This window comes from Lepisosteus platostomus, chromosome 11 (assembly GCF_059453375.1).
Source record: "Lepisosteus platostomus isolate fLepPlt1 chromosome 11, fLepPlt1.hap1, whole genome shotgun sequence".
In the NCBI taxonomy this organism is placed as follows: domain Eukaryota; kingdom Metazoa; phylum Chordata; class Actinopteri; order Semionotiformes; family Lepisosteidae; genus Lepisosteus; species Lepisosteus platostomus.
The window spans coordinates 26,085,644-26,374,001 of NC_142621.1; the positions used below are offsets into that span (position 1 = coordinate 26,085,644).

At 39.5% G+C, this 288,358-nt stretch overlaps 6 protein-coding genes and 11 long non-coding RNA genes across 19 annotated transcripts; 9 read left to right on the plus strand and 8 right to left on the minus strand.

The window, feature by feature from the left end:
* Window positions 1–26,528: 26,528 nt before the first annotated feature.
* On the plus strand, window positions 26,529–30,212 carry LOC148652268 (uncharacterized). The gene is made up of 4 exons (XM_088598937.1): window positions 26,529–27,629; window positions 28,239–28,670; window positions 28,972–29,038; window positions 30,018–30,212. The coding sequence occupies exons 1-4, from the start codon at window positions 26,664–26,666 to the stop codon at window positions 30,107–30,109; spliced, it is 1,557 nt and encodes a 518-aa protein (XP_088455063.1). The 5' UTR covers window positions 26,529–26,663; the 3' UTR covers window positions 30,110–30,212.
* Window positions 30,213–40,729: 10,517 nt separating this feature from the next.
* On the plus strand, window positions 40,730–42,635 carry LOC148652269 (uncharacterized). Its single transcript, XR_015925268.1, has 2 exons — window positions 40,730–41,249; window positions 41,694–42,635. It is a non-coding gene; the product is annotated as an uncharacterized LOC148652269 (long non-coding RNA).
* A 13,896-nt stretch (window positions 42,636–56,531) lies between these two features.
* LOC148652270 (fibrous sheath-interacting protein 2-like) lies at window positions 56,532–60,864 on the plus strand. Its single transcript, XM_088597546.1, has 6 exons — window positions 56,532–56,645; window positions 57,241–57,402; window positions 57,760–57,849; window positions 59,295–59,434; window positions 59,771–59,858; window positions 60,736–60,864. The coding sequence occupies exons 1-6, from the start codon at window positions 56,532–56,534 to the stop codon at window positions 60,856–60,858; spliced, it is 717 nt and encodes a 238-aa protein (XP_088453672.1). The 3' UTR covers window positions 60,859–60,864.
* A 22,998-nt stretch (window positions 60,865–83,862) lies between these two features.
* LOC148652271 (fibrous sheath-interacting protein 2-like) lies at window positions 83,863–132,602 on the minus strand. Its single transcript, XM_088597555.1, has 6 exons — window positions 132,489–132,602; window positions 131,737–131,898; window positions 131,290–131,379; window positions 124,453–124,592; window positions 124,028–124,115; window positions 83,863–85,067 (listed from the first exon to the last, which is right to left on the minus strand). Exons 1-6 carry the CDS (start codon window positions 132,600–132,602, stop codon window positions 85,032–85,034), a joined length of 630 nt encoding a protein of 209 aa, XP_088453681.1. The 3' UTR covers window positions 83,863–85,031.
* LOC148652272 (uncharacterized) lies at window positions 96,059–101,224 on the plus strand. The gene is made up of 2 exons (XR_015925059.1): window positions 96,059–98,559; window positions 98,612–101,224. It is a non-coding gene; the product is annotated as an uncharacterized LOC148652272 (long non-coding RNA).
* LOC148652273 (uncharacterized) lies at window positions 104,882–106,155 on the minus strand. The gene is made up of 2 exons (XR_015925072.1): window positions 106,087–106,155; window positions 104,882–105,094 (listed from the first exon to the last, which is right to left on the minus strand). It is a non-coding gene; the product is annotated as an uncharacterized LOC148652273 (long non-coding RNA).
* A 3,630-nt stretch (window positions 132,603–136,232) lies between the features above and the next one.
* On the plus strand, window positions 136,233–138,345 carry LOC148652274 (uncharacterized). Its single transcript, XR_015925053.1, has 2 exons — window positions 136,233–136,781; window positions 137,961–138,345. It is a non-coding gene; the product is annotated as an uncharacterized LOC148652274 (long non-coding RNA).
* Window positions 138,346–142,063: 3,718 nt separating this feature from the next.
* LOC148652275 (uncharacterized) lies at window positions 142,064–216,206 on the plus strand. Of its 2 annotated transcripts, XR_015925037.1 has the most exons (4): window positions 142,064–142,644; window positions 143,589–143,674; window positions 215,323–215,488; window positions 215,577–216,206. It is a non-coding gene; the product is annotated as an uncharacterized LOC148652275 (long non-coding RNA). The 2 variants fall into 2 exon arrangements; XR_015925038.1 differs by lacking the exons at window positions 142,064–142,644; window positions 143,589–143,674 and adding an exon at window positions 211,080–212,332.
* Window positions 146,590–148,254, minus strand: LOC148652276 (uncharacterized). The gene is made up of 2 exons (XR_015925039.1): window positions 147,669–148,254; window positions 146,590–146,982 (listed from the first exon to the last, which is right to left on the minus strand). It is a non-coding gene; the product is annotated as an uncharacterized LOC148652276 (long non-coding RNA).
* LOC148652277 (uncharacterized) lies at window positions 172,252–176,298 on the plus strand. The gene is made up of 4 exons (XM_088598938.1): window positions 172,252–173,714; window positions 174,325–174,756; window positions 175,058–175,124; window positions 176,104–176,298. Exons 1-4 carry the CDS (start codon window positions 172,326–172,328, stop codon window positions 176,193–176,195), a joined length of 1,980 nt encoding a protein of 659 aa, XP_088455064.1. The 5' UTR covers window positions 172,252–172,325; the 3' UTR covers window positions 176,196–176,298.
* LOC148652278 (uncharacterized) lies at window positions 187,258–188,732 on the plus strand. The gene is made up of 2 exons (XR_015925269.1): window positions 187,258–187,337; window positions 187,781–188,732. It is a non-coding gene; the product is annotated as an uncharacterized LOC148652278 (long non-coding RNA).
* LOC148652279 (uncharacterized) lies at window positions 191,454–203,304 on the minus strand. 2 transcript variants are annotated; one of them, XR_015925270.1, is made up of 5 exons: window positions 203,244–203,304; window positions 194,932–195,044; window positions 194,590–194,685; window positions 193,662–193,834; window positions 191,454–192,928 (listed from the first exon to the last, which is right to left on the minus strand). It is a non-coding gene; the product is annotated as an uncharacterized LOC148652279 (long non-coding RNA). The 2 variants fall into 2 exon arrangements; XR_015925271.1 differs by lacking the exon at window positions 203,244–203,304 and adding an exon at window positions 195,126–195,247.
* LOC148652280 (fibrous sheath-interacting protein 2-like) lies at window positions 202,547–206,881 on the plus strand. Its single transcript, XM_088598940.1, has 6 exons — window positions 202,547–202,660; window positions 203,256–203,417; window positions 203,775–203,864; window positions 205,311–205,450; window positions 205,788–205,875; window positions 206,753–206,881. The coding sequence occupies exons 1-6, from the start codon at window positions 202,547–202,549 to the stop codon at window positions 206,873–206,875; spliced, it is 717 nt and encodes a 238-aa protein (XP_088455066.1). The 3' UTR covers window positions 206,876–206,881.
* Window positions 216,207–226,830: 10,624 nt separating the features above from the next.
* Window positions 226,831–228,430, minus strand: LOC148652281 (uncharacterized). The gene is made up of 2 exons (XR_015925060.1): window positions 228,332–228,430; window positions 226,831–227,064 (listed from the first exon to the last, which is right to left on the minus strand). It is a non-coding gene; the product is annotated as an uncharacterized LOC148652281 (long non-coding RNA).
* A 13,040-nt stretch (window positions 228,431–241,470) lies between these two features.
* Window positions 241,471–243,466, minus strand: LOC148652282 (uncharacterized). Its single transcript, XR_015925050.1, has 3 exons — window positions 243,039–243,466; window positions 242,676–242,742; window positions 241,471–241,683 (listed from the first exon to the last, which is right to left on the minus strand). It is a non-coding gene; the product is annotated as an uncharacterized LOC148652282 (long non-coding RNA).
* Window positions 243,467–258,843: 15,377 nt separating this feature from the next.
* Window positions 258,844–268,638, minus strand: LOC148652283 (fibrous sheath-interacting protein 2-like). The gene is made up of 6 exons (XM_088597547.1): window positions 268,525–268,638; window positions 267,768–267,929; window positions 267,321–267,410; window positions 260,454–260,593; window positions 260,030–260,117; window positions 258,844–259,154 (listed from the first exon to the last, which is right to left on the minus strand). Exons 1-6 carry the CDS (start codon window positions 268,636–268,638, stop codon window positions 259,032–259,034), a joined length of 717 nt encoding a protein of 238 aa, XP_088453673.1. The 3' UTR covers window positions 258,844–259,031.
* Window positions 268,639–282,854: 14,216 nt separating this feature from the next.
* Window positions 282,855–283,646, minus strand: LOC148652284 (uncharacterized). The gene is made up of 2 exons (XR_015925058.1): window positions 283,564–283,646; window positions 282,855–283,221 (listed from the first exon to the last, which is right to left on the minus strand). It is a non-coding gene; the product is annotated as an uncharacterized LOC148652284 (long non-coding RNA).
* Window positions 283,647–288,358: the final 4,712 nt, after the last annotated feature.

Below are 288,358 nucleotides of genomic sequence, written 5' to 3' on the forward strand. Positions count from 1 at the left end.
CCATCTTGCCTAGGTCTATACAGTAGTATAGACAGCGTTTCGTTACGAAAATACCAGTTATAGATGACCCTTCCCCTGGCCCTCTTCCAATGGAATTAATATTCTGTTTGAATGTATCTCATGAATGCTGTTAAATGATAGTACCTCTACCGTATTAACTACATGCTTCTAGACTAACATTGAGCAAATTACATTCTAAAGGCTAAATACTGTATGCAGTACAGTGGGAAATATTGAATTGTTTTAGGAAATATAATTTGTCTTCTATTTACAGTGGTTATCCAGAAATAATAAATGTATATACCATAAATTTACTGTGTTGCCAAAGCAGGACAGTTCCCCCTAGTGGAAATATGTTTGCACCGCTTTCCTTGTGCTACAAGAATATTTGCCAGTATCAAATGATCATAATGCATCTCTTCCAGGCTAAAATAAGCAACAGTAAACACTGGTATTTAACTGGAATATAGTAGCATAAGAAGTGGCACAGTGGTGCTGTCTCAGAGCACTGGGGCCATGAGTTCATCCTCAGACGTGGGGCTTGTATGTTCTACAGGTGTTTGCTTGGGTTGTCTTCAAGTAATTGGCTTTTGTGAAAATTGTCCCTGGTGTGAGTGAATCCTGCCTCTGGCTCTCCTGCAACCCTGTATTGGATAATGCAGTTAGAAAATGGATGGATTCAAGCCTTCATTACCTTTATAGAATTATTTCCTTTTACCACTAGTTTTAGTACTGGAAACCACTGCAATTTTAAGTCATATCCATTCAGCTATGAACTATTTTACCTTTTGTATACCCTCCTGAAACAGTGCTGCTGCGCATTCCATGCAAAAAACACTACATCCATTCGGTTACCAGAAAGGATCATTAAAACACTAAAGAAAACATACTCATTAAGCACAATTTGAGACTTTACATCTCATTTAATATGGAGACCATAGACTGACACTGACTCAATACATCCAGTGAAAGTGGGTCAAGCTTTTAGAGACAACCTGTAGAGTCTCACTGTCAGTCTCCGAGTCTGCAGAATGATTAAGATGCACAGTCTCTGGGGTGGGAATTCTTTCTTCTTGGCTTATTTGCCGATAAGGGAGAGTTGACACATTCAAGAACACCATCCACAATTCAGAGGCAAGGTGATGAGGAGACTCTCCTCCGGCTCCTCTTTTCATCATACAGGGAGATGGCTGGGAGCAGCACTCTGATAATGGGCACTGCCACCCACGCCACCATGTCTTTGGGGTGGGAATTCTTTCTTCTTGGCTTATTTGCTGACAAGGGAGAGTTGACACATTCAAAAACACCATCCACAATTCAGAGGCAAGGTGATTAGATCTGCAGCAGGTGATTAGGAGACTCTTCTCCATCTCCTCTTTTCATCGTACAGGGAGATGGCTGGGAGCAGCACTCTGATAATGGACACTCCCACCCACGCCACTATATTCTCCGCCATGTCATTCACTTCTTCTATTGTTATCTGTTTTAAAGCAACAGCATAAATGTAGGTTAACCACGGAGGACTAACATTGTCTTTTATTGCTTTTAACAGGGTGTCAGCTGAGCATTAGACAGGATTCATCCATTCTCCCAGCAAACAGTGATAGGCTGATTTCTTTTAAGGTCTTATTTTTCCCCGACTTCTCCTTGGAATACGTCATATTCTATTCTCATTTTTCCACAGCCTAGAAGCCTATTCTGGACTTTTCTTCCATTTGCTTTCCCTTCTTACCTCTCTCCCAAAACCAAAGCATTGTGCATTTTAATACACTGTATTACAATTAAAACACAAGACGAAAGGTTCTTATAAATGTAGCCTGGCAAAGAATAATTAGCACAGGACACATTTTGGGTTCTTTATTTCTAGGCGACTATGTGGTCTGATATGTTCTTGGTTTAAAAAAATAAAAGACATAACGATATTTCTATATACACAAAATACGGCAGTGGTTCACGCAGCGCGTTCAGAAATAAGCCGCTCACCTCTCAGCCCTCACCGAGAACTACATTACGATAATTAGTACGATACCTACAATTGCGAACACTTAAACGGTGCTAAACATAAGTCCCTGTAAAGAATGAAGGAAGAGAAAATACAAGGAGCATGTGAAACCCATTACTAACAAACCAATAAACGGATATCCCCAGCCCGAGTAGTTGCCTAAATACTCTACTGCTTCAGTGTACTCCGTTAAAATCCAATATCCATCTTGCTAATCTTGTCTCAATCCTATGAAATACCCCTCTATACTCATTTAGGGAAATGACACCGTATTTACCGTTACGACTCTGTAGAAGTTACGGGTTCTTTTTAACGGTAACTCACTGCTTCTTAGTCCCTACTGCCCATGCGCAGAACGCTGGACTCAACCGTCAGGAACCGCCATCTAGTGGATTTGGAATAACTCCGCTATTCACCACTGGGTCACAAAATAGCTACAAATTGGTTTCTGGTACTAAATCCGTGTTTCGAAAATCATACTGCTTGGGGCACATTGCATTCTCTTCTTCTGAAGAGATACCAAGGGTTTTGAGTCCCAGCTGGGTTTCTTCACAAGTCTTTTTCATAGGAACCCAATTCCAACAAATTACATACAGTAATTTCTGATTTTCTCGGGCAATGCAATAGATGCTATTAATGGAATACAAGTACATTTTAAAAGACAACCTTAGATAATGTGACAATCAGTGCACTTTTCAGTCCTTCAGATATCCCTTGTGGTGTCTCCGGGGGAAAGTTTATGCAAATGAGAGAAGTACTCGCACCACACTTTTCTTTCCTGAGTTTCGTGGCGTTTCTTCCTCCAACTATCTTCCAAATCCAGTCCGTAATCCGCTCTCTTAATCCTGTTCCGATCCGAGTTCCAAAAGTCCGTAATAAACCCAATCCGCAATCCATAAACCATAAACCATAAACCATAAACCATAAACCATAAACCATAAACCATAAACCATAAACCTTTTCTCCCTTCAGTAGTCCGTTATTCCTTAGTCCGACCTTTCACATAAACCTCTTTCCTCTCTATCTTTCTCCCTGTTCACTGCCTCCGGGGCACTTATATTTCGGTTCCTGATGCGGCTCAGCTGTGTCTCATTGTTTCTCAGGGTAGACCCTTTCCATATACGGGTCAGCTTATTCTTTTTGGCAGCCATTTTGCTCAGGTCCATATCTAGTATTTTAACTAGGTCATTCTGAAAATACCTGTTATGAATGACCCTTCCCCTGGTCATCTTACACCCTTTACTTGGCTGGCCTGTAATGTGGGTGTTATATTCTATGATTTTCTTCTTGTTTTATTTATTACCTTGTCCAGTAGGTGGCAGAATTAGTACAGTAAGGGACTAGGCTTAAGGAGCAATATTTTTTAATCAAGCTGACATCTTCCTCTAAAATATGTTTTTTATTCGGTAGTGGTATGAAAAACACAACCTGAAAATATAGTAATGAAAATGAAAAGTCAAGCTTGTGCAACCAGGTGATGTGCAGCTGGGCACGGGAATCGGGAACAGCGCCTCGTGCGGGCTGGTAGACCCTCGCTTCCAGCCTGCTGTCCGCCTGACTTTCTCTCCCATGGTTCTTTCTAATCTGTTAGGTAAGATCTGAAGTAATAAGGCTTTTTTAAAAGCTCTGTACATTTATGTTTACTGATGTCATAGTTTCGGTTTAAGGTTTACTCGTTTATATTTGTTTTAAGAGTATCAAAAGTGTATTCGGGCTCTGCGGGTTATCAGAGACGAAATTGAACTTCGTTAGCTAACTGTGTTAAGTCGCTAGATGAAAACTGTCTGTGTGTTGTGAGTTAATTTCTTAGTGAGTTGAGTTGTTATGTTGTGTCGCGTTTAAATGGTGTTATAGTAAACAGGGGAAAACAACATGTACGAGGGTAGGAGTCAGACTCTTGCTACCAGCCTGCTGTAAACCTGACTTGTACGTATTTCTGGAAACGCTCCCTTATTTTCTTCTATTTTTTAGAAAATAAACTTGAAAAAAGGGAGCCGTGTATGAGTTCCTCTTGCGCACGCCGGTGAGTGCACAAGATCAACGGTAAAGCTGCCAGAACTGAGAGGGACCCGCTAGAGGTCACCACAGCCAGGCAGAATAGGGACTGTGACGTAAACTTGAGTAGTGCGTTATGGGAGTTGTAGTTCATAAAGCCAACGCTATGTCCGTGAGCAACTATAGCCAGTTCTAAAAGCCGGCTCCCCTTAAGTAAGGATTACACTTGCATTCCAGGCTTTTCTATGGAAGCCCGTTTCCGCCAGGGAGTAAAAAAAAACGCGCTATGGTATCTCAGAATTGCAACTTAGCAACTCTGAATTCTGACTTAGTAACTCTTTATATCTCACATTTGCGAGTTCGAAATAGCCCATATTTCATTGTCTGTCCTTTTGTTATTGTAACGGATTCGGGTTCTAGGGCTTGTGCCCTCGCCGCTCCCACCCTAGTTCGTACCTCACTGCATTGGCTCGAACCCAGCTCCTGAGTTGTTGAGGACAAGACCTGTATAACTATATATGGCTACAATACCAGAATTGACCATAATTAAAATTGCATTTCTACACTTCTTTTCCATCCCAAAGGATTAGAGGTGTAAATTATTAAAAGGCAAACCGTGTGTTATATTTTTGGGGTCTCTCGGCTCCACTGGCAGAGCCAGACTGTTTGGGACGTGTGACCACACAGGTTTGATACCGTGAAGGCTTTGAGTTAGAATGGCGACATTCAAATTAAACATTAAATCGGACATCGCCCTTTTGTGTGGATTTTCTCATTAAAACCTAATTATTAATATATATATAAAAAAACAAGTCCGTACAGGGACGAATACTGTAGCTTCCCTGCTGCAGCTTTTAATGACGTCTTTACTTGTACACGCTGGATACGTCAGATAAGGCAACTGCTTTGCAGATCTGACGTAATAGACAACATTTTGGTTATACCGTGGTTTATGCTCAAATCCGTATTATACAAAATAAAGTTTTACCGCTCACGAACACGACGGATTTGTTTTCAAAATAGATTAATTAATTAATGGATTAATGGAACGATATCAGGGATAAAAATGGAGAGAAAGAAACCGGGATCTGGAGCTGTGAGTGTACTATCCATACGTTTATATATTTGAACTTTTAGGTAGTGAATTAAAAAAAAAAATCAGCATTAGTTTAGCTTTAAAATGTAAGGTTTAGTAAAACAGTAAAAACGTACACCTCGTAGTAATATTTCTAATACTGTTCTAAAAGCTCTAGAAGCTCAAATAAATGGAACATGATTTTAAAATTCCAGCTATGTGTTCTATTTCTGAAATCGTGGGTTAATAATTTATTGTTAACCCTTTCTGTATTTTATGGGAATATACGTACTGTACTTTTCTTTTGTTCTCTTAAGATGTCTTGGGTGAGAATATGCCTTCCCAATCTAAAACTCTAAACAGACTTAGAGAATCAACTCGTTTGTGCAGAAGAAAAAAAAAAGAATGTTATGAACTGATTTAGCCCTCTGAACACCCTAGGGTAACTCTTCTTACCTATCTATAAAAAGATATGTCAGGAACCGTGGCCTTTAAATGCAGGGACTGCTTTTAAAAGTTAGTTTTGTAGCTGATTATGCCACCTAGCAATTCTAAAGACCTTTTCCCCCAGCAACAAGTTCTTTTTATCTTCCAGAACCACTAGTGCATCCACAGACCAGAAGTCATCCTACACAATTTCCATTTGTATTACAGTACTTTGCAATTCCAGTATCTATCATAGCCTAATCCACAGAACAAATATTACAACTTATCCACCAGAGGTACTTACTTACTCACAGAACATATTGCAGACCAGCTCAAGAGCCCCATTTGACCCCAGTTACCAAAACCAGAGTTCCAAAGGAAAAGTCCAGCTGCAAATATTCTCCCAAACCCAGCCCCAGTTGGAGACCTGGTGTGCCTGCTTCTGTCATAGCAAAGAAACTCTGTGTAGTCTTAGGGATCCTCCTCAGTCCTGACTGAGTCTGTTTTTTAATATGCCCCCCCCATTTGTCTCTGAGTCAATTTTTTGAGTAGAGAGGGGAGGAAGAAAATGCTAAAGCCTTCCTCCCTTGCTCACTGTAGAGAGTCCCTGGTGTCCAAACCCTCTCCTGGGTGCTGTGGTACAAATTGGTTATTCCTTTTTCTTCTGTTTCTGTGTGCTCTGGCTCTGTCACTGGGGTTATTAAAGCCCCCCTACCTTTCTTGGGGGGGGGGGGGGGTTGATAGTTTTGGGTGTAAGCAGAGCTAACTTCTTGGGGCTCATTGATCAAATGGCTATATACAGATGGCCAGGTGTAAGATTGCTCTAGAACATTCTAGATTTTCTAGAATTGTTATGTTCTAGATCCACCTCCTCAGTCTGAGGCTCGGCTGGGCCAGTTTTGACATGCCATGTGTCTTCTCTGAACTGTGTGGTAATTAACAATGTTTGCAATAGCATCTTTGATCAGTAGGAAGCCCCAGAACAAAGAAAGACACATATTACCACCCTCATTGAAGTCACTGGTCATTCTATACAAACTTCTATGCAAAGTCAACATTGTCCTTGATACCTGCTGTTGCCCCCACACCCATTTTATTTCACTCTGTGACAGATGAAATCATTTCTGCCATCAGCTCTGCTTGTTTTTTCTGGCGTTTTGGCTGTGGTTCTGTGAGGTACGATAGTTATGTTCTGTGTTTCAGGGCTGCTACACCATGCTGTATGCACTGCAGGGAGAGCAGCAGCTGTTGGAGAGACCCGTCGGCACTAAACTGCCGTTAATCCCAGGGTCTAAACCTCAATTTTGCAGGACTGCTCTTTCGGAGAAAGTAAGTGTAACCTAAAATGAAAAGCATGAATACATTTATTCTTATTTAAATCCAAACATTTAAATTGTAAAAAATGACATGTTTATTCATGGTTTTCTTTCTTTTTAGGGGTAAACCAACATGTGAAATTGTATAATATGAAATGATACCTGGGACACATTAACACATTTCTGTGTGTGTTAGTATAATGTGGTTGCTGTAATGATTAAACTGTAAGCAAACTGTCTTCCCTTGACATCTTTGTGCATATAACATCAGGAGTAAGGTTATATATTTTTCTAGACGCAGTATATTGATCACATTATTGAAATTCACCTGTACTGTATGCCTTAAAGCTTATTGTGCTTACTGTCTTTTTGCAATGTAGATATTTTTAGTTGGCTACAATGACTGAGAAATTGGAATTTGATTTTCAAGAACGTAGAAAAAAATGATAACAGCGATTCTGGAGTAGTCTTCCAAGAAACTGGCGACCGCCTTCGGAGGGGGGAGAAAAAAAACATTCTCATTTTTATGTTCAGAAACATAGGGGGATACATATCTGTGTTTACCTGTACATATCATGTTTTAATAAAATACTTACCTTCTATTTCAGCTGCACCAGCCATCTCCTGACTTCACTCTGACTGATCCCCGTGGTTTCCTTTTGGATTCGAAGTACAACAGCCTCCATGACCCCCACCTGCGCACCTATTACCATCGCAAGGGCATGCAGGAGTCTCTGCAGAACAGAGGCTTAATCAATGAGCAGAAGAAAGTAAGGCTGTTTGGAGTTTGTGCAAAGAATGAGGCTTTTTTGGTATGGTGAAGGAGTGAGGTGTTGTCAAAAAAAATAGACCAGGTTCTAGCTCATTTAGCTGTAATAGTTTCCAGTAGCGTGATTTAACTCATGTCTGCACTCCAGCATAGATGTATTCGGTGGGCAGGCCTTTGGTTGTAATCAAAGCATGTAATAGTAGATGTAATCAAAGCAGGCCTATGGTTTGTGCTAAAGTCCTTATGCTCAATAGATATTCAAACACAGAGTACTTGACTGTGCTCTAGATTTGTAAAATAAAAATAAAAACATTTAACCTCCTAGACAGTACTTGAAACATGTTTTGTCTGTTTTCAGGTCCTCTGCTCTTTGAAAGAATACAATCAATATCATAACTACCTTAGCAATGTGAAGTTGCAGTATGACAAAAATTATGTGACTAAACAGGTAAGTGTGATGTTTTTAAACAACCGTCCATCTGATTCTGACTCTTCATCATAGACTTCTGCCTTTATCCAGCCCTCAATCAGTAACGTTTCTAGATGAAGGCTTCCATAAGATCTCTCCATTATGCACTTTTGAATATACTGCTGTCATCATGTCATCTTCAAGGAAGTCTCTACCTTGACTGTGTTTGTATTCTAAGGATCAATTTCAATGTTTTCTTTCAGTTTCTTCTCTAATTGCTATGAAGCTCATTTCTGTTTTAGTGTTTTGACGCTGACGATGTTGTTGCTTATGTTTGTCACTGCTCTAGCCTATTTTAGCTTCTTCTTGTTAGTTCAGCCATACTGTACATCTTTTCATGATACTTTGTGTTGTTTATAGCCCATATAGTCCTTTCTGCATGCAGGATATGGGTTTCATATCATAAGAAAAGTTACGAATGAGAGGAAGCTCTTTAGCCTGTTTGGTAATTACTTGCTAATTGGTCTGTGAGTCTCATCCAGCTGTTTCTTGAAAGAAGTCAGCATTCAACAAGCAGACTTGACTGTGAGGATTTTGAATATTTGAAACAGGTCGCCTTGTAGTCTTCTCTGTTCACGATAACAGAGTTAAAAAAAGATAGTTTTTTTATTCATTGAGGCTGGGCAATATATCTGGATGTTTTTCTTTGTGGAAAACCACTAATTGTACCACCCGAATCGGAGCATTCACTGCTTATCTGTACTGCTCTGTAGACTTTAATCCATTTTCAGTGCAAACAAATGTATTTTTCCAAACACATGTTAATACAGGCAGCTTTTGTGTGTAGTCCAAAACAGAATTTATAAGTCTTCTTTGCCAGACAAGGCTGAAAAACGACTTGAACTTCCATCCATCCCTTTCCATCCACGTCATCTAATCTAACCGCCTCATCTAAGGGCTGCAGGGAGCCGGGGCCTATCCCAGAAAGCAACGGGCTTAAGACGATATACACCCTTGACCAGAATTAAGTCCATTGCAAGACACACACAGACACAAATTCACTCTAGAACCAATTTTCCTAGAAACCTTTTTTTCTACCAGTATAGTATGGCTTTTGACTGTGGGAGAAAACCAGAGCAAACCGTGAAAAACCAATGTGAATATGGGGAGACCATACAAACTCCACACAGACAAATCACCTCAGGCTCAGAATAGAGCCCCTGGCCCCAGTGTTGCGAGATAACAAGGTTAACCACTGTATCCAAGATATACATCTTAAATTGAAATGTTTAGATCAACAAACTACAGTAGCTCAGCCTTCACTCTTATACATATGCAAACACATTCTATCGGTGTGAGTTCAAATTAAAAATCTAATGGAAAAAGTCAGTGTTGGTTTTGAAGTGAACACTCGGCTATAATAGTGCTTAGGAGAACCTTGCAATGAAGGGAGTGTGGCACTCTATTAAAAGGCTGTGCTGGCTTTCAGAAAACAATAGTGAAGAAGTTCTTGGAGCTCCAGGAGCAGAACGAGATTCCCAGGGATATCAGCTTCACCGATGTGAGGGAATGGCTCCTTGAGGAAGGATCCAAGAATATTTCAGACCAGTTTATGGCTAACAGAGACAGGTAATAACATACGGAAGCTCCTCACTCTTTAACAGCAAGTTCCTGCCTTTTGGATTCCTGATTTGTTGTATTTGTATCACATTTTTTTTTGTTTCGCTGTAAATATGTGTAAATATTTTACTGTTATGTTTAAACATTAGATGTCAAGAATACAACTGTAAGTAAAGGTTTGCCTTAAGTTAATTAATTGTGCAAGCAAGTGGAAGTCTTGACTGAGTCAAAGTTTTCCAAAAGATGAACATCTGCTCTACGGAAATACCACATTCACAAATTCCTCTGCTGCTGTCTGACATTGCCTTGTGGATGAAGCTTTCTTTGCTGTTGTTGTTTATGAAGGCACCAGGCAGGAGCTCTGAAAACAGAGGAGATATGCAGACAGGCTGAGGTATGAGAATACAGTTTGATTTATTTTGACCCAGGGCTGCTCCTGGTCATCACCTGGATGGGAGATCTTTAATAGCTGGTTTCCTTCTGCATCTTAAACTGATTAGAGACATTTATATCCACTCTGGCAAGTGACCTTGTGACACCTCTGTAAATACAGCATGATTGGGGAGCAAGCAAAAGATAACAGGATCTCTAGCATAACTGTTTTAAAAGATGTTCTCTTTCTGACAAGTAATTAAGCATTTATGTTGCAAAATGCTCATTAAAAAAATTCTCTCACCTTATAGTGTATACGCCTCTTCCAGCCGAACAGATTTCTGCAGAGTGGATACCCTTAGTGAATCATGTTACTGTATTGTCACACTTAGACTTCAGACACTTTTCATACGCTTTTATGAATCCTACATTTCACACTGTAGCTTAACTCACTTTTGAAACACATAGTTTATTCACCCCTTTCATTGATTTATCAGCTTTCAGATCACCGGCATTATCAATATACAGTATTTAGCCTCATCGGTTTTCTACATCAGCTTAATCATGTTTCTTGTTTTTTTTTCACATTCTCACTGTACATTGCTGTATGGTATGTTATTTTCCCAGTTATTTTGTCTTTGGGCTTCCCAGACCACATTCAGCTGCTGAATGCTCCTAATATGCTGAAAAATGCCCAAAGGCCTCATTTGCTAAATTGTAAAAAGGGGAGAGATTCAGCTCCACATGATCTAACAGATTCCTCAATATTTAATGTACCACCTATAAGCAGGTGACATATAAATATAAATATCTAGTAGCGTAGCTGTTCTGTGCTCAACACAATCTAGCTTTCTGCTGTTTCTCATCGGCTTTGCCTTTTCACTGACGGCTCTACAGATGTGGAAAATCAGAGAAAGGGCTTTACATATGAGAATAGAGGAAGATGCCCGGAGGGAGGTGCGACAGGCCCAGCTGAAGAATCAGACCAGAGCTAGAAGGCACAAAAAGGTACTGGAGTAATGAATGTTTGGATTCATCCTCTTAAGGTGAACTTTTCTTCATGCAAATTCCGGACTTGACACTGACCTTGCAGCTATATTTTGTTGTATTTCCAAGATGAGCACCTATAGGTTTAAATTAATAACCTAAACTAATACCTTTGGATCCTCGGTGACCACAATAATCATGGTATGTTGGCACCTCTTATATTGTGCATCTACTCTAGGGTGGTTATGCCAAGATATGCTACAGAGGTGCCAAAACACCATATTCTGGTAGTGTTTGGTGCCTCCAATTCATGGTTATAGCACTGCATCTCCAAAGCCCATGGTTTATCTCCAGCCTTGGGCACCTCCCTGTGTGGCATTTATTCTGCGTGTTGTGGGTTTTAATTCCAAGTAACATCCCAGAGACATGCTGCTTTGCATAATTGGCTGTTCTAAAGTATCCCTCAGGGGTATCTCCCCAAGAGGATCCAAGAGGGTGGTTGATGATCTCTCCTCTTCATTACCTAAGCATTAGAGGAGAGACATTGCTGCTTCAATCTCTTATATCCAGCCTGCAAGGTTCTGAACTACACACAGAGTCTTTCATCCAAGTAATGTCGGACCCAGCCTTTCTTCTTCTGAGCTCTGACCAGACCCAGCTTCCCAGCTTCAGGGTGCTGTAGATTGAGATGAGATTGGAGTCTCCTGTAGTGACCTTATGGATGGGAAGTTTTCTACTGCTAACAAGATGTTCAACAATGAGATGGACCTTTTCATCTTTTGTTGAGAGGCTTTCCTTTTTCATTAAACAATAGCCACTTGTGAAAGGTTTTCTGTCATTCTCAGGCATTTGAATATTATAAAAGGAAGGTTGCTCTCCAGCAGCAAAAGCTAAATGAGAGTTTACAGGAAAGGAAGGATTTTGAGAGAGAAATGCAAGACCGTATTAAAAGGCAATATTTTAATGAAATACTTCAGTCTGGAAAACAGGGTAAGCTTCTAGATCCAATAATTTGCAGTGGTGCAACTATGATTAAGTTCACAATTTAATGTGTTTTAGTTTGTTGGCTAGAAGGAATGATGCAGGTTGACCATCTTCAGGTTTACTACTGATTACAGAACTGTAGAATTTGTTTAATAAACACCTACAATTACAAAATTCCAAAGCTTTTCAATCATATGGCTGTATGAAAAGAATAATATGTATGTACTGAGATCAAAACTTTTTAAAGGGAAACACGCAATAAGTTGCAGGTATCATAAAATAATACATTAAGAAGGAATCCTTCATTATCTTCAGATTGTTTAATTTCCAGCCACAACATGTACATACATTATATTCAACATTTCTGTAATCCACATTTTGTTATAAAAACATTTACAGTATCTATTGATCTAATCTATTGATCCAACACATTCTTAGATTTCTTTAGTTCTAAGATTGACAACATCCGGCATCACATTCTCTCCACTACGGATATAATTTCCACACCTCCTCCCTCCTCATCCAACTTCTCTGGTTCCCGTCTCTCCAGCTTCTCTCTTCTTGACTCAGCATCCCTAAACAAACTAGTTACGCGCATGAAACCCACCACATCTATTTTAGATCCCATTCCCACCACTTTATTCCAGTCCTGTTTCTCTTCTCTCTGTCCCATTGTCCTCAATATAATACATGAATCCTTGAGCACCGGCATTGTACCAACGGTCCTCAAAACTGCTGCTATTACCCCAGTGCCAAAGAAGCCTAACATGGCTCTCGACAATCTTAACAACTTTCGCCCCATCTCCAACTTACCCTTTCTCTCTAAAATTCTAGAACGTGCTGTCACACTTCAGTTACATAACCACCTCATGACAAACAACCTTTTCGAACCCCTCCAATCTGGCTTCCGTCAACTTCACAGCACAGAAACCGCCCTAGTCAAAGTCACCAACGATCTCCTAATAGCTTCTGATTCTGGTTCTCTTTCCATACTCATCCTTCTTGATCTCAGTGCTGCCTTTGACACTGTTGACCATAACATCTTGCTTTCTCGTCTCGAGACTGTGTTTGGAGTCTCTGACACTGCCCTCAAATGGTTTAAGTCTTACCTCACTGATCGCTGTCACTTTGTCTCTCTCAATGGGTACAGGTCTGAAATTGGTCTTGTCAAGTCTGGTGTCCCTCAGGGCTCAATACTGGGCCCCTTGCTCTTCAGCATTTACATGTTCCCACTTGGTCAGCTTTTAAGATCACATGGCCTCAGCTTTCATTTTTACGCTGACGATACTCAAATATACATCCATACCAAACCCGACACTGATGTGGCTGTCTCTATTCTATCTAATTGCATCTCTGACATAAAAATTTGGATGACTCAAAACTTCCTTCATCTTAACTGTGACAAGACTGAAGTCATGCTTATTGGTACCCCCCATCAACTTCGTAAAGCCAGTCCTGTAACCCTGTCTGTAGATGGCTCTGTACTTGAGCTCCAATCAAAATTGAAAAACCTTGGGGTTATATTCGATTCTGGCTTAACATTCGACCCACATGTACAGCATACTGTCAAAACATCTTTTTTTCACCTTAGAAATATCGCAAGACTACGCCCTATGCTATCATTAACTGTGGCTGAAAAGCTGATCAACATATTTGTATTCTCTCGAATTGACTACTGCAATGCTCTGCTCCCTGGGGTATCTAAATCTACTCTGAACAAGCTGCAGTATGTCCAAAATTCAGCAGCCAGAATCCTGACCAGATCTAGTGCAAGTGTTCACATTACTCCTATCCTGGAGTCCTTGCACTGGCTTCCGGTCAAATTCCGCGTAGACTTTAAAATCCTCATGCTCACCTACAAGGCTTTACATGGCTTGGCACCTCAATACCTGTCTGAACTTTTATCGCCCTACTCCCCACCTCGCAACCTCCGCTCTTCAAATTCTGCCCTCCTTACTGTCCCCCAAGCCCGTCTACATTGTATGGGCGACAGGGCCTTCTCCTGCTATGCCCCCAAGCTCTGGAACTCCTTGCCCAAGGATATTAGAGAGTCACCTTCTCTAAACTCCTTCAAATCCAGACTCAAAACCCTCCTTTTCAGAAAAGCCTTTACTTAACTGCTTCCATTCTTCACCCCTCTGCTCTTCTTAATACCATCTTCCACGGTCTCCTCTATTGTTATTGTTGTATTGTTGTAATTATAATTGTGTCCTGTCTTGTGAAATTTTCTTATTTATTGTTGTAGTCTTCTTATTTATTGTTATTGTCATCCTGTAAAGCGCTTTGAGAAGCCACCTTTAAAGGCGCTATATAAAATAAAGTTTATTATTATTATTATTATAAACTATCTGAAATAACTATTCAACTAAAAGGATGTTTTCTTTGTGGCACAGCTTCTACTGAGATCATTAGCACGGAGAATAGAGATGTTACCATTGCTAATGAGAAAAGTTCTAAAATCACCAAAGGTCAGTATTTTCATTTGTTTCTAGAAAAAATAAAGGTTTTGAAAAAAGTTATGTTTTGACAAATTTTCCAATGCAGCTGCAGAGAAATTCAGTGGGTGCTGAGATACTGAAAGATATTGTGAAAGACAATGGAACATATAATCCAAAAAATCAGTTTAGTTCAATTCAGTTTTATTTGTATAGCTAATTCAGATAAAAACATGTCAATGATTAATTCACAAGTGTTGGGTTTTGAAAGCTTTGGTAACATCTACTGTTAAGGCTGAAAAAGGTTCCAATTAAGTCTGGGGATCTCTGGGCAGCCATTGTGCCACAGTCTGGTGCAGTAAAAGTGTTGTGAGCTAAGGTGTGAAAATGATTTAAATTATATGGGTAAACAGATAAATAAATCTTAATCAGCATCCTAATTGTATCTATGAATAAATACATGTTTTTTGCCTTTTTTGGATGTTAATTGGATTGATCACTTTTTTATGCATGCCATGAGAATTCTAATGCGACAATAATTCTTTTCTCTCCACTGAAGAGGTGACTACTGATTCCAAATGGTTTCATGAAGTCCCTCTGATCAGTCAGCTGTCTGATGGGTAAGTCCTACATTCTGCAGTTGTGGTATGTTAAGCATCAGTGCTTACATAAAGTTTTTATTTTAAGCATTTTAAGTATGGTGATACGTAAATGTTTAAAGAGCAACTGTTTTCTATTTTGAGCTCACTTCCCCAGCTGAGTTCGTGAAATTGCTTTTTCTCTCTTTGCGAATGCATGAATCAGTCTGTTAACAGTACAGAACATGTGCATATTGTTGTGTTAGCTCATGTGCATTTTTCCAAATCCTAGATATAGTTTACCATAGACTGACTTTGTTGTAATGACTAGAACATTGACATTGAACACTGAACCTTCGCAAAAATAAACTGTTGTATTGTACTTATGTATAACTCTGATCATACTGCATTACAACAATAATATATTAGTCATATTAAAACAAATTTCTATCATAATAACAATTTGTTGTGGCACCGGTATAAAATGTGAAGTTTTGCTGAAGTATTGACAGTGGGAGAAATGTCTGGTCGTGTTTGAATGGATGTTATGTTTCAATCAACAACCACCAGAGGGCAGTAACAACTAAGTAACACTAAGTCATCAAATGTGTTGGAAACGCATTTTGGGCCTTGTCCTGAAAGATGCAGCAACAACATACAGTTGTATGCAAACGTTTGGGCACCTCTGGTCAAACTGCCTGTTTCACAGAATCTTTAAATTCTCTAAGGTGTAATCTCTATGAAGTTAACAGGGTACAAACATAAACATGACATATTTCTGCACATTTCAATGCAGAATTACTATTTATTTTCTGAATTGAACTGTATTTGTCATGTGTCAATTATGAGGTACCCAGTATGAAACTGGTTAGATACATTGCGCCTGACCAAGTAGTTGTTGTTGAAAACACAATGATGTAAATTACCAGTGATCTTGCTTCACATAGGAACACGATTGTACCATACTCGCTAAAGTGTTATGGAACAGTTGCAGTTTGAAGTTTAAGATTTATCATTTCCAATGTGCTATTTTGTTGTGGTGATTTTTATTTTATAAGCCTCTCATATTAAAGTAAAAACCTAAGCAAGTTTTAGACATCCAGTAGGTAAATTGAAAAAGTACGAACACAATCGTGGTTAGGAGGCCATCTTTTTTACACAGGAATATGCTTTAAAATAGATTAATTGTTCTGCCACTAGAAAAGATGCCTATATATTGTTAATTAGTCACCATTTTTTATTATTGCAAAATATAGTTCGTATTTTGTCCATGTAGTAGCAATGTCACACTAATTAATTTTTATCATAATGTTTTTTAGTGAAAGGAAGGTGATTGAGAAAAGTTTATATGGACAGGTAAGGTACACTGCTTATCTGAATGTAATGGATGCATTTTATTTTTCCAGATAGCTCCTTGAGGTTAAAATGCACAGTGTCATAACTAAAGAACAAATGTAAAGAAATATGTTAATTTGTTCCTTCAGTACAGTAAATCCTGAAATTTAGTCCACCTAGCTGTTGCTTAGTGGTTCCTTCCCTGACATGTTCAGCTCAGCTCCCACTAGGTTTTGATTGTGGCTGCCCTGGCGTTAGAGCCACATAGCCACTCCTCAGAGCAGAGATATTCCACTATGCCAAAGGTCTGCGCCTCTTTGCCAGAGAATATTAAGCTGTCAAGGTTCCAAGGGGGTGACTTCACTTTCTACCATAGACTCGATGCCAAAAGAACCCTTTGACACTGCCTCCTCTGGAATGAAACAGGGGTCTGCACATTTAATTATTTATAAATTAAGGGATCCACTTAAAATGTGCAATACTGACCATTCTATTTCTTTGGTTAGACTGGTATTCTGTTGTTCTTGCTTCATTTATATATTAGAAATACTGTACTGTATATATTTTTCTAGACATACAACAGTATATCTATAATAGATTTTTACTATACTGTATAGACAACAGTATATTTGTATTAGTTGCGTCTGTGCTGGCATTCAAAATTTGGTTGCAAATTTCTAAATGTTAACATGGGAAACAATGAACCCTGACAAGTAAGTAAAAGTAGGTCTTATATTGATAGGTGTACTGTATATTGAACATTTTTCGTGCTCTGTGGTTACTTTTGTACTATTGCTTTAAAACAGATAACAACGGAAGAGCTTAACGAAATGGCGGAGAATATAGTGGTGTGGGTGGCAGCGTCTATCATCAGAGTGCTGCTTCCAGCCATCTCGCTTTACAGTGAAGAGAGGAGCAGGAGCGTGTCTCACTGCTCCTTTGAGTCCCCGGTTTACTTCAGCAGTAGTGAGGAGGCCACCCTGAGTTCTCATTCTCTGCTTGGTACTGAGTCAGGGTCCACATGGCAGTCCCAGAGTAGGAGCAGTAGCTTCTGGTCAACAAGATGCAGGATCTCCACTCCCTTCCCTTCACCCCTCTCGTCCTCGGGTAGTTCAGGAGAAGAAACAGGGAAAAATACACCCTGCTTAAAATCCAGAACACCCTCGAAGGAGATTGTGGTTGCTGATGGAGGAGAAGATGCTGGAAAGCCCCTCTCAGAACCTTTGAAGGACCTTTTTGGAATCACTAAGTCAAGTATAATTACAAAAGCAGAACGTATAGTACAGGATGTCCTTAGCAGAGCCCTCATTGAAGCACAGCTTCCTGCTCAGCTGATGGAACCCCAGTGTTGTGCGTTAGGTGTCTTGATTACCCGCTGCAGATCGAATAACCTTGCCACTGAACTTGTGGATGGAGTTCTTGGACTTGTCATCTCTGCCTTGTCAGAAAATAAGCAAAGAATTCCCACCCCTAAGACTGTGCGTGTTAATCTAGAAGCACAGACAGAATCTGTAGCCTCAGAGGTTGCCAGTGAGATTATACAAGTTGTCTCTGGAAGACTCCAGCCTTTTTTCACAAGCGCTGTTGAGTCAGGGTCAACCTGTAGACTCCTGGGTGGCCATGGTGGTGGCCTACATGCCTTAGGACAATCCCAGAGACTCCACTCAGAACAATATGATGAGGCGGAGTTAGCTGTCACGGCAACAGAAATAATCAGTACTGTCTTACAAGAAGTCAAGAGTGAATTCTGCAAAGCAAATACTGAAAATAAGATGAGTGACGTGAAAGAAACATATTCAGGCGATAACCAATCAATGAGTGACTTTGTGTCAGCAATTCTGAAAAATTTAGAAACGATTTCACCCTCCTCCAGCTTATCTGTGGAGAAGAACTACCTTCTTCAGAGTCCTGATGCCCTGCAGAATGAGAGAGATGAGGCAAAAGTGACTAAGAAAAGAACAAATGGCAGTAGCCCCCCATCTTTCAAATTAAAGTCTCACTCCTCGGAATCAAGTGTGGGAATGAAAAGAGCAAACAGTGATATTGCTTTTGGGATCTCTAAAGCCAAAATCATTGAAATTGCTGAGCAGATAGTATCTCAGATCATTGAAAAAACAAAGTGGGATTTCACCCCTGTGGGTAACAATTTACATGAGAGTAACTCAAAAGAGTCATTATTGCTCCCAGAAGCTGCAGAAATCTCCATTTTGGAAAAAAGAAGTCCAAAATCTCAGATTCCCAACAATAGGGTCACTGTTATTGCCAAGGACATTGTAAATTCTGTTTTTGAAAATGTTTTGTTTGCACTGAATTGTATTGAAACAAATAAATATCTGCAAGAATCCAATAAAAATGTTGCTGCTGCTCCTCAAACTTCTAGAGGCAGCACAGAAAGAGGATCCATTGATCGTACTTTTGACTTTAGTTCAGTTGCAAAAGGCATCGTAAGGACTATATTTGGAAAGCTCAAATCTTTACTCACCCAGACTAAAGAAGATGTATCTAGTTCCAGTTCTCCTGCTCAAATCAATGCAAAGAGCTCAAGCGTCAGCTCTTCATCAAAAACTTCAGTGTTTTCTGATTCTGTGTCAGATATTTCAGATTTGTGCACCTATACAGTAGAAACTGCTGGATCCATTTGTGAAGCAATGAAAAAAGAGTTAGACCAGGAGATTTATTGCACAACAGTGGCAAAGAAGGCTTCAGATGAAAGCCTTCTGGCTAGAGAGGTTGTTACTTCAGTTTTGGAGTACCTTGAAGAGCAATATATTTTAGACACCATTAAAAGCCCTTCACCATATCCTAAAGACTGGGAGAGAGATGCTTCTACATTTATAAGAGAGGAGAGTATTCAAGATCAATCAAAATCCCAGATATCTCCTGTTGAAGAAATCATATTATCTGATATTGATAAGGCAACAGGACAAGTCCCTAATCAAATTACAATGGAGATTTGTAGATATCCTCCAAAGGTGGTGTCATCTGAGAACATTTCTTCAAAACAGCAAATTGGGCAAATGGACATGAACTTGGTTGAGGACAATTTGAGTGTTTCCTCTTCTGGAGAGAGCATCATATCAGATGGAGAAGGTGAAGGATCAGAGAAGATGCCGAGGACCTCCAGCTCTGTATTCCATCGTACAGCAACAAGGATAATAAGTGAAATTATTGAAAAAGCAGCTGCAAAATTTATATCTTCTGGACTTGCCCATCTCCCAGAGCAACCAAACAGTACAGCTGATGATGTATGTAAAACACCGGATGCAACAAAACATGCTCAAGAAGCAATGTCCTCAGACTCTTCTTCTCATGTGCAAACCACTGAACTGGCTTCAGATATTGTTGTTGATGTTTTAGAAAAACTACATTACGCTACATGCTTTGAGAAGATTTCTTTCTCAACAGACTACAAAGATAAATTAGAAAGTTCTGATACAGCCCTGTTACCAGGAACATCAGAAATTAAAACTGATACTAGAAGAGCTGAGCACCTTAGGACAATGACTGAGGAACTCTTCAAAACTGTGAAGAACAAACTGAAACACTTTTGGAATCAGAAGAGCCTGTCTTTGTTCAAAGCAAGGAAAGTTTTATCTGCTAAAGAGCAGAGATCAGCAGATTCACTTGAGATGTTTCCTCCTTCAGTCCAGGTTTCACACCTGAGCTTTAGTGAACCACACTTGACTAAGAAAAGCATGTCAGTAACAAACTCGGCACCCCGTAAGCATCTTAGTGAAGATTCAGAACCTTTAGGTGTGTTAATGAACGTTGATTTCTCAAGGCAAAGCAGGACTACTCAGGAAAATCAGGCAAATTTAATCATCTGTGCCAAGGATGTTTGCAGTCAGATATTGCAAACAATCAGGAGTGAAATAAATAGGGGTGATGACAAAGGATGTTGCTCAGGAGCAAGAGCAAAACCCTCAGAAGAAACCCTTCAAGCAAGTGAACTGGTGGATTCTGTTTTATCTACATTTGAAAATCTTAAAGTTTCAGATGTGGTCTTAAAGCCAGATTATGAAACAATGCACCTCTCTGGTGAACAATATGGGAAAGACAGGGTGTCTAGTGCAGAAGACACTGTCCATAAAGAATACACTAAAAGTAACCGTAGAGAATATTCTGTTCAATGTTTCCCACCCATAAATGTGCCTGGGATGGTGATTGATTCTTACACAGATGACACAGAAGTCATGACTCGGGACACTCCCTATAGACCCTTGACTGATGCTTCATCAAAGCTTCAGGATCAACCTACACCTACAGCAGAACAAGAAAATGAATTGACATGTAAAAGCAATCGAGTTCCCCGGTCCCGTGTTTGGAAGAAACCCTCTACTGCAAATGACATGGGACTAGGTGAACAAGAGTTCATGGAACTTCCTTGCAGAAGCAATGTGATAGATGATTCATTTACAGCTCAAAACAGCTTAAATGCTGCAGAACAAAAGAAAGGCTCAGAGAAAACAACAGTTGACAATGTTGAGGAAGGAGACCAGCCAAGCCCTCTCATTTCACCAAAGCTTGACTTCTCAGCAGAACACATAGCCCGTGCAGAGTCTGCAGTGTCTGACATTGAAATTGTTGCCATGGGTATTGTTGACATTATTATGGGCAAACTTGATGTAACGGTGGCCTCAGATACAAAAAGCAAGTCTAGAGCAAGCCAAAAGAAATCGGAGTGTGCTGCTGGTCTCGTCACTGAGAATATAGCATTTCAAACCCACTCCAATAATGTTAATTTGAACATTGAAAAGCTTTCAGCTGAAGAGGCGTCCTGGGCATCTCAAGTACCAGGAGCCACAGCAAAGCACAATCTCCCCCCACTGCAGACAAGGGTTTCAGACGAGCCTAAGGACCAAGTCAGGACCTCCACAGAGAGTCCTACAATGAGTCCTATTGAAAGGAAAGTGGAACAACTTGTCTTGAGTGGATCTCTGCGTGTATTTTCAGAAGAACTTGTCAAAAATGTTTTCCATTTAATTTTGAAATCGGGAATTGCAGTACAATTGGGCACAGCTCACAAATCTAATTCAGATCCAATTTTAAAGAGCCCCCTAGTAGTTCAGGATTTATCCCATCCAAAGTCCTCAGAGCTTTCTGTGCAGTTGTTGTATTCATTTACTGAGAAATCAGTGAAAAGGCTGTTGAAGCAGTGCCTCAGTTTTCCCGATTCTCCAACGTTTGACACAAATGAGAAGGATGTTTCACTTTTTCAAGACTGTGATACAAATACGGAATTGAAGTCTTCCCAAAGGATTTCAGAGAAAGTGTCTCTGACTGTCAAGGATCACAGACCACAGAAAAGTACTGAACCATCAGTGCCCAGTTCACAGATGTACCATGATGCAATTAATCAGCTTTCCAGCTTGCTTGTAAAGTCTGTCATGGATGTTTTGTCTGCTGCATGTGATTTATCAATGGAGCCTGAAGAGAGTGAAAATCAAGGTAAGAAGGAAATCAAATCAAATCATTTAAAAGTGTATTAACATTTTAGTTGCTATGAAGTACAAGTTAAAAACTGTAGTGACTGTATATAAATATACAGTACCTTGATTTTCTATCTGTTGTATCTTTTAAAAGTTTTTGACGTATTTAGACCAATATAGTGTAGGCCATGACTATGAATGAGAGAATGAGTGAATATAGCCATATATTCAGAAGCCATATATAACGTATCTGTGAATATGGCTGCTTCTTTGTTTGTAGTTATCTGAGCTCCAAGATGTAATAGTTTTACAGGAACATGAAGCTTTATACTCAAATAATTTGTGATGCCTGTCATTCGTTACTTCTCAATATAATTTAGTTTTTGTTTCATGCTTTCTGATATTTTGCTTCACTATCATTAAATGAAAAGCTCTTTGTTAACATAGGTAATATACCAGCAGCCAGGGTGACATCAGAAATTGAGAAGAGTTCTTCTGAGGAACTGAAAAGAGACTCCCACCTTGAAAACAATTCTGAAATCAAACCACTCAGTGTCCCTGTAGAAATGTTGAATATTGAACCGGTTTCCTCAGTTGGGCTCCAGGAAATTTCTATGGCTAAATCAACAGAATCACTTAATATGACTTTAGTGTGTACTGAGACTGTGGAAAACATCATAACACAGCTGCTATTGCAGATATACCCTACTTTGATAAAAGAGGAAACTTCTACAGAAATCCCAGGGAAGATGTCTGTGTCTTTGCTGAGTCAGATAGCTGTGGACCTCTTTGACAGTGTGTTGCAGGACTTGTCCAAAAACCAGGAGATAACAGTTGTGAAACAGGATAATGATGTGTTTCATGAACCACACAAGATTCAGCAGGTTGCCAGCTCTGTTCACAATGATTTGCTGTGCCAAACTGGATCCCAACAGGTTCTACAGAAAGCTGTAGCCACCAGAAATGAGACAGTGGTCAAAACCATAATCAGTTCTATGGTGACCAACATTTCCAAGCTGACACATTCAGCTTCCCAATGTTCATCCCTTTCACCAGAGACCAGTATTAGCAGAGAAGCAAGTGAGATCATTGATAGGGTGATGGGTGATATTAAAATAACTAGTGAGCACAACAAAAAGGCAACACCCAGTGCTCAGTCTTCTGAAATTTCTCTTGTTTCTTCTGAAATAGTACATGGAGTCACAGATAATCTGCTAAAGAAAATTCAGTGTTCTAATAAGAAAAAAGATTGCTTAGCTTCTGAGACCCCAGAGAAACCTGGAGATTATCTGGTTCAAAGAGTCCAGGGTCTAGAAGGAGTACAGCAGTGTAAGGCTTCAGGGAAGACAGTTAAGAAGACTAAGAAGAGCTCCTCAAGCCCAGACTGTATGAAAACACAACCTCTGGAGTCCTCTTCGCATGATGTGAAGGTTGATGAACTGATGAGTGATATTAGAATCGCTAGTGAGCACAACAAAGAGGCAACACCCAGTGCTCAGTCTTCTGAAGTTTCTCTTGTTTCTTCTGAAATAGTACATGGAGTCACAGATAATCTGCTAAAGAAAATTCAGCTAAACTGTTCCAGCACTGAGTCCAGTACTCCTCAAGCTGCCATTGATATGGAAACCCGGAGCACTGGGCAGCTCATGTGCACCAAAATGGACCAGTTAGAACCTTCACCTGTTATTGGTCGAACAGTCAGAAATAAAAAACTGCAGTCTCCTATGACAAAGTCTCCAAAAGGCTTTTCTCCAACAGTTCCAAGTGGGTTTGAAAGCAGTTTCCAGCCAGAAGACACTATGGATAAGCCCTGCTCATCACGTTCCCTAGGAGAAGCTGTTGGTGTGACACCTTGTTCTAATAAGAGAAAAGATTGCTTAGCTTCTGAGACCCCAGAGAAGCCTGGAGATTATCTGGTTCAAAGAGTCCAGGGTCTAGAAGGAGTACAGCATTGTAAGGCTTCAGGGAAGACATTTAAGAAGACTAAGAAGAGCTCCTCAAGCCCAGACTGTATGAAAACACAACCTCTGGAGTCCTCTACGCATGATGTGAAGGTTGATGAGCTGATGAGTTATATTAGAATCGCTAGTGAGCACAACAAAGAGGCAACACCCAGAGTTCAGTCTTCTGAAGTTTCCCTTGTTTCTTCTGAAATAGTACATGGAGTCACAGATAATCTGCTAAAGAAAATTCAGCTAAACTGTTCCAGCCCTGAGTCCAGTACTCCTCAAGCTGCCATTGATATGGAATCCCGGAGCACTGAGCAGCTCATGTGCACCAAAATGGACCAGTTAGAACCTTCACCTGTTATTGGTCAAACAGTCAGAAGTAAAAATCTGCAGTCTCCTATGACAAAGTCTCCAAAAGGCTTTTCTCCAACAGTTCCAAGTTGGTTTGAAAACAGTTTCCAGCCAGAAGACACTATGGATAAGCCCTGCTCATCACGTTCCCTAGGAGAAGCTGTTGGTGTGACACCTTGTTCTAATAAGAAAAAAGATTGCTTAGCTTCTGAGACCCCAGAGAAGCCTGGAGATTATCTGGTTCAAAGAGTCCAGGGTCTAGAAGGAGTACAGCATTGTAAGGCTTCAGGGAAGACATTTAAGAAGACTAAGAAGAGCTCTTCAAGCCCAGACTGTATGAAAACACAACCTCTGGAGTCCTCTACGCATGATTTGAAGGTTGATGAGCTGATGAGTTATATTAGAATCGGTAGTGAGCACAACAAAGAGGCAACACCCAGAGCTCAGTCTTCTGAAGTTTCCATTGTTTCTTCTGAAATAGTACATGGAGTCACAGATAATCTGCTAAAGAAAATTCAGCTAAACTGTTCCAGCCCTGAGTCCAGTACTCCTCAAGCTGCCATTGATATGGAAACCCGGAGCACTGAGCAGCTCATGTGCACCAAAATGGACCAGTTAGAAACTTCACCTGTTATTGGTCGAACAGTCAGAAGTAAAAAACTGCAGTCTCCTATGACAAAGTCTCCAAAAGGCTTTTCTCCAACAGTTCCAAGTGGGTTTGAAAACAGTTTCCAGCCAGAAGACACTATGGATAAGCCCTGCTCATCACGTTCCCTAGGAGAAGCTGTTGATGTGACACCTTGTTCTAATAAGAAAAAAAATTGCTTAGCTTCTGAGACCCCTGAGAAGCCTGGAGATTATCTGGTTCAAAGAGTCCAGGGTCTAGAAGGAGTACAGCATTGTAAGGCTTCAGGGAAGACAGTAAAGAAGACTAAGAAGAGCTCCTCAAGCCCAGACTGTATGAAAACACAACTTCTGGAGTCCTCGTCGCATGATGTGAAGGTTGATGAGCTGATGAGTGATATTAGAATCGCTAGTGAGCACAACAAAAAGGCAACACCCAGTGCTCAGTCTTCTGAAGTTTCTCTTGTTTCTTCTGAAATAGTACAAGGAGTCACAGATAATCTGCTAAAGAAAATTCAGCTAAACTGTTCCAGCCCTGAGTCCAGTACTCCTCAAGCTGCCATTGATATGGAAACCCGGAGCATTGAGCAGCTCATGTGCACCAAAATGGACCAGTTAGAACCTTCACCTGTTATTGGTCGAACAGTCAGAAGTAAAAAACTGCAGTCTCCTATGACAAAGTCTCCAAAAGGCTTTTCTCCAACAGTTCCAAGTGGGTTTGAAAACAGTTTCCAGCCAGAAGACACTATGGATAAGCCCTGCTCATCACGTTCCCTAGGAGAAGCTGTTGGTGTGACACCTTGTTCTAATAAGAAAAAAGATTGCTTAGCTTCTGAGACCCCAGAGAAGCCTGGAGATTATCTGGTTCAAAGAGTCCAGGGTCTAGAAGGAGTACAGCAGTGTAAGGCATCAGGGAAGACAGTTAAGAAGACTAAGAAGAGCTCCTCAAGCCCAGACTGTATGAAAACACAACCTCTGGAGTCCTCTTCGCATGATGTGAAGGTTGATGAGCTGATGAGTGATATTAGAATCGGTAGTGAGCACAACAAAGAGGCAACACCCATAGCACAGTCTTCTGAAGTTTCCCTTGTTTCTTCTGAAATAGTACATGGAGTCACAGATAATCTGCTAAAGAAAATTCAGCTTAACTGTTCCTGCCCTGAGTCCAGTGCTGAAGATCTGAAGAGACCTCTGCAAACCCTGAGTGAAATGGTTATAAGTATTACTGAATCTGTGATCATGCAGTTATCAGCTGTTCCAGGAATTACTATAGGCACACCTGACCATGACAGATGCATCTTTATTCAGCCTTTGGATGCAGACCAAATGATTGAAAAAGTGTACAATGACTTGCTGCAAGAAAGTGGCTCCCTTATTGCATTATACGATGCAATAATGTCCAAAAATCAGGAAGTGTCCAATGCCATTATTGTATCTTTGGTTAAAGAGCTCTCAAAGCTCTACTTTTCAACAGCTGAGTCTTCAGCCTTAGGTCCTTCTCCTTCCTTCATTACAAACGAAGCCACTAATGATGTGAACAGCAGTGAAAATGACACCTTTAACCTTGGTTGCCAAGAAAAGGGAATGTCACCTCCAGAGCCCGCTTCTGATATTCAACCACTTTCTGATATTCCCCTACCATATTCAGATATTGTGAAAAAAATTGTAACTAAACTGCTCTTAAGAATTCATCCTATTTCTCCAAAGAGGGAGAAGAAACAAGAACAGATTATGGATAGTTTATCTTGTTGGGAGCTCAGTGAATTTGCTGTGGGCATTATTGACAATGTGCTGAAGAAACTATTTACAGCCCCAGATACCTCAGAATGTAATCCAACAATGGGAAGCAATATCCAATGTGAGCTTGTTTCTGTCAAACAAGTGGCCAGCTGTATTTACAGAGAACTGCTGCAGAGTGCTGGTTCCAAAGACAACTTACAACAAGCAGTAGCAGCCAAGAGTGAGGCCCTGGCCCAAAAGATAGTTGATTCTCTTGTGAGAGAAATTATGAAGTTCCAACATTCAGATATCGAGTCTTCAGATGCTCCTCAAGCTGCCATTGATATGGAAACCCTGAGCACTGAGCAGCTCATGTGCACCAAAATGGACCAGTTAGAACCTTCACCTGTTATGTGTCAAACAGATGCAGTGAAAAATATCATGGCAAAACTGCTTTTGAAAATTCGCCCTGGATTCCCCAACCCAGAAAATTATTCTGGGGAACTGGAAGAGCTGTCCGAGTCTCAGGTCAGGGACCTGGCACTGAAACTCACCAAAGATGCGCTGAAGGAATTGACAAAGGTTTCCACTCTAACCATCAGTGAACCAAAGGCTGAAGAACATCTTCCATTACAGCAAGCCATCAAGAAAACCGTTAGCTCTGTTTACAGCAAACTGATGGAATCCATTGGCAGCAAGAAAGTATTACAAGTAGGAATTGCCTCACAGAATCCAGAAATGATCAAGGAAATGGCCTGTTGTGTGGCTAAAGAAACTATTGCAAATTATGGTTTACGAAGCGGGTGTTCAATTCCATCTTCACAATCTCTCATTTCTCAGAAAACCAGTAAGTCCACACAGGACAAAATTGTGGACACAAACGTAACTACAGTCAGAAGTAAAAAACTACAGTCTTCTATGAAAAAGTCTCCAAAGGGCTTTTCTCCAACAGTTCCAAGTGGGTTTGAAAACAGTTTCCAGCCAGAAGACACTATGGATAAGCCCTGCTCATCACGTTCCATAGGAGAAGCTGTTGGTGTGACACCTTGTTCTAATAAGAAAAAAGGTTGTTCTGCTTCTGAGACCCCAGAGAAGCCTGGAGATTATTTGGCTCAAGGAGTCCAGGATGTAGAAGGAGTACAGCAGTGTAAGGCTTCAGGGAAGACAGTTAAGAAAACTATGAAGAGCTCCTCGAGGCCAGACTGTATGAAAACACGACTTCTGGAGTCGTCTTCGCATGATGTGGTTGATGAGGTATGACCAACAGTTCCAAACCTGTAAAAATGTCTCTTATCAAAGTAGGATGGACCTGTTGTGTACCTAATTAACAGACATTTGTGTAGAAAGTACTGGAAAATGGAACTCTTATTTTGTAAATATGATGATAGTTTTGTTGTGCATTTTCCTTTACAATAAAACTACAAATCCAGATTTGTTTTCCCTAATACTGTATAACATCTCAGAAATATCCCTATTGTCAGTTCATAGCATACGTACTAAACTCACCTGTCTGTGGATGTCAGCTTTATCACTCAATTAGTACAAGAGCAATCAGGTGAGTTAATGCTACTATGGAGAGACTTGCTCACAGTATTGTCTACATTTCCAAACTGATATCTGCATCATAAAAAAAATTGAGATGCATTATTTTCTATACATGCAATTGTAAACATTCACATTGATTTCTTATTTTATATTTCATTGTCTGCCTTTATTCTAGTGTTAACGTCAGTGCTAAAAACATATACACACCCCATAATCCTTATCTTCTTTTCCGTAAGAGAAGTGTTACTTGTTTTGATTTACTTTTAAAAACGAAACAACAATCACTGAACTGTAACTTTTTGTTTTTTTTTGTGACAGGAGTTGCCCGGACACTCATCTTGGTATGTGTACAATCCCAGCCTTAATAAGGACAAAAATCTCAGTCCAGCCCAAAGCAAGAGTGGTCTGCGCATTGACATAGCAAAACATTACATGACCCCAGTGCAACTGACCAAAACATCTGAGAGCAAAGGGCTTCTCTCGCACAGCAACATCCCCTTTGCAGTTAATACGCCGGATGAAGATGTGAATGTGAGCCAGAAAGTCAAGAAACATCCTTTGAAAAAGTTTGGCTCCATGCTAAAGCATAAGATCATGGGTAATAGGTCAAAAGACGTCAGAATTCAGAATGAAACAAATCCATCTTTGGAAAACTTAAGAGCCCAGGGAACATCCAGTGGACGCGGGAGCTGTGAAAGCTTTGGACCATTTAAAGTGCCTGATGAGTACACCGAGCCTCAAAAACACAAGGTATGGATTAGATACCCAAACTTAAATTATTAATTAATTTGGGCATTATTGTATTTTTAATATTAACACTACAGAAATTATTTGAATAGAATGCTCATTTGTACATCAAATAACATTCTAGAAGACATTCCTATTAATTGCAATAAACAAGAATAGCAACTGCTATGGTGGCCAATGCTGAATGTTCTGTGTGAATAATGACTACAAATTTATCAAGATCAATACAGTACGTAACAGTTCAAGTATAATACCTGTGGAAGAAATATTCCTAAATTGTTTTCTTTGTGTGCTCATACTGTAGTTCTTCAAAAAAGAAGTTTTTAGTTTGGACAGATTCAGTAGGAACAAGCCTCAGAACACTCCAGATGGTGAGTATTTAGTTTGTGACTGTGATTTTATTTTGTGTAGCACATTAGTGACAAGTGTGGTTCAGAATTAGACATTGGATGGAATTTATGTAGAATGGGGGAATTCATCTAAATTTAGAATCCTTTAAAAAACAAACTGATTTTTATACAAATTGGCCTTAAACTTCTGCAAACGTCACTTTTTATTGACACTGCTACCTCCATAGGAATGGTGAGGCAGAACTCCAAACTCCACTCTGATCAAGTGGTTAACTGTGCACCTCTACTCTTCCCTGATCTCTCTTCTTCTAAATAGTTCATTGTCCAGTGCATCAATCTTTGGCAGTCCTCTTCAACGGTACTCTATTTTCTCCATTTTCAGTGCCCTCCCTCATTCCCTTCTACAGTATCTCTCGGTTTAGTAAATATGACTAAATGTGACTTATATGACAAGATATAAGCTAATACATCTTCTTTTACAAGTAAAGTTATGAAAACCACTTTAGAACTAAACAACAGGATCGCTCATATGAAAATAAGACCCTAGCAGTAGTCAATATGGTTTTAGAAAAGGTCATTCTTCCTTTACCAACTTGTTAAAATTCTTCAAACAAGTCACAGCACTAAACACACAGAACGTACAAAATGATATGATTAGATTTTAAAGATGCTTTTGGTAATGTTCTTCTTAAATTAAAGGCAATAGGCATTTAGGGAAATTTGTGTATTGAACTGGTTAAGGGACAGGTAATAGTACAGATCAGGGGTGAATAGTCCAATAGAAGATGACAGGAATAATAGTTATGAATGTGATTGAAATGACTGAAAAACAGTTGTCTAATAGCCAAATTATCACACACCTTTAATCAAATAGCTTCTTATTGAATAAACCTGACGTTAAGATGCCTCTGGGTAGAACTGTATCCAAAGTCTATCTGACCTGCTGCCATGGAATAAAGAAACTGGAACAGTGACATGTCAAACCACTCTGTGTTTCCAGGGATCCCTGGAATTCCAAACTCCAGGAAGATGCCAAAAAAACCATCTTTGCTGTCGAAGATGTCGACTGCTTTATCCAGAGCCTTTCTGTAATAATCCATCTGCCACCATCAAACATGTTTAACATGGAGGGGAATCAAAAAAGGAGTTTTAATGATGGGAACTACTGTTTCTGAAATAAAAATAATTGCATTCATGTTTTTGTATAAAGTTGTGTTATTCAAATAGGTGAGCACACTACCACATCCATGACCAGACACTTTTCAACTAAATCACAAAATGGTATGTTAGTTTTAATGTTGTCTGTAAATATCTTATTGGTGTACTACACCATTAAAAAAATAAGACATTCTTAGCCTTCATTATTCTATTCATAGTTATAGCAAGACCTGATTTACTGTAAGCATTCAAAATCCTCAAAGCTACTGACCTAGTGCACTTCATAAGATTGAGTAGTGAAACACGAACTAGGAAAACTATTTGGATTTTTAAAAAAATATAAGAGGTTTAAATAATCTACCAAACAGGGAAATGCATATTTTTATTCAAAGGGTTTGGGGCCTGGAACAAACATCCCAACTATGATGTGGACGCCGATATCCTGACGTCCTCAAAGAAAGGGTTATAACCTCATAGTTATTGTTTCATTTCAAATCCAATGTGCTGGAAAAGAGCCAAAACAGCAAAAAGTGTGTCACTGTCCAAATACTTATGAACTACACTGTATATTGGTTTTCTTTCTCACCGTACATCAGTTAAATATATAGTGTTTAAATGTCTTGGGTAATGTGTTGTGTCTATAAATGTATTATGTGTTATGTCTTTACCAGCCTGCAAAGCAAATTTCCCATCTGTGATTAAGTAAGAGACAGAAATCAAATTGGTTTCCGTAATGAACAAGTGCATTACTGGGACAAGTAATAGGTTTATTCCATGCTGAAAAGAGAAGAAAGAAAACAACATTTCGACCCTGAAGCCTTCTTTAGGTGTGACTTCAGGTGTGAGCAGGTAGCACCTGAAGAAGGCTCCACGGCCAAAATGTTGTTTTCTTTCTTCTCTTTTCAGCATGGAATAAACCTATTACTTGTTCCTTTGCAGCCTACGCATGCTGACGCAGTTACCCACCTGAACTACTTCCAGTACATTACTGTATGCACAAAAATCTTTCTTTAGAAAATAAAATCATGTTTATTTAACGGTTTATGTATATAGTGCCTTTTTCCCTCCAGTGAATGAGAAAAGAAAAAGATGATCACTTTATGTGGAATGTCTCCTCCGTGAATTTTTGTTTTTCAGTGAAATTAAATGTTCATTTTTGTACCTAAGAGCAAGGCTCCCTGAAATGGCATTAACTTCCATTTTAACAGTAACATTAGCAAATTACAGGACAGCTACTTTCATAGACTTTTTCTGAACAATACAATAATACATCATAATAGCCAAATGAAACATGCTTAATTGAACTAATTATTTCTAGTTTAATTCAATTTCAATATTTCATTCATTTTTAGTTCAATTTAGTTTATTTTAGTTGATTTAAAGAGATCTCTAAAAATGCCTGAGCTGTATCACACAACAGGAGTGAACCTGGCTGAGTGGGGAAGATCCAACCTTTCCAGCACAGGTTTTGCCAGCAGGTGGCAGTAAGTCACAAGACATGAAAACAATGTTTAACTACAGCAAAACACATTAACAATAGTAATGACAGAAAGACTTAGAACTATTGCTTAGATTCTCTGAGACCCATGATGTGATTTGACTTCATTTGGCTGGTGTCTTAATTTCAAAGTAACAATTTTACATTTCAAAATGAAAAACTAATTGAATACAGATGCAGCCATTCAAAGTTCGCGGTACAAACCCCATACCGCACGCAACTAAGCCCCCGCGCCGTACCGCGGTACGTGATTGGCTGGCCAAAATGATGACAGGGGCACTCGTGTGCATTGGTCGGTAGTGAAAAGATTTAATCATTAAATCTCTTTACTGTGCACGTTTCAATCCGCTTAGTATTGAATATTTATATGGAATTTTACAACTAAAGGGAAATTTTAGTAGCTGAGCATAAAAAGAATAGGAGCATAACGCATCTGAATGTCATAAACAATATTAATTTAGTAACATAAACATATTATGTAAACTGTATATTGCTGGTATTGGTAGTTTAAAGAAAAAATACACACCAGTATTCCATTTCTCCCTAAACATTTTAAGCATCAAAGTCTTACATGTGGTTATTTCGGAAATGTTTTTACGTCCTCCTTCTGACCATATTGCTGTGTGTTTATGTACTTTGTGAAAATGGATTGTTTTAACCTTTTCTGAGAACACGCTCGTTTCGGAGTAAACAAAAGCATACTTTTAGAATTTGATTAATAGGGAATATAATATGAAATCGGATAGCTAGCTAAAGAAATTAATAATAATATAACTATATTCATGTACTGTTGCACAAACAGTAGTATAAGACTTTCTATTGATATGTGTATGGCTGTTTCAGTACGTGATACGTGTCTGTTTCTGTTGCGTGATGGCTGAAATGACTGGCTTATAAGCCTGAGGGTGAGTGTTCAAATCCAGCCGTTGCTGTGAATTTTCTTTTAACAAATAAACATTTATGAAAAACTAAAATATCAAATATTATGGGCACTATATTGTCTCTGTCTCTATCTCTGTCTGTCTTTCTGTGCTGGCTGTGCCAAATTTCAATCCACAGTCTGAGTCTCTGTGTCTACATTGTTTGTTAACAAACTGGTTTCACAAGCCTTTTTCAACTTATTCATTTTCAAGGTAGAATAGGGCAAGTCTTCCAATGAAAGACAGTCCACTTTCCCCCCACGGACAGACTGACACATGTTTTCTTAGAAAAATAGATCACAACGTGAACCTCTGTCAGTCTTCTGTGTAAAAAAAAATCGTCTTGAACAACGTGGGTGCTGTTTTTAATAAGCTGCTGAGTAAAGAATAGGAATTTTCCTGCTGTCAGCAGTATTGTGTATATAGCTTTATGTACAGGCTGTGAAAAGTTTCACAAGTAGAGGTCTTTAAAATTACGTGGGTTTGTTTCTACACCCTGCAGTACCACTGTGTACATACTGTACAGTATGAACATGTTGTGATATTTAGAAATATAAAAAATTTCAATATAATGACAATAATATTTGCTATTTTAGTTTTCCAAAGAAATGTTTATTTGTTAAAAGAAAATTCATGTTGACAGCTGGGATCATACCTCCAACCTCAGCCTTATAAGTCAGTCACTTAAGCCATCACACCACAGAAAGTGACAGGTCATGCAGTGTAACAGCAATACAGATATCAATGGAAAGTCTTATACTACTTTTTGTGCAACAGTACATTAATATAATTATATCGTTATTAATTTATTTAGATATGCGATTCCATATTCTATTCCCTATTGATCAAATTCTAAAAGTATGCTTTTGTTTACTCAGATAACGAGCTTATTCGCAGAAAAGGTTAAAACGATCAATTTTCACAAAGTATATAAAACTACAATAATATGGTCAGAAGCAGCACATAAAACCGTTTCTGAAATAACCACATGTAAGACTTTGATGCTTAAAATGTTTAGGGAGAAATGGAATACTGGTGTGTATTTGTTCTTTAAACTACCAAGACCAGTCATATACAGTATAGTTTACATACAGTGATCTGTTTATGTTCCTAAATTAGTATCTTTTATGAGCACGTGAAAGGCATAGTGAATCGGTGATTCTCAAGACTTTGTATGATTGAAAACGAATGTGTGATCGGATCAACGAAATGCTGTGGTGCTACTTTTTGTCAATGAAAAAATAAAGTCTTTTCGTTTACAAAGACGATTACAAAGAATGTGGACCAGGGTAATACTTTGAGTTTAAAGCTTGTCCGAAGTCATTCATTATTAATACTATTAGTAATATCTTGGTAAAGACTTTGATTAATAAAATATTTCTGCATAATTAAAATAATTTATTATAAAGGTGGTAGGCTGCGTACTCTTGTCCAACTGACCAATCTTGCTTTCATAAAATATACCAACTTTTTAATGTCTAATGATTAACATGCTGTAATACACAGTTTATATTTGAAAGTCTAAAGAGTATACAACTTAAATTCTTAACTGAGTAAAGATTGTCCTTCAGCAGTGAGCAGGATTCGAAGCCAGTTTTTTTCTGGTGACAACTCAAATGCTGTACATGAAAGTTTTATTAGCTCCACCTGCCAGTTTTACAAGGTGATTCTGGATACTATTAACATAATATAATTTGCATACAGTAAAGGGCGGTATGACGCGAAATGACGTGTTATGACGGTATTTGATGCGATATGCCTACCGCGTTGTACCGCAGCGTACCCCGCTCATTTTGAATGGCTGCATCTGTAGTTATATAAATCACCTTTTGTCATGTGCCATAGTCCATTAGGATTGTATTGCCTTTTGAGCACTATTTAATTTTGTTTTACAAAAAGGAACAATAAAAACAAAAAAAAGTTCTGGAGCTCAGTTTTAAAAAAGCAAAAAGTTCTATTCTATGAGAACCAATGTAGACAAAAAATATACAAATTAGTCACATTGTGCAATGAAGTTCAGATTGCACTTAGTGATATACTGTATACTGCACATCAAAAGACAAATATGATAAATTGCATGTTTTAGAAAAAGTGTATAGAATTTGGATATTGAATAAATCTTTTGTATTATCGACTTCAGTGATCATGAGTAACCGTGAACACAGTTGAATCATGGTGACTGCTGCATAACCATTAAGTTGTCTCTATCTGAAAAAAACATATATAAAAGAACCACTGTGTCTAGCTTATGAAATTTATTGACAAGCTGGGCATAATGGCGAAGTACAGAGGCACCTTTGTGTCAGCAGTATATTGGGAGATGGATTAAGTAAGTGCATTTTAAACTGTAAGTAAACAAAAGGTATCTAACCTGGCAAGATCTTACAGTGAAATGAAGTCCATACAGTGATAGGCTACCATCATGCAGACTACGAGTCACACATCTTGCCAAGAGTTGCTCATCACTATCAACTGTGCTGGTCTGGAGAGGAGTGTCTAGTCACTACAGAACTCCACTTGTAGGAACTGATGCCAGCTTGACTACATGGACATGATACAGCATTGAAGTCCTGGCATCACACTTGCTTCCCCTCCAGTGACCTCAATCTGATGCGATCTGTTGTCCTGCTGGAATGTCATGTCCTCGTGCTGCTCAGGGAGCGTCTGTTTTCTCAAGTGCTGGGAATTGGACTGTTATTCTGTGGATGCCTTTCTCCCCAGACCCATGGAGCCCCATGGAACATCTGTGGGATGACTTTAGCATCCAGGGCAACAGAGATCAATGAACGGGCACATGCTTTTCCAGGTATTATGTGAGGAATGGGACAAAATCCCACAACAACCCACCAGGAGCTGGAGCAAAGCATTGTCTTCAGCTCATTTTGCTTTCAACAGCACCAACACTCCTGTATCCCGAGGCTTAACAGTAGACACCCTGTTGATCAACCCAATTGGTTACAAATATTAAACAGCATAATTTGTAAATCCATAAATTGTCATTTTACTTAATACAGAATTTTTGCAATAACTTTAACATGAAAGTGTACATTCCAAAAAAATATATACAGTCGTTATCTACAACAAAAGCCATGAACATGACAAATGAATATTACAAAGACAACAACCCAGTGGTGTCAGATTCATTACTGTAGTGGGCTAGATTTGATTGATGTGCTTCAAGCAGGTCACACATACAATACATTAATGAAGTACTAGGTACCATTACATTATATTTGTCATGTTTTGTGGTTTTAGTGTTTATACAATGACATACCCACCTTTTAAATCCTATTAGACGTCAGTGTTTGTTACATGCTAATTTAGAAAAAGTTACTCATTCTTCAGGTATGAGTAACTGAAGTTTTTTTAGCTTTATTCACTGTAATTATTTTAAATGTTAAAGTCATGATAAAGTTTGGTAATTCAGGAGCCTCATTCACAGTGCTTTAGTGTTGAAGTCAACGGTTTCTGTGACATGAAGACATATAGAGAGGTTTGTCGTTTCCAGCATTTTTCCTGGAGATGACATGTGGTGAAGATAGATAGATATGACTTTATTGAACCCAAAGGCAAATTGATGTGTTACAGCAGTCCAGCCCAAGACAAGCAAAAACAGACATCAGAATAGTTATAAAACAAAAGACAACAAAATCAATAAATAAAAAATAAATACATAGGTGTGTGCAAAATGTGATGATCATAGTCACTGTAAAAACAATAAAATATGTGCAAAATGTGCATAGGTTTATACAGACTGATTGTCCAAAAAGTACAATGGAGCAAACATGCTGTCCATAGACGAGCAAATGAAGGGCTAACAGTCCTAGCCTAGGGCAGCGTTATACACCCTGACAGCCGCCGACCTGCGGAAACGTTCCCTTGAACACCGTAGCTGGAGCAGTCTGTTGCTAAAAGTACTCCGCTTTTAATAACAGTCCCATGAAGCTGATGAGAGGCGTCGTTCATGATGGCTGTGAGCTTGGTCAGCATTCTCCTCTCAGCCACCACCTCCATGGGGTCAAGGCTCATCCCCAACACAGAGCCAGCCTTCTTGATAAGTTGATAAGATCAAGTCAGTTGTGCCTCTTGATGTTATAACTCTACACTGAAGCTCAACCAGGCATATTGTGAGTAAAGGTGTAGTGCTAGGGTGCACAACTACTAGCTGGAGATCCACAGTCCACCTGTTCTTTTTCAGTAGGTCTCTTTAAATCACCACCGAAACACCTGGGCACAGGGGTTAATCTGGTTTGTTTAGGCAAATAATTATGGCAATTTGCTAGTTAGGAAATGAAAGCCTTTAGACATTTCAAACCTTCAAGGCTGGAATTGTGCTCCCCTGGCACAGAAACTTAAGTGTTATAAGGAGAAAATGAAAGCAAGCATTTTGAAAAACAAAAAAGGGTCCCTCTTATTTGGATTAATAGTTTCAAATACAAATGTTTTACCTTTGTAGTTTTTAGCCTGATTGAAAACTAGATATTTAGGAAAACATGAGACGTGTTACTGGAGTGCTGGGAATACTCTTTCTCTGGAACAGGCTGCCCTGCCAGATTAATGAGGCTGCTAAGCAAATAAATGCTCTGGGTGGGCCAAATGATTTCCTCATATTCGTGACTTTCCTTACATTGTCCAGAACCTGATGAAAACCATTAACATTTCCTAGGTGCCCAATTCAAAATCTTATTAGCCTGGAGTAAAGCATTCTGCATTTAAAAGAGAGAATAGAAGAAAACGTTTTAGCCCAAGAGTCAATACATGTATTACAATGTATTTTTTTAATCAAAGGGTTGCTATAAGAAGAGATCTGTCACAATAGTAAGGTTCATAAATAACAGTAGGTTTTACATAGTCCTGAATATAGGGATCTATCCTCTTTCTCTATCACAAGTGTGTGTGCAGCCTGGGCATTTTTGTTCCTTTCCATTCCCTAGTCCTTGTTGATGCAGATCCTTAATTCTTTAAGCAGTGAGTTAAAGAGTTAATCAATGGTCAGCTAAGTAAATCAAACAGGATGCAGTTGTTCATCCTTGCTATAGGAAGGAGGGGCACAATAGCTGCAAACCACAGTGATGCTGATAAGTCTTTAACACCTAGTCTTATTGTTAATGAGACCAAAATACCTGTAAATGTAACAAGAACCCACAAAAGAATGCATTAAACAGAAAGGTCTCCAGTTAAAAATGATTTTGCATCAGGTGGTTTCACCCTCAAATGACAGCTTGGAATCACTGGGCTTTGGAGGATCCCTTGGTGGTCTGTGATTAAAACAAAACACAACCACCCAAAACAACAGTCACAAGTGTGCTCTTTACATACCAAACTGCCCCCTGCATGGGCTGATGGGATTTCATGCCTCATCAGCCCTCCTGTCAGAGAGAGATCCTTTGTGGTGAAGCTCCCTCCCACCCTCTGGGAACCCCTGACCACCTGCAAACACAGCCCACTCCCCTGACACCAGGCTGCCTCCTGACTCCCTTTGCCACTGAACGCAATTAACACTCTCCTAATCTCCTGCCTGCTGTATGATTGTGCCTGTCGAACACAATTAGCATCTACAGGTCTTTGTCCTGACCAGAGCTATAAGGCTGGGGGCTTGCTGACAGAGTGTTGTGCTGTCAGGTCGCAGGGACGGTACACATTTCCTCCCCAGCAGATCAGAACCTGGCCGTTTTTCTTCTTGACCTGTTAACAGATTGACGTTATCTGTAGAGGCCCAAACAGAGGAAAAGGTGTAAATGCATTGTGCAGGTTCAGTAATTCACCTGTTAAATCTCAACGAAGTTCACCTTGGCGGATTTATTGTGGTTTTTGCACTTGCACTTTGGTTTTAAATCGTTTTGCTTCTGTTTCCTGTGGTTCTGACAAGGTTTCACAGTGCTTTATTATATTGGTCCATGGTATTACTACAGAGCACATTCCTTAAAAAAGTATACTGTAGCATGGTATTCCCATAGTTCTGTGTAGGAAAGCACCATTCCGCATATTAAAACTACTCCAAAACTATAGTGAAGCCATTATTCTATTACAGCCTCTCTCATTTAATGCTAACCCTCCGCATTATGTCTGAACAATATTTCTTAAAATCAAAGTTTTAGTGAGAACTAATTAACCTTGTTTAATGGCTGCTTTTCTCAGCACTAGGCTCACACAGAAGTCAGGAATATTCCTGACAGGAATACACTATTAGGCATAAAATGTATATTGATGGAGTTGTGTTGACGTTGACAGAGCTATGAAAATGAGTGTCCACATGTTGCATCACATATTGTTTAATCCACTATGCAGTATAGATATAAAAACATGAATGGAAACAGATACCATTGTGAAATAACTTATGTTTATGTAACATTGTTTATTATACTTTATAAATTAGAGAATAACATTGCTGGAGGTGGAAGGGAACGATGATAATGTGAATGACGGTGACTGTGTGTCTATCTTTCTCTGGCATATAGATGACAGTTGCTAGGGGAAAATTGTATTTGTTTAAAAGTTAGCTGTGTTAAGCCTAGGACACAACCTGTTATTTTCTGTACCGTCGTGCTGGCACAGAGTAAAAAAAAATGGATGCAGTCTCTTTCTCTGTCTGAGGATGCATACTCGAAGTTATTTATCAAGAAGTCCCAATAACGATGTCTCTGAAGTGCTGACTTGTAGAGTAGAAGCAGGGTAGTTCAGATTTTGATCCAGAGGAAGATGAGGGAACATCAGTAAGCCGTGAAGTTAAAACCTTTTCTGGATTCTCCCTTTGCTTGAGGGCTAACCCCCACATTTGTAAATGGTAATATATGAATCTGTGGTGCCCAAAATGTGGGTCGGTCCTTGGTTTAAAGTCTCATCCAAAATACGGCTTCTTCTGCAGCGTTGTACCTTGTAAATCTGTGAAGAAAAGGGTTTGGAATTTCTGAACCAGAAGAGTGCATCACACCATCAGCAGTGGTGGATCGATCCCAGTATTGTCTAGTTGGATCCTTGCTTGCTTTAAGAGATCTGAGGATATCTGGCTCTATAACAGAATAAGCTGATGACTACTGTAGTTGTGTGTGATGTCTCCAGGTACACGCATGGTAGAAACATGCCACTGAAACCCCCTCTGTGTGCGATTCTGAAGGTTTTGAGGAAGTGCTTTGAGTCTCTTTCTTTCAGTTGTGTTGAGCAACTGCCTTGTTGTCATGCATGCTTGGGCTTGCTTTCATTTAGAGCTTTGCTTTGAAATCATTTATCCGGTAAATAATTCACCATTATTATAACAGCTTCTCAGCTGAGACTGGCGATACAGTAACAGCTGACAATTATACAGTTACAGGAAAGGAGCAGAGGCTCAGAAAATAAAGAATGACGCTTTGCTTCTCGTTTTCCATTCCAGCCGCCAGAGTGGGTGCTTTTGTGAACAGTGGGCCACAGACACAATAGACTGAATTTCACTGCCATTGTGCTTTTGTTTTGTTTCTTTGGTGTTATTGAGGTGTAAAGTTGTAAATGGGTATTTTTGGAATGCCACATGAGGGATATGGAAATAGGGTCTGAAAACAAAGATCTAATTTCAGATCGCTGACTGCTATAGCAATGGATTTGTTTGGATTTTTGCCCCAGAAAAGTAGAGGGGAATTTTCCCCTAGAAAGATACAGTTCCAGGCTCAACTTTATAAGATCACAGTGTCCTTACCACCACATCATGTCGTCCATTTTTGTCTTTTAACAGTTTTTCAGTTATGCCTTTGTGCTATGTTCAGTGAACTGAATTTGAGATAATGATGTCAATATAAATATACTCAACATAATGAATGCATAATGTTATTTTAATTTGTTAATTTAAAAAAAGGTGTATTGAAACACCTCTTATTCATATTCATTAATGAAACCCTATACTGACTTTAGAAGACCTTGCCACTCATTTCAGGATATTGTTAAGAAATGCATTTATTTGCATCCCAGCCTGAAGTGGTGAATGGACATTGATGTAAAGCATTTAGACATAATGCCAAAAACAATTGAAGACTTAAGTACTGTATCTAAGTCCTACTGTCATCTGAACTGTGCCATGCTTCTAAGCTTGCAAAACATTTCATGGGTATGGTAGTTCAGGCTTTGACTCTGTCTGCATTACCTTTGGAATACATCATTCCTGTGAATTTCAATTTCTATGCTGCCCAAGAATGCATTGATCTAATTTGGTGCATTATATTATGCATTATATGCACCAAATAATGATACATGTTCTTCCAACAGTCCTGTTTGTTGTGGTAATTTACAGGCAATGATTGGCAATCCACCCTGAAGCTTTTTCTATGTATTATTTCGCTTATATATTAGATATAAGCAGTTAGTCCGTTACAGTCAGTGCTAATTAGTGCTTATTTTCACAGATAGAAGCATAAACATCTTAAGTTGTAAACTAGGGCTCAGATTAAGTGAAAGCATTATGTTTGAGACTTGGTGGTCCTAAATTTGTTGTAATCTGCACTCAGTGGTGCACAAAATCACTAGACGTAGTTTTAACTAACATTTAAAATTGACATCCCTTAATGTGACCTTTACCGTTGCTGGCGCAACGTTTTATTTCCACTTCTACCAGCAGGTGGCAGTAGCCATAACAGACAGGAGTGAGATCTGCAGATACCAACTGCAAGGATTCATTGTACCAAGGCAACAGGTATTTCTTTTTTCTGTGTTGTTGTTGTTGTGTGTTCCTTGTGGATACCTATATTTTTGCTCCTTTATCTACATTTATAGTGATGCTATCCTTTTTGTAATTGTGAGTAGCTATCGGAGTAATTCTGCATTTTTGACGAGCTGACTTTTTTGTCCGTAGTTGCATTGTTTACACGTTTAGGAGTCCCAAAAAAGGAATTATTAGTCTTTGGGCATAATGTAAACGTTCTTTCCTGTGTGCTGACCTCAAACTGCGCCTCTTCAGAAGTTTTATCTGTACAGCTGATGATTTCCTGCGGTCTCTGTACCGTCCATCTCTATTTTTGGAATACGTGTGTGTGGTATTAGTTGAAATGTACAGCTCCAGCATTCAGGTCTAAGCACTAGTGTTAAAAGTCCTTAGAAATAGGGTTTCATTCTTCCTTTTCTTTTCTCCTTTCTTCAGCCTGGACAACGGCTTCCACGTTTTCTCGCAGAGCTGCACACTATGGAACATCCTGTGGTCTACATCGTCGTTGGGAAACACAATTCCGGGATGTTTTAGGACGTTTATGCACTGGTCACACCTGCACTTTACATGAAATCTGTGTTTTTATTTATGTTTTGCATGTATTGCTGCTCGATTTCGTTACGTTTTCTGTGACAATGGAATCTATTTGCACACTTCTGTGTTAATTGTTCTTTCACAAATGACGGACTGATGACTTTGCAAGCTTTTCATTTTGCTTGCCTTTTGGAAGTTTCTATCTGTGATACATCGAGAAAGACCTTTATTTTTTAACATAAACCAGGAATCTTGTATGTCTACTAAATTCTGTCTCTAATAATTTCTTCCAACGACAGATTCGTTTACAGTGGTTTTCAGGTTTACTGTGTGCAGATAGGTAATGCTCTCCGCCTTCTTTCAGCGTTTATTAAACTTGTCATGTTCATGTACTGTAACATTGTGTTTTACTCACAAGGCCTTTAATTCATTGTCATACCTTTGTTTTATTTTTCTTCAGACAATATGAGTTTATGCAGGATACAGGAGCATTACCCTTCGTGATGTGAATAATGTTGGTGTGCGTGGAACCTGTTAACCATGCCTGTTGCAATTCTAAATCCTCTAAAGCTCAGAAAAATTAAGACTGCCCAAAAAGATATGCTCCTTTTCATTTGTTTTGTATGTTATGACAGTTTATTAATGCCACTAACCTGCAGGTTTGCAGGAATCCTTTATTTTGTATTTAGTTTCAGTATAATTTAGTTTCAGGCTTTATCCTTTGTGGTGTGTTTAATTTTCTCCTCTGGCTCCTCTTCTTCTTGCCATATTTTACCTATGTAATTTTGCTGACCTTGCCTCTGCTAATTAAATGGCAACCATCTTCAGCATTCTCTCATACAACTGTTGGTCAGGCTTGTATTTTAGAGGTGCTGACATTCAAATTCAAAGTAACAGGGAAATGTTAATTCCATCAAGAAAGGTAAAGAAAAGAAACACAAGGTTTCAGCTGTGGAGCCTTCTTAAGATGTGAGGGAGAGAGGGAAAGTAGCAGATAAATGAGGCGCAGGAGAAAACAAGACAGAGTAGGCACAAAGGGGTAGACAGCTGAGGGAAAATGAGCACAAAGCAGGTGAAAAACAGTGTCCAAACTCAGGTATAACAAGAGGAGATGTGTGGAAAGCCAAAATCTGCAAATGAATAATTTTGGTTTTGGGTATCTTTCTGCAATAGAAGTTCTAAAACATAAAACTGAAAGATTGTGTCTTTGATACTCACAGCTCTGACATGTTCCTTAAATGTATTAAAATTCAGACTCTTATTGAAATAACCTATGGATTACAGTATTGCCAAAGCATTAATATTTAACTAAACATCGACAAATCTAGTACAATAAATCTACTAAACTAAACTATTTGGAGGTTTATTGCCCAGTAGGATTGATAGCTGTTCTGATTTTGGGGAAGTACTGTATGTTTCTCTACCAGTGTAGCAGCACGTTTCTCTCCATCTCTGCTTCTCTCTGCCAGCAGTGGGAGCACTAAACATCTTCTTGCACTACGGCTACAATTAACCATTTTATTGCATCTCAATACACAATACAAGAAAAGTCAACCATGCAGGACTCAGACAGGGTGCATGGCTCCATTTAGCATGTTGTGGAAGGAATATTACTGAATGAAAATCCATTGTTTTGCCTCATAATTCATTCATAATATAGACAAAAGCAGGCTATTTCTGGTTAACCTTACCAGATTTTACAATACAATAAGGGTTTTTCCTTAACTTTTGCATCATACTTTGTAAATGCATAATTATCTCATCTGATTGGTACTGTACACATGTGTACAAATTATTTATTTTATTAGCCTGTTTAAAGTTAAAAAAAAGTTATGAAACTATTTTTTACAGAGAATGATGACAATGTTATGTATTTTTATTTAATCTTTTATATCAAGCCACAAAAATGTCATTTGTTTTAAGGCAATAAATGCCTTAGAAAGACAGTTATATGTTTTTAAATGTTTTTACAAATTCTTTGCACAGTATGTAAAATAAACTTTCAGATGATACTTCAAAGTTGTTCTTTTCTATTTCTCTGTGCATATCCTGCTTCTATATGTGATTATATCTAATTTCTTTGTAGCCTGAGGGATGTTACATTTACCAAAAGGATTTTTGACACTTAATAAAAATGGAAACATATTATATACACCATATTGATCTACATTTTTGAAAACCTACACCTATATTGAGCAGTAGTGCTTCATAAAATATTGAGTTCCAACATTTAAACATTGGACTCCTTTAAGCGATACACGTAAAAATGAAATATTCCAAAAAGCTGAAAGGTTTAACTACTAAAATAGAATTGTCCAATATGCACATCATAGTATTAATATTCAAATATTTTTTCCACGCTGAAAACATCCAGCATCTACACTCATTTTTTGTATCAAGACTGATTTTGCTGGACATTGCAGTTAAATACAAGCAAAGTTAATATTGTGTGAAATCTAAGGTATAGTAACATAATGTTACTTTTTACTCCACTGTGTAATTTGAGCTTTAGAATTCTGAATCCTGCAGTTTTTAGATATTCTAAGTATTGCAGTATGGTTTTAGCTTCATGTGAATTTAATAGTACTGTACTATTTATTAATACAGCTTCTAACTACTAATTAATACAGCTTCTAAACAGCTTAAACAGCTTCCTTATTGGGTATTAATAGTTGAAAGCAAATTTACAAATATGACACAAAAAAATAGAATTCAGCAGAACTCAGCTAACCTGTGATTAAGACCTTGGGTTCTTCCAGGACAAGGGAAGACAACCACTCTATTTAGTCAGCTATTGCTGTGCTTTTATATTTGCTGAATATCAGTAGAAGGAAAGAACTCTTGTACTATTTGGATTATGTTCTGGGAAAAGCAGCAGTTTGAGACTCTAGGAAAACCAATCCAACGCTGTGAAAAGCCACAACCTTTTTAATCATACACAGTACCAGTGTAATTAAAAGCAGCACCAAATTGCCTCTTTCAAACTGCTTAATCCATCTAATTAAAATCTGCTTTGAATTTCTCTTGGTTTTAGTCTGCCATGTCTTATATTTTGTATACCTGTAATTACTGTTTTCATTATAGTAGGGTATTAACACTCTCCATAAAGAGGCAGCAGGTTGCAGTTGTTGATGTGGACTAAAGGAGTGCCGGTCAGATTGAGAGAACCTTCCTCGCTCACAGACATCACTCTTCATCTGTTCATCAAGGCAGTGTTCTTGCACAGACCTGAAGCTATGCGGGGTGGTGCCACTACTCCACTGAGCCCATCACAGTATCCATTCTGGTAGTGATGAGCCCAACTAAGCTTGTGAGAGTCCTGTAGCTACTATATATTCGGCCCAATTACAGAAATATGAACACTTTTAAAAGGTTGAGGTGCACAACTCTAGTCATCAGGAACCACAATGCAACAGATTTTCCAGGCATTCTTAAATCAACAGCTGGAGACCTTGCTGGAGCAGTTATTATCCAAATGTTGAATCCTGCATCATATTTTGAGATGTCTAAAGTCAGAGCATGTTTTGAAGTTAAGAAGGGAAGGGAGTTACACAGTACTAAGATGAAATAATACATCTTGCATACATTAAAATAATCCACTTTATTGAACTTTACCTCTTTTATATTTACAACACTTAGAACTGTGTCCATGACAGTATCTTCTTGAAGGTTAAAAGAAAAACAAGGCAGTGAAGCAGTGTAATAACCACAGTACGTAACGGAAAGGAAAATAAAAACATTTGAGCTTACGATATTTTACACGCTAGTAATATCTTTCAAGGAATCATTCAAATATATTGAGCACACAAAAATATTTCAGAGAATTTCACATCTGATGTTCTATTATTTGGTACATTAGCATGTTCTTGCGAATATCCTTACTGAAAAAGGCCACTTAGAAAAATGCACGTCTTTCAAGTTGAGGCCACAAAACTCATTTCATATTCTGAGGCCCTCTAATAAATATAACAGTTCAAAAAAGGCATATTCACACCAGGTCATTATCTTGTCACTACTATGCCCTAGTTTGAACAGCATATTTTTTGGTCCTGTGCACTTTGTCTTGAGCTTCACAGTTGCATGATGCTGCACAACGCCTAGCTCTATGTTCAGATAAAGGTTCTTGAGACACAAACTACATGAGCCCCCAGCAATCCCCACCCTCTTGGTGGGCAGAAGCTTACTTGCAACTGAAACTGTGAAAATGGGAAGGTAGTCAGAAACTGAGACAGCACTGCATGCTGCAACTGCTTGATATGAACAGAAAAATGAAGATGTGTAGAACAAGCGAAGTTCCAAGTCCTTTTCACTTTTCAATGATAACAAAGCCGCAAAAGAATGAACTGTTCTTGACCCACTGCATGTTGCTTTTGCACCCAAGAGCATCTATTAAGGCCTTGTCATGTACAAGCTTAAGAGGCCACACCACTTTTTTCTGTACATCATTCTGACTTTTAATAAAGTCTGTCTTGGGTCAAAAGAGAAAAAGAGGTAAAGCTCTTAATGGGCTGAGTGTTCTCTAGTGAACCGATTGCACTTCAACCCATATTATCACACCGCTTCAAAGCAGGATGACTGACAAACACACTGTGTTCAGTAACATTCCAGTTCTACAAGGCACAAGTCCCTGGGTAAGCCATGCCGATGTAGAATTTATGACAAAAATGTATAAAAAATCCTCTCTAACTATATTGAATTCAATAAATAGAGCTATTGCAATAGTGCCTTTGGACAATTTTTAAATATATTACAAAATGGTACTCTTAACACTCGTGTTGAATTTCCATTACCTGGCATCTCCATAAATAAATAAAAAATGGCAGAATGATGTATCTAGAAACCGCCTGAGAAGCAACAGCGGTCATACGTTGCTGTCTTGTAAGAGTGGCTCCTTGGCCTCCCCAGGTGCCTGGGGGCTGTGGGGGTGGCTGTGGGCTGACAGATGCTTCTTCCAGGTGCTGCTCCGCGGGGCCATGTTAGTGTGCTCAGGGATGAACAGCGCCACCAGCAGGGCGAGCAGCACAGCACATGCCCCAAACAGGAACGGAGGACCAGGGATTATTGAACTCTGCGTGGACAGAAATAAATCACAAAGGGACGGTAATTAAAAAGTGCAGAATGAAGCCCGCCAAACCCAGGATTTTTAGGGGTATTATATATCTTAATCTTGAGACATTCAATGTGCTATGTGAAATGAAATATCCCCTGAAGACGTCTCAGCAGCTGAAATGTTGGATTTACCCCTGTTTTTCAGGCTGGGATTAACCAATACATGTCTCCTTGCAGCTAACACATACCAACGCAGCTACTCACTTGACCACAGTTTAGGTAAGACTGCACAGGGGGACCATGAGAGTGTGACCTGTACCCATACACTCCACAGACATCACATTTATAACTCCTGATACCAGCTATTAGGTGGCCAACATCAACTGCAAAAAAATGTTAGTGCCTCACTAAAAGTATCTGAAGATCAACAGCAAAATCTGCATCCAAGTGTGTTAACCTAACCATTCTTACAATGTACTGCAAGTCATGAAAGACTCCTCTGGGATACTGGCATGACAGGTAACATGTCCTGCGAAGAATGATATTCCCTTTTATAAGATAGAGACAAGTTCTATGGTTACATAGAAACTGAACATCAAAATCCTACCTGTCTGGTTTCATATTTGTTTCACCATATACCATTTTGACTACATTTCACATTCCAGAGCATAATTCTGAGAGACTGACACCCAAACCTAAAGATGACGAGTTTCAATGACAATTCCATGAAGCTGGACACTGTACGTTACCTGATGATTGTGTTGAGAGTGATGTGATGATTCAGACTCAGCTCCTAGGCCACTGTTACTCACTGGGAGTTCATTAAGCTCCACATGGAATATGTAGAAAATTAACCCGTACAGCGCCGGTCCCAGGCCATTACACAGCCCTCGAATCCCAGTGATCATCCCCTGAACCACACCTATAAGAGAACGAGACCGTCAGCCTTCCACACACCATTCACAAGAAGACTTAGGTAAGCAGAAATCTAGCAGGATCACATGAAGATACGTACAGGACAAACATGTAGGGTACATTTTAGTTTATTTTAAAAAGTCTTAACCCCCAATGCTGGCATTTAGCACAGGACAAGACATGGAACAGCCCCCTGACTAAAACTGCACCTAACCTCACTGACTGACTGCAAACATGTTGTGCTTCTCTTCACTGTCTCGCCAGTTCTAATGAGCAGGGAGAGCTAAGAACGCACAAGCACAGCACAAACATTAGATTAGCTAGTGCAACGATCAAGACAAGATCTTCTGCTCCAGCTCTCAAGGCCAAAAAGATTTCTGGGTTTTAGATCCCTAAAACTCCTAGTTACTGTATTAACAACTAATTACTAGCTTAAGCTAATTTAATTAGTTTCACAGGCCAATCTTTTGACAATCAAGAAACATACTGGATGCCCTCTAATCTAGCCATTACACTTAAGACTACTGAGCTCTCTCTTAGTGGATGGAGCATTGGATATTTATGAGCTTTTCAAACAGAACTGTCAAACCAAATGGGTGAAAGAATAGATCTGTCTGACTTCACGACAAAGCTTTGTGGCATAACAGAGAAGTTGCAAGATTACAAGTACAAGAAATACATAGTGCTTTCATTTTCAGATGGATGACAGAAACCAACAGCTGAGTTTCTGTACAAAGCGACTTTTTTCTTGCCCTGGGTACCTTGCTGGTCTGCTTCAGCTGTCCTGGATACAAGAGCACTGACTGCTGGGAAGGTATAGCTGCATAGCTGCAACTGCACCAGCAGCCCACATCATCCTGAGGAGAAACCAAGAAGGAAAACTAGTATCAAACTAGAAATATGCATAAAACAGCGACTGTATTTCAGGTTTATAAGATTAAATGTTTGGTTTAATAGTGACAGTACCTGCTTAATAATTTTAAATAACTCAGAATAGGACTGATATTAAAGGTTCACAAATTATGTTTGATGATCTGTGACCTACAGTGTCTGTTAGGAAAAGCTCCTGGGTTTTCTACTCCTACAGAATACAAGGCACATACCAGGGTTCTGATCCAAAGCCGTACCAAGCAAGTTGCAGAATCTGGAAGCCCAGGCCAAGTAAAATAGTGTTCTTGTTCCCAATGGACCGCATCAGTAAACTCAAGACTACAGTCTGTGAAGAGAAAGAGGCAAGAAATCAATACTTTTTTACCTTGTTGAGCCACATGTTTGCAGAGAAAACCTCATGTTTTACCTGTGTTTCAGTGTTACTGCTCTGTGAGGAATGCTAAACTGATGCCATGATTTCATTAAAGGGAACCTCTTATTGCATCCACCCCTGAGAGGGGGGAGAAATACACATTCACTTGTTCTCAGTTTCAGTTTGACGTTTTGGTAGCTACTGTAGTGCACTTCCTGTTTTTGGTTGGGTAGAAAGTGTGCCTGGGACAGATTCTAACATGGAACCTGTGACACTGTTCCATTTCAGATCTCTATTCAGGTTTGCTGGTTAACTATTTAGGAGACGACTTCTTTGCCAAAAGCTGGGGGAAGCTTCATCAGCCTCTGCCGTCAAATTGCTCTGTGGCGCACAAGGTGTACAACGTGAAGACTATGCAGCTGCCAGAGGCCAGGCCTTTCAGCATCATGGTGGACCACTCCAAGTGGTGTGTGACGAAGGGTGGGGGTCAGCACTGGACCTGCATCGCGGACACGAACCGAGAGATCGGTCAAACGAGAAGAGGAGGCGGGGCTGTGTGCACAAGCAGGCCTGGAGTGTGGAAGGCCTTCCTCACAGTAGTTGACACATTTGAGGACTGCCAGTAACACGTGGCTGGCACAAATAGACAAAGGGCTGTTTTTCAAAAGATACTGCATAGTTTTTCCTAGTCAAAGCAAATGGTGGTAAGTAATATGTAAGAAAACTCTGCAGTAGCTCAAGTAGGTAGTGCGTCAACACGCATAGGCTGCAGAGGAACAAGTAAAGGTTTATTCCATGCTGAAAAGAGAAGAAAAGAAACTCAATGTTTCAGCTGTAGAGTCTTCTTCAGGTGTCAGTTCTTGTTTCTTTTCTTCTCTTTTCAGCATGGAATAAACCTTTACTTGTTCTTAAACTATTCAGTACTGACCTTAATAGCAAAAGTGAAATGTATTTAGAAAGGATATTTATCATGAGAAAGTCATGCATCTAAAAAAACATTTTTTAAATGAAGTACTGAATATATGACCCTCACTGTTGCTTAAGATCCAAAAGTCAGGAAACAACTTTGAACCTATACAGTCAAAGCCTAAAGTGGAGGGGGGGAAAAAAGTCAAATTATTTTTGCTGAGGCGATATACAATTATTTCAAATCATAAAAGTACATTCTGTTTGTGTTTCTTTAAAGGCTTGTTTGTAATAAAAGTGCTGGATCTGACCTGCCTTCAATTATTCCTGTGGCCCCATTAGGCAGTTCGTATCAAGCACATTATATTGATACTAGTATTCCTGTTCGGCACATATCTGCGACTTCTGTTTCTGTGGATGCGGCTAAAGGGTTTGTTTATCAGGAGTACTGACATCGCGCAGTTTAATAATGGAATGGTTATGCTGTATTTTGATTTTATGACTCAAATCCGACTCCTTGGAGTTAACAGTATACACCCATGGATAGGTATATCCAACTACACGTGTGTATTAGCTTTCAACGCTACACTTTTCTCAAAATATGGCAAATCCAAGTGATCTCCAGTGTCTTTTAAACATAATCATTCAGTTTGTTTTCACAGCAGTTTTGTAATAAATTAATAGTGTAATGCTGACAGCACTTTACACAGAAACCACGCAATGGATGAATATTAAATATATATTTTTACTAGCTAAATCAATAACACCACAGACTACGTATTCCAAAACACAAGACAACCTATGCTTTTCAGAACAGGTGGTTAAGGTTAAATAAAAACAATCACCACATCTTCATATACAGTACAGTTACTACATTATTGATCAACTTGAAGCATTGGATTTTATGACTGTTTACTCTGTGGAGCTGTCCACTTTGACTGGCTTTGTAATAGGCCTGTACAGTTTAAAAGAGAGAGTTTATGGTCACATTTCTATAAAGAATAAGGTTACAGTGCCATGCTGGTGTTTCGATCTGGTAAGAATATCTTAATTCTATTAAACCTTCCAGCATTCCTTAACGATTTACTGATTTTTAAGTCAAAGGCCATACGCCTAGCTGAAGTTAAAAAATATCTGAGGAACTTAAACCATTATCAAGATGGCACTTGAAAAAATAGGAATGTCTCTAATGTTGGGTAGTATTGAGTTTCCCCTTGAAGTCTTGATTTTCTGACCTGCTCAATGCCTATGACCTCACAGTGATGTCACTCACAGTCGTGTTCTTCTCCAGTGGGTTATCTCTCTTTTATAAGCTCAAAGCATGTCAAGAGGGGAAAGACTCTCTCTCATGAGTATGTCAGAGGAGTTTGTGCACATTTCCTCACCCTGTTTCAATTGTGTCATTTTAACCTTTGCTAATCCGATAGGTAAATATTAACGCACATATAAGCCGTGCCCGGGAATGTAGACAGTGGAAACTGAAAAATGAACTTTTCATGGCACAATTTACCAATTTAGACTATTTTAGACAATAGTCTAGTTTTTATATAAATAAAGGTAAATGTAAAGGTGCTTTTTTTTCCTGCACGAAACTGTCTTTCATAATGTAATATTATGCTGTGGATTAAAAACAAAAGATTCTTTAAGTATAAGTTGTTATAATTAGATGCCATTGTATGCTATATTCGTTTATAGCAGTGCAGATGGGTAGCTGTGTCAGCATGCGTAGTCTGTAAAGGAACAATAGGTTTATCCCATGCTGAAAAGAGAAGAGAGAAAACACAAAGTTTCGGCTGTGAAGCCTTCTTCAGGTGTGTCTCACAGACCTTAAGAAGGCTTCACAGTCGAAACATCATATTAGTTTATAGCTGTATATTTAATTTGTAAAAAGACGTTTTTGAGCAAAAAATATGTATTTCTAATATCACACTTAAAGAGGGAGTAGAAACTCCATTGAAACAGATGCCCACAGCCACAATTTAACGGCAGCTGATTGTCAGAGCCACCTGAGAAGTGACAGAGAAAAGCCTAATTTCGCAGGGAAATGGTTGTTCTCTTTGAAAGATTCAATTGAATATATGGAATTAATATTCTGTTTGAATGTATCTCATGAATGCTGTTAAATGATAGTACCTACACAGTACTAACTACATGCTTCAAGACTAACATTGAGCAAATTAAATTCTAGAGGCTAAATACTGTATGCAGTACAGTGGGAAATATTGAATTGTTTTGGGAAATAAAAGACAAATTATATTTACAGTGACTACTGTTCAGGGGATAAAGTGAGCTCCTGAAGTGATTATCCAGAAATAACTAATTTATATACCATAAATATAGTGTTGCCAAAGCAGGACAGTTTAGTCCAAAAACCTACTGTTCCCCCTAGTGGAAATCTAATGTTTGTACCGCTTCCCTTGTGCTACAAGAATATTTGCCAGTATTAAATGATCATAATGTATCTCTTCCAGGCTAAAATAAGGTCACTAGTCACTAGTCAGCTAGTAATAATAATAATTAATAATTGCTTACACTTATATAGTGCTTTTCTGGACACTCCACTCAAAGCACTTTACAGGTAATAGGGACTCCCCTCCACCACCACCAATGTGCAGTATACACCTGGATGATGCGACAGCAGCCATAGTGCGCCAAAACGCTCACCACACATCAGCGGGGAGGAGAGCAGAGTAATGAAGCCATTTCATAGATGGGGATTTATTAGGAGGCCATGATTGGTAAGGGCCAATGGGAACTTTGGCCAGGACGCCAGGGTTACACCCCTACTCTTTTCGAGAAACGCCCTGGGATTTTTAATGACCAGAGAGAGTCAGGACCTCGGTTTTATGTCTCATCCGAAGGACGGCGCCTGTTTACAGTATAGTGTCCCTGCTTAGCTTCAGTGGGTTGCCAGTTGTGAGTTGCAGAGTGATAAAATGGATTGTATGCTCTTTATTTACTAGGGATGTGAATTTGAAGGACTGTATCCACATCTTATTGCACCCGGCCTGACCGTGTGGCTCTGCAGATCAATCAGTGAACACACATTTAGTTAGCAAATTTGATCCCTCTGTCATCCACTGAGTCTTTTTCAGACGTTCCAATCTTTGGCATTTGTATGATGTAATCTTGGTCACAAATCCGAATGCAGATTATGTCCAAAAGAAAGGATAATCCTCTTGCAACTAAACAGATAAGCAGTATAATTGTTGATGACTGTAATTTTCTTTGCTCTCACACTGCAACAGAAATGAAGAAACTGACCTCTGGTAATTGCAGAGCCCTTCTCCACAGCATTGAATTGGATCAAGTGATTAGACAATGGATGGATAATATTCCATGTGGCATGCTGCTGTGACTGAGAATATTGAGGACAACACCTGTATAACTATAAATGGCTACAATACCATAATTTACCATGATTAAAATTGCATTTCTACACTTCTTTTCCATCCCAAAGGATCCCAAAGTCTGTCACGCATTGTTCACCATTATACCAGCAGTTCCTCGGAGCTACAGATGAAAAGTGGTTGAAAAGTGAGAAATTTCTTTACCAATTATTTTAAGGAAAAACTTAAAGCTAAATACTGTATGCAGTACAGTGGGAAATATTGAATTGTTTTGGGAAATAAAAGACAAATTATATTTACAGTGACTACTGTTCAGGGGATAAAGTGAGCTCCTGAAGTGATTATCCAGAAATAACTAATTTATATACCATAAATATAGTGTATTCATATAAACGAGGATCTTAAATAACCAAGTATGAAATTTAAAGCACGGCATTGCTACCGTACAAATACCTTCAGCCAAACCGAAAACAACCAGAACACATCTCGAGACTGAGGAATTAAGAACCTCGTGAAATGGCCGTTCCGCTGTGACGTCATCCTACCGTCGCACCCAAAATGATGTCTGTACGTTTTCAATCCCTTTCTGCAGCTAACCAGCTACAGATACCAGCTTACCAATTTAACAGCTTCTTCCTGCATATTAGGTGTCGTTTTAGACATATCTAGAAAAGACACATACAGACACATCAACCGCCAAAAAGCAAGACTGGGCAGAGAGAGGGTGTTTTCATCCTTATTTCACCGGTGAAGCCCAACTGAAAGGAACTAGGAGACAGCAGAGTGCAAGAGTAGCATTATAAAACGCTTAAAAAAAAGGGTTTTATAAGACTATAAAACCTACTGTATATACAATATACTTCTATAGGAAATTAAGTCTGAAGGTGAACCGGACCCCTCGTCACATTACGAACACTACAAAAAGTAGTTATTTTTAGGATATTTTCTTCAGCAGCTCCACTTGCTTTCTATAACTAAGTTAGGAAATGGAAGGGCACATCGCAGTAGTCACTGAAAACTAGGTCTTGATATACAGAAAAAAGATATAGTTTTTAAATATAGTACAGTTGGAGATTTCCGTATGTACTGTGGCCACTGTCTTGTTATGCTGCTCTGTACAAATGACTAATCAGTCCGCGCTTTTAAAACAAGTGTTTATTACTTTGTATTATTATTATTATTATTATTATTATTTTTATAGGTGTAAATTATTAAAAGGCAAACCGTGTGTTATATTTTGGGGTCTCTAGGCTCCACTGGCAGAGCCAGACTGTTTGGGACGTGTGACCACACAGGTTTGATACCGTGAAGGCTTTGAGTTAGAATGGCGACATTCAAATTAAACATTAAATCGGACATCGCCTTTTTGTCTGGATTTTCTAATTAAAACCTAATTATAAATATATATAAAAAAACAAGTCCGTCCTGGGACGAATACTGTAGCTTCCCTGCTGCAGCTTTTAATGACGTCTTTACTTAACTTGTACACGCTGGATACGTCAGATAAGGCAACTGCTTTGCAGATCTGACGTTATAATAGACAACATTTTGGTTATACAGTGGTTTATGCTCAAGTCCGAATTATACAAAATAAAGTCTAAACGCTCACGAACACGACGGAATTGTTTTCTCAAAATAGATTAATTGATTAATGGATTAATGGAACGAGATCAGGGTTAAAATGGAGAGAAAGAAACCGGGATCTGGAGCTGTGAGTGTATTATCCATACTTTTAAATATTTGAACTTTTAGGTAGTGAATCGTAAAAAAATCAGCATTAGTTTAGCTTTAAAATGTAAGGTTTAGTAAAACAGTTAAAACGTACACCTCGTAGTAATATTTCTAATACTGTTTTAAATGCTCTAGAAGGTAAAATAAATGGAACGTGATTTTAAAAATTCCAGCTATGTGTTCTGTATTTTATGGGAATATACGTACTGTACTTTTCTTTTGTTGTCTTAAAATGTCTCGGGTGAGAATATGCCTTCCCAATCTAAAACTCTAAACAGACTTAGAGAATCAACTCGTTTGTGCAGAAGAAAAAAAAAAGAATGTTATGAACTGATTTAGCCCTCTGAACACCCTAGGGTAACTCTTCTTACCTATCTATAAAAAGATATGTCAGGAACCGTGGCCCTTAAATGCAGGGACTGCTTTTAAAAGTTAGTTTTGTAGCTGATTATGCCACCTAGCAATTCTAAAGACCTTTTCCCCCAGCAACAAGTTCTTTTTATCTTCCAGAACCACTAGTGCATCCACAGACCAGAAGTCATCCTACATAATTTCCATTTGTATTACAGTACTTTGCAATTCCAGTATCTATTATAGCCTAATCCACAGAACACAGATTACAATTTATCCACCAGAGGTACTTACTTACTCACAGAACATATTGCAGACCAGCTCAAGAGCCCCATTTGACCCCAGTTACCAAAACCAGAGTTCCAAAGGAAAAGTCCAGCTGCAAATATTCTCCCAAACCCAGCCCCAGTTGGAGACCTGGTGTGCCTGCTTCTGTCATAGCAAAGAAACTCTGTGTAGTCTTAGGGATCCTCCTCAGTCCTGGCTGAGTCCGTTTTTTAATATGCCCCCCCCATTTGTCTCTGAGTCAATTTTTTGAGTAGAGAGGGGAGGAAGACAATGCCTTCCTCCCTTGCTCACTGTAGAGAGTCCCTGGTGTCCAAACCCTCTCCTGGGTGCTGTGGTACAAATTGGTTATTCCTTTTTCTTCTGTTTCTGTGTGCTCTGGCTCTGTCACTGGGGTTATTAAAGCCCCCCTACCTTTCTTTGGGGGGGGGGTTGATAGTTTTGGGTGTAAGCAGAGCTAACTTCTTGGGGCTCATTGATCAAATGGCTATATACAGATGGCCAGGTGTAAGATTGCTCTAGAACATTCTAGATTTTCTAGAATTGTTATGTTCTAGATCTACCTGCTCAGTCTGAGGCTCGGCTAGGCCAGTTTTGACATGCCATGTGTCTTCTCTGAACTGTGTGGTAATTAACAATGTTTGCAATAGCATCTTTATCAGTAGGAAGCCCCAGAACAAAGAAAGACACATATTACCACCCTCATTGAAGTCACTGGTCATTCTATACAAACTTCTATGCAAAGTCAACATTGTCCTTGATACCTGCTGTTGCCCCCACACCCATTTTATTTCACTCTGTGACAGATGAAATCATTTCTGCCATCAGCTCTGCTTGTTTTTTCTGGCGTTTTGGCTGTGGTTCTGTGAGGTACGATAGCTATGTTCTGTGTTTCAGGGCTGCTATACCATGCTGTATGCACTGCAGGGAGAGCAGCAGCTGTTGGAGAGACCCGTTGGCACTAAACTGCCGTTAATCCCAGGGTCTAAACCTCAGTTTTGCAGGACTGCTCTTTCGGAGAAAGTAAGTGTAACCTAAAATGAAAAGCATGAATACATTTATTCTTATTTAAATCCAAACATTTAAATTGTAAAAAATGACATGTTTATTCATGGTTTTCTTTCTTTTTAAGGGTAAACCAACATGTAAAATTGTATAATATGAAATGATACCTGGGACACATTAACACATTTCTGTGTGTGTTAGTATAATGTGGTTGCTGTAATGATAAAACTGTAAGCAAACTGTCTTCCCTTGACATCTTTGTGCATATAACATCAGGAGTAAGGTTATATATTTTTCTAGACGCAGTATATTGATCACATTATTGAAATTCAGCTGTACTGTATGCCTTAAAGCTTATTGTGCTTACTGTCTTTTTGCAATGTAGTCATTTTTAGTTGGCTACAATGACTGAGAAATTGGAATTTGATTTTCAAGAACATAGAAAAAAATGATAACAGCGATTCTGGAGTAGTCTTCCAAGAAACTAGCGACCGCCTTCGGAGGGGGGAGAAAAAAAACATTCTCATTTTTATGTTCAGAAACATAGGGGGATACATATCTGTGTTTACCTGTACATATCATGTTTTAATAAAATACTTACCTTCTATTTCAGCTGCACCAGCCATCTCCTGACTTCACTCTGACTGATCCCCACGGTTTCCTTTTGGATTCGAAGTACAACAGCCTCCATGACCCCCACCTGCGCACCTATTACCATCGCAAGGGCATGCAGGAGTCTCTGCAGAACAGAGGCTTAATCAATGAGCAGGAGAAAGTAAGGCTGTTTGGAGTTTGTGCAAAGAATGAGGCTTTTTTGGTATGGTGAAGGAGTGAGGTGTTGTAAAAAAAAATAGACCAGGTTCTAGCTCATTTAGCTGTAATAGTTTCCAGTAGCGTGATTTAACTCATGTCTGCACTCCAGCATAGATGTATTCGGTGGGCAGGCCTTTGGTTGTAATCAAAGCATGTAATAGTAGATGTAATCAAAGCAGGCCTATGGTTTGTGCTAAAGTCCTTATGCTCAATAAATATTCAAACACAGAGTACTTGACTGTGCTCTAGATTTGTAAAATAAAAATAAAAACATTTAACCTCCTAGACAGTACTTGAAACATGTTTTGTCTGTTTTCAGGTCCTCTGCTCTTTGAAAGAATACAATCAATATCATAACTACCTTAGCAATGTGAAGTTGCAGTATGACAAAAATTATGTGACTAAACAGGTAAGTGTGATGTTTTTAAACAACCGTCCATCTGATTCTGACTCTTCATCATAGACTTCTGCCTTTATCCAGCCCGCAATCAGTAACGTTTCTAGATGAAGGCTTCCATAAGATCTCTCCATTATGCACTTTTGAATATACTGCTGTCATCATGTCATCTTCAAGGAAGTCTCTACCTTGACTGTGTTTGTATTCTAAGGATCAATTTCAATGTTTTCTTTCAGTTTCTTCTCTAATTGCTATGAAGCTAATTTCTGTTTTAGTGTTTTGACGCTGATGATGTTGTTGCTTATGTTTGTCACTGCTCTAGCCTATTTTAGCTTCTTCTTGTTAGTTCAGCCATACTGTACATCTTTTCATGATACTTTGTGTTGTTTATAGCCCATATAGTCCTTTCTGCATGCAGGATATGGGTTTCATATCATAAGAAAAGTTACGAATGAGAGGAAGCTCTTAAGCCTGTTTGGTAATTACTTGTTAATTGGTCTGTGAGTCTCATCCAGCTGTTTCTTGAAAGAAGTCAGCGTTCAACAAGCAGACTTGACTGTGAGGATTTTGAATATTTGAAACAGGTCGCCTTGTAGTCTTCTCTGTTCACGATAACAGAGTTAAAAAAAGATAGCTTTTTTATTCATTGAGGCTGGGCAATATATCTGGATGTTTTTCTTTGTGGTAAACCACTAATTGTACCACCCGAATCGGAGCATTCACTGCTTATCTGTACTGCTCTGTAGACTTTAATCCATTTTCAGTGCAAACAAATGTATTTTTCCAAACACATGTTAATACAGGCAGCTTTTGTGTGTAGTCCAAAACAGAATTTATAAGTCTTCTTTGCCAGACAAGGCTGAAAAACGACTTGAACTTCCATCCATCCCTTTCCATCCACGTCATCTAATCTAACCGCCTCATCTAAGGGCTGCAGGGAGCAGGGGCCTATCCCAGAAAGCAACGGGCTTAAGACGATATACACCCTTGACCAGAATTAAGTCCATTGCAAGACACACACAGACACAAATTCACTCTAGAACCAATTAGACACCTTTTTTTCTACCAGTATAGTATGGCTTTGGACTGTGGGAGCAAACCAGAGCAAACCGTGAAAAACCCATGTGAATATGGGGAGACCATACAAACTCCACACAGACAAATCACCTCAGGCTCAGAATAGAGCCCCTGGCCCCAGTGTTGCGAGATAACAAGGTTAACCACTGTATCCAAGATATACATCTTAAATTGAAATGTTTAGATCAACAAACTACAGTAGCTCAGCCTTCACTCTTATACATATGCAAACACATTCTATCGGTGTGAGTTCAAATTAAAAATCTAATGGAAAAAGTCAGTGTTGGTTTTGAAGTGCACACTCGGCTATAATAGTGCTTAGGAGAACCTTGCAATGAAGGGAGTGTGGCACTCTAGTAAAAGGCTGTGCTGGCTTTCAGAAAACAATAGTGAAGAAGTTCTTGGAGCTCCAGGAGCAGAACGAGATTCCCAGGGATATCAGCTTCACCGATGTGAGGGAATGGCTCCTTGAGGAAGGATCCAAGAATATTTCAGACCAGTTTATGGCTAACAGAGACAGGTAATAACATATGGAAGCTCCTCACTCTTTAACAGCAAGTTCCTGCCTTTTGGATTCCTGATTTGTTGTATTTGTATCACATTTTTTTTTGTTTCGCTGTAAATATGTGTAAATATTTTACTGTTATGCTTAAACATTAGATGTCAAGAATACAACTGTAAGTAAAGGTTTGCCTTAAGTTAATTAATTGTGCAAGCAAGTGGAAGTCTTGACTGAGTCAAAGTTTTCCAAAAGATGAACATTTGCTCTACGGAAATACCACATTCACAAATTCCTCTGCTGCTGTCTGACATTGCCTTGTGGATGAAGCTTTCTTTGCTGTTGTTGTTTATGAAGGCACCAGGCAGGAGCTCCGAAAACAGAGGAGATATGCAGTGGTGAAATACAGCGTTTGAGAGGTCTGCAGTACAGCAGACAGGATGAGGTATGAGAATACAGTTTGATTTATTTTGACCCAGGGCTGCTCCCGGTCATCACCTGGATGACAGATCTTTAATAGCTGGTTTCCTTCTGCATCTTAAACTGATTAGAGACATTTATATCAACTCTGGCAAGTGACCTTGTGACACCTCTGTAAATACAGCATGATTGGGGAGCAAGCAAAAGATAACAGGATCTCTAGCATAACTGTTTTAAAAGATGTTCTCTTTCTGACAAGTAATTAAGCATTTTATGTTGCAAAATGCGAATTAAAAAAATTCTCTCACCTTATACTTTATACGCCTCTTCCAGCCGAACAGATTTCTGCAGAGTGGATACCCTTAGTGAATCATGTTACTGTATCGTCACACTTAGACTTCAGACACTTTTTATATGCTTTTATGAATCTTACATTCCACACTGTAGCTTAACTCACTTTTAAAACACATAGTTTATTCACCCCTTTCATTGATTTATCAGCTTTCAAATCACCAGCATTATCAATATAAAGTATTTAGCCTCATCGGTTTTCTACATCAGTTTAATCATGTTTCTTGTTTTTTTTCACATTTTCACTGTACATTGCTGTATGGTATGTTATTTTCCCAGTTATTTTGTCTTTGGGCTTCCCAGACCACATTCAGCTGCTGAATGCTCCTAATATGCTGAAAAATGCCAAAAGGCCTCAATTGCTAGATTGTAAAAAGGGGAGAGATTCAGCTCCACATGATCTAACAGAATCCTCAATAATTAATGTACCACCTATAAGCAGGTGACATATATAAATATAAATGTCTAGTAGCGTAGCTGTTTTGTGCTCAACACAATCTAGCTTTCTGCTGTTTCTCATCTGCTTTGCCTTTTCACTGACGGCTCTACAGATGTGGAAAATCAGAGAAAGGGCTTTACAGATGAGGATAGAGGAAGATGCCCGGAGGGAGGTGCGACAGGCCCAGCTGAAGAAACAGACCAGAGCTAGAAGGCACAAAAAGGTACTGGAGTAATGGATGTTTGGATTCATCCTCTTAAGGTGAACTTTTCTTCATGCAAATTCCGGACTTGACACTGACCTTGCAGGTATATTTTGTTGTATTTCCAAGATGACCACCTATAGGTTTAAATTAATAACCTAAACGAATACTTTTTGGATCCTCAGTGACCACAATGAGCATGGTATGTTGGCACCTCATTCAATTCATGGTTATAGCACTGCATCTCCAAAGCCCATGGTTTATCTCCAGCCTTGGGCACCTGCCTGTGGGGCATTTATTCTGCGTGTTGTGGATTTTAATTCCATGTAACATCCCAGAGACATGCTGCTTTGCATAATTGGCTGTTCTAAAGTATCCCTCAGGGGTATCTCCCCAAGAGGATCCAAGAGGGTGGTTGATGATCTCTCCTCTTCATTACCTAAGCATTAGAGGAGAGACATTGCTGCTTCAATCTCTTATACCCAGCCTGCAAGGTTCTGAACTACACACAGAGTCTTTCATCCAAGTAATGTTGGACCCAGCCTTTCTTCTTCTGAGCTCTGACCAGACCCAGCTTCCCAGCTTCAGGGTGCTGTAGATTGAGATGAGATCGGAGTCTCCTGTAGTTTTTACTTGAGCTGGAATTTCAGTGGTGCCCAACAGCTTCTGTCTGATACTAAATTAAAATGTGACCTTATGGACGGGAAGTTTTCTACTAGCAACATGTTGGGTTGCAAGCTAGTTCATTTGTCATTAAATACTAGAGTAATGGAAAAACATGTGCTTTTTAATACAAGATGTTCAACAATGAGATGGACCTTTTCATCTTTTGTTGAGAGGCTTTCCTTTTTCTTTAAAGAATAGCCACTTGTGAAGGTTTTCTGTCATTCTCAGGCATTTGAATTATATGAAAGGAAGGTTGCTCTCCTGCAGCAAAAGCTAAATGAGAGTTTACAGGAAAGGAAGGATTTTGAGAGAGAAATGCAAGACAGTATTAAAAGGCAATATTTTAAAGAAGTACTTCAGTCTGGAAAATAGGGTAAGCTTCTAGATCCAATATTTTGCAGTGGTACAACTGAGATTTAGTTCACAATTTAATGTGTTTTAGTTTGTTGGCCAGAGGGAATGATGCAGGTTGACAACATATTGATCTAAACTATCTGAAAGGACTATTCAACTAAAAGGATGTTTTCTCTGTGGCACAGCTTCTACTGAGATCGTTAGCACGGAGAAAAGAGATGTTACCATTGCTAATGAGAAGAGTTCTAAAATCACCAAAGGTCAGTATTTTAATTTGTTTCTAGAAAAAATAAAGGTTTTGAAAAACGTTATGTTTTGACAAATTTTCCAATGCAGCTGCAGAGAAATTAAGTGGGTGCTGATATTGGATGAAAGATATTGTGAAAGACAATGGAACATATAATCCAAAAAATCAGTTTAATTAAATTCAGTTTTATTTGTATAGCTAATTCAGATAAAAACATGTCAATTGTTTTGTGTCATTTAATCAATATTAAATGATTAATGCACAAGTGTTGGGTTTTGAAAGCTTGGTAACATCTACTGTTAAGGTTGAGGAAGGTTCCAATTAAGTCTGGGGATCTCTGGGCAGCCATTGTGCCACAGTCTGGTGCAGTAAAATTGTTGTGAGCTAAGGTGTGAAAATTATTTAAATTATATGGGTAAACAGATAAATAAATCCTAATCAGCATCCTAATTTTATCTATGAATAAATACATGTTTTCTGCCTTTTTTGGATGTTAATTGGATTGATCACTTTTTTATGCATGCCATGAGAATTCTAATGCGGCAATAATTCTTTTCTCTTGGGTCAGTTCATATTTCACCTGACTCCACTGAAGAGGTGACTACTGATTCCAACTGGTTTCATGAAGTCCCTCTGATCAGTCAGCTGTCTGATGGGTAAGTCCTACATGCTGCAGTTGTGGTATGTTAAGCATCAGTGCGTACAGAAAGTTTTTATTTTAATCATTTTAGTATGGTGATGTGTAAATGTTTAAAGATTAACTGTTTTCTATTTTTAACTCACTTCCCCAGCTGCGTTCGTTAAATTGCTTTTTCTCTCTTTGCAAATGCATGAATCAGTCTGTTAACAGTACAGTACATGTGCACATTTTCGTGTTAGCTCATGTGCATTTTTCCAAATCCTAGATATAGTTTACCATAGACTGGCTTTGTTGTAATGACTAGAACATTGACTTTGAATATTGATATTGACAATGACTAGAGCAGCAGTCAAAATACACTAACTGAACCTTCGCAAAAATAAACTGTTGTATTGTACTTATGTATAACTCTGATCATACTGCATTACAACAATAATATATTAGTCATATTAAAACACATTTCTATCATAATAACTAACAATATGTTGTGGCACCAGTATAAAATGTGAAATTTAGCTGAAGTATTGACAGTGGGAGAAATGTCTGGTCGTGTTTGAATGGATGTTATGTTTCAATCAACAACCACCAGAGGGCAGTAACAACTAAGTAACACTAAGTCATCAAATGTGTTGAAAACGCATTTTGGGCTTTGTCCTGAATGATGCAGCAGCAACATACAGTTGTATGCAAAAGTTTGGGCACCTCTGGTCAAAGTGCATGTTTCACAGAATCTTTAAATTCTCTAAGGTCTAATTTCTATGAAGTTAACAGGGTACAAACATAAACATGACATATTTCTGCACATTTCAATGAAGAATTACTATTTATTTTCTGAATTTAACTGTATTTGTTATGTGTCAATTATGCAGTACCCAGTATGAAACTGGTTAGATACATTGCGCCTGACCAAGTAGTTGTTGTTGAAAACACAATGATGTAAAATACCAGTGATCTTGCTTCACATAGGAACACAATTGTACCATACTCGCTAAAGTGTTATGGAACAGTTGCAGATTGAAGTTTAAGATTTATAATTTCCAATGTGCTATTTTGTTGCGGTGATTTTTATTTTATAAGCCTCTCATATTAAAGTTAAAAACCTAAGCAAGTTTTAGACATTCAGTAGGTAAATTGAAAAAGTACGAACACAATCGTGGTTAGGAGGCCATCTTTTTTACACAGGAATATGCTTTAAAATAGATTAATTGTTCTGCCACTAGAAAAGATGCCTATATATTTTTAATAAGTCATCATTTTTTAATATTGCAGAATAAAGTTAGTATTTTGTCCATGTAGTAGCAATGTCACACTAATTATTTTTTATCATAATGTTTTTTAATTAAAAATTTACAATAACAATAACAATAACAATTTATATGGACAGGTAAGGTACACTGCTTGTAATGTCTGAATGTAATGGATGCATTTTATTTTTCCAGATAGCTTTTTGAGGTTAAAATGCACAGTGTCATAACTAAAGAACAAATGTAAAGAAATATGTTAATTTGTTCCTTCAGTACAGTAAATCCTGAATTTTAGTCCTAGCTGTTGCTTAGTGGTTCCTTCCCTGACATGTTCAGATCAGCTCCCACTAGGTTTTGATTGAGAGAATATTAAGCTGTCCAGGTTCCAAGGGGGTGACTTCACTTTCTACCATAGACTCGATGCCAAAAGAACCCTTTGACACTGCCTCCTCTGGAATGAAACAGGGGTCTGCACACTTAATTATTTATAAATTAAGGGATCCACTTAAAATATGCAATACTGACCATTCTATTTCTTTGGTTAGACTGGTATTCTGTTGTTCTTGCTTCATTTATATATTAGAAATACTGTACTGTATATATTTTTCTATACATACAACCTATATCTATAATAGATTTTTACTATACTGTATAGACAACAGTATATTTGTATTAGTTGCATCTGTGCTAGCATTCAAAATTTGGTTGCAAATTTCTAAATGTTAACATGGGAAACAACGAACCCTGACAAGTAAGTAAAAATAGGTCTTATATTGATAGGTGATAAATGTTTTGTTTGCACTGAATTGTATTGAAACAAATAAATATCTGCAAGAATCCAATAAAAATGTTGCTGCTGCTCCTCAAACTTCTAGAGGCAGCACAGAAACAGGATCCATTGATCATACTTTTGACTTGAGTTCAGTTGCAAAAGGCATTGTAAGGACTTTATTTGGAAAGCTCAAATCTTTACTCACCCAGACTGAAGAAGATGTATCTTGTTCCAGTTCTCCTGCTCAAAGCAATGCAAAGAGCTCAAGTGTCAGCTCTTCACCAACAAATTCAGTGTTTTCTGATTCTGTGTCAGATATTTCAGATTTGTGCACCTATACAGTAGAAACTGCTGGAGCCATTTGTGAAGCAATGAAAAAAGAGTTAGACCAGGAGGTTTATTGCACAACAGTGGCAAAGAAGGCTTCAGATGAAAGCCTTCTGGCTAGAGAGGTTGTTACTTCAGTTTTGGAGTACCTTGAAGAGCAATATATTTTAGACACCATTAAAAGCCCTTCACCATATCCTGAAGACTGGGAGAGATAGCTTTCACTGCATCTGTTCGACCAATAACAGGTGAATGTTCTAACTGGTCCATTTTGGTGCACATGAGCTGCTCGGTGCTCCGGGTTTCCATATCATTGTCAGCTTGAGGAGCATCTGAAGACTCGATATCTGAATGTTGGAACTTCATAATTTCTCTCCCAAGAGAATTAACTATCTTTTTGGCCAGGTTCTCACTCTTGGCTGCTACTGCTTGCTGTAAGTTGTCTTTGGAACCAGCACTCTGCAGCAGTTCTCTGTAAATACAGCTGGCCACTTGTTTGACAGAAACCAGCTCACATTGGATATTGCTTCCCATTGTTGGATTACATTCTGAGGTATCTGGGGCTGTAAATAGTTTCTTCGGCACATTGTCAATAATGCCCACAGCAAATTCCCTAAGCTCCCAACAAGATAAACTTTCCATAATCTGTTCTTGTTTCTCCTCCCCCCTTTGGAGAAATAGGATGAATTCTTAAGAGCAGCTTAGTTAAAATTTGTTTCACAATATCTGAATATGGTAGCTGAGTATAGTGAGTAGACATCGCGAGACAACGGAACGGGAGAGTAGAAGGCGGGAATATATGGTGTAAGGGAGTGATCTGTGTAGTTAATAAAATAGTTAAAATAATATAAGAACGACTCTTTATTAAGATACACAACATTTATTGCGACGAGAGATGAGTGCTTGGCGAACTCAAAGCGAGCAGAACACTGCAGATTTTAGTTCTCGTGCTGGTTGAAACGAACTTTTGAATTTTCGGACTGTTCGTTAAGCTTGCGCCATGGAAGATACGGCCGCCGCGCCGAGAAGTTTTGCTTATGCCCAGCTTTCTCCACCGCTTCCACTGAACCTCGGAGCTCCGGATTTGTATACGGAATACAAGACATGGATGAAGTCGTACAGATGTTTTGAAATAGCCAGTGGATCTACAGAAGCTCCGGATGCCTGAGACGGGCTGCATTACTGCACTGCATCGGGGCGCCCCTGCAGCGGATTTTCGCCAACCTCGCTGGAGAAAAAGGTACATATGAACAGACTAGCTGCCTTAGACGCTTACTTTACACCGCGGAGAAATGTGGTTTTGGTACGGCATAAATGTAGGAATTCGTCTCAGGACGAATCTGTTGATGCTTTTGTGAATTCACTAAGAGAACTGGCTAAATCGTGTGACTTGGGAGTATTGGAAGCTGACATGTTAAGAGATCAACTTGTAGGAAAATGTGCACATAAGAGACTGCGTGATAAATTGTTGTAGGAGGGCTGACTTTAGAAAGAGCTCTTACAGTCGCTTACAATTCATGAAGCTGCTCAAGCAGAATCAAGAAATGCTTTCTGACCACAGTGACAAAGCCAGAGAGAGTCATGTTTACTTCACAAGAAACAGTGAACGGGGCGCTCGTTCAAACTTTACAAACAAAAGCCGAGCAGCCGGACGCAGTCAAGCTAGAGATATAGAAGAACAGGGGACGGCTGACATATAATCATATAATCTCCAGGCTTCTCTCGGGTCCCAGAAGCTAACAAGGTGTCACACCAACAGCTGATGAGCAGGGCTTATCCATAGTGTCTTCTGGCTGGAAACTGTTTTCAAAACCACTTGGGAGTGTTGGAGAAAAGCCTTTTGGAGACTTTGTCATAGAAGACTGTCGTTTTTTTACTTCTGACTGTTCGACCAATAACAGGTGAAGGTTCTAACTGGTCCATGTTGGTGCACATGAGCTGTTCAGTGCTCCGGGTTTCCATATCAATGGCAGCTTGAGGAGTACTGGACTCAGGGCTGGAACAGTTTAGCTGGATGTTCTTTAGCAGATTATCTGTGACTCCATGTACTATTTCAGAAGAAACAAGAGAAACTTCAGAAGACAGAGCACTGGGTGTTGCCTCTTTGCTGTGCTCACTAGTTATTTTAATATCACCCATCACCTCATCAATGATCTCACTTGCTTCTCTGCTAATACTGGTCTCTGGTGAAAGGGATGAACATCGGGAAGCTGAATGTGTCAGCTTGGAAATGTTGGTCACCATAGAACTGATTATGGTTTTGACCACTGTCTCATTTCTGGTGGCTACAACTTTCTGTAGAACCTGTTGGGATCCAGTTTGACACAGCAATTCATTGTGAACAGAGCTGGCAACCTGCTGAATCTTGTGTGGTTCATGAAACACATCATTATCCTGTTTCACAACTGTTATCTCCTGGTTTTCGGACAAGTCCTGCAACACACTGTCAAAGAGGTCCACAGCTATCTGACTCAGCAAAGACACTCCTCCTCTTTTATCAAAGTCGGGTATATCTGCAGTAGCAGGGTTTGGTTTTGCATAAGCTATGCTAATTGGAGGAATTTGAGAGAGTTTTTGGTTTGTATTACAAATAATTCGTACAAAATATTGAGATTTGTTGTTGTTTTGTTGAGATTTAACTCCACAAGTCTGAGTTCTTGTGTCCGTCCTATCCGAGCCCGAAAGTATTACAATATGTATCTTTATAGCAGGTGGTGTACAGCTTTTTAGTATAGATTACACTTTTCTAAAATGCATTTAAAAAATAAATACGATTACAATCTAATCTTTCCACGTTTGATCCCAAGATCCCAAGAAAAATAAATCTAAACGGGGAGAAAGCTATGCTGAAAGTTTATTAAGATACTTAGATGACAAAGATATCAATTTATGTTGCATTTGTCTGATTGTGAATCAAAAAACACATATATTTAAACCCGCGTTTGCGATTTAAATCAAAACAAATGTTTATATTGTAACGCATAGGTGACTATTCATTGTTATTAAAATTACTTAAATTCGATCAGAGTGGGAGTCAGGAACCTAACCCACAGCGCCACCGGCAAGGTCATATGCAGAGTGCTGAAAAAGCACTACAGAAATATTATCAACAGACAATGTACAGCGTGTACTATTCTTGTGTTGCGGTACATGAATATAATGATATCGTTATTAATTTCTTTAGATACGCAATTCCATATTATATTCCCTTTTAATCAAATTCTAAAAGTATGCTTGTTGACTCCGGTATCACGTTAGTTAAAGACTTCGAAGCTTAAAATGTTTAGGGAGAAATAAAATACTGGTGTGTATTTTTTAGTACCGAGACCAGCCATATACTGTATGTTTATGTTCCAAAATTAATATCATTTATGGCCTTCACACACGTTACAGTATGCTTCTATTCTTTTTATGCTCAGCTACTAAGATTTCCCTTCAGTGGTAAAATTCTATATAAATATTCAATACTTAAACGGGCACAGTAAAGACATTTAAATCTTTCTACGACCGATCAAAGCACCACGATTGCCCCAGTCGGTCAACCAATCACGCACCGCGGTATTTTGCATCATCTCGCATCACGATGCGTGATGACGTAGCCAATTACCCCTGGTACGTGCCTGTGCCGCGCACTTTGAATGGCTGCATCTGTAATTCCAGGGTACAGTGTCTATGATTTTTTTTTGTCATAAAGAAATTACTATTGGATTTGAAAGTTTTTTTTCCTTTCAATAGTTCGTTTTGAAACGATTCACTAGAATGTATTCTTGAGGAGAGTAATGTTTGTGAGATGCTTGCCTTGCCTCGCTTCTTTTAGTCAACTGTTGACTCTTTGTCAACTGCTGCAGTTCAGTTCTACAGAGCTCTGCTGGTTTAAAATGCAGAAAATGAGCTCTAATCGCATAAGATTATTCCAGTTGTGCCACAATGCTCATGTCAAACATGGACGACCCCTAAAAACAAGAGCTATTTTTGCTTTGTAGGCCACTACATCACCTAGAAATGATCAAGGCTGCTTGACCCTTCTTCTCTTGCCACAGGTTCTGTTCATCTCCCAGAAGCACCAGTGCACCCACAGACTGGCAACAGACACTAGTATTGTTTAAGTGCCCTTTTTATTTTCTAGTGATCTCAACAGTTAACACTGTCCAACACCCAGGACACATTGTACAGTGTCACAGTTCTAGAGCAGTATACAGGATGTAATACTCTTTTATGTGTTTTTGGTGTAAACCAAAACTTTTTTCTCTTTAACCTCTCTCTCATACAAATAAAAGAAAACACACAAACTTCCACAACATGACAATTTTCTCTTTTTTTTGTGAACTAAACAGTTCTATACACATATAATACCGGTGTGGCTCTGTTTTTATCATACAGGTTTATTCTGTATAAGCTGCCAGACCACGATGAAGGAAGAGGTCTGCGATACCTCTACATGGATGACCATACCAATGGCTGGGTATATGGGAAGAAATTGGTGAATGACTCCAAGAGTGCAGTGGGGCAGACTTTGCAGCCTTTTTTGTCCTACATTCATTAAAAGGTAAGAAACCTTTATTTATTATTTGTGTCATCTCCCAGAAAGTGAGGTCAGGATATACATTGTCTTTTCGATTTGTTTATTTTCACAGGTTTCTCTTATAATTCAGAAGCCTTTTGTGCAATACAAATACAAATATAAACTTTGTATTGGTATTTTTTATATTCCTTCCTAAAAGACTGTGGACATTGGGTATCTTCTATACAACGATCAACCTCCAAAGTCATTTAAACCTGCTCCTTCATCTTTTGGACACAGCAAAGGTAAGTAACATTTTATAATGTACAAGACAGAAGGGCACAGAAAATGGGGGGGAAAAAAACATCATAGACAACACAACAAACAATAGAATTGTATCTGCAAAGGAACAAGTAATAGGTTTATTCCATGCTGAAAAAAAGAAGAAAGAGAACACAACGTTTCGGCCGTGGAGCCTTCTTCAGGTGTGACACGGATGCTAAAACGGGCACAGTAAAGACATTTACTGTAAATCTTTCTACGACCGACCAACGGACCACGAGTGCCCCTTTCGGTCAACCAATCAAGTACCGATGATGTTTTTTTGCGTCATCGATGCGCGACGCCGTAGCCAATTACCTCCGGTACGTGTCTGTGCCGCGCACTTTGAATGGCTGCGTCTCTATGGCTACTGAATATATGGCTTTATTCACTCATTCTCTCATTCATAGTCATGGCCTACACTATCTTGGTCTACATACATCAAAAACTTTTTAAAGATACAACAGATAGAAAATCAAGGTACTGTATATTTATATACAGTCACTACATTTTTTAACTTGTACTTCATAGCAACTAAAATGTTTATACACTATTAAATGATTTGATTTGATTTCTTACATAACTTGATTTTCACTGTCTTCAGGCTTCGTTGATAAATCACACGCAGCAGACAAAACATCCATGACAGACTTTACAAGCAAGCTGGAAAGCTGATTAATTGCATCATGGTACATCTGTGAACTGGGCACTGATGGTTCAGTACTTTTCTGTGGTCTGTGATCCTTGGCAGTCAGAGACATTTTCTCTGAAATCTTTTGGGAGACTTCAATTCCGTATTTGTATCACAGTCTTGAAAAAGTGAAACATCCTTCTCATTTGTGTCAAACATTGGAGAATCGGGAAAACTGAGGCACTGCTTCAACAGCCTTTTCACTGATTTCTCAGTAAATGAATACAACAACTGCATAGAAAGCTCTGAGGACTTTGGATGGGATAAATCCTGAACTACTAGACAGCTCTTTAAAGTTGGATCTGAATTAGATTTGTGAGCTGTGCCCAATTGTACTGTAATTCCTGATTTCAAAATTAAATGGAAAACATTTTTGACAAGTTCTTCTGAAAATACACGCAGAGATCCACTCGAGACAAGTTGTTCCACTTTCCTTTCAATAGGACTCATTGTAGAACTTTCTGTGGAGGTCATGACTTGGTCCTTAGGCTCTTCTGAAACCCTTGTCTGCAGTGGGGAGAGATTATGCTTTGCTGTGGCTCCTTGTACTTGAGATGCACAGGGCGCCTCTTCAGCTGAAAGGTTTTCAATGTTCAAATTAACATTATTGGAATGGGTTTGAAATGCTATATTCTCATTGACGAGACCAGCAGCACACCAAACATGGGACCGGGGAACTTAATTGCTTTTACATGTCAATTGATTTTCTTGTTCTGCTGTAGTGTAGGTTGATCCTGAAGCTTTGATGAAGCATCAGTCAGGACTCTATAGGGAGCGTCCCGACTCATGACTTCTGTGTCATCTGTATAAGAATCAATCACCATCCCAGGCACATTTGAACAGAATATTCTTTACGGTTACTTTTAGTGTACTCTTTATGGACAGTGTCTTCTCCACTAGACATCCTGTCTTTCCCATATTGTTCACCAGAGAGGTGCATTGTTTCATAATCTGGCTTTAAGACCACATCTGAAACTTTAAGATTTTCAAATGTAGATAAAACAGAATCCACCAGTTCACTTGCTTGAAGGGTTTCTTCTGAGGGTTTTGCTCTTGCTCCTGAGCAACATCCTTTGTCATCACCCCGATTTATTTCACTCCTGATTGTTTGCAATATCTGACTGACAACATCCTTGGCACAGATGATTAAATTTGCCTGATTTTCCTGAGTAGTCCTGCTTTGCCTTGAGAAATCAACGTTCATTAACACACCTAAAGGTTCTGAATCTTCACTAAGATGCTTACGGGGTGCCGAGTTTGGTACTGACATGCTTTTCTTAGTAAAAGTGTGGTTCACTAAAGCTCAGGTGTGAAACCTGGACTGAAGGAGGAACCATCTCAAGTGAATCTGCTGATCTCTGCTCTTTAGCAGATAAAACTTTCCTTGCTTTGAACAAAGACAGGCTCTTCTGATTCCAAAAGTGTTTCAGTTTGTTCTTCACAGTTTTGAAGAGTTCCTCAGTCATTGTCCTAAGGTGCTCAGCTGTTCTAGTATCAGTTTTAATTTCTGATGTTCCTGGTAACAGGGCTGTATCACAACTTTCTCATTTAACTTTGTAGTCTGTTGAGAAAGATATCTTCAAAATGCATGTAGCGTAATGTAGTCTTTCTTAAACATCAACAACAATATCTGAAGCCAGTTCAGTGGTTTGCACATGAGAAGAAGAGTCTGAGGACATTGCTTCTTGATCATGTTTTGTTGCATCCGGTGTTTTACATACATCATCAGCTGTACTGTTTGGTTGATCTGGGAGATGGGAAAGTCCAGAAGATATACATTTTGCAGCTGCTTTTTCAATCATTTCACTTATTATCCTTGTTGCTGTACTATGGAATACAGAGCTGGAGGTCCTCAGCATCTTCTCTGACCCTTCACTTTCTGCATCTGATATGATGCTCTGTCCAGAAGAGGAAACACATAAATTGTCCTCAACCAAGTTCATGTCCATTTGCCCAATTTGCTGTTTTGAAGAAATGTTTTCAGATAATACCACCTTTGGAGGATATCTACAAATCTCCATTGTAATTTGATTAGGGACTTGTCCTGTTGCCTTATCAATATCAGATAATATGATTTCTTCAACAGGAGATATCTGGGATTTTGATTGATCTGGAATATTCTCCTCTCTTATAAATGTAGAAGCATCTCTCTCCCAGTCTTTAGGATATGGTGAAGGGCTTTTAATGGTGTCTAAAATATATTGCTCTTCAAGGTACTCCAAAACTGAAGTAACAACCTCTCTAGCCAGAAGGCTTTCATCTGAAGCCTTCTTTGCCACTGTTGTGCAATAAATCTCCTGGTCTAACTCTTTTTTTCATTGCTTCACAAATGGCCCCAGCAGTTTCTACTGTATAGGTGCACAAATCTGAAATATCTGACACAGAATCAGAAAACACTGAATTTGTTGGTGAAGAGCTGACACTTGAGCTCTTTGCATTGCTTTGAGCAGGAGAACTGGAACTAGATACATCTTCTTTAGTCTGGGTGAGTAAAGATTTGAGCTTTCAAAATATAGTCCTTCCAATGCCTTTTGCAACTGAACTAAAGTCAAAGGTATGATCAATGGATCCTGTTTCTGTGCTGCCTCTAGAAGTTTGAGGAGCAGCAGCAACATTTTTTTTAATTTTTTTTATTTTTAGAGAACAAAACCAAACCATTTTATATATGAAAGTCCATTATTCAGCCTTACATTGCAGGCACAAATTCCTGTTTGTTCCCCTAATTTTTACAGTTACATAACTTTTTAACAAAACTTTATACATTCAAAAGAAGGAAGATGTATACATTTATGAATATGAAAAGGAAGTAGACTATATAAATGTATCTTATTACATTTCAGTTATTCTGTATCTCAACAAAATCTGACCTTAAAGGTTTAATGTACTGAACCCATCTAAACCAATATTTGACCATTTTTTTCATTTGTAATTTTAGAGAAAATGTTATTTTTTCCATTAGATATATTTCTTTTATTAATTCAATCCAATCATTCATTGGTAGATCTGTGAGAAGCCACTTTCTTGTTATAGCTTTCTTCCCTGCTGATATAAGGACTCCAAACAAATATTCATCCGTTCCCCTCCAATCAAAATCCAGTTTACCAAAATATAAAGCCTCAAATGTAAAGGGTACATTCCTTTCAAATATAGTTTCCAGGGCCTCATGTAATTCATTCCAGAAAAGCCTTATTTTAGGGCAGTTCCAGAATATATGCCAATGATTACCTTGGTTTCCGCACTGTCTCCAACACTTAGCGTTTTCCTCAGTATGGTGCGCCTTCTGACCTGGAGTAATGAAAAATCGAACAATGTTTTTCCAGCAAAACTCTCTCCATAAATGCGAGTTAGTACATCACAAATTTTAAGCCACTCTTCATTCGACATTCTAACTTCACTTTCTTTCACCCATTTATCTTTTATATTCTCTGTAGAATATGATTTCTTTTCCATAAAACTTTTATATAATCCAGATTTAATACCTTTGCCTAATTCTGATTTGTAGGCTTCTATAACTATTTTCACTACTCCATCATTAACAATATCTAAATCACCCCTTATAATCTCCTTATAAAAATAATGGCTATAAACTGAAAACTTTGTAGCTGATTCTTATCCATTATATTACAAAATGCAGTTATTCCTTTTGTAATCCAAAATTTAAATCTATTATCCAATTTATTTGGTTTAAACTCCGTATCATAGGTGCACCATCTGAGTATCTTTATTGCCTCACCTAAATTATACTCTTTTGTGATCATATTCCATGTCCTTAATTGAAACTTTATCCATGGATTGAATATTTTTTCAGTAATTTTGTCTAAATTTCTATTACCTAATAGTGCCTGAATTGGGGGGCTATTTACAAGGGACAATTCAATATCTTTCCATTTGGCTTGATATTCTGGATTACAGGAATTAATGAGAGGTTTAACCTGAGATGCATAATAATAATCTTTTAAATATGGTAAAGCCATACTCCCTTTATCTTTTGAAAGTTGCAATGTTTTGAAACTAATTCTAGATTTTCTCCCCTCCCAAATAAACCTAGAAATCATCTTATCCCATTCTGAAAATTGTTTTGTAGAGAGTTTTACAGGGAGAGCTTGAAATAGAAAGAGTAACCGAGGCAGTAGACTCATTTTTACAGATTCAACTATAATACCGAAATATCTTTTGGTAAATAGACTCCTAAATATCTCATTGAACTTTGGGTCCCACTTAAGGTGGTATTTGCCTTTTAATAAATCAGGAGGGTTGTAATTAAAAGTTAGAATTTGTGTTTTTTGAACATTTAACTTATAGCCTGCCAGCAAGCCAAAGCTATCTAAGAGTTTCATTACTTCTAGAAATGAACTAGTGGGATCCTCCAGATATAATAAAACTTCATCTGCGTACAGTGCTATATTTTTGCTCATTACCTTGTGTAGTTATACCTTTTATTTTGTTATTTTGTCGTATCCACTGGGCTTGTGGCTCTATATATAGAGCAAAAAGCAATGAAGATAAAGGGCAGCCTTGTCTAGTCCCTCTTTCTAAAGTTATTCTATCGGATAAATAACCATTTATTTTAATTCGTGCTGTTGGTCTATCATATAAAGTTTGAATACCTTTAATAATATTTTCACAAAACCCAAACCTACCTAAAACCCTATAAAGGTATTTCCAACTAACAGAGTCAAAAGCTTTCTCAGCATCTAGGCTCATCAAAGAAGCTTCTAAATTATGTTGCTGAATATGGTTCATGATATGCAATGTGCGTCGAATGTTATCATGGGTTTGTCTATTTTGAATAAACCCTGTTTGATCATAGTGTATCAAATGAGGGAGAATCTTTTCAATTCTTTTAGCCAGTATTGCTGTATACATTTTATAATCCACATTAAGGACTGAGATTGGTCTGAACGATCCACAATCCAATCTATCTTTCCCCTCCTTAGGGATAACTGAGATGATAGCCACTCTCCATGATGGGGGCATTTTCCCATCAATTAATACCGAATTACAAGCAGAAAGAAGATTTGATATCAATTCAGCTCGGAAGGTTTTATACCATTCTGAATTAAAACCATGAGTTCCAGGTGATTTATTAGCTCTGAGGCTCGTAATCACTGAATTCAGTTCTTCTCGTGTTATAGTCGTTTTTAATATATTATTTGGATCTTCCGTAAGAGTTGGTAAACTGAGAGATTCCAGAAAAGTATCCATCTTTTCTTCACTTTCTGAATGGGGTTGTGTATATAATTTTCTGTAAAAATGTGTTAAAGTGTTTTGAATTTCTTCCCATTTATATAATACACCATTACAGTTCTGGTCCCTTATTTTATATATTGTATTATCGGTCTGTTGTTTTTTTAATTATTTTTCCAACAGCTTTAGGGATTTTGACGCTGATTCATAATATTTTTGTCTAGTAAATTAATATTTTTTTCAATTTCCTGTGTATGTAAGACATCTATTTTGTTTCTAAGCTTCTTTATTTCTTTCAAGATTTGTGAATCCTGTTTTTCTTGATGTTTTTTCTCCAACTCTTTTAACTTTATAGTCAGATTAGATAATTGTAGTTGCTTTACCTTCTTCTTATGACTGCTCAAAGCAATAATTTTCCCCCTTAAAACTGCCTTTAATGTATCCCATATCATCTCTGGTCTCACTTCCCCATTATCATTCTCTTCCAAAAATCGTTTTATTTCTTGTTTTATCTGTTCTTTACATTGTGGATTGTTCAACAGACTTGAGTTCATCCTCCATGTTGTATTTTCCCGATTATTACTTAATCGTATGGACAATGACATAGGAGCATGGTCTGAAAAATTACTTCTACCAATATCACAATCTTGGATCCTATGTCTATCTCTCTTGTGTATAAAAAAATAATCAATCCTTGAATATTCCAAATGAGGGAAGGAATAGTGAGTGTACTCCCACCCACTTGGATAGAAATCTCTCCAAAGATGTATTATTCCCATTTCCCCCATCAGTACATTAATCTTTTTATACAGTGACTAATCTCTCTGAGAAGATATATTTGTAGAATCAAGCCTGGGGTTAAGACACACATTCCAATCACCCCCACAAATCAGTATTCCTTGTGCATTAACCATCAAATCGACCATTTTTTAATAAAAATTAAAATCACTACCAGGTGGAGCATATACAGTGCCTTGCGAAAGTATTCGGCCCCCTTGAACTTTTCAACCTTTTGCCACATTTCAGGCTTCAAACATAAAGATATAAATTTTTTATTTTATGTGAAGAATCACCAACAAGTGGGACACAATTGTGAAGTGGAACGAAATCTATTGGATTTTTGAAACTTTTTTAACTAATAAAAAAATGAAAAGTGGGGCGTGCAAAATTATTCGGCCCCCTTGCGTTAATACTTTGTAGAGCCACCTTTTGCTGCAATTACAGCTGCAAGTCGCTTGGGGTATGTCTCTATCAGTTTTGCACATCGAGAGACTGAAATTCTTGCCCATTCTTCCTTGCAAAACAGCTCGAGCTCAGTGAGGTTGGATGGAGAGCGTTTGTGAACAGCAGTTTTCAGCTCTTTCCACAGATTCTCGATTGGATTCAGGTCTGGACTTTGACTTGGCCATTCAAACACCTGGATACGTTTATTTGTGAACCATTCCTTTGTAGATTTTGCTGTATGTTTGGGATCATTGTCTTGTTGGAAGATAAATCTCCGTCCCAGTTTCAGGTCTTTTGCAGACTCCAACAGGTTTTCATCCAGAATGGTCCTGTATTTGGCTGCATCCATCTTCCCCTCAATTTTAACCATCTTCCCTGTCCCTGCTGAAGAAAAGCAGGCCCAAACCATGATGCTGCCACCACCATGTTTGACAGTGGGGATGGTGTGTTGAGGGTGATGAGCTGTGTTGCCTTTACGCCAAACATATCGTTTTGCATTGTGGCCAAAAAGTTCGATTTTGGTTTCATCTGATCAGAGCACCTTCTTCCACATGTTTGGGGTGTCTCCCAGGTGGCTTGTGGCAAACTTTAGACGAGACTTTTTATGGATATCTTTGAGAAATGGCTTTCTTCTTGCCACTCTTCCATAAAGGCCAGATTTGTGCAGTGTAAGACTGATTGTTGTCCTATGGACAGACTCTCCCACCTCAGCTGTAGTTCTCTGCAGTTCATCCAGAGTGATCATGGGCCTCTTGGCTGCATCTCTGATCAGTCTTCTCCTTGTCTGAGCTGAAAGTTTAGAGGGACGGCCAGGTCTTGGTAGATTTGCAGTGGTCTGATACTCCTTCCATTTCAAGATGATCGCTTGCACAGTGCTCCTTGGGATGTTTGAAGCTTGGGAAATCTTTTTGTATCCAAATCTGGCTTTAAACTTCTCCACAACAGTATTACGGACCTGCCTGGTGTGTTCCTTGGTCTTCATGATGCTCTCTGCGCTTTCAACAGAACCTTGAGACTATCACAGAGCAGGTGCATTTATACAGAGACTTGATTACACACAGGTGGATTCTATTTATCACCATCAGTCATTTAGGACAACATTGGATCATTCAGAGGTCCTCGCTGAACTTCTGGAGTGAGTTTGCTGCACTGAAAGTAAAGGGGCCGAATAATTTTGCACGCCCCACTTTTCATTTTTTTATTAGTTAAAAAAGTTTCAAAAATCCAATAGATTTCGTTCCACTTCACAATTGTGTCCCACTTGTTGGTGATTCTTCACATAAAATAAAAAAATTATATCTTTATGTTTGAAGCCTGAAATGTGGCAAAAGGTTGAAAAGTTCAAGGGGGCCGAATACTTTCGCAAGGCACTGTACATTAAGTAATGTTAGTAATTCCCCTTCAATTTTTCCCAATACTAATACATATCTCCCCTCCTTATCTTTAACTTCTGTAAGCAACTCAAATTGAACCTTTTGAGATATCAGTAAAGCCACTCCTCTCCTATGGCCAGATTTATATGAGGAGAAATAGATTTTTGAGAAACCCATTCTCCTTAATTTCTCATGTTCCAATACACTCAAATGTGTTTCTTGTAAAAAAGCAATATGAGCCCCTTCTTTCTTCATTTTAGACAAAATTTTACTCCTCTTAAGAGGGTTAAGTACTCCATTAACATTAAATGTAACTATTTTAAGGTCTTGCTTGGACATATTTTATGTAAATGGTAAAACTTTCGAAATCTCTCCCATACAACATATGTTTCATATTGTTAAACATCCTCTTCCTATCATTTTTTTCTAATAATGCACCACAATCAAAAAACACAATAAACAAAAACATTAACCAAACAATCTTAAACAAAACTGTATCCATCTCCATCTCTTTCAGAGTACTTTCTTCCAACTGTGCGGTTCTTTTCAAACGAATCCTATGTGGGCTTCTCTCCTTTTTTTTCTTAAACAAAAAAAAAAGGGGGAAGTCGATTAGGGAAATCCTCCTTCTCCTCTGGAGGAGGGCCTTTAAGTAGGGGGCAGTGGCAAATCCGAACTTATATTATAAAGAGAAAAAAAAAGGTGTGTAACCAGAAAAATAAAAAGTCACTCTGGTCGTAATCACCAAGTATCTGTCCCGACATGTACAAATTCTCTTAAAACATTGCAGGAAACTTATTTAAAAAATAAAAACCCTTAACTATTAAATCACGACCAACTCACTGTATCAAGTTTCATCAATCTTGCGAGGGGGGTCTTCTCCTGAAATTCTGTAATTTCTCCTGATATTGCTGTTTTGAGGATTGGTCTTTCCCAGGACCACCCCGTCTTCCAGCCTTCTGCCAAGTAAACAGTCGCTTGATGCTGCTGAATGGTATAGGCAGGTGCCGTCTTGGTAAAACACCAGCAACCTCGCTGGAAATGGAGTCTGAAATTTTATTTTCGGCGATTTCAGCTCCTTTTTTACTTCAGAATATTCCATAGGTTTTTTTAGTACTGTTGGGGGGTAATCATTATCACCATAAAAGCGTTTGTTATTGTGGAAGAGTTCTTTCTTTTGCCAAGCTTTACGCAACACTTCCTCTTTTATCTTGTAGCTTAAAAACGTGGTGACAATGGAGCGCGGTTTGGCGTCAGGGCCTTTAGGTCTCGGCGCTAACGCTCTATGCGGCCTTTCAATTCCCAGTTCCACGTCCTTCGGTAAATCAAGTTCCCCCCTTAGCAGATTTTCAAGGAAGGTGACCATGCAGCGACCCTCCGATTCTTCGGGGATTCCGTAAATCCGAATGTTTTCTCTGCGCGATCTTCCTTGCTGGTCTGTTAATTTAGTTTCTAAAGTAATTTGTCATTGCAAGAGTTTCTTTATCGCAGTTTCTGTTGTTAAGACCCTTGTTTCCACTTCTTCGATCCGTCCCTCTGCTTTATCCAGTCTCTTATTAACCTTGCTCAGCTCCTGTTTAATATCCATAAGCTGCTCTTTATTATCCCATCTGAAGTCTCTAAGTTCGTATAATATTTTCTGAAGACTGGCGTCTGCGCCATCTTGTTCAGAGTCCGTTGAGCTACTTCGATTATGGTCCGAAATTGCAATTTCGACATTTTCCATGGTCGTTAGTTTTCTCCTGCTTCTCCTGACAGCCCCTTCAGCCATAGTTATTATTTTTTCAAACGTAACGTAGAAAAAAAAACACTTTTTCAGGGCTTTTTTACAATGTTGCCGGGCGATCCGTATTTATGCTGCCTTTCCCGTCCGCATTCTAACCGGAAGTCAGCAGCAACATTTTTATTGGATTCTTGCAGATATTTATTTGTTTCAATACAATTCAGTGCAAACAAAACATTTTCAAAAACAGGATTTACAATGTCCTTTGCAATAACAGTGACCCTATTGTTGGGAATCTGAGATTTTGGACTTCTTTTTTCCAAAATGGAGATTTCTGCAGCTTCTGGGAGCAATAATGACTCTTTTGAGTTACTCTCATGTAAATTGTTACTCACAGGGGTGAAATCCCACTTTGTTTTTTCAACGATCTGAGATACTATCTGCTCAGCAATTTCAATGATTTTGGCTTTAGAGATCCCAAAAGCAATATCACTGTTTGCACTTTTCATTCCCACACTTGATTCCGAGGAGTGAGACTTTAATTTGAAAGATGGGGAGCTACTGCCATTTGTTCTTTTCTTAGTCACTTTTGCCTCATCTCTCTCATTCTGCTGGGCATCAGGACTCTGAAGAAGGTAGTTCTTCTCCACAGATAAGCTGGAGGAGGGTGAAATCGTTTCTAAATTTTTCAGAATTGCTGACACAAAGTCACTCATTGACTGGTTATCCCCTGAAGGTGTTTCCTTCATGTCACTCATCTTATTTTCAGTATTTGCTTTGCAGAATTCACTCTTGACTTCTTGTAAGACAGTACTGATTATTTCTGTTGCCGTGACAGCTAACTCCGCCTCATCATATTCTTCTCAGTGGAGTCTCTGGGATTGTCCAAAGGCATGTAGGCCACCACCATGGCCACCCAGGAGTCTACAGGTTGACCCTGACTCAACAGCGCTTGTGAAAAAAGACTGGAGTCTTCCAGAGACAACTTGTATAATCTCACTGGCAACCTCTGAGGCTACAGAGTCTGTCTGTGCTTCTAGATTAACACACACAGTCTTTGGGGTGGGAATTCTTTGCTTATTTGCTGACAAAGCAGAGTTGACACGTTCAAGAACACCATCCACAAGTTCAGTGGCAAGGTTATTCGATCTGCAGCGGGTAATCAAGACACCTAACGCACAACACTGGGGTTCCATCAGCTGAGCAGGAAGCTGTGCTTCAATGAGGGCTCTGCTAAAGACATCCTGTACTATATGTTCTGCTTTTGTAATTATACTAGACTTAGCGATTCCAAAAAGGTCCTTCAAAGGTTCTGAGAGGGGCTTTCCAGCATCTTCTCCTCCATCAGCAACCACAATCTCCTTCGAGGGTGTTCTGGATTTTAATCTGCAGGGTGTATTTTTCCCTGTTTCTTCTCCTGAACTACCCGAGGACGAGAGGGGTGAAGGGAAAGGAGTGGAGATCCAGCATCTCGTTGACATGAAGCTACTGCTCCTACTCTGGGACTGCCATGTGGACCCTGACTCAGTACCAAGCAGAGAATGAGAACTCACGGTGGCCTGTAGTGTCTCCTCACTACTGCTGAAGTAAACCGGGGACTCAAAGGAGCAGTGAGACACGCTCCTGCTCCTCTCTTCATTGTAAAGGGAGATGAATAGGGAGCAGCACTCTGATAATGGACGCTGCCACCCACGCCACTATATTCTCCGCCGTGTCATTAAGCTCTTCCGTTGTTATCTGTTTTAAAGCAATAGTACAAAAGTAACCACAGAGCACTAAAAATGTTCAATATACAGTACACCTATCAATATAAGACCTACTTTTACTTACTTGTCAGGGTTCATTGTTTCCCATGTTAACATTTAGAAATTTGCAACCAAATTTTGAATGCCAGCACAGACGCAACTAATACAAATATACTGTTGTCCATACAGTATAGTAAAAATCTATTATAGATATACTGTTGTTATGTATAGAAAAATATATACAGTACAGTATTTCTAATATATAAATGAAGCAAGAACAACAGAATACCAGTCTAACCAAATAAATAGAATGGTCAGTATTGCAGATTTTGCAAGTGGATCCCTTAATTTATAAATAACTAAATGTGCAGACCCCTGTTTCATTCCAGAGGAGGCAGTGTCAAAGGGTTCTTTTGGCATCGAGTCTATGGTAGAAAGTGAAGTCACCCCCTTGGAACCTGGACAGTTTAATATTCTCTGGCAAAGAGGCGCAGACCTTTGGCATAGTGGAATATCTATGCCCTGAGGAGTGGCTATGTGGCTCTGACGCCAGGGCAGCCACAATCAAATCCTAGTGGGAGCTGAGCTGAACATATCAGGGAAGGAACCACTAAGCAACAGCTAGGTGGACTACATTTCAGGATTTACTGTACTGAAGGAACAAATTAACATATTTCTTTACATTTGTTCTTTAGTTATGACACTGTGCATTTTAACCTCAAGGAGCTATCTGGAAAAATAAAATGCATCCATTACATTCAGACAAGCAGTGTACCTTACCTGTCCATATAAACTGTTCTCAATCACCTTTCTTTCACTAAAAAACATTATGATAAAAATTAGTGTGACATTGTTACTACATGGCCAAAATACTAACTAGATTTTGCAATATTAAACAATGGTGACTAATTAACAATATATAGGCAACTTTTCTAGTGGCAGAACAATTAATCTATTTTAAAGCACATTCCTGTGTAAAAAAGATGGCCTCCTAACCATGATGTTGTGGGAAATCCTTCAACCAAGGAGCAGGACACAGTCTTTGTGGATTCAGTTGTTTTATTGAGCTCAATAATGACATCAACGCGCGTTGGGTCTGCCCTGCAGGACAGACGAACCGCAAGGGTTTCCCAGCTCTTATATATAGTATGATCTCAGGAAGTTGTTTTGTTTCATAGCTTCATGTGTATTCGTCTTGCGCTTTGATATGTAGCATGAGTTGACCGGTTGGTCCTGTCTCAGGTCCTGCCCTTTGATGTGTAGCTGTAATGGTTGGAGCTGCTTAAGAAATGTTAAAACAGCCGACATATTACACAATGTGCCTGAACCAACACTGTAGTGTTGAATACAGATAAATTATATATATATATATTTTCCATCAATGATATATATATAGAAGTGTTTTTCTACTTCAATGATTATGTTCGTACTTTTTCAATTTACCTACTGGATGTCTAAAACTTGCTTAGGTTTTTAACTTTAATATGAGAGGCTTATAAAATAAAAATCACCACAACAAAATAGGACATTGGAAATGATAAATCTTTAACTTCAAACTGCAACTGTTCCATAACACTTTAGCAAGTATGGTACAATCGTGTTCCTATGTGAAGGAAGATCACTGGTAATTTTACATCATTGTGTTTTCAACAACAACTACTTGGTCAGGCGCAATGTATCTAACCAGTTTCATACTGGGTACTTCATAATTGACACAACAAATACAGTTAAATTCAGAAAATAAATAGTAATTCTGCATTGAAATGTGCAGAAATATGTCATGTTTATGTTTGTACCCTGTTAACTTCATAGAGATTAGACCTTAGAGAATTTAAAGATTCTGCGAAACAGGCAGTTTGACCAGAGGTGCCCAAACGTTTGCATACAACTGTATGTTGCTGCTGCATCATTCAGGACAAAGCCCAAAATGCGTTTCCAAGACATTTGATGACTTAGTGTTACTTAGTTGTTACTGCCCTCTGGTGGTTGTTGATTGAAACATAACATCCATTCAAACACGACCAGACATTTCTCCCACTGTCAATACTTCAGCAAAACTTCACATTTTATACCGGTGCCACAACAAATTGTTATTATGATAGAAATTTGTTTTAATATGACTAATATATTATTGTTGTAATGCAGTATGATCAGAGTTATACATAAGTACAATACAACAGTTTATTTTTGCGAAGGTTCAGTGTTCAATGTCAATGTTCTAGTCATTACAACAAAGTCAGTCTATGGTAAACTATATCTAGGATTTGGAAAAATGCACATGAGCTAACACAAAAATGTGCACATGTACTGTACTGTTAACAGACTGATTCATGCATTCGCAAAGAGAGAAAAAGCAATTTCATGAACTCAGCTGGTGAAGTGAGCTCAAAATAGAAAACAGTTCCTCTTTAAACATTTACATATCACCATACTAAAACGATTAAAATAAAAACTTTATGTTCACACTGATGCTTAACATACCACAACTGCAGCATGTTGGATTTACCCATCAGACAGCTGACTGATCAGAGGGACTTCATGAAACCAGTTGGAATCAGTAGTCACCTCTTCAGTGGAGTCAGGTGAAATATGAACTGACCCAAGAGAAAAGAATTATTGTAGCATTAGGATTCTCATGGCATGCATAAAAAAGTGATCAATCCAATTAACATCCAAAATAGACAGAAAACATGTATTTATTCATAGATAAAATTAGGATGTTACTTGGAATTAAAACCCACAACACGCAGAATAAATGCCACACAGGCAGGTGCCCAAGGCTGGAGATAAACCATGGGCTTTGGAGATGCAGTGCTATAACCATGAATTGGAGGCACCAAACGCTAACAGAATCTGGTGCTTTGGCACCTCTATAGCATATCTTGGCATAGCCACCCTAGAGTAGACGCACAATATAAGAGGTGCCAACATACTATGCTCATTGTGGTCACTGAGGATCCAAAAAGTATTAGTTTAGGTTATTAATTTAAACCTATAGGTGTTCATCTTGGAAATACAACAAAATATAGCTGCAAGGTCAGTGTCAGGTCTGGAATTTGCATGAAGAAAAGTTCACCTTAAGAGGATGAATCCAAACATCCCTTACTCCAGTACCTTTTTGTGCCTTCTAGCTCTGGTCTCTTTCTTCAGCTGGGCCTGTCGCACCTCCCTCCGGGCATCTTCCTCTGTCCTCATCTGAAAAGCTCTCTCTCTCTGATTTTCCACATCTGTAGAACCGTCAGTGAAAAGGCAAAGCAGATGACAAACAGCAGAAAGCTAGATTGTGTTGAGCACAAAACAGCTACGCTACTAGACATTTATATTTATATATGTCACCTGCTTATAGGTGGTACATTAAATATTAAGGATTCTGTTAGATCATGTGGAGCTGAATCTCTCCCCTTTTTACAATCTAGCAATTGAGGCCTTTGGGCATTTTTCAGCATATTACAGTAGGAGCATTCAGCAGCTGAATGTGGTCTGGGAAGCCCAAAGACAAAATAACTGGGAAAATAACATACCATACAGCAATGTACAGTGAGAATGTGAAAAAAAAAACAAGAAACTTGATTAAGCTGATGTAGAAAACCGATGAGGCTAAATACTATATATTGATAATGCTGGTGATTTAACAGCTGATAAATCAATGAAAGGGGTGAATAAACTATGTGTTTTAAAAGTGAGTTAAGCTACAGTGTGGAATGTGAAATGGAAATCTAATAAGTAAATTGATAAATATTATTCTTTTCATACAGCCATATTATTGGAAAGCTTTGGAATTTTGTAATTGTAGGTGTTTATTAAACAAATTCTACAGTTCTGTAATCAGTAGTAAACGTGAAGATGTTGTCAACCTGCATCATTCCTTCTGGCCAACAAACTAAAAAACATTAAATTGTGAACTAGATCACAGTTGTACCACTGCAAATTATTGGATCTAGAAGCTTACCCTGTTTTCCAGAATGAAGAATCTCATTAAAATATTGCCTTTTTATTCTGTCTTGCATTTCTCTTTCAAAATCCTTACTTTCCTGTAAAGTCTTATTTAGCTTTTGCTGCAGGAGAGCAACCTTCCTTTTATAGAATTCAAATGCCTGAGAATGACAGAAAACCTTTCACAAGTGGCTATTCTTTAAAGAAAAAGAAAAGCCTCTCAACAAAAGATGAAAAGATCCATCTCATTGTTGATCATCTTGTATTAAAAAGCACATGTTTTTCCATTACTCTAGTATTTAATGACAAATGAACTAGCTTGCAACCCAACATGTTGCTAGTAGAAAACTTCCCGTCCATAAGGTCACATTTTAATTTAGTATCAGACAGAAACTGTTGGGCACCACTGAAATTCCAGCTCAAGTAAAAACTACAGGAGACTCCAATCTCATCTCAATCTACAGCACCCTGAAGCTGGGAAGCTGGGTCTGGTCAGAGCTCAGAAGAAGAAAGGCTGGGTCCAACATTACTTGGACGAAAGACTCTGTGTGTAGTTCAGAACCTTGCAGGCTGGGTATAAGAGATTGAAGCAGCAATGTCTCTCCTCTAATGCTTAGGTAATGAGGAGGAGAGATCATCAACCACCCTCTTGGATCCTCTTGGGGAGATACCCCTGAGGGATACTTTAGAACAGCCAATTATGCAAAGCAGCATGTCTCTGGGATTTTACTTGGAATTAAAACCCACAACACGCAGAATAAATGCCACACAGGCAGGTGCCCAAGGCTGGAGATAAACCATGGGCTTTGGAGATGGAGTGCTATAACCATGAATTGGAGGCACCAAACACTACCAGAATCTGGTGCTTTGGCACCTCTATAGCATATCTTGGCATAGCCACCCTAGAGTAGACACACAATATAAGAGGTGCCAACATACTATGCTCATTGTGGTCACTGAAGATCCAAAAAGTATTAGTTTAGGTTATTAATTTAAACCTATAGGTGGTCATCTTGGAAATACAACAAAATATAGCTGCAAGGTCAGTGTCAGGTCCGGAATTTGCATGAAGAAAAGTTCACCTTAAGAGGATGAATCCAAACATCCATTACTCCAGTACCTTTTTGTGCCTTCTAGCTCTGATCTCTTTCTTCAGCTGGGCCTGTCGCACCTCCCTCAGGGCATTTTCCTCTATCCTCATCTGTAAATCTCTCTCTCTGATTTTCCACATCTGTAGAGCCGTCAGTGAAAAGGCAAAGCCGATGAGAAACAGCAGAAAGCTAGATTGTGTTGAGCACAAAACAGCTACGCTACTAGACATTTATATTTATATATGTCACCTGCTTATAGGTGGTACATTAAATATTAAGGATTCTGTTAGATCATGTGGAGCTGAATCTCTCCCCTTTTTACAATCTAGCAATTGGGGCCTTTGGGCATTTTTCAGCATATTACAGTAGGAGCATTCAGCAGCTGAATGTGGTCTGGGAAGCCCAAAGACAAAATAACTGGGAAAATAACATACCATACAGCAATGTACAGTGAGAATGTGAAAAAAAAACAAGAAACATGATTAAGCTGATGTAGAAAACGATGAGGCTAAATACTATATATTGATAATGCTGTTGATTTGAAAGCTGATAAATTAATGAAAGGGGTGAATAAACTATGTGTTTTAAAAGTGAGTTAAGCTACAGTGTGGAATGTGAAATGGAAATCTAATAAGTAAATTGATTCTTAAAATGTAGAGAGCCTTGCAAAAAATATATGTTGGTGCTTTTAGAAAATATATTTCAAGGATGTGACCGCTACGGGCAGAATTTTAGAAAAAAGTGCATCAACAAAGTGCACCCTGTTTAGGTTACTTTAGAAGACAATGTACCAAAACAATATATGCTGTCTGGGTCATTAGATTAGCCGAAAGTAACTGATAAGCTTTGAAAAAGGGCGGAGCGGTGGCTCTGTGGCTAAGGATCTGCGCCTGTGGCTGGAAGGTTGCCCGCAGCCGGCAGAGGAATCCTACTCCGTTGGGCTCCTGAGCAAGGCCCTTAACCCCAACTGCTCTAGGGGCGCTGTACTATGGCAGACCCTGTGCTCTGACCCCATGCTCTCTCCCTGTCTGTGTGTCTGTGTGTCTCATGGAGAGCAAGCTGGGGTATGCGAAAAGATAATTCCTAATGCAAGAAATTGTAAAGGGTTAATAAAGTAATGTTATAAATATATAATAAAACAAATCTAGTGGTGCTTCTTCTTTTGTTTATGATGTAATCTGTTTTGTCTTAGGGAAAGGGGAAGTGTTGAAGGGACAAAGTGCTGAGCTTTCTCTTACAGCGCAACATCTTATTAAACCCTGTACTGCTTGTAACAAATTGAGTCTCTGATGCACTTTGCAGAGTGGCAACAGGGCTCCCAATATTGCAATATTGAAATAAAGACCTTACTCAGGTGAGAACTCTCTCTTGTGGCTTCCTTGAAAATTAATATTTCCATGACAATTTGGGGGCTTGTCCAGGATCACAAACCTGAGTGCGGACGGCTGCTGAAACTCCATCTGGACCCGGACAATTTTAGCAATTTGGACGAACCCAGGGGGATAAACTGTTTATCCTTCCAGAGATGCGTCTGGAGAATTGGCAGCTGTCTGACGTCAGTAAGTGATCCTTAAAAAGTTAATAGTTTGAAAAGCGAGCCACAGGGGTGTTCTCTTCGATAAGTCAGGGACTTACAGTATAACGGGTCTGGGACCCGGCGAGTCTGGGACTCGTGAAATGAACATATCTTAACACAGACGTGTGGTTTTTGCTCTGCGGAGTAGTTAATGTGATAAGGTTCTAAGTAAGGCACCGATCGGTAAAAATGGGGAATGAAAATTCAAAGACGAAAATGGGACCGAGCAGTCCAGCAAAAGTACATGTACGACAAATTCAGAGACGCAGGAATAGGTGTAAACGATTATAGCCCGGGTTAGAGTCCCGGCAGAAGGAAAAATGTCTATGTTCATGAACTGTAAAGCTAGGGTAATAGGTGTAAGGGAACTTGCACATAAATTATATATGATAATTAGGGGCACATAACTATGAAGGATCTTTGTAAGTGAATCAGAATGGACAGAGGAAAGTGGAATTAGGAAAAAGAAGTTTCCTGAAGAACAGGAAAATTAGAAGAGAAGTAGAAGAAAGGAAAGAAAGTGAATTGGAAATCTCCACCGAAATTAAAAAGCGGTCCGGAGCCAAAGCCTTTTCACTTGTTCGTGAAATGCCAATGTGCACTTTTCCAGGTCCAGAAGGAACTCCAGCATATGTACATTGACCTTGGTCTCCTAGTGAATTATTTGCATTAGTCAAGTCTTTTCCTAAATTGCCTGATGATCATAAAGAATTTAAAAGAAAGGCAAGCCTTGTTCTTGATTGTCTTAAGCCTAATTACAGTGACATAACCTTGTTGCTAGATCACATTGTTCCTAAAGGTTTACAACGTCCTCTAACAAGGAGGAGGCAGATTGGCGGATACATGACCCAAATGATGAAGAAGTATCCATCTAAATTAAACCACACGGAAATGGAGAGGAAAAGTTAGGCGGCTGCTTCTAAAAAGAGGTAAGGACTCCTCTTTTCTAAAAAGTCCCTTGTCCTCTCCATGTTGCTGTGGTGGGTTCAGGGTTTTTCTGAAGCTGAAGCGAGTACAACAGAAAAGTGAGTTTATGGTGTATGTGTTTGTAGATGCCTGTTTTGTGAAGGTGGGGTAGAAAAAGAGGGATGGCTGAAGGAATAGCGTCTCGCCCTGCCTGTGCGAAAAAATCCAGGTGCTGCATCCTGGTACATGACTGCAGTATGGCTGAAGGTAGTAACTAGAACTGTACTCGCAGAAGAACATGGTTGTGTGTTTAAAGCCAGGATTTGGAACCTGGTCCGTGTTCCCGAATTGTGAGAGTTCGTCAGTTTGTCTCGACTGGGGGATTCCTCGGGGCGCGTGGGAGACGTGAAAATGGTTTGGTGTGAAGAAAAAAAATTAGATTAATGCAAAGTGAAACTTAAAAAGAAATATGGACTATCAGACGGAATTTAGCGCTGCAAATGGCAGGTAAAAAGACTCCCAAGGAGGAGAAAAAGGAGCCGCCAGTTTGTCGCAATTATTGTGCGACTTTAATATTATACCAAGATATAAGACCCCTTCAAGAAAATAACGTGGACTGGGATAAATCCCCTGATTGGGTATATCCAGATGGGGGGTGAGTTAACTAGCCCTGGGGGAAAGGGGGGCAAGACCCCAAAGACAAAACTACGAACAAGCTGGTGTGCAGTTACTAAAAAAAAGGGTGTTTTTTGGGGAAATTGTAAGAAAGAGGCTTGATTTCACAATTAAAGAACATGTCAGAAGCTGAAACGAGAGCCATGCGTGAACTAACAGATTTAATCTAGTAAACCCCTTTGTAGCCTTCCTAAATTTATCTCAGGGTTTAAATAAAAGTGAAATAATCTTACAGTGTGCGGGAACTGGGGGAGACAGGAGCACAGCTGTCCTGTTTTTAGACTAAAACAGCATAAAGATGTGATATAAAGTTTTCTAACGGGTAGCAGGAGGCTACAGGAGAAGGGGGGGCAAGGGTTGTGTTTAAAGCAGATACAAGCTGTCACAGTTTGCCTGGCAAAAGATGTACAGTTTCAACTACTGATGTGGGTGGGGGACACCCCAGACCTATTGGGCTGGGATGTCCTGCAGCATTTATAAGGAATTCCTGTATGAAATAGCATTTATGTAAACTAACTCAATAGAGTTATGTGATATTGTGATTGTTTTACCTAATGAGGGAATCCATAAGGCCGGGCTACTCCAAGTATTAGATCTTCAGACGAAAAAAAGGAGTATAAAACCAACTACATGATAAAGCCAGGGTGAATGCCCTCTCAGAACGAGCTCGTCTGGTGACGCATTGGCTTTAGGGGGTTAGTGCAGTGTAAAGACAAAATTGCCTTGACCCCTGTAGCAGAAACCGTTTTTAATGTTTTGAAACAAGCTCTTGCAGGCACTGGCCCTGGACTGGATTCCCTCAGACGGATCATCTGTATGTAATCTGTATGTAAGTGAAAGAAATGGGTTGTGAGCTGTTGTGCTGGTACAGGAGCATGGAGATAGGCATCGTCTGGTGGGTTATTATTATTCAGGACCCCTTGATGCAGTGGCCAAGGGGCCGTGTTTATGTGTTGTGCAGGCTACCTGCCTGGCTGTATAAACTGAATAATCTGGTGTAAAACTAGCAGACCGAATGAAAAGATTTAATTGAAACTTGTAAATATGCGAAATGGAAAATTGTAGCGATTTATATAGACTCTATTTTTCTATAGTTCCACACTGCTGACCCTTGATTGTTCTCCCTTTCCCATTGGCCCACCATCACTCCACTGTTTCAGTATGATGTCATCATTAATTAGCTCTCAGCCAATCAGAACACATCTTATTCACTATTTAACATGGAGGCTTTCAGGAAGAGGGGGCCTTTTGTTTGACTTTGGTCCTGCTTCGCTTCGCTTCAGGTTATTGCTTCGGCTTCGTTTGTTGGTTTGTTTTTCTTTGTATGTGTGTGTATTTTCGTATAGCTTCGGCTTTGTTGTTTTGTTGGTTTTTTGTTAGTTTCTTTGTACTTTCGTTTGTGTGTTCATCCTTGTTTTGTCATTTCCTTGCCCCAGTGTTACATGTTCAACTTTTGTGTTCTTTTGTACCCTGCTCCTGTTTATTACTCTTGTTCTCCCTTATTTGTCTTCCTGGTTCACTTGTGTTTTTGTGTGAACTTTTGTATATAAGGTTAGTTTAGGTTGTTGGGTACACTTTACACACTTAGTTGATTTTGTATTATTACACTAGTTTAGTACGGGTGAGTGCCATTTGTCTGGTATGGTTTTGGGTAGTCAGTGCAGGTTAGCTAGGGTGTTGAAGACGCCGAAGACCGTGTGTTTCGGGTTTTCTTTTGTAGTCAGATTAGCTTTCCCTCACTGTCCTAGCCAGCTCCATTTTGTTTGTTATTTTCTTTCCTTTGGCATCACTCTAGTTTCTTACCCTTGTTATCACGCTTCCTAGTCCCTCACCAGAATCCCCCTGCTTCCAAAAGAATTATCCTAAATGTTACACCCCTTTACCCCTAGACACTTGGGGTCGTAACATTATTGGGGGCTCGTCCGGGATATCAAATTCCCGTCCTAAGGATTTTTTTTTTGTGTTGCAGAATTTTGGTGTTGGTACAGGATTTTGATTTGTGGATTGTGTTTTGGCAAGGTACTGTAGTTATGGCTACTTTTGATTTGCGACAGTTTGTGGAGGAACCTTCCTTTGAGCAGCTGCATAAGTGTAGGAAGGCTAAATTGTGCCAAATTGCTGATCACTTCCGGATTCAGGTTTCGACGCAAGCTCTTAAAAGGGACATCAAGAGAGCTGTGGTGGATAGGTTGGTGGAGTTAGAGGTCATTGCCTCAGCGAGCAAGGACGCCGGTTCTCCTGGGGCTGGTGCTAAACCTGCTATGGTGGTGGAAGAACAGGACGAGGTGCAGGGGGTGGCTGAAGACTTAGCGGAGGCAGAGGTCAAGGCCACCTTGCCTCCCTTTGAACCGTTCTCTCCAGTCTCCACCGGGTCAAAAAGCGATACTCGCCTGAAAGTTCGTTTGGCCAGCTTGCACATCGAGGAGCAGGAAAAAGCCCAAGTACGCCAGGCAGAATTTGAATTGCGCCTTGCAATTCGTAAAATGGAGATTGAGGCGGAGAAAGAGGTTAAGCTCCATCAGCTTGAGCTAGAAGCACGAAAGAATGCTCCTGCTGCGCAGCTGACCCACTCTGAGGCCTCTAGTGTGTCTCCTTTGCAAGATCCACTCTCTACCACCTTTGATGAAAGTAAGCACATTGCTTTAGTTCCTCTGTTTAGGGAGACGGAAGTTGATTCGTACTTTGGTGCATTCGAGCAAATTGCCACATCACTCCATTGGCCTAAGGAGGTTTGGTCACTGCTTTTGCAGTGTAGATTAGTGGGCAAAGCTCAGGAAGTTTGTTCTACACTTTCTTTAGAAGAAAGTTTGAATTACAATACTGTGAAAGCTGCTATCTTACGGGCTTACGAATTAGTTCCTGAGGCTTACAGACAACGCTTCCGAAATCATGGTAAAGTGTCAGACCAGACATTTGTTGAATTTGCTAGAGAGAAGGGCACTCTTTGATAACTGGGTTGTAGCAAGTAAAATGAGCGACATTAACTCATTGCGTGAGTTAATGCTCATAGAAGAATTTAAGGACTGTTTGCCTGAACGCATTGCTGTGTATTTGAATGAGCAAAAAGTAACTACTTTAGTGCAAGCCGCTGTTTTGGCAGATGAGTTTGTGCTCACTCATAAGAACGTTTTCACATCTGCGTGTGTGGAGAAGACTTTGTTTACTCCAAGTTCCCAGTCTCAGTCTCTCCAAGTACAAACTAGTTCCTCACGTCCTAAAGAGGAGCGTGAATGTTTTTATGGTCACAAGAGAGGTCATATAATTGCAGATTGTTTGGCCCTAAAACGTAAGCAGCAGCAGCAGCAGGAAACTAAGAGTGTAGGGTTTAGCAATGCTGTTTCCCATGTTCCTGTTCCTTTGACTATTGAAAATACTCCTGACCCTTGTTATGAACCATTCATTATGGAAGGATTGGTTTCGCTAACAGGTAAACCAGAAGACCAGAAAACAATTCAAATATTAAGAGATACTGGAGCATACCAGTCATTAATTGTTGTGGATGCACTGCCTTTGTCTGATCAATCTTTCTGTGGTTCGAGTGTATTAGTTCAAGGCATCGAAATGGGTTTTATGAAAGTGCCTTTACACTGTGTACATCTACAATGTGATTTAGTTACTGGATTTGTTAGAGTGGTATGTCCTTCGCTACCCATTAAAGGGGTAACTCTTATTCTTGGAAATGACCTGGCTGGGGGTAGAGTATAGCCTATTGTTTGATTGGTTTTGTTTCTTCATTGTCCAAACATTAGATGTTTGTTTTTATGGGTGGGGGTGTTACGTCCCAGTGTGTGTTCTGTGTGTGTTTTTTCTATGTTCCACACTGCTGACCCTTGATTGTTTTCCCTTCCCCATTGGCCCACCATCACTCCACTGTTTCAGTATGATGTCATCATTAATTAGCTCTCAGCCAATCAGAACACATCTTATTCACTATTTAACATGGAGGCTTTCAGGAAGAGGGGGCCTTTTGTTTGACTTCGGTCCCGTTTAGTTTTGGTTCGCTTCGCTTCGCTTCTGGTTATTGCTTCGGCTTCGTTTGTTGGTTTGTTTTGCTTTGTATGTGTGTGTATTTTCGTATAGCTTCGGCTTTGTTGTTTTGTTGGTTTTTTGTTAGTTTCTTTGTACTTTCGTTTGTTTGTGTGTTCATCCTTGTTTTGTCATTTCCTTGCCCCAGTGTTACATGTTCAACTTTTGTGTTCTTTTGTACCCTGCTCCTGTTTATTACTCTTGTTTTCCCTTATTTGTCTTCCTGGTTCACTTGTGTTTTTGTGTGAACTTTTGTATATAATGTTAGTTTAGGTTGTTGGGTACACTTTACACACTTAGTTGATTTTGTATTATTACACTAGTTTAGTACGGGTGAGTGCCATTTGTCTGGTATGGTTTTGGGTAGTCAGTGCAGGTTAGCTAGGGTGTTGAAGACGCCGAAGACCGTGTGTTTCGGGTTTTCTTTTGTAGTCAGATTAGCTTTCCCTCACTGTCCTAGCCAGCTCCATTTTGTTTGTTATTTTCTTTCCTTTGGCACCACTCTAGTTTCTTACCCTTGTTATCACGCTTCCTAGTCCCTCACCAGAATCCCCCTGCTTCCAAAAGAATTATCCTAAATGTTACACCCCTTTACCCCTAGACACTTGGGGTCGTAACATTATTGGGGGCTTGTCCGGGATATCAAATTCCCGTCCTAAGGATTTTTTTTTTGTGTTGCAGAATTTTGGTGTTGGTACAGGATTTTGATTTGTGGATTGTGTTTTGGCAAGGTACTGTAGTTATGGCTACTTTTGATTTGCGACAGTTTGTGGAGGAACCTTCCTTTGAGCAGCTGCATAAGTGTAGGAAGGCTAAATTGTGCCAAATTGCTGATCACTTCCGGATTCAGGTTTCGACGCAAGCTCTTAAAAGGGACATCAAGAGAGCTGTGGTGGATAGGTTGGTGGAGTTAGAGGTCATTGCCTCAGCGAGCAAGGACGCCGGTTCTCCTGGGGCTGGTGCTAAACCTGCTATGGTGGTGGAAGAACAGGACGAGGTGCAGGGGGTGGCTGAAGACTTAGCGGAGGCTGAGGTCAAGGCCACCTTGCCTCCCTTTGAACCGTTCTCTCCGGTCTCCACCGGGTCAAAAAGCAATACTCGCCTGAAAGTTCGTTTGGCCCGCTTGCACATCGAGGAGCAGGAAAAAGCCCAAGTACGCCAGGCAGAATTTGAATTGTGCCTTGCAATTCGTAAAATGGAGATTGAGGCGGAGAAAGAGGTTAAGCTCCATCAGCTTGAGCTAGAAGCACGAAAGAATGCTCCTGCTGCGCAGCTGACCCACTCTGAGGCCTCTAGTGTGTCTCCTTTGCAAGATCCACTCTCTACCACCTTTGATGAAAGTAAGCACATTGCTTTAGTTCCTCTGTTTAGGGAGACGGAAGTTGATTCGTACTTTGGTGCATTCGAGCAAATTGCCACATCACTCCATTGGCCTAAGGAGGTTTGGTCACTGCTTTTGCAGTGTAGATTAGTGGGCAAAGCTCAGGAAGTTTGTTCTACACTTTCTTTAGAAGAAAGTTTGAATTACAATACTGTGAAAGCTGCTATCTTACGGGCTTACTAATTAGTTCCTGAGGCTTACAGACAACGCTTCCGAAATCATGGTAAAGTGTCAGACCAGACATTTGTTGAATTTGCTAGAGAGAAGGGCACTCTTTGATAACTGGGTTGTAGCAAGTAAAATGAGCGACATTAACTCATTGCGTGAGTTAATGCTCATAGAAGAATTTAAGGACTGTTTGCCTGAACGCATTGCTGTGTATTTGAATGAGCAAAAAGTAACTACTTTAGTGCAAGCCGCTGTTTTGGCAGATGAGTTTGTGCTCACTCATAAGAACGTTTTCACATCTGCGTGTGTGGAGAAGACTTTGTTTACTCCAAGTTCCCAGTCTCATTCTCTCCAAGTACAAACTAGTTCCTCACGTCCTAAAGAGGAGCGTGAATGTTTTTATGGTCACAAGAGAGGTCATATAATTGCAGATTGTTTGGCCCTAAAACGTAAGCAGCAGCAGCAGCAGGAAACTAAGAGTGTAGGGTTTAGCAATGCTGTTTCCCATGTTCCTGTTCCTTTGACTATTGAAAATACTCCTGACCCTTGTTATGAACCATTCATTATGGAAGGATTGGTTTCGCTAACAGGTAAACCAGAAGACCAGAAAACAATTCAAATATTAAGAGATACTGGAGCATACCAGTCATTAATTGTTGTGGATGCACTGCCTTTGTCTGATCAATCTTTCTGTGGTTCGAGTGTATTAGTTCAAGGCATCGAAATGGGTTTTATGAAAGTGCCTTTACACTGTGTACATCTACAATGTGATTTAGTTACTGGATTTGTTAGAGTGGTATGTCCTTCGCTACCTATTAAAGGGGTAACTCTTATTCTTGGAAATGACCTGGCTGGGGGTAGAGTATAGCCTATTGTTTGATTGGTTTTGTTTCTTCATTGTCCAAACATTAGATGTTTGTTTTTATGGGTGGGGGTGTTACGTCCCAGTGTGTGTTCTGTGTGTGTTTTTTCTATGTTCCACACTGCTGACCCTTGATTGTTTTCCCTTCCCCATTGGCCCACCATCACACCACTGTTTCAGTATGATGTCATCATTAATTAGCTCTCAGCCAATCAGAACACATCTTATTCACTATTTAACATGGAGGCTTTCAGGAAGAGGGGGCCTTTTGTTTGACTTCGGTCCCGTTTAGTTTTGGTTCGCTTCGCTTCGCTTCTGGTTATTGCTTCGGCTTCGTTTGTTGGTTTGTTTTGCTTTGTATGTGTGTGTATTTTCGTATAGCTTCGGCTTTGTTGTTTTGTTGGTTTTTTGTTAGTTTCTTTGTACTTTCGTTTGTTTGTGTGTTCATCCTTGTTTTGTCATTTCCTTGCCCCAGTGTTACATGTTCAACTTTTGTGTTCTTTTGTACCCTGCTCCTGTTTATTACTCTTGTTTTCCCTTATTTGTCTTCCTGGTTCACTTGTGTTTTTGTGTGAACTTTTGTATATAATGTTAGTTTAGGTTGTTGGGTACACTTTACACACTTAGTTGATTTTGTATTATTACACTAGGTTAGTACGGGTGAGTGCCATTTGTCTGGTATGGTTTTGGGTAGTCAGTGCAGGTTAGCTAGGGTGTTGAAGACGCCGAAGACCGTGTGTTTCGGGTTTTCTTTTGTAGTCAGATTAGCTTTCCCTCACTGTCCTAGCCAGCTACATTTTGTTTGTTATTTTCTTTCCTTTGGCACCACTCTAGTTTCTTACCCTTGTTATCACGCTTCCTAGTCCCTCACCAGAATCCCCCTGCTTCCAAAAGAATTATCCTAAATGTTACACCCCTTTACCCCTAGACACTTGGGGTTGTAACAATATACATTTGGTGTATGCCACAATATTGGATGGCGGTGAAGGAATAGGGATTTCCTCTACACGGCAGGGACTCCAGTTAAGAATGCTGGGTTTGTCTCTGAACTGTTAGAAGCTTTGCAGCTACTGACTGAAGTAGCTGTGGTAAAGTGTAAATCACATAATAAAGAAATGTTTCCAGTAACTCGAGGGAACAACTTTGCAGATGCTGCTGTCAGGTAAGCAGTACTTGTAGAACAGGAGTCTGAGACCCCTGTGAAACCTCTGTTAGTGAAAAGGGGACAGCTACATAAAAATATTCAGGCTCTGAAGCAGAGAAAAGGACATGGTTAGAAAAGAATGTGGTGCTCCCAGCACACTGGACGCCCTGCATGCCCTCACAGCCTAATGCCTTTTGTAGCTCGACAAATGCACTCTGTCGGACACCTGGGTGTGAGAAATGGTGTGCCGGTTACCCAAAACTGGGTGAGAACCGGGTTTGAAGCAGTAGGCACTTATGTGGTATCTCAATGTGACGCTTATCAAAGGAACTCAACTCAACAGTTCAGGTGCGGGTGCTACATCTCAAAAGACCTGCTCCTGAGGAACCTTTCATGCACTGGCAAATTGACAATTGTAAAGGGAAACCTTGGCTCTTATAATCTGTTCGGTGTGAGATGGACTGAGATCACCCTCAGTCTGCTGGAACAGTGGAATGAAGGAACAAAACTCTGAAAGATCGACTAGACATCAGACTGAAGGAACGCCATGGGATGCGGGCTGGATCAAACAGAACTGTGTAACAGAGCCTGTTTGATATCATCACGGGCCAATCAACGAAACTTCCTGGAGGGACGAATTTGGCTAATGGGATGTTGAATTTGCTGATTCTCTATTGTAGTATTGTAGGTTGTTAATTGAAGTGGTGGACAGGTGCTGGACGCTTGGAGACCTCCAGTAGAGGGAAGATATGACCTGATACCTGGCGAGTGGGTGTGGGTGAGGATGATATACCCTGCCAGATGTTGCAACCCCGCTGGGGAGGGACCATATCAAGTGCAACTGACTACCGACTCTGCCATCTGAGTGACAGGATGAGATCGCTGGATCTACGCGTTGCACTGACACCGAACCACTGCACCAGAGACTGAGTGAACATTAATTATTATATTGTTACTGTTTCTGTGTTTGTCAAGCTTCCTGAGGGGGGGCGACAGTGTGGGTATTAAGTAAAAGGAGTTTTACTTTGATATATGGGGATATGGAATCAATACTTTATCAGTAAAACACAAATAATAATCAGAGCTCATGTTGGGTTTGTATTGCTATAAAAGATGCTCATGGAAGTAATCCCCTTTGATAGAGGTGATTATTTATGTTTATTGGCATGGGTAACTCAAATGTATTAGAATGGAACGAACTGTATGCTCCTCGCTATAATCACAGTTCTAGGCCATTCTCTATTAGGGTGATTTAGGTGAGCAAAGACTAAACGGTAATATTTGTACTAATTGTATTCTAGACAATTATGAGCAAATTAATGACTTAGCAAAGCACATCTATGATGAAGAAAAAATATAAATCATAATTATAATCCAGATGATTGGGGCATTGGTGCATGGCTACAGTCTGTGCTAGGAACATGGAGAGGGTCTCTGGTTCAATACGTATTTGTGGGTCTGGTATTATTCGTTATGATCATATTGCTAATGTCCTGCTTGAAAAACATCTGGACTTAAGCTGCTGCTTCTGTGCTAATTGTATGCCCTGAAGGGATCATGAAGGTCAAAAAATGATTTCATGGGAAAGGTTCTCTTATCTAGTGGCAGAACCTGATGGGTAGAACAATATAGTTTTAAGGGGGGTTACCCTTGGGTGTGATTCCCTCAGATGCAAATGATTATTGTGGTTTGTTTGTTCATAATAAGATGTTTTGCAGGAACGGAACAAAGAGAAATTTTACAACTTCAGCTAGAATTGTTCTGCAAAACGGCACAGCTGAGGCAGGGGAACAATGTGTAGATTTTTCTAAGAGTTATTACCCAGTTGTTGACCAATCTTGTAAAAAATCCTAAGATTATGCTGGGCTCCAGCCCACAAGGATTTACCTGTGCTGTAAGAACTAATGAGTGAATAAGGAGACTGGATTCTGGTGAAAGACTTCAGGAAAAAGAAACCGTACCAGGTGCTGCTGACCACTGCCACTGCTGTGAAGGTCATGGAAAGGATGCCCTGGATTCATGCTTCCCACTGTAAAAAGGTCACAAACGAACTGAGCAAAGCGCAGGAGTGATGTCTCCACAAGGACAGATGGGGATCACCTGCTTGGGACTGATGTGCACAGCCTTTTTCCTTTTTATGTGGAAGCCTGTCACCACCCCAAAAGAGGAAGAATCTAAATGCAAAGCCTCTTTGTATACAAACTGGCTGAATGAAACTGATAATGAGGGGGATATGAGTAATTTGTGGTATAAATTTATAAATCATACTGTAAAGTTAAAGAAATGTAATGCATCTTGTTATGTATGTGCTTTAATGCCTCATTCTACAGCCTCACCCATGTGACTTTTTCCCCCGACCAGTTGGTAGTCACATTTCTGAATGTATAAGTCTAGTGGCAGGATTTCCAAAGCCAGACCCTAGATCTTTTCCCACCTTTACCATAACATATTTAACCTACTCAAAGGGGAGTTAGATTAATGGCACTCCAGAACAGGTTCATGCTGGACCTTCAAAATGCAGCATCTGGAGGAGTCTGTGCTTTAGTAGGAGACTCCTGCTGTACATATATTCCACTTAATGACGATGATTACGGAAATATTACGCTCGCTATTCAGCATTTGAAAGAACTAAAAGACTAGGTGAATAAAGAGAGAGGCATTAAAGATACACCGGCTTTTCTCTCCTGGTTAGAATCACTGTTTGGGCCAGGGGGATTGTTTTTCTTTAAGTTACTAACACCGATTATACGGGCTGTGATACTTGTCTTCCTGTTTTAATGTTGCTGTATGACATGTATTATTCCAATCCTTCGAAATATGGTAATGAATATGTTTATGCATCAGTATATTCTGATAAGAACGCAAGAATCCGACGTATGGGAGCCTCCTGGGAATCCGTATGAAGAATCTAACTTTTAAACATTTTAATAATAAAAAGGAGGGAATTGAAATGGAAATCTAATAAGTAAATTGATTCTTAAAATGTAGAGATCTTTGCAAAAAATATATATTGGTGCTTTTAGAAAGTACATTTCAAGGATGTAACCGCTGAGCTACGGGCAGAATTTTAGAAAACAGTGCATCAACAAAGTACGCCTTGTTTAGGTTACTTTAGAAGACAGTGTACCAAAACAATATATGCTGTCTGGGTCATTAGATTAGCTGAAAGTAACTGATAAATTTTGAAAAACAAATCTAGTGGTGCTTCTTCTTTCGTTTTATGATGTAATCTGTTTTGTCTTAGGGAAAGGGGAAGTGTTAGAAGGGACAAAGTGCTGAGCTTTCTCTTACAGCGCAACATCTTATTAAAACCCTGTACTGCTTGTAACAAATTGAGTCTCTGATGCACTTTGCAGAGTGGCAACAGGGCTCCCAATATTGCAATTACTTGTCAGAAAGACATCTTTTAAAATAGTTATGCTAGAGATCCTGTTATCTTTTGCTTGCTCCCCAATCATGCTGTATTTACAGAGGTGTCACAAAGTCACTTGCCAGAGTGGATATAAATGTCTCTAATCAGTTTAAGATGCAGAAGGAAACCAGCTATTAAAGATCTGTCATCCAGGTGATGACCAGGAGCAGCCCTGGGTCAAAATAAATCAAACTGTATTCTCATACCTCATCCTGTCTGCTGTACTGCAGACCTTTCATACGCTGTATTTCACCACTGCATATCCCCTCTGTTTTCTGAGCTCCTGCCTGGTGCCTTCATAAACAACAACAGCAAAGAAAGCTTAATCCACAAGGCAAGGTCAAAATGTCAGACAGCAGCAGAGGAATTTGTGAATGTGGTTTTTCCGTAGAGCAAATGTTTATCTTTTGGAAAACTTTGACTCAGTCAAGACTTTCACTTGCTTGCACAATTAATTAACTTAAGGCAAACCTTTACTTACAGTTGTATTCTTGACATCCAATGTTTTAACATAACAGTAATATTTACAGCGAAACGAAAAAAAAAAAACAAATCAGGGAATCTAAAAGGCAGGAACTTGCTGTTAAAGAGTGAGGAGCTTCCGTATGTCATTACCTGTCTCTGTTAGCCATAAACTGGTCTGAAATATTCTTGGATCCCTCCTCCAGGAGCCATTCCCTCACATCGGTGAAGCTGATATCCCTGGGAATCTCGTTCTGCTCCTGGAGCTCCAAGAACTTCTTCACTATTGTTTTCTGAAAGCCAGCACAGCCTTTTACTAGAGTGTCACACTCCCTTCATTGCAAAGTTCTCCTAAGCACTATTATAGCTGAGTGTGCACTTCAAAACCAACACTGACTTTTTACATTAGATTTTTAATTTGAGCTCACAACGATAGAATGTGTTTGTACAGTATATGTATAAGAGTGAAGGCTGAGCTACTGTAGTTTGTTGATCTAAACATTTCAATTTAAGAAGTGCATCTTGGATACTAATTTGAATGTCGCCATTCTAACTCAAAGTCTTCACGGTATCAAACCTGTGTGGTCACACGTCCCAAACAGTCTGGCTCTGCCAGTGGAGCCTGGAGACCCCAAAAATATAACACACGGTTTGCCTTTTAATAATTTACACCTCTAATAATAATAATAATAATAATACAAAGTAATAAACACCTTGTTTGAAAAGCTCGGACTGATTAGTAATTTGTACAGAGCAACATAACAAAACAGTGGCCACAGTACATACGGAAATTTCCAACTATACTATTTTTAAAAACTATGTCTTTTTTCTGTATATCAAGACCTAGTTTCCAGTGACTACCGCGATGCGCCCTTCCATTTCCTAACTGTGTTATAGAAAGCAAGTGGCGCTGCTAAAGAAAATATCCTAAAAATAACTACTTTTTGTAGTGTCCGTAATGTGACGAGGGGTCCGGTTCACCTTCAGACTTAATTTCTTGTATAAATATATTGTATATACAGTAGGTTTTATAGTCTTATAAAATATTTTTCAAAGCGTTTTATAATGCTACTCTTGCACTCTGCTGTCTCCTAGTTCCTTTCAGTTGGGCTTCACCGGTGAAATAAGGATGAAAACGTCCTCTCTGCCCAGTCTTGCTTTTTGGCGGTTGATGTGTCTGTATGTGTCTTTTCTAGATATGTCTAAAACGACACCTAATATGCAGGAAGAAGCTGTTAAATTGGTAAGCTGGTATCTGTAGCTGGGTAGCTGCAGAAAAGGATTAAAAACGTACAGACAGAAACTTTTTAAAAACAAATCTGGGTGCGGCGGTAGGATGAGGTCACAACAGAACAGCCATTTCACGAGGTTCCTAATTCCTCAGCCTCGAGATGCGTTCTGGTTGTTTGCGGTTTGGCTGAAGGTATTTGTACGGTAGCAATGCCGTGCTTTAAATTTCATACTTGGTTATTTAAGATCCCTGTTTATATGAATAGGTGTGTTAACCCCTCTGTATTCTGGCTAGATTTCACTCTGGAATTCTTAATCTGGCCTTCCTAAAGTTTTTCCTTAAAACAATTGATGAAGACATTTTTCACTTTTTAACCACTTTTCATCTGTAGCTCCGAGGAACTGCTGGTATAGTGGTGGACAATGCGTGCTGGATTTTGGGATCCTTTGGGATGGAAAAGAAGTGTAGAAATGCAATTTTAATTATGGTCAATTCTGGTATTGTATCCATTTATAGTTATACAGGTGTTGTCCTCAATATTCTCAGTCACAGCAGCATGACACATGGAATATTATCCATCCATTGTCTAATCACTTGATCCAATTCAATGCTGTGGAGAAGGGCTCTGCAATTACCAGAGGTCAGTTTTTTCATTTCTGTTGCAGTGTGAGAGCAAAGAAAATTACAGTCATCAACAATTATACTGCTTATCTGTTTAGTTGCAAGATATTATCCTTTCTTTTGGAAAGAATCTGTATTCGGATTTGTGACCAAGATTACATAATACAAATGCCAAAGCTTGGAACGTCTGAAAAAGACTCAGCGGATGACAGAGGGATCAAATTTACTAACTAAATGTGTGTTCACTGATTGATCTGCAGAGCCACACGGTCAGGCTGGGTGCAATAAGATGTGGATACAGTCCTTCAAATTCACATCCCTAGTAAAAAAAGAGAATACAATCCATATAGACATTCCAGTGAACTGAACATGCAAGTGTTGAAGATGGAAGATGGAGGGAATCACCCAAAGAAAGATTATGTGAAAGCAGGGAGAACGCAAACACCCTACATAAGGTGCACACGTCTGGAATCAAATTAAATGACCCCCAAACACGTTCACCAATTTTATTTCTAAAAAGATAACTTTCTGCATTATGATAAATGATGAACGCACCTTCGTTTTTATTAAAATATAATTCAAAATGATTTTAGAAAATTGTGTTATTTTTATGTAAGAACTGTTTCAATCAAACGCACTTAAAAAAACCCCCAATATTTTAGGAAATGTTGGAAAAGGAAAAGATGGTTGAAAAGTATGGAAGCCCGTTTCCGCCAGGGAGTAAAAAAAACACGCTATGGTATCTCAGAATTCCGATTTAGTATCTCAGAATTGCGACTTAGTAACTCAGAATTCCAACTTAGTATCTCACATTTGCGACTTCGAAATAGCCCATATTTCATTGTCTGTCCTTTTGATTTGTAACGGATTTGGGTTCTAGGGCTTGTGCCCTCGCCGCTGTCGCAAATGTGAGATATGAAGTTGCAATTCTGAGTTACTAAGTCGCAATTCTGAGATACTAAGTCGCAAATCTGAGATACCATAGCGAGTTTTTTTTTACTCCCTGGCGGAAACGGGCTTCTATAGAAAAGCCTGGAATGCAAGTGTAATCCTCACTTAAGGGGAGCCGGGTTTTAGAACTGGCTATAGTTGCTCACGGACATAGCGTTGGCTTTATGAACTACAACTCCCATAACGCACTACTCAAGTCCCTATTCTGCCTGGCTGTGGTGACCTCTAGTGGGTCCCTCTCAGTTCTGGCAGCTTTACCGTTGATCTTGTGCACTCACTGGCGTGCGCAAGAGGAACTCGCACACAGACTTTTGGAACTCGGATCGGAACAGTTCATGCTGCACTACTAAATCTTATGAAGTGCACTACTGTGGGTCAGTAGCTTTGAGGATTTTGAATACTTAGAGTAAATCAGGTCTTGCTATAACTATGAATAGAATTATGAAGGCTAAGACTGTTTTTTTTTAATGGTGTAGTACACCAATAAGACATTTACAGACAACATTAAAACTAACAAACCATTTTGTGATTTAGTTGAGTGTCTGGTCATGGATGTGGTAGTGTGCTCACCTATTTGAATAACACAACTTTATACAAAAACATGAATGCAATTATTTTTATTTCAGAAACAGTAGTTCCCATCATTAAAACTCCTTTTTTGATTTTGCATTGCAAGGAGTTTCCCCTCCATGTGAAACATGTTTGATGGTGGCAGATGGATTATTACAGGAAGGCTCTGGATAAAGCAGTCGACATCTTCGACAGCAAAGATGTTTTTTTAGGCATCTTCCTGGAGTTTGGAATTACAGGGATCCCTGGAAACACAGAGTGGTTTGACATGTCACTGTTCAAGTTTCTTTATTCCATGGCAGCAGGTCAGATAGACTTTGGATACAGTTCTACCCAGAGGCATCTTAATGTCCGGTTTATTCAATAAGAAGCTATTTGATTAAAGGTGTGTGGTAATTTGGCTATTAGACAACTGTTTTTCAGTCATTTCAATCACATTCATATATATTATTCCTGTCACCTTCTATTGGACTATTCACCCCTGATCCTTACTATTACCTGTCCCTTAACCAGTTCAATACATGAATTTCCCTAAATGCCTATTGCCTTTAATTTAAGAAGAACATTATCAAAAGCATCTTTAAAATCTAATCATATCATTTTGTACGTTCTGTGTGTGTTTACTGCTGTGACTTGTTTGAAGAATTTTAACAAGATGGTAAAGGAAGAATGACCTTTTCTAAAACCATATTGACTACTGCTAGGGTCTTATTTTCATATGAGCGATCCTGTTGTTTAGTTCTAAAGTGGTTTTCATAACTTTACTTGTAAAAGAAGGAAGACGTATTAGCTTATATCTTATATCTATCATATAAGTCACATTTAGTCATATTTACTATACCGAGAGATACTGTAGAAGGGAATGAGGGAGGGCACTGAAAATGATGAAAATAGAGTACTGTTGAAGAGGACTGCCAAAGATTGATGCACTGGACAATGGACTATTTAGAAGAAGAGAGATCAGTGAAGAGTAGAGGTGCACAGGTAACCACTTGATCAGAGTGGAGTTTAGAGTTCTGCCTCACCATTCCTATGGAGGTAGCAGAGTCAATAAAACTTGACGTTTGCAGAACACTAAGGCCAATTTGTATACAAATCAGTTTGTTTTTTAAAGGATTCTAAATTTAGGATGAATTCCCCCATTCTACATAAATTCCATCCAATGTCTAATTCTGAACCACACTTGTCACTAATGTGCTACACAGAATAAAATCACAGTCACAAACTAAATACTCACCATCTGGAGTGTTCTGAGGCTTGTTCCTACTGAATCTGTCCAAACTAAAAACTTCTTTTTTGAAGAACTATGAGCACACAAAGAAAACAATTTAGGAATATTTCTTCCACAGGTATTAAACTTGAACTGTTACGTACTGTATTGATCTTGATAAATTTGTAGTCATTATTCATACAGAACATTCAGCATTGGCCACCATAGCAGTTGCTATTCTTGTTGTTTGCAATTAATAGGAATGTCTTCTAGAATGTTATTTGATGTACAAATGAGCATTCTATTCAAATTATTTCTGTAGTGCTAATATTAAAAATACAATAATGCCCAAATTAATTAATAATTAAAGTTTGGGTATCTAATCAATACCTTGTGTTTTTGAGGCTCCTTGAGGCTCATCAGGCACTTTAAATGGTCCAAAGCTTTCACAGCTCCCGCGTCCACTGGATGTTCCCTGGGCTCTTAAGTTTTCCAAAGATGGATTTGTTTCATTCTGAATTCTGACGTCTTTTGACCTATTACCCATGATCTTATGCTTTATCATGGAGCCAAACTTTTTCAAAGGATGTTTCTTGACTTTCTGGCTCACATTCACATCTCCATCCGGCGTATTAACTGCAAAGGGGATGTTGCTGTGCGAGAGAAGCCCTTTGCTCTCAGATGTTTTGGTCAGTTGCATTGGGGTCCTGTAATGTTTTGCTATGTCAATGCGCAGACCACTCTTGCTTTGGGCTGGACTGAGATTTTTGTCCTTATTAAAGCTGGGATTGTACACATACCAAGATGAGTGTCCGGGCAACTCCTGTCACAAAAAAACAAAAAGTTATAGTTCAGTGACTGTTGTTTCATTTTTAAAAGTAAATCAAAACAAGTAACACTTCTCTTACGGAGAAGAAGATAAGGATTATGGGGTGTGTATATGTTTTAGCACTGACGTTAACACTAGAATAAAGGCAGACAATGGAATATAAAATAAGAAATCAATGTGAATGTTTACAATTGCATGTATAGAAAATAATGCATCTCAGTTTTTTTATGATGCAGATATCAGTTTGAAAATGTAGATGATACTGTGAGCAAGTCTCTCTATAGTAGCATTAACTCACCTGATTGCTCTTGTACTAATTGAGTGATAAAGCTGACATCCACAGACAGGTGAGTTTAGTACGTATGCTATGAACTGACAATAGGGATATTTCTGAGATGTTATACAGTATTAGGGAAAACAAATCTGGATTTGTAGTTTTATTGTAAAGGAAAATGCACAACACAACTATCATCATATTTACAAAATAAGAGTTCCATTTTCCAGTACTTTCTAAACAAATGTCTGTTAATTACAGTAGGTACAGAACAGGTCCATCCTAATTTGATAAGAGACATTTTTACAGGTTTGGAACTGTTGGTCAATAACAATAACAATTTATATGGACAGGTAAGGTACACTGTTTGTAATGTCTGAATGTAATGGATGCATTTTATTTTTCCAGATAGCTTCTTGAGGTTAAAATGCACAGTGTCATAACTAAAGAACAAATGTAAAGAAATATGTTAATTTGTTCCTTCAGTACAGTAAATCCTGAATTTTAGTCCACCTAGCTGTTGCTTAGTGGTTCCTTCCCTGACATGTTCAGATCAGCTCCCACTAGGTTTTGATTGAGAGAATATTAAGCTGTCCAGGTTCCAAGGGGGTGACTTCACTTTCTACCATAGACTCGATGCCAAAAGAACCCTTTGATACTGCCTCCTCTGGAATGAAACAGGGGTCTGCACACTTAATTATTTATAAATTAAGGGATCCACTTAAAATATGCAATACTGACCATTCTATTTCTTTGGTTAGACTGGTATTCTGTTGTTCTTGCTTCATTTATATATTAGAAATACTGTACTGTATATATTTTTCTATACATACAACCTATATCTATAATAGATTTTTACTATACTGTATAGACAACAGTATGTTTGTATTAGTTGCATCTGTGCTGGCATTCAAAATTTGGTTGCAAATTTCGAAATGTTAACATGGGAAACAACGAACCCTGACAAGTAAGTAAAAATAGGTCTTATATTGATAGGTGATAAATGTTTTGTTTGCACTGAATTGTATTGAAACAAATAAATATCTGCAAGAATCCAATAAAAATGTTGCTGCTGCTCCTCAAACTTCTAGAGGCAGCACAGAAACAGGATCCATTGATCGTACTTTTGACTTGAGTTCAGTTGCAAAAGGCATTGTAAGGACTTTATTTGGAAAGCTCAAATCTTTACTCACCCAGACTGAAGAAGATGTATCTAGTTCCAGTTCTCCTGCTCAAAGCAATGCAAAGAGCTCAAGTGTCAGCTCTTCACCAACAAATTCAGTGTTTTCTGATTCTGTGTCAGATATTTCAGATTTGTGCACCTATACAGTAGAAACTGCTGGAGCCATTTGTGAAGCAATGAAAAAAGAGTTAGACCAGGAGGTTTATTGCACAACAGTGGCAAAGAAGGCTTCAGATGAAAGCCTTCTGGCTAGAGAGGTTGTTACTTCAGTTTTGGAGTACCTTGAAGAGCAATATATTTTAGACACCATTAAAAGCCCTTCACCATATCCTAAAGACTGGGAGAGATATCTTTCACTGCATGTGTTCGACCAATAACAGGTGAAGGTTCTAACTGGTCCATTTTGGTGCACATGAGCTGCTTGGTGCTCCGGGTTTCCATATCATTGTCAGCTTGAGGAGCATCTGAAGACTCGATATCTGAATGTTGGAACTTCATAATTTCTCTCACAAGAGAATCAACTATCTTTTGGGCCAGGGCCTCACTCTTGGCTGCTACTGCTTGTTGTAAGTTGTCTTTGGAACCAGCACTCTGCAGCAGGTCTCTGTAAATACAGCTGGCCACTTGTTTGACAGAAACCAGCTCACATTGGATATTGCTTCCCATTGTTGGATTACATTCTGAGGTATCTGGGGCTGTAAATAGTGTAGCGGCGAGGCTTAATAATAAGGCAGAATTAAATGTTTCTGAGCTTCCCAAATGAGGCCCCATTTCTCTGTTCATCTCTGTGGTGCAGCCACAGAGAAACTATTCATGCAAGATGTTTTCTTTTGATAAGGACAGCTCCCACAGGGGGATGCACTTAGCTAAGCCTGGCTATCATGATCAATGGTCATCCATTGGCACCTGTCTGTTTAGGGAGTGCCCGTTGGACATCTGGACTGCATTACTAAGTGTCAGGAGTAAGTGACTCATATCTCGCCTTGATCAACCAATCAGGGACTGGTAGGGCCGAGTAACCCACGTGGGACTCTGATGCCCATGGAACTTTCAGCCAATCAATGAGCTGAAGTTCCTCCAGGTAAAAACAGGCAACACAGAGAGCCTGTGAGATTCAGATTCAACAAGATCCAGATTCAGATTCAGATTCAACAATTCTAAAGGGAATTCAAAAGAGAATCCCAAGGGCAGGACATTCTCGCAGCGCGCCTCCCGACCATCCTGAGACTCAGCCCGGACAACCACGGAACGGCCAGTGTGTCCGAGTGCCAGAACTTTCCTTTGTTCTAAGAGTCTAGAGTGGAGGTTGCCAGAGAGTAACCAGCAGCAGGCCTCGTGAACAGGTCGGAACTGTGGACAGCTGAATCACTATTCAGAACTAGCTTTTCATCAGGAACGAACCGGTCCTCTTCCTGACTTGCTGGGACCCACAGTCATCTTTTCTCCTGTGCACAAACTTTGCTAGTTAAAGCCAACAATGAGCATCAGCAGCGCACCGTCGCAAGCCGCACAGCACAGCCTGGCACCGAGCCAGAGAGCGCGGATTGGACAGCAACAGCCTGCAACTGTTTCTTTGTGCCCGCAGGAGATCTGAATCCCCAAAGATTGGATGAGTATTCAACTTCAATGCATTACAGCTCGAGAATTCAATTGTTATCCCAACCAGTTGACATCAATTTAATTCCTAAGAGTTATGTACTTGTTTGAGTATCTAATGTAGAAGTTGTAACCAAGTTCACTTTACGAAACGGTCTTAATGAATGATATACTGAACGTATGTCCTCTTGATATGTGTAACACTTTGTAACTGATTGAATATATATCTTTTGTATTCTGATAACCCTCACGATAAGATTGGTTAGATTTACATGCATATTCTATGTATTAATAAATGTATCCTCATGTATTAGTACCTGTGTGTGTGTGCGTTGTTTGAGTTATGTCGCATGGTTGGATTCTAAAGCCATCAAAAGAATCAACTTTGTGATTTACTGCTACAATTAATAATTGTCTCAGTAAATGCCCAAACCCTACAGAACTGGTGCCTTCAGAGAGCCACTATGATTACATATTTGGCGTCCCTGAACCGGCTTAATCTACAATAGTTTCTTCAGCACATTTTCAATAATGCCCACAGCAAATTCACTGAGCTCCCAACAAGATAAACTATCCATAATCTGTTCTTGTTTCTTCTCCCTCTTTGGAGAAATAAGATGAATTCTTAAGAGCAGCTTAGTTACAATTTTTTTCACAATATCTGAATATGGTAGGGGAATATCAGAAAGTGGTTGAATATCAGAAGGGGGCTCTGGAGGTGACATTCCCTTTTCTTGGCAACCAAGATTAAAGGTGTCATTTTCACTGCTGTTCACATCATGAGTGGCTTCGTTTGTAATGGAGGAAGGAGAAAGACCTAAGGCTGAAGACTCAGCTGTTGAAAAGTAGAGCTTTGAGAGCTCTTTAACCAAAGATACAATAATGGCATTGGACACTTCCTGATTTTTGGACATTATTGCATCGTATAATGCAATAAGGGAGCCACTTTCTTGCAGCAAGTCATTGTACACTTTTTCAATCATTTGGTCTGCATCCGAAGGCTGAATAAAGATGCATCTGTCATGGTCAGGTGTGCCTATAGTAATTCCTGGAACAGCTGATAACTGCATGATCACAGATTCAGTAATACTTATAACCATTTCACTCAAGGTTTGCAGAGGTCTCTTCAGATCTTCAGCACTGGACTCAGGGCTGGAACAGTTTAGCTGAATTTTCTTTAGCAGATTATCTGTGACTCCATGTACTATTTCAGAAAATACAAGAGAAATTTGAGAAGACTGAGCACTGGTTGCTGCCTCTTTGTTGTGCTCACTAGTGATTCTAATATCACTCATCACCTCATCAACCTTCACATCATGCAAAGAGGACTCCAGAGGTTTTGTTTTCATACAGTCTGGGATTGAGGAGCTCTTTTTAGTCTTCTTAACTGTCTTCCCTGAAGCTTTACACTGCTGTACACCTTCTAGACCCTGGACTCTTTGAACCAGATAATCTCCAGGCTTCTCTGGGGTCTCAGAAGCTAAGAAATCTTTTTTCTTATTAGAACAAGGTGTCACACCAACAGCTTCTCCTAGGGAACGTGATGAGCAGGGCTTATCCATAGTGTCTTCTGGCTGGAAACTGTTTTCAAACCCACTTGGAACTGTTGGAGAAAAGCCTTTTGGAGACTTTGTCATAGGAGACTGCAGTTTTTTACTTCTGACTGTTCGACCAATAACAGGTGAAGGTTCTAACTGGTCCATTTTGGCGCACTGGAGCTGTTCAGTCCTCCGTGTTTCCATATCAATGGCAGCTTGAGGAGTACTGGACTCAGGGCTGGAACAGTTTAGCTGAATTTTCTTTAGCAGACTATCTGTGACTCCATGTACTATTTCAGAAGAAACAAGGGAAACTTCAGAAGACTGAGCACTGGGTGTTGCCTCTTTGTTGTGCTCACTAGCGATTCTAATATCACTCATCAGCTCATCAACCTTCACATCATGCGAAGAGGACTCCATAGGTTGTGTTTTCATACAGTCTGGGCTTGAGGAGCTCTTCTTAGTCTTCTTAACTGTCTTCCCTGAAGCCTTACACTGCTGTACTCCTTCTAGACCCTGGACTATTTGAACCAGATAATCTCCAGGCTTCTCTGGGGTCTCAGAAGCTAAGCAATCTTTTTTCTTATTAGAACAAGGTGTCACACCAACAGCTTCTCCTAGGGAACGTGATGAGCAGGGCTTATCCATAGTGTCTTCTGGCTGGAAACTGATTTTAAAACCACTTGGGACTATTGGAGAAAAGTCTTTTGGAGACTTTGTCATAGAAGACTGCAGTTTTTTTCTTCTGACTGTTCGACCAATAACAGGTGAAGGTTCTAACTGGTCCATTTTGGTGAACATGAGCTGCCCAGTGCTCCGGGTTTCCATGTCAATGGCAGCTTGAGGAGTACTGGACTCAGGGCTGGAACAGTTTAGCTGAATTTTCTTTAGCAGATTATCTGTGACTCCATGTACTATTTCAGAAGAAACAAGAGAAACTTCAGAAGACTGAGCACTGGGTGTTGCCTCTTTGTTGTGCTCACTAGTTATTTTAATATCACCCATCACCTCATCAACGATCTCACTTGCTTCTCTGCTAATACTGGTCTCTGGTGAAACGGATGAATATCGGGAAGCTAAATGTGTCAGCTTGGAAATGTTGGTCACCATAGAACTGATTATGGTTTTGACCACTGTCTCATTTCTGGTGGCTACCGCTTTCTGTAGAACCTGTTGGGATCCAGTTTGACATAGCAATTCATTGTGAACAGAGCTGGGAACCTGCTGAATCTTGTGTGGTTCATGAAACACATCATTATCCTGTTTCACAACTGTTATCTCCTGGTTTTTGGACAAGTCCTGCAACACACTGTCAAAGAGGTCCACAGCTATCTGACTCAGCAAAGACACAGACATCTTCCCTGGGATTTCTGTAGAAGTTTCCTCTTTTATCAAAGTAGGGTATATCTGCAATAGCAGCTGTGTTATGATGTTTTCCACAGTCTCAGTACACACTAAAGTCATATTAAGTGATTCTGTTGATTTAGCCATAGAAATTTCCTGGAGCCCAACTGAGGAAACCGGTTCAATATTCAACATTTCTACAGGGACACTGAGTGGTTTGATTTCAGAATTGTTTTCAAGGTGGGAGTCTCTTTTCAGTTCCTCAGAAGAACTCTTCTCAATTTCTGAAGTCACCCTGGCTGCTGGTATATTACCTATGTTAACAAAGAGCTTTTCATTTAATGATAGTAAAGCAAAATATCAGAAAGCATGAAACAAAAACTAAATTATATTGAGAAGTAACGAATGACAGGCATCACAAAATATTTGAGTATAAAGCTTCATGTTCCTGTAAAACTATTACATCTTGGAGCTCAGGTAACTACAAACAAAGAAGCAGCCATATTCACAGATACGTTATATATGGCTACTGAATATATGGCTATATTCACTCATTCTCTCATTCATAGTTATGGCCTACACTATATTGGTCTAAATACATCAAAAACTTCTAAAGATACAACAGATAGAAAATCAAGGTACTGTATATTTACATACAGTCACTACATTTTTTAACTTGTACTTCATAGCAACTAAAATGTTAATACACTTTTAAATGATTTGATTTGATTTCCTTCTTACCTTGATTTTCACTCTCTTCAGGTTCCATTGATAAATCACATGCAGCAGACAAAACATCCATGACAGACTTTACAAGCAAGCTGGAAAGCTGATTAATTGCATCATGGTACATCTGTGAACTGGGCACTGATGGTTCAGTACTTTTCTGTAGTCTGTGATCCTTGACAGTCAGAGACACTTTCTCTGAAATCCTTTGGGAAGACTTCAATTCCGTATTTGTATCACAGTCTTGAAAAAGTGAAACATCCTTCTCATTTGTGTCAAACGTTGGAGAATCGGGAAAACTGAGGCACTGCTTCAACAGTCTTTTCACTGATTTCTCAGTAAATGAATACAACAACTGCATAGAAAGCTCTGAGGACTTTGGATGGGATAAATCCTGAACTACTAGGGGGCTCTTTAAAATTGGATCTGAATTAGATTTGTGAGATGTGCCCAATTGTACTGCAATTCCTGATTTCAAAATTAAATGGAAAACATTTTTGACAAGTTCTTCTGAAAATACACGCAGAGATCCACTCGAGACAAGTTGTTCCACTTTCCTTTCAATAGGACTCATTGTAGGACTCTCTGTGGAGGTCCTGACTTGGTCCTTAGGCTCGTCTGAAACCCTTGTCTGCAGTGGGGGGAGATTGTGCTTTGCTGTGGCTCCTGGTACTTGAGATGCCCAGGACGCCTCTTCAGCTGAAAGCTTTTCAATGTTCAAATTAACATTATTGGAGTGGGTTTGAAATGCTATATTCTCAGTGATGAGACCAGCAGCACACTCTGATTTTTTTTGGCTTGCTCTAGACTTGCTTTTTGTATCTGAGGCCACCGTTACATCAAGTTTGCCCATAATAATGTCAACAATACCCATGGCAACAATTTCAATGTCAGACACTGCAGACTCTGCACGGGCTATGTGTTCTGCTGAGAAGTCAAGCTTTGGTGAAATGAGAGGGCTTGGCTGGTCTCCTTCCTCAACATTGTCAACTGTTGTTTTCTCTGAGCCTCTCTTTTGTTCTGCAGCATTTAAGCTGTTTTGAGCTGTAAATGAATCTTCTATCACATTGCTTCTGCAAGGAAGTTCCATGAACTCTTGTTCACCTAGTCCCATGTCATTTGCAGTAGAGGGTTTCTTCCAAACACAGGACCGGGGAACTCGATTGCTTTTACATGTCAATTCATTTTCTTGTTCTGCTGTAGGTGTAGGTTGATCCTGAAGCTTTGATGAAGCATCAGTCAAGGCTCTATAGGGAGTGTCCCGAGTCATGACTTCTGTGTCATCTGTATAAGAATCAATCACCATCCCAGGCACATTTATGGGTGGGAAACGTTGAACAGAATATTCTCTACGGTTACTTTTAGTGTATTCTTTATGGACAGTGTCTTCTGCACTAGACATCCTGTCTTTCCCATAATGTTCACCAGAGAGGTGCATTGTTTCATAATCTGGCTTTAAGACCACATCTGAAACTTTAAGATTTTCAAATGTAGATAAAACAGAATCCACCAGTTCACTTGCTTGAAGGGTTTCTTCTGAGGGTTTTGCTTTATCCTGAGCAACATCCTTTGTCGTCACCCCGATTTATTTCACTCCTGATTGTTTGCAATATCTGACTGCCAACATCCTTGGCACAGATGATTAAATTTGCCTGATTTTCCTGAGTAGTCCTGCTTTGCCATGAGAAATCAACGTTCATTAACACACCTAAAGGTTCTGAATCTTCACTAAGATGCTTACGGGGTGCCGAGTTTGTTACTGACATGCTTTTCTTAGTCAAGTGTGGTTTACTAAAGCTCAGGTGTGAAACCTGGACTGAAGGAGGAAACATCTCAAGTGAATCTGCTGATCTCTGCTCTTTAGCAGATAAAACTTTCCTTGCTTTGAACAAAGACAGGCTCTTCTGATTCCAAAAGTGTTTCAGTTTGTTCTTCACAGTTTTGAAGAGTTCCTCAGTCATTGTCCTATGTGCTCAGCTCTTCTAGTATCAGTTTTAATTTCTGATGTTCCTGGTAACAGGGCTGTATCAGAACTTTCTAATTTATCTTTGTAGTCTGTTGAGAAAGAAATCTTCTCAAAGCATGTAGCGTAATGTAGTTTTTCTAAAACATCAACAACAATATCTGAAGCCAGTTCAGTGGTTTGCACATGAGAAGATGAGTCTGAGGACATTGCTTCTTGAGCATGTTTTGTTGCATCCGGTGTTTTACATACATCATCAGCTGTACTGTTTGGTTGCTCTGGGAGATGGGCAAGTCCAGAAGATATAAATTTTGCAGCTGCTTTTTCAATAATTTCACTTATTATCCTTGTTGCTGTACGATGGAATACAGAGCTGGAGGTCCTCGGCATCTTCTCTGATCCTTCACCTTCTCCATCTGATATGATGCTTTCTCCAGAAGAGGAAACACTCAAATTGTCCTCAACCAAGTTCATGTCCATTTGCCCAATTTGCTGTTTTGAAGAAATGTTCTCAGATGACACCACCTTTGGAGGATATCTACAAATCTCCATTGTAATTTGATTAGGGACTTGTCCTGTTGCCTTATCAATATCAGATAATATGATTTCTTCAACAGGAGATATCTGGGATTTTGATCGATCTTGAATACTCTCCTCTCTTATAAATGTAGAAGCATCTCTCTCCCAGTCTTTAGGATATGGTGAAGGGCTTTTAATGGTGTCTAAAATATATTGCTCTTCAAGGTACTCCAAAACTGAAGTAACAACCTCTCTAGCCAGAAGGCTTTCATCTGAAGCCTTCTTTGCCACTGTTGTGCAATAAATCTCCTGGTCTAACTCTTTTTTCATTGCTTCACAAATGGCTCCAGCAGTTTCTACTGTATAGGTGCACAAATCTGAAATATCTGACACAGAATCAGAAAACACTGAAGTTTTTGATGAAGAACTGACCCTTGAGCTCTTTGCATTGATTTGAGCAGGAGAACTGGAACTAGATACATCTTCTTTAGTCTGGGTGAGTAAAGATTTGAGCTTTCCAAATATAGTCCTTACGATGCCTTTTGCAACTGAACTCAAGTCAAAAGTATGATCAATGGATCCTCTTTCTGTGCTGCCTCTAGAAGTTTGAGGAGCAGCAGCAACATTTTTATTGGATTCTTGCAGATATTTATTTGTTTCAATACAATTCAGTGCAAACAAAACATTTTCAAAAACAGAATTTACAATGTCCTTGGCAATAACAGTGACCCTATTGTTGGGAATCTGAGATTTTAATAATAATAATAATAATTGCTTACACTTATATAGCACTTTTCTGGACACTCCACTCAAAGCGCTTTACAGGTAATGGGGACTCCCCTCCACCACCACCAATGTGCAGCATCCACCTGGATGATGCGACGGCAGCCATAGTGCGCCAGAACGCTCACCACACATCAGATATCAGTGGGGAGGAGAACAGAGTAATGTAGCCAATTCATAGAGGGGGATTATTAGGAGGCCATGATTAGTAAGGGCCAATTGGAAATTTGGCCAGGACACCGGGGTTACACCCCTACTCTTTTCGAGAAGCGCCCTGGGATTTTTAATGACCACAGAGAGTCAGGACCTCGGTTTTACGTCTCATCCGAAGGACGGCGCCTGTTTACAGTATAGTGTCCCCGTCACTATACTGGGGCATTAGGACCCACATGGACTGCAGGGTGAGCACCCCCTGCTGGCCCCACTAACACCTCTTCCAGCAGCAACCTTAGTTTTTCCCAGGAGGTCTCCCATCCAGGTACTGACCAGGCTCACACCTGCTTAGCTTCAGTGGGTTGCCAGTTGTGAGCTGCAGGGTGATATGGCTGCTGGCATTTTGGACTTCTTTTTTCCAAAATGGAGATTTCTGCAGCTTCTGGGAGCAATAATGACTCTTTTGAGTTACTCTCATGTAAATTGTTACCCACAGGGGTGAAATCCCACTTTGTTTTTTCAATGATCTGAGATACTATCTGCTCAGCAATTTCAATGATTTTGGCTTTAGAGATCCCAAAAGCAATATCACTGTTTGCGCTTTTCATTCCCACACTTGATTCCGAGGAGTGAGACTTTAATTTGAAAGATGGGGGGCTACTGCCATTTGTTCTTTTCTTAGTCACTTTCGCCTCATCTCTCTCATTCTGCTGGGCATCAGGTCTCTGAAGAAGGTAGTTCTTCTCCACAGATAAACTGGAGGAGGGTGAAATCGTTTCTAAATTTTTCAGAATTGCTGACACAAAGTCACTCATTGATTGGTTATCGCCTGAATATGTTTCTTTCACGTCACTCGTCTTATTTTCAGTATTTGCTTTGCAGAATTCACTCTTGACTTCTTGTAAGACAGTACTGATTATTTCTGTTGCCGTGACAGCTAACTCCGCCTCATCATATTGTTCTGAGTGGAGTCTCTGGGATTGTCCTATTACATGTAGGTCACCACCATGGCCACCCAGGAGTCTACAGGTTGACCCTGACTCAACAGCGCTTGTGAAAAAAGGCTGGAGTCTTCCAGAGACAACTTGTATAATCTCACTGGCAACCCCTGAGGCTACAGATTCTGTCTGTGCTTCTAGATTAACACGCACAGTCTTAGGGGTGGGAATTCTTTGCTTATTTTCTGACAAGGCAGAGATGACAAGTCCAAGAACACCATCCACAAGTTCAGTGGCAAGGTTATTCGATCAGCAGCGGGTGATCAAGACACCTAACGCACAACACTGGGGTTCCATCAGCTGAGCAGGAAGCTGTGCTTCAGTGAGGGCTCTGCTAAGGACATCCTGTACTATACGTTCTGCTTTTGTAATTATACTTGACTTAGTGATTCCAAAAAGGTCCTTCAAAGGTTCTGAGAGGGGCTTTCCAGCATCTTCTCCTCCATCAGCAACCACAATCTCCTTCGAGGGTGCTCTGGATTTTAAGCAGGGTGTATTTTTCCCTGTTTCTTCTCCTGAACTACCCGAGGACGAGAGGGGTGAAGGGAAGGGAGTGGAGATCCTGCATCTCGTTGACCAGAAGCTACTGCTCCTACTCTGGGACTGCCATGTGGACCCTGACTCAGTACCAAGCAGAGAATGAGAACTCAGGGTGGCCTCCTCACTACTGCTGAAGTAAACCGGGGACTCAAAGGAGCAGTGAGACACGCTCCTGCTCCTCTCTTCACTGTAAAGCGAGACGGCTGGAAGCAGCACTCTGATGATAGACGCTGCCACCCACACCACTATATTCTCCGCCATTTCGTTAAGCTCTTCCGTTGTTATCTGTTTTAAAGCAATAGTACAAAAGTAACCACAGAGCACGAAAAATGTTCAATATACAGTACACCTATCAATATAAGACCTACTTTTACTTACTTGTCAGGGTTCATTGTTTCCCATGTTAACATTTAGAAATTTGCAACCCAATTTTGAGTGCCAGCACAGACGCAACTAATACAAATATACTGTTGTCTATACAGTATAGTAAAAATCTATTATAGATATACTGTTGTATGTATAGAAAAATATATACAGTACAGTATTTCTAATATATAAATGAAGCAAGAACAACAGAATACCAGTCTAACCAAAGAAATAGAATGGTCAGTATTGCATATTTTAAGTGGATCCCTTAATTTATAAATAATTAAATGTGCAGACCCCTGTTTCATTCCAGAGGAGGCAGTGTCAAAGGGTTCTTTTGGCATCGAGTCTATGGTAGAAAGTGAAGTCACCCCCTTGGAACCTGGACAGCTTAATATTCTCTGGCAAAGAGGCGCAGACCTTTGGCATAGTGAAATATCTCTGCTCTGAGGAGTGGCTATGTGGCTCTGACGCCAGGGCAGCCACAATCAAAACATAGTGGGAGCTGAGCTGAACATGTCAGGGAAGGAACCACTAAGCAACAGCTAGGTGGACTAAATTTCAGGATTTACTGTACTGAAGGAACAAATTAACATATTTCTTTACATTTGTTCTTTAGTTATGACACTGTGCATTTTAACCTCAAGGAGCTATCTGGAAAAATAAAATGCACCCATTACATTCAGATAAGCAGTGTACCTTACCTGTCCATATAAACTGTTCTCAATCACCTTCCTTTCACTAAAAAACATTATGATAAAAATTAATTAGTGTGACATTGCTACTACATGGACAAAATACGAACTATATTTTGCAATATTAAAAAATGGTGACTAATTAACAATATATAGGCATCTTTTCTAGTGGCAGAACAATTAATCTATTTTAAAGCATATTCCTGTGTAAAAAAGATGGCCTCCTAACCACAATTGTGTTCGTACTTTTTCAATTTACCTACTGGATGTCTAAAACTTGCTTAGGTTTTTAACTTTAATATGAGAGGCTTATAAAATAAAAATCACCACAACAAAATAGCACATTGGAAATGATAAATCTTAAACTTCAAACTGCAACTGTTCCATAACACTTTAGCGAGTATGATACAATCGTGTTCCTATGTGAAGCAAGATCACTGGTAATTTACATCATTGTGTTTTCAACAACAACTACTTAAACAGGCGCAATGTATCTAACCAGTTTCATACTGGGTACCTCATAATTGACACATGACAAATACAGTTAAATTCAGAAAATAAATAGTAATTCTGCATTGAAATGTGAAGAAATATGTCATGTTTATGTTTGTACCCTGTTAACTTCATAGAGATTAGACCTTAGAGAATTTAAAGATTCTGTGAAACAGGCAGTTTGACCAGAGGTGCCCAAACGTTTGCATACAACTGTATGTTGCTGCTGCATCATTCAGGACAAAGCCCAAAATGCGTTTCCAACGCATTTGATGACTTAGTGTTACTTAGTTGTTACTGCCCTCTGGTGGTTGTTGATTGAAACATAACATCCGTTCAAACACGACCAGACATTTCTCCCACTGTCAATACTTCAGAAAAACTTCACATTTTATACTGGTGCCACAACATATTGTTAGTTATCATGATAGAAATGTGTTTTAATATGACTAATATATTATTGTTGTAATGCAGTATGATCAGAGTTATACATAAGTTCAATACAACAGTTTATTTTTGCGAAGGTTCAGTTAGTGTATTTTGACTGCTGCTCTAGTCATTGTCAATATCAATATTCAAAGTCAATGTTCTAGTCATTACAACAAAGCCAGTCTATGGTAAACTATATCTAGGATTTTGAAAAGTGCACATGAGCTAACACAACAATATGCACATGTTCTGTACTGTTAACAGACTGATTCATGCATTCGCAAAGAGAGAAAAAACAATTTCACGAACTCAGCTGGGGAAGTGAGCTCAAAATAGAAAACAGTTGCTCTTTAAACATTTACGTATCACCATACTTAAAATGCTTAAAATAAAAACTTTATGTAAGCACTGATGCTTAACATACCACAACTGCAGAATGTAGGACTTACCCATCAGACAGCTGACTGATCAGAGGGACTTCATGAAACCATTTGGAATCAGTAGTCACCTCTTCAGTGGAGTCAGGTGAAATATGAACTGACCCAAGAGAAAAGAATTATTGTCGCATTAGAATTCTCATGGCATGCATAAAAAAATGATCAATCCAATTAACATCCAAAAAAGGCAGAAAAGATGTATTTATTCATAGATACAATTAGGATGCTGATTAAGATTTATTTATCTGTTTACCCATATAATTTAAATCATTTTCACACCTTAGCTCACAACACTTTTACTGCACCAGACTGTGGCACAATGGCTGCCCAGAGATCCCCAGACTTAATTGGTACCTTTTTCAGCCTTCACAGTAGATGTTACCAAAGCTTTCAAAACCCAACACTTGTGAATTAATCATTGACATGTTTTTATCTGAATTAGCTATACAAATAAAACTGAATTGAACTAAACTGATTTTTTGGATTATATGTTCCATTGTCTTTCACAATATCTTTCAGTATCTCAGCACCCACTGAATTTCTCTGCAGCTGCATTGGAAAATTTGTCAAAACATAACTTTTTTCAAAACCTTTATTTTTTCTAGAAACAAATGAAAATACTGACCTTTGGTGATTTTAGAACTTTTCTCATTAGCAATGGTAACGTCTCTATTCTCCGTGCTAATGATCTCAGTAGAAGCTGTGCCACAAAGAAAACATCATTTTAGTTGAATAGTTATTTCAGATAGTTTAGATCAATAGATACTGTAAATGTGGATTACAGAAATGTTGAATATAATGTATGTACATGTTGTGGCTGGAAATTAAACAATCTGAAGATAATGAAGGATTCCTTCTTAATGTATTATTTTATGATACCTGCAACTTATTGCGTGTTTCCCTTTAAAAAGTTTTGATCTCAGTACATACATATTATTCTTTTCATACAGACATATGATTGAAAAGCTTTGGAATTTTGTAATTGTAGGTGTTTATTAAACAAATTCTACAGTTCTGTAATAAGTAGTAAACCTGAAGATGTTGTCAACCTGCATCATTCCTTCTAGCCAACAAACTAAAACACATTAAATTGTGAACTAAGTCATAGTTGTACCACTGCAAATTATTGGATCTAAAACCTTACCCTGTTTTCCAGACTGAAGAATCTCATTAAAATATTGCCTTTTTATTCTGTCTTGCATTTCTCTTTCAAAATCCTTCCTTTCCTGTAAACTCTCATTTAGCTTTTGCTGCTGGAGAGCAACCTTCCTTTTATAGAATTCAAATGCCTGAGAATGACAGAAAACCTTTCACAAGTGGCTATTCTTTAATGAAAAAGGAAAGCCTCTCAACAAAAGATGAAAAGGTCCATCTCATTGTTGAACATCTTGTTGCTAGTACAAAACTTCCCGTCCATAAGGTCACTACAGGAGACTCCAATCTCATCTCAATCTACAGCACCCTGAAGCTGGGAAGCTGGGTCTGGTCAGAGCTCAGAAGAAGAAAGGCTGGGTCCGACATTACTTGGATGAAAGACTCTGTGTGTAGTTCAGAACCTTGCAGGCTGGGTATAAGAGATTGAAGCAGCAATGTCTCTCCTCTAATGCTTAGGTAATGAAGAGGAGAGATCATCAACCACCCTCTTGGATCCTCTTGGGGAGATACCCCTGAGGGATACTTTAGAACAGCCAATTATGCAAAGCAGCATGTCTCTGGGATGTTACTTGGAATTAAAACCCACAACACGCAGAATAAATGCCACACAGGGAGGTGCCCAAGGCTGGAGATAAACCATGGGCTTTGGAAATGCAGTGCTATAACCATGAATTGGAGGCACCAAACACTACCAGAATATGGTGTTTTGTCACCTCTGTAGCATATCTTGGCATAACCACCCTAGAGTAGATGCACAATATAAGAGGTGCCAACATACCATGCTCATTGTGGTCACCGAGGATCCAAAAGGTATTAGTTTAGGTTATTAATTTAAACCTATAGGTGGTCATCTTGGAAATACAACAAAATATAGCTGCAAGGTCAGTGTCAAGTCCGGAATTTGCATGAAGAAAAGTTCACCTTAAGAGGATGAATCCAAACATTCATTACTCCAGTACCTTTATGTGCCTTCTAGCTCTGGTCTGTTTCTTCAGCTGGGCCTGTCGCGCCTCCCTCCGGGAATCTTCCTCTATTCTCATCTGTAAAGCCCTCTCTCTGATTTTCAACATCTGTAGAGCCGTCAGTGAAAAGGCAAAGCAGATGAGAAACAGCAGAAAGCTAGATTGTGTTGAGCACAGAACAGCTACGCTACTAGACATTTATATTTATATATGTCACCTGCTTATAGGTGGTACAGTAAATATAGAGGAATCTGTTAGATCATGTGGAGCTGAATCTCTCCCCTTTTTACAATCTAGCAAATGAGGCCTTTGGGCATTTTTCAGCATATTAGGAGCATTCAGCAGCTGAATGTGGTCTGGGAAGCCCAAAGACAAAATAACTGGGAAAATAACGTACCATACAGCAATGTACAGTGAAAATGTGAAAAAAAAAACAAGAAACATGATTAAGCTGATGTAGAAAACCGATGAAGCTATATACTGTATATTGATAATGCTGGTGATTTGAAAGCTGATAAATCAATGAGAGGGGTGAATAAACTTTGTGTTTCAAAAGTGAGTTAAGCTACAGTGTGGAATGTAAGATTCATAAAAGCGTATGAAAAGTGTCTGAAGTCTAAGTGTGACGATACAGTAACATGATTCACTAAGGGTATCCACTCTGCAGAAATCTGTTCGGCTTGAAGAGGCATATACAGTATAAGGTGAGATAAATTTTTTAATGAGCATTTTGCAACATAAATGCTTAATTACTTGTCAGAAACACAACATCTTTTAAAACAGTTATGCTAGAGATCCTGTTATCTTTTGCTTGCTCCCCAATCAAGCTGTATTTACAGAGGTGTCACAGGGTCACTTGCCAGAGTGGATATAAATGTCTCTTATCAGTTTAAGATGCAGAAGGAAACCAGCTATTAAAGATCTCCCATCCAGGTGATGACCAGGAGCAGCCCTGGGTCAAAATAAATCAAACTGTATTCTCATACCTCAGCCTGTCTGCTGTACTGCAGACCTTTCATACGCTGTATTTCACCACTGCATATCTCCTCTGTTTTCGGAGCTCCTGCCTGGTGCCTTCATAAACAACAACAGCAAAGAAAGCTTAATCCACAAGGCAATGTCAGACAGCAGCAGAGGAATTTGTGAATGTGGTATTTCCGTAGAGCAAATGTTCATCTTTTGGAAAACTTTGACTCAGTCAAGACTTCCACTTGCTTGCACAATTAATTAACTTAAGGCAAACCTTTACTTACAGTTGTATTCTTGACATCTAATGTTTAAACATAACAGTAAAATATTTACACATATTTACAGCGAAACAAAAAAAAAATGTGATACAAATACAACAAATCAGGAATCCAAAAGGCAGGAACTTGCTGTTAAAGAGTGAGGAGCTCCCGTATGTTATTACCTGTCTCTGTTAGCCATAAACTGGTCTGAAATATTCTTGGATCCTTCCTCAAGGAGCCATTCCCTCACATCGGTGAAGCTGATATCCCTGGGAATCTCGTTCTGCTCCTGGAGCTCCAAGAAATTCTTCACTATTGTTTTCTGAAAGCCAGCACAGCCTTTTAATAGAGTGCCACACTCCCTTCATTGCAAGGTTCTCCTAAGCACTATTATAGCCGAGTGTGCACTTCAAAACCAACACTGACTTTTTCCATTAGATTTTTAATTTGAACTCACACCGATAGAATGTGTTTGCATATGTATAAGAGTGAAGGCTGAGCTACTGTAGTTTGTTGATCTAAACATTTCAATTTAAGATGTATATCTTGGATACAGTGGTTAACCTTGTTATCTCGCAACACTGGTGCCAGGGGCTCTATTCTGAGCCTGAGGTGATTTGTCTGTGTGGAGTTTGTATGGTCTCCCCATATTCACATGGGTTTTTCACGGTTTGCTCTGGTTTGCTCCCACAGTCCAAAGCCATACTATACTGGTAGAAAAAAAGGTTTCTAGGAAAATTGGTTCTAGAGTGAATTTGTGTCTGTGTGTGTCTTGCAATGGACTAAATTCTGGTCAAGGGTGTATATCGCCTTAAGCCCGTTGCTTTCTGGGATAGGCCCCGGCTCCCTGCAGCCCTTAGATGAGGCGGTTAGATTAGATGACGTGGATGGAAAGGGATGGATGGAAGTTCAAGTCATTTTTCAGCCTTGTCTGGCAAAGAAGACTTATAAATTCTGTTTTGGACTACACACAAAAGCTGCCTGTATTAACATGTGTTTGGAAAAATACATTTGTTTGCACTGAAAATGGATTAAAGTCTACAGAGCAGTACAGATAAGCAGTGAATGCTCCGATTCGGGTGGTACAATTAGTGGTTTACCACAAAGAAAAACATCCAGATATATTGCCCAGCCTCAATGAATAAAAAAACTATCTTTTTTTAACTCTGTTATCGTGAACAGAGAAGACTACAAGGCGACCTGTTTCAAATATTCAAAATCCTCACAGTCAAGTCTGCTTGTTGAACGCTGACTTCTTTCAAGAAACAGCTGGATGAGACTCACAGACCAATTAACAAGTAATTACCAAACAGGCTTAAGAGCTTCCTCTCATTCATAACTTTTCTTATGATATGAAACCCATATTCTGCATGCAGAAAGGACTATATGGGCTATAAACAACACAACGTAGCATGAAAAGATGTACAGTATGGCTGAACTAACAAGAAGAAGCTAAAATAGGCTAGAGCAGTGACAAACATAAGCAACAACATCATCAGCGTCAAAACACTAAAACAGAAATGAGATTCATAGCAATTAGAGAAGAAACTGAAAGAAAACATTGAAATTGATCCTTAGAATACAAACACAGTCAAGGTAGAGACTTCCTTGAAGATGACATGATGACAGCAGTATATTCAAAAGTGCATAATGGAGAGATCTTATGTGTTACGAGTTCGGTAATAGGGACCGAACTAGTGAGTGAACCCACTTGCAGGAGCGAACAAAGCCAAGTCGTAAACCAAAAGCAAACCGTAATCGTAGGAACGAGCCGAGAGTCCAGGGGGAGCAAGATATCCGAAAGGGAACGTGTACCGAAGCCGAAGTGTGATCCGAAGTCGTAGTCCGTAGAGCAATCCGAGAATCCAGAGGTAGCCAGTAATCCAAGACAGAGCGAAAGTACCAATCCAAGTGGAGATCCGAAAAGCCGAAGTCCAAAGGGAAAAACCGTAAGCCGAAATCCAAGACAAACACAGAGTAGAAGAACCGCAACCAGGAAGCTCGATAGGGAAAACCAATACTGAGCAACGAGGTAGGGAAGGACAGGTGTTTAAGTAGGATGAGACGGGAGTGTGGTGGTGAATGGGAAAACTGATAGGTGAACTGATGGATAGGGGCTACACCTACTTCTGCCTCCTCCGTTGCCGAGAGGCAGGGATCGTAACATTACCCCCCCCTCTACGGGCGGCTCCTGACGCCCTAACGGGACGATCCGGAAGTTAAGGTGGAAGTCTTTGATGAGATTGGGGTCCAGAGTATCCTTCTCCGAAACCCACGAGCGCTCCTCCGGACCGTAGCCTTCCCAATCGACGAGATATTGTAGGGCTCCACGAGACCATCGGGAATCCAGGATTTTATTGACCGTGTAAGCAGGGAGTCCATCAATCACTCGAGGCGGTGGGGGTTTTTGTTGTGGTTTAGACAGGGTGGATCTGTGAAAGGGTTTAAGGAGGGAAACATGGAAAGTAGGATGGATCCGAAGGGTAGGAGGCAAGGCCAGTCTGTAAATTACAGGGGTAATCTGGGCGAGGACACGAAAAGAACCAATGTACCTGGGAGCAAGGTTGCCAGAAGGTTGCTTAAGAGGAAGGTTACGAGTGGATAACCAAACAAACTGACCGCGTCGAAGTCTGGGTGGGATCCGACGGCGCCGATCAGTTACCTTCTTCTGCTGAGCTGAGGTGCGAAGAAGGGTGGCTTTGGCCTTCCTCCAGAAGGTCTTCAGGTTAGAGATATAGTCCTGAACCGAAGGGACCTCTGTGCTGGGGTGGGAGTCAGGGATCAGAGGAGGCTGATAACCTAAGGCACACTTAAAGGGAGACATGCCAGTAGAAGTAGTATACAATGAGTTGTGTGCATACTCAGCCCATAGGAGCAAGGACACCCAATTATCATGGGTAGAGGAGATATAAGTTCGTAAATAGGTCAGCAGTTCCTGATTTATGCGTTCTGTCTGACCGTTGGCCTGAGGGTGGTAAGCCGAGGTAAGTGAGACTGAGGCGCCCAGTGACTTACAGAAGGCCCTCCAAAACCGGGAGACAAACTGAGGGCCCCTATCAGAAACAATATCCTTAGGGATGCCATGCAATCGGAAGATATGCTGTACAAACAATTCTGCTAGTTCTCGAGCTGTAGGTAAAGATGGTAGGGGAATAAAATGAGCAGATTTGGAGAAACGGTCTACCACTACCATAATAGTTGTGTGTCCATGGCTGGGTGGAAGGTCAGTAACAAAATCTACTGAGAGGTGGGTCCAAGGACGATCCGGGATGGGTAAGGGTTGAAGTAGACCCGCTGCCTTCATTCGGGAAGACTTCATTTGGGAACAGATAGCGCAGGCCTGGACATACTCCTTGGTATCCTTAGCCATAGTTGGCCACCAGAAGTCTCTGGAGATGAAATCCAAGGTACGGTGGACTCCAGGGTGTCCAGCGAAGCGGGAGTCATGACCCCATTGTAAAACTGCCGATCGGACGGGATGAGAGACAAATAACTTGTCCTGAGGACACTGAGGAGGTACCGTCTACCCAACCAAGGCTCGTCGGACAATCACCTCAATGTCCCATCTTACCGCAGCCAGGAACTTACCAGATGGAATGATGGGTTCTAGGGTCAATTCGGCCTCAGGGGGGTCATGGATCCGCGAGAGGGCGTCTGCTTTGACGTTCTTAGAACCTGGAGTATAGGTGATCAAAAAATTAAACCTGGAAAAAAAAAGGGACCACCTAGCCTGGCGAGGACAAAGACGTTTGGCCGACTGCAGGTACTCCAGGTTTTTGTGATCTGTGTAAATCAAAAAAGGGTGATGAGCACCCTCTAACCAGTGCCTCCATTCCTCCAATGCCAGCTTAATGGCCAAGAGCTCACGGTTACCCACATCATAGTTCATTTGGGCAGGGGATAACTTCTTGGAGAAGAAGGCGCAGGGGTGAAGAATCTGTTTTTCTCCATGACGCTGAGAGAGAACAGCCCCCACACCATGGCCAGAGGCATCCACTTCGACTACAAAAGGCAAAGTTGGATCAGGGTGTTTTAGGATGGGGGCTGTTGTGAACAGGTGTTTCAGAAGCTGAAATGCTTCTTCGGCTTGAGGGGTCCATTTGCCTTGTCTTGGTCCTTTACGGGTCAAGGAGGTTATGGGAGTGACCACCGAGCTGAAGTTTCGAATAAACTTCCTGTAAAAATTATCAAAGCCGAGAAATCGTTGAATGTGTTTGAGGTTCTTGGGTGTGGGCCAATCGGTAATCGCCGAGACTTTACTCGAATCCATTTCCACACCCTCTGGAGAGATGACATAACCTAAAAAATGAATCCTTGAAGCATGGAAGGTACACTTCTCCAGTTTGACATATAGTTTATTCTTGATGAGCCGGGAGAGTACTTCTCTGACGTGGAGAACATGATCCTGGAAGGAATCAGAAAAAATTAGAATGTCATCTAGATAGACCAAGACAAATCTTTGTAGTAGATCACGAAAGATGTCATTAATAAAAGACTGAAACACCGCTGGGGCATTAACCAAACCAAAGGGCATGACCAAATATTCGTAATGTCCATGGGTAGTCATAAAGGCCGTCTTCCACTCATCCCCTTCCCGAATGCGGATTAGATTATAGGCCTTTCGTAAATCCAGTTTGGTGAAGACTTTGGCTCCATGCACCGACTCAAGTGCTGCTGGAATTAGAGGCAAAGGGTACCGATTCTTGATTGTGATCTCATTGAGACCACGATAGTCGATGCAGGGACGAAGCCCACCATCCTTCTTTTCCACGAAAAAAAACTGGCACATGCTGGTGAAGTGGATGGACGTATAAGTCCAGCTTTCAGAGAATCCTGTATGTAGACTTTCAGGGCCTCAGACTCAGAACTGGAGAGCGGAAAAATACGACCTTTAGGAGGGATAGTACCTGGCAGAAGGTCAATGGCACAATTATAAGGTCGATGAGGTGGGAGGGTCAAGGCCTCCTGCTCATTAAAGGCTTCCTGTAGATCGGAATATTGAGGGGGTATGGTAGGAACCCCTGAAGGGGATGCCGCCGTGAGTGCAATTCGTACTGGTAGACGACAGCAGTCTTTAATACATCTCGGTCCCCAAGCTAAAATTTCTTTTCGGGACCAAGAAATGTTAGGGTCATGCTGTTGTAGCCAAGGAAAGCCCAACACCAGAGGATGTGTTGGGGTCTCAAGGAGATAAAACCAGATGTCTTCCACATGGGTGGCGCCAATCTGCAAACTTATAATTTCAGTTTGCCATCTAATGAGTCCTGGAGATACGGGGGAGCCGTCGATCGATTGAACACGAAGTGGTGTAGTCACTGGGGTCAAGGGTAATTTCCACGTTTGAGCGATGGAGGCATCAATAAAGTTTCCTGCCGCCCCTGAGTCTATAAAAGCTAGAAGAGGTCTCCTTTCATTACCCCAGAATAGTGTAGAACGAATAAAAAATCCAGAGGAAAACTGAGGGGATTGAGAAATCTCACTCACCTTAGGAACTTGAGAAGGTGGGCTGCGCCTCAAGGACGAGTATGAGGCAGGGCAGGCCGCTTTAAAGTGTCCTAATTTCCCACAGTACATGCAGCGACCCTCTCGTTGGCGCCTCTCTCGTTCTTCAGGGGTTAACTGGGTTCGGGCTACTTCCCTAGGTTGATCTGAGTCGAAAGATCTGATAGAAGAAAGCCGAGGAGCCTTTAATATTGAGGTCCGAGATCTTTCAGCACTCCTTTGACGAATTCTGATATCCAATTCCAATACTCGTGAAATTACTTCTTCCAAGGTACTGCCCAATTGCGGCATATTTACCAGACGATCCTTTATTTCTTCACTGAGTCCTTGACGGAAAAAAAAAATTAGGACCTCGTTGTTCCAGTGAGTCTCCGCTGCTGCTACTTGAAAATCTATAGGATAGTCTTGTACAGCCCGGCAGCCCTGGCGGATGGAGGAGAGGCGGAAGGCAGAGTCTTGACCAACTACAGGATAACAAAAAACCCCCTTAAATTTTCCTAAAAAGAGATCATAATCCTGAATTTCAGGAGCCTTGTGATCAAGCAGAGCAGTAGCCCATTCCAAAGCGCGGCCGGTTAGCAGTGAAACTATGAAGGCGATCTTGTCCTGAGGAGAAAAAAAGGTTTCCGGATGGAGCCTGAAAACCAGCGCACACTGTGCTAAGAAGCCCCGACATTTCGTAGGGTTGCCGTCAAACCTGTCAGGTGGAGTTAGTGGAAGAGGCCGAGGGGCAGGTGTAGCAGCTGGCGGGGGTGGAGCCGAAGCGGCAGCTCCAGCGTTGCTTCCTAGATTGCCGATGGGCGGCATTGCAGACAGGTGCGCAGAGATCTGTTGGACAGAAGCCTGGAGCTGGAGTAAGGCTTGTCCGTGCTGATCCAAAGCCGTGCGAATCTCCTGTTGCTCCGCTGGGTCCATGTTAAATGGCTCAGTATTCTGTTACGAGTTCGGTAATAGGGACCGAACTAGTGAGTGAACCCACTTGCAGGAGCGAACAAAGCCAAGTCGTAAACCGAAAGCAAACCGTAATCGTAGGAACGAGCCGAGAGTCCAGGGGGAGCAAGATATCCGAAAGGGAACGTGTACCGAAGCCGAAGTGTGATCCGAAGTCGTAGTCCGTAGAGCAATCCGAGAATCCAGAGGTAGCCAGTAATCCAAGACAGAGCGAAAGTACCAATCCAAGTCGAGATCCGAAAAGCCGAAGTCCAAAGGGAAAAACCGTAAGCCGAAATCCAAGACAAACACAGAGTAGAAGAAGCGCAACCAGGAAGCTCGGTAGGGAAGGACAGGTGTTTAAGTAGGATGAGACGGGAGTGTGGTGGTGAATGGGAAAACTGATAGGTGAACTGATGGATAGGGGCTACACCTACTTCTGCCTCCTCCGTTGCCGAGAGGCAGGGATCGTAACATTATGGAAGCCTTCATCCAGAAACGTTACTGATTGCGGGCTGGATAAAGGCAGACGTCTATGATGAAGAGTCAGAATCAGATGGACGGTTGTTTAAAAACATCACACTTACCTGTTTAGTCACATAATTTTTGTCATACTGCAACTTCACATTGCTAAGGTAGTTATGATATTGATTGTATTCTTTCAAAGAGCAGAGGACCTGAAAACAGACAAAACATGTTTCAAGTACTGTCTAGGAGGTTAAATGTTTTTATTTTTATTTTACAAATCTAGAGCACAGTCAAGTACTCTGTGTTTGAATATCTATTGAGCATAAGGACTTTAGCACAAACCATAGGCCTGCTTTGATTACATCTACTATTACATGCTTTGATTACAACCAAAGGCCTGCCCACCGAATACATCTATGCTGGAGTGCAGACATGAGTTAAATCACGCTACTGGAAACTATTACAGCTAAATGAGCTAGAACCTGGTCTATTTTTTTTGACAACACCTCACTCCTTCACCATACCAAAAAAGCCTCATTCTTTGCACAAACTCCAAACAGCCTTACTTTCTTCTGCTCATTGATTAAGCCTCTGTTCAGCAGAGACTCCTGCATGCCCTTGCGATGGTAATAGGTGCGCAGGTGGGGGTCATGGAGGCTGTTGTACTTCGAATCCAAACGGAAACCGTGGGGATCAGTCAGAGTGAAGTCAGGAGATGGCTGGTGCAGCTGAAATAGAAGGTAAGTATTTTATTACAACATGATATGTACAGGTAAACACAGATATGTATCCCCCTATGTTTCTGAACATAAAAATGAGAATGTTTTTTTTCTCCCCCCTCCGAAGGCTGTCGCCAGTTTCTTGGAAGACTACTCCAGAATCGCTGTTATCATTTTTTTCTACGTTCTTGAAAATCAAATTCCAATTTCTCAGTCATTGTAGCCAACTAAAAATGACTACATTGCAAAAAGACAGTAAGCATAATAAGCTTTAAGGCATACAGCTGAATTTCAATAATGTGATCAATATACTGCGTCTAGAAAAATATATAACCTTACTCCTGATGTTATATGCACAAAGATGTCAAGGGAAGATAGTTTGCTTACAGTTTAATCACTACAGCAACCACATTATACTAACACACACAGAAATGTGTCAATGTGTCCCAGGTATCATTTCATATTATACAAGTTTACATGTTGGTTTACCCCTAAAAAGAAAGAAAACCATGAATAAACATGTCATTTTTTACAATTTAAATGTTTAGATTTAAATAAGAATAAATGTATTAATGCTTTTCATTTTAGGTCACACTTACTTTCTCCGAAAGAGCAGTCCTGCAAAATTGAGGTTTAGACCCTGGGATTAACGGCAGTTTAGTGCCGACGGGTCTCTCCAACAGCTGCTGCTCTCCCTGCAGTGCATACAGCATGGTATAGCAGCCCTGAAACACAGAACATAGCTATCGTACCTCACAGAACCACAGCCAAAACGCCAGAAAAAACAAGCAGAGCTGATGGCAGAAATGATTTCATCTGTCACAGAGTGAAATAAAATGGGTGTGGGGGCAACAGCAGGTGTCAAGGACAATGTTGACTTTGCATAGAAGTTTGTATAGAATGACCAGTGACTTCAATGAGGGTGGTAATATGTGTCTTTCTTTGTTCTGGGGCTTCCTACTGATCAAAGATGCTATTGCAAACATTGTTAATTACCACACAGTTCAGAGAAGACACATGGCATGTCAAAACTGGCGTAGCCGAGCCTCAGACTGAGGAGGTGGATCTAGAACATAACAATTCTAGAAAATCTAGAATGTTCTAGAGCAATCTTACACCTGGCCATCTGTATATAGCCATTTGATCAATGAGCCCCAAGAAGTTAGCTCTGCTTACACCCAAAACTATCAAACCCCCCCCCCCCCCCAAGAAAGGTAGGGGGGCTTTAATAACCCCAGTGACAGAGCCACAAAGACCGAAGAAACAGGAATAACCAATTTGTACCACAGCACCCAGGAGAGGGTTTGGACACCAGGGACTCTCTACAGTGAGCAAGGGAGGAAGGCTTTAGCATTGTCTTCCTCCCCTCTCTACTCAAAAAATGGACTCAGAGACAAATTGGGGGGCATATTAAAAAACAGACTCCGCCAGGACTGAGGAGGATCCCTAAGACTACACAGAGTTTCTTTGCTATGACAGAAGCAGGCACACCAGGTCTCCAACTGGGGCTGGGTTTGGGAGAATATTTGCAGCTGGACTTTTCCTTTGGAACTCTGGTTTTGGTAACTTGAGTCAAATGGGGCTCTTGAGCTGGTCTGCAATGTGTTCTGTGAGTAAGTAAGTACCTCTGGTGGATAAGTTGTAATATTTGTTCTGTGGATTAGGCTATAATAGATACTGGAATTGCAAAGTACTGTAATAAAAATGGAAATGATGTAGGATGACTGTGTTCTCTGGTCTGTGGATGCACTAGTGGCTCTGGAAGATAAAAAGAACTTGTTGCTGGGGGAAAAGGTCTTTAGAATTGCTAAGTGGCATAATCAGCTACAAAACTAACTTTTAAAAGCAGTCCCTGCATTTAAAGGCCACGGTTCCTGACATATCTTTTTATAGATAGGTAAGAAGAGTTACCCTAGGGTGTTCAGAGGGCTAAATCAGTTCATAACATTCTTTTTTTTTCTTCTGCACAAACGAGTTGATTCTCTAAGTCTGTTTAGAGTTTTAGATTGGGAAGGCATATTCTCACCCAAGACATTTTAAGACAACAAAGAAAAGTACAGTACGTATATTCCCATAAAATACAGAAAGGGTTAACAATAAATTATTAACCCACGATTTCAGAAATAGAACACATAGCTGGAATTTTAAAATCACGTTCCATTTATTTTACCTTCTAGAGCTTTTAAAACAGTATTAGAAATATTACTACGAGGTGTACGTTTTAACTGTTTTACTAAACCTTACATTTTAAAGCTAAACTAATGCTGATTTTTTTTACGATTCACTACCTAAAAGTTCAAATATTTAAACGTATGGATAGTACACTCACAGTTCCAGATCCCGGTTTCTTTCTCTCCATTTTAACCCTGATCTCGTTCCATTAATCCATTAATCAATTAATCTATTTTGAGAAAACAATTCCGTCGTGTTCGTGAGCGTTTAGACTTTATTTTGTATAATACGGACTTGAGCATAAACCACTGTATAACCAAAATGTTGTCTATGATAACGTCAGATCTGCAAAGCAGTTGCCTTATCTGACGTATCCAGCATGTACAAGTTAAGTAAAAACGTCATTAAAAGCTGCAGCAGGGAAGCTACAGTATTCGTCCCAGGACGGACTTTTTTTATATATATATTTATAATTAGGTTTTAATTAGAAAATCCAGACAAAAAGGCGATGTCCGATTTAAAGTTTAATTTGAATGTCGCCATTCTAACTCAAAGCCTTCACGGTATCAAACCTGTGTGGTCACACGTCCCAAACAGTCTGGCTCTGCCAGTGGAGCCTAGAGACCCCAAAATATAACACACGGTTTGCCTTTTAATAATTTACACCTATAATAATAATAATAATAATAATAATAATAATAATAATAATACAAAGTAATAAAAACTTGTTTGAAAAGCGCGAACTGATTAGTCATTTGTACAGAGCAACATAACAAGACAGTGGCCACAGTACATAGAGAAATCTCCAACTGTACTATATTTAAAAACTATATAATTTTTCTGTATATCAAGACCTAGTTTTCAGTGACTACCGCGATGCGCCCTTCCATTTCCTAACTGTGTTATAGAAAGCAGTGGAGCTGCTGAAGAAAATATCCTAAAAATAACTACTTTTTGTAGTGTTCGTAATGTGACGAGGGGTCCGGTTCACCTTCAGACTTAATTTCTTATAGAAGTATATTGTATATACAGTAGGTTTTATAGTCTTATAAAACCTTTTTTTAAAGTGTTTTATAATGCTACTCTTGCACTCTGCTGTCTCCTAGTTCCTTTCAGTTGGGCTTCACCGGTGAAATAAGGATGAAAACACCCTCTCTCTGCCCAGTCTTGCTTTTTGGCGGTTGATGTGTCTGTATGTGTCTTTTCTAGATATGTCTAAAATGACACCTAATATGCAGGAAGAAGCTGTTAAATTGGTAAGCTGGTATCTGTAGCTGGGTAGCTGCAGAAAGGGATTGAAAACGTACAGACATCATTTTGGGTGCGACGGTAGGATGACGTCACAACAGAACGGCTATTTCACGAGGTTCCTAATTCCTCAGTCTCGAGATGTGTTCTGGTTGTTTTCGGTTTGGCTGAAGGTATTTGTACGGTAGCAATGCCGTGCTTTAAATTTCATACTTGGTTATTTAAGATCCCCGATTATATGAATAGGTGTGTTAACCCCTCTATATTCTGGCTAGATTTCACTCAGGAATTCTTAATCTGGCCTACCTAAAGTTTTTCCTTAAAATAATTGGTAAAGAAATTTCTCACTTTTCAACCACTTTTCATCTGTAGCTCCGAGGAACTGCTGGTATAATGATGAACAATACGTGACGGACTTTGGGATCCTTTGGGATGGAAAAGAAGTGTAGAAATGCAATTTTAATCATGGTAAATTATGGTATTGTAGCCATTTATAGTTATACAGGTGTTGTCCTCAATATTCTCAGTCACAGCAGCATGCCACATGGAATATTATCCATCCATTGTCTAATCACTTGATCCAATTCAATGCTGTGGAGAAGGGCTCTGCAATTACCAGAGGTCAGTTTCTTTATTTCTGTTGCAGTGTGAGAGCAAAAAAAATTTGCAACAATTATACTGCTTATCTGTTTAGTTGCAAGAGAATTATCCTTTCTTTTGGACAGAATCTGCATTTGGATTTGTGACCAAGATTACATAATACAAATGCCAAAGCTTGGAACGTCTGAAAAAGACTCAGTGGATGAAAGAGGGATCAAATTATCTAACTAAATGTGTGTTCACTGATTGATCTGCAGAGCCACACGGTCAGGCTGGGTGCAATAAGATGTGGATACAGTCCTTCAAATCACATCCCTAGTAAAAAAAGAGAATACAATCCATTTTATCACTCTGCAACTCACAACTGGCAACCCACTGAAGCTCAGCAGGCGTGATCCTGGTCAGTACCTGGTTGTGAGACCTCCTGGCAAAAACTAAGGTTGCTGCTGGAAGAGGTGTTAGTGGGGCCAGCAGGGGGCGCTCACCCTGTGGTCCATGTGGGTCCTAATGCCCCAGTATAGTGACGGGGATACTATATTGTACACAGGCGCCATCCTTTGGATGACACATAAAACCGAGGTCCTGACTCTCTGTGGTCATTAAAAATCCCAAGGCGTTTCTTGAAAAGAGTAGGGGTGTAGGATTTCCCATTGGCCCTTACCAGTCATGGCCTCCTAGTAATCCCCATCTATGAATTGGCTTCATTACTCTGCTCTCCTCCCCACTGACAGCTGATGTGTGGTGATTGTTCTGGTGCACTATGGCTGCCGTCGCATCATCCAGGTGGATGCTGCACATTGGTGGTGGTGGAGGGGAGTCCCCATTACCTTAAAGCGCTTTGAATGGAGTGTCCAGAAAAGCGCTATATAAGTGTAAGTAATTATTATTATTATTATTATTATTATTATTATTCTAATACCCTGAATGTATGAAATGAGCACATGCTTGTTTTTAGCCTAGTCCCGCTGACAATCACATTGCTGGTCTGATCACCTGCAGGATACGAGAACTCAGTTTCTATAATATTTTATTTTTGAAGAACTGGCATCTGATTCATTTCCAGTAGTCTCTTTCATTACTTGACTGTCTGTTGGGAACTGTTAGTCCTGCTTGTGTTTATTCTGCAGTCTGGTGAACAACAGGTTGTGAAATTCAGATCTATTTGATTAATTGTCTTTTATCCACCCTTTATCAGAAGGCTACTTATTCCTGTTTAAGGGTTTAGCTGACCAGGAGTCTATTCCAGAATCCCAGAGGTGTAACTCGGCATTAGTAGTATACTTGTCCTCTTGTAGGGTACATACACAAACACACAGGGCGATATAGACATTCCAGTGAACTGAACAAGCATGTGTTGAAGATGGAAGTTGAAGGGAATCACCCAAAGAAAGATTATGTGAAAGCAGGGAGAACACGCAAACCCCCTACATAAGGTGCACACGTCTGGAATCAAATTAAATGACCCCCAAACACGTTCACCAATTTTATTTCTAAAAAGATAACTTTCTGCATGATGATAAATGATGAATGCACCTTCGTGTTTATTAAAATATTATTCTAAATGATTTTTAAAAATGGTGTTATTTTTATGTAAGAACTGTTTCAATCAAACACAAAAAAAACAATATTTTAGGAAATGTTGGAAAAGGAAAAGATGGTTGAAAAGTATGGAAGCCCGTTTCCGCCAGGGAGTAACAAAAACACGCTATGGTATCTCACTGTGGTCAAAAAACATTTCTTGATTCTGCTTGAGCCGCTTCATGAATTGTAAGCGACTGTAAGAGCTCTTTCTAAAGTCAGCCCTCCTACAACAATTTATCACGCAGTCTCTTATGTGCACATTTTCCCACAAGTTGATCTCTTAACATGTCAGCTTCCAATACTCCAAAGTCACACGATTTAGCCAGTTCTCTTAGTGAATTCACAAAAGCATCAACAGATTCGTCCTGAGACGAATTCCTACATTTATGCCGTTCCAAAACCACATTTCTCCGCGGTGTAAAGTAAGCGTCTAAGGCAGCTAGTCTGTTCATATGTACCTTTTTCTCCAGCGAGGTTGGCGAAAATCCGCTGCAGGGGCGCCCCGATGCAGTGCAGTAATGCAGCCCGTCTCAGGCATCCGGAGCTTCTGTAGATCCACTGGCTATTTCAAAACATCTGTACGACTTCATCCATGTCTTGTATTCCGTATACAAATCCGGAGCTCCGAGGTTCAGTGGAAGCGGTGGAGAAAGCTGGGCATAAGCAAAACTTCTCGGCGCGGCGGCCGTATCTTCCATGGCGCAAGCTTAACGAACAGTCCGAAAATTCAAAAGTTCGTTTCAACCAGCACGAGAACTAAAATCTGCAGTGTTCTGCTCGCTTTGAGTTCGCCAAGCACTCATCTCTCGTCGCAATAAATGTTGTGTATCTTAATAAAGAGTCGTTCTTATATTATTTTAACTATTTTATTAACTACACAGATCACTCCCTTACACCATATATTCCCGCCTTCTACTCTCCCGTTCCGTTGTCTCGCGATGTCTACTCACTATACTCAGCTACCATATTCAGATATTGTGAAACAAATTTTAACTAAGCTGCTCTTAAGAATTCATCCTATTTCTCCAAAGGGGGAGGAGAAACAAGAACAGATTACGGAAAGTTTATCTTGTTGAGAGCTTAGTGAATTTGCTGTGGGCATTATTGACAATGTGCTGAAGAAACTATTTACAGCCCCAGATACCTCAGAATGTAATCCAACAATAGGAAGCAATATCCAATGTGAGCTGGTTTCTGTCAAACAAGTGGCCAGCCGTATTTACAGAGAACTGCTGCAGAGTGCTGGTTCCAAAGACAACTTACAGCAAGCAGTAGCAGCCAAGAGTGAGGCCCTGGCCAAAAGGATAGTTGATTCTCTTGTGAGAGAACTTATGAAGTTCCAACATTCAGATATCGAGTCTTCAGATGCTCCTCAAGCTGACAATGATATGGAAACCCGGAGCACCGAGCAGCTCATGTGCACCAAAATGGACCAGTTAGAACCTTCACCTGTTATTGGTCGAACAGATGCAGTGAAAGATATCATGGCAAAACTGCTTTTGAAAATTCGCCCTGGATTCCCCAACCCAGAAGATTATTCTGGGGAATTGGAAGAGCTGTCTGAGTCTCAGGTCAGAGACCTGGCACTGAAACTCACCAAAGATGCTCTGAAGGAATTGTCAAAGGTTTCCACTCTAACCATCAGTGAACCAAAGGCTGAAGATCTTCCATTACAGCAAGCCATCAAGAATACTGTTTACTCTGTTTACAGCAAACTGATGGAATCCATTGGCAGCAAGAAAGTATTACAAGTAGGAATTGCCTCACAGAATCCAGAAATGATCAAGGAAATGGCCTGTCGTGTGGCTAAAGAAACTATTGCAAATTATGGTTTACGAAGCGGGTGTTCAATTCCATATTCACAATTTCTCATTTCTCAGAAAACCAGTAAGTCCACACAGGAGAAAATTGTGGACACAAACGTAACTACAGTCAGAAGTAAAAAACTACAATCTTCCATGAAAAAGTCTCCAAAGGACTTTTCTCCAACAGTCCAAAGTGTTTTTGAAAACATTTTCCAGCCAGAAGACACTATGGATAAGTCCTGCTCATCACGTTCCCTAGGAGAAGCTGTTGGTGTGACACCTTGTTCTAATAAGAAAAAAGGTTGCCCTGCTTCTGAGACCCCAGAGAAGCCTGGAGATTATTTGGCTCAAAGAGTCCAGGATCAAGAAGTAGTACAGCAGTGTAAGGCTTCAGGGAAGACAGTTAAGAAGACTAAGAAGAGCTCCTCGATGCCAGACTTTATGAAAACACAACCTCTGGAGTCCTCTTTGCATGATGTGGTTGATGAGGTATGACCAACAGTTCCAAACCTGTAAAAATTTCTCTTATGAAAGTAGGATGGACCTGTTCTGTACCTAATTAACAGACATCTGTGTAGGATGTACTGGAAAATGGAACTCTTATTTTGTAAATATGATGATAGTTATGTTGTGCATTTTCCTTTACAATAAAACTACAAATCCAGATTTGTTTACCCTAATACTGTATAACATCACAGAAATGTCAGTTCATAGCATACGTACTAAACTCACCTGTCTGTGGATTTCAGCTTTATCACTTTCTTATTCAATTAGTACAAGAGCAATCAGGTGAGTTAATGCTACTATAGAGAGACTTGCTCACAGTATTGTCTACCAGTATTTCCAAACTGATGTCTGCATCATACAAAAAATTGAGATGCATTTTTTCTATACATGCAATTGTAAACATTCACATTGATTTCTTATTTTATATTTCATTGTCTGCCTTTATTCTAGTGTTAACGTCAGTGCTAAAAACATATACACACCCCATAATCCTTATCTTCTTTTCCGTAAGAGAAGTGTTACTTGTTTTGATTTACTTTTAAAAATGAAACAAAATTAACTGAACTGTAACTTTTTGTTTTTTTTTTTGTGACAGGAGTTGCCCGGACACTCATCTTGGTATGTGTACAATCCCAGCCTTAATAAGGACAAAAATCTCAGTCCAGCCCAAAGCAAGAGTGGTCTGCGCATTGACATAGCAAAACATTACAGGACCCCAATGCAACTGACCAAAACTCTAAGAGCGAAGGGCTTCTCTCGCACAGCAACATCCCCTTTGCAGTTAATAGGCCGGATGAAGATGTGAATGTGAGCCAGAAAGTCAAGAAACATCCTTTGAAAAAGTTTGGCTCCATGATAAAGCATAAGATCATGGGTAATACTGTAGGTCAAAAGATGTCAGAACTCAGAATGAAACAAATCCATCTTTGGAAAAGTTAAGAGCCCAGGGAACATCCAGTGGACGTGGGAGCTGTGAAAGCTTTGGACCATTTAAAGTGCCTGATGAGTACAACGAGCCTCAAAAACACAAGGTATGGATTATTACCCAAACTTTAATTATTAATTAATTTGGGCATTATTATATTTTTAATATTAGCACTACAGAAATTATTTGAATAGAATGCTCATTTGTACATCAAATAATATTCTAGACATTTCTATTAATTGCAATCAACAAGAATAGCAACTGCTATGGTGGCCAAAGCTGAATATTCTGTATGAATAATGACTACAAATTTATCAAGATCAATACAGTACGTAACAGTTTGAAGAAAGATGTGAAGACGGGGGTTTGAATTTAATCCTTTCTGTAGGGGGTTTAGACTTCTAAGTCACAAGCTGGGGTTTATGGCAGGAAAGGGGGTTAACTGATAAGGATTGCAGATGCAAGCTAGGAACCCCAATGGCCAAATACCATGAACCCCCCTCTTTTCCATCAGACCGAGTGACGTCAGAAACGGAGAAGAAGACACTATATAACCCAAAAGTTTGTAACAGTACGGGGAACAATACTTCGGTTTTGTTGTTTCTTGCGGGAAACAAGACTTCGGCTTTATTGTTCCTTGCATGCAATAAACTCATCTGTTTTACTTCATCTCGGGATCAAGAACCTTATTCCTTCTGTTACAACAAGTTCAAGTATAATAGCTGTGGAAGAAATATTCCTAAATTGTTTTCTTTGTGTGCTCATAGTTCTTCAAAAAATAAGTTTTTAGTTTGGACAGATTCAGTAGGAACAAGCCTCAGAACACTCCAGATGGTGAGTATTTAGTTTGTGACTGTGATTTTATTTTGTGTAGCACATTAGTGACAAGTGTGGTTCAGAATTAGACATTGGATGGAATTTATGTAGAATGGGGGAATTCATCCTAAATTTAGAATCCTTTAAAAAACAAACTGATTTGTATACAAATTGGCCTTAGTGTTCAGCAAACGTCAAGTTGTATTGACTCTGTAAGTATTCAAAATCCTCAAAGCTACTGACCTACAGTAGTGCACTTCATAAGATTTAGTAGTGCAGCATGAACTAGGGGAAACTATTTGGATTTAAAAAAAATATATAAAAGGTTTAAATAATCTACCAAACAGGGAAATGGATATTTTTATTCAAAGGGTTTGGGGCCTGGAAGAAACATACCAACTGCGATGTGGACGCCGATATCCTGACGTCCTTGAGGAAAGGGTTAGACTAGATACATGAATGAATTGGCTACTGAAAAACCAGGCAAGCCAGATGAACTATCAACGTTCTACTGTGCACCAACAAGTGCACCTAATGAACTTTCGTGTGATTGGCAAGTTGCAATGCCTCACTGCACAAGCTGTATTCCTGGTCAGAGGGCTTAAAACAAATTGCCAACTTTTTGTGAAAGTACATAAGCTATAACTATAGTATTCTCATTCCAGAAAGTGTTGCGTTTCTTTTTTCCATCTGTACTGTGTGTATATATATATACTGTATGGACCAGGAACTTATCTAGTCTCTTTTTGGTTTCCATTCGGACCGCTTAGGGGAGCGAACGGTAAACGGACCGCGGTGAGGAACAAGTCCCGAAACGGTTAGCCAGCATCTTGATACTGTCTGCAGGAGAGAGTAATTTTAATATAATTTGTCTCCCTGGAGATCGATTTAGATTATTAGAGAAATTCAAACTACGATCATAACATTTATATTTATAGACATACTCCAATATGGCGTCTCGCTCTCCATCGTCTTCCCCCGACTCTGCTACGGGTTCAGGTACCGACCCGGCTCGGCCAGACACATTCTATCTGGTTTGACTTTTCAGGTCAAAGTTGGAACATGTAACAGCAAAACCAGGGTCCATTGACAAAGGAAATGGTAAGTTAGAATGAATTACAGTTAAACGGGTTAAATTGGAAACTGTCTTCTTAGATAATTGTAGAACTACATTGTGATTATAAGCATAATCCATCTACAGTACCTCCTTGTAGTAGGGCTACATTGGACCTGTGACTTTATTTCTCCTGGTATTCTCCAAATATTTTGTATTACTGACAAACCTACTGGCCACATATACTGAGTTTTATACATTATTTATATGCAAAATTTAGAAATAAGCAGTAGGCATAAATGAACAGGGTAATAAAATATATCTATATATATCATATCAGGTACATTTAAAAAATAAATTGAATCATTTTCCACACAGTGAGCATATTGCCACTGTGAATTTAAAATAGGAATACAGTTAAATACAGTTAAATTCCAGTGGATTTGCTGTTTGAAACAGCCATTGTTATCCTGTGTTCACATGATGACTAGCTAATCATATTCTTAAAGTTTGCTTCTTCTCATTGATACCTTTTCAGTTGTTGAATATGTATTCTTTTCAGTAAGCGATAGCTAAAGTATTGTGCACAAAGTCATTTTAAGTTACACGAGGCAAGAGACAAATCTTTGCGAGTCCACAAAACCCACACTAAATATAGGTTTCAGTGTTGTCCAGAAAAAAGAAAGGTAAATGTGCGAACTTTTACAGTGATTGTAAGAAACCCAACAGACCAGGGACTGTAAGTAGGGTTTCAGTTGTTAAAGGCTAAATAACATCCTAGGCAAGTAAGATCTGTCAGTCAACTTATGGGATAGACTATGACTAAATTACATACCCGAGAAGCTGAGTTCTAGTATTGACAGTCTCCTTGCCGAACTGTATTAAAAATAGAAAACAAAACATTTGCCCTACTGAAAAGTGGTTACGAGTTTCTACCAGCTGGGCTCTGCAAGGCTGCTGATGGGTTACACATTGTGCTGTGATGTTGCAGGCAGGCCTGGAAGCAGCTTGGGGACATGAGCAAAGAACAGGCCATGCAGGAGTATGTAGCGTGTGTGCATTCGCTGGACCCAGAAGGTAGGGACTTCCTTCTGACTCAATTTCACTTAAACCTGCTATTTGTTTGGCGTCAGCTTTTGGGCGCCAGGATGATGTCATGCATTGACAGGGTGAACTGTCTCTGGGACAAGCTGTCAGATTTGTTCTAGGGATAAACCTGTTCCTGGGATTCCTACAGTACAAGAGACACTTTCAGATGATTCATCAGTAAACTACTAGCTACTAGCAACCTAATGAATACAGTCACTTGAGCAACCCACTTGTGTCTGTAACCTCTCTTGCGTTTTTCTGTTCTTGGTAGTTTGTATACTGAAGTAATTCTGGCAGTAATTTGTAACATTAACCTCTCTCAACACAGCAACAATGATAGTGACCGTCATCTTACCTAAACAAAACATGAATATTAATGATCAGAAACTAAGCCCCACTTTTAAAATCACAAATATGCTCCTTAAAAAAATCACAGAATCGGGTTCCAGATAGCTGCATGTTTTGCTTACTCAAAGAGCAAAAGGTCTGTTTTCTACCAAATGTTACCAAAAACATCCCTGCCCACTTGCAGCTGACAGGACTTGGCTGTTTCCCCATATATACTGTATGCCATATATATCCAGTGAGTATAATATGAAGAGGGGTGGATCAGGGATTTAGTGTTCACTGTTGTCCCTTTTGTGCTACATTTAAGAAAATAAAATATGTTTTCAATATGCATTGTCTTACCTTTATGACTACCGAGAATAAGTACTCTGGAACACAATCATTCTTTTCAGAACAGGTGGATAAGGTTAAATAATAGTCATAAAGGTAAATAAAAACAATCACCACATCTTCATATACAGTACAGTTACTACATTTTTGATCAACTTGAAGCATTGGATTATACAGTATGACTGTTTACTCTGTGGAGCTGTCCACTTCGACTGGCTTTGTAATAGGCCTGTACAGTTTAAAAGAGAGAGTTTATGTTCACATTTTTATAAAGAATAAGGTTACAGTGCCGTGCTGGTGTTTCGATCCGGTAAGAATATCTTAAGTCTAATAAACCTTCCAGCATTCCTTAATGATTTACTGATTTTTAAGTCAAAGGCCATACACCTAGCTGAAGTTAAAAAATATCTGAGGAACTTAAACCATTATCAAGCTGGCACTTGCAAAAGTAGGCATGTCTCTAATGTCGGGTAGGATTGAATTTCCCCTTGAAGTCTTGATTTACTGACCTGCTCAATGCCTGTGACCTCACAGTGATGTCACTCACAGTCGTGTTCTTCTCCAGTGGGTGATCTCTCTTTATAAGCTCAAAGCATGTCAAGCGGGGAAAGACTCTCTCTCATGAGTATGTCAGAGGAGTGTGTGCACATTTCCTCATCCTGTTTCAATTGTGTTATTTTAACCTTTGCTAATCCGATAGGTAAATATTAACCCACATATAAGCTGTGCCCGGGAATGTAGACAGTGGAAACTGAAAAATGAACTTCACATGGCACAATTTACCATTCTTACCATTTAAAAAAAAGCTCTTACTTTTTAAATAAATAAAGGAAAATGTAAAGGTGCTTTTTTTCTGCACAAAACTGTCTTTCATAATGTAATATTATGCTGTGGATTAAAAACAAACGATTCTTTAAAAATTCCCAAGTATATGTTGTTATAATTAGATGCCATTGTATGCTATATTCATTTATAGTAGTGCAGGTGGGTAGCTGCGTCAGCATGCGTAGTCTGTAAAGGAACAATAGGTTTATTCCATGCTGAAGAGAGAAGAGAGAAAAAACAGGTTCCCAAAACGTCATATTAGTTTAAAGCCATATCTTTAATTTGTAAAAAGCAGTTTTTGAGCAAAAAAAAAATGTATTTCTAATATCACACTTAAAGAGGGAGTAGAAACTCCATTGAAACAGATGCCAACAGCCACAATTTAACGGCAGCTGATTGTCAGAGCCACCTGAGAAGTGACAGAGAAAAGCCTAATTTCGCAGGGAAATGGTTGTTCTCTTTGAAAGATTCAATTGAATATATGGAATTAATATTCTATTTGAATGTATCTCATGAATGCTGTTAAATGATAGTACCTATACAGTACTAACTACATGCTTCTAGACTAACATTGAGCAAATTAAATTCTAGAGGCTAAATACTGTATGCAGTACAGTGGGAAATATTGAATTGTTTTGGGAAATAATAAAAGACAGATTATATTTACAGTGACTACTGGTCAGGGGATAAAGTGAGTTCCTGAAGTGATTATCTAGAAATAATTAATTTATATACCATAAATATACAGTGTTGGCAAAGCAGGACAGTTTAGTCCAAAAGCCTACTGTTCCCCCTAGTGGAAATATGTTTGCACCGCTTTCCTTGCGCTACAAGAATATTTGCCAGTATCAAATAATCATAATGTATCTCTTCCAGGCTAAAATAAGCAACAGTAAACACTGGTATTTAACTGGAATATAGTAGCATAAAAAAAGTGGCACAGTGGTGCTGTCTCAGAGCACTGGGGCCATGAGTTCATCCTCAGACGTGGGGCTTGTATGTTCTACATGTGTTTGCTTGGGTTGTCTTCAGGTATTTGGCTTTTGTGAAAATTGTCCCTGGTGTGAGTGTGCGCTGTGATGGACTGGGGTCCAGTTCAGGGTAAATCATGACTCTGGCTCCCCTGCAACCCTGTATTGGGTAATGCAGTTAGAAAATGGATGGATTAAAACCTTCAGAGAATTCTTTCCTTTTAACACTAATTTTACTACTGGAAACCACTGTAATTTTGAATCATATCCATTCACCTATCAACTATTTTACCACAATATTACAGTACATTTTACCTTTTGTATATCCTTCTGTAACAGTGCTGCTGTGCATTCCATTGCAAAAAACACTACATCCATTCTGTTACCAGAAAGTCTCATTAAAACACTAAAGAAAACATACTCATTAAGTGCAATTTGAGACTTTACATCTCATTTAATATGGAGACTGTAGACTGACACTGACTCAATACATCCAGTGAAAGTGGTTCAAGCTTTTACAGATAACCTGTAAAATCTCACTGTCAGTCTCTGAGTCTGCAGATTGACCAAGACGCACAGTCTTTGGGGTGGGAATTCTTTCTTCTTGGCTTATTTGCTGACAAGGGAGAGTTGACACATTCAAAAACACCATCCACAATTCAGAGGCAAGGTGATTAGATCTGCAGCAGGTGATTAGGAGACTCTTCTCCATCTCCTCTTTTCATCGTACAGGGAGATGGCTGGGAGCAGCACTCTGATAATGGACACTCCCACCCACGCCACTATATTCTCCGCCATGTCATTCACTTCTTCTATTGTTATCTGTTTTAAAGCAACAGCATAAATGTAGGTTAACCACGGAGGACTAACATTGTCTTTTATTGCTTTTAACAGGGTGTCAGCTGAGCATTAGACAGGATTCATCCATTCTCCCAGCAAACAGCGATAGGCTGATTTCTTTTTAAGGTCTTATTTTTCCCCGACTTCTCCTTGGAATACGTCATATTCTATTCTCATTTTTTCTACAGCCTACAGCCTATTCTGGACTATTCTTTTGTTTGCTTTCCCTTCTTACCTCTCTCCCTCCTATTCCTTCTCTTCCCAAAACCAAAGCATCGTGCATTTTAATACACTGTATTACAATTAAAACAAAAGATGAAAGGTTCTTATAAAATAGCTACAAATTTTTTCTTTCTGGTACTAAATCTGTGTTTTGAAAATCATACTGCTTGGGGCACATTGCATTCTCTTCTTCTGAAGAGATACCAAGGGTTTTGAGTCCCAGCTGGGTTTCTTCACAAGTCTTTTTCATAGGAACCCAATTCCAACAAATTACATACAGTAATTTCTAATTTTCTCGGACAATGCAATAGATGCTATTAATGGAATACAAGTACATTTTAAAAGACAACCTTAGATAATGTGACAATCAGTGCACTTTTCAGTCCTTCAGATATCCCTTGTGGTGTCTCCGGGGGAAAGTTTATGCAAATGAGAGAAGTACTCACACCACACTTTTCTTTCCTGAGTTTCGTGGCGTTTCTTCCTCCAATTATCTTCCAAATCCAGTCCGTAATCCGCTCTCTTAATCCTGTTCCGATCCGAGTTCCAAAAGTCTGTAATAAAGCCAATCCGCGATGTATCCTTATCCAATATCTGCAATCCAAAAACCATAAACCTTTTCTCATTTCAGTAGTCCATTATTCCTTAGTCCAATCTTTAACATAAACCTCTTTCTTCTCTCTTCCTCCAAACCGCATTCACCTTATCGACTTCCACCCTGTTCACTGCCTCCGGGGCACTTATATTTCGGTTCCTGATGCGGCTCAGCTGTGTCTCATTGTTTCTCAGGGTAGACCCTTTCCATATACGGGTCAGCTGATTCTTTTTGGCAGCCATTTTGCTCGGGTCCATATCTAGTATTTTAACTAGGTCATTCTGAAAATACCTGTTATGAATGACCCTTCCCCTGGTCATCTTACACCCTTTACTTGGCTGGCCTGTAATGTGGGTGTTATATTCTATGATTTTCTTCTTGTTTTATTTATTACCTTGTCCAGTAGGTGGCAGAATTAGTACAGTAAGGGACTAGGCTTAAGGAGCAATATTGTTTAATCAAGCTGACATCTTCCTCTAAAATATGTTTTTTATTCGGTAGTGGTATGAAAAACACAACCTGAAAATATAGTAATGAAAATGAAAAGTCAAGCTTGTGCAACCAGGTGATGTGCAGCTGGGCACGGGAATCGGGAACAGCGCCTCGTGCGGGCTGGTAGACCCTCGCTTCCAGCCTGCTGTCCGCCTGACTTTCTCTCCCATGGTTCTTTCTAATCTGTTAGGTAAGATCTGAAGTAATAAGGCTTTTTTAAACGGTCTGTAAATTTATGTTTACTGATGTCATAGTTTCGGTTTAAGGTTTACTCGTTTATATTTGTTTTAAGAGTATCAAAAGTGTATTCGGGCTCTGCGGGTTATCAGAGACGAAATTGAACTTCGTTAGCTAACTGTGTTAAGTCGCTAGATGAAAACTGTCTGTGTGTTGTGAGTTAATTTCTTAGTGAGTTGAGTTGTTGTGTCGCGTTTAAATGGTGTTATAGTAAACAGGGGAAAACAACATGTACGAGGGTAGGAGTCAGACTCTTGCTACCAGCCTGCTGTAAACCTGACTTGTACGTATTTCTGGAAACGCTCCCTTATTTTCTTCTATTTTTTAGAAAATAAACTTGAAAAAAGGGAGCCGTGTATGAGTTCCTCTTGCGCGCGCCGGTGAGTGCACAAGATCAACGGTAAAGCTGCCAGAACTGAGAGGGACCCGCTAGAGGTCACCACAGCCAGGCAGAATAGGGACTGTGACGTAAACTTGAGTAGTGCGTTATGGGAGTTGTAGTTCATAAAGCCAACGCTATGTCCGTGAGCAACTATAGCCAGTTCTAAAACCCGGCTCCCCTTAAGTAAGGATTGCACTTGCATTCCAGGCTTTTCTATGGAAGCCCGTTCCCGCCAGGGAGTAAAAAAAACGCGCTATGGTATCTCAGAATTGCAACTTAGCAACTCTGAATTCTGACTTAGTAACTCTTTATATCTCACATTTGCGAGTTCGAAATAGCCCATATTTCATTGTCTGTCCTTTTGTTATTGTAACGGATTCGGGTTCTAGGGCTTGTGCCCTCGCCGCTCCCACCCTAGTTCGTACCTCACTGCATTGGCTCGAACCCAGCTCCTGAGTTGTTGAGGACAAGACCTGTATAACTATATATGGCTACAATACCAGAATTGACCATAATTAAAATTGCATTTCTACACTTCTTTTCCATCCCAAAGGATTAGAGGTGTAAATTATTAAAAGGCAAACCGTGTGTTATATTTTTGGGGTCTCTCGGCTCCACTGGCAGAGCCAGACTGTTTGGGACGTGTGACCACACAGGTTTGATACCGTGAAGGCTTTGAGTTAGAATGGCGGCATTCAAATTAAACATTAAATCGGACATCGCCCTTTTGTCTGGATTTTCTCATTAAAACCTAATTATTAGTATATATATAAAAAAACAAGTCCGTACAGGGACGAATACTGTAGCTTCCCTGCTGCAGCTTTTAATGACGTCTTTACTTGTACACGCTGGATACGTCAGATAAGGCAACTGCTTTGCAGATCTGACGTAATAGACAACATTTTGGTTATACCGTGGTTTATGCTCAAGTCCGTATTATACAAAATAAAGTTTTACCGCTCACGAACACGACGGATTTGTTTTCAAAATAGATTAATTAATTAATGGATTAATGGAACGATATCAGGGATAAAAATGGAGAGAAAGAAACCGGGATCTGGAGCTGTGAGTGTACTATCCATACGTTTATATATTTTAACTTTTAGGTAGTGAATTTAAAAAAAAAATCAGCATTAGTTTAGCTTTAAAATGTAAGGTTTAGTAAAACAGTAAAAACGTACACCTCGTAGTAATATTTCTAATACTGTTTTAAAAGCTCTAGAAGGTAAAATAAATGGAACATGATTTTAAAATTCCAGCTATGTGTTCTATTTCTGAAATCGTGGGTTAATAATTTATTGTTAACCCTTTCTGTATTTTATGGGAATATACGTACTGTACTTTTCTTTTGTTCTCTTAAGATGTCTTGGGTGAGAATATGCCTTCCCAATCTAAAACTCTAAACAGACTTAGAGAATCAACTCGTTTGTGCAGAAGAAAAAAAAAAGAATGTTATGAACTGATTTAGCCCTCTGAACACCCTAGGGTAACTCTTCTTACCTATCTATAAAAAGATATGTCAGGAACCGTGGCCTTTAAATGCAGGGACTGCTTTTAAAAGTTAGTTTTGTAGCTGATTATGCCACCTAGCAATTCTAAAGACCTTTTCCCCCAGCAACAAGTTCTTTTTATCTTCCAGAACCACTAGTGCATCCACAGACCAGAAGTCATCCTACATAATTTCCATTTGTATTACAGTACTTTGCAATTCCAGTATCTATTATAGCCTAATCCACAGAACAAATATTACAACTTATCCACTAGAGGTACTTACTTACTCACAGAACATATTGCAGAGCAGCTCAAGAGCCCCATTTGACCCCAGTTACCAAAACCAGAGTTCCAAAGGAAAAGTCCAGCTGCAAATATTCTCCCAAACCCAGCCCCAGTTGGAGACCTGGTGTGCCTGCTTCTGTCATAGCAAAGAAACTCTGTGTAGTCTTAGGGATCCTCCTCAGTCCTGACTGAGTCTGTTTTTTAATATGCCCCCCAATTTGTCTCTGAGTCAATTTTTTGAGTAGAGAGGGGAGGAAGACAATGCTAAAGCCTTCCTCCCTTGCTCACTGTAGAGAGTCCCTGGTGTCCAAACCCTCTCCTGGGTGCTGTGGTACAAATTGGTTATTCCTTTTTCTTCTGTTTCTGTGTGCTCTGGCTCTGTCACTGGGGTTATTAAAGCCCCCCTACCTTTCTTTGGGGGGGGGGGGGGGGTTGATAGTTTTGGGTGTAAGCAGAGCTAACTTCTTGGGGCTCATTGATCAAATGGCTATATACAGATGGCCAGGTGTAAGATTGCTCTAGAACATTCTAGATTTTCTAGAATTGTTATGTTCTAGATCCACCTCCTCGGTCTGAGGCTCAGCTAGGCCAGTTTTGACATGCCATGTGTCTTCTCTGAACTGTGTGGTAATTAACAATGTTTGCAATAGCATCTTTGATCAGTAGGAAGCCCCAGAACAAAGAAAGACACATATTACCACCCTCATTGAAGTCACTGGTCATTCTATACAAACTTCTATGCAAAGTCAACATTGTCCTTGACACCTGCTGTTGCCCCCACACCCATTTTATTTCACTCTGTGAAAGATGAAATCATTTCTGCCATCAGCTCTGCTTGTTTTTTCTGGCGTTTTGGCTGTGGTTCTGTGAGGTACGATAGTTATGTTCTGTGTTTCAGGGCTGCTACACCATGCTGTATGCACTGCAGGGAGAGCAGCAGCTGTTGGAGAGACCCGTCGGCACTAAACTGCCGTTAATCCCAGGGTCTAAACCTCAATTTTGCAGGACTGCTCTTTCGGAGAAAGTAAGTGTAACCTAAAATGAAAAGCATGAATACATTTATTCTTATTTAAATCCAAACATTTAAATTGTAAAAAATGACATGTTTATTCATGATTTTCTTTCTTTTTAGGGGTAAACCAACATGTAAAATTGTATAATATGAAATGATACCTGGGACACATTAACACATTTCTGTGTGTGTTAGTATAATGTGGTTGCTGTAATGATTAAACTGTAAGCAAACTGTCTTCCCTTGACATCTTTGTGCATATAACATCAGGAGTAAGGTTATATATTTTTCTAGACGCAGTATATTGATCACATTATTGAAATTCACCTGTACTGTATGCCTTAAAGCTTATTGTGCTTACTGTCTTTTTGCAATGTAGATATTTTTAGTTGGCTACAATGACTGAGAAATTGGAATTTGATTTTCAAGAACGTAGAAAAAAATGATAACAGCGATTCTGGAGTAGTCTTCCAAGAAACTGGCGACCGCCTTCGGAGGGGGGAGAAAAAAAACATTCTCATTTTTATGTTCAGAAACATAAGGGGATACATATCTGTGTTTACCTGTACATATCATGTTTTAATAAAATACTTACCTTCTATTTCAGCTGCACCAGCCATCTCCTGACTTCACTCTGACTGATCCCCACGGTTTCCTTTTGGATTCGAAGTACAACAGCCTCCATGACCCCCACCTGCGCACCTATTACCATCGCAAGGGCATGCAGGAGTCTCTGCAGAACAGAAGCTTAATCAATGAGCAGAAGAAAGTAAGGCTGTTTGGAGTTTGTGCAAAGAATGAGGCTTTTTTGGTATGGTGAAGGAGTGAGGTGTTGTCAAAAAAAATAGACCAGGTTCTAGCTCATTTAGCTGTAATAGTTTCCAGTAGCGTGATTTAACTCATGTCTGCACTCCAGCATAGATGTATTCGGTGGGCAGGCCTTTGGTTGTAATCAAAGCATGTAATAGTAGATGTAATCAAAGCAGGCCTATGGTTTGTGCTAAAGTCCTTATGCTCAATAGATATTCAAACACAGAGTACTTGACTGTGCTCTAGATTTGTAAAATAAAAATAAAAACATTTAACCTCCTAGACAGTACTTGAAACATGTTTTGTCTGTTTTCAGGTCCTCTGCTCTTTGAAAGAATACAATCAATATCATAACTACCTTAGCAATGTGAAGTTGCAGTATGACAAAAATTATGTGACTAAACAGGTAAGTGTGATGTTTTTAAACAACCGTCCATCTGATTCTGACTCTTCATCATAGACTTCTGCCTTTATCCAGCCCTCAATCAGTAACGTTTCTAGATGAAGGCTTCCATAAGATCTCTCCATTATGCACTTTTGAATATACTGCTGTCATCATGTCATCTTCAAGGAAGTCTCTACCTTGACTGTGTTTGTATTCTAAGGATCAATTTCAATGTTTTCTTTCAGTTTCTTATCTAATTGCTATGAAGCTCATTTCTGTTTTAGTGTTTTGACGCTGACGATGTTGTTGCTTATGTTTGTCACTGCTCTAGCCTATTTTAGCTTCTTCTTGTTAGTTCAGCCATACTGTACATCTTTTCATGATACTTTGTGTTGTTTATAGCCCATATAGTCCTTTCTGCATGCAGGATATGGGTTTCATATCATAAGAAAAGTTACGAATGAGAGGAAGCTCTTTAGCCTGTTTGGTAATTACTTGCTAATTGGTCTGTGAGTCTCATCCAGCTGTTTCTTGAAAGAAGTCAGCATTCAACAAGCAGACTTGACTGTGAGGATTTTGAATATTTGAAACAGGTCGCCTTGTAGTCTTCTCTGTTCACGATAACAGAGTTAAAAAAAGATAGTTTTTTTATTCATTGAGGCTGGGCAATATATCTGGATGTTTTTCTTTGTGGAAAACCACTAATTGTACCACCCGAATCGGAGCATTCACTGCTTATCTGTACTGCTCTGTAGACTTTAATCCATTTTCAGTGCAAAAAAATGTATTTTTCCAAACACATGTTAATACAGGCAGCTTTTGTGTGTAGTCCAAAACAGAATTTATAAGTCTTCTTTGCCAGACAAGGCTGAAAAACGACTTGAACTTCCATCCATCCCTTTCCATCCACGTCATCTAATCTAACCGCCTCATCTAAGGGCTGCAGGGAGCAGGGGCCTATCCCAGAAAGCAACGGGCTTAAGACGATATACACCCTTGACCAGAATTAAGTCCATTGCAAGACACACACAGACACAAATTCACTCTAGAACCAATTTTCCTAGAAACCTTTTTTTCTACCAGTATAGTATGGCTTTTGACTGTGGGAGCAAACCAGAGCAAACCGTGAAAAACCCATGTGAATATGGGGAGACCATACAAACTCCACACAGACAAATCACCTCAGGCTCAGAATAGAGCCTCTGGCACCAGTGTTGCGAGATAACAAGGTTAACCACTGTATCCAAGATATACATCTTAAATTGAAATGTTTAGATCAACAAACTACAGTAGCTCAGCCTTCACTCTTATACATATGCAAACACATTCTATCGGTGTGAGTTCAAATTAAAAATCTAATGGAAAAAGTCAGTGTTGGTTTTGAAGTGCACACTCGGCTATAATAGTGCTTAGGAGAACCTTGCAATGAAGGGAGTGTGGCACTCTATTAAAAGGCTGTGCTGGCTTTCAGAAAACAATAGTGAAGAAGTTCTTGGAGCTCCAGGAGCAGAACGAGATTCCCAGGGATATCAGCTTCACCGATGTGAGGGAATGGCTCCTTGAGGAAGGATCCAAGAATATTTCAGACCAGTTTATGGCTAACAGAGACAGGTAATAACATACGGAAGCTCCTCACTCTTTAACAGCAAGTTCCTGCCTTTTGGATTCCTGATTTGTTGTATTTGTATCACATTTTTTTTTGTTTCGCTGTAAATATGTGTAAATATTTTACTGTTATGTTGAAACATTAGATGTCAAGAATACAACTGTAAGTAAAGGTTTGCCTTAAGTTAATTAATTGTGCAAGCAAGTGGAAGTCTTGACTGAGTCAAAGTTTTCCAAAAGATGAACATCTGCTCTACGGAAATACCACATTCACAAATTCCTCTGCTGCTGTCTGACATTGCCTTGTGGATGAAGCTTTCTTTGCTGTTGTTGTTTATGAAGGCACCAGGCAGGAGCTCCGAAAACAGAGGAGATATGCAGACAGGCTGAGGTATGAGAATACAGTTTGATTTATTTTGACCCAGGGCTGCACCTGGTCATCACCTGGATGGGAGATCTTTAATAGCTGGTTTCCTTCTGCATCTTAAACTGATTAGAGACATTTATATCCACTCTGGCAAGTGACCTTGTGACACCTCTGTAAATACAGCATGATTGGGGAGCAAGCAAAAGATAACAGGATCTCTAGCATAACTGTTTTAAAAGATGTTGTGTTTCTGACAAGTAATTAAGCATTTATGTTGCAAAATGCTCATTAAAAAAATTATCTCACCTTATAGTGTATACGCCTCTTCCAGCCGAACAGATTTCTGCAGAGTGGATACCCTTAGTGAATCATGTTACTGTATTGTCACACTTAGACTTCAGACACTTTTCATACGCTTTTATGAATCCTACATTTCACACTGTAGCTTAACTCACTTTTGAAACACATAGTTTATTCACCCCTTTCATTGATTTATCAGCTTTCAGATCACCGGCATTATCAATATACAGTATTTAGCCTCATCGGTTTTCTACATCAGCTTAATCATGTTTCTTGTTTTTTTTTCACATTCTCACTGTACATTGCTGTATGGTATGTTATTTTCCCAGTTATTTTGTCTTTGGGCTTCCCAGACCACATTCAGCTGCTGAATGCTCCTAATATGCTGAAAAATGCCCAAAGGCCTCATTTGCTAAATTGTAAAAAGGGGAGAGATTCAGCTCCACATGATCTAACAGATTCCTCAATATTTAATGTACCACCTATAAGCAGGTGACATATAAATATAAATATCTAGTAGCGTAGCTGTTCTGTGCTCAACACAATCTAGCTTTCTGCTGTTTCTCATCGGCTTTGCCTTTTCACTGACGGCTCTACAGATGTGGAAAATCAGAGAAAGGGCTTTACATATGAGAATAGAGGAAGATGCCCGGAGGGAGGTGCGACAGGCCCAGCTGAAGAATCAGACCAGAGCTAGAAGGCACAAAAAGGTACTGGAGTAATGAATGTTTGGATTCATCCTCTTAAGGTGAACTTTTCTTCATGCAAATTCCGGACTTGACACTGACCTTGCAGCTATATTTTGTTGTATTTCCAAGATGAGCACCTATAGGTTTAAATTAATAACCTAAACTAATACCTTTGGATCCTCGGTGACCACAATAATCATGGTATGTTGGCACCTCTTATATTGTGCATCTACTCTAGGGTGGTTATGCCAAGATATGCTACAGAGGTGCCAAAACACCATATTCTGGTAGTGTTTGGTGCCTCCAATTCATGGTTATAGCACTGCATCTCCAAAGCCCATGGTTTATCTCCAGCCTTGGGCACCTCCCTGTGTGGCATTTATTCTGCGTGTTGTGGGTTTTAATTCCAAGTAACATCCCAGAGACATGCTGCTTTGCATAATTGGCTGTTCTAAAGTATCCCTCAGGGGTATCTCCCCAAGAGGATCCAAGAGGGTGGTTGATGATCTCTCCTCTTCATTACCTAAGCATTAGAGGAGAGACATTGCTGCTTCAATCTCTTATATCCAGCCTGCAAGGTTCTGAACTACACACAGAGTCTTTCATCCAAGTAATGTCGGACCCAGCCTTTCTTCTTCTGAGCTCTGACCAGACCCAGCTTCCCAGCTTCAGGTGCTGTAGATTGAGATGAGATTGGAGTCTCCTGTAGTGACCTTATGGATGGGAAGTTTTCTACTGCTAACAAGATGTTCAACAATGAGATGGACCTTTTCATCTTTTGTTGAGAGGCTTTCCTTTTTCATTAAACAATAGCCACTTGTGAAAGGTTTTCTGTCATTCTCAGGCATTTGAATATTATAAAAGGAAGGTTGCTCTCCAGCAGCAAAAGCTAAATGAGAGTTTACAGGAAAGGAAGGATTTTGAGAGAGAAATGCAAGACCGTATTAAAAGGCAATATTTTAATGAAATACTTCAGTCTGGAAAACAGGGTAAGCTTCTAGATCCAATAATTTGCAGTGGTGCAACTATGATTAAGTTCACAATTTAATGTGTTTTAGTTTGTTGGCTAGAAGGAATGATGCAGGTTGACCATCTTCAGGTTTACTACTGATTACAGAACTGTAGAATTTGTTTAATAAACACCTACAATTACAAAATTCCAAAGCTTTTCAATCATATGGCTGTATGAAAAGAATAATATGTATGTACTGAGATCAAAACTTTTTAAAGGGAAACACGCAATAAGTTGCAGGTATCATAAAATAATACATTAAGAAGGAATCCTTCATTATCTTCAGATTGTTTAATTTCCAGCCACAACATGTACATACATTATATTCAACATTTCTGTAATCCACATTTTGTTATAAAAACATTTACAGTATCTATTGATCTAAACTATCTGAAATAACTATTCAACTAAAAGGATGTTTTCTTTGTGGCACAGCTTCTACTGAGATCATTAGCACGGAGAATAGAGATGTTACCATTGCTAATGAGAAAAGTTCTAAAATCACCAAAGGTCAGTATTTTCATTTGTTTCTAGAAAAAATAAAGGTTTTGAAAAAAGTTATGTTTTGACAAATTTTCCAATGCAGCTGCAGAGAAATTCAGTGGGTGCTGAGATACTGAAAGATATTGTGAAAGACAATGGAACATATAATCCAAAAAATCAGTTTAGTTCAATTCAGTTTTATTTGTATAGCTAATTCAGATAAAAACATGTCAATGATTAATTCACAAGTGTTGGGTTTTGAAAGCTTTGGTAACATCTACTGTTAAGGCTGAAAAAGGTTCCAATTAAGTCTGGGGATCTCTGGGCAGCCATTGTGCCACAGTCTGGTGCAGTAAAAGTGTTGTGAGCTAAGGTGTGAAAATGATTTAAATTATATGGGTAAACAGATAAATAAATCTTAATCAGCATCCTAATTGTATCTATGAATAAATACATGTTTTTTGCCTTTTTTGGATGTTAATTGGATTGATCACTTTTTTATGCATGCCATGAGAATTCTAATGCGACAATAATTCTTTTCTCTCCACTGAAGAGGTGACTACTGATTCCAAATGGTTTCATGAAGTCCCTCTGATCAGTCAGCTGTCTGATGGGTAAGTCCTACATTCTGCAGTTGTGGTATGTTAAGCATCAGTGCTTACATAAAGTTTTTATTTTAAGCATTTTAAGTATGGTGATACGTAAATGTTTAAAGAGCAACTGTTTTCTATTTTGAGCTCACTTCCCAAGCTGAGTTCGTGAAATTGCTTTTTCTCTCTTTGCGAATGCATGAATCAGTCTGTTAACAGTACAGAACATGTGCATATTGTTGTGTTAGCTCATGTGCATTTTTCCAAATCCTAGATATAGTTTACCATAGACTGACTTTGTTGTAATGACTAGAACATTGACATTGAACACTGAACCTTCGCAAAAATAAACTGTTGTATTGTACTTATGTATAACTCTGATCATACTGCATTACAACAATAATATATTAGTCATATTAAAACAAATTTCTATCATAATAACAATTTGTTGTGGCACCGGTATAAAATGTGAAGTTTTGCTGAAGTATTGACAGTGGGAGAAATGTCTGGTCGTGTTTGAATGGATGTTATGTTTCAATCAACAACCACCAGAGGGCAGTAACAACTAAGTAACACTAAGTCATCAAATGTGTTGGAAACGCATTTTGGGCTTTGTCCTGAAAGATGCAGCAACAACATACAGTTGTATGCAAACGTTTGGGCACCTCTGGTCAAACTGCCTGTTTCACAGAATCTTTAAATTCTCTAAGGTCTAATCTCTATGAAGTTAACAGGGTACAAACATAAACATGACATATTTCTGCACATTTCAATGCAGAATTACTATTTATTTTCTGAATTGAACTGTATTTGTCATGTGTCAATTATGAGGTACCCAGTATGAAACTGGTTAGATACATTGCGCCTGACCAAGTAGTTGTTGTTGAAAACACAATGATGTAAATTACCAGTGATCTTGCTTCACATAGGAACACGATTGTACCATACTCGCTAAAGTGTTATGGAACAGTTGCAGTTTGAAGTTTAAGATTTATCATTTCCAATGTGCTATTTTGTTGTGGTGATTTTTATTTTATAAGCCTCTCATATTAAAGTAAAAACCTAAGCAAGTTTTAGACATCCAGTAGGTAAATTGAAAAAGTACGAACACAATCGTGGTTAGGAGGCCATCTTTTTTACACAGGAATATGCTTTAAAATAGATTAATTGTTCTGCCACTAGAAAAGATGCCTATATATTGTTAATTAGTCACCATTTTTTATTATTGCAAAATATAGTTCGTATTTTGTCCATGTAGTAGCAATGTCACACTAATTAATTTTTATCATAATGTTTTTTAGTGAAAGGAAGGTGATTGAGAAAAGTTTATATGGACAGGTAAGGTACACTGCTTATCTGAATGTAATGGATGCATTTTATTTTTCCAGATAGCTCCTTGAGGTTAAAATGCACAGTGTCATAACTAAAGAACAAATGTAAAGAAATATGTTAATTTGTTCCTTCAGTACAGTAAATCCTGAAATTTAGTCCACCTAGCTGTTGCTTAGTGGTTCCTTCCCTGACATGTTCAGCTCAGCTCCCACTAGGTTTTGATTGTGGCTGCCCTGGCGTTAGAGCCACATAGCCACTCCTCAGAGCAGAGATATTCCACTATGCCAAAGGTCTGCGCCTCTTTGCCAGAGAATATTAAGCTGTCAAGGTTCCAAGGGGGTGACTTCACTTTCTACCATAGACTCGATGCCAAAAGAACCCTTTGACACTGCCTCCTCTGGAATGAAACAGGGGTCTGCACATTTAATTATTTATAAATTAAGGGATCCACTTAAAATGTGCAATACTGACCATTCTATTTCTTTGGTTAGACTGGTATTCTGTTGTTCTTGCTTCATTTATATATTAGAAATACTGTACTGTATATATTTTTCTAGACATACAACAGTATATCTATAATAGATTTTTACTATACTGTATAGACAACAGTATATTTGTATTAGTTGCGTCTGTGCTGGCATTCAAAATTTGGTTGCAAATTTCTAAATGTTAACATGGGAAACAATGAACCCTGACAAGTAAGTAAAAGTAGGTCTTATATTGATAGGTGTACTGTATACTGAACATTTTTCGTGCTCTGTGGTTACTTTTGTACTATTGCTTTAAAACAGATAACAACGGAAGAGCTTAACGAAATGGCGGAGAATATAGTGGTGTGGGTGGCAGCGTCTATCATCAGAGTGCTGCTTCCAGCCATCTCGCTTTACAGTGAAGAGAGGAGCAGGAGCGTGTCTCACTGCTCCTTTGAGTCCCCGGTTTACTTCAGCAGTAGTGAGGAGGCCACCCTGAGTTCTCATTCTCTGCTTGGTACTGAGTCAGGGTCCACATGGCAGTCCCAGAGTAGGAGCAGTAGCTTCTGGTCAACGAGATGCAGGATCTCCACTCCCTTCCCTTCACCCCTCTCGTCCTCGGGTAGTTCAGGAGAAGAAACAGGGAAAAATACACCCTGCTTTAAATCCAGAACACCCTCGAAGGAGATTGTGGTTGCTGATGGAGGAGAAGATGCTGGAAAGCCCCTCTCAGAACCTTTGAAGGACCTTTTTGGAATCACTAAGTCAAGTATAATTACAAAAGCAGAACGTATAGTACAGGATGTCCTTAGCAGAGCCCTCACTGAAGCACAGCTTCCTGCTCAGCTGATGGAACCCCAGTGTTGTGCGTTAGGTGTCTTGATTACCCGCTGCAGATCGAATAACCTTGCCACTGAACTTGTGGATGGTGTTCTTGGACTTGTCATCTCTGCCTTGTCAGAAAATAAGCAAAAAATTCCCACCCCTAAGACTGTGCGTGTTAATCTAGAAGCACAGACAGAATCTGTAGCCTCAGAGGTTGCCAGTGAGATTATACAAGTTGTCTCTGGAAGACTCCAGCCTTTTTTCACAAGCGCTGTTGAGTCAGGGTCAACCTGTAGACTCCTGGGTGGCCATGGTGGTGACCTACATGTAATAGGACAATCCCAGAGACTCCACTCAGAACAATATGATGAGGCGGAGTTAGCTGTCACGGCAACAGAAATAATCAGTACTGTCTTACAAGAAGTCAAGAGTGAATTCTGCAAAGCAAATACTGAAAATAAGATGAGTGACGTGAAAGAAACATATTCAGGCGATAACCAATCAATGAGTGACTTTGTGTCAGCAATTCTGAAAAATTTAGAAACGATTTCACCCTCCTCCAGCTTATCTGTGGAGAAGAACTACCTTCTTCAGAGTCCTGATGCCCTGCAGAATGAGAGAGATGAGGCAAAAGTGACTAAGAAAAGAACAAATGGCAGTAGCCCCCCATCTTTCAAATTAAAGTCTCACTCCTCGGAATCAAGTGTGGGAATGGAAAGAGCAAACAGTGATATTGCTTTTGGGATCTCTAAAGCCAAAATCATTGAAATTGCTGAGCAGATAGTATCTCAGATCATTGAAAAAACAAAGTGGGATTTCACCCCTGTGGGTAACAATTTACATGAGAGTAACTCAAAACAGTCATTATTGCTCCCAGAAGCTGCAGAAATCTCCATTTTGGAAAAAAGAAGTCCAAAATCTCAGATTCCCAACAATAGGGTCACTGTTATTGCCAAGGACATTGTAAATTCTGTTTTTGAAAATATTTTGTTTGCACTGAATTGTATTGAAACAAATAAATATCTGCAAGAATCCAATAAAAATGTTGCTGCTGATCCTCAAACTTCTAGAGGCAGCACAGAAAGAGGATCCATTGATCATACTTTTGACTTTAGTTCAGTTGCAAAAGGCATCGTAAGGACTATATTTGGAAAGCTCAAATCTTTACTCACCCAGACTAAAGAAGATGTATCTAGTTCCAGTTCTCCTGCTCAAATCAATGCAAAGAGCTCAAGCGTGAGCTCTTCATCAAAAACTTCAGTGTTTTCTGATTCTGTGTCAGATATTTCAGATTTGTGCACCTATACAGTAGAAACTGCTGGAGCCATTTGTGAAGCAATGAAAAAAGAGTTAGACCAGGAGATTTATTGCACAACAGTGGCAAAGAAGGCTTCAGATGAAAGCCTTCTGGCTAGAGAGGTTGTTACTTCAGTTTTGGAGTACCTTGAAGAGCAATATATTTTAGACACCATTAAAAGCCCTTCACCATATCCTAAAGACTGGGAGAGAGATGCTTCTACATTTATAAGAGAGGAGAGTATTCAAGATCAATCAAAATCCCAGATATCTCCTGTTGAAGAAATCATATTATCTGATATTGATAAGGCAACAGGACAAGTCCCTAATCAAATTACAATGGAGATTTGTAGATATCCTCCAAAGGTGGTGTCATCTGAGAACATTTCTTCAAAACAGCAAATTGGGCAAATGGACATGAACTTGGTTGAGGACAATTTGAGTGTTTCCTCTTCTGGAGAGAGCATCATATCAGATGGAGAAGGTGAAGGATCAGAGAAGATGCCGAGGACCTCCAGCTCTGTATTCCATCGTACAGCAACAAGGATAATAAGTGAAATTATTGAAAAAGCAGCTGCAAAATTTATATCTTCTGGACTTGCCCATCTCCCAGAGCAACCAAACAGTACAGCTGATGATGTATGTAAAACACCGGATGCAACAAAACATGCTCAAGAAGCAATGTCCTCAGACTCTTCTTCTCATGTGCAAACCACTGAACTGGCTTCAGATATTGTTGTTGATGTTTTAGAAAAACTACATTACGCTACATGCTTTGAGAAGATTTCTTTCTCAACAGACTACAAAGATAAATTAGAAAGTTCTGATACAGCCCTGTTACCAGGAACATCAGAAATTAAAACTGATACTAGAAGAGCTGAGCACCTTAGGACAATGACTGAGGAACTCTTCAAAACTGTGAAGAACAAACTGAAACACTTTTGGAATCAGAAGAGCCTGTCTTTGTTCAAAGCAAGGAAAGTTTTATCTGCTAAAGAGCAGAGATCAGCAGATTCACTTGAGATGTTTCCTCCTTCAGTCCAGGTTTCACACCTGAGCTTTAGTGAACCACACTTGACTAAGAAAAGCATGTCAGTAACAAACTCGGCACCCCGTAAGCATCTTAGTGAAGATTCAGAACCTTTAGGTGTGTTAATGAACGTTGATTTCTCAAGGCAAAGCAGGACTACTCAGGAAAATCAGGCAAATTTAATCATCTGTGCCAAGGATGTTGGCAGTCAGATATTGCAAACAATCAGGAGTGAAATAAATAGGGGTGATGACAAAGGATGTTGCTCAGGAGCAAGAGCAAAACCCTCAGAAGAAACCCTTCAAGCAAGTGAACTGGTGGATTCTGTTTTATCTACATTTGAAAATCTTAAAGTTTCAGATGTGGTCTTAAAGCCAGATTATGAAACAATGCACCTCTCTGGTGAACAATATGGGAAAGACAGGATGTCTAGTGCAGAAGACACTGTCCATAAAGAATACACTAAAAGTAACCGTAGAGAATATTCTGTTCAACGTTTCCCACCCATAAATGTGCCTGGGATGGTGATTGATTCTTATACAGATGACACAGAAGTCATGACTCGGGACACTCCCTATAGACCCTTGACTGATGCTTCATCAAAGCTTCAGGATCAACCTACACCTACAGCAGAACAAGAAAATGAATTGACATGTAAAAGCAATCGAGTTCCCCGGTCCCGTGTTTGGAAGAAACCCTCTACTGCAAATGACATGGGACTAGGTGAACAAGAGTTCATGGAACTTCCTTGCAGAAGCAATGTGATAGATGATTCATTTACAGCTCAAAACAACTTAAATGCTGCAGAACAAAAGAGAGGCTCAGAGAAAACAACAGTTGACAATGTTGAGGAAGGAGACCAGCCAAGCCCTCTCATTTCACCAAAGCTTGACTTCTCAGCAGAACACATAGCCCGTGCAGAGTGTGCAGTGTCTGACATTGAAATTGTTGCCATGGGTATTGTTGACATTATTATGGGCAAACTTGATGTAACGGTGGCCTCAGATACAAAAAGCAAGTCTAGAGCAAGCCAAAAGAAATCGGAGTGTGCTGCTGGTCTCGTCACTGAGAATATAGCATTTCAAACCCACTCCAATAATGTTAATTTGAACATTGAAAAGCTTTCAGCTGAAGAGGCGTCCTGGGCATCTCAAGTACCAGGAGCCACAGCAAAGCACAATCTCCCCCCACTGCAGACAAGGGTTTCAGACGAGCCTAAGGACCAAGTCAGGACCTCCACAGAGAGTCCTACAATGAGTCCTATTGAAAGGAAAGTGGAACAACTTGTCTCGAGTGGATCTCTGCGTGTATTTTCAGAAGAACTTGTCAAAAATGTTTTCCATTTAATTTTGAAATCGGGAATTGCAGTACAATTGGGCACAGCTCACAAATCTAATTCAGATCCAATTTTAAAGAGCCCCCTAGTAGTTCAGGATTTATCCCATCCAAAGTCCCCGGAGCTTTCTGTGCAGTTGTTGTATTCATTTACTGAGAAATCAGTGAAAAGGCTGTTGAAGCAGTGCCTCAGTTTTCCCGATTCTCCAACGTTTGACACAAATGAGAAGGATGTTTCACTTTTTCAAGACTGTGATACAAATACGGAATTGAAGTCTTCCCAAAGGATTTCAGAGAAAGTGTCTCTGACTGTCAAGGATCACAGACCACAGAAAAGTACTGAACCATCAGTGCCCAGTTCACAGATGTACCATGATGCAATTAATCAGCTTTCCAGCTTGCTTGTAAAGTCTGTCATGGATGTTTTGTCTGCTGCATGTGATTTATCAATGGAGCCTGAAGAGAGTGAAAATCAAGGTAAGAAGGAAATCAAATCAAATCATTTAAAAGTGTATTAACATTTTAGTTGCTATGAAGTACAAGTTAAAAACTGTAGTGACTGTATATAAATATACAGTACCTTGATTTTCTATCTGTTGTATCTTTTAAAAGTTTTTGACGTATTTAGACCAATATAGTGTAGGCCATGACTATGAATGAGAGAATGAGTGAATATAGCCATATATTCAGAAGCCATATATAACGTATCTGTGAATATGGCTGCTTCTTTGTTTGTAGTTATCTGAGCTCCAAGATGTAATAGTTTTACAGGAACATGAAGCTTTATACTCAAATAATTTGTGATGCCTGTCATTCGTTACTTCTCAATATAATTTAGTTTTTGTTTCATGCTTTCTGATATTTTGCTTCACTATCATTAAATGAAAAGCTCTTTGTTAACATAGGTAATATACCAGCAGCCAGGGTGACATCAGAAATTGAGAAGAGTTCTTCTGAGGAACTGAAAAGAGACTCCCACCTTGAAAACAATTCTGAAATCAAACCACTCCCTGTAGAAATGTTGAATATTGAACCGGTTTCCTCAGTTGGGCTCCAGGAAATTTCTATGGCTAAATCAACAGAATCACTTAATATGACTTTAGTGTGTACTGAGACTGTGGAAAACATCATAACACAGCTGCTATTGCAGATATACCCTACTTTGATAAAAGAGGAAACTTCTACAGAAATCCCAGGGAAGATGTCTGTGTCTTTGCTGAGTCAGATAGCTGTGGACCTCTTTGACAGTGTGTTGCAGGACTTGTCCAAAAACCAGGAGATAACAGTTGTGAAACAGGATAATGATGTGTTTCATGAACCACACAAGATTCAGCAGGTTGCCAGCTCTGTTCACAATGATTTGCTGTGCCAAACTGGATCCCAACAGGTTCTACAGAAAGCTGTAGCCACCAGAAATGAGACAGTGGTCAAAACCATAATCAGTTCTATGGTGACCAACATTTCCAAGCTGACACATTCAGCTTCCCAATGTTCATCCCTTTCACCAGAGACCAGTATTAGCAGAGAAGCAAGTGAGATCATTGATAGGGTGATGGGTGATATTAAAATAACTAGTGAGCACAACAAAAAGGCAACACCCAGTGCTCAGTCTTCTGAAATTTCTCTTGTTTCTTCTGAAATAGTACATGGAGTCACAGATAATCTGCTAAAGAAAATTCAGTGTTCTAATAAGAAAAAAGATTGCTTAGCTTCTGAGACCCCAGAGAAACCTGGAGATTATCTGGTTCAAAGAGTCCAGGGTCTAGAAGGAGTACAGCAGTGTAAGGCTTCAGGGAAGACAGTTAAGAAGACTAAGAAGAGCTCCTCAAGCCCAGACTGTATGAAAACACAACCTCTGGAGTCCTCTTCGCATGATGTGAAGGTTGATGAACTGATGAGTGATATTAGAATCGCTAGTGAGCACAACAAAGAGGCAACACCCAGTGCTCAGTCTTCTGAAGTTTCTCTTGTTTCTTCTGAAATAGTACATGGAGTCACAGATAATCTGCTAAAGAAAATTCAGCTAAACTGTTCCAGCACTGAGTCCAGTACTCCTCAAGCTGCCATTGATATGGAAACCCGGAGCACTGGGCAGCTCATGTGCACCAAAATGGACCAGTTAGAACCTTCACCTGTTATTGGTCGAACAGTCAGAAATAAAAAACTGCAGTCTCCTATGACAAAGTCTCCAAAAGGCTTTTCTCCAACAGTTCCAAGTGGGTTTGAAAGCAGTTTCCAGCCAGAAGACACTATGGATAAGCCCTGCTCATCACGTTCCCTAGGAGAAGCTGTTGGTGTGACACCTTGTTCTAATAAGAAAAAAGATTGCTTAGCTTCTGAGACCCCAGAGAAGCCTGGAGATTATCTGGTTCAAAGAGTCCAGGGTCTAGAAGGAGTACAGCATTGTAAGGCTTCAGGGAAGACATTTAAGAAGACTAAGAAGAGCTCCTCAAGCCCAGACTGTATGAAAACACAACCTCTGGAGTCCTCTACGCATGATGTGAAGGTTGATGAGCTGATGAGTTATATTAGAATCGCTAGTGAGCACAACAAAGAGGCAACACCCAGAGTTCAGTCTTCTGAAGTTTCCCTTGTTTCTTCTGAAATAGTACATGGAGTCACAGATAATCTGCTAAAGAAAATTCAGCTAAACTGTTCCAGCCCTGAGTCCAGTACTCCTCAAGCTGCCATTGATATGGAATCCCGGAGCACTGAGCAGCTCATGTGCACCAAAATGGACCAGTTAGAACCTTCACCTGTTATTGGTCGAACAGTCAGAAGTAAAAATCTGCAGTCTCCTATGACAAAGTCTCCAAAAGGCTTTTCTCCAACAGTTCCAGGTTGGTTTGAAAACAGTTTCCAGCCAGAAGACACTATGGATAAGCCCTGCTCATCACGTTCCCTAGGAGAAGCTGTTGGTGTGACACCTTGTTCTAATAAGAAAAAAGATTGCTTAGCTTCTGAGACCCCAGAGAAGCCTGGAGATTATCTGGTTCAAAGAGTCCAGGGTCTAGAAGGAGTACAGCATTGTAAGGCTTCAGGGAAGACATTTAAGAAGACTAAGAAGAGCTCTTCAAGCCCAGACTGTATGAAAACACAACCTCTGGAGTCCTCTACGCATGATTTGAAGGTTGATGAGCTGATGAGTTATATTAGAATCGGTAGTGAGCACAACAAAGAGGCAACACCCAGAGCTCAGTCTTCTGAAGTTTCCCTTGTTTCTTCTGAAATAGTACATGGAGTCACAGATAATCTGCTAAAGAAAATTCAGCTAAACTGTTCCAGCCCTGAGTCCAGTACTCCTCAAACTGCCATTGATATGGAATCCCGGAGCACTGAGCAGCTCATGTGCACCAAAATGGACCAGTTAGAACCTTCACCTGTTATTGGTCGAACAGTCAGAAGTAAAAAACTGCAGTCTCCTATGACAAAGTCTCCAAAAGGCTTTTCTCCAACAGTTCCAAGTGGGTTTGAAAACAGTTTCCAGCCAGAAGACACTATGGATAAGCCCTGCTCATCACGTTCCCTAGGAGAAGCTGTTGGTGTGACACCTTGTTCTAATAAGAAAAAAGATTGCTTAGCTTCTGAGACCCCAGAGATGCCTGGAGATTATCTGGTTCAAAGAGTCCAGGGTCTAGAAGGAGTACAGCATTGTAAGGCTTCAGGGAAGACAGTTAAGAAGACTAAGAAGAGCTCCTCAAGCCCAGACTGTATGAAAACACAACCTCTGAAGTCCTCTTCGCATGATGTGAAGGTTGATGAGCTGATGAGTGATATTAGAATTGCTAGAGAGCACAACAAAGAGGCAACACCCAGTGCTCAGTCTTCTGAAGTTTCCCTTGTTTCTTCTGAAATAGTACATGGAGTCACAGATAATCTGCTAAAGAAAATTCAGCTAAACTGTTCCAGCCCTGAGTCCAGTACTCCTCAAGCTGCCATTGATATGGAATCCCGGAGCACTGAGCAGCTCATGTGCACCAAAATGGACCAGTTAGAACCTTCACCTGTTATTGGTCGAACAGTCAGAAGTAAAAAACTGCAGTCTCCTATGACAAAGTCTCCAAAAGGCTTTTCTCCAACAGTTCCAAGTGGGTTTGAAAACAGTTTCCAGCCAGAATACACTATGGATAAGCCCTGCTCATCACGTTCCCTAGGAGAAGCTGTTGATGTGACACCTTGTTCTAATAATAAAAAAGATTGCTTAGCTTCTGAGACCCCAGAGAAGCCTGGAGATTATCTGGTTCAAAGAGTCCAGGGTCTAGAAGGAGTACAGCATTGTAAGGCTTCAGGGAAGACATTTAAGAAGACTAAGAAGAGCTCCTCAAGCCCAGACTGTATGAAAACACAACCTCTGGAGTCCTCTACGCATGATGTGAAGGTTGATGAGCTGATGAGTTATATTAGAATCGGTAGTGAGCACAACAAAGAGGCAACACCCAGAGCTCAGTCTTCTGAAGTTTCCCTTGTTTCTTCTGAAATAGTACATGGAGTCAAAGATAGTCTGCTAAAGAAAATTCAGCTAAACTGTTCCAGCCCTGAGTCCAGTACTCCTCAAGCTGCCATTGATATGGAATCCCGGAGCACTGAGCAGCTCATGTGCACCAAAATGGACCAGTTAGAATCTTCACCTGTTATTGGTCGAACAGTCAGAAGTAAAAAACTGCAGTCTTCTATGACAAAGTCTCCAAAAGGATTTTTTCCAACAGTTCCAAGTGGGTTTGATAACAGTTTCCAGCCAGAAGACACTATGGATAAGCCCTGCTCATCACGTTCCCTAGGAGAAGCTGTTGGTGTGACACCTTGTTCTAATAAGAGAAAAGATTGCTTAGCTTCTGAGACCCCTGAGAAGCCTGGAGATTATCTGGTTCAAAGAGTCCAGGGTCTAGAAGGAGTACAGCATTGTAAGGCTTCAGGGAAGACAGTAAAGAAGACTAAGAAGAGCTCCTCAAGCCCAGACTGTATGAAAACACAACTTCTGGAGTCCTCGTCGCATGATGTGAAGGTTGATGAGCTGATGAGTGATATTAGAATCGCTAGTGAGCACAACAAAAAGGCAACACCCAGTGCTCAGTCTTCTGAAGTTTCTCTTGTTTCTTCTGAAATAGTACATGGAGTCACAGATAATCTGCTAAAGAAAATTCAGCTAAACTGTTCCAGCCCTGAGTCCAGTACTCCTCAAGCTGCCATTGATATGGAAACCCGGAGCACTGAGCAGCTCATGTGCACCAAAATGGACCAGTTAGAACCTTCACCTGTTATTGGTCGAACAGTCAGAAGTAAAAAACTGCAGTCTCCTATGACAAAGTCTCCAAAAGGCTTTTCTCCAACAGTTCCAAGTGGGTTTGAAAACAGTTTCCAGCCAGAAGACACTATGGATAAGCCCTGCTCATCACGTTCCCTAGGAGAAGCTGTTGGTGTGACACCTTGTTCTAATAAGAAAAAAGATTGCTTAGCTTCTGAGACCCCAGAGAAGCCTGGAGATTATCTGGTTCAAAGAGTCCAGGGTCTAGAAGGAGTACAGCATTGTAAGGCTTCAGGGAAGACATTTAAGAAGACTAAGAAGAGCTCTTCAAGCCCAGACTGTATGAAAACACAACCTCTGGAGTCCTCTACGCATGATTTGAAGGTTGATGAGCTGATGAGTTATATTAGAATCGGTAGTGAGCACAACAAAGAGGCAACACCCAGAGCTCAGTCTTCTGAAGTTTCCCTTGTTTCTTCTGAAATAGTACATGGAGTCACAGATAATCTGCTAAAGAAAATTCAGCTAAACTGTTCCAGCCCTGAGTCCAGTACTCCTCAAGCTGCCATTGATATGGAATCCCGGAGCACTGAGCAGCTCATGTGCACCAAAATGGACCAGTTAGAACCTTCACCTGTTATTGGTCGAACAGTCAGAAGTAAAAAACTGCAGTCTCCTATGACAAAGTCTCCAAAAGGCTTTTCTCCAACAGTTCCAAGTGGGTTTGAAAACAGTTTCCAGCCAGAAGACACTATGGATAAGCCCTGCTCATCACGTTCCCTAGGAGAAGCTGTTGGTGTGACACCTTGTTCTAATAAGAAAAAAGATTGCTTAGCTTCTGAGACCCCAGAGAAGCCTGGAGATTATCTGGTTCAAAGAGTCCAGGGTCTAGAAGGAGTACAGCATTGTAAGGCTTCAGGGAAGACATTTAAGAAGACTAAGAAGAGCTCCTCAAGCCCAGACTGTATGAAAACACAACCTCTGGAGTCCTCTTCGCATGATGTGAAGGTTGATGAGCTGATGAGTTATATTAGAATCGGTAGTGAGCACAACAAAGAGGCAACACCCAGAGCTCAGTCTTCTGAAGTTTCCCTTGTTTCTTCTGAAATAGTACATGGAGTCACAGATAGTCTGCTAAAGAAAATTCAGCTAAACTGTTCCAGCCCTGAGTCCAGTACTCCTCAAGCTGCCATTGATATGGAATCCCGGAGCACTGAGCAGCTCATGTGCACCAAAATGGACCAGTTAGAATCTTCACCTGTTATTGGTCGAACAGTCAGAAGTAAAAAACTGCAGTCTTCTATGACAAAGTCTCCAAAAGGATTTTTTCCAACAGTTCCAAGTGGGTTTGATAACAGTTTCCAGCCAGAAGACACTATGGATAAGCCCTGCTCATCACGTTCCCTAGGAGAAGCTGTTGGTGTGACACCTTGTTCTAATAAGAGAAAAGATTGCTTAGCTTCTGAGACCCCTGAGAAGCCTGGAGATTATCTGGTTCAAGGAGTCCAGGGTCTAGAAGGAGTACAGCATTGTAAGGCTTCAGGGAAGACAGTAAAGAAGACTAAGAAGAGCTCCTCAAGCCCAGACTGTATGAAAACACAACTTCTGGAGTCCTCGTCGCATGATGTGAAGGTTGATGAGCTGATGAGTGATATTAGAATCGCTAGTGAGCACAACAAAAAGGCAACACCCAGTGCTCAGTCTTCTGAAGTTTCTCTTGTTTCTTCTGAAATAGTACATGGAGTCACAGATAATCTGCTAAAGAAAATTCAGCTAAACTGTTCCAGCCCTGAGTCCAGTACTCCTCAAGCTGCCATTGATATGGAAACCCGGAGCACTGAGCAGCTCATGTGCACCAAAATGGACCAGTTAGAACCTTCACCTGTTATTGGTCGAACAGTCAGAAGTAAAAAACTGCAGTCTCCTATGACAAAGTCTCCAAAAGGCTTTTCTCCAACAGTTCCAAGTGGGTTTGAAAACAGTTTCCAGCCAGAAGACACTATGGATAAGCCCTGCTCATCACGTTCCCTAGGAGAAGCTGTTGGTGTGACACCTTGTTCTAATAAGAAAAAAGATTGCTTAGCTTCTGAGACCCCAGAGAAGCCTGGAGATTATCTGGTTCAAAGAGTCCAGGGTCTAGAAGGAGTACAGCAGTGTAAGGCATCAGGGAAGACAGTTAAGAAGACTAAGAAGAGCTCCTCAAGCCCAGACTGTATGAAAACACAACCTCTGGAGTCTTCTTCGCATGATGTGAAGGTTGATGAGCTGATGAGTGATATTAGAATCGGTAGTGAGCACAACAAAGAGGCAACACCCATAGCACAGTCTTCTGAAGTTTCCCTTGTTTCTTCTGAAATAGTACATGGAGTCACAGATAATCTGCTAAAGAAAATTCAGCTTAACTGTTCCTGCCCTGAGTCCAGTGCTGAAGATCTGAAGAGACCTCTGCAAACCCTGAGTGAAATGGTTATAAGTATTACTGAATCTGTGATCATGCAGTTATCAGCTGTTCCAGGAATTACTATAGGCACACCTGACCATGACAGATGCATCTTTATTCAGCCTTTGGATACAGACCAAATGATTGAAAAAGTGTACAATGACTTGCTGCAAGAAAGTGGCTCCCTTATTGCATTATACGATGCAATAATGTCCAAAAATCACGAAGTGTCCAAAGCCATTATTGTATCTTTGGTTAAAGAGCTCTCAAAGCCATACTTTTCAACAGCTGAGTCTTCAGCCTTAGATCCTTCTCCATCCTTCATTACGAACGAAGCCACTAATGATGTGAACAGCAGTGAAAATGACACCTTTAACCTTGGTTGCCAAGAAAAGGGAATGTCACCTCCAGAGCCCGCTTCTGATATTCAACCACTTTCTGATATTCCCCTACCATATTCAGATATTGTGAAAAAAATTGTAACTAAACTGCTCTTAAGAATTCATCCTATTTCTCCAAAGAGGGAGAAGAAACAAGAACAGATTATGGATAGTTTATCTTGTTGGGAGCTCAGTGAATTTGCTGTGGGCATTATTGACAATGTGCTGAAGAAACTATTTACTGCCCCAGATACCTCAGAATGTAATCCAACAATGGGAAGCAATATCCAATGTGAGCTGGTTTCTGTCAAACAAGTGGCCAGCTGTATTTACAGAGAACTGCTGCAGAGTGCTGGTTCCAAAGACAACTTACAACAAGCAGTAGCAGCCAAGAGTGAGGCCCTGGCCCAAAAGATAGTTGATTCTCTTGTGAGAGAAATTATGAAGTTCCAACATTCAGATATCGAGTCTTCAGATGCTCCTCAAGCTGCCATTGATATGGAAACCCTGAGCACTGAGCAGCTCATGTGCACCAAAATGGACCAGTTAGAACCTTCACCTGTTATGTGTCAAACAGATGCAGTGAAAAATATCATGGCAAAACTGCTTTTGAAAATTCGCCCTGGATTCCCCAACCCAGAAAATTATTCTGGGGAACTGGAAGAGCTGTCCGAGTCTCAGGTCAGGGACCTGGCACTGAAACTCACCAAAGATGCGCTGAAGGAATTGACAAAGGTTTCCACTCTAACCATCAGTGAACCAAAGGCTGAAGAACATCTTCCATTACAGCAAGCCATCAAGAAAACCGTTAGCTCTGTTTACAGCAAACTGATGGAATCCATTGGCAGCAAGAAAGTATTACAAGTAGGAATTGCCTCACAGAATCCAGAAATGATCAAGGAAATGGCCTGTTGTGTGGCTAAAGAAACTATTGCAAATTATGGTTTACGAAGCGGGTGTTCAATTCCATCTTCACAATCTCTCATTTCTCAGAAAACCAGTAAGTCCACACAGGACAAAATTGTGGACACAAACGTAACTACAGTCAGAAGTAAAAAACTACAGTCTTCTATGAAAAAGTCTCCAAAGGGCTTTTCTCCAACAGTTCCAAGTGGGTTTGAAAACAGTTTCCAGCCAGAAGACACTATGGATAAGCCCTGCTCATCACGTTCCATAGGAGAAGCTGTTGGTGTGACACCTTGTTCTAATAAGAAAAAAGGTTGTTCTGCTTCTGAGACCCCAGAGAAGCCTGGAGATTATTTGGCTCAAGGAGTCCAGGATGTAGAAGGAGTACAGCAGTGTAAGGCTTCAGGGAAGACAGTTAAGAAAACTATGAAGAGCTCCTCGAGGCCAGACTGTATGAAAACACGACTTCTGGAGTCGTCTTCGCATGATGTGGTTGATGAGGTATGACCAACAGTTCCAAACCTGTAAAAATGTCTCTTATCAAAGTAGGATGGACCTGTTCTGTACCTAATTAACAGACATTTGTGTAGAAAGTACTGGAAAATGGAACTCTTATTTTGTAAATATGATGATAGTTTTGTTGTGCATTTTCCTTTACAATAAAACTACAAATCCAGATTTGTTTTCCCTAATACTGTATAACATCTCAGAAATATCCCTATTGTCAGTTCATAGCATACGTACTAAACTCACCTGTCTGTGGATGTCAGCTTTATCACTCAATTAGTACAAGAGCAATCAGGTGAGTTAATGCTACTATGGAGAGACTTGCTCACAGTATTGTCTACATTTCCAAACTGATATCTGCATCATAAAAAAAAATTGAGATGCATTATTTTCTATACATGCAATTTTAAACATTCACATTGATTTCTTATTTTATATTTCATTGTCTGCCTTTATTCTAGTGTTAACGTCAGTGCTAAAAACATATACACACCCCATAATCCTTATCTTCTTTTCCGTAAGAGAAGTGTTACTTGTTTTGATTTACTTTTAAAAATGAAACAACAATCACTGAACTGTAACTTTTTGTTTTTTTTTGTGACAGGAGTTGCCCGGACACTCATCTTGGTATGTGTACAATCCCAGCCTTAATAAGGACAAAAATCTCAGTCCAGCCCAAAGCAAGAGTGGTCTGCGCATTGACATAGCAAAACATTACATGACCCCAGTGCAACTGACCAAAACATCTGAGAGCAAAGGGCTTCTCTCGCACAGCAACATCCCCTTTGCAGTTAATACGCCGGATGAAGATGTGAATGTGAGCCAGAAAGTCAAGAAACATCCTTTGAAAAAGTTTGGCTCCATGCTAAAGCATAAGATCATGGGTAATAGGTCAAAAGACGTCAGAATTCAGAATGAAACAAATCCATCTTTGGAAAACTTAAGAGCCCAGGGAACATCCAGTGGACGCGGGAGCTGTGAAAGCTTTGGACCATTTAAAGTGCCTGATGAGTACACCGAGCCTCAAAAACACAAGGTATGGATTAGATACCCAAACTTAAATTATTAATTAATTTGGGCATTATTGTATTTTTAATATTAACACTACAGAAATTATTTGAATAGAATGCTCATTTGTACATCAAATAACATTCTAGAAGACATTCCTATTAATTGCAATAAACAAGAATAGCAACTGCTATGGTGGCCAATGCTGAATGTTCTGTGTGAATAATGACTACAAATTTATCAAGATCAATACAGTACGTAACAGTTCAAGTATAATACCTGTGGAAGAAATATTCCTAAATTGTTTTCTTTGTGTGCTCATACTGTAGTTCTTCAAAAAAGAAGTTTTTAGTTTGGACAGATTCAGTAGGAACAAGCCTCAGAACACTCCAGATGGTGAGTATTTAGTTTGTGACTGTGATTTTATTTTGTGTAGCACATTAGTGACAAGTGTGGTTCAGAATTAGACATTGGATGGAATTTATGTAGAATGGGGGAATTCATCTAAATTTAGAATCCTTTAAAAAACAAACTGATTTTTATACAAATTGGCCTTAAACTTCTGCAAACGTCACTTTTTATTGACACTGCTACCTCCATAGGAATGGTGAGGCAGAACTCCAAACTCCACTCTGATCAAGTGGTTAACTGTGCACCTCTACTCTTCCCTGATCTCTCTTCTTCTAAATAGTCCATTGTCCAGTGCATCAATCTTTGGCAGTCCTCTTCAACGATACTCTATTTTCTCCATTTTCAGTGCCCTCCCTCATTCCCTTCTACAGTATCTCTCGGTTTAGTAAATATGACTAAATGTGACTTATATGACAAGATATAAGCTAATACATCTTCTTTTACAAGTAAAGTTATGAAAACCACTTTAGAACTAAACAACAGGATCGCTCATATGAAAATAAGACCCTAGCAGTAGTCAATATGGTTTTAGAAAAGGTCATTCTTCCTTTACCAACTTGTTAAAATTCTTCAAACAAGTCACAGCACTAAACACACAGAACGTACAAAATGATATGATTAGATTTTAAAGATGCTTTTGGTAATGTTCTTCTTAAATTAAAGGCAATAGGCATTTAGGGAAATTTGTGTATTGAACTGGTTAAGGGACAGGTAATAGTACAGATCAGGGGTGAATAGTCCAATAGAAGATGACAGGAATAATAGTTATGAATGTGATTGAAATGACTGAAAAACAGTTGTCTAATAGCCAAATTATCACACACCTTTAATCAAATAGCTTCTTATTGAATAAACCTGACGTTAAGATGCCTCTGGGTAGAACTGTATCCAAAGTCTATCTGACCTGCTGCCATGGAATAAAGAAACTGGAACAGTGACATGTCAAACCACTCTGTGTTTCCAGGGATCCCTGGAATTCCAAACTCCAGGAAGATGCCAAAAAAACCATCTTTGCTGTCGAAGATGTCGACTGCTTTATCCAGAGCCTTTCTGTAATAATCCATCTGCCACCATCAAACATGTTTAACATGGAGGGGAATCAAAAAAGGAGTTTTAATGATGGGAACTACTGTTTCTGAAATAAAAATAATTGCATTCATGTTTTTGTATAAAGTTGTGTTATTCAAATAGGTGAGCACACTACCACATCCATGACCAGACACTTTTCAACTAAATCACAAAATGGTATGTTAGTTTTAATGTTGTCTGTAAATATCTTATTGGTGTACTACACCATTAAAAAAATAAGACATTCTTAGCCTTCATTATTCTATTCATAGTTATAGCAAGACCTGATTTACTGTAAGCATTCAAAATCCTCAAAGCTACTGACCTAGTGCACTTCATAAGATTGAGTAGTGAAACACGAACTAGGAAAACTATTTGGATTTTTAAAAAAATATAAGAGGTTTAAATAATCTACCAAACAGGGAAATGCATATTTTTATTCAAAGGGTTTGGGGCCTGGAACAAACATCCCAACTATGATGTGGACGCCGATATCCTGACGTCCTCAAAGAAAGGGTTATAACCTCATAGTTATTGTTTCATTTCAAATCCAATGTGCTGGAAAAGAGCCAAAACAGCAAAAAGTGTGTCACTGTCCAAATACTTATGAACTACACTGTATATTGGTTTTCTTTCTCACCGTACATCAGTTAAATATATAGTGTTTAAATGTCTTGGGTAATGTGTTGTGTCTATAAATGTATTATGTGTTATGTCTTTACCAGCCTGCAAAGCAAATTTCCCATCTGTGATTAAGTAAGAGACAGAAATCAAATTGGTTTCCGTAATGAACAAGTGCATTACTGGGACAAGTAATAGGTTTATTCCATGCTGAAAAGAGAAGAAAGAAAACAACATTTCGACCTTGAAGCCTTCTTTAGGTGTGACTTCAGGTGTGAGCAGGTAGCACCTGAAGAAGGCTCCACGGCCAAAATGTTGTTTTCTTTCTTCTCTTTTCAGCATGGAATAAACCTATTACTTGTTCCTTTGCAGCCTACGCATGCTGACGCAGTTACCCACCTGAACTACTTCCAGTACATTACTGTATGCACAAAAATCTTTCTTTAGAAAATAAAATCATGTTTATTTAACGGTTTATGTATATAGTGCCTTTTTCCCTCCAGTGAATGAGAAAAGAAAAAGATGATCACTTTATGTGGAATGTCTCCTCCGTGAATTTTTGTTTTTCAGTGAAATTAAATGTTCATTTTTGTACCTAAGAGCAAGGCTCCCTGAAATGGCATTAACTTCCATTTTAACAGTAACATTAGCAAATGACAGGACAGCTACTTTCATAGACTTTTTCTGAACAATACAATAATACATCATAATAGCCAAATGAAACATGCTTAATTGAACTAATTATTTCTAGTTTAATTCAATTTCAATATTTCATTCATTTTTAGTTCAATTTAGTTTATTTTAGTTGATTTAAAGAGATCTCTAAAAATGCCTGAGCTGTATCACACAACAGGAGTGAACCTGGCTGAGTGGGGAAGATCCAACCTTTCCAGCGCAGGTTTTGCCAGCAGGTGGCAGTAAGTCACAAGACATGAAAACAATGTTTAACTACAGCAAAACACATTAACGATAGTAATGACAGAAAGACTTAAAACTATTGCTTAGATTCTCTGAGACCCATGATGTGATTTGACTTCATTTGGCTGGTGTCTTAATTTCAAAGTAACAATTTTACATTTCAAAATGAAAAACTAATTGAATACAGATGCAGCCATTCAAAGTTCGCGGTACAAACCCCATACCGCACGCAACTATGCACAAGCCCCCGCGCCGTACCGCGGTACGTGATTGGCTGGCCAAAATGATGACAGGGGCACTCGTGGTGCATTGGTCGGTAGTGAAAAGATTTAATCATTAAATCTCTTTACTGTGCACGTTTCAATCCGCTTAGTATTGAATATTTATATGGAATTTTACAACTAAAGGGAAATTTTAGTAGCTGAGCATAAAAAGAATAGGAGCATAACGCATCTGAATGTCATAAACGATATTAATTTAGTAACATAAACATATTATGTAAACTGTATATTGCTGGTATTGGTAGTTTAAAGAAAAAATACACACCAGTATTCCATTTCTCCCTAAACATTTTAAGCATCAAAGTCTTACATGTGGTTATTTCGGAAATGTTTTTACGTCCTCCTTCTGACCATATTGCTGTGTGTTTATGTACTTTGTGAAAATGGATTGTTTTAACCTTTTCTGAGAATACGCTCGTTTCGGAGTAAACAAAAGCATACTTTTAGAATTTGATTAATAGGGAATATAATATGAAATCGGATAGCTAGCTAAAGAAATTAATAATAATATAACTATATTCATGTACTGTTGCACAAACAGTAGTATAAGACTTTCTATTGATATGTGTATGGCTGTTTCAGTACGTGATATGTGTCTGTTTCTGTTGCGTGATGGCTGAAGTGACTGGCTTATAAGCCTGAGGGTGAGTGTTCAAATCCAGCTGTTGCCGTGAATTTTCTTTTAACAAATAAACATTTATGAAAAACTAAAATATCAAATATTATGGGCACTATATTGTCTCTGTCTCTATCTCTGTCTGTCTCTCTGTGCTGGCTGTGCTAAATTTCAATCCACAGTCTGAGTCTCTGTGTCTACATTGTTTGTTAACAAACTGGTTTCACAAGTCTTTTCTCAACTTATTCATTTTCAAGGTAGAATAGGGCAAGTCTTCCAATGAAAGACATTCCACTTTCCCCCCACGGACAGACTGACACATGTTTTCTTAGAAAAATAGATCACAACGTGAACCTCTGTCAGTCTTCTGTGTAAAAAAAAATCGTCTTGAACAACGTGGGTGCTGTTTTTAATAAGCTGCTGAGTAAAGAATAGGAATTTTCCTGCTGTCAGCAGTATTGTGTATATAGCTTTATGTACAGGCTGTGAAAAGTTTCACAAGTAGAGGTCTTTAAAATTACGTGGGTTTGCGCCCTACACCCTGCAGTACCACTGTGTACATACTGTACAGTATGAACATGTTGTGATATTTAGAAATATAAAAAATTTCAATATAATGACAATAATATTTGCTATTTTAGTTTTCCAAAGAAATGTTTATTTGTTAAAAGAAAATTCATGTTGACAGCTGGGATCATACCTCCAACCTCAGCCTTATAAGTCAGTCACTTAAGCCATCACACCACAGAAAGTGACAGGTCATGCAGTGTAACAGCAATACAGATATCAATGGAAAGTCTTATACTACTTTTTGTGCAACAGTACATTAATATAATTATATCGTTATTAATTTATTTAGATATGCGATTCCATATTCTATTCCCTATTGATCAAATTCTAAAAGTATGCTTTTGTGTACTCAGATAACGAGCTTATTCGCAGAAAAGGTTAAAACGATCAATTTTCACAAAGTATATAAAACTACAATAATATGGTCAGAAGCAGCACATAAAACCGTTTCTGAAATAACCACATGTAAGACTTTGATGCTTAAAATGTTTAGGGAGAAATGGAATACTGGTGTGTATTTGTTCTTTAAACTACCAAGACCAGTCATATACAGTATAGTTTACATACAGTGATCTGTTTATGTTCCTAAATTAGTATCTTTTATGAGCACGTGAAAGGCATAGTGAATCGGTGATTCTCAAGACTTTGTATGATTGAAAACGAATGTGTGATCGGATCAACGAAATGCTGTGGTGCTACTTTTTGTCAATGAAAAAATAAAGTCTTTTCGTTTACAAAGACGATTACAAAGAATGTGGACCAGGGTAATACTTTGAGTTTAAAGCTTGTCCGAAGTCATTCATTATTAATACTATTAGTAATATCTTGGTAAAGACTTTGATTAATAAAATATTTCTGCATAATTAAAATAATTTATTATAAAGGTGGTAGGCTGCGTACTCTTGTCCAACTGACCAATCTTGCTTTCATAAAATATACCAACTTTTTAATGTCTAATGATTAACATGCTGTAATACACAGTTTATATTTGAAAGTCTAAAGAGTATACAACTTAAATTCTTAACTGAGTAAAGATTTTTCTTCAGCAGTGAGCAGGATTCGAAGCCAGTTTTTTTCTGGTGACAACTCAAATGCTGTACATGAAAGTTTTATTAGCTCCACCTGCCAGTTTTACAAGGTGATTCTGGATACTATTAACATATTATAATTTGCATACGGTAAAGGGCGGTATGACGCGAAATGACGTGTTATGACGGTATTTGATGCGATATGCCTACCGCGTTGTACCGCAGCGTACCCCGCTCATTTTGAATGGCTGCATCTGTAGTTATATAAATCACCTTTTGTCATGTGCCATAGTCCATTAGGATTGTATTGCCTTTTGAGCACTATTTAATTTTGTTTTACAAAAAGGAACAATAAAAACAAAAAAAAGTTCTGGAGCTCAGTTTTAAAAAAGCAAAAAGTTATATTCTATGAGAACCAATGTAGACAAAAAATATACAAATTAGTCACATTGTGCAATGAAGTTCAGATTGCACTTAGTGATATACTGTATACTGCACATCAAAAGACAAATATGATAAATTGCATGTTTTAGAAAAAGTGTATAGAATTTGGATATTGAATAAATCTTTTGTATTATCGACTTCAGTGATCATGAGTAACCGTGAACACAGTTGAATCATGGTGACTGCTGCATAACCATTAAGTTGTCTCTATCTGAAAAAAACATATATAAAAGAACCACTGTGTCTAGCTTATGAAATTTATTGACAAGCTGGGCATAATGCCGAAGTACAGAGGCACCTTTGTGTCAGCAGTATATTGGGAGATGGATTAAGTAAGTGCATTTTAAACTGTAAGTAAACAAAAGGTATCTAACCTGGCAAGATCTTACAGTGAAATGAAGTCCATACAGTGATAGGCTACCATCATGCAGACTACGAGTCACACATCTTGCCAAGAGTTGCTCATCACTATCAACTGTGCTGGTCTGGAGAGGAGTGTCTAGTCACTACAGAACTCCACTTGTAGGAACTGATGCCAGCTTGACTACATGGACATGATACAGCATTGATGAAGTCCTGGCATCACACTTGCTTCCCCTCCAGTGACCTCAATCTGATGCGATCTGTTGTCCTGCTGGAATGTCATGTCCTCGTGCTGCTCAGGGAGCGTCTGTTTTCTCAAGTGCTGGGAATTGGACTGTTATTCTGTGGATGCCTTTCTCCCCAGACCCATGGAGCCCCATGGAACATCTGTGGGATGACTTTAGCATCCAGGGCAACAGAGATCAATGAACGGGCACATGCTTTTCCAGGTATTATGTGAGGAATGGGACAAAATCCCACAACACACCACCAGGAGCTGGAGCAAAGCATTGTCTTCAGCTCATTTTGCTTTCAACAGCACCAACACTCCTGTATCCCGAGGCTTAACAGTAGACACCCTGTTGATCAACCCAATTGGTTACAAATATTAAACAGCATAATTTGTAAATCCATAAATTGTCATTTTACTTAATACAGAATTTTTGCAATAACTTTAACATGAAAGTGTACATTCCAAAAAAATATATACAGTCGTTATCTACAACAAAAGCCATGAACATGACAAATGAATATTACAAAGACAACAACCCAGTGGTGTCAGATTCATTACTGTAGTGGGCTAGATTTGATTGATGTGCTTCAAGCAGGTCACACATACAATACATTAATGAAGTACTAGGTACCATTACATTATATTTGTCATGTTTTGTGGTTTTAGTGTTTATACAATGACATACCCACCTTTTAAATCCTATTAGACGTCAGTGTTTGTTACATGCTAATTTAGAAAAAGTTACTCATTCTTCAGGTATGAGTAACTGAAGTTTTTTTAGCTTTATTCACTGTAATTATTTTAAATGTTAAAGTCATGATAAAGTTTGGTAATTCAGGAGCCTCATTCACAGTGCTTTAGTGTTGAAGTCAACGGTTTCTGTGACATGAAGACATATACAGAGGTTTGTCGTTTCCAGCATTTTTCCTGGAGATGACATGTGGTGAAGATAGATAGATATGACTTTATTGAACCCAAAGGCAAATTGATGTGTTACAGCAGTCCAGCCCAAGACAAGCAAAAACAGACATCAGAATAGTTATAAAACAAAAGACAACAAAATCAATAAATAAAAAATAAATACATAGGTGTGTGCAAAATGTGATGATCATAGTCACTGTAAAAACAATAAAATATGTGCAAAATGTGCATAGGTTTATACAGACTGATTGTCCAAAAAGTACAATGGAGCAAACATGCTGTCCATAGACGAGCAAATGAAGGGCTAACAGTCCTAGCCTAGGGCAGCGTTATACACCCTGACAGCCGCCGACCTGCGGAAACTTTCCCTTGAACACCGTAGCTGGAGCAGTCTGTTGCTAAAAGTACTCCGCTTTTAATAACAGTCCCATGAAGCGGATGAGAGGCGTCGTTCATGATGGCTGTGAGCTTGGTCAGCATTCTCCTCTCAGCCACCACCTCCATGGGGTCAAGGCTCATCCCCAACACAGAGCCAGCCTTCTTGATAAGTTGATAAGATCAAGTCAGTTGTGCCTCTTGATGTTATAACTCTACACTGAAGCTCAACCAGGCATATTGTGAGTAATGGTGTAGTGCTAGGGTGCACAACTACTAGCTGGAGATCCACAGTCCACCTGTTCTTTTTCAGTAGGTCTCTTTAAATCACCACCGAAACACCTGGGCACAGGGGTTAATCTGGTTTGTTTAGGCAAATAATTATGGCAATTTGCTAGTTGGGAAATGAAAGCCTTTAGACATTTCAAACCTTCAAGGCTGGAATTGTGCTACCCTGGCACAGAAACTTAAGTGTTATAAGGAGAAAATGAAAAGCATTTTGAAAAACAAAAAAGGGTCCCTCTTATTTGGATTAATAGTTTCAAATACAAATGTTTTACCTTTGTAGTTTTTAGCCTGATTGAAAACTAGATATTTAGGAAAACATGAGATGTGTTACTGGAGTGCTGGGAATACTCTTTCTCTGGAACAGGCTGCCCTGCCAGATTAATGAGGCTGCTAAGCAAATAAATGCTCTGGGTGGGCCAAATGATTTCCTCATATTCGTGACTTTCCTTACATTGTCCAGAACCTGATGAAAACCATTAACATTTCCTAGGTGCCCAATTCAAAATCTTATTAGCCTGGAGTAAAGCATTCTGCATTTAAAAGAGAGAATAGAAGAAAACGTTTTAGCCCAAGAGTCAATACATGTATTACAATGTATTTTTTTAATCAAAGGGTTGCTATAAGAAGAGATCTGTCACAATAGTAAGGTTCTTAAATAACAGTAGGTTTTACATAGTCCTGAATATAGGGATCTATCCTCTTTCTCTATCACAAGTGTGTGTGCAGCCTGGGCATTTTTGTTCCTTTCCATTCCCTAGTCCTTGTTGATGCAGATCCTTAATTCTTTAAGCAGTGAGTTAAAGAGTTAATCACTGGTCAGCTAAGTAAATCAAACAGGATGCAGTTGTTCATCCTTGCTATAGGAAGGAGGGGCACAATAGCTGCAAACCACAGTGATGCTGATAAGTCTTTAACACCTAGTCTTATTGTTAATGAGACCAAAATACCTGTAAATGTAACAAGAACCCACAAAAGAATGCATTAAACAGAAAGGTCTCCAGTTAAAAATGATTTTGCATCAGGTGGTTTCACCCTCAAATGACAGCTTGGAATCACTGGGCTTTGGAGGATCCCTTGGTGGTCTGTGATTAAAACAAAACACAACCACCCAAAACAACAGTCACAAGTGTGCTCTTTACATACCAAACTGCCCCCTGCATGGGCTGATGGGATTTCATGGCTCATCAGCCCTCCTGTCAGAGAGAGATCCTTTGTGGTGAAGCTCCCTCCCACCCTCTGGGAACCCCTGACCACCTGCAAACACAGCCCACTCCCCTGACACCAGGCTGCCTCCTGACTCCCTTTGCCACTGAACGCAATTAACACTCTCCTAATCTCCTGCCTGCTGTATGATTGTGCCTGTCGAACACAATTAGCATCTACAGGTCTTTGTCCTGACCAGAGCTATAAGGCTGGGGGCTTGCTGACAGAGTGTTGTGCTGTCAGGTCGCAGGGACGGTACACATTTCCTCCCCAGCAGATCAGAACCTGGCCGTTTTTCTTCTTGACCTGTTAACAGATTGACGTTATCTGTAGAGGCCCAAACAGAGGAAAAGGTGTAAATGCATTGTGCAGGTTCAGTAATTCACCTGTTAAATCTCAACGAAGTTCACCTTGGCGGATTTATTGTGGTTTTTGCACTTGCACTTTGGTTTTAAATCGTTTTGCTTCTGTTTCCTGTGGTTCTGACAAGGTTTCACAGTGCTTTATTATATTGGTCCATGGTATTACTACAGAGCACATTCCTTAAAAAAGTATACTGTAGCATGGTATTCCCATAGTTCTGTGTAGGAAAGCACCATTCCGCATATTAAAACTACTCCAAAACTATAGTGAAGCCATTATTCTATTACAGCCTCTCTCATTTAATGCTAACCCTCCACATTATGTCTGAACAATATTTCTTAAAATCAAAGTTTTAGTGAGAACTAATTAACCTTGTTTAATGGCTGCTTTTCTCAGCACTAGGCTCACACAGAAGTCAGGAATATTCCTGACAGGAATACACTATTAGGCATAAAATGTATATTGATGGAGTTGTGTTGACGTTGACAGAGCTATGAAAATTAGTGTCCACATGTTGCATCACATATTGTTTAATCCACTATGCAGTATAGATATAAAAACATGAATGGAAACAGATACCATTGTGAAATAACTTATGTTTATGTAACATTGTTTATTATACTTTATAAATTAGAGAATAACATTGCTGGAGGTGGAAGGGAACGATGATAATGTGAATGACGGTGACTGGGTGTCTATCTTTCTCTGGCATATAGATGACAGTTGCTAGGGGAAAATTGTATTTGTTTAAAAGTTAGCTGTGTTAAGCCTAGGACACAACCTGTTATTTTCTGTACCGTCGTGCTGGCACAAAAAAATGGATGCAGTCTCTTTCTCTGTCTGAGGATGCATACTCGAAGTTATTTATCAAGAAGTCCCAATAACGATGTCTCTGAAGTGCTGACTTGTAGAGTAGAAGCAGGGTAGTTCAGATTTTGATCCAGAGGAAGATGAGGGAACATCAGTAAGCCGTGAAGTTAAAACCTTTTCTGGATTCTCCCTTTGCTTGAGGGCTAACCCCCACATTTGTAAATGGTAATATATGAATCTGTGGTGCCCAAAATGTGGGTCGGTCCTTGGTTTAAAGTCTCATCCAAAATACGGCTTCTTCTGCAGCGTTGTACCTTGTAAATCTGTGAAGAAAAGGGTTTGGAATTTCTGAACCAGAAGAGTGCATCACACCATCAGCAGTGGTGGATCGATCCCAGTATTGTCTAGTTGGATCCTTGCTTGCTTTAAGAGATCTGAGGATATCTGGCTCTATAACAGAATAAGCTGATGACTACTGTAGTTGTGTGTGATGTCTCCAGGTACACGCATGGTAGAAACATGCCACTGAAACCCCCTCTGTGTGCGATTATGAAGGTTTTGAGGAAGTGCTTTGAGTCTCCTTCTTTCAGTTGTGTTGAGCAACTGCCTTGTTGTCATGCATGCTTGGGCTTGCTTTCATTTAGAGCTTTGCTTTGAAATCATTTATCCGGTAAATAATTCACCATTATTATAACAGCTTCTCACCTGAGACTGGCGATACAGTAACAGCTGACAATTATACAGTTACAGGAAAGGAGCAGAGGCTCAGAAAATAAAGAATGACGCTTTGCTTCTCGTTTTCCATTCCAGCCGCCAGAGTGGGTGCTTTTGTGAACAGTGGGCCACAGACACAATAGACTGAATTTCACTGCCATTGTGCTTGTGTTGTGTTTCTTTGGTGTTATTGAGGTGTAAAGTTGTAAATGGGTATTTTTGGAATGCCACATGAGGGATATGGAAATAGGGTCTGAAAACAAAGATCTAATTTCAGATCGCTGACTGCTATAGCAATGGATTTGTTTGGATTTTTGCCCCAGAAAAGTAGAGGGGAATTTTCCCCTAGAAAGATACAGTTCCAGGCTCAACTTTATAAGATCACAGTGTCCTTACCACCACATCATGTCGTCCATTTTTGTCTTTTAACAGTTTTTCAGTTATGCCTTTGTGCTATGTTCAGTGAACTGAATTTGAGATAATGATGTCAATATAAATATACTCAACATAATGAATGCATAATGTTATTTTAATTTGTTAATTTAAAAAAAGGTGTATTGAAACACCTCTTATTCATATTCATTAATGAAACCCTATACTGACTTTAGAAGACCTTGCCACTCATTTCAGGATATTGTTAAGAAATGCATTTATTTGCATCCCAGCCTGAAGTGGTGAATGGACATTGATGTAAAGCATTTAGACATAATGCCAAAAACAATTGAAGACTTAAGTACTGTATCTAAGTCCTACTGTCATCTGAACTGTGCCATGCTTCTAAGCCTGCAAAACTTTTCATGGGTATGGTAGTTCAGGCTTTGACTCTGTCTGCATTACCTTTGGAATACATCATTCCTGTGAATTTCAATTTCTATGCTGCCCAAGAATGCATTGATCTAATTTGGTGCATTATATTATGCATTATATGCACCAAATAATGATACATGTTCTTCCAACAGTCCTGTTTGTTGTGGTAATTTACAGGCAATGATTGGCAATCCACCCTGAAGCTTTTTCTATGTATTATTTCGCTTATATATTAGATATAAGCAGTTAGTCCGTTACAGTCAGTGCTAATTAGTGCTTATTTTCACAGATAGAAGCATAAACATCTGAAGTTGTAAACTAGGGCTCAGATTAAGTGAAAGCATTATGTTTGAGACTTGGTGGTCCTAAATTTGTTGTAATCTGCACTCAGTGGTGCACAAAATCACTAGACGTAGTTTTAACTAACATTTAAAATTGACATCCCTTAATGTGACCTTTACCGTTGCTGGCGCAACGTTTTATTTCCACTTCTACCAGCAGGTGGCAGTAGCCATAACAGACAGGAGTGAGATCTGCAGATACCAACTGCAAGGATTCATTGTACCAAGGCAACAGGTATTTCTTTTTTCTGTGTTGTTGTTGTTGTGTGTTCCTTGTGGATACCTATATTTTTGCTCCTTTATCTACATTTATAGTGATGCTATCCTTTTTGTAATTGTGAGTAGCTATCGGAGTAATTCTGCAATTATGACGAGCTGACTTTTTTGTCCGTAGTTGCATTGTTTACACGTTTAGGAGTCCCAAAAAAGGAATTATTAGTCTTTGGGCATAATGTAAACGTTCTTCCCTTGTGCTGACCTCAAACTGCGCCTCTTCAGACGTTTTATCTGTACAGCTGATGATTTCCTGCGGTCTCTGTACCGTCCATCTCTATTTTTGGAATACGTGTGTGTGGTATTAGTTGAAATGTACAGCTCCAGCATTCAGGTCTAAGCACTAGTGTTAAAAGTCCCTAGAAATAGGGTTTCATTCTTCCTTTTCTTTTCTCCTTTCTTCAGCCTGGACAACGGCTTCCACGTTTTCTCGCAGAGCTGCACACTATGGAACATCCTGTGGTCTACATCGTCGTTGGGAAACACAATTCCGGGATGTTTTAGGACGTTTATGCACTGGTCACACCTGCACTTTACATGAAATCTGTGTTTTTATTTATGTTTTGCATGTATTGCTGCTCGATTTCGTTACGTTTTCTGTGACAATGGAATCTATTTGCACACTTCTGTGTTAATTGTTCTTTCACAAATGACGGACTGATGACTTTGCAAGCTTTTCATTTTGCTTGCCTTTTGGAAGTTTCTATCTGTGATACATCGAGAAAGACCTTTATTTTTTAACATAAACCAGGAATCTTGTATGCCTACTAAATTCTGTCTCTAATAATTTCTTCCAACGACAGATTCGTTTACAGTGGTTTTCAGGTTTACTGTGTGCAGATAGGTAATGCTCTCCGCCTTCTTTCAGCGTTTATTAAACTTGTCATGTTCATGTACTGTAACATTGTGTTTTACTCACAAGGCGTTGAAAGGCCTTTAATTCATTGTCATACCTTTGTTTTATTTTTCTTCAGACAATATGAGTTTATGCAGGATACAGGAGCATTACCCTTCGTGATGTGAATAATGTTGGTGTGCGTGGAACCTGTTAACCATGCCTGTTGCAATTCTAAATCCTCTAAAGCTCAGAAAAATTAAGACTGCCCAAAAAGATATGCTCCTTTTCATTTGTTTTGTATGTTATGACAGTTTATTAATGCCACTAACCTGCAGGTTTGCAGGAATCCTTTATTTTGTATTTAGTTTCAGTATAATTTAGTTTCAGGCTTTATCCTTTGTGGTGTGTTTAATTTTCTCCTCTGGCTCCTCTTCTTCTTGCCATATTTTACCTATGTAATTTTGCTGACCTTGCCTCTGCTAATTAAATGGCAACCATCTTCAGCATTCTCTCATACAACTGTTGGTCAGGCTTGTATTTTAGAGGTGCTGACATTCAAATTCAAAGTAACAGGGAAATGTTAATTCCATCAAGAAAGGTAAAGAAAAGAAACACAAGGTTTCAGCTGTGGAGCCTTCTTAAGATGTGAGGGAGAGAGGGAAAGTAGCAGATAAATGAGGCGCAGGAGAAAACAAGACAGAGTAGGCACAAAGGGGTAGACAGCTGAGGGAAAATGAGCACAAAGCAGGTGAAAAACAGTGTCCAAACTCAGGTATAACAAGAGGAGATGTGTGGAAAGCCAAAATCTGCAAATGAATAATTTTGGTTTTGGGTATCTTTCTGCAATAGAAGTTCTAAAACATAAAACTGAAAGATTGTGTCTTTGATACTCACAGCTCTGACATGTTCCTTAAATGTATTAAAATTCAGACTCTTATTGAAATAACCTATGGATTACAGTATTGCCAAAGCATTAATATTTAACTAAACATCGACAAATCTAGTACAATAAATCTACTAAACTAAACTATTTGGAGGTTTATTCCCCAGTAGGATTGATAGCTGTTCTGATTTTGGGGAAGTACTGTAAGTTTCTCTCCATCTCTGCTTCTCTCTGCCAGCAGTGGGAGCACTAAACATCTTCTTGCACTACGGCTACAATTAACCATTTTATTGCATCTCAATACACAATACAAGAAAAGTCAACCATGCGGGACTCAGACAGGGTGCATGGCTCCATTTAGCATGTTGTGGAAGGAATATTACTGAATGAAAATCCATTGTTTTGCCTCATAATTCATTCATAATATAGACAAAAGCAGGCTATTTCTGGTTAACCTTACCAGATTTTACAGTACAATAAGGATTTTTCCTTTGTAAATGCATAATTATCTCATCTGATTGGTACTGTACACGTGTACAAATTATTTATTTTATTAGCCTATTTAAAGTAAAAAAAAAGTTATGAAACTATTTTTTACAGAGAATGATGACAATGTTATGTAATGTATTTTTATTTAATCTTTTATATCAAGCCACAAAAATGTCGTTTGTTTTAAGGCAATAAATGCCTTAGAAAGACAGTTATATGTTTTTAAATGTTTTTTTTCCTGTTAACTGATTACAAATTCTTTGCACAGTATGTAAAATAAACTTTCAGATGATACTTCAAAGTTGTTCTTTTCTATTTCTCTGTGCATATCCTGCTTCTATATGTGATTATATCTAATTTCTTTGTAGCCTGAGGGATGTTACATTTACCAAAAGGATTTTTGACACTTAATAAAAATGTAAACATATTATATACACCATATTGATCTAAATTTTTGAAAACCTACACCTATATTGAGCAGTAGTGCTTCATAAAATATTGAGTTCCAACATTTTAACATTGGACTCCTTTAAGCGATACACGTAAAAATGAAATATTCCAAAAAGCTGAAAGGTTTAACTACTAAAATAGAATTGTCCAATATGCACATCATAGTATTAATATTCAAATATTTTTTCCACGCTGAAAACATCCAGCATCTACACTCATTTTTTGTATCAAGACTGATTTTGCTGGACATTGCAGTTAAATACAAGCAAAGTTAATATTGTGTGAAATCTAAGGTATAGTAACATAATGTAACTTTTTACTCCACTGTGTAATTTGAGCTTTAGAATTCTGAATCCTGCAGTTTTTAGATATTCTAAGTATTGCAGTATGGTTTTAGCTTCACGTGAATTTAATAGTACTGTACTATTTATTATGAATAGTTATGCATTAAGCCTAATTAATACAGCTTCTAAACAGCTTAAACAGCTTCCTTATTGGGTATTAATAGTTGAAAGCAAATTTAAAAATATGACACAAAAAAAATAGAATTCAGCAGAACTCAGCTAACCTGTGATTAAGACCTTGGGTTCTTCCAGGACAAGGGAAGACAACCACTCTATTTAGTCAGCTATTGCTGTGCTTTTATATTTGCTGAATATCAGTAGAAGGAAAGAACTCTTGTACTATTTGGATTATGTTCTGGGAAAAGCAGCAGTTTGAGACTCTAGGAAAACCAATCCAACGCTGTGAAAAGCCACAACCTTTTTAATCAAACACAGTACCAGTGTAATTAAAAGCAGCACCAAATTGCCTCTTTCAAACTGCTTAATCCATCTAATTAAAATCTGCTTTGAATTTCTCTTGCTTTTAGTCTGCCATGTCTTATATTTTGTATACCTGTAATTACTGTTTTCATTATAGTAGGGATTAACACTCTCCATAAAGAGGCAGCAGGTTGCAGTTGTTGATGTGGACTAAAGGAGTGCCGGTCAGATTGAGAGAACCTTCCTCGCTCACAGACATCACTCTTCATCTGTTCATCAAGGCAGTGTTCTTGCACAGACCTGAAGCTATGCGGGGTGGTGCCACTACTCCACTGAGCCCATCACAGTATCCATTCTGGTAGTGATGAGCCCAACTAAGCTTGTGAGAGTCCTGTAGCTACTATATATTCGGCCCAATTACAGAAATATGAACACTTTTAAAAGGTTGAGGTGCACAACTCTAGTCATTAGGAACCACAATGCAACACATTTTCCAGGCATTCTTAAATCAACAGCTGGAGACCTTGCTGGAGCAGTTATTATCCGAATGTTGAATCCTGCATCATATTTTGAGATGTCTAAAGTCAGAGCATGTTTTGAAGTTGAGAAGGGAAGGGAGTTACACAGTACTAAGATGAAATAATACATCTTGCATACATTAAAATAATCCACTTTATTGAACTTTACCTCTTTTAGAACTGTGTCCATGACAGTATCTTCTTGAAGGTTAAAAGAAAAACAAGGCAGTGAAACAGTGTAATAACCACAGTACGTAACGGAAAGGAAAATAAAAACATTTGAGCTTACGATATTTTACACGCTAGTAATATCTTTCAAGGAATCATTCAAATATATTGAGCACACAAAAATATACCATTTCAAAGAATTTCACATCTGATGTTCTATTATTTGGTACATTAGCATGTTCTTGCGAATATCCTTACTGAAAAAGGCCACTTAGAAAAATGCACGTCTTTCAAGTTGAGGCCACAAAACTCATTTCATATTCTGAGGCCCTCTAATAAATATAACAGTTCAAAAAAGGCATATTCACACCAGGTCATTATCTTGTCACTATTATGCCCTAGTTTGAACAGCATATTTTTTGGTCCTGTGCACTTTGTCTTGAGCTTCACAGTTGCATGATGCTGCACAACGCCTAGCTCTATGTTCAGATAAAGGTTCTTGAGACACAAACTACATGAGCCCCCAGCAATCCCCACCCTCTTGGTGGGCAGAAGCTTACTTGCAACTGAAACTGTGAAAATGGGAAGGTAGTCAGAAACTGAGACAGCACTGCATGCTGCAACTGCTTGATATGAACAGAAAAATGAAGATGTGTAGAACAAGCAAAGTTCCAAGTCCTTTTCACTTTTCAATGATAACAAAGCCGCAAAAGAATGAACTGTTCTTGACCCACTGCATGTTGCTTTTGCACCCAAGAGCATCTATTAAGGCCTTGTCATGTACAAGCTTAAGAGGCCACACCACTTTTTCTGTACATCATTCTGACTTTTAATAAAGTCTGTCTTGGGTCAAAAGAGGAAAAGAGGTAAAGCTCTTAATGGGCTGAGTGTTCTCTAGTGAACCGATTGCACTTCAACCCATATTATCACACCTCTTCAAAGCAGGATGACTGACAAACACACTGTCTTCAGTAACATTCCAGTTCTACAAGGCACAAGTCCCTGGGTAAGCCATGCCGATGTAGAATTTATGACAAAAATGTATAAAAAATCCTCTCTAACTATATTGAATTCAATAAATAGAGCTATTGCAATAGTGCCTTTGGACAATTTTTAAATATATTACAAAATGGTACTCTTAACACTCGTGTTGAATTTCCATTACCTGGCATCTCCATAAATAAATAAAAAATGGCAGAATGATGTATCTAGAAACCGCCTGAGAAGCAACAGCGGTCATACGTTGCTGTCTTGTAAGAGTGGCTCCTTGGCCTCCCCAGGTGCCTGGGGGCTGTGGGGGTGGCTGTGGGCTGACAGATGCTTCTTCCAGGTGCTGCTCCGCGGGGCCATGTTAGTGTGCTCAGGGATGAACAGCGCCACCAGCAGGGCGAGCAGCACAGCACATGCCCCAAACAGGAACGGAGGACCAGGGATTATTGAACTCTGCGTGGACAGAAATAAATCACAAAGGGACGGTAATTAAAAAGTGCAGAATGAAGCCCGCCAAACCCAGGATTTTTAGGGGTATTATATATCTTAATCTTGAGACATTCAATGTGCTATGTGAAATGAAATATCCCCTGAAGACGTCTCAGCAGCTGAAATGTTGGATTTACCCCTATTTTTCAGGCTGGGATTAACCAATACATGTCTCCTTGCAGCTAACACATACCAACGCAGCTACTCACTTGACCACAGTTTAGGTAAGACTGCACAGGGGGACCATGAGAGTGTGACCTGTACCCATACACTCCACAGACATCACATTTATAACTCCTGATACCAGCTATTAGTTGGCCAACATCAACTGCAAAAAAATGTTAGTGCCTCACTAAAAGTATCTGAAGATCAACAGCAAAATCTGCATCCAAGTGTGTTAACCTAACCATTCTTACAATGTACTGCAAGTCATGAAAGACTCCTCTGGGATATTGGCATGACAGGTAACATGTCCTGCGAAGAATGATATTCCCTTTTATAAGATAGAGACAAGTTCTATGGTTACATAGAAACTGAACATCAAAATCCTACCTGTCTGGTTTCATATTTGTTTCACCATCTCATACCATTTTGACTACATTTCACATTCCAGAGCATAATTCTGAGAGACTGACACCCAAACCTAAAGATGACGAGTTTCAATGACAATTCCATGAAGCTGGACACTGTACGTTACCTGATGATTGTGTTGAGAGTGATGTGATGATTCAGACTCAGCTCCCAGGCCACTGTTACTCACTGGGAGTTCATTAAGCTCCACATGGAATATGTAGAAAATTAACCCGTACAGCGCCGGTCCCAGGCCATTACACAGCCCTCGAATCCCAGTGATCATCCCCTGAACCACACCTATAAGAGAACGAGACCGTCAGCCTTCCACACACCATTCACAAGAAGACTTAGGTAAGCAGAAATCTAGCAGGATCACATGAAGATACGTACAGGACAAACATGTAGGGTACATTTTAGTTTATTTTAAAAAGTCTTAACCCCCAATGCTGGCATTTAGCACAGGACAAGACATGGAACAGCCCCCTGACTAAAACTGCACCTAACCTCACTGACTGACTGCAAACATGTTGTGCTTCTCTTCACTGTCTCACCAGTTCTAATGAGCAGGGAGAGCTAAGAACGCACAAGCACAGCACAAACATTAGATTAGCTAGTGCAACGATCAAGACAAGATCTTCTGCTCCAGCTCTCAAGGCCAAAAAGATTTCTGGGTTTTAGATCCCTAAAACTCCTAGTTACTGTACTTAACAACTAATTACTAGCTTAAACTAATTTAATTAGTTTCACAGGCCAATCTTATGACAATCAAGAACCATACTGGATGCCCTCTAATCTAGCCATTACACTTAAGACTACTGAGCTCTCTCTTAGTGGATGGAGCATTGGATATTTATGAGCTTTTCAAACAGAACTGTCAAACCAAATGGGTGAAAGAATAGATCTGTCTGACTTCACGACACAGCTTTGTGGCATAACAGAGAAGTTGCAAGATTACAAGTACAAGAAATACATAGTGCTTTCATTTTCAGATGGATGACAGAAACCAACAGCTGAGTTTCTGTACAAAGCGACTTTTTTCTTGCCCTGGGTACCTTGCTGGTCTGCTTCAGCTGTCCTGGATACAAGAGCACTGACTGCTGGGAAGGTATAGCTGCATAGCTGCAACTGCACCAGCAGCCCACATCATCCTGGGGAGAAACCAAGAAGGAAAACTAGTATCAAACTAGAAATATGCATAAAACAGCGACTGTATTTCAGGTTTATAAGATTAAATGTTTGGCTTAATAGTGACAGTACCTGCTTAATAATTTTAAATAACTCAGAATAGGACTGATATTAAAGGTTCACAAATTATGCTTGATGATCTGTGACCTACAGTGTCTGTTAGGAAAAGCTCCTGGGTTTTCTACTCCTACAGAATACAAGGCACATACCAGGGTTCTGATCCAAAGCTGTACCAAGCAAGTTGCAGAATCTGGAAGCCCAGGCCAAGTAAAATAGTGTTCTTGTTCCCAATGGACCGCATCAGTAAACTCAAGACTACAGTCTGTGAAGATAAAGAGGCAAGAAATCAATACTTTTTTACCTTGTTGAGCCACATGTTTGCAGAGAAAACCTCATGTTTTACCTGTGTTTCAGTGTTACTGCTCTGTGAGGAATGCTAAACTGAAGCCATGATTTCATTAAAGGGAACCTCTTATTGCATCCACCCCTGAGAGGGGGGAGAAATACACATTCACTTGTTCTCAGTTTCAGTTTGACGTTTTGGTAGCTACTGTAGTGCACTTCCTGTTTTTGGTTGGGTAGAAAGTGTGCCTGGGACAGATTCTAACATGGAACCTGTGACACTGTTCCATTTCAGATCTCTACTCAGGTTTGCTGGTTAACTATTTAGGAGACGACTTCTTTGCCAAAAGCTGGGGGAAGCTTCATCAGCCTCTGCCGTCAAATTGCTCTGTGGCGCACAAGGTGTACAACGTGAAGACTATGCAGCTGCCAGAGGCCAGGCCTTTCAGCATCATGGTGGACCACTCCAAGTGGTGTGTGACGAAGGGTGGGGGTCAGCACTGGACCTGCATCGCGGACACGAACCGAGAGATCGGTCAAACGAGAAGAGGAGGCGGGGCTGTGTGCACAAGCAGGCCTGGAGTGTGGAAGGCCTTCCTCACAGTAGTTGACACATTTGAGGACTGCCAGTAACACGTGGCTGGCACAAATAGACAAAGGGCTGTTTTTCAAAAGATACTGCATAGTTTTTCCAAGTCAAAGCAAATGGTGGTAAGTAATATGTAAGAAAACTCTGCAGTAGCTCAAGTAGGTAGTGCGTCAACATGCATAGGCTGCAAAGGAACAAGTAAAGGTTTATTCCATGCTGAAAAGAGAAGAAAAGAAACTCAATGTTTCAGCTGTAGAGTCTTCTTCAGGTGTCAGTTCTTGTTTCTTTTCTTCTCTTTTCAGCATGGAATAAACCTTTACTTGTTCTTAAACTATTCAGTACTGACCTTAATAGCAAAAGTGAAATGTATTTAGAAAGGATATTTATCATGAGAAAGTCATGCATCTAAAAAAACATTTTTTAAATGAAGTACTGAATATATGACCCTCACTGTTGCTTAAGATCCAAAAGTCAGGAAACAACTTTGAACCTATACAGTCAAAGCCTAAAGTGGAGGGGGGGAAAAAAGTCAAATTATTTTTGCTGAGGCGATATACAATTATTTCAAATCATAAAAGTACATTCTGTTTGTGTTTCTTTAAAGGCTTGTTTGTAATAAAAGTGCTGGATCTGACCTGACTTCAATTATTCCTGTGGCCCCATTAGGCAGTTCGTATCAAGCACATTATATTGATACTAGTATTCCTGTTCGGCACATATCTGCGACTTCTGTTTCTGTGGATGCGGCTAAAGGGTTTGTTTATCAGGAGTACTGACATCGCGCAGTTTAATAATGGAATGGTTATGCTGTATTTTGATTTTATGACTCAAATCCGACTCCTTGGAGTTAACAGTATACACCCATGGATAGGTATATCCAACTACACGTGTGTATTAGCTTTCAACGCTACACTTTTCTCAAAATATGGCAAATCCAAGTGATCTCCAGTGTCTTTTAAACATAATCATTCAGTTTGTTTTCACAGCAGTTTTGTAATAAATTAATAGTGTAATGCTGACAGCACTTTACACAGAAACCACGCAATGGATGAATATTAAATATATATTTTTACTAGCTAAATCAATAACACCACAGACTACGTATTCCAAAACACAAGACAACCTATGCTTTTCAGAACAGGTGGTTAAGGTTAAATAAAAACAATCACCACATCTTCATATACAGTACAGTTACTACATTATTGATCAACTTGAAGCATTGGATTTTATGACTGTTTACTCTGTGGAGCTGTCCACTTTGACTGGCTTTGTAATAGGCCTGTACAGTTTAAAAGAGAGAGTTTATGGTCACATTTCTATAAAGAATAAGGTTACAGTGCCATGCTGGTGTTTCGATCTGGTAAGAATATCTTAATTCTATTAAACCTTCCAGCATTCCTTAACGATTTACTGATTTTTAAGTCAAAGGCCATACGCCTAGCTGAAGTTAAAAAATATCTGAGGAACTTAAACCATTATCAAGATGGCACTTGAAAAAATAGGAATGTCTCTAATGTTGGGTAGTATTGAGTTTCCCCTTGAAGTCTTGATTTTCTGACCTGCTCAATGCCTATGACCTCACAGTGATGTCACTCACAGTCGTGTTCTTCTCCAGTGGGTTATCTCTCTTTTATAAGCTCAAAGCATGTCAAGAGGGGAAAGACTCTCTCTCATGAGCATGTCAGAGGAGTTTGTGCACATTTCCTCACCCTGTTTCAATTGTGTCATTTTAACCTTTGCTAATCCGATAGGTAAATATTAACGCACATATAAGCCGTGCCCGGGAATGTAGACAGTGGAAACTGAAAAATGAACTTTTCATGGCACAATTTACCAATTTAGACTATTTTAGACAATAGTCTAGTTTTTATATAAATAAAGGTAAATGTAAAGGTGCTTTTTTTTCCTGCACGAAACTGTCTTTCATAATGTAATATTATGCTGTGGATTAAAAACAAAAGATTCTTTAAGTATAAGTTGTTATAATTAAATGCCATTGTATGCTATATTCGTTTATAGCAGTGCAGATGGGTAGCTGTGTCAGCATGCGTAGTCTGTAAAGGAACAATAGGTTTATCCCATGCTGAAAAGAGAACCGAGAAAACACAAAGTTTCGGCTGTGAAGCCTTCTTCAGGTGTGTCTCACAGACCTTAAGAAGGCTTCACAGTCGAAACATCATATTAGTTTATAGCTGTATATTTAATTTGTAAAAAGACGTTTTTGAGCAAAAAATATGTATTTCTAATATCACACTTAAAGAGGGAGTAGAAACTCCATTGAAACAGATGCCCACAGCCACAATTTAACGGCAGCTGATTGTCAGAGCCACCTGAGAAGTGACTTAGAAAAGCCTAATTTCGCAGGGAAATGGTTGTTCTCTTTGAAAGATTCAATTGAATATATGGAATTAATATTCTGTTTGAATGTATCTCATGAATGCTGTTAAATGATAGTACCTACACAGTACTAACTACATGCTTCAAGACTAACATTGAGCAAATTAAATTCTAGAGGCTAAATACTGTATGCAGTACAGTGGGAAATATTGAATTGTTTTGGGAAATAAAAGACAAATTATATTTACAGTGACTACTGTTCAGGGGATAAAGTGAGCTCCTGAAGTGATTATCCAGAAATAACTAATTTATATACCATAAATATAGTGTTGCCAAAGCAGGACAGTTTAGTCCAAAAACCTACTGTTCCCCCTAGTGGAAATCTAATGTTTGTACCGCTTCCCTTGTGCTACAAGAATATTTGCCAGTATTAAATGATCATAATGTATCTCTTCCAGGCTAAAATAAGGTCACTAGTCACTAGTCAGCTAGTAATAATAATAATTAATAATTGCTTACACTTATATAGTGCTTTTCTGGACACTCCACTCAAAGCACTTTAAAGGTAATAGGGACTCCCTTTCACCACCACCAATGTGCAGTATACACCTGGATGATGCGACAGCAGCCATAGTGCGCCAAAACGCTCACCACACATCAGCGGGGAGGAGAGCAGAGTAATGAAGCCATTTCATAGATGGGGATTATTAGGAGGCCATGATTGGTAAGGGCCAATGGGAACTTTGGCCAGGACGCCAGGGTTACACCCCTACTCTTTTCGAGAAACGCCCTGGGATTTTTAATGACCAGAGAGAGTCAGGACCTCGGTTTTATGTCTCATCCGAAGGACGGCGCCTGTTTACAGTATAGTGTCCCTGCTTAGCTTCAGTGGGTTGCCAGTTGTGAGTTGCAGAGTGATAAAATGGATTGTATGCTCTTTATTTACTAGGGATGTGAATTTGAAGGACTGTATCCACATCTTATTGCACCCAGCCTGACCGTGTGGCTCTGCAGATCAATCAGTGAACACACATTTAGTTAGCAAATTTGATCCCTCTGTCATCCACTGAGTCTTTTTCAGACGTTCCAATCTTTGGCATTTGTATGATGTAATCTTGGTCACAAATCCGAATGCAGATTATGTCCAAAAGAAAGGATAATCCTCTTGCAACTAAACAGATAAGCAGTATAATTGTTGATGACTGTAATTTTCTTTGCTCTCACACTGCAACAGAAATGAAGAAACTGACCTCTGGTAATTGCAGAGCCCTTCTCCACAGCATTGAATTGGATCAAGTGATTAGACAATGGATGGATAATATTCCATGTGGCATGCTGCTGTGACTGAGAATATTGAGGACAACACCTGTATAACTATAAATGGCTACAATACCATAATTTACCATGATTAAAATTGCATTTCTACACTTCTTTTCCATCCCAAAGGATCCCAAAGTCTGTCACGCATTGTTCACCATTATACCAGCAGATCCTCGGAGCTACAGATGAAAAGTGGTTGAAAAGTGAGAAATTTCTTTACCAATTATTTTAAGGAAAAATTTAAGGTAGGCCAGATTAAGAATTCCTGAGTGAAATCTAGCCAGAATATAGAGGGGTTAACACACCTATTCATATAAACGAGGATCTTAAATAACCAAGTATGAAATTTAAAGCACGGCATTGCTACCGTACAAATACCTTCAGCCAAACCGAAAACAACCAGAACACATCTCGAGACTGAGGAATTAAGAACCTCGTGAAATGGCCGTTCCGCTGTGACGTCATCCTACCGTCGCACCCAAAATGATGTCTGTACGTTTTCAATCCCTTTCTGCAGCTACCCAGCTACAGATACCATCTTTCCAATTTAACAGCTTCTTCCTGCATATTAGGTGTCGTTTTAGACATATCTAGAAAAGACACATACAGACACATCAACCGCCAAAAAGCAAGACTGGGCAGAGAGAGGGTGTTTTCATCCTTATTTCACCGGTGAAGCCCAACTGAAAGGAACTAGGAGACAGCAGAGTGCAAGAGTAGCATTATAAAACGCTTTAAAAAAAGGGTTTATAAGACTATAAAACCTACTGTATATACAATATACTTCTATAGGAAATTAAGTCTGAAGGTGAACCGGACCCCTCGTCACATTACGAACACTACAAAAAGTAGTTATTTTTAGGATATTTTCTTCAGCAGCTCCACTTGCTTTCTATAACAAAGTTAGGAAATGGAAGGGCACATCGCAGTAGTCACTGAAAACTAGGTCTTGATATACAGAAAAAATATATAGTTTTTAAATATAGTACAGTTGGAGATTTCCGTATGTACTGTGGCCACTGTCTTGTTATGTTGCTCTGTACAAATGACTAATCAGTCCGCGCTTTTAAAACAAGTGTTTATTACTTTGTATTATTATTATTATTATTATTATTATTATTATTATTATTATTATTGTTATTATTATTATTATAGGTGTAAATTATTAAAAGGCAAACCGTGTGTTATATTTTGGGGTCTCTAGGCTCCACTGGCAGAGCCAGACTGTTTGGGACGTGTGACCACACAGGTTTGATACCGTGAAGGCTTTGAGTTAGAATGGCGACATTCAAATTAAACATTAAATCGGACATCGCCTTTTTGTCTGGATTTTCTAATTAAAACCTAATTATAAATATATATAAAAAAACAAGTCCGTCCTGGGACGAATACTGTAGCTTCCCTGCTGCAGCTTTTAATGACGTCTTTACTTAACTTGTACACGCTGGATACGTCAGATAAGGCAACTGCTTTGCAGATCTGACGTTATAATAGACAACATTTTGGTTATACAGTGGTTTATGCTCAAGTCCGAATAATACAAAATAAAGTCTAAACGCTCACGAACACGACGGAATTGTTTTCTCAAAATAGATTAATTGATTAATGGATTAATGGAACGAGATCAGGGTTAAAATGGAGAGAAAGAAACCGGGATCTGGAGCTGTGAGTGTATTATCCATACTTTTAAATATTTGAACTTTTAGGTAGTGAATCGTAAAAAAATCAGCATTAGTTTAGCTTTAAAATGTAAGGTTTAGTAAAACAGTTAAAACATACACCTCGTAGTAATATTTCTAATACTGTTTTAAATGCTCTAGAAGGTAAAATAAATGGAACGTGATTTTAAAAATTCCAGCTATGTGTTCTGTATTTTATGGGAATATACGTACTGTACTTTTCTTTTGTTGTCTTAAAATGTCTCGGGTGAGAATATGCCTTCCCAATCTAAAACTCTAAACAGACTTAGAGAATCAACTCGTTTGTGCAGAAGAAAAAAAAAAGAATGTTATGAACTGATTTAGCCCTCTGAACACCCTAGGGTAACTCTTCTTACCTATCTATAAAAAGATATGTCAGGAACCGTGGCCCTTAAATGCAGGGACTGCTTTTAAAAGTTAGTTTTGTAGCTGATTATGCCACCTAGCAATTCTAAAGACCTTTTCCCCCAGCAACAAGTTCTTTTTATCTTCCAGAACCACTAGTGCATCCACAGACCAGAGAACACAGTCATCCTACATCATTTCCATTTTTATTACAGTACTTTGCAATTCCAGTATCTATTATAGCCTAATCCACAGAACACAGATTACAACTTATCCACTAGAGGTACTTACATACTCACAGAACACATTGCAGACCAGCTCAAGAGCCCCATTTGACCCCAGTTACCAAAACCAGAGTTCCAAAGGAAAAGTCCAGCTGCAAATATTCTCCCAAACCCAGCCCCAGTTGGAGACCTGGTGTGCCTGCTTCTGTCATAGCAAAGAAACTCTGTGTAGTCTTAGGGATCCTCCTCAGTCCTGGCTGAGTCCGTTTTTTAATATGCCCCCCCCATTTGTCTCTGAGTCAATTTTTTGAGTAGAGAGGGGAGGAAGACAATGCCTTCCTCCCTTGCTCACTGTAGAGAGTCCCTGGTGTCCAAACCCTCTCCTGGGTGCTGTGGTACAAATTGGTTATTCCTTTTTCTTCTGTTTCTGTGTGCTCTGGCTCTGTCACTGGGGTTATTAAAGCCCCCCTACCTTTCTTTGGGGGGGAGGTTGATAGTTTTGGGTGTAAGCAGAGCTAACTTCTTGGGGCTCATTGATCAAATGGCTATATACAGATGGCCAGGTGTAAGATTGCTCTAGAACATTCTAGATTTTCTAGAATTGTTATGTTCTAGATCCACCTCCTCAGTCTGAGGCTCGGCTAGGCCAGTTTTGACATGCCATGTGTCTTCTCTGAACTGTGTGGTAATTAACAATGTTTGCAATAGCATCTTTATCAGTAGGAAGCCCCAGAACAAAGAAAGACACATATTACCACCCTCATTGAAGTCACTGGTCATTCTATACAAACTTCTATGCAAAGTCAACATTGTCCTTGATACCTGCTGTTGCCCCCACACCCATTTTATTTCACTCTGTGACAGATGAAATCATTTCTGCCATCAGCTCTGCTTGTTTTTTCTGGCGTTTTGGCTGTGGTTCTGTGAGGTACGATAGCTATGTTCTGTGTTTCAGGGCTGCTATACCATGCTGTATGCACTGCAGGGAGAGCAGCAGCTGTTGGAGAGACCCATCGGCACTAAACTGCCGTTAATCCCAGGGTCTAAACCTCAATTTTGCAGGACTGCTCTTTCGGAGAAAGTAAGTGTAACCTAAAATGAAAAGCATGAATACATTTATTCTTATTTAAATCCAAACATTTAAATTGTAAAAAATGACATGTTTATTCATGGTTTTCTTTCTTTTTAAGGGTAAACCAACATGTAAAATTGTATAATATGAAATGATACCTGGGACACATTAACACATTTCTGTGTGTGTTAGTATAATGTGGTTGCTGTAATGATAAAACTGTAAGCAAACTGTCTTCCCTTGACATCTTTGTGCATATAACATCAGGAGTAAGGTTATATATTTTTCTAGACGCAGTATATTGATCACATTATTGAAATTCAGCTGTACTGTATGCCTTAAAGCTTATTGTGCTTACTGTCTTTTTGCAATGTAGTCATTTTTAGTTGGCTACAATGACTGAGAAATTGGAATTTGATTTTCAAGAACATAGAAAAAAATGATAACAGCGATTCTGGAGTAGTCTTCCAAGAAACTGGCGACAGCCTTCGGAGGGGGGAGAAAAAAAACATTCTCATTTTTATGTTCAGAAACATAGGGGGATACATATCTGTGTTTACCTATACATATCATGTTTTAATAAAATACTTACCTTCTATTTCAGCTGCACCAGCCATCTCCTGACTTCACTCTGACTGATCCCCACGGTTTCCTTTTGGATTCGAAGTACAACAGCCTCCATGACCCCCACCTGCGCACCTATTACCATCGCAAGGGCATGCAGGAGTCTCTGCAGAACAGAGGCTTAATCAATGAGCAGGAGAAAGTAAGGCTGTTTGGAGTTTGTGCAAAGAATGAGGCTTTTTTGGTATGGTGAAGGAGTGAGGTGTTGTAAAAAAAAATAGACCAGGTTCTAGCTCATTTAGCTGTAATAGTTTCCAGTAGCGTGATTTAACTCATGTCTGCACTCCAGCATAGATGTATTCGGTGGGCAGGCCTTTGGTTGTAATCAAAGCATGTAATAGTAGATGTAATCAAAGCAGGCCTATGGTTTGTGCTAAAGTCCTTATGCTCAATAAATATTCAAACACAGAGTACTTGACTGTGCTCTAGATTTGTAAAATAAAAATAAAAACATTTAACCTCCTAGACAGTACTTGAAACATGTTTTGTCTGTTTTCAGGTCCTCTGCTCTTTGAAAGAATACAATCAATATCATAACTACCTTAGCAATGTGAAGTTGCAGTATGACAAAAATTATGTGACTAAACAGGTAAGTGTGATGTTTTTAAACAACCGTCCATCTGATTCTGACTCTTCATCATAGACTTCTGCCTTTATCCAGCCCGCAATCAGTAACGTTTCTAGATGAAGGCTTCCATAAGATCTCTCCATTATGCACTTTTGAATATACTGCTGTCATCATGTCATCTTCAAGGAAGTCTCTACCTTGACTGTGTTTGTATTCTAAGGATCAATTTCAATGTTTTCTTTCAGTTTCTTCTCTAATTGCTATGAAGCTCATTTCTGTTTTAGTGTTTTGACGCTGATGATGTTGTTGCTTATGTTTGTCACTGCTCTAGCCTATTTTAGCTTCTTCTTGTTAGTTCAGCCATACTGTACATCTTTTCATGATACTTTGTGTTGTTTATAGCCCATATAGTCCTTTCAGCATGCAGGATATGGGTTTCATATCATAAGAAAAGTTACGAATGAGAGGAAGCTCTTAAGCCTGTTTGGTAATTACTTGTTAATTGGTCTGTGAGTCTCATCCAGCTGTTTCTTGAAAGAAGTCAGCGTTCAACAAGCAGACTTGACTGTGAGGATTTTGAATATTTGAAACAGGTCGCCTTGTAGTCTTCTCTGTTCACGATAACAGAGTTAAAAAAAGATAGTTTTTTTTATTCATTGAGGCTGGGCAATATATCTGGATGTTTTTCTTTGTGGTAAACCACTAATTGTACCACCCGAATCGGAGCATTCACTGCTTATCTGTACTGCTCTGTAGACTTTAATCCATTTTCAGTGCAAACAAATGTATTTTTCCAAACACATGTTAATACAGGCAGCTTTTGTGTGTAGTCCAAAACAGAATTTATAAGTCTTCTTTGCCAGACAAGGCTGAAAAACGACTTGAACTTCCATCCATCCCTTTCCATCCACGTCATCTAATCTAACCGCCTAATCTAAGGGCTGCAGGGAGCCGGGGCCTATCCCAGAAAGCAACGGGCTTAAGGCGATATACACCCTTGACCAGAATTAAGTCCATTGCAAGACACACACAGACACAAATTCACTCTAGAACCAATTAGACACCTTTTTTTCTACCAGTATAGTATGGCTTTGGACTGTGGGAGCAAACCAGAGCAAACCGTGAAAAACCCATGTGAATATGGGGAGACCATACAAACTCCACACAGACAAATCACCTCAGGCTCAGAATAGAGCCCCTGGCCCCAGTGTTGCGAGATAACAAGGTTAACCACTGTATCCAAGATATACATCTTAAATTGAAATGTTTAGATCAACAAACTACAGTAGCTCAGCCTTCACTCTTATACATATGCAAACACATTCTATCGGTGTGAGTTCAAATTAAAAATCTAATGGAAAAAGTCAGTGTTGGTTTTGAAGTGAACACTCGGCTATAATAGTGCTTAGGAGAACCTTGCAATGAAGGGAGTGTGGCACTCTATTAAAAGGCTGTGCTGGCTTTCAGAAAACAATAGTGAAGAAGTTCTTGGAGCTCCAGGAGCAGAACGAGATTCCCAGGGATATCAGCTTCACCGATGTGAGGGAATGGCTCCTTGAGGAAGGATCCAAGAATATTTCAGACCAGTTTATGGCTAACAGAGACAGGTAATAACATATGGAAGCTCCTCACTCTTTAACAGCAAGTTCCTGCCTTTTGGATTCCTGATTTGTTGTATTTGTATCACATTTTTTTTTTGTTTCGCTGTAAATATGTGTAAATATTTTACTGTTATGCTTAAACATTAGATGTCAAGAATACAACTGTAAGTAAAGGTTTGCCTTAAGTTAATTAATTGTGCAAGCAAGTGGAAGTCTTGACTGAGTCAAAGTTTTCCAAAAGATGAACATTTGCTCTACGGAAATACCACATTCACAAATTCCTCTGCTGCTGTCTGACATTGCCTTGTGGATTAAGCTTTCTTTTCTGTTGTTGTTTATGAAGGCACCAGGCAGGAGCTCCGAAAACAGAGGAGATATGCAGTGGTGAAATACAGCATATGAGAGGTCTGCAGTACAGCAGACAGGATGAGGTATGAGAATACAGTTTGATTTATTTTGACCCAGGGCTGCTCCCGGTCATCACCTGGATGACAGATCTTTAATAGCTGGTTTCCTTCTGCATCTTAAACTGATTAGAGACATTTATATCAACTCTGGCAAGTGACCTTGTGACACCTCTGTAAATACAGCATGATTGGGGAGCAAGCAAAAGATAACAGGATCTCTAGCATAACTGTTTTAAAAGATGTTCTCTTTCTGACAAGTAATTAAGCATTTTATGTTGCAAAATGCGAATTAAAAAAATTCTCTCACCTTATACTTTATACGCCTCTTCCAGCCGAACAGATTTCTGCAGAGTGGATACCCTTAGTGAATCATGTTACTGTATCGTCACACTTAGACTTCAGACACTTTTTATATGCTTTTATGAATCTTACATTCCACACTGTAGCTTAACTCACTTTTAAAACACATAGTTTATTCACCCCTTTCATTGATTTATCAGCTTTCAAATCACCAGCATTATCAATATATAGTATTTAGCCTCATCGGTTTTCTACATCAGTTTAATCATGTTTCTTGTTTTTTTTCACATTTTCACTGTACATTGCTGTATGGTATGTTATTTTCCCAGTTATTTTGTCTTTGGGCTTCCCAGACCACATTCAGCTGCTGAATGCTCCTAATATGCTGAAAAATGCCCAAAGGCCTCAATTGCTAGATTGTAAAAAGGGGAGAGATTCAGCTCCACATGATCTAACAGAATCCTCAATAATTAATGTACCACCTATAAGCAGGTGACATATATAAATATAAATGTCTAGTAGCGTAGCTGTTTTGTGCTCAACACAATCTAGCTTTCTGCTGTTTCTCATCTGCTTTGCCTTTTCACTGACGGCTCTACAGATGTGGAAAATCAGAGAAAGGGCTTTACAGATGAGGATAGAGGAAGATGCCCGGAGGGAGGTGCGACAGGCCCAGCTGAAGAAACAGACCAGAGCTAGAAGGCACAAAAAGGTACTGGAGTAATGGATGTTTGGATTCATCCTCTTAAGGTGAACTTTTCTTCATGCAAATTCCGGACTTGACACTGACCTTGCAGGTATATTTTGTTGTATTTCCAAGATGACCACCTATAGGTTTAAATTAATAACCTAAACGAATACTTTTTGGATCCTCAGTGACCACAATGAGCATGGTATGTTGGCACCTCATTCAATTCATGGTTATAGCACTGCATCTCCAAAGCCCATGGTTTATCTCCAGCCTTGGGCACCTGCCTGTGGGGCATTTATTCTGCGTGTTGTGGATTTTAATTCCATGTAACATCCCAGAGACATGCTGCTTTGCATAATTGGCTGTTCTAAAGTATCCCTCAGGGGTATCTCCCCAAGAGGATCCAAGAGGGTGGTTGATGATCTCTCCTCTTCATTACCTAAGCATTAGAGGAGAGACATTGCTGCTTCAATCTCTTATACCCAGTCTGCAAGGTTCTGAACTACACACAGAGTCTTTCATCCAAGTAATGTTGGACCCAGCCTTTCTTCTTCTGAGCTCTGACCAGACCCAGCTTCCCAGCTTCAAGGTGCTGTAGATTGAGATGAGATTGGAGTCTCCTGTAGTTTTTACTTGAGCTGGAATTTCAGTGGTGCCCAACAGCTTCTGTCTGATACTAAATTAAAATGTGACCTTATGGACGGGAAGTTTTCTACTAGCAACATGTTGGGTTGCAAGCTAGTTCATTTGTCATTAAATACTAGAGTAATGGAAAAACATGTGCTTTTTAATACAAGATGTTCAACAATGAGATGGACCTTTTCATCTTTTGTTGAGAGGCTTTCCTTTTTCTTTAAAGAATAGCCACTTGTGAAAGGTTTTCTGTCATTCTCAGGCATTTGAATTATATGAAAGGAAGGTTGCTCTCCTGCAGCAAAAGCTAAATGAGAGTTTACAGGAAAGGAAGGATTTTGAGAGAGAAATGCAAGACAGTATTAAAAGGCAATATTTTAAAGAAGTACTTCAGTCTGGAAAATAGGGTAAGCTTCTAGATCCAATATTTTGCAGTGGTACAACTGAGATTTAGTTCACAATTTAATGTGTTTTAGTTTGTTGGCCAGAGGGAATGATGCAGGTTGACAACATATTGATCTAAACTATCTGAAAGGACTATTCAACTAAAAGGATGTTTTCTCTGTGGCACAGCTTCTACTGAGATCGTTAGCACGGAGAAAAGAGATGTTACCGTTGCTAATGAGAAGAGTTCTAAAATCACCAAAGGTCAGTATTTTAATTTGTTTCTAGAAAAAATAAAGGTTTTGAAAAACGTTATGTTTTGACAAATTTTCCAATGCAGCTGCAGAGAAATTAAGTGGGTGCTGATATTGGGTGAAAGATATTGTGAAAGACAATGGAACATATAATCCAAAAAATCAGTTTAATTAAATTCAGTTTTATTTGTATAGCTTACTCAGATAAAAACATGTCAATTGTTTTGTGTCATTTAATCAATATTAAATGATTAATGCACAAGTGTTGGGTTTTGAAAGCTTGGTAACATCTACTGTTAAGGTTGAGGAAGGTTCCAATTAAGTCTGGGGATCTCTGGGCAGCCATTGTGCCACAGTCTGGTGCAGTAAAATTGTTGTGAGCTAAGGTGTGAAAATTATTTAAATTATATGGGTAAACAGATAAATAAATCCTAATCAGCATCCTAATTTTATCTATGAATAAATACATGTTTTCTGCCTTTTTTGGATGTTAATTGGATTGATCACTTTTTTATGCATGCCATGAGAATTCTAATGCGGCAATAATTCTTTTCTCTTGGGTCAGTTCATATTTCACCTGACTCCACTGAAGAGGTGACTACTGATTCCAACTGGTTTCATGAAGTCCCTCTGATCAGTCAGCTGTCTGATGGGTAAGTCCTACATGCTGCAGTTGTGGTATGTTAAGCATCAGTGCGTACAGAAAGTTTTTATTTTAATCATTTTAGTATGGTGATGTTTAAATGTTTAAAGAGGAACTGTTTTCTATTTTTAACTCACTTCCCCAGCTGCGTTCGTTAAATTGCTTTTTCTCTCTTTGCAAATGCATGAATCAGTCTGTTAACAGTACAGTACATGTGCACATTTTCGTGTTAGCTCATGTGCATTTTTCCAAATCCTAGATATAGTTTACCATAGACTGGCTTTGTTGTAATGACTAGAACATTGACTTTGAATATTGATATTGACAATGACTAGAGCAGCAGTCAAAATACACTAACTGAACCTTCGCAAAAATAAACTGTTGTATTGTACTTATGTATAACTCTGATCATACTGCATTACAACAATAATATATTAGTCATATTAAAACACATTTCTATCATAATAACTAACAATATGTTGTGGCACCAGTATAAAATGTGAAATTTAGCTGAAGTATTGACAGTGGGAGAAATGTCTGGTCGTGTTTGAATGGATGTTATGTTTCAATCAACAACCACCAGAGGGCAGTAACAACTAAGTAACACTTAGTCATCAAATGTGTTGAAAACGCATTTTGGGCTTTGTCCTGAATGATGCAGCAGCAACATACAGTTGTATGCAAAAGTTTGGGCACCTCTGGTCAAAGTGCATGTTTCACAGAATCTTTAAATTCTCTAAGGTCTAATTTCTATGAAGTTAACAGGGTACAAACATAAACATGACATATTTCTGCACATTTCAATGAAGAATTACTATTTATTTTCTGAATTTAACTGTATTTGTTATGTGTCAATTATGCAGTACCCAGTATGAAACTGGTTAGATACATTGCGCCTGACCAAGTAGTTGTTGTTGAAAACACAATGATGTAAAATACCAGTGATCTTGCTTCACATAGGAACACAATTGTACCATACTCGCTAAAGTGTTATGGAACAGTTGCAGATTGAAGTTTAAGATTTATAATTTCCAATGTGCTATTTTGTTGCGGTGATTTTTATTTTATAAGCCTCTCATATTAAAGTTAAAAACCTAAGCAAGTTTTAGACATTCAGTAGGTAAATTGAAAAAGTACGAACACAATCGTGGTTAGGAGGCCATCTTTTTTACACAGGAATATGCTTTAAAATAGATTAATTGTTCTGCCACTAGAAAAGATGCCTATATATTTTTAATTAGTCACCATTTTTTAATATTGCAAAATAAAGTTAGTATTTTGTCCATGTAGTAGCAATGTCACACTAATTATTTTTTATCATAATGTTTTTTAATTAAAAATTTACAATAACAATAACAATAACAATTTATATGGACAGGTAAGGTACACTGCTTGTAATGTCTGAATGTAATGGATGCATTTTATTTTTCCAGATAGCTTCTTGAGGTTAAAATGCACAGTGTCATAACTAAAGAACAAATGTAAAGAAATATGTTAATTTGTTCCTTCAGTACAGTAAATCCTGAATTTTAGTCCTAGCTGTTGCTTAGTGGTTCCTTCCCTGACATGTTCAGATCAGCTCCCACTAGGTTTTGATTGAGAGAATATTAAGCTGTCCAGGTTCCAAGGGGGTGACTTCACTTTCTACCATAGACTCGATGCCAAAAGAACCCTTTGACACTGCCTCCTCTGGAATGAAACAGGGGTCTGCACACTTAATTATTTATAAATTAAGGGATCCACTTAAAATATGCAATACTGACCATTCTATTTCTTTGGTTAGACTGGTATTCTGTTGTTCTTGCTTCATTTATATATTAGAAATACTGTACTGTATATATTTTTCTATACATACAACCTATATCTATAATAGATTTTTACTATACTGTATAGACAACAGTATATTTGTATTAGTTGCATCTGTGCTGGCATTCAAAATTTGGTTGCAAATTTCTAAATGTTAACATGGGAAACAACGAACCCTGACAAGTAAGTAAAAATAGGTCTTATATTGATAGGTGATAAATGTTTTGTTTGCACTGAATTGTATTGAAACAAATAAATATCTGCAAGAATCCAATAAAAATGTTGCTGCTGCTCCTCAAACTTCTAGAGGCAGCACAGAAACAGGATCCATTGATCGTACTTTTGACTTGAGTTCAGTTGCAAAAGGCATTGTAAGGACTTTATTTGGAAAGCTCAAATCTTTACTCACCCAGACTGAAGAAGATGTATCTTGTTCCAGTTCTCCTGCTCAAAGCAATGCAAAGAGCTCAAGTGTCAGCTCTTCACCAACAAATTCAGTGTTTTCTGATTCTGTGTCAGATATTTCAGATTTGTGCACCTATACAGTAGAAACTGCTGGAGCCATTTGTGAAGCAATGAAAAAAGAGTTAGACCAGGAGGTTTATTGCACAACAGTGGCAAAGAAGGCTTCAGATGAAAGCCTTCTGGCTAGAGAGGTTGTTACTTCAGTTTTGGAGTACCTTGAAGAGCAATATATTTTAGACACCATTATAAGCCCTTCACCATATCCTGAAGACTGGGAGAGATAGCTTTCACTGCATCTGTTCGACCAATAACAGGTGAAGGTTCTAACTGGTCCATTTTGGTGCACATGAGCTGCTCGGTGCTCCGGGTTTCCATATCATTGTCAGCTTGAGGAGCATCTGAAGACTCAATATCTGAATGTTGGAACTTCATAATTTCTCTCCCAAGAGAATTAACTATCTTTTTGGCCAGGTTCTCACTCTTGGCTGCTACTGCTTGCTGTAAGTTGTCTTTGGAACCAGCACTCTGCAGCAGTTCTCTGTAAATACAGCTGGCCACTTGTTTGACAGAAACCAGCTCACATTGGATATTGCTTCCCATTGTTGGATTACATTCTGAGGTATCTGGGGCTGTAAATAGTTTCTTCAGCACATTGTCAATAATGCCCACAGCAAATTCACTAAGCTCCCAACAAGATAAACTTTCCATAATCTGTTCTTGTTTCTCCTCCCTCTTTGGAGAAATAGGATGAATTCTTAAGAGCAGCTTAGTTAAAATTTGTTTCACAATATCTGAATATGGTAGCTGAGTATAGTGAGTAGACATCGCGAGACAACGGAACGGGAGAGTAGAAGGCGGGAATATATGGTGTAAGGGAGTGATCTGTGTAGTTAATAAAATAGTTAAAATAATATAAGAACGACTCTTTATTAAGATACACAACATTTATTGCGACGAGAGATGAGTGCTTGGCGAACTCAAAGCGAGCAGAACACTGCAGATTTTAGTTCTCGTGCTGGTTGAAACGAACTTTTGAATTTTCGGACTGTTCGTTAAGCTTGCGCCATGGAAGATACGGCCGCCGCGCCGAGAAGTTTTGCTTATGCCCAGCTTTCTCCACCGCTTCCACTGAACCTCGGAGCTCCGGATTTGTATACGGAATACAAGACATGGATGAAGTCGTACAGATGTTTTGAAATAGCCAGTGGATCTACAGAAGCTCCGGATGCCTGAGACGGGCTGCATTACTGCACTGCATCGGGGCGCCCCTGCAGCGGATTTTCGCCAACCTCGCTGGAGAAAAAGGTACATATGAACAGACTAGCTGCCTTAGACGCTTACTTTACACCGCGGAGAAATGTGGTTTTGGTACGGCATAAATGTAGGAATTCGTCTCAGGACGAATCTGTTGATGCTTTTGTGAATTCACTAAGAGAACTGGCTAAATCGTGTGACTTTGGAGTATTGGAAGCTGACATGTTAAGAGATCAACTTGTGGGAAAATGTGCACATAAGAGACTGCGTGATAAATTGTTGTAGGAGGGCTGACTTTAGAAAGAGCTCTTACAGTCGCTTACAATTCATGAAGCTGCTCAAGCAGAATCAAGAAATGCTTTCTGACCACAGTGACAAAGCCAGAGAGAGTCATGTTTACTTCACAAGAAACAGTGAACGGGGCGCTCGTTCAAACTTTACAAACAAAAGCCGAGCAGCCGGACGCAGTCAAGCTAGAGATATAGAAGAACAGGGGACGGCTGACATATAATCATATAATCTCCAGGCTTCTCTCGGGTCCCAGAAGCTAACAAGGTGTCACACCAACAGCTGATGAGCAGGGCTTATCCATAGTGTCTTCTGGCTGGAAACTGTTTTCAAAACCACTTGGGAGTGTTGGAGAAAAGCCTTTTGGAGACTTTGTCATAGAAGACTGTCGTTTTTTTACTTCTGACTGTTCGACCAATAACAGGTGAAGGTTCTAACTGGTCCATGTTGGTGCACATGAGCTGCTCAGTGCTCCGGGTTTCCATATCAATGGCAGCTTGAGGAGTACTGGACTCAGGGCTGGAACAGTTTAGCTGGATGTTCTTTAGCAGATTATCTGTGACTCCATGTACTATTTCAGAAGAAACAAGAGAAACTTCAGAAGACAGAGCACTGGGTGTTGCCTCTTTGCTGTGCTCACTAGTTATTTTAATATCACCCATCACCTCATCAATGATCTCACTTGCTTCTCTGCTAATACTGGTCTCTGGTGAAAGGGATGAACATCGGGAAGCTGAATGTGTCAGCTTGGAAATGTTGGTCACCATAGAACTGATTATGGTTTTGACCACTGTCTCATTTCTGGTGGCTACAACTTTCTGTAGAACCTGTTGGGATCCAGTTTGACACAGCAATTCATTGTGAACAGAGCTGGCAACCTGCTGAATCTTGTGTGGTTCATGAAACACATCATTATCCTGTTTCACAACTGTTATCTCCTGGTTTTCGGACGAGTCCTGCAACACACTGTCAAAGAGGTCCACAGCTATCTGACTCAACAAAGACACTCCTCCTCTTTTATCAAAGTCGGGTATATCTGCAGTAGCAGGGTTTGGTTTTGCATAAGGGGCTATGCTAATTGGAGGAATTTGAGAGAGTTTTTGGGTTGTATTACAAATACTTCGTACAAGATATTGAGATTTGTTGTTTTGTTGAGATTTAACTCCACAAGTCTGAGTTCTTGTGTCCGTCCTATCCGAGCCCGAAAGTATTACAATATGTATCTTTATAGCAGGTGGTGTACAGCTTTTTAGTATAGATTACACTTTTCTAAAAAGTATTTAAAAAATAAATGCGATTACAATCTAATCTTTCCACGTTTGATCCCAAGAAAAATAAATCTAAACGGGGAGAAAGCTATGCTGAAAGTTTATTAAGATACTTAGTTGACAAAGATATCAATTTATGTTGCATTTGTCTGATTGTGAATAAAAAAAACACATATATTTAAACCCGCGTTTGCGATTTAAATCAATATAAATGTTTATATTGTAACGCATAGGTGACTATTCATTGTTATTAAAATTACTTAAATTCGATCAGAGTGGGAGTCAGGAACCTAACCCACAGCGCCACCGGCAAGGTCATATGCAGAGTGCTGAAAAAGCACTACAGAAACATTATCAACAGACAATGTACAGCGTGTACTATTCTTGTGTTGCGGTACATGAATATAATGATATCGTTATTAATTTCTTTAGATACGCAATTCCATATTATATTCCCTTTTAATCAAATTCTAAAAGTATGCTTGTTGACTCCGGTATCACGTTAGTTAAAGACTTCGAAGCTTAAAATGTTTAGGGAGAAATAAAATACTGGTGTGTTTTTTTTAGTACCGAGACCAGCCATATACTGTATGTTTATGTTCCAAAATTAATATCATTTATGGCCTTCACACATGTTACAGTATGCTTCTATTCTTTTTATGCTCAGCTACTAAGATTTCCCTTCAGTGGTAAAATTCCATATAAATATTCAATACTTAAACGGGCACAGTAAAGACATTTAAATCTTTCTACGACCGATCAACGCACCACGATTGCCCCTGTCGGTCAACCAATCACGCACCGCGGTATTTTGCATCATCTCGCGTCACGATGCGTGATGACGTAGCCAATTACCCCCGGTACGTGCCTGTGCCGCGCACTTTGAATGGCTGCATCTGTAAATCCAGGGTACAGTGTCTATGATTTTTTTTTGTCATAAAGAAATTACTATTGGATTTAAAAGTTTTTTTTCCTTTCAATAGTTCGTTTTGAAACGATTCACCAGAATGTATTCTTGAGGAGAGTAATGTTTGTGAGATGCTTGCCTTGCCTCGCTTCTTTTAGTCAACTGTTGACTTTTTGTCAACTGCTGCAGTTCAGTTCTACAGAGCTCTGCTGGTTTAAAATGCAGAAAATGAGCTCTAATCGCATAAGATTATTCCAGTTTTGCCACAATGCTCATGTCAAACATGGGCGACCCCTAAAAACAAGAGCTATTTTTGCTTTGTAGGCCACTACATCACCTAGAAATGATCAAGGCTGCTTGACCCTTCTTCTCTTGCCACAGGTTCTGTTCATCTCCCAGAAGCACCAGTGCACCCACAGACTGGCAACAGACACTAGTATTGTTTAAGTGCCCTTTTTATTTTCTAGTGATCTCAACAGTTAACACTGTCCAACACCCAGGACACATTGTACAGTGTCACAGTTCTAGAGCAGTATACAGGATGTGATACTCTTTTATGTGTTTTTGGAATCATACAGGTTTATTCTGTATAAGCTGCCAGACCACGATGAAGGAAGAGGTCTGCGATACCTCTACATGGATGACCATACCAATGGCTGGGTATATGGGAAGAAATTGGTGAATGACTCCAAGAGTGCAGTGGGGCAGACTTTGCAGCCTTTTTTGTCCTACATTCATTAAAAGGTAAGAAACCTTTATTTATTATTTGTGTCATCTCCCAGAAAGTGAGGTCAGGATATACATTGTCTTTTCGATTTGTTTATTTTCACAGGTTTCTCTTATAATTCAAAAGCCTTTTGTGCAATACAAATACAAACTTTGTTTTGGGATTTTTTATATTCCTTCCTAAAAGACTGTGGACATTGGGTATCTTCTATACAACGATCAACCTCCAAAGTCATTTAAACCTGCTCCTTCATCTTTTGGACACAGCAAAGGTAAGTAACATTTTATAATGTACAAGACAGAAGGACACAGAAAATGGGGGGGAAAAAAACATCATAGACAACACAACAAACAATAGAATTGTATCTGCAAAGGAACAAGTAATAGGTTTATTCCATGCTGAAAAAAAGAAGAAAGAGAACACAACGTTTCGGCCGTGGAGCCTTCTTCAGGTGTGACACGGATGCTAAAACGGGCACAGTAAAGACATTTACTGTAAATCTTTCTACGACCGACCAATGGACCACGAGTGCCCCTTTCGGTCAACCATTCAAGTACCGATGATGTTTTTTTGCGTCATCGATGCGCGACACCGTAGCCAATTACCTCCGGTACGTGTCTGTGCCGCGCACTTTGAATGGCTGCATCTGTATGGCTACTGAATATATGGCTTTATTCACTCATTCTCTCATTCATAGTCATGGCCTACACTATCTTGGTCTACATACATCAAAAACTTTTTAAAGATACAACAGATAGAAAATCAAGGTACTGTATATTTATATACAGTCACTACATTTTTTAACTTGTACTTCATAGCAACTAAAATGTTTATAGACTATTAAATGATTTGATTTGATTTCCTTCATAACTTGATTTTCACTGTCTTCAGGCTTCGTTGATAAATCACACGCAGCAGACAAAACATCCATGACAGACTTTACAAGCAAGCTGGAAAGCTGATTAATTGCATCATGGTACATCTGTGAACTGGGCACTGATGGTTCAGTACTTTTCTGTGGTCTGTGATCCTTGGCAGTCAGAGACATTTTCTCTGAAATCTTTTGGGAGACTTCAATTCCGTATTTGTATCACAGTCTTGAAAAAGTGAAACATCCTTCTCATTTGTGTCAAACATTGGAGAATCGGGAAAACTGAGGCACTGCTTCAACAGCCTTTTCACTGATTTCTCAGTAAATGAATACAACAACTGCATAGAAAGCTCTGAGGACTTTGGATGGGATAAATCCTGAACTACTAGACAGCTCTTTAAAGTTGGATCTGAATTAGATTTGTGAGCTGTGCCCAATTGTACTGTAATTCCTGATTTCAAAATTAAATGGAAAACATTTTTGACAAGTTCTTCTGAAAATACACGCAGAGATCCACTCGAGACAAGTTGTTCCACTTTCCTTTCAATAGGACTCATTGTAGAACTTTCTGTGGAGGTCATGACTTGGTCCTTAGGCTCTTCTGAAACCCTTGTCTGCAGTGGGGAGAGATTATGCTTTGCTGTGGCTCCTTGTACTTGAGATGCACAGGGCGCCTCTTCAGCTGAAAGGTTTTCAATGTTCAAATTAACATTATTGGAATGGGTTTGAAATGCTATATTCTCATTGACGAGACCAGCAGCACACCAAACATGGGACCGGGGAACTTAATTGCTTTTACATGTCAATTGATTTTCTTGTTCTGCTGTAGTGTAGGTTGATCCTGAAGCTTTGATGAAGCATCAGTCAGGACTCTATAGGGAGCGTCCCGACTCATGACTTCTGTGTCATCTGTATAAGAATCAATCAACATCCCAGGCACATTTGAACAGAATATTCTTTACGGTTACTTTTAGTGTACTCTTTATGGACAGTGTCTTCTCCACTAGACATCCTGTCTTTCCCATATTGTTCACCAGAGAGGTGCATTGTTTCATAATCTGGCGAGTTTGTTACTGACATGCTTTTCTTAGTCAAGTGTGGTTCACTAAAGCTCTGGTGTGAAACCTGGACTGAAGGAGGAAACATCTCAAGTGAATCTGCTGATCTCTGCTCTTTAGCAGATAAAACTTTCCTTGCTTTGAGCAAAGACAGGCTCTTCTGATTCCAAAAGTGTTTCAGTTTGTTCTTCACAGTTTTGAAGAGTTCCTCAGTCATTGTCCTAAGGTGCTCAGCTGTTCTAGTATCAGTTTTAATTTCTGATGTTCCTGGTAACAGGGCTGTATCACAACTTTCTCATTTAACTTTGTAGTCTGTTGAGAAAGAAATCTTCAAAATGCATGTAGCGTAATGTAGTCTTTCTTAAACATCAACAACAATATCTGAAGCCAGTTCAGTGGTTTGCACATGAGAAGAAGAGTCTGAGGACATTGCTTCTTGAGCATGTTTTGTTGCATCCGGTGTTTTACATACATCATCAGCTGTACTGTTTGGTTGCTCTGGGAGATGGGCAAGTCCAGAAGATATACATTTTGCAGCTGCTTTTTCAATCATTTCACTTATTATCCTTGTTGCTGTACTATGGAATACAGAGCTGGAGGTCCTCAGCATCTTCTCTGACCCTTCACTTTCTGCATCTGATATGATGCTCTGTCCAGAAGAGGAAACACTTAAATTGTCCTCAACCAAGTTCATGTCCATTTTCCCAATTTGCTGTTTTGAAGAAATGTTTTCAGATAACACCACCTTTGGAGGATATCTACAAATCTCCATTGTAATTTGATTAGGGACTTGTCCTGTTGCCTTATCAATATCAGATAATATGATTTCTTCAACAGGAGATATCTGGGATTTTGATTGATCTGGAATATTCTCCTCTCTTATAAATGTAGAAGCATCTCTCTCCCAGTCTTTAGGATATGGTGAAGGGCTTTTAATGGTGTCTAAAATATATTGCTCTTCAAGGTACTCCAAAACTGAAGTAACAACCTCTCTAGCCAGAAGGCTTTCATCTGAAGCCTTCTTTGCCACTGTTGTGCAATAAATCTCCTGGTCTAACTCTTTTTTCATTGCTTCACAAATGGCCCCAGCAGTTTCTACTGTATAGGTGCACAAATCTGAAATATCTGACACAGAATCAGAAAACACTGAATTTGTTGGTGAAGAGCAGACACTTGAGCTCTTTGCATTGCTTTGAGCAGGAGAACTGGAACTAGATACATCTTCTTCAGTCTGGGTGAGTAAAGATTTGAGCTTTCCAAATATAGTCCTTACGATGCCTTTTGCAACTGAACTAAAGTCAAAGGTATGATCAATGGATCCTGTTTCTGTGCTGCCTCTAGAAGTTTGAGGAGCAGCAGCAACATTTTTTTTTATTATTTTATTTTTAGAGAACAAAACCAAACCATTTTATATATGAAAGTCCATTATTCAGCCTTACATTGCAGGCACAAATTCCTGTTTGTTCCCCTAATTTTTACAGTTACATAACTTTTTAACAAAACTATATACATTCAAAAGAAGGAAGATGTATACATTTATGAATATGAAAAGGAAGTAGACTATATAAATGTATCTTATTACATTTCAGTTATTCTGTATCTCAACAAAATCTGACCTTAAAGGTTTAATGTGCTGAACCCATCTAAACCAATATTTGACCATTTTTTTCATTTGTAATTTTAGAGAAAATGTTATTTTTTCCATTAGATATATTTCTTTTATTAATTCAATCCAATCATTCATTGTTGGTAGAGCTGTGAGAAGCCACTTTCTTGTTATAGCTTTCTTCCCTGCTGATATAAGGACTCCAAACAAATATTCATCTGTTCCCCTCCAATCAAAATCCAGTTTACCAAAATATAAAGCCTCAAATGTAAAGGGTACATTCCTTTCAAATATAGTTTCCAGGGCCTCATGTAATTCATTCCAGAAAAGCCTTATTTTAGGGCAGTTCCAGAATATATGCCAATGATTACCTTGGTTTCCGCACTGTCTCCAACACTTAGAGTTTTCCTCAGTATGGTGCGCCTTCTGACCCGGAGTAATGAAAAATCGAACAATGTTTTCCCAGCAAAACTCTCTCCATAAATGCGAGTTAGTACATCTCCATTGAAATTCACAAATTTTAAGCCACTCTTCATTCGAAATTCTAACTTCACTTTCTTTCACCCATTTATCTTTTATATTCTCTGTAGAATATGATTTCTTTTCCATAAAACTTTTATATAATCTAGATTTAATACCTTTGCCTAATTCTGATTTGTAGGCTTCTATAACTATTTTCACTACTCCATCATTAACAATATCTAAATCTCCCCTTATAATCTCCTTATTAAAATAATGGCTACAAACTGAAAACTTTGTAGCTGATTCTTATCCATTATATTACAAAATGCAGTTATTCCTTTTGTAATCCATAATTTAAATCTATTATCCAATTTATTTGGTTTAAACTCTGTATCATAGGCGCACCATCTGAGTATCTTTATTGCCTCACCTAAATTATACTCTTTTGTGATCATATTCCATGTCCTTAATTGAAACTTTATCCATGGATTGAATATTTTTTCAGTAATTTTGTCTAAATTTCTATTACCTAATAGTGTCTGAATTGGGGGGCTATTTACAAGGGACAATTCAATATCTTTCCATCTGTCTTGATATTCTGGATTACAGGAATTAATGAGAGGTTTAACCTGAGATGCATAATAATAATCTTTTAAATTTGGTAAAGCCATACCCCCTTTATCTTTTGAAAGTTGCAATGTTTTGAAACTAATTCTAGATTTTCTCCCCTCCCAAATAAACCTAGAAATCATCTTATCCCATTCCGAAAATTGTTTTGTAGAGAGTTTTACAGGGAGAGCTTGAAATAGAAAGAGTAACCGAGGCAGCAGATTCATTTTTACAGATTCAATTATAATACCGAAATATCTTTTGGTAAATAGACTCCTAAATATCTCATTGAACTTTGGGTCCCACTTAAGGTGGTATTTGCCTTTTAAAAAATCAGGAGGGTTGTAATTAAAAGTTAGAATTTGTGTTTTTTGAACATTTAACTTATAGCCTGCCAGCAAGCCAAAGCTATCTAAGAGTTTCATTACTTCTAGAAATGAACTAGTGGGATCTTCCAGATATAATAAAACGTCATCTGCCTACGGTGCTATCTTTTGCTCATTACCTTGTATAGAAATACCTTTTATTTTGTTATTTTGTCGTATCCACTGGGCTTGTGGCTCTATATATAGAGCAAAAAGGAATGGAGATAAAGGGCAGCCTTGTCTAGTCCCTCTTTCTAAAGTTATTCTATCGGATAAATAACCATTTATTTTAATTTGTGCTGTTGGCTATCATATAAAGTTTGAATACCTTTAATAATATTTTCACAAAACCCAAACCTACCTAAAACCCTATAAAGGTATTTCCAACTAACAGAGTCAAAAGCTTTCTCAGCATCTAGGCTCATCAAAGAAGCTTCTAAATTATGTTGCTGAATATGGTTCATGATATGCAATGTGCGTCGAATGTTATCATGGGTTTGTCTATTTTGAATATACCCTGTTTGATCATAGTGTATCAAATGAGGGAGAATCTTTTCAATTCTTTTAGCCAGTATTGCTGTATACATTTTATAATCCACATTAAGGACTGAGATTGGTCTGAACGATCCACAATCCAATCTATCTTTCCCCTCCTTAGGGATAACTGAGATGATAGCCTCTCTCCATGATGGGGGCATTTTCCCATCAATTAATACCGAATTACAAGCAGAAAGAAGATTTGATATCAATTCAGCTCTGAAGGTTTTATACCATTCTGAATTAAAACCATGAGTTCCAGGTGATTTATTAGCTCTGAGGCTCGTAATCACTGAATTCAGTTCTTCTCGTGTTATAGTCGTTTTTAATATATTATTTGGATCTTCCGTAAGAGTTGGTAAACTGAGAGATTCCAGAAAAGTATCCTTCTTTTCTTCACTTTCTGAATGGGGTTGTGTATATAATTTTCTGTAAAAATGTGTTAAAGTGTTTTGAATTTCTTCCCATTTATATAATACACCATTACAGTTCTGGTCCCTTATTTTATATATTGTATTATCGGTCTGTTGTTTTTTTAATTTTTTTTCCAACAGCTTTAGGGATTTTGACCCTGATTCATAACATTTTTGTCTAGTAAATATATATTTTTTTCAATTTCCTGTGTATGTAAGACATCTATTTTGTTTCTAAGCTTCTTTATTTCTTTCATGATTTGTGAATCCTGTTTTTCTTGATGTTTTTTCTCCAACTCTTTTAACTTTATAGTCAGATGATATAATTGTAGTTGCTTTACCTTCTTCTTATGACTGCTCAGAGCAATAATTTTCCCCCTTATAACTGCCTTTAATGTATCCCATATCATCTCTGGTCTCACTTCCCCATTATCATTCTCCTCCAAAAATCGTTTTATTTCTTGTTTTATCTGTTCTTTACATTGTGGATTGTTCAACAGACTTGAGTTCATCCTCCATGTTGTATTTTCCCAATTATTACTTAATCGTATGGACAATGACATAGGAGCATGGTCTGAAAAATTACTTCTACCAATATCACAATCTTGGATCCTATGTCTATCTCTCTTGTGTATAAAAAAATAATCAATCCTTGAATATTCCAAATGAGGGAAGGAATAGTGAGTGTAATCCCACCCACTTGGATAGAAATCTCTCCAAAGATGTATTATTCCCATTTCCCCCATCAGTACATTAATCTTTTTATACAGTGACTAATCTCTCTGAGAAGATATATTTGTAGAATCAAGCCTGGGGTTAAGACGCACATTCCAATCACCCCCACAAATCAGTATTCCTTGTGCATTAACCATCAAATCGACCATTTTTTAATAAAAATTAAAATCACTACCAGGTGGAGCATATACATTAAGTAATGTTAGTAATTCCCCTTCAATTTTTCCCAATACTAATACATATCTCCCCTCCTTATCTTTAACGTCTGTAAGCAACTCAAATTGAACCTTTTGAGATATCAGTATAGCCACTCCTCTCCTATGGCCAGATTTATATGAGGAGAAATAGATTTTTGAGAAACCCATTCTCCTTAATTTCTCATGTTCCAATACACTCAAATGTGTTTCTTGTAAAAAAGCAATATGAGCCCCTTCTTTCTTCATTTTAGACAAAATTTTACTCCTCTTAAGAGGGTTAAGTACTCCATTAACATTAAATGTAACTATTATAAGGTCTTGCTTGGACATATTTTATGTAAATGGTAAAACTTTCGAAATCTCTCCCATACAACATATGTTTCATATTGTTAAACATCCTCTTCCTATCATTTTTTTCTAATAATGCACCACAATCAAAAAACACAATAGACAAAGACATTAACCAAACAATCTTAAACAAAACTGTATCCATCTCCATCTCTTTCAGAGTACTTTCTTCCAACTGTGCGGTTCTTTTCAAACGAACCCTATGTGGGCTTCTCTCCTTTTTTTTCTTAAAAAAAAAAAGGGGGAAGTCGATTAGGGAAATCCTCCTTCTCCTCTGGAGGAGGGCCTTTAAGTAGGGGGCAGTGGCAAATCCGAACTTATATTATAAAGAGAAAAAAAAAGGTGTGTAACCAGAAAAATAAAAAGTCACTCTGGTCGTAATCACCAAGTATCTGTCCCGACATGTACAAATTCTCTTAAAACATCGCAGGAAACTTATTTAAAAAATAAAAACCATTAACTATTAAATCACGACCAACTCACTGTATCAAATTTCATCAATCTTGCGAGGGGGGTCTTCTCCTGAAATTCTGTAATTTCTCCTGATATTGCTGTTTTGAGGATTGGTCTTTCCCAGGACTAATCCGTCTTCCAGCCTTCTGCCAAGTAAACAGTCGCTTGATGCTGCTGAATGGTATAGGCAGGTGCCGTCTTCGTAAAACACCCTCAACCTCGCTGGAAATGGAGTCTGAAATTTTATTTTCGGCGATTTCAGCTCCTTTTTTACTTCAGAATATTCCATACGTTTTTTTAGTACTGTTGGGGGGTAATCATTATTACCATAAAAGCGTTTGTTATTGTGGAATAGTTCTTTCTTTTGCCAAGCTTTACGCAACACTTCCTCTTTTATCTTGTAGCTTAAAAACGTGGCGACAATGGAGCGCGGTTTGGCGTCAGGGCCTTTAGGTCTCGGCGCTAACTGTCTATGCGGCCTTTCAATTCCCAGTTCCACGTCCTTCGGTAAATCAAGTTCCCCCCTTAGCAGATTTTCAAGGAAGGTGACAATGCAGCGACCCTCCGATTCTTCGGGGATTCCGTAAATCCGAATGTTTTCTCTGCGCGATCTTCCTTGCTGGTCTGTTAATTTAGTTTCTAAAGTAATTTGTCGTTGCAAGAGTTTCTTTATCGCAGTTTCTGTTGTTAAGACCCTTGTTTCCACTTCTTCGATCCGTCCCTCTGCTTTATCCAGTCTCTTATTAACCTTGCTCAGCTCCTGTTTAATATCCATAAGCTGCTCTTTATTATCCCATCTGAAGTCTCTAAGTTCGTATAATATTTTCTGAAGACTGGCGTCTGCGCCATCTTGTTCAGAGTCCGTTGAGCTACTTCGATTATGGTCCGAAATTGCAATTTCGACATTTTCCACGGTCGTTAGTTTTCTCCTGCTTCTCCTGACAGCCCCTTCAGCCATAGTTATTATTTTTTCAAACGTAACGTAGAAAAAACCCTTTTTCAAAAAACACTTTTTCAGGGCTTTTTTACAATGTTGCCGGGCGATCCGTATTTATGCTGCCTTTCCCGTCCGCATTCTAACCGGAAGTCAGCAGCAACATTTTTATTGGATTCTTGCAGATATTTATTTGTTTCAATACAATTCAGTGCAAACAAAACATTTTCAAAAACAGAATTTACAATGTCCTTGGCAATAACAGTGACCCTATTGTTGGGAATCTGAGATTTTGGACTTCTTTTTTCCAAAATGGAGATTTCTGCAGCTTCTGGGAGCAATAATGACTCTTTTGAGTTACTCTCATGTAAATTGTTACCCACAGGGGTGAAATCCCACTTTGTTTTTTCAATGATCTGAGATACTATCTGCTCAGCAATTTCAATGATTTTGGCTTTAGAGATCCCAAAAGCAATATCACTGTTTGCTCTTTCCATTCCCACACTTGATTCCGAGGAGTGAGACTTTAATTTGAAAGATGGGGGGCTACTGCCATTTGTTCTTTTCTTAGTCACTTTTGCCTCATCTCTCTCATTCTGCAGGGCATCAGGACTCTGAAGAAGGTAGTTCTCCTCCACAGATAAGCTGGAGGAGGGTGAAATCGTTTCTAAATTTTTCAGAATTGCTGACACAAAGTCACTCATTGACTGGTTATCCCCTGAAGGTGTTTCCTTCATGTCACTCATCTTATTTTCAGTATTTGCTTTGCAGAATTCACTCTTGACTTCTTGTAAGACAGTACTGATTATTTCTGTTGCCGTGACAGCTAACTCCGCCTCATCATATTGTTCTGAGTGGAGTCTCTGGGATTGTCCTAAGGCATGTAGGCCACCACCATGGCCACCCAGGAGTCTACAGGTTGACCCTGACTCAACAGCGCTTGTGAAAAAAGGCTGGAGTCTTCCAGAGACAACTTGTATAATCTCACTGGCAACCTCTGAGGCTACAGAGTCTGTCTGTGCTTCTAGATTAACACGCACAGTCTTTGGGGTGGGAATTCTTTGCTTATTTTCTGACAAAGCAGAGTTGACACGTTCAAGAACACCATCCACAAGTTCAGTGGCAAGGTTATTCGATCTGCAGCGGTAATCAAGACACCTAACGCAGAACACTGGGGTTCCATCAGCTGAGCAGGAAGCTGTGCTTCAATGAGGGCTCTGCTAAAGACATCTTGTACTATACGTTCTGCTTTTGTAATTATACTTGACTTAGCGATTCCAAAAAGGTCCTTCAAAGGTTCTGAGAGGGGCTTTCCAGCATGTTCTCCTCCATCAGCAACCACAATCTCCTTCGAGGGTGTTCTGGATTTTAATCTGCAGGGTGTATTTTTCCCTGTTTCTTCTCCTGAACTACCCGAGGACGAGAGGGGTGAAGGGAAAGGAGTGGAGATCCAGCATCTCGTTGACTTGAAGCTACTGCTCCTACTCTGGGACTGCCATGTGGACCCTGACTCAGTACCAAGCAGAGAATGAGAACTCAGGGTGGCCTGTAGTGTCTCCTCACTACTGCTGAAGTAAACCGGGGACTCAAAGGAGCAGTGAGACACGCTCCTGCTCCTCTCTTCATTGTAAAGGGAGATGGCTGGAAGCAGCACTCTGATAATGGACGCTGCCACCCACACCACTATATTCTCCGCCGTGTCATTAAGCTCTTCCATTGTTATCTGTTTTAAAGCAATAGTACAAAAGTAACCACAGAGCACTAAAATAGTTCAATATACAGTACACCTATCAATATAAGACCTACTTTTACTTACTTGTCAGGGTTCATTGTTTCCCATGTTAACATTTAGAAATTTGCAACCAAATTTTGAATGCCAGCACAGACGCAACTAATACAAATATACTGTTGTCCATACAGTATAGTAAAAATCTATTATGGATATACTGTTGTTATGTATAGAAAAATATATACAGTACAGTATTTCTGATATATAAATGAAGCAAGAACAACAAGATACCAGTCTAACCAAAGAAATAGAATGGTCAGTATTGCATATTTTGCAAATGGATCCCTTAATTTATAAATAATTAAATGTGCAGACCCCTGTTTCATTCCAGAGGAGGCAGTGTCAAAGGGTTCTTTTGGCATCGAGTCTATGGTAGAAAGTGAAGTCACCCCCTTGGAACCTGGACAGCTTAATATTCTCTGGCAAAGAGGCACAGACCTTTGGCATAGTGGAATATCTCTGCTCTGAGGAGTGGCTATGTGGCTCTGACGACAGGGCAGCCACAATCAAATCCTAGTGGGAGCTGAGCTGAACATGTCAGGGAAGGAACCACTAAGCAACAGCTAGGTGGACTACATTTCAGGATTTACTGTACTGAAGGAACAAATTAACATATTTCTTTACATTTGTTCTTTAGTTATGACACTGTGCATTTTAACCTCAAGGAGCTATCTGGAAAAATAAATGCATCCATTACATTCAGACAAGCAGTGTACCTTACCTGTCCATATAAACTCTTCTCAATCACCTTTCTTTCACTAAAAAACATTATGATAAAAATTAGTGTGACATTGTTACTACATGGCCAAAATACTAACTAGATTTTGCAATATTAAACAATGGTGACTAATTAACAATATATAGGCAACTTTTCTAGTGGCAGAACAATTAATCTATTTTAAAGCACATTCCTGTGTAAAAAAGATGGCCTCCTAACCATGATGTTGTGGGAAATCCTTCAACCAAGGAGCAGGACACAGTCTTTGTGGATTCAGTTGTTTTATTGAGCTCAGTAATGACATGAATGCGCGTTGGGTCTGCCCCGCAGGACAGACGAACCGCAAGGGTTTCCCAGCTCTTATATACAGTATGATCTCAGGAAGTTTTGTTTCATAGCTTCATGTGTATTCGTCTTGCCCTTTGATATGTAGCATGAGTTGACCGGTTGGTCCTGTCTGAAGTCCTGTCCTTTGATGTGTAGCTGTAATTGTTGGAGCTGCTTAAGAAATGTTAAAACAGCCGACATATTACACAATGTGCCTGAACCAACACTGTAGTGTTGAATACAGATAAATTATATATATTTTCCATCTATGATATATATATAAGTGTTTTTCTACTTCAATGATTATGTTCGTACTTTTTCAATTTACCTACTGGATGTCTAAAACTTGCTTAGGTTTTTAACTTTAATATGAGAGGCTTATAAAATAAAAATCACCACAACAAAATAGCACATTGGAAATGATAAATCTTAAACTTCAAACTGCAACTGTTCCATAACACTTTAGCGAGTATGGTACAATCGTGTTCCTATGTGAAGCAAGATCACTGGTAATTTACATCATTGTGTTTTCAACAACAACTACTTAAACATGCGCAATGTATCTAACCAGTTTCATACTGGGTACCTCATAATTGACACATGACAAATACAGTTAAATTCAGAAAATAAATAGTAATTCTGCATTGAAATGTGCAGAAATATGTCATGTTTATGTTTGTACCCTGTTAACTTCACAGAGATTAGACCTTAGAGAATTTAAAGATTCTGTGAAACATGCAGTTTGACCAGAGATGCCCAAACCTTTGCATACAACTGTATGTTGCTGCTGCATCATTCAGGACAAAGCCCAAAATGCGTTTCCAATACATTTGATGACTTAGTGTTACTTAGTTGTTACTGCCCTCTGGTGGTTGTTGATTGAAACATAACATCCATTCAAACACGACCAGACATTTCTCCCATTGTCAATACTTCAGCAAAACTTCACATTTTATACCGGTGCCACAACATATTGTTAGTTATTATGATAGAAATTTGTTTTAATATGACTAAAATATTATTGTTGTAATGCAGTATAATCAGGGTTATACATAAGTTCAATACAACAGTTTATTTTTGCGAAGGTTCAGTTAGTGTATTTTGACTGCTGCTCTAGTCATCGTCAATATCAATATTCAATGTCAATGTTCTAGGCATTACAACAAAGCCAGTTTATGGTAAACTATATCTAGGATTTGGAAAAATGCACATGAGCGAACACAAAAATGTGCACATGTACTGTACTGTTAACAGACTGATTCATGCATTCGCAAAGAGAGAAAAAGCAATTTCATGAACTCAGCTGGTGAAGTGAGCTCAAAATAGAAAACAGTTCCTCTTTAAACATTTACATATCACCATACTAAAACGATTAAAATAAAAACTTTATGTTCGCACTGATGCTTAACATACCACAACTGCAGCATGTTGGATTTACCCATCAGACAGCTGACTGATCAGAGGGACTTCATGAAACCAGTTGGAATCAGTAGTCACCTCTTCAGTGGAGTCAGGTGAAATATGAACTGACCCAAGAGAAAAGAATTATTGCAGCATTAGAATTCTTATGGCATGCATAAAAAAGTGATCAATCCAATTAACATCCAAAATAGACAGAAAACATGTATTTATTCATAGATAAAATTAGGATGTTACTTGGAATTAAATCCCACAACACGCAGAATAAATGCCACACAGGTAGGTGCCCAAGGCTGGAGATAAACCATGGGCTTTGGAGATGCAGTGCTATAACCATGAATTGGAGGCACAAAACGCTAACAGAATCTGGTGCTTTGGCACCTCTATAGCATATCTTGGCATAGCCACCCTAGAGTAGACACACAATATAAGAGGTGCCAACATACCTTGCTCATTGTGGTCACTGAGGATCCAAAAAGTATTAGTTTAGGTTATTAATTTAAACCTATAGGTGGTCATCTTGGAAATACAACAAAATATAGCTGCAAGGTCAGTGTCAGGTCCGGAATTTGCATGAAGAAAAGTTCACCTTAAGAGGATGAATCCAAACATCCATTACTCCAGTACCTTTTTGTGCCTTCTAGCTCTGATCTCTTTCTTCAGCTGGGCCTGTCGCACCTCCCTCTGGGCATCTTCCTCTATCCTCATCTGTAAAGCTCTCTCTCTGATTTTCCACATCTGTAGAGCCGTCAGTGAAAAGGCAAAGCAGATGACAAACAGCAGAAAGCTAGATTGTGTTGAGCACAAAACAGCTACGCTACTAGACATTTATATTTATATATGTCACCTGCTTATAGGTGGTACATTAAATATTAAGGATTCTGTTAGATCATGTGGAGCTGAATCTCTCCCCTTTTTACAATCTAGCAATTGAGGCCTTTGGGCATTTTTCAGCATATTACAGTAGGAGCATTCAGCAGCTGAATGTGGTCTGGGAAGCCCAAAGACAAAATAACTGGGAAAATAACATACCATACAGCAATGTACAGTGAGAATGCGAGAAAAAAAAAAACAAGAAACATGATTAAGCTGATGTAGAAAACGATGAGGCTAAATACTATATATTGATAATGCTGTTGATTTGAAAGCTGATAAATTAATGAAAGGGGTGAATAAACTATGTGTTTTAAAAGTGAGTTAAGCTACAGTGTGGAATGTGAAATGGAAATCTAATAAGTAAATTGATTCTTAAAATGTAGAGAGCCTTGCAAAAAATATATGTTGGTGCTTTTAGAAAATATATTTCAAGGATGTGACCGCTACGGGCAGAATTTTAGAAAAAAGTGCATCAACAAAGTGCACCCTGTTTAGGTTACTTTAGAAGACAATGTACCAAAACAATATATGCTGTCTGGGTCATTAGATTAGCCGAAAGTAACTGATAAGCTTTGAAAAAGGGCGGAGCGGTGGCTCTGTGGCTAAGGATCTGCGCCTGTGGCTGGAAGGTTGCCCGCAGCCGGCAGAGGAATCCTACTCCGTTGGGCTCCTGAGCAAGGCCCTTAACCCCAACTGCTCTAGGGGCGCTGTACTATGGCAGACCCTGTGCTCTGACCCCATGCTCTCTCCCTGTCTGTGTGTCTGTGTGTCTCATGGAGAGCAAGCTGGGGTATGCGAAAAGATAATTCCTAATGCAAGAAATTGTAAAGGGTTAATAAAGTAATGTTATAAATATATAATAAAACAAATCTAGTGGTGCTTCTTCTTTTGTTTATGATGTAATCTGTTTTGTCTTAGGGAAAGGGGAAGTGTTGAAGGGACAAAGTGCTGAGCTTTCTCTTACAGCGCAACATCTTATTAAACCCTGTACTGCTTGTAACAAATTGAGTCTCTGATGCACTTTGCAGAGTGGCAACAGGGCTCCCAATATTGCAATATTGAAATAAAGACCTTACTCAGGTGAGAACTCTCTCTTGTGGCTTCCTTGAAAATTAATATTTCCATGACAATTTGGGGGCTTGTCCGGGATCACAAACCTGAGCGCGGACGGCTGCTGAAACTCCATCTGGACCCGGACAATTTTAGCAATTTGGACGAACCTAGGGGGATAAACTGTTTATCCTTCCAGAGGTGCGTCTGGAGAATTGGCAGCTGTCTGACGTCAGTAAGTGATCCTTAAAAAGTTAATAGTTTGAAAAGCGAGCCACAGGGGTGTTCTCTTCGATAAGTCAGGGACTTACAGTATAACGGGTCTGGGACCCGGCGAGTCTGGGACTCGTGAAATGAACATATCTTAACACAGACGTGTGGTTTTTGCTCTGCGGAGTAGTTAATGTGATAAGGTTCTAAGTAAGGCACCGATCGGTAAAAATGGGGAATGAAAATTCAAAGACGAAAATGGGACCGAGCAGTCCAGCAAAAGTACATGTACGACAAATTCAGAGACGCAGGAATAGGTGTAAACGATTATAGCCCGGGTTAGAGTCCCGGCAGAAGGAAAAATGTGTATCTTCATGAACTGTAAAGCTAGGGTAATAGGTGTAAGGGAACTTGCACATAAATTATATATGATAATTAGGGGCACATAACTATGAAGGATCTTTGTAAGTGAATCAGAATGGACAGAGGAAAGTGGAATTAGGAAAAAGAAGTTTCCTGAAGAACAGGAAAATTAGAAGAGAAGTAGAAGAAAGGAAAGAAAGTGAATTGGAAATCTCCACCGAAATTAGAAAGCGGTCCGGAGCCAAAGCCTTTTCACTTGTTCGTGAAATGCCAATGTGCACTTTTCCAGGTCCAGAAGGAACTCCAGCATATGTACATTGACCTTGGTCTCCTAGTGAATTATTTGCATTAGTCAAGTCTTTTCCTAAATTGCCTGATGATCATAAAGAATTTAAAAGAAAGGCAAGCCTTGTTCTTGATTGTCTTAAGCCTAATTACAGTGACATAACCTTGTTGGTAGATCACATTGTTCCTAAAGGTTTACAATGTCCTCTAACAAGGAGGAGGCAGATTGGCGGATACATGACCCAAATGATGAAGAAGTATCCATCTAAATTAAACCACACGGAAATGGAGAGGAAAAGTTAGGCGGCTGCTTCTGAAAAGAGGTAAGGACTCCTCTTTTCTAAAAAGTCCCTTGTCCTCTCCATGTTGCTGTGGTGGGTTCAGGGTTTTTCTGAAGCTGAAGCGAGTACAACAGAAAAGTGAGTTTATGGTGTATGTGTTTGTAGATGCCTGTTTTGTGAAGGTGGGGTAGAAAAAGAGGGATGGCTGAAGGAATAGCGTCTCGCCCTGCCTGTGCGAAAAAATCCAGGTGCTGCATCCTGGTACATGACTGCAGTATGGCTGAAGGTAGTAACTAGAACTGTACTCGCAGAAGAACATGGTTGTGTGTTTAAAGCCAGGATTTGGAACCTGGTCCGTGTTCCCGAATTGTGAGAGTTCGTCAGTTTGTCTCGACTGGGGGATTCCTCCGGGCGCGTGGGAGACGTGAAAATGGTTTGGTGTGAAGAAAAAAAATTAGATTAATGCAAAGTGAAACTTAAAAAGAAATATGGACTATCAGACGGAATTTAGCGCTGCAAATGGGAGGTAAAAAGACTCCCAAGGAGGAGAAAAAGGAGCCGCCAGTTTGTCGCAATTATTGTGCGACTTTAATATTATACCAAGATATAAGACCCCTTCAAGAAAATAACGTGGACTGGGATAAATCCCCTGATTGGGTATATCCAGATGGGGGGTGAGTTAACTAGCCCTGGGGCAAAGGGGGGCAAGACCCCAAAGACAAAACTACGAACAAGCTGGTGTGCAGTTACTAAAAAAAAGGGTGTTTTTTGGAGAAATTGTAAGAAAGAGGCTTGATTTCACAATTAAAGAACATGTCAGAAGCTGAAACGAGAGCCATGCGTGAACTAACAGATTTAATCTAGTAAACCCCTTTGTAGCCTTCCTAAATTTATCTCTGGGTTTAAATAAAAGTGAAATAATCTTACAGTGTGCGGGAACTGGGGGAGACAGGAGCACAGCTGTCCTGTTTTTAGACTAAAACAGCATAAAGATGTGATATAAAGTTTTCTAACGGGTAGCAGGAGGCTACAGGAGAAGGGGGGGCAAGGGTTGTGTTTAAAGCAGATACAAGCTGTCACAGTTTGCCTGGCAAAAGATGTACAGTTTCAACTACTGATGTGGGTGGGGGACACCCCAGACCTATTGGGCTGGGATGTCCTGCAGCATTTATAAGGAATTCCTGTATGAAATAGCATTTATGTAAACTAACTCAATAGAGTTATGTGATATTGTGATTGTTTTACCTAATGAGGGAATCCATAAGGCCGGGCTACTCCAAGTATTAGATCTTCAGACGAAAAAAAGGAGTATAAAACCAACTACATGATAAAGCCAGGGTGAATGCCCTCTCAGAACGAGCTCGTCTGGTGACGCATTGGCTTTAGGGGGTTAGTGCAGTGTAAAGACAAAATTGCCTTGACCCCTGTAGCAGAAACCGTTTTTAATGTTTTGAAACAAGCTCTTGCAGGCACTGGCCCTGGACTGGATTCCCTCAGACGGATCATCTGTATGTAATCTGTATGTAAGTGAAAGAAATGGGTTGTGAGCTGTTGTGCTGGTACAGGAGCATGGAGATAGGCATCGTCTGGTGGGTTATTATTATTCAGGACCCCTTGATGCAGTGGCCAAGGGGCCGTGTTTATGTGTTGTGCAGGCTACCTGCCTGGCTGTATAAACTGAATAATCTGGTGTAAAACTAGCAGACCGAATGAAAAGATTTAATTGAAACTTGTAAATATGCGAAATGGAAAATTGTAGCGATTTATATAGACTCTATTTTTCTATTGTTCCACACTGCTGACCCTTGATTGTTCTCCCTTCCCCATTGGCCCACCATCACTCCACTGTTTCAGTATGATGTCATCATTAATTAGCTCTCAGCCAATCAGAACACATCTTGTTCACTATTTAACATGGAGGCTTTCAGGAAGAGGGGGCCTTTTGTTTGACTTTGGTCCTGTTTCGCTTCGCTTCGCTTCGCTTCGCTTCGGGTTATTGCTTCGGCTTCGTTTGTTGGTTTGTTTTTCTTTGTATGTGTGTGTATTTTCGTATAGCTTCGGCTTTGTTGTTTTGTTGGTTTTTTGTTAGTTTCTTTGTACTTTCGTTTGTGTGTTCATCCTTGTTTTGTCATTTCCTTGCCCCAGTGTTACATGTTCAACTTTTGTGTTCTTTTGTACCCTGCTCCTGTTTATTACTCTTGTTCTCCCTTATTTGTCTTCCTGGTTCACTTGTGTTTTTGTGTGAACTTTTGTATATAATGTTAGTTTAGGTTGTTGGGTACACTTTACACACTTAGTTGATTTTGTATTATTACACTAGGTTAGTACGGGTGAGTGCCATTTGTCTGGTATGGTTTTGGGTAGTCAGTGCAGGTTAGCTAGGGTGTTGAAGACGCCGAAGACCGTGTGTTTCGGGTTTTCTTTTGTAGTCAGATTAGCTTTCCCTCACTGTCCTAGCCAGCTCCATTTTGTTTGTTATTTTCTTTCCTTTGGCACCACTCTAGTTTCTTACCCTTGTTATCACGCTTCCTAGTCCCTCACCAGAATCCCCCTGCTTCCAAAAGAATTATCCTAAATGTTACACCCCTTTACCCCTAGACACTTGGGGTTGTAACAATATACATTTGGTGTATGCCACAATATTGGATGGCGGTGAAGGAATAGGGATTTCCTCTACACGGCAGGGACTCCAGTTAAGAATGCTGGGTTTGTCTCTGAACTGTTAGAAGCTTTGCAGCTACTGACTGAAGTAGCTGTGGTAAAGTGTAAATCACATAATAAAGAAATGTTTCCAGTAACTCGAGGGAACAACTTTGCAGATGCAGCTGTCAGGTGAGCAGTACTTGTAGAACAGGAGTCTGAGACCCCTGTGAAACCTCTGTTAGTGAAAAGGGGACAGCTACATAAAAATATTCAGGCTCTGAAGCAGAGAAAAGGACATGGTTAGAAAAGAATGTGGTGCTCCCAGCACACTGGACGCCCTGCATGCCCTCACAGCCTAATGCCTTTTGTAGCTCGACAAATGCACTCTGTCGGGCACCTGGGTGTGAGAAATGGTGTGCCGGTTACCCAAAACTGGGTGAGAACCGGGTTTGAAGCAGTAGCCACTTATGTGGTATCTCAAAGTGACGCTTATCAAAGGAACTCAACTCAACAGTTCAGGTGCGGGTGCTACATCTCAAAAGACCTGCTCCTGAGGAACCTTTCATGCACTGGCAAATTGACAATTGTAAAGGGAAACCTTGGCTCTTATAATCTGTTCGGTGTGAGATGGACTGAGATCACCCTCAGTCTGCTGGAACAGTGGAATGAAGGAACAAAACTCTGAAAGATCGACTAGACATCAGACTGAAGGAACGCCATGGGATGCGGGCTGGATCAAACAGAACTGTGTAACAGAGCCTGTTTGATATCATCACGGGCCAATCAACGAAACTTCCTGGAGGGACGAATTTGGCTAATGGGATGTTGAATTTGCTGATTCTCTATTGTAGTATTGTAGGTTGTTAATTGAAGTGGTGGACAGGTGCTGGACGCTTGGAGACCTCCAGTAGAGGGAAGATATGACCTGATACCTGGCGAGTGGGTGTGGGTGAGGATGATATACCCTGCCAGATGTTGCAACCCCGCTGGGGAGGGACCATATCAAGTGCAACTGACTACCGACTCTGCCATCTGAGTGACAGGATGAGATCGCTGGATCTACGCGTTGCACTGACACCGAACCACTGCACCAGAGACTGAGTGAACATTAATTATTATATTGTTACTGTTTCTGTGTTTGTCGAGCTTCCTGAGGGGGGGCGACAGTGTGGGTATTAAGTAAAAGGAGTTTTACTTTGATATATGGGGATATGGAATCAATACTTTATCAGTAAAACACAAATAATAATCAGAGCTCATGTTGGGTTTGTATTGCTATAAAAGATGCTCATGGAAGTAATCCCCTTTGATAGAGGTGATTATTTATGTTTATTGGCATGGGTAACTCAAATGTATTAGAATGGAACGAACTGTATGCTCCTCGCTATAATCACAGTTCTAGGCCATTCTCTATTAGGGTGATTTAGGTGAGCAAAGACTAAACGGTAATATTTGTACTAATTGTATTCTAGACAATTATGAGCAAATTAATGACTTAGCAAAGCACATCTATGATGAAGAAAAAATATAAATCATAATTATAATCCAGATGATTGGGGCATTGGTGCATGGCTACAGTCTGTGCTAGGAACATGGAGAGGGTCTCTGGTTCAATACGTATTTGTGGGTCTGGTATTATTCGTTATGATCATATTGCTAATGTCCTGCTTGAAAAACATCTGGACTTAAGCTGCTGCTTCTGTGCTAATTGTATGCCCTGAAGGGATCATGAAGGTCAAAAAATGATTTCATGGGAAAGGTTCTCTTATCTAGTGGCAGAACCTGATGGGTAGAACAATATAGTTTTAAGGGGGGTTACCCTTGGGTGTGATTCCCTCAGATGCAAATGATTATTGTGGTTTGTTTGTTCATAATAAGATGTTTTGCAGGAACGGAACAAAGAGAAATTTTACAACTTCAGCTAGAATTGTTCTGCAAAACGGCACAGCTGAGGCAGGGGAACAATGTGTAGATTTTTCTAAGAGTTATTACCCAGTTGTTGACCAATCTTGTAAAAAATCCTAAGATTATGCTGGGCTCCAGCCCACAAGGATTTACCTGTGCTGTAAGAACTAATGAGTGAATAAGGAGACTGGATTCTGGTGAAAGACTTCAGGAAAAAGAAACCGTACCAGGTGCTGCTGACCACTGCCACTGCTGTGAAGGTCATGGAAAGGATGCCCTGGATTCATGCTTCCCACTGTAAAAAGGTCACAAACGAACTGAGCAAAGCGCAGGAGTGATGTCTCCACAAGGACAGATGGGGATCACCTGCTTGGGACTGATGTGCACAGCCTTTTTCCTTTTTATGTGGAAGCCTGTCACCACCCCAAAAGAGGAAGAATCTAAATGCAAAGCCTCTTTGTATACAAACTGGCTGAATGAAACTGATAATGAGGGGGATATGAGTAATTTGTGGTATAAATTTATAAATCATACTGTAAAGTTAAAGAAATGTAATGCATCTTGTTATGTATGTGCTTTAATGCCTCATTCTACAGCCTCACCCATGTGACTTTTTCCCCCGACCAGTTGGTAGTCACATTTCTGAATGTATAAGTCTAGTGGCAGGATTTCCAAAGCCAGACCCTAGATCTTTTCCCACCTTTACCATAACATACTTAACCTACTCAAAGGGGAGTTAGATTAATGGCACTCCAGAACAGGTTCATGCTGGACCTTCAAAATGCAGCATCTGGAGGAGTCTGTGCTTTAGTAGGAGACTCCTGCTGTACATATATTCCAGCTAATGACGATGATTACGGAAATATTACGCTCGCTATTCAGCATTTGAAAGAACTAAAAGACTAGGTGAATAAAGAGAGAGGCATTAAAGATACACCGGCTTTTCTCTCCTGGTTAGAATCACTGTTTGGGCCAGGGGGATTGTTTTTCTTTAAGTTACTAACACCGATTATACGGGCTGTGATACTTGTCTTCCTGTTTTAATGTTGCTGTATGACATGTATTATTCCAATCCTTCGAAATATGGTAATGAATATGTTTACGCATCAGTATATTCTGATAAGAACGCAAGAATCCGACGTATGGGAGCCTCCTGGGAATCCGTATGAAGAATCTAACTTGTAAACATTTTAAGAATAAAAAGGAGGGAATTGAAATGGAAATCTAATAAGTAAATTGATTCTTAAAATGTAGAGAGCTTTGCAAAAAATATATATTGGTGCTGTTAGAAAATACATTTCAAGGATGTGACCGCTACGGGCAGAATTTTAGAAAACAGTGCATCAACAAAGTACGCCTTGTTTAGGTTACTTTAGAAGACAGTGTACCAAAACAATATATGCTGTCTGGGTCATTAGATTAGCTGAAAGTAACTGATAAATTTTGAAAAACAAATCTAGTGGTGCTTCTTCTTTCGTTTTATGATGTAATCTGTTTTGCCTTAGGGAAAGGGGAAGTGTTAGAAGGGACAAAGTGCTGAGCTTTCTCTTACAGCACAACATCTTATTAAAACCCTGTACTGCTTGTAACAAATTGAGTCTCTGATGCACTTTGCAGAGTGGCAACAGGGCTCCCAATATTGCAATTACTTGTCAGAAAGACATCTTTTAAAATAGTTATGCTAGAGATCCTGTTATCTTTTGCTTGCTCCCCAATCATGCTGTATTTACAGAGGTGTCACAAAGTCACTTGCCAGAGTGGATATAAATGTCTCTAATCAGTTTAAGATGCAGAAGGAAACCAGCTATTAAAGATCTGTCATCCAGGTGATGACCAGGAGCAGCCCTGGGTCAAAATAAATCAAACTGTATTCTCATACCTCATCCTGTCTGCTGTACTGCAGACCTTTCATACGCTGTATTTCACCACTGCATATCCCCTCTGTTTTCTGAGCTCCTGCCTGGTGCCTTCATAAACAACAACAGCAAAGAAAGCTTAATCCACAAGGCAAGGTCAAAATGTCAGACAGCAGCAGAGGAATTTGTGAATGTGGTTTTTCCGTAGAGCAAATGTTTATCTTTTGGAAAACTTTGACTCAGTCAAGACTTTCACTTGCTTGCACAATTAATTAACTTAAGGCAAACCTTTACTTACAGTTGTATTCTTGACATCCAATGTTTTAACATAACAGTAATATTTACAGCGAAACGAAAAAAAAAAAACAAATCAGGGAATCTAAAAAGCAGGAACTTGCTGTTAAAGAGTGAGGAGCTTCCGTATGTCATTACCTGTCTCTGTTAGCCATAAACTGGTCTGAAATATTCTTGGATCCTTCCTCCAGGAGCCATTCCCTCACATCGGTGAAGCTGATATCCCTGGGAATCTCGTTCTGCTCCTGGAGCTCCAAGAACTTCTTCACTATTGTTTTCTGAAAGCCAGCACAGCCTTTTACTAGAGTGTCACACTCCCTTCATTGCAAAGTTCTCCTAAGCACTATTATAGCTGAGTGTGCACTTCAAAACCAACACTGACTTTTTCCATTAGATTTTTAATTTGAGCTCACAACGATAGAATGTGTTTGTACAGTATATGTATAAGAGTGAAGGCTGAGCTACTGTAGTTTGTTGATCTAAACATTTCAATTTAAGAAGTGCATCTTGGATACTAATTTGAATGTCGCCATTCTAACTCAAAGCCTTCACGGTATCAAACCTGTGTGGTCACACGTCCCAAACAGTCTGGGTCTGCCAGTGGAGCCTGGAGACCCCAAAAATATAACACACGGTTTGCCTTTTAATAATTTACACCTCTAATAATAATAATAATAATAATAATACAAAGTAATAAACACCTTGTTTGAAAAGCGCGGACTGATTAGTAATTTGTACAGAGCAACATAACAAAACAGTGGCCACAGTACATACGGAAATTTCCAACTATACTATTTTTAAAAACTATGTCTTTTTTCTGTATATCAAGACCTAGTTTCCAGTGACTACCGCGATGCGCCCTTCCATTTCCTAACTGTGTTATAGAAAGCAAGTGGCGCTGCTAAAGAAAATATCCTAAAAATAACTACTTTTTGTAGTGTCCGTAATGTGACTAGGGGTCCGGTTCACCTTCAGACTTAATTTCTTATAGAAGTATATTGTATATACAGTAGGTTTTATAGTCTTATAAAACCCTTTTTTTAAGCGTTTTATAATGCTACTCTTGCACTCTGCTGTCTCCTAGTTCCTTTCAGTTGGGCTTCACCGGTGAAATAAGGATGAAAACGTCCTCTCTGCCCAGTCTTGCTTTTTGGCGGTTGATGTGTCTGTATGTGTCTTTTCTAGATATGTCTAAAACGACACCTAATATGCAGGAAGAAGCTGTTAAATTGGTAAGCTGGTATCTGTAGCTGGGTAGCTGCAGAAAAGGATTAAAAACGTACAGACAGAAACTTTTTAAAAACAAATCTGGGTGCGGCGGTAGGATGAGGTCACAACGGAACAGCCATTTCACGAGGTTCCTAATTCCTCAGCCTCGAGATGCGTTCTGGTTGTTTGCGGTTTGGCTGAAGGTATTTGTACGGTAGCAATGCCGTGCTTTAAATTTCATACTTGGTTATTTAAGATCCCTGTTTATATGAATAGGTGTGTTAACCCCTCTGTATTCTGGCTAGATTTCACTCTGGAATTCTTAATCTGGCCTTCCTAAAGTTTTTCCTTAAAACAATTGGTGAAGACATTTCTCACTTTTTAACCACTTTTCATCTGTAGCTCCGAGGAACTGCTGGTATAGTGGTGGACAATGCGTGCTGGATTTTGGGATCCTTTGGGATGGAAAAGAAGTGTAGAAATGCAATTTTAATTATGGTCAATTCTGGTATTGTATCCATTTATAGTTATACAGGTGTTGTCCTCAATATTCTCAGTCACAGCAGCATGACACATGGAATATTATCCATCCATTGTCTAATCACTTGATCCAATTCAATGCTGTGGAGAAGGGCTCTGCAATTACCAGAGGTCAGTTTCTTCATTTCGGTTGCAGTGTGAGATCAAAGAAAATTACAGTCATCAACAATTATACTGCTTATCTGTTTAGTTGCAAGATATTATCCTTTCTTTTGGAAAGAATCTGTATTCGGATTTGTGACCAAGATTACATAATACAAATGCCAAAGCTTGGAACGTCTGAAAAAGACTCAGCGGATGACAGAGGGATCAAATTTACTAACTAAATGTGTGTTCACTGATTGATCTGCAGAGCCACACGGTCAGGCTGGGTGCAATAAGATGTGGATACAGTCCTTCAAATTCACATCCCTAGTAAAAAAAGAGAATACAATCCATATAGACATTCCAGTGAACTGAACAAGCATGTGTTGAAGATGGAAGATGGAGGGAATCACCCAAAGAAAGATTATGTGAAAGCAGGGAGAACACGCAAACCCCCTACATAAGGTGCACATGTCTGGAATCAAATTAAATGACCCCCAAACACGTTCACCAATTTTATTTCTAAAAAGATAACTTTCTGCATTATGATAAATGATGAATGCACCTTCGTTTTTATTAAAATATAATTCAAAATGATTTTAGAAAATTGTGTTATTTTTATGTAAGAACTGTTTCAATCAAACGCACTTAAAAAAACCCCCAATATTTTAGGAAATGTTGGAAAAGGAAAAGATGGTTGAAAAGTATGGAAGCCCGTTTCCGCCAGGGAGTAAAAAAAAAAATGCGCTATGGTATCTCAGAATTCCGATTTAGTATCTCAGAATTGCGACTTAGTATCTCACATTTGCGACTTCGAAATAGCCCATATTTCATTGTCTGTCCTTTTGATTTGTAACGGATTTGGGTTCTAGGGCTTGTGCCCTCGCCGCTGTCGCAAATGTGAGATATAAAGTTGCAATTCTGAGTTGCTAAGTTGCAATTCTGAGATACTAAGTCGCAATTCTGAGTTACTAAGTCGCAATTCTGAGATACTAAGTCGCAAATCTGAGATACCATAGCGAGTTTTTTTTTCTATAGAAAAGCCTGGAATGCAAGTGTAATCCTCACTTAAGGGGAGCCGGGTTTTAGAACTGGCTATAGTTGCTCACGGACATAGCGTTGGCTTTGTGAACTACAACTCCCATAACGCACTACTCAAGTCCCTATTCTGCCTGGCTGTGGTGACCTCTAGTGGGTCCCTCTCAGTTCTGGCAGCTTTACCGTTGATCTTGTGCACTCACCGGCGTGCGCAAGAGGAACTCGCACACAGACTTTTGGAACTCGGATCGGAACAGTTCATGCTGCACTACTAAATCTTATGAAGTGCACTACTGTGGGTCAGTAGCTTTGAGGATTTTGAATACTTAGAGTAAATCAGGTCTTGCTATAACTATGAATAGAATTATGAAGGCTAAGACTGTTTTTTTTTTAATGGTGTAGTACACCAATAAGACATTTACAGACAACATTAAAACTAACAAACCATTTTGTGATTTAGTTGAGTGGTCATGGATGTGGTAGTGTGCTCACCTATTTGAATAACACAACTTTATACAAAAACATGAATGCAATTATTTTTATTTCAGAAACAGTAGTTCCCATCATTAAAACTCCTTTTTTGATTTTGCATTGCAAGGAGTTTCCCCTCCATGTGAAACATGTTTGATGGTGGCAGATGGATTATTACAGGAAGGCTCTGGATAAAGCAGTCGACATCTTCGACAGCAAAGATGTTTTTTTAGGCATCTTCCTGGAGTTTGGAATTACAGGGATCCCTGGAAACACAGAGTGGTTTGACATGTCACTGTTCCAGTTTCTTTATTCCATGGCAGCAGGTCAGATAGACTTTGGATACAGTTCTACCCAGAGGCATCTTAATGTCAGGTTTATTCAATAAGAAGCTATTTGATTAAAGGTGTGTGATAATTTGGCTATTAGACAACTGTTTTTCAGTCATTTCAATCACATTCATAACTATTATTCCTGTCATCTTCTATTGGACTATTCACCCCTGATCTGTACTATTACCTGTCCCTTAACCAGTTCAATACATGAATTTCCCTAAATGCCTATTGCCTTTAATTTAAGAAGAACATTATCAAAAGCATCTTTAAAATCTAATCATATCATTTTGTACGTTCTGTGTGTGTTTACTGCTGTGACTTGTTTGAAGAATTTTAACAAGATGGTAAAGGAAGAATGACCTTTTCTAAAACCATATTGACTACTGCTAGGGTCTTATTTTCATATGAGCGATTCTGTTGTTTAGTTCTAAAGTGGTTTTCATAACTTTACTTGTAAAAGAAGGAAGACGTATTAGCTTATATCTTATATCTATCATATAAGTCACATTTAGTCATATTTACTATACCGAGAGATACTATAGAAGGGAATGAGGGAGGGCACTGAAAATGGAGAAAATAGAGTACTGTTGAAGAGGACTTCCAAAGATTGATGCACTGGACAATGGACTATTTAGAAGAAGAGAGATCAGGGAAGAGTAGAGGTGCACAGTTGACCACTTGATCAGAGTGGAGTTTAGAGTTCTGCCTCACCATTCCTATGGAGGTAGCAGAGTCAATAAAACTTGACGTTTGCAGAACACTAAGGCCAATTTGTATACAAATCAGTTTGTTTTTTAAAGGATTCTAAATTTAGGATGAATTCCCCCATTCTACATAAATTCCATCCAATGTCTAATTCTGAACCACACTTGTCACTAATGTGCTACACAAAATAAAATCACAGTCACAAACTAAATACTCACCATCTGGAGTGTTCTGAGGCTTGTTCCTACTGAATCTGTCCAAACTAAAAACTTCTTTTTTGAAGAACTATGAGCACACAAAGAAAACAATTTAGGAATATTTCTTCCACAGGTATTAAACTTGAACTGTTACGTACTGTATTGATCTTGATAAATTTGTAGTCATTATTCATACAGAACATTCAGCATTGGCCACCATAGCAGTTGCTATTCTTGTTGTTTGCAATTAATAGGAATGTCTTCTAGAATGTTATTTGATGTACAAATGAGCATTCTATTCAAATTATTTCTGTAGTGCTAATATTAAAAATACAATAATGCCCAAATTAATTAATAATTAAAGTTTGGGTATCTAATCAATACCTTGTGTTTTTGAGGCTCGTTGTACTCATCAGGCACTTTAAATGGTCCAAAGCTTTCACAGCTCCCACGTCCACTGGATGTTCCCTGGGCTCTTAAGTTTTCCAAAGATGGATTTGTTTCATTCTGAATTCTGACGTCTTTTGACCTATTACCCATGATCTTATGCTTTATCATGGAGCCAAACTTTTTCAAAGGATGTTTCTTGACTTTCTGGCTCACATTCACATCTCCATCCGGCGTATTAACTGCAAAGGGGATGTTGCTGTGCGAGAGAAGCCCTTCGCTCTCAGATGTTTTGGTCAGTTGCATTGGGGTCATGTAATGTTTTGCTATGTCAATGCGCAGACCACTCTTGCTTTGGGCTGGACTGAGATTTTTGTCCTTATTAAGGCTGGGAGTGTACACATACCAAGATGAGTGTCCGGGCAACTCCTGTCACAAAAAAACAAAAAGTTACAGTTCAGTGACTGTTGTTTCATTTTTAAAAGTAAATCAAAACAAGTAACACTTCTCTTACGGAGAAGAAGATAAGGATTATGGGGTGTGTATATGTTTAGCACTGACGTTAACACTAGAATAAAGGCAGACAATGGAATATAAAATAAGAAATCAATGTGAATGTTTACAATTGCATGTATAGAAAATAATGCATCTCAGTTTTTTTATGATGCAGATATCAGTTTGGAAATGTAGACGATACTGTGAGCAAGTCTCTCTATAGTAGCATTAACTCACCTGATTGCTCTTGTACTAATTGAGTGATAAAGCTGACATCCACAGACAGGTGAGTTTAGTACGTATGCTATGAACTGACAATAGGGATATTTCTGAGATGTTATACAGTATTAGGGAAAACAAATCTGGATTTGTAGTTTTATTGTAAAGGAAAATGCACATCACAACTATCATCATATTTACAAAATAAGAGTTCCATTTTCCAGTACTTTCTACACAAATGTCTGTTAATTACAGTAGGTACAGAACAGGTCCATCCTAATTTGATAAGAGACATTTTTACAGGTTTGGAACTGTTGGTCAATAACAATAACAATTTATATGGACAGGTAAGGTACACTGCTTGTAATGTCTGAATGTAATGGATGCATTTTATTTTTCCAGATAGCTTCTTGAGGTTAAAATGCACAGTGTCATAACTGAAGAACAAATGTAAAGAAATATGTTAATTTGTTCCTTCAGTACAGTAAATCCTGAATTTTAGTCCACCTAGCTGTTGCTTAGTGGTTCCTTCCCTGACATGTTCAGATCAGCTCCCACTAGGTTTTGATTGAGAGAATATTAAGCTGTCCAGGTTCCAAGGGGGTGACTTCACTTTCTACCATAGACTCGATGCCAAAAGAACCCTTTGATACTGCCTCCTCTGGAATGAAACAGGGGTCTGCACACTTAATTATTTATAAATTAAGGGATCCACTTAAAATATGCAATACTGACCATTCTATTTCTTTGGTTAGACTGGTATTCTGTTGTTCTTGCTTCATTTATATATTAGAAATACTGTACTGTATATATTTTTCTATACATACAACCCATATCTATAATAGATTTTTACTATACTGTATAGACAACAGTATATTTGTATTAGTTGCATCTGTGCTGGCATTCAAAATTTGGTTGCAAATTTCTAAATGTTAACATGGGAAACAACGAACCCTGACAAGTAAGTAAAAATAGGTCTTATATTGATAGGTGATAAATGTTTTGTTTGCACTGAATTGTATTGAAACAAATAAATATCTGCAAGAATCCAATAAAAATGTTGCTGCTGCTCCTCAAACTTCTAGAGGCAGCACAGAAACAGGATCCATTGATCGTACTTTTGACTTGAGTTCAGTTGCAAAAGGCATTGTAAGGACTTTATTTGGAAAGCTCAAATCTTTACTCACCCAGACTGAAGAAGATGTATCTAGTTCCAGTTCTCCTGCTCAAAGCAATGCAAAGAGCTCAAGTGTCAGCTCTTCACCAACAAATTCAGTGTTTTCTGATTCTGTGTCAGATATTTCAGATTTGTGCACCTATACAGTAGAAACTGCTGGAACCATTTGTGAAGCAATGAAAAAAGAGTTAGACCAGGAGGTTTATTGCACAACAGTGGCAAAGAAGGCTTCAGATGAAAGCCTTCTGGCTAGAGAGGTTGTTACTTCAGTTTTGGAGTACCTTGAAGAGCAATATATTTTAGACACCATTAAAAGCCCTTCACCATATCCTAAAGACTGGGAGAGATATCTTTCACTGCATCTGTTCGACCAATAACAGGTGAAGGTTCTAACTGGTCCATTTTGGTGCACATGAGCTGCTCGGTGCTCCGGGTTTCCATATCATTGTCAGCTTGAGGAGCGTCTGAAGACTCGATATCTGAATGTTGGAACTTCATAATTTCTCTCACAAGAGAATCAACTATCTTTTGGGCCAGGGCCTCACTCTTGGCTGCTACTGCTTGTTGTAAGTTGTCTTTGGAACCAGCACTCTGCAGCAGTTCTCTGTAAATACAGCTGGCCACTTGTTTGACAGAAACCAGCTCACATTGGATATTGCTTCCCATTGTTGGATTACATTCTGAGGTATCTGGGGCTGTAAATAGTGTAGCGGCGAGGCTTAATAATAAGGCAGAATTAAGTGTTTCTGAGCTTCCCAAATGAGGCCCCATTTCTCTGTTCATCTCTGTGGTGCAGTCACAGAGAAACTATTCATGCAAGATGTTTTCTTCTGATAAGGACAGCTCCCACAGGGGGATGCACTTAGCTAAGCCTGGCTATCATGATCAATGGTCATCCATTGGCGCCTATCTGTTTAGGGAGTGCCAGTTGGACATCTGGACTGCATTACTAAGTGTCAGGAGTAAGTGACTCATATCTCGCCTTGATCAACCAATCAGGGACTGGTAGGGCCGAGTAACCCACGTGGGACTCTGATGCCCATGGAACTTTCAGCCAATCAGTGAGCTGAAGTTCCTCCAGGTAAAAACAGGCAACACAGAGAGCCTGTGAGATTCAGATTCAACAAGATCCAGATTCAGATTCAGATTCAACAATTCTAAAGGGAATTCAAAGGAGAATCCCAAGGGCAGGACATTCTCGCAGCGCGCCTCCTGACCATCCTGAGACTCAGCCCGGACAACCACGGAACGGCCAGTGTGTCCGAGTGCCAGAACTTTCCTTTGTTCTAAGAGTCTAGAGTGGAGGTTGCCAGAGAGTAACCAGCAGCAGGCCTCGTGAACAGGTCGGAACTGTTGACAGCTGAATCACTATTCAGAACTAGCTCTTCATCAGGAACGAACCGGTCCTCTTCCTGACTTGCTGGGACCCACAGTCATCTTTTCTCCTGTGCACAAACTTTGCTAGTTAAAGCCAACAATGAGCATCAGCAGCGCACCGTCGCAAGCCGCACAGCACAGCCTGGCACCGAGCCAGAGAGCGCGGATTGGACAGCAACAGCCTGCAACTGTTTCTTTGTGCCCGCAGGAGATCTGAATCCCCAAAGATTGGATGAGTATTCAACTTCAATGCATTACAGCTCGAGAATTCAATTGTTATCCCAACCAGTTGATATCAATTTAATTCCTAAGAGTTATGTACTTGTTTGAGTATCTAATGTAGAAGTTGTAACCAAGTTCACTTTACGAAACGGTCTTAATGAATGATATACTGAATGTATGTCCTCTTGATATGTGTAACACTTTGTAACTGATTGAATATATATCTTTTGTATTCTGATAACCCTCACGATAAGATTGGTTAGATTTACATGCATATTCTATGTATTAATAAATGTATCCTCGTGTATTAGTACCTGTGTGTGCGCGTTGTTTGAGTTATGTCGCATGGTTGGATTCTAAAGCCATCAAAAGAATCAACTTTGTGATTTACTGCTACAATTAATAATTGTCTCAGTAAATGCCCAAACCCTACAGAACTGGTGCCTTCAGAGAGCCACTATGATTACATATTTGGCGTCCCTGAACCGGCTTAATCTACAATAGTTTCTTCAGCACATTTTCAATAATGCCCACAGCAAATTCACTGAGCTCCCAACAAGATAAACTATCCATAATCTGTTCTTGTTTCTTCTCCCTCTTTGGAGAAATAGGATGAATTCTTAAGAGCAGCTTAGTTACAATTTTTTTCACAATATCTGAATATGGTAGGGGAATATCAGAAAGTGGTTGAATATCAGAAGGGGGCTCTGGAGGTGACATTCCCTTTTCTTGGCAACCAAGATTAAAGGTGTCATTTTCACTGCTGTTCACATCATTAGTGGCTTCGTTCGTAATGAAGGAAGGAGAAGGATCTAAGGCTGAAGACTCAGCTGTTGAAAAGTAGAGCTTTGAGAGCTCTTTAACCAAAGATACAATAATGGCATTGGACACTTCCTGATTTTTGGACATTATTGCATCGTATAATGCAATAAGGGAGCCACTTTCTTGCAGCAAGTCATTGTACACTTTTTCAATCATTTGGTCTGCATCCGAAGGCTGAATAAAGATGCATTTGTCATGGTCAGGTGTGCCTATAGTAATTCCTGGAACAGCTGATAACTGCATGATCACAGATTCAGTAATACTTATAACCATTTCACTCAAGGTTTGCAGAGGTCTCTTCAGATCTTCAGCACTGGACTCAGGGCTGGAACAGTTTAGCTGAATTTTCTTTAGCAGATTATCTGTGACTCCATGTACTATTTCAGAAAATACAAGAGAAATTTGAGAAGACTGTGCACTGGTTGTTGCCTCTTTGTTGTGCTCACTAGTGATTCTAATATCACTCATCACCTCATCAACCTTCACATCATGCAAAGAGGACTCCAGAGGTTTTGTTTTCATACAGTCTGGGATTGAGGAGCTCTTCTTAGTCTTCTTAACTGTCTTCCCTGAAGATTTACACTGCTGTACACCTTCTAGACCCTGGACTCTTTGAACCAGATAATCTCCAGGCTTCTCTGGGGTCTCAGAAGCTAAGCAATCTTTTTTCTTATTAGAACAAGGTGTCACACCATCAGCTTCTCCTAGGGAACTTGATGAGCAGGGCTTATCCATAGTGTCTTCTGGCTGGAAACTGTTTTCAAACCCACTTGGAACTGTTGGAGAAAAGCCTTTTGGAGACTTTGTCATAGGAGACTGCAGTTTTTTACTTCTGACTGTTCGACCAATAACAGGTGAAGGTTCTAACTGGTCCATTTTGGCGCACTGGAGCTGTTCAGTCCTCCGGGTTTCCATATCAATGGCAGCTTGAGGAGTACTGGACTCAGGGCTGGAACAGTTTAGCTGAATTTTCTTTAGCAGATTATCTGTGACTCCATGTACTATTTCAGAAGAAACAAGGGAAACTTCAGAAGACTGAGCACTGGGTGTTGCCTCTTTGTTGTGCTCACTAGCGATTCTAATATCACTCATCAGCTCATCAACCTTCACATCATGTGAAGAGGACTCCATAGGTTGTGTTTTCATACAGTCTGGGCTTGAGGAGCTCTTCTTAGTCTTCTTAACTGTCTTCCCTGAAGCCTTACACTGCTGTACTCCTTCTAGACCCTGGACTATTTGAACCAGATAATCTCCAGGCTTCTCTGGGGTCTCAGAAGCTAAGCAATCTTTTTTCTTATTAGAACAAGGTGTCACACCAACAGCTTCTCCTAGGGAACGTGATGAGCAGGGCTTATCCATAGTGTCTTCTGGCTGGAAACTGATTTTAAAACCACTTGGGACTGTTGGAGAAAAGTCTTTTGGAGACTTTGTCATAGAAGACTGCAGTTTCTTTCTTCTGACTGTTCGACCAATAACAGGTGAAGGTTCTAACTGGTCCATTTTGGTGCACATGAGCTGCCCAGTGCTCCGGGTTTCCATGTCAATGGTAGCTTGAGGAGTACTGGACTCAGGGCTGGAACAGTTTAGCTGAATTTTCTTTAGCAGATTATCTGTGACTCCATGTACTATTTCAGAAGAAACAAGAGAAACTTCAGAAGACTGAGCACTGGGTGTTGCCTCTTTGTTGTGCTCACTAGTTATTTTAATATCACCCATCACCTCATCAACGATCTCACTTGCTTCTCTGCTAATACTGGTCTCTGGTGAAACGGATGAATATCGGGCAGCTAAATGTGTCAGCTTGGAAATGTTGGTCACCATAGAACTGATTATGGTTTTGACCACTGTCTCATTTCTGGTGGCTACAGCTTTCTGTAGAACCTGTTGGGATCCAGTTTGACATAGCAATTCATTGTGAACAGAGCTGGCAACCTGCTGAATCTTGTGTGATTCATGAAACACATCATTATCCTGTTTCACAACTGTTATCTCCTGGTTTTTGGACATGTCCTGCAACACACTGTCAAAGAGGTCCACAGCTATCTGACTCAGCAAAGACACAGACATCTTCCCTGGGATTTCTGTAGACGTTTCCTCTTTTATCAAAGTAGGGTATATCTGCAATAGCAGCTGTGTTATGATGTTTTCCACAGTCTCAGTACACACTAAAGTCATATTAAGTGATTCTGTTGATTTAGCCATAGAAATTTCCTGGAGCCCAACTGAGGAAACCGGTTCAATATTCAACATTTCTACAGGGACACTGAGTGGTTTGATTTCAGAACTGTTTTCAAGGTGGGAGTCTCTTTTCAGTTCCTCAGAAGAACTCTTCTCAATTTCTGATGTCACCCTGGCTGCTGGTATATTACCTATGTTAACAAAGAGCTTTTCATTTAATGATAGTAAAGCAAAATATCAGAAAGCATGAAACAAAAACTAAATTATATTGAGAAGTAACGAATGACAGGCATCACAAAATATTTGAGTATAAAGCTTCATGTTCCTGTAAAACTATTACATCTTGGAGCTCAGGTAACTACAAACAAAGAAGCAGCCATATTCACAGATACGTTATATATGGCTACTGAATATATGGCTATATTCACTCATTCTCTCATTCATAGTCATGGCCTACACTATATTGGTCTAAATACATCAAAAACTTTTAAAGATACAACAGATAGAAAATCAAGGTACTGTATATTTACATACAGTCACTACATGTTTTAACTTGTACTTCATAGCAACTAAAATGTTAATACACTTTTAAATGATTTGATTTGATTTCCTTCTTACCTTGATTTTCACTCTCTTCAGGTTCCATTGATAAATCACATGCAGCAGACAAAACATCCATGACAGACTTTACAAGCAAGCTGGAAAGCTGATTAATTGCATCATGGTACATCTGTGAACTAGGCACTGATGGTTCAGAACTTTTCTGTAGTCTGTGATCCTTGACAGTCAGAGACACTTTCTCTGAAATCCTTTGGGAAGACTTCAATTCCGTATTTGTATCACAGTCTTGAAAAAGTGAAACATCCTTCTCATTTGTGTCAAACGTTGGAGAATCGGGAAAACTGAGGCACTGCTTCAACAGTCTTTTCACTGATTTCTCAGTAAATGAATACAACAACTGCATAGAAAGCTCTGAGGACTTTGAATGGGATAAATCCTGAACTACTAGGGGGCTCTTTAAAATTGGATCTGCATTAGATTTGTGAGCTGTGCCCAATTGTACTGCAATTCCTGATTTCAAAATTAAATGGAAAACATTTTTGACAAGTTCTTCTGAAAATACACGCAGAGATCCACTCGAGACAAGTTGTTCCACTTTCCTTTCAATAGGACTCATTGTAGGACTCTCTGTGGAGGTCCTGACTTGGTCCTTAGGCTCTTCTGAAACCCTTGTCTGCAGTGGGGGGAGATTGTGCTTTGCTGTGGCTCCTGGTACTTGAGATGCCCAGGACGCCTCTTCAGCTGAAAGCTTTTCAATGTTCAAATTAACATTATTGGAGTGGGTTTGAAATGCTATATTCTCAGTGATGAGACCAGCAGCACACTCCGATTTCTTTTGGCTTGCTCTAGACTTGCTTTTTGTATCTGAGGCCACCGTTACATCAAGTTTGCCCATAATAATGTCAACAATACCCATGGCAACAATTTCAATGTCAGACACTGCAGACTCTGCACGGGCTATGTGTTCTGCTGAGAAGTCATGCTTTGGTGAAATGAGAGGGCTTGGCTGGTCTCCTTCCTCAACATTGTCAACTGTTGTTTTCTCTGAGCCTCTCTTTTGTTCTGCAGCTTTTAAGCTGTTTTGAGCTGTAAATGAATCTTCTATCACATTGCTTCTGCAAGGAAGTTCCATGAACTCTTGTTCACCTAGTCCCATGTCATTTGCAGTAAAGGGTTTCTTCCAAACACGGGACCGGGGAACTCGATTGCTTTTACATGTCAATTCATTTTCTTGTTCTGCTGTAGGTGTAGGTTGATCCTGAAGCTTTGGTGAAGCATCAGTCAAGGCTCTATAGGGAGTGTCCCAAGTCATGACTTCTGTGTCATCTGTATAAGAATCAATCACCATCCCAGGCACATTTATGGGTGGGAAACGTTGAACAGAATATTCTCTACGGTTACTTTTAGTGTATTCTTTATGGACAGTGTCTTCTGCACTAGACATCCTGTCTTTCCCATATTGTTCACCAGAGAGGTGCATTGTTTCATAATCTGGCTTTAAGACCACATCTGAAACTTTAAGATTTTCAAATGTAGATAAAACAGAATCCACCAGTTCACTTGCTTGAAGGGTTTCTTCTGAGGGTTTTGCTTTTGCTCCTGAGCAACATCCTTTGTCGTCACCCCGATTTATTTCACTCCTGATTGTTTGCAATATCTGACTGCCAACATCCTTGGCACAGATGATTAAATTTGCCTGATTTTCCTGAGTAGTCCTGCTTTGCCTTGAGAAATCAACGTTCATTAACACACCTAAAGGTTCTGAATCTTCACTAAGATGCTTACGGGGTGCCGAGTTTGTTACTGACATGCTTTTCTTAGTCAAGTGTGGTTTACTAAAGCTCAGGTGTGAAACCTGGACTGAAGGAGGAAACATCTCAAGTGAATCTGCTGATCTCTGCTCTTTAGCAGATAAAACTTTCCTTGCTTTGAACAAAGACAGGCTCTTCTGATTCCAAAAGTGTTTCAGTTTGTTCTTCACAGTTTTGAAGAGTTCCTCAGTCATTGTCCTAATGTGCTCAGCTCTTCTAGTATCAGTTTTAATTTCTGATGTTCCTGGTAACAGGGCTGTATCAGAACTTTCTAATTTATGTTTGTAGTCTGTTGAGAAAGAAATCTTCTCAAAGCATGTAGCGTAATGTAGTTTTTCTAAAACATCAACAACAATATCTGAAGCCAGTTCAGTGGTTTGCACATGAGAAGAAGAGTCTGAGGACATTGCTTCTTGAGCATGTTTTGTTGCATCCGGTGTTTTACATACATCATCAGCTGTACTGTTTGGTTGCTCTGGGAGATGGGCAAGTCCAGAAGATATAAATTTTGCAGCTGCTTTTTCAATAATTTCACTTATTATCCTCGTTGCTGTACGATGGAATACAGAGCTGGAGGTCCTCGGCATCTTCCCTGATCCTTCACTTTCTCCATCTGATATGATGCTCTCTCCAGAAGAGGAAACACTCAAATTGTCCTCAACCAAGTTCATGTCCATTTGCCCAATTTGCTGTTTTGAAGAAATGTTCTCAGATGACACCACCTTTGGAGGATATCTACAAATCTCCATTGTAATTTGATTAGGGACTTCTCCTGTTGCCTTATCAATATCAGATAATATGATTTCTTCAACAGGAGATATCTGGGATTTTGATCGATCTTGAATACTCTCCTCTCTTATAAATGTAGAAGCATCTCTCTCCCAGTCTTTAGGATATGGTGAAGGGCTTTTAATGGTGTCTAAAATATATTGCTCTTCAAGGTACTCCAAAACTGAAGTAACAACCTCTCTAGCCAGAAGGCTTTCATCTGAAGCCTTCTTTGCCACTGTTGTGCAATAAATCTCCTGGTCTAACTCTTTTTTCATTGCTTCACAAATGGCTCCAGCAGTTTCTACTGTATAGGTGCACAAATCTGAAATATCTGACACAGAATCAGAAAACACTGAATTTGTTGGTGAAGAGCAGACACTTGAGCTCTTTGCATTGCTTTGAGCAGGAGAACTGGAACTAGATACATCTTCTTTAGTCTGGGTGAGTAAAGATTTGAGCTTTCCAAATATAGTCCTTACGATGCCTTTTGCAACTGAACTAAAGTCAAAAGTATGATCAATGGATCCTCTTTCTGTGCTGCCTCTAGAAGTTTGAGGAGCAGCAGCAACATTTTTATTGGATTCTTGCAGATATTTATTTGTTTCAATACAATTCAGTGCAAACAAAACATTTTCAAAAACAGAATTTACAATGTCCTTGGCAATAACAGTGACCCTATTGTTGGGAATCTGAGATTTTGGACTTATTTTTTCCAAAATGGAGATTTCTGCAGCTTCTGGGAGGAATAATGACTCTTTTGAGTTACTCTCATGTAAATTGTTACCCACAGGGGTGAAATCCCACTTTGTTTTTTCAATGATCTGAGATACTATCTGCTCAGCAATTTCAATGATTTTGGCTTTAGAGATCCCAAAAGCAATATCACTGTTTGCACTTTTCATTCCCACACTTGATTCCGAGGAGTGAGACTTTAATTTGAAAGATGGGGGGCTACTGCCATTTGTTCTTTTCTTAGTCACTTTTGCCTCATCTCTCTCATTCTGCAGGGCATCAGGTCTCTGAAGAAGGTAGTTCTTCTCCACAGATAAGCTGGAGGAGGGTGAAATCGTTTCTAAATTTTTCAGAATTGCTGACACAAAGTCACTCATTGATTGGTTATCGCCTGAATATGTTTCTTTCACGTCACTCGTCTTATTTTCAGTATTTGCTTTGCAGAATTCACTCTTGACTTCTTGTAAGACAGTACTGATTATTTCTGTTGCCGTGACAGCTAACTCCGCCTCATCATATTGTTCTGAGTGGAGTCTCTGGGATTGTCCTATTACATGTAGGTCACCACCATGGCCACCCAGGAGTCTACAGGTTGACCCTGACTCAACAGCGCTTGTGAAAAAAGGCTGGAGTCTTCCAGAGACAACTTGTATAATCTCACTTGCAACCTCTGTGGCTACAGATTCTGTCTGTGCTTCTAGATTAACACACACAGTCTTAGGGTTGGGAATTCTTTGCTTATTTTCTGACAAGGCAGAGATGACAAGTCCAAGAACACCATCCACAAGTTCAGTGGCAAGGTTATTCGATCTGCAGCGGGTGATCAAGACACCTAACGCACAACACTGGGGTTCCATCAGCTGAGCAGGAAGCTGTGCTTCAGTGAGGGCTCTGCTAAGGACATCCTGTACTATATGTTCTGCTTTTGTAATTATACTTGACTTAGTGATTCCAAAAAGGTCCTTCAAAGGTTCTGAGAGGGGCTTTCCAGCATCTTCTCCTCCATCAGCAACCACAATCTCCTTCGAGGGTGTTCTGGATTTTAAGCCGGGTGTATTTTTCCCTGTTTCTTCTCCTGAACTACCCGAGGACGAGAGGGGTGAAGGGAAGGGAGTGGAGATCCTGCATCTCGTTGACAAGAAGCTACTGCTCCTACTCTGGGACTGCCATGTGGACCCTGACTCAGTACCAAGCAGAGAATGAGAACTCAGGGTGGCCTCCTCACTACTGCTGAAGTAAACCGGGGACTCAAAGGAGCAGTGAGACACGCTCCTGCTCCTCTCTTCACTGTAAAGCGAGACGGCTGGAAGCAGCACTCTGATGATAGACGCTGCCACCCACACCACTATATTCTCTGCCATTTCGTTAAGCTCTTCCGTTGTTATCTGTTTTAAAGCAATAGTACAAAAGTAACCACAGAGCACGAAAAATGTTCAATATACAGTACACCTATCAATATAAGACCTACTTTTACTTACTTGTCAGGGTTCATTGTTTCCCATGTTAACATTTAGAAATTTGCAACCCAATTTTGAGTGCCAGCACAGACGCAACTAATACAAATATACTGTTGTCTATACAGTATAGTAAAAATCTATTATAGATATACTGTTGTATGTCTAGAAAAATATATACAGTACAGTATTTCTAATATATAAATGAAGCAAGAACAACAGAATACCAGTCTAACCAAAGAAATAGAATGGTCAGTATTGCAGATTTTGCAAATGGATCCCTTAATTTATAAATAATTAAATGTGCAGACCCCTGTTTCATTCCAGAGGAGGCAGTGTCAAAGGGTTCTTTTGGCATCGAGTCTATGGTAGAAAGTGAAGTCACCCCCTTGGAACCTGGACAGCTTAATATTCTCTGGCAAAGAGGCGCAGACCTTTGGCATAGTGAAATATCTCTGCTCTGAGGAGTGGCTATGTGGCTCTGACACCAGGGCAGCCACAATCAAAACATAGTGGGAGCTGAGCTGAACATGTCAGGGAAGGAACCACTAAGCAACAGCTAGGTGGACTAAATTTCAGGATTTACTGTACTGAAGGAACAAATTAACATATTTCTTTACATTTGTTCTTTAGTTATGACACTGTGCATTTTAACCTCAAGGAGCTATCTGGAAAAATAAAATGCACCCATTACATTCAGATAAGCAGTGTACCTTACCTGTCCATATAAACTGTTCTCAATCACCTTCCTTTCACTAAAAAACATTATGATAAAAATTAATTAGTGTGACATTGCTACTACATGGACAAAATACGAACTATATTTTGCAATATTAAAAAATTGTGACTAATTAACAATATATAGGCATCTTTTCTAGTGGCAGAACAATTAATCTATTTTAAAGCATATTCTTGTGTAAAAAAGATGGCCTCCTAACCACAATTGTGTTCGTACTTTTTCAATTTACCTACTGGATGTCTAAAACTTGCTTAGGTTTTTAACTTTAATATGAGAGGCTTATAAAATAAAAACACCACAACAAAATAGTACATTGGAAATGATAAATCTTAAACTTCAAACTGCAACTGTTCCATAACACTTTAGCGAGTATGGTACAATCGTGTTCCTATGTGAAGCAAGATCACTTGTAATTTACATCATTGTGTTTTCAACAACAACTACTTAAACAGGCGCAATGTATCTAACCAGTTTCATACTGGGTACCTCATAATTGACACATGACAAATACAGTTAAATTCAGAAAATAAATAGTAATTCTGCATTGAAATGTGAAGAAATATGTCATGTTTATGTTTGTACCCTGTTAACTTCATAGAGATTAGATCTTAGAGAATTTAAAGATTCTGTGAAACAGGCAGTTTGACCAGAGGTGCCCAGACGTTTGCATACAACTGTATGTTGCTGCTGCATCATTCAGGACAAAGCCCAAAATGCGTTTCCAACGCATTTGATGACTTAGTGTTACTTAGTTGTTACTGCCCTCTGGTGGTTGTTGATTGAAACATAACATCCGTTCAAACACGACCAGACATTTCTCCCACTGTCAATACTTCAGCAAAACTTCACATTTTATACTGGTGCCACAACATATTGTTAGTTATTATGATAGAAATGTGTTTTAATATGACTAATATATTATTGTTGTAATGCAGTATGATCAGAGTTATACATAAGTTCAATACAACAGTTTATTTTTGCGAAGGTTCAGTTAGTGTATTTTGACTGCTGCTCTAGTCATTGTCAATATCAATATTCAAAGTCAATGTTCTAGTCATTACAACAAAGCCAGTCTATGGTAAACTATATCTAGGATTTTGAAAAGTGCACATGAGCTAACACAACAATATGCACATGTTCTGTACTGTTAACAGACTGATTCATGCATTCGCAAAGAGAGAAAAAGCAATTTCACGAACTCAGCTGGGGAAGTGAGCTTAAAATAGAAAACAGTTGCTCTTTAAACATTTACGTATCACCATACTTAAAATGCTTAAAATAAAAACTTTATGTAAGCACTGATGCTTAACATACCACAACTGCAGAATGTAGGACTTACCCATCAGACAGCTGACTGATCAGAGGGACTTCATGAAACCAGTTGGAATCAGTAGTCACCTCTTCAGTGGAGTCAGGTGAAATATGAACTGACCCAAGAGAAAAGAATTATTGTCGCATTAGAATTCTCATGGCATGCATAAAAAAGTGATCAATCCAATTAACATCCAAAAAAGGCAGAAAAGATGTATTTATTCATAGATACAATTAGGATGCTGATTAAGATTTATTTATCGGTTTACCCATATAATTTAAATCATTTTCACACCTTAGCTCACAACACTTTTACTGCACCAGACTGTGGCACAATGGCTGCCCAGAGATCCCCAGACTTATTTGGAACCTTCTTCAGCCTTAACAGTAGATGTTACCAAGCTTTCAAAACCCAACACTTGTGCATTAATCATTGACATGTTTTTATCTGAATAAGCTATACAAATAAAACTGAATTGAACTAAACTGATTTTGTGGATTATATGTTCCATTGTCTTTCACAATATCTTTCAGTATCTCAGCACCCACTGAATTTCTCTGCAGCTGCATTGGAAAATTTGTCAAAACATAACTTTTTTCAAAACCTTTATTTTTTCTAGAAACAAATGAAAATACTGACCTTTGGTGATTTTAGAACTTTTCTCATTAGCAATGGTAACGTCTCTATTCTCCGTGCTAATGATCTCAGTAGAAGCTGTGCCACAAAGAAAACATCATTTTAGTTGAATAGTTATTTCAGATAGTTTAGATCAATAGATACTGTAAATGTGGATTACAGAAATGTTGAATATAATGTATGTACATGTTGTGGCTGGAAATTAAACAATCTGAAGATAATGAAGGATTCCTTCTTAATGTATTATTTTATGATACCTGCAACTTATTGCGTGTTTCCCTTTAAAAAGTTTTGATCTCAGTACATACATATTATTCTTTTCATACAGACATATGATTGAAAAGCTTTGGAATTTTGTAATTGTAGGTGTTTATTAAACAAATTCTACAGTTCTGTAATCAGTAGTAAACCTGAAGATGTTGTCAACCTGCATCTTTCCTTCTAGCCAACAAACTAAAACACATTAAATTGTGAACTAAGTCATAGTTGTACCACTGCAAATTATTGGATCTAGAACCTTACCCTGTTTTCCAGACTGAAGAATCTCATTAAAATATTGCCTTTTTATTCTGTCTTGCATTTCTCTTTCAAAATCCTTCCTTTCCTGTAAACTCTCATTTAGCTTTTGCTGCTGGAGAGCAACCTTCCTTTTATAATATTCAAATGCCTGAGAATGACAGAAAACCTTTCACAAGTGGCTATTCTTTAATGAAAAAGGAAAGCCTCTCAACAAAAGATGAAAAGGTCCATCTCATTGTTGAACATCTTGTTGCTAGTAGAAAACTTCCCGTCCATAAGGTCACTACAGGAGACTCCAATCTCATCTCAATCTACAGCACCCTGAAGCTGGGAAGCTGGGTCTGGTCAGAGCTCAGAAGAAGAAAGGCTGGGTCCAACATTACTTGGATGAAAGACTCTGTGTGTAGTTCAGAACCTTGCAGGCTGGATATAAGAGATTGAAGCAGCAATGTCTCTCCTCTAATGCTTAGGTAATGAAGAGGAGAGATCATCAACCACCCTCTTGGATCCTCTTGGGGAGATACCCCTGAGGGATACTTTAGAACAGCCAATTATGCAAAGCAGCATGTCTCTGGGATGTTACTTGGAATTAAAACCCACAACACGCAGAATAAATGCCACACAGGGAGGTGCCCAAGGCTGGAGATAAACCATGGGCTTTGGAGATGCAGTGCTACAGTATAACCATGAATTGGAGGCACCAAACACTACCAGAATATGGTGTTTTGGCACCTCTGTAGCATATCCTGGCATAACCACCCTAGAGTAGATGCACAATATAAGAGGTGCCAACATACCATGATTATTGTGGTCACCGAGGATCCAAAGGTATTAGTTTAGGTTATTAATTTAAACCTATAGGTGCTCATCTTGGAAATACAACAAAATATAGCTGCAAGGTCAGTGTCAAGTCCGGAATTTGCATGAAGAAAAGTTCACCTTAAGAGGATGAATCCAAACATTCATTACTCCAGTACCTTTTTGTGCCTTCTAGCTCTGGTCTGATTCTTCAGCTGGGCCTGTCGCACCTCCCTCCGGGCATCTTCCTCTATTCTCATATGTAAAGCCCTTTCTCTGATTTTCCACATCTGTAGAGCCGTCAGTGAAAAGGCAAAGCCGATGAGAAACAGCAGAAAGCTAGATTGTGTTGAGCACAGAACAGCTACGCTACTAGATATTTATATTTATATGTCACCTGCTTATAGGTGGTACATTAAATATTGAGGAATCTGTTAGATCATGTGGAGCTGAATCTCTCCCCTTTTTACAATTTAGCAAATGAGGCCTTTGGGCATTTTTCAGCATATTAGGAGCATTCAGCAGCTGAATGTGGTCTGGGAAGCCCAAAGACAAAATAACTGGGAAAATAACATACCATACAGCAATGTACAGTGAGAATGTGAAAAAAAAACAAGAAACATGATTAAGCTGATGTAGAAAACCGATGAGGCTAAATACTGTATATTGATAATGCCGGTGATCTGAAAGCTGATAAATCAATGAAAGGGGTGAATAAACTATGTGTTTCAAAAGTGAGTTAAGCTACAGTGTGAAATGTAAGATTCATAAAAGCGTATGAAAAGTGTCTGAAGTCTAAGTGTGACGATACAGTAACATGATTCACTAAGGGTATCCACTCTGCAGAAATCTGTTCGGCTGGTAGAGGCATATACAGTATAAGGTGAGATAAATTTTTTAATGAGCATTTTGTAACATTAATGCTTAATTACTTGTCAGAAACACAACATCTTTTAAAACAGTTATGCTAGAGATCCTGTTATCTTTTGGTTGCTCCCCAATCAAGCTGTATTTACAGAGGTGTCACAGGGTCACTTGCCAGAGTGGATATAAATGTCTCTTATCAGTTTAAGATGCAGAAGGAAACCAGCTATTAAAGATCTCCCATCCAGGTGATGACCAGGAGCAGCCTTGGGTCAAAATAAATCAAACTGTATTCTCATACCTCATCCTGTCTGCTGTACTGCAGACCTTTCATACGCTGTATTTCACCACTGCATATCTCCTCTGTTTTCGGAGCTCCTGCCTGGTGCCTTCATAAACAACAACAGCAAAGAAAGCTTAATCCACAAGGCAATGTCAGACAGCAGCAGAGGAATTTGTGAATGTGGTATTTCCGTAGAGCAAATGTTCATCTTTTGGAAAACTTTGACTCAGTCAAAACTTCCACTTGCTTGCACAATTAATTAACTTAAGGCAAACCTTTACTTACAGTTGTATTCTTGACATCTAATGTTTAAACATAACAGTAAAATATTTACACATATTTACAGCGAAACAAAAAAAAATGTGATACAAATACAACAAATCAGGAATCCAAAAGGCAGGAACTTGCTGTTAAAGAGTGAGGAGCTCCCGTATGTTATTACCTGTCTCTGTTAGCCATAAACTGGTCTGAAATATTCTTGGATCCTTCCTCAAGGAGCCATTCCCTCACATCGGTGAAGCTGATATCCCTGGGAATCTCGTTCTGCTCCTGGAGCTCCAAGAAATTCTTCACTATTGTTTTCTGAAAGCCAGCACAGCCTTTTAATAGAGTGCCACACTCCCTTCATTGCAAGGTTCTCCTAAGCACTATTATAGCCGAGTGTGCACTTCAAAACCAACACTGACTTTTTCCATTAGATTTTTAATTTGAACTCACACCGATAGAATGTGTTTGTATATGTATAAGAGTGAAGGCTGAGCTAGTGTAGTTTGTTGATCTAAACATTTCAATTTAAGATGTACATCTTGGATACAGTGGTTAACCTTGTTATCTCGCAACACTGGTGCCAGGGGCTCTATTCTGAGCCTGAGGTGATTTGTCTGTGTGGAGTTTGTATGGTCTCCCCATATTCACATGGGTTTTTCACGGTTTGCTCTGGTTTGCTCCCACAGTCCAAAGCCATACTATACTGGTAGAAAAAAAGGTTTCTAGGAAAATTGGTTCTAGAGTGAATTTGTGTCTGTGTGTGTCTTGCAATGGACTAAATTCTGGTCAAGGGTGTATATCGCCTTAAGCCCGTTGCTTTCTGGGATAGGCCCCGGCTCCCTGCAGCCCTTAGATGAGGCGGTTAGATTAGATGACGTGGATGGAAAGGGATGGATGGAAGTTCAAGTCATTTTTCAGCCTTGTCTGGCAAAGAAGACTTATAAATTCTGTTTTGGACTACACACAAAAGCTGCCTGTATTAACACGTGTTTGGAAAAATACATTTGTTTGCACTGAAAATGGATTAAAGTCTACAGAGCAGTACAGATAAGCAGTGAATGCTCCGATTCGGGTGGTACAATTAGTGGTTTACCACAAAGAAAAACATCCAGATATATTGCCCAGCCTCAATGAATAAAAAAACTATCTTTTTTTAACTCTGTTATCGTGAACAGAGAAGACTACAAGGCGACCTGTTTCAAATATTCAAAATCCTCACAGTCAAGTCTGCTTGTTGAACACTGACTTCTTTCAAGAAACAGCTGGATGAGACTCACAGACCAATTAACAAGTAATTACCAAACAGGCTTAAGAGCTTCCTCTCATTCGTAACTTTTCTTATGATATGAAACCCATATCCTGCATGCAGAAAGGACTATATGGGCTATAAACAACACAAAGTAGCATGAAAAGATGTACAGTATGGCTGAACTAACAAGAAGAAGCTAAAATAGGCTAGAGCAGTGACAAACATAAGCAACAACATCATCAGCGTCAAAACACTAAAACAGAAATGAGATTCATAGAAATTAGAGAAGAAACTGAAAGAAAACATTGAAATTGATCCTTAGAATACAAACACAGTCAAGGTAGAGACTTCCTTGAAGATGACATGATGACAGCAGTATATTCAAAAGTGCATAATGGAGAGATCTTATGTGTTACGAGTTCGGTAATAGGGACCGAACTAGTGAGTGAACCCACTTGCAGGAGCGAACAAAGCCAAGTCGTAAACCAAAAGCAAACCGTAATCGTAGGAACGAGCCGAGAGTCCAGGGGGAGCAAGATATCCGAAAGGGAACGTGTACCGAAGCCGAAGTGTGATCCGAAGTCGTAGTCCGTAGAGCAATCCGAGAATCCAGAGGTAGCCAGTAATCCAAGACAGAGCGAAAGTACCAATCCAAGTCGAGATCCGAAAAGCCGAAGTCCAAAGGGAAAAACCGTAAGCCGAAATCCAAGACAAACACAGAGTAGAAGAAACGCAACCAGGAAGCTCGATAGGGAAAACCAATACTGAGCAACGAGGTAGGGAAGGACAGGTGTTTAAGTAGGATGAGACGGGAGTGTGGTGGTGAATGGGAAAACTGATAGGTGAACTGATGGATAGGGGCTACACCTACTTCTGCCTCCTCCGTTGCCGAGAGGCAGGGATCGTAACATTACTCCCCCCTCTACGGGCGGCTCCTGACGCCCTAACGGGACGATCCGGAAGTTAAGGTGGAAGTCTTTGATGAGATTGGGGTCCAGAATATCCTTCTCCGAAACCCACGAGCGCTCCTCCGGACCGTAGCCTTCCCAGTCGACGAGATATTGTAGGGCTCCACGAGACCATCGGGAATCCAGGATTTTATTGACCGTGTAAGCAGGGAGTCCATCAATCACTCGAGGCGGTGGGGGTTTTTGTTGTGGTTTAGACAGGGTGGATCTGTGAAAGGGTTTAAGGAGGGAAACATGGAAAGTAGGATGGATCCGAAGGGTAGGAGGCAAGGCCAGTCTGTAAATTACAGGGGTAATCTGGGCGAGGACACGAAAAGGACCAATGTACCTGGGAGCAAGCTTGCCAGAAGGTTGCTTAAGAGGAAGGTTACGAGTGGATAACCAAACAAACTGACCGCGTCGAAGTCTGGGTGGGATCCGACGGCGCCGATCAGTTACCTTCTTCTGCTGAGCTGAGGTGCGAAGAAGGGTGGCTTTGGCCTTCCTCCAGAAGGTCTTCAGGTTAGAGATATAGTCCTGAACCGAAGGGACCTCTGTGTTGGGGTGGGAGTCAGGGATCAGAGGAGGCTGATAACCTAAGGCACACTTAAAGGGAGACATGCCAGTAGAAGTAGTATACAATGAGTTGTGTGCATACTCAGCCCATGGGAGCAAGGACACCCAATTATCATGGGTAGAGGAGATATAAGTTCGTAAATGGGTCAGCAGTTCCTGATTTATGCGTTCTGTCTGACCGTTGGCCTGAGGGTGGTAAGCCGAGGTAAGTGAGACTGAGGCGCCCAGTGACTTACAGAAGGCCCTCCAAAACCGGGAGACAAACTGAGGGCCCCTATCTGAAACAATATCCTTAGGGATGCCATGCAATCGGAAGATATGCTGTACAAACAATTCTGCTAGTTCTCGAGCTGTAGGTAAAGATGGTAGGGGAATAAAATGAGCAGATTTGGAGAAACGGTCTACCACTACCATAATAGTTGTGTGTCCATGGCTGGGTGGAAGGTCAGTAACAAAATCTACTGAGAGGTGGGTCCAAGGACGATCCGGGATGGGTAAGGGTTGAAGTAGACCCGCTGCCTTCATTCGGGAAGACTTCATTTGGGAACAGATAGCGCAGGCCTGGACATACTCCTTGGTATCCTTAGCCATAGTTGGCCACCAGAAGTCTCTGGAGATGAAATCCAAGGTACGGTGGACTCCAGGGTGTCCAGCGAAGCGGGAGTCATGACCCCATTGTAAAACTGCCGATCGGACGGGATGAGAGACAAATAACTTGTCCTGAGGACACTGAGGAGGTACCGTCTGCCCAACCAAGGCTCGTCGGACAATCACCTCAATGTCCCATCTTACCGCAGCCAGGAACTTACCAGATGGAATGATGGGTTCTAGGGTCAATTCGGCCTCAGGGGGGTCATGGATCTGCGAGAGGGCGTCTGCTTTGACGTTCTTAGAACCTGGAGTATAGGTGATCAAAAAATTAAACCTGGAAAAAAAAAGGGACCACCTAGCCTGGCGAGGACAAAAACGTTTGGCCGACTGCAGGTACTCCAGGTTTTTGTGATCTGTGTAAATCAAAAAAGGGTGATGAGCACCCTCTAACCAGTGCCTCCATTCCTCCAATGCCAGCTTAATGGCCAAGAGCTCACGGTTACCCACATCATAGTTCATTTGGGCAGGGGATAACTTCTTGGAGAAGAAGGCGCAGGGGTGAAGAATCTGTTTTTCTCCATGACGCTGAGAGAGAACAGCCCCCACACAATGGCCAGAGGCATCCACTTCGACTACAAAAGGCAAAGTTGGATCAGGGTGTTTTAGGATGGGGGCTGTTGTGAACAGGTGTTTCAGACGCTGAAATGCTTCTTCGGCTTGAGGGGTCCATTTGCCTTGTCTTGGTCCTTTACGGGTCAAGGAGGTTATGGGAGTGACCACCGAGCTGAAGTTTCGAATAAACTTCCTGTAAAAATTAGCAAAGCCGTGAAATCGTTGAATGTGTTTGAGGTTCTTGGGTGTGGGCCAATCAGTAATCTCCGAGACTTTACTCGAATCCATTTCCACACCCTCTGGAGAGATGACATAACCTAAAAAATGAATCCTTGAAGCATGGAAGGTACACTTCTCCAGTTTGACATATAGTTTATTCTTGATGAGCCGGGAGAGTACTTCTCTGACGTGGAGAACATGATCCTGGAAGGAATCAGAAAAAATTAGAATGTCATCTAGATAGACCAAGACAAATCTTTGTAGTAGATCACGAAAGATGTCATTAATAAAAGACTGAAACACCGCTGGGGCATTAACCAAACCAAAGGGCATGACCAAATATTCGTAATGTCCATGGGTAGTCATAAAGGCCGTCTTCCACTCATCCCCTTCCCGAATGCGGATTAGATTATAGGCCTCTCGTAAATCCAGTTTGGTGAAGACTTTGGCTCCATGCACCGACTCAAGTGCTGCTGGAATTAGAGGCAAAGGGTACCGATTCTTGATTGTGATCTCATTGAGACCACGATAGTCGATGCAGGGACGAAGCCCACCATCCTTCTTTTCCACGAAAAAAAAACTGGCACATGCTGGTGAAGTGGATGGACGTATAAGTCCAGCTTTCAGAGAATCCTGTATGTAGACTTTCAGGGCCTGAGACTCAGAACTGGAGAGCGGAAAAATACGACCTTTAGGAGGGATAGTACCTGGCAGAAGGTCAATGGCACAATCATAAGGTCGATGAGGTGGGAGGGTCAAGGCCTCCTGCTCATTAAAGGCTTCCTGTAGATTGGAATATTGAGGGGGTATGGTAGGAACCCCTGAAGGGGATGCCGCCGTGAGTGCAATTCGTACTGGTAGACGACAGCAGTCTTTAATACATCTGGGTCCCCAAGCTAAAATTTCTTTTCGGGACCAAGAAATGTTAGGGTCATGCTGTTGTAGCCAAGGAAAGCCCAACACCAGAGGATGTGTTGGGGTCTCAAGGAGATAAAACCAGATGTCTTCCACATGGGTGGCGCCAATCTGCAAATTTATAATTTCAGTTTGCCATCTAATGAGTCCTGGAGATACGGGGGAGCCGTCGATCGATTGAACACGAAGTGGTGTAGTCACCGGGGTCAAGGGTAATTTCCACGTTTGAGCGATGGAGGCATCAATAAAGTTTCCTGCCGCCCCTGAGTCTATAAAAGCTAGAAGAGGTCTCCTTTCATTACCCCAGAATAGTGTAGAACGAATAAAAAATCCAGAGGAAAACTGAGGGGATTGAGAAATCTCACTCACCTTAGGAACTTGAGAAGGTGGGCTGCGCCTCAAGGACGAGTATGAGGCAGGGCAGGCCGCTTTAAAGTGTCCTAATTTCCCACAGTACATGCAGCGACCCTCTTGTTGGCGCCTCTCTCGTTCTTCAGGGGTTAACTGGGTTCGGGCTACTTCCCTAGGTTGATCTGAGTCGAAAGATCTGATAGAAGAAAGCCGAGGAGCCTTTAATATTGAGGTCCGAGATCTTTCAGCACTCCTTTGACGAATTCTGATATCCAATTCCAATACTCGTGAAATTACTTCTTCCAAGGTACTGCCCAATTGCGGCATATTTACCAGATGATCCTTTATTTCTTCACTGAGTCCTTGACGGAAAAAAAAAAATTAGGACCTCGTTGTTCCAGTGAGTCTCCGCTGCTGCTACTTGAAAATCTATAGGATAGTCTTGTACAGCCCGGCAGCCCTGGCGGATGGAGGAGAGGCGGAAGGCAGAGTCTTGACCAACTACAGGATAACAAAAAACCCCCTTAAATTTTCCTAAAAAGAGATCATAATCCTGAATTTCAGGAGCCTTGTGATCAAGCAGAGCAGTAGCCCATTCCAAAGCGCGGCCGGTTAGCAGTGAAACTATGAAGGCGATCTTGTCCTGAGGAGAAAAAAAGGTTTCCGGATGGAGCCTGAAAACCAGCGCACACTGTGCTAAGAAGCCCCGACATTTCGTAGGGTTGCCGTCAAACCTGTCAGGTGGAGTTAGTGGAAGAGGCCGAGGGGCAGGTGTAGCAGCTGGCGGGGGTGGAGCCGAAGCGGCAGCCCCAGCGTTGCTTCCTAGATTGCCGATGGGCGGCATTGCAGACAGGTGCGCAGAGATCTGTTGGACAGAAGCCTGGAGCTGGAGTAAGGCTTGTCCGTGCTGATCCAAAGCCGTGCGAATCTCCTGTTGCTCCGCTGGGTCCATGTTAAATGGCTCAGTATTCTGTTACGAGTTCGGTAATAGGGACCGAACTAGTGAGTGAACCCACTTGCAGGAGCGAACAAAGCCAAGTCGTAAACCAAAAGCAAACCGTAATCGTAGGAACGAGCCGAGAGTCCAGGGGGAGCAAGATATCCGAAAGGGAACGTGTACCGAAGCCGGAGTGTGATCCGAAGTTGTAGTCCGTAGAGCAATCCGAGAATCCAGAGGTAGCCAGTAATCCAAGACAGAGCAAAAGTACCAATCCAAGTCGAGATCCGAAAAGCCGAAGTCCAAAGGGAAAAACCGTAAGCCGAAATCCAAGACAAACACAGAGTAGAAGAAGCGCAACCAGGAAGCTCGATAGGGAAAACCAATACTGAGCAACGAGGTAGGGAAGGACAGGTGTTTAAGTAGGATGAGACGGGGGTGTGGTGGTGAATGGGAAAACTGATAGGTGAACTGATGGAAAGGGGCTACACCTACTTCTGCCTCCTCCGTTGCCGAGAGGCAGGGATCGTAACATTATGGAAGCCTTCATCCAGAAACGTTACTGATTGCGGGCTGGATAAAGGCAGACGTCTATGATGAAGAGTCAGAATCAGATGGACGGTTGTTTAAAAACATCACACTTACCTGTTTAGTCACATAATTTTTGTCATACTGCAACTTCACATTGCTAAGGTAGTTATGATATTGATTGTATTCTTTCAAAGAGCAGAAGACCTGAAAACAGACAAAACATGTTTCAAGTACTGTCTAGGAGGTTAAATGTTTTTATTTTTATTTTACAAATCTAGAGCACAGTCAAGTACTCTGTGTTTGAATATTTATTGAGCATAAGGACTTTAGCACAAACCATAGGCCTGCTTTGATTACATCTACTATTACATGCTTTGATTACAACCAAAGGCCTGCCCACCGAATACATCTATGCTGGAGTGCAGACATGAGTTAAATCACGCTACTGGAAACTATTACAGCTAAATGAGCTAGAACCTGGTCTATTTTTTTTGACAACACCTCACTCTTTCACCGTACCAAAAAAGCCTCATTCTTTGCACAAACTCCAAACAGCCTTACTTTCTTCTGCTCATTGATTAAGCCTCTGTTCAGCAGAGACTCCTGCATGCCCTTGCGATGGTAATAGGTGCGCAGGTGGGGGTCATGGAGGCTGTTGTACTTCGAATCCAAAAGGAAACCACGGGGATCAGTCAGAGTGAAGTCAGGAGATGGCTGGTGCAGCTGAAATAGAAGGTAAGTATTTTATTAAAACATGATATGTACAGGTAAACACAGATATGTATCCCCCTATGTTTCTGAACATAAAAATGAGAATGTTTTTTTTCTCCCCCCTCCGAAGGCTGTCGCCAGTTTCTTGGAAGACTACTCCAGAATCGCTGTTATCATTTTTTTCTACGTTCTTGAAAATCAAATTCCAATTTCTCAGTCATTGTAGCCAACTAAAAATGACTACATTGCAAAAAGACAGTAAGCACAATAAGCTTTAAGGCATACAGTACAGCTGAATTTCAATAATGTGATCAATATACTGCGTCTAGAAAAATATATAACCTTACTCCTGATGTTATATGCACAAAGATGTCAAGGGAAGACAGTTTGCTTACAGTTTAATCATTACAGCAACCACATTATACTAACACACACAGAAATGTGTTAATGTGTCCCAGGTATCATTTCATATTATACAATTTTACATGTTGGTTTACCCCTAAAAAGAAAGAAAACCATGAATAAACATGTCATTTTTTACAATTTAAATGTTTGGATTTAAATAAGAATAAATGTATTCATGCTTTTCATTTTAGGTTGCACTTACTTTCTCCGAAAGAGCAGTCCTGCAAAATTGAGGTTTAGACCCTGGGATTAACGGCAGTTTAGTGCCGAAGGGTCTCTCCAACAGCTGCTGCTCTCCCTGCAGTGCATACAGCATGGTGTAGCAGCCCTGAAACACAGAACATAGCTATCGTACCTCACAGAACCACAGCCAAAACGCCAGAAAAAACAAGCAGAGCTGATGGCAGAAATGATTTCATCTGTCACAGAGTGAAATAAAATGGGTGTGGGGGCAACAGCAGGTATCAAGGACAATGTTGACTTTGCATAGAAGTTTGTATAGAATGACCAGTGACTTCAATGAGGGTGGTAATATGTGTCTTTCTTTGTTCTGGGGCTTCCTACTGATCAAAGATGCTATTGCAAACATTGTTAATTACCACACAGTTCAGAGAAGACACATGGCATGTCAAAACTGGCCTAGCCGAGCCTCAGACTGAGGAGGTGGATCTAGAACATAACAATTCTAGAAAATCTAGAATGTTCTAGAGCAATCTTACACCTGGCCATCTGTATATAGCCATTTGATCAATGAGCCCCAAGAAAGGTAGGGGGGCTTTAATAACCCCAGTGACAGAGCCAGAGCACACAGAAACAGAAGAAAAAGGAATAACCAATTTGTACCACAGCACCCAGGAGAGGGTTTGGACACCAGGGACTCTCTACAGTGAGCAAGGGAGGAAGGCTTTAGCATTTTCTTCCTCCCCTCTCTACTCAAAAAATTGACTCAGAGACAAATGGGGGGGGCATATTAAAAAACAGACTCAGCCAGGACTGAGGAGGATCCCTAAGACTACACAGAGTTTCTTTGCTATGACAGAAGCAGGCACACCAGGTCTCCAACTGGGGCTGGGTTTGGGAGAATATTTGCAGCTGGACTTTTCCTTTGGAACTCTGGTTTTGGTAACTGGGGTCAAATGGGGCTCTTGAGCTGCTCTGCAATGTGTTCTGTGAGTAAGTAAGTACCTCTGGTGGATAAATTGTAATCTGTGTTCTGTGGATTAGGCTATAATAGATACTGGAATTGCAAAGTACTGTAATAAAAATGGAAATGATGTAGGATGACTGTGTTCTCTGGTCTGTGGATGCACTAGTGGTTCTGGAAGATAAAAAGAACTTGTTGCTGGGGGAAAAGGTCTTTAGAATTGCTAGGTGGCATAATCAGCTACAAAACTAACTTTTAAAAGCAGTCCCTGCATTTAAGGGCCACGGTTCCTGACATATCTTTTTATAGATAGGTAAGAAGAGTTACCCTAGGGTGTTCAGAGGGCTAAAGCAGTTCATAACATTCTTTTTTTTTTCTTCTGCACAAACGAGTTGATTCTAAAGTCTGTTTAGAGTTTTAGATTGGGAAGGCATATTCTCACCCAAGACATTTTAAGACAACAAAAGAAAAGTACAGTACGTATATTCCCATAAAATACAGAACACATAGCTGGAATTTTTAAAATCACGTTCCATTTATTTTACCTTCTAGAGCTTTTAAAACAGTATTAGAAATATTACTACGAGGTGTACGTTTTAACTGTTTTACTAAACCTTACATTTTAAAGCTAAACTAATGCTGATTTTTTTACGATCCACTACCTAAAAGTTCAAATATTTAAAAGTATGGATAATACACTCACAGCTCCAGATCCCGGTTTCTTTCTCTCCATTTTAACCCTGATCTCGTTCCATTAATCCATTAATCAATTAATCTATTTTGAGAAAACAATTCCGTCGTGTTCGTGAGCGTTTAGACTTTATTTTGTATAATTCGGACTTGAGCATAAACCACTGTATAACCAAAATGTTGTCTATGATAACGTCAGATCTGCAAAGCAGTTGCCTTATCTGACGTATCCAGCGTGTACAAGTTAAGTAAAAACGTCATTAAAAGCTGCAGCAGGGAAGCTACAGTATTCGTCCCAGGACGGACTTGTTTTTTTATATATATTTATAATTAGGTTTTAATTAGAAAATCCAGACAAAAAGGCGATGTCCGATTTAAAGTTTAATTTGAATGTCACCATTCTAACTCAAAGCCTTCACGGTATCAAACCTGTGTGGTCACACGTCCCAAACAGTCTGGCTCTGCCAGTGGAGCCTAGAGACCCCAAAAATATAACACACGGTTTGCCTTTTAATAATTTACACCTATAATAATAATAATAATAATAATAATAATAATAATAATAATAATAATAATAATAATAATACAAAGTAATAAACACTTGTTTGAAAAGCGCGGACTGATTAGTCATTTGTACAGAGCAACAGTTTTTGTACTGTGTTGTTCTGTACAAATGACAGTGGCCACAGTACATACGGAAATCTCCAACTGTACTATATTTAAAAACTATATCTTTTTTCTGTATATCAAGACCTAGTTTTCAGTGACTACTGCGATGTGCCCTTCCATTTCCTAACTTTGTTATAGAAAGCAAGTGGAGCTGCTGAAGAAAATATCCTAAAAATAACTACTTTTTGTAGTGTTCGTAATGTGACGAGGGGTCCGGTTCACCTTCAGACTTAATTTCCTATAGAAGTATATTGTATATACAGTAGGTTTTATAGTCTCATAAACCCTTTTTTTAAAGCGTTTTATAATGCTACTCTTGCACTCTGCTGTCTCCTAGTTCCTTTCAGTTGGGCTTCACCGGTGAAATAAGGATGAAAACATCCTCTCTCTGCCCAGTCTTGCTTTTTGGCGGTTTATGTGTCTGTATGTGTCTTTTCTAGATATGTCTAAAATGACACCTAATATGCAGGAAGAAGCTGTTAAATTGGTAAGATGGTATCTGTAGCTGGGTAGCTGCAGAAAGGGATTGAAAACGTACAGACATCATTTTGGGTGCGACGGTAGGATGACGTCACAGCGGAACGGCCATTTCACGAGGTTCTTAATTCCTCAGTCTCGAGATGCGTTCTGGTTGTTTTCGGTTTGGCTGAAGGTATTTGTACGGTAGCAATGCCGTGCTTTAAATTTCATACTTGGTTATTTAAGATCCTCGTTTATATGAATACACTATATTTATGGTATATAAATTAGTTATTTCTGGATAATCACTTCAGGAGCTCACTTTATCCCCTGAACAGTAGTCACTGTAAATATAATTTGTCTTTTATTTCCCAAAACAATTCAATATTTCCCACTGTACTGCATACAGTATTTAGCTTTAAGTTTTTCCTTAAAATAATTGGTAAAGAAATTTCTCACTTTTCAACCACTTTTCATCTGTAGCTCCGAGGAACTGCTGGTATAATGGTGAACAATGCGTGACGGACTTTGGGATCCTTTGGGATGGAAAAGAAGTGTAGAAATGCAATTTTAATCATGGTAAATTATGGTATTGTAGCCATTTATAGTTATACAGGTGTTGTCCTCAATATTCTCAGTCACAGCAGCATGACACATGGAATATTATCCATCCATTGTCTAATCACTTGATCCAATTCAATGCTGTGGAGACGGGCTCTGCAATTACCAGAGGTCAGTTTCTTCATTTCTGTTGCAGTGTGAGAGCAAAGAAAATTACAGTCATCAACAATTATACTGCTTATCTGTTTAGTTGCAAGAGGATTATCCTTACTTTTGGACAGAATCTGCATTCGGATTTGTGACCCAAAACCGAGGTCCTGACTCTCTCTGGTCGTTAAAAATCCCAGGGCGTTTCTCGAAAAGAGTAGGGGTGTAACCCTGGCGTCCTGGCCAAAGTTCCCATTGGCCCTTACCAGTCATGGCCTCCTAATAAATCCCCATCTATGAAATGGCTTCATTACTCTGCTCTCCTCCCCGCTGATGTGTGGTGAGCGTTTTGGCACACTATGGCTGCTGTCGCATCATCCAGGTGTATACTGCACATTGGTGTTGGTGGAGGGGAGTCCCTATTACCTGTAAAGTGCTTTGAGTGGAGTGTCCAGAAAAGCACTATATAAGTGTAAGCAATTATTAATTATTATTATTACTAGCTGACTAGTGACTAGTGACCTTATTTTAGCCTGGAAGAGATACATTATGATCATTTAATACTGGCAAATATTCTTGTAGCACAAGGGAAGCGGTACAAACATTATATTTCCACTAGGGGGAACAGTAGGTTTTTGGACTAAACTGTCCTGCTTTGGCAACACTATATTTATGGTATATAAATTAGTTATTTCTGGATAATCACTTCAGGAGCTCACTTTATCCCCTGAACAGTAGTCACTGTAAATATAATTTTTCTTTTATTTCCCAAAACAATTCAATATTTCCCACTGTACTGCATACAGTATTTAGCCTCTAGAATTTAATTTGCTCAATGTTAGTCTTGAAGCATGTAGTTAGTACTGTGTAGGTACTATCATTTAACAGCATTCATGAGATACATTCAAACAGAATATTAATTCCATATATTCAATTGAATCTTTCAAAGAGAACAACCATTTCCCTGCGAAATTAGGCTTTTCTCTGTCACTTCTCAGGTGGCTCTGACAATCAGCTGCCGTTAAATTGTGGCTGTGGGCATCTGTTTCAATGGAGTTTCTACTCCCTCTTTAAGTGTGATATTAGAAATACATATTTTTTTGCTCAAAAACGTCTTTTTACAAATTAAATATACAGCTATAAACTAATATGATGTTTTGACTGTGAAACCTTCTTAAGGTCTGTGAGACACACCTGAAGAAGGCTTCACAGCCGAAACTTTGTGTTTTCTCTCTTCTCTTTTCAGCATGGGATAAACCTATTGTTCCTTTACAGACTACGCATGCTGACACAGCTACCCATCTGCACTGCTATAAACGAATATAGCATACAATGGCATCTAATTATAACAACTTATACTTAAAGAATCTTTTGTTTTTAATCCACAGCATAATATTACATTATGAAAGACAGTTTCGTGCAGGAAAAAAAGCACCTTTACATTTACCTTTATTTATATAAAAACTAGACTATTGTCTAAAATAGTCTAGAATGGTAAATTGTGCCATGAAAAGTTTCCACTGTCTACATTCCGGGGCACAGTTATATGTGCGTTTATATTTACCTATCGGATTAGCAAAGGTTAAAATGACACAATTGAAACAGGGTGAGGAAATGTGCACACACTCCTCTGGCATACTCATGAGAGAGTCTTTTCCCACTTGACATGCTTTGAGCTTATAAAGAGAGATTACCCACTGGAGAAGAACACGACTGTGAGTGACATCACTGTGAGGTCATAGGCATTGAGCAGGTCAGAAAATCAAGACTTCAAGGGGAAACTCAATACTACCCAACATTAGAGACATTCCTATTTTTTCAAGTGCCATCTTGATAATGGTTTAAGTTCCTCAGATATTTTTTAACTTCAGCTAGGCGTATGGCCTTTGACTTAAAAATCAGTAAATCATTAAGGAATGCTGGAAGGTTTAATAGAATTAAGATATTCTTACCAGATCGAAACACCAGCATGGCACTGTAACCTTATTCTTTATAAAAATGTGACCATAAACTCTCTCTTTTAAACTGTACAGGCCTATTACAAAGCCAGTCAAAGTGGACAGCTCCACAGAGTAAACAGTCATAAAATCCAATGCTCAAGTTGATCAATAATGTAGTAACTGTACTGTATATGAAGATGTGGTGATTGTTTTTATTTAACCTTAACCACCTGTTCTGAAAAGCATAGGTTGTCTTGTGTTTTGGAATACGTAGTCTGTGGTGTTATTGATTTAGCTAGTAAAAATATATATTTAATATTCATCCATTGCGTGGTTTCTGTGTAAAGTGCTGTCAGCATTACACTATTAATTTATTACAAAACTGCTGTGAAAACAAACGAAATGATTATGTTTAAGAGACACTGGAGATCACTTGGATTTGCCATATTTTGAGAAAAGTGTAGCGTTGAAAGCTAATACACACGTGTAGTTGGATATACCTATCCATGGGTGTATACTGTTAACTCCAAGGAGTCGGATTTGAGTCATAAAATCAAAATACAGCATAACCATTCCATTATTAAACTGCGCGATGTCAGTACTCCTGATAAACAAACCCTTTAGCCGCATCCACAGAAACAGAAGTCGCAGATATGTGCCGAACAGGAATACTAGTATCAATATAATGTGCTTGATACGAACTGCCTAATGGGGCCACAGGAATAATTGAAGGCAGGTCAGATCCAGCACTTTTATTACAAACAAGCCTTTAAAGAAACACAAACAGAATGTACTTTTATGATTTGAAATAATTGTATATCGCCTCAGCAAAAATAATTTGACTTTTTTCCCCCCCTCCACTTTAGGCTTTGCCTGTATAGGTTCAAAGTTGTTTCCTGACTTTTGGATCTTAAGCAACAGTGAGGGTCATATATTCAGTACTTCATTTAAAAAATGTTTTTTTAGATGCATGACTTTCTCATGATAAATATCCTTTCTAAATACATTTCACTTTTGCTATTAAGGTCAGTACTGAATAGTTTAAGAACAAGTAAAGGTTTATTCCATGCTGAAAAGAGAAGAAAAGAAACAAGAACTGACACCTGAAGAAGACTCTACAGCTGAAACATTGAGTTTCTTTTCTTCTCTTTTCAGCATGGAATAAACCTTTACTTGTTCCTCTGCAGCCTATGCGTGTTGACGCACTACCTACTTGAGCAACTGCAGAGTTTTCTTACATATTACTTACCACCATTTGCTTTGACTAGGAAAAACTATGCAGTATCTTTTGAAAAACAGCCCTTTGTCTATTTGTGCCAGCCACGTGTTACTGGCAGTCCTCAAATGTGTCAACTACTGTGAGGAAGGCCTTCCACACTCCAGGCCTGCTTGTGCACACAGCCCCGCCTCCTCTTCTCGTTTGACCGATCTCTCGGTTCGTGTCCGCGATGCAGGTCCAGTGCTGACCCCCACCCTTCGTCACACACCACTTGGAGTGCTCCACCATGATGCTGAAAGGCCTGGCCTCTGGCAGCTGCATAGTCTTCACGTTGTACACCTTGTGCGCCACAGAGCAATTTGACGGCAGAGGCTGATGAAGCTTCCCCCAGCTTTTGGCAAAGAAGTCGTCTCCTAAATAGTTAACCAGCAAACCTGAATAGAGATCTGAAATGGAACAGTGTCACAGGTTCCATGTTAGAATCTGTCCCAGGCACACTTTCTACCCAACCAAAAACAGGAAGTGCACTACAGTAGCTACCAAAACGTCAAACTGAAACTGAGAACAAGTGAATGTGTATTTCTCCCCCCTCTCAGGGGTGGATGCAATAAGAGGTTCCCTTTAATGAAATCATGGCATCAGTTTAGCATTCCTCACAGAGCAGTAACACTGAAACACAGGTAAAACATGAGGTTTTCTCTGCAAACATGTGGCTCAACAAGGTAAAAAAGTATTGATTTCTTGCCTCTTTCTCTTCACAGACTGTAGTCTTGAGTTTACTGATGCGGTCCATTGGGAACAAGAACACTATTTTACTTGGCCTGGGCTTCCAGATTCTGCAACTTGCTTGGTACGGCTTTGGATCAGAACCCTGGTATGTGCCTTGTATTCTGTAGGAGTAGAAAACCCAGGAGCTTTTCCTAACAGACACTGTAGGTCACAGATCATCAAACATAATTTGTGAACCTTTAATATCAGTCCTATTCTGAGTTATTTAAAATTATTAAGCAGGTACTGTCACTATTAAACCAAACATTTAATCTTATAAACCTGAAATACAGTCGCTGTTTTATGCATATTTCTAGTTTGATACTAGTTTTCCTTCTTGGTTTCTCCTCAGGATGATGTGGGCTGCTGGTGCAGTTGCAGCTATGCAGCTATACCTTCCCAGCAGTCAGTGCTCTTGTATCCAGGACAGCTGAAGCAGACCAGCAAGGTACCCAGGGCAAGAAAAAAGTCGCTTTGTACAGAAACTCAGCTGTTGGTTTCTGTCATCCATCTGAAAATGAAAGCACTATGTATTTCTTGTACTTGTAATCTTGCAACTTCTCTGTTATGCCACAAAGCTTTGTCGTGAAGTCAGACAGATCTATTCTTTCACCCATTTGGTTTGACAGTTCTGTTTGAAAAGCTCATAAATATCCAATGCTCCATCCACTAAGAGAGAGCTCAGTAGTCTTAAGTGTAATGGCTAGATTAGAGGGCATCCAGTATGTTTCTTGATTGTCAAAAGATTGGCCTGTGAAACTAATTAAATTAGCTTAAGCTAGTAATTAGTTGTTAATACAGTAACTAGGAGTTTTAGGGATCTAAAACCCAGAAATCTTTTTGGCCTTGAGAGCTGGAGCAGAAGATCTTGTCTTGATCGTTGCACTAGCTAATCTAATGTTTGTGCTGTGCTTGTGCGTTCTTAGCTCTCCCTGCTCATTAGAACTGGCGAGACAGTGAAGAGAAGCACAACATGTTTGCAGTCAGTCAGTGAGGTTAGGTGCAGTTTTAGTCAGGGGGCTGTTCCATGTCTTGTCCTGTGCTAAATGCCAGCATTGGGGGTTAAGACTTTTTAAAATAAACTAAAATGTACCCTACATGTTTGTCCTGTACGTATCTTCATGTGATCCTGCTAGATTTCTGCTTACCTAAGTCTTCTTGTGAATGGTGTGTGGAAGGCTGACGGTCTCGTTCTCTTATAGGTGTGGTTCAGGGGATGATCACTGGGATTCGAGGGCTGTGTAATGGCCTGGGACCGGCGCTGTACGGGTTAATTTTCTACATATTCCATGTGGAGCTTAATGAACTCCCAGTGAGTAACAGTGGCCTAGGAGCTGAGTCTGAATCATCACATCACTCTCAACACAATCATCAGGTAACGTACAGTGTCCAGCTTCATGGAATTGTCATTGAAACTCGTCATTGAAATTGTCAGTCTCTCAGAATTATGCTCTGGAATGTGAAATGTAGTCAAAATGGTATGAGATGGTGAAACAAATATGAAACCAGACAGGTAGGATTTTGATGTTCAGTTTCTATGTAACCATAGAACTTGTCTCTATCTTATAAAAGGGAATATCATTCTTCGCAGGACATGTTACCTGTCATGCCAGTATCCCAGAGGAGTCTTTCATGACTTGCAGTACATTGTAAGAATGGTTAGGTTAACACACTTGGATGCAGATTTTGCTGTTGATCTTCAGATACTTTTAGTGAGGCACTAACATTTTTTTGCAGTTGATGTTGGCCAACTAATAGCTGGTATCAGGAGTTATAAATGTGATGTCTGTGGAGTGTATGGGTACAGGTCACACTCTCATGGTCCCCCTGTGCAGTCTTACCTAAACTGTGGTCAAGTGAGTAGCTGCGTTGGTATGTGTTAGCTGCAAGGAGACATGTATTGGTTAATCCCAGCCTGAAAAACAGGGGTAAATCCAACATTTCAGCTGCTTAGACGTCATCAGGGGATATTTCATTTCACATAGCACATTGAATGTCTCAAGATTAAGATATATAATACCCCTAAAAATCCTGGGTTTGGCGGGCTTCATTCTGCACTTTTTAATTACCGTCCCTTTGTGATTTATTTCTGTCCACGCAGAGTTCAATAATCCCTGGTCCTCCGTTCCTGTTTGGGGCATGTGCTGTGCTGCTCGCCCTGCTGGTGGCGCTGTTCATCCCTGAGCACACTAACATGGCCCCGCGGAGCAGCACCTGGAAGAAGCATCTGTCAGCCCACAGCCACCCCCACAGCCCCCAGGCACCTGGGGAGGCCAAGGAGCCACTCTTACAAGACAGCAACGTATGACCGCTGTTGCTTCTCAGGCGGTTTCTAGATACATCATTCTGCCATTTTTTATTTATTTATGGAGATGCCAGGTAATGGAAATTCAACACGAGTGTTAAGAGTACCATTTTGTAATATATTTAAAAATTGTCCAAAGGCACTATTGCAATAGCTCTATTTATTGAATTCAATATAGTTAGAGAGGATTTTTTATACATTAAATATATTTATACATAAATTCTACATCGGCATGGCTTACCCAGGGACTTGTGCCTTGTAGAACTGGAATGTTACTGAAGACAGTGTGTTTGTCAGTCATCCTGCTTTGAAGAGGTGTGATAATATGGGTTGAAGTGCAATCGGTTCACTAGAGAACACTCAGCCCATTAAGAGCTTTACCTCTTTTTCTCTTTTGACGCAAGACAGACTTTATTAAAAGTCAGAATGATGTACAGAAAAAGTGGTGTGGCCTCTTAAGCTTGTACATGACAAGGCCTTAATAGATGCTCTTGGGTGCCAAAGCAACATGCAGTGGGTCAAGAACAGTTCATTCTTTTGCGGCTTTGTTATCATTGAAAAGTGAAAAGGACTTGGAACTTCGCTTGTTCTACACATCTTCATTTTTCTGTTCATATCAAGCAGTTGCAGCATGCAGTGCTGTCTCAGTTTCTGACTACCTTCCCATTTTCACAGTTTCAGTTGCAAGTAAGCTTCTGCCCACCAAGAGGGTGGGGATTGCTGGGGGCTCATGTAGTTTGTGTCTCAAGAACCTTTATCTGAACATAGAGCTAGGCGTTGTGCAGCATCATGCAACTGTGAAGCTCAAGACAAAGTGCACAGGACCAAAAAATATGCTGTTCAAACTAGGGCATAGTAGTGACAAGATAATGACCTGGTGTGAATATGCCTTTTTTGAACTGTTATATTTATTAGAGGGCCTCAGAATATGAAATGAGTTTTGTGGCCTCAACTTGAAAGACGTGCATTTTTCTAAGTGGCCTTTTTCAGTAAGGATATTCGCAAGAACATGCTAATGTACCAAATAATAGAACATCAGATGTGAAATTCTCTGAAATATTTTTGTGTGCTCAATATATTTGAATGATTCCTTGAAAGATATTACTAGCGTGTAAAATATCGTAAGCTCAAATGTTTTTATTTTCCTTTCCGTTACGTACTGTGGTTATTACACTGCTTCACTGGCATGTTTTTCTTTTAACCTTCAAGAAGATACTGTCATGGACACAGTTCTAAGTGTTGTAAATATAAAAGAGGTAAAGTTCAATAAAGTGGATTATTTTAAATTATGCAAGATGTATTATTTCATCTTAGTACTGTGTAACTCCCTTCCCTTCTTAACTTCAAAACTTGCTCTGACTTTAGACATCTCAAAATATGATGCAGGATTCAACATTCGGATAATAACTGCTCCAGCAAGGTCTCCAGCTGTTGATTTAAGAATGCCTGGAAAATCTGTTGCATTGTGGTTCCTGATGACTAGAGTTGTGCACCTCAACCTTTTAAAAGTGTTCATATTTCTGTAATTGAGCCGAATATATAGTAGCTACAGGACTCTCACAACCTTAGTTGGGCTCATCACTACCAGAATGGATACTGTGATGGGCTCAGTGGAGTAGTGGCACCACCCCGCATAGCTTCAGGTCTGTGCAAGAACACTGCCTTGATGAACAGATGAAGAGTGATGTCTGTGAGCGAGGAAGGTTCTCTCAATCTGACCGGCACTCCTTTAGTCCACATCAACAACTGCAACCTGCTGCCTCTTTATGGAGAGTGTTAATATCCTACTATAATGAAAACAGTAATTACAGGTATACAAAATATAAGACATGGCAGACTAAAAGCAAGAGAAATTCAAAGCAGATTTTAATTAGATGGATTAAGCAGTTTGAAAGAGGCAATTTGGTGCTGCTTTTAATTACACTGGTACTGTGTATGATTAAAAAGGTTGTGGCTTTTCACAGTGTTGGATTGGTTTTCCTAGAGTCTCAAACTGCTGCTTTTCCCAGAACATAATCCAAATAGTACAAGAGTTCTTTCCTTCTACTGATATTCAGCAAATATAAAAGCACAGCAATAGCTGACTAAATAGAGTGGTTGTCTTCCCTTGTCCTGGAAGAACCCAAGGTCTTAATCACAGGTTAGCTGAGTTCTGCTGAATTCTATTTTTTTGTGTCATATTTGTAAATTTGCTTTCAACTATTAATACCCAATAAGGAAGCTGTTTAAGCTGTTTAGAAGCTGTATTAATTAGTAGTTAGAAGCTGTATTAATAAATAGTACAGTACTATTAAATTCACATGAAGCTAAAACCATACTGCAATACTTAGAATATCTAAAAACTGCAGGATTCAGAATTCTAAAGCTCAAATTACACAGTGGAGTAAAAAGTTACATTATGTTACTATACCTTAGATTTCACACAATATTAACTTTGCTTGTATTTAACTGCAATGTCCAGCAAAATCAGTCTTGATACAAAAAATGAGTGTAGATGCTGGATGTTTTCAGCGTGGAAAAAATATTTGAATATTAATACTATGATGTGCATATTGGACAATTCTATTTTAGTAGTTAAACCTTTCAGCTTTTTGGAATATTTCATTTTTACGTGTATCGCTTAAAGGAGTCCAATGTTTAAATGTTGGAACTCAATATTTTATGAAGCACTACTGCTCAATATAGGTGTAGGTTTTCAAAAATGTAGATCAATATGGTGTATATAATATGTTTCCATTTTTATTAAGTGTCAAAAATCCTTTTGGTAAATGTAAGATCCCTCAGGCTACAAAGAAATTAGATATAATCACATATAGAAGCAGGATATGCACAGAGAAATAGAAAAGAACAACTTTGAAGTATCATCTGAAAGTTTATTTTACATACTGTGCAAAGAATTTGTAATCAGTTAACAGGAAAAAAAAACATTTAAAAACATATAACTGTCTTTCTAAGGCATTTATTGCCTTAAAACAAATGACATTTTTGTGGCTTGATATAAAAGATTAAATAAAAATACATAGCATTGTCATCATTCTCTGTAAAAAATAGTTTCATAACTTTTTTTAACTTTAAATAGGCTAATAAAATAAATAATTTGTACACATGTGTACAGTACCAATCAGATGAGATAATTATGCATTTACAAAGTATGATGCAAAAGTTAAGGAAAAACCCTTATTGTACTGTAAAATCTGGTAAGGTTAACCAGAAATAGCCTGCTTTTGTCTATATTATGAATGAATTATGAGGCAAAACAATGGATTTTCATTCAGTAATATTCCTTCCACAACATGCTAAATGGAGCCATGCACCCTGTCTGAGTCCTGCATGGTTGACTTTTCTTGTATTGTGTATTGAGATGCAATAAAATGGTTAATTGTAGCCGTAGTGCAAGAAGATGTTTAGTGCTCCCACTGCTGGCAGAGAGAAGCAGAGATGGAGAGAAACTTGCTGCTACACTGGTAGAGAAACATACAGTACTTCCCCAAAATCAGAACAGCTATCAATCCTACTGGGGAATAAACCTCCAAATAGTTTAGTTTAGTAGATTTATTGTACTAGATTTGTCGATGTTTAGTTAAATATTAATGCTTTGGCAATACTGTAATCCATAGGTTATTTCAATAAGAGTCTGAATTTTAATACATTTAAGGAACATGTCAGAGCTGTGAGTATCAAAGACACAATCTTTCAGTTTTATGTTTTAGAACTTCTATTGCAGAAAGATACCCAAAACCAAAATTATTCATTTGCAGATTTTGGCTTTCCACACATCTCCTCTTGTTATACCTGAGTTTGGACACTGTTTTTCACCTGCTTTGTGCTCATTTTCCCTCAGCTGTCTACCCCTTTGTGCCTACTCTGTCTTGTTTTCTCCTGCGCCTCATTTATCTGCTACTTTCCCTCTCTCCCTCACATCTTAAGAAGGCTCCACAGCTGAAACCTTGTGTTTCTTTTCTTTACCTTTCTTGATGGAATTAACATTTCCCTGTTACTTTGAATTTGAATGTCAGCACCTCTAAAATACAAGCCTGACCAACAGTTGTATGAGAGAATGCTGAAGATGGTTGCCATTTAATTAGCAGAGGCAAGGTCAGCAAAATTACATAGGTAAAATATGGCAAGAAGAAGAGGAGCCAGAGGAGAAAATTAAACACACCACAAAGGATAAAGCCTGAAACTAAATTATACTGAAACTAAATACAAAATAAAGGATTCCTGCAAACCTGCAGGTTAGTGGCATTAATAAACTGTCATAACATACAAAACAAATGAAAAGGAGCATATCTTTTTGGGCAGTCTTAATTTTTCTGAGCTTTAGAGGATTTAGAATTGCAACAGGCATGGTTAACAGGTTCCACGCACACCAACATTATTCACATCACGAAGGGTAATGCTCCTGTATCCTGCATAAACTCATATTGTCTGAAGAAAAATAAAACAAAGGTATGACAATGAATTAAAGGCCTTTCAACGCCTTGTGAGTAAAACACAATGTTACAGTACATGAACATGAGAAGTTTAATAAACGCTGAAAGAAGGCGGAGAGCATTACCTATCTGCACACAGTAAACCTGAAAACCACTGTAAACGAATCTGTCGTTGGAAGAAATTATTAGAGACAGAATTTAGTAGGCATACAAGATTCCTGGTTTATGTTAAAAAATAAAGGTCTTTCTCGATGTATCACAGATAGAAACTTCCAAAAGGCAAGCAAAATGAAAAGCTTGCAAAGTCATCAGTCCGTCATTTGTGAAAGAACAATTAACACAGAAGTGTGCAAATAGATTCCATTGTCACAGAAAACGTAACGAAATCGAGCAGCAATACATGCAAAACATAAATAAAAACACAGATTTCATGTAAAGTGCAGGTGTGACCAGTGCATAAACGTCCTAAAACATCCCGGAATTGTGTTTCCCAACGACGATGTAGACCACAGGATGTTCCATAGTGTGCAGCTCTGCGAGAAAACGTGGAAGCCGTTGTCCAGGCTGAAGAAAGGAGAAAAGAAAAGGAAGAATGAAACCCTATTTCTAGGGACTTTTAACACTAGTGCTTAGACCTGAATGCTGGAGCTGTACATTTCAACTAATACCACACACACGTATTCCAAAAATAGAGATGGACGGTACAGAGACCGCAGGAAATCATCAGCTGTACAGATAAAACGTCTGAAGAGGCGCAGTTTGAGGTCAGCACACAGGAAAGAACGTTTACATTATGCCCAAAGACTAATAATTCCTTTTTTGGGACTCCTAAACGTGTAAACAATGCAACTACGGACAAAAAAGTCAGCTCGTCAAAAATGCAGAATTACTCCGATAGCTACTCACAATTACAAAAAGGATAGCATCACTATAAATGTAGATAAAGGAGCAAAAATATAGGTATCCACAAGGAACACACAACAACAACACAGAAAAAAGAAATACCAGCAACGGTAAAGGTCACATTAAGGGATGTCAATTTTAAATGTTAGTTAAAACTACGTCTAGTGATTTTGTGCACCACTGAGTGCAGATTACAACAAATTTAGGACCACCAAGTCTCAAACATAATGCTTTCACTTAATCTGAGCCCTAGTTTACAACTTCAGATGTTTATGCTTCTATCTGTGAAAATAAGCACTAATTAGCACTGACTGTAACGGACTAACTGCTTATATCTAATATATAAGCGAAATAATACATAGAAAAAGCTTCAGGGTGGATTGCCAATCATTGCCTGTAAATTACCACAACAAACAGGACTGTTGGAAGAACATGTATCATTATTTGGTGCATATAATGCATAATATAATGCACCAAATTAGATCAATGCATTCTTGGGCAGCATAGAAATTGAAATTCACAGGAATGATGTATTCCAAAGGTAATGCAGACAGAGTCAAAGCCTGAACTACCATACCCATGAAAAGTTTTGCAGGCTTAGAAGCATGGCACAGTTCAGATGACAGTAGGACTTAGATACAGTACTTAAGTCTTCAATTGTTTTTGGCATTATGTCTAAATGCTTTACATCAATGTCCATTCACCACTTCAGGCTGGGATGCAAATAAATGCATTTCTTAACAATATCCTGAAATGAGTGGCAAGGTCTTCTAAAGTCAGTATAGGGTTTCATTAATGAATATGAATAAGAGGTGTTTCAATACACCTTTTTTTAAATTAACAAATTAAAATAACATTATGCATTCATTATGTTGAGTATATTTATATTGACATCATTATCTCAAATTCAGTTCACTGAACATAGCACAAAGGCATAACTGAAAAACTGTTAAAAGACAAAAATGGACGACATGATGTGGTGGTAAGGACACTGTGATCTTATAAAGTTGAGCCTGGAACTGTATCTTTCTAGGGGAAAATTCCCCTCTACTTTTCTGGGGCAAAAATCAAAACAAATCCATTGCTATAGCAGTCAGCGATCTGAAATTAGATCTTTGTTTTCAGACCCTATTTCCATATCCCTCATGTGGCATTCCAAATATACCCATTTACAACTTTACACCTCAATAACACCAAAGAAACACAACACAAGCACAATGGCAGTGAAATTCAGTCTATTGTGTCTGTGGCCCACTGTTCACAAAAGCACCCACTCTGGCGGCTGGAATGGAAAACGAGAAGCAAAGCGTCATTCTTTATTTTCTGAGCCTCTGCTCCTTTCCTGTAACTGTATAATTGTCAGCTGTTACTGTATCGCCAGTCTCAGCTGAGAAGCTGTTATAATAATGGTGAATTATTTACCGGATAAATGATTTCAAAGCAAAGCTCTAAATGAAAGCAAGCCCAAGCATGCATGACAACAAGGCAGTTGCTCAACACAACTGAAAGAAAGAGACTCAAAGCACTTCCTCAAAACCTTCAGAATCGCACACAGAGGGGGTTTCAGTGGCATGTTTCTACCATGCGTGTACCTGGAGACATCACACACAACTACAGTAGTCATCAGCTTATTCTGTTATAGAGCCAGATATCCTCAGATCTCTTAAAGCAAGCAAGGATCCAACTAGACAATACTGGGATCGATCCACCACTGCTGATGGTGTGATGCACTGTGTGATGCACTCTTCTGGTTCAGAAATTCCAAACCCTTTTCTTCACAGATTTACAAGGTACAACGCTGCAGAAGAAGCCGTATTTTGGATGAGACTTTAAACCAAGGATCGACCCACATTTTGGGCACCACAAATTCATATATTACGATTTACAAATGTGGGGGTTAGCCCTCAAGCAAAGGGAGAATCCAGAAAAGGTTTTAACTTCACGGCTTACTGATGTTCCCTCATCTTCCTCTGGATCAAAATCTGAACTACCCTGCTTCTACTCTACAAGTCAGCACTTCAGAGACATCGTTATTGGGACTTCTTGATAAATAACTTCGAGTATGCATCCTCAGACAGAGAAAGAGACTGCATCCATTTTTTTTTACTCTGTGCCAGCACGACGGTACAGAAAATAACAGGTTGTGTCCTAGGCTTAACACAGCTAACTTTTAAACAAATACAATTTTCCCCTAGCAACTGTCATCTATATACCAGAGAAAGATAGACACCCAGTCACCGTCATTCACATTATCATCGTTCCCTTCCACCTCCAGCAATGTTATTCTCTAATTTATAAAGTATAATAAACAATCTTACATTAACATAAGTTATTTCACAATGGTATCTGTTTCCATTCATGTTTTTATATCTATACTGCATAGTGGATTAAACAATATGTGATGCAACATGTGGACACTAATTTTCATAGTTCTGTCAACGTCAACACAACTCCATCAATATACATTTTATGCCTAATAGTGTATTCCTGTCAGGAATATTCCTGACTTCTGTGTGAGCCTAGTGCTGAGAAAAGCAGCCATTAAACAAGGTTAATTAGTTCTCACTAAAACTTTGATTTTAAGAAATATTGTTCAGACATAATGCGGAGGGTTAGCATTAAATGAGAGAGGCTGTAATACAATAATGGCTTCACTATAGTTTTGGAGTAGTTTTAATATGCGGAATGGTGCTTTCCTACACAGAACTATGGGAATACCATGCTACAGTATACTTTTTTAAGGAATGTGCTCTGTAGTAATACCATGGACCAATATAATAAAGCACTGTGAAACCTTGTCAGAACCACAGGAAACAGAAGCAAAATGATTTAAAACCAAAGTGCAAGTGCAAAAACCACAATAAATCCGCCAAGGTGAACTTCGTTGAGATTTAACAGGTGAATTACTGAACCTGCACAATGCATTTACACCTTTTCCTCTGTTTGGGCCTCTACAGATAACGTCAGATAACAGGTCAAGAAGAAAAACGGCCAGGTTCTGATCTGCTGGGGAGGAAATGTGTACCATCCCTGCGACCTGACAGCACAACACTCTGTCAGCAAGCCCCCAGCCTTATAGCTCTGGTCAGGACAAAGACCTGTAGATGCTAATTGTGTTCGACAGGCACAATCATACAGCAGGCAGGAGATTAGGAGAGTGTTAATTGCGTTCAGTGGCAAAGGGAGTCAGGAGGCAGCCTGGTGTCAGGGGAGTGGGCTGTGTTTGCAGGTGGTCAGGGGTTCCCAGAGGGTGGGAGGGAGCTTCACCACAAAGGATCTCTCTCTGACAGGAGGGCTGATGAGCCATGAAATCCCATCAGCCCATGCAGGGGGCAGTTTGGTATGTAAAGAGCACACTTGTGACTGTTGTTTTGGGTGGTTGTGTTTTGTTTTAATCACAGACCACCAAGGGATCCTCCAAAGCCCAGTGATTCCAAGCTGTCATTTGAGGGTGAAACCACCTGATGCAAAATCATTTTTAACTGGAGACCTTTCTGTTTAATGCATTCTTTTGTGGGTTCTTGTTACATTTACAGGTATTTTGGTCTCATTAACAATAAGACTAGGTGTTAAAGACTTATCAGCATCACTGTGGTTTGCAGCTATTGTGCCCCTCCTTCCTATAGCAAGGATGAACAACTGCATCCTGTTTGATTTACTTAGCTGACCATTGATTAACTCTTTAACTCACTGCTTAAAGAATTAAGGATCTGCATCAACAAGGACTAGGGAATGGAAAGGAACAAAAATGCCCAGGCTGCACACACACTTGTGATAGAGAAAGAGGATAGATCCCTATATTCAGGACTATGTAAAACCTACTGTTATTTAAGAACCTTACTATTGTGACAGATCTCTTCTTATAGCAACCCTTTGATTAAAAAAATACATTGTAATACATGTATTGACTCTTGGGCTAAAACGTTTTCTTCAATTCTCTCTTTTAAATGCAGAATGCTTTACTCCAGGCTAATAAGATTTTGAATTGGGCACCTAGGAAATGTTAATGGTTTTCATCAGGTTCTGGACAATGTAAGGAAAGTCACGAATATGAGGAAATCATTTGGCCCACCCAGAGCATTTATTTGCTTAGCAGCCTCATTAATCTGGCAGGGCAGCCTGTTCCAGAGAAAGAGTATTCCCAGCACTCCAGTAACACGTCTCATGTTTTCCTAAATATCTAGTTTTCAATCAGGCTAAAAACTACAGAGGTAAAACATTTGTATTTGAAACTATTAATCCAAATAAGAGGGACCCTTTTTTGTTTTTCAAAATGCTTGTTTTCATTTTCTCCTTATAACACTTAAGTTTCTGTGCCAGGGGAGCACAATTCCAGCCTTGAAGGTTTGAAATGTCTAAAGGCTTTCATTTCCTAACTAGCAAATTGCCATAATTATTTGCCTAAACAAACCAGATTAACCCCTGTGCCCAGGTGTTTCGGTGGTGATTTAAAGAGACCTACTGAAAAAGAACAGGTGGACTGTGGATCTCCAGCTAGTAGTTGTGCACCCTAGCACTACACCTTTACTCACAATATGCCTGGTTGAGCTTCAGTGTAGAGTTATAACATCAAGAGGCACAACTGACTTGATCTTATCAACTTATCAAGAAGGCTGGCTCTGTGTTGGGGATGAGCCTTGACCCCATGGAGGTGGTGGCTGAGAGGAGAATGCTGACCAAGCTCACAGCCATCATGAACGACGCCTCTCATCAGCTTCATGGGACTGTTATTAAAAGCGGAGTACTTTTAGCAACAGGCTGCTCCAGCTACGGTGTTCAAGGGAACGTTTCCGCAGGT

Coding starts and splice junctions, on each gene's coding strand:
- LOC148652268 (XM_088598937.1), top strand. CDS start 26,664: ATGAAGTTCCAACATTCAGATATCGAGTCTTCAGATGCTCCTCAAGCT. Junction 27,630..28,238: donor CGCATGATGTGGTTGATGAG/GTATGACCAACA, acceptor TTTTTGTGACAG/GAGTTGCCCGGACACTCATC. Junction 28,671..28,971: donor CCGAGCCTCAAAAACACAAG/GTATGGATTAGA, acceptor CTCATACTGTAG/TTCTTCAAAAAAGAAGTTTT.
- LOC148652270 (XM_088597546.1), top strand. CDS start 56,532: ATGCTGTATGCACTGCAGGGAGAGCAGCAGCTGTTGGAGAGACCCGTT. Junction 57,403..57,759: donor TAATCAATGAGCAGGAGAAA/GTAAGGCTGTTT, acceptor GTCTGTTTTCAG/GTCCTCTGCTCTTTGAAAGA. Junction 59,859..60,735: donor AGTACAGCAGACAGGATGAG/GTATGAGAATAC, acceptor ACGGCTCTACAG/ATGTGGAAAATCAGAGAAAG.
- LOC148652271 (XM_088597555.1), bottom strand. CDS start 132,602: ATGCTGTATGCACTGCAGGGAGAGCAGCAGCTGTTGGAGAGACCCGTC. Junction 124,593..131,289: donor AAAATTATGTGACTAAACAG/GTAAGTGTGATG, acceptor GCTGGCTTTCAG/AAAACAATAGTGAAGAATTT. Junction 85,068..124,027: donor AGTACAGCAGACAGGCTGAG/GTATGAGAATAC, acceptor ACGGTTCTACAG/ATGTGGAAAATCAGAGAGAG.
- LOC148652277 (XM_088598938.1), top strand. CDS start 172,326: ATGTCACCTCCAGAGCCCGCTTCTGATATTCAACCACTTTCTGATATT. Junction 173,715..174,324: donor CGCATGATGTGGTTGATGAG/GTATGACCAACA, acceptor TTTTTGTGACAG/GAGTTGCCCGGACACTCATC. Junction 175,125..176,103: donor GCCTCAGAACACTCCAGATG/GTGAGTATTTAG, acceptor CTGTGTTTCCAG/GGATCCCTGGAATTCCAAAC.
- LOC148652280 (XM_088598940.1), top strand. CDS start 202,547: ATGCTGTATGCACTGCAGGGAGAGCAGCAGCTGTTGGAGAGACCCATC. Junction 203,418..203,774: donor TAATCAATGAGCAGGAGAAA/GTAAGGCTGTTT, acceptor GTCTGTTTTCAG/GTCCTCTGCTCTTTGAAAGA. Junction 205,451..205,787: donor TTTATGGCTAACAGAGACAG/GTAATAACATAT, acceptor TTGTTTATGAAG/GCACCAGGCAGGAGCTCCGA.
- LOC148652283 (XM_088597547.1), bottom strand. CDS start 268,638: ATGCTGTATGCACTGCAGGGAGAGCAGCAGCTGTTGGAGAGACCCTTC. Junction 267,411..267,767: donor TAATCAATGAGCAGAAGAAA/GTAAGGCTGTTT, acceptor GTCTGTTTTCAG/GTCTTCTGCTCTTTGAAAGA. Junction 259,155..260,029: donor AGTACAGCAGACAGGATGAG/GTATGAGAATAC, acceptor ACGGCTCTACAG/ATGTGGAAAATCAGAGAAAG.